Consider the following 278660-nt stretch of genomic DNA (forward strand, 5'->3'; position numbering starts at 1 on the left):
CTGCGGGCCAGGAGTCTGGGAGACCCACAGCCGGGCGGCTCCGCCCCGGGGAGCTGGCTGAAGTCCTCGTGGTGCCACCCGGTGGGCCAGCCCTGAGCCGGCACAGCCAGACCCTGGGGCGGGGGAGGCTGGGGCAGCTTCATTCAGCGTCCCGCTGCCTCGGCTTAGGTGGCAGACGCGGCCGGGGCCCGTGCAGCGGTGGCTCCCGCAGGGTGGTCGGGCCTCACTCCCCGCGGCCCGGGGCTCTGAGGCTGAGGCCCGGGAGGCCGCGCCCCTGCACCTGCTCAGCCAGGGCCCCGGCGTTAGTGGCGCCAAGTGTCACCGAGCAGCGCCCGGCCCACGGCCCAGAGGCCCGCTGAAAGGGGTCAACCCGGGGCAGGGAAGCCGGTGACAGTCTCCGCCGACGCCAGCTGGGGCCCGTGTCCCGGGCTCTGGGCGGCGCTGCCCCCAAGGCCACCGTCTGAACCGGGGCCTTGACCTCCGGCAGCTTCCAGCGCAATGACGACAGAGTCAAGCACCTGGGGAGCAAAGGGATTTTGACGGGGGCGGGGGAGCAAGGGAGAGATCTTCATTTTTTTTAAGATTTTTTTTTTATTAGAGAGAAAGAGGCGCATGGGGAGAGGGTCGGGGAGAGGCGGAAAGACTCAAGCCGAATCCTCAGTAGCTCAGATCTAAACCTAAATTGTAGCTGGCGAATCTGGGAAGGTTCTGGATCATCCTGCTGCAGGTTTCCTGTGCAGGACAGGCCTGGTTACAGGACGCCTGGGCGGGGGCAGCGCCATCAACAGCACAAACAAATGTTTCCTGAATCTGTGGCTTTGCTCGAAGCCCCCAAACCGAGAAAGCATGAATGCTGGGGGGTGCAGCACAGAAGGTTCTAGTTCAAATTGCCTGGAGGCTTTTGTTTAAATAAATATTTTATTAATTTATTCATGAGACACAGAGAGAGAGAGGAAGAGACACAGGCAGAGGGAGAAGCAGGCTCCCTGCAGGGGACCAGATGCAGGACTCGATCCTGGGACCCCGGGGTCACGCCCTGAGTGGAAGGCAGACGCTCCACCACCGAGCCCCCCAGGGGCCCCAACTTTGAAAGCAGACATCCCCAGAGAGACTTCTGTGTTCTAAGTGGCCAAAGCCACGTGCCACTAGCTTCACTGTGGCCTTTGGCTCTTAGCCGGGCGCTGACCCCGTCGTCAGGGGTCTCGCCAAGCAGGGCAGCTGGCCCTTGCAGGGGACAGTAATCCATGATCTGTGTACCTGACATCATCTTCACAGCCCTTTACATGACTGGGCAGACTGACCTGTCCTAAAAAAAACCCTTTTCAGCACAATTTTACTGTAGAAAGGGACTGTGCTGTCCAGCCGCACATCGAATCCATGGGAAGGCCAGTGCCCCTCCAGGCAGTGAGGGCCGCGGCACCGTGGGGGGGGGTCCTGCTGGGGGACACCTGCTACGAAGGGGACATGCGTGTGTTGGGCCTCGCGACGTTGGCACCCAGAAGGCACCTGCCCCGGTGGGGACCAGAGGGGCCCTGCTGGCACGTCAAGGGCAATGGGTTTTCATCCTCTGGGTGGGTCGTGAGCATCCCCTGGGACGCCGAGCACCCCCCCCCACACACACACTCGCGCATACCCACCAGAGCCACTGGAATCCTCCAGAAATCTGCACAACAAACGTCCCCTGGGGGTGGTGGTGACCCACAAAGGGCCTCACATCCCCTTCCACTGTCTTCTAAAGACAACCGGTCCGGGGGCGCCTGGGGGGCTCAGCAGTGGAGCGTCTGCCTTGGGCCTAGGATGTGACCCTGGGTCCCGGGATCGAGTCCCTGCAGGAGCCTGCTTCTCCCTCTGCCTGTGTCTCTGCCTCTCTGTCTCTCAGGAATAAAAAGTCTTTTTTAAAAATCTTTTAAAAATATATATATAAAATGCAGGGCAGCCCTGGTAGCCCAGCAGTTTAGCGCCGCCTGCGGCCTGGAGTGTGATCCTGGAGTCCCAGGATCGAGTTCCACGTCGGGCTCCCAGCATGGAGCCTGCTTCTCCCTCTGCCTGTCTCTGCCTCTCTCTTTCTCTCTCTCTCTGTGTCTGTCATGAAAAAAAACAAAACAAAAACAAAAAATATATATAAAATGCTGATAACGGGTAGCCAGGCTCTGCTTCCGGGCCCCACACCCCCAGTGACGATGAGATCACCCCCCAAAGCCACCCTGGAGCTCTGCGCACTAGTGAAGGGTGATTTTTTATGACCTAACTGCCCCCCGATCTCCACCCTTAGCCCTCGGCCCTAGCACACACCTGGGTCTCGCCCCCTTGTGCGTCACCCACCCTGTGGGAAGGGGCCCCAGCGCCTCCCCGCCAAGCACCCTTGGTCCCCGCAGCCCTTCCCAGCGCCTGCATCGGCGCTCGTGGCGCGTCCCCGTTCCTGGTGCCCTCCCGCCCCCAGGGCCTCCCTCTCTGCCCTCTTTGCCGCCCGCGTGGCTTCCCTCCCCTGGGCACCCAGGCCTCTCCCGCAAAGTCAAGGACCCGCAGGGGGGTGACAGCCGTCTGCAGCCCCGTGGCTCTTGGGTGTGCGGGGTGGCTCCCTGGGGTGTGCAGAGGGCGCCCCGCAGGCAGTGATCGCAGGCCCAGGGCCAGAGGGCCCTGCACGGGGAGGGCTCCGCGCCCAGGACTCCAGGCCAGCGGTGATGCAGCCAGACTCAGCGGCGGTTGCGGGGGTCAGGGTCACGGACGCCCCTGCTTGAGCACCTGTGCTTCCGCCTGCAGAGGGAGTTTCGCGTTTTGCCCCGGAGCCTAGCACTTCATACTCATCCTCAAATGGTCATTCCACCAAGCCCGTTGCCGCCACCTGTCACAGCCTTGGCGACCTCGTCACACCTCCCTAGCTGGGCGTCCTCCCCGGGCTGGAGTCCCTCCAGTCTTTGGGGATGCGGGGCACGGCTGTGCCACCCCAGGCGTACTGGGGGCACTGGGGAGAAGGGCGGCTGGCTCCCCTCAGCCACCAGGCAGCTGCACCCCGGAAAGCGGTGCTGCTGCGGCTCGTACGTGGACCCAGGACTCGGCTGTCACTGGGCGCCTGGTGTTTGGGGGGTGGGGGGGCTGGAGAGGACACGGAAGGAGACTCCGGCTCACTGGAGCTGCCTGCGGTCGGCGGGGGGGGGGGGGGGGGGCGGCTGAAACCAGGAAGGGTGATCAGAACCCCCCGGAGGCACAGTCTGGAGCCACAGAGGGTGGTTGGCAGAGGACTGACACAGTCGTGGGTGCCCTTGAGCCGTCGCTGCAGCCTCGGGTGGAGAGCCCATCTGCGGGATCTGGATGCGAGATGATGAGGGTATGAGCCACGGTGACATTTGTGGGGGGAGGGGGGGACAGGGGTGGCGGATTGGGGGGGTGACAGGCGGGGCCGGAATGAGGGCTCATAGGGGAGTCGGCGGCTCATGCAAAAGTATCAGCACTTCCTGGGTCCCCGACCCGGCCCCCGGGGTGCATCTGCGAGGACCCCGACCCGGCCCCCAGGGTGCGTCTGCGAGGACCCTAACCCGGCCCCCAGGGGTGCATCTGTGAGGACCCCGACCTGGCCCCCCGGGGTGCGTCTGTGAGGTTCCCGGCCAGGCCCCCGGGGTGCGTCTGCGAGGACCCCAACCTGGCCCCAGGAGGCTGCCCTGTGCTGTGGGCAGCCGCCCCGAGTGTGGGTAGGAGGGAAGCCCAGGGCACATAGTTAGCTGGGGGCACTTGGGACGATGCTGGGTTGACAGGTCTGCGTCAGGCCCCTTACGGGTACTGGCAGCAGGGTCGCATCTGCGGCCTGGAGACGAGGACAGGGCCCTGGGGCCACTGCACAGCTGGAGAGCCGGAGGAGCGCCCAGAGGGCCGCTCAGGACAGCAGAGAGGACAGATGGCGGGGGACAGGGCCCTGCACGCCAAGGACACACGAGGGAGAAAATGGGGGTCGGGGTCCTGGAGCCCCGGGGGGGGACAGGGCTTTGCGGAGAGGCCGCCTGTCACCTGCAGCCCCGGGAGGAGTCGGTGAGGACAGAGAATTGGCCCGGCCCGGGTGGGCGATGCTGACGACTCGGTTGGCCCTGGGAGGAGTGTTTCCAGGGACTGGGCATGGGGTGGGGGCACCGGGCGGGGTGGGGGCAGGTGAGCGGCGGCCACGCGTGTAGAGCGTCTGGGCCGCAGACACACGCTGCTGGATCATTCACTGTTGGCCGCCCTGCCCTGCGGCTCCCAGATGTTTCAGAAGGAACCTGGGGCGATCCACTTCAGGAGCAACGGGTAAAGGGCTGATGGACGCTACGGGGGCGGGGGGGGGGGACGGGGGACAGGTGCCGCCGGGAAGCCTGATGGCCCAGGAGTCGTGTGGCCACACGTCCTCCCGGACCATCCTGCGACCCTGAAACCTCGTGGACACGGGAAGGTGGGCGCCGGAGACCCCGCAGGTGCGACTGGATGTGAAGAAAGAGGAAGCGGTCAGCGGTGTAGACAGCTCGGCCACTCCAATGAGCGGCCCGTGTTCTCACCACTCAAGGATTGCCTCGTCCCGTCCGGGGCCATCCGTGGGGGACCCGTCCCGCCCCGACTCAAGCCTGTGCCTGCGGTGCCCCGCTGTGCACCCCCGAGGGGGGGCATGTGACCAGGCACATCTAGAAATAGAAATTCTAGAAATGTGGGACTAAAAACGGCCCAGGGCTGAGCCTGAGACCCAGGCGGCCTGTCAGCGCTGCTGGGAGACGCCGCCGAGGGACACAGGGACGGAGGAGTGTTCCCCCTCCTTTGGAATCATGTGCAGTGAGCACGCGGGTTTGGGAACACCAGTGGCTGCTTTCCCGCCGTGCGGACGCCTCCCGCCTGGGGACGAAATCACACGCAAGGGGAGACAGGGCCCGGTGATGTGGTCTGGGCTCCTGGATCCAGCCACGCCTGAAACTGGAGACACTCTGGAGCTCCCAGGTATGTGAACTTCCTTTTTCCTTTTATTCCTTTTCTTTTTTCTGCCCAAGCATATTAGAGGCCTATTTCTTTCTTGCAGTGGAAGAGGCCCGCGCTGGCCCAAGGCCCTCGGAGCCCTTGCAGAGTTGGGTCGTCCTGAGCCAGGAGAAGGGACGGCTTTCCGATGAGTTAGGGTGTCAGCCGTGGTGGGGCTTGGAGGAGATTCAGGAGAGCATGGGGGGGGTGGCCAGCAGGAGAGGAGGTGATGGGGGACAGACAAGGGAGTCAGGGGGACTGCGACCGGCTGCGGGTGGCCCCACTTGAGCAGGAGCTTCAGGGTACCGACCCAAGGGGCTCCCTGGAAGTGGCCCCGGGCCCCCAGGGGAAGCCGCCCAGGAGCCCTGAGGGGGGCACGGGGCAGAGGCTGTGCCCGGGCAGCAGGCGGGGTGGCCTGGTGATCTGCAGCCTCTCCCACCCGCAGGTCGTGCGTCCTTGTCACTGACCCTGGTTCCTGGGGATCGGGGGCTGTCGGCGGGGAGGCTCCTGCTCCCTGCGGCCTGGGCGGCCTGAGGCCCTTCCTCGGTGAGTGGACACGACCCCCAGGGTAGGGGGGATGGAAGGGCTGCGGGGACCCGGGACGGGCCGCGGGGAGGAGCCCGGGGCCCTGCAGGTCACCCCACAGGCCGCGCACACCGAGGCCCCGGCAGGACCCCAGCCCTTCCTGGCTGCGGGGCCTGCACGGTCCTGGGCGCCCCTTCCCCGCCTCCTCTGGCCCCGGGCCTGCGGGTGTAGACGGCCCAGCACCTGCACCTGAGCTCGGGGCCTGGGGGAACGTCCCGCGCAGGGGAGGGCAGGACGGCGCTGCCGCAAGGACTGCCTCCTGCTCGGCCTCGCCTCCGCCTCCGCACCCGGAGGCACCCAGGCTCCCCCGTGCAGGGGCCCTCCCCCCTCCACCCAGGCCCCCTCCCCGCCCGGCCCTTAGGACTTGCCTGGGCCCCAGAGCCCGCGTGCACCTGTCACCCCCGCGCTGCCCTCCGGGCCCTCACCCCTGCGCCCCCCGCCGGGCAGGTCCCCCAGCCCCGGGCCTGGCAGGCGCCCTCCTCCCCCTTCCCTTCCAGGCGACGCCGCACAGCCGGCCGTGGTCAATATTAAGTCCTGGACGTCTCGCAAGTTCCGCAGCTCCCGCCTCTGGGCTCTGGGTTTGAATCCTGCTCAGCCACGTGCTCCCGGTGGCTCTCGTGGGCAAGCGAGCCTTTGTGCCTCTGTTTCTCCATCTGCAGAGTCAGGGTGACGAGCACGTGGCCCTCCGGTGGTTCTGAGGACGGAGTTGGGGGCTCGTGAAGCATCTGGAGCGGCGCCGGCCCCAAGCAGGCACCGAGTCAGCGGCAGCGGCCTTGATGGCGGTTATTCCGCCGCTGGGACGGCGTTCAAGGCCCCTCCCCGCGCGCCCCCGCGCCTGCCGCTGCGGCGCCCCCGCGTGTCCCCGGGTCACGGCCTGCGGCCCTGCTGCCAGGTGCGCGCGGTGAGTCCCTCCACGCGGGCCCGGCCCCGGGGCTTCTTTCTGCCCCACTTTTTGGGGCCGGAAACTGCGTGGCGGAGCGGGGGCCGAGGCCAGGTGTGGCGGCCCCGTCGTCGGGCTCCACGGCCTCGCGGGCCCCCCGGCATGTGAGGGGCAGCACCGGGGCGCCGCGGCGCGTGTGGGTGCGGGTCGCGCGGGCCGCCCCGGGGACGGGTGCCGAGGCCAGCGTCCTGGGGCAGCCCCGGGGCCGAGCGGGGGTCAGCGCCCCCGGCCTCCGGGGGGCCACGGCGGCCGTCCCCGGGGCTGCTGTCCCCGGGCCGACCCCTAAGGCGCCGCCAGTCGGTTCAGCGCACGTCGGTGGAGGGAGTCAACCCGGGGCCAGTCCGCGGCTTGGTGGCTCCCGCCTTCGGCCGTCCGCGCTAAACCTCAGGGACTGCAGGTCTAAGGCCTTCCCTGAAGGACGAACGCGCCAGCCCGGCCCCGAGCCCCCCCCCCCCCCCCCCCCCAGCGGCCTGCAAGCAGCAGCGCGTCGTGCTGGCAAGTTTCCTGCGGCTTCGTGATTTATTTTGCGGGGTGGGTCGTGGCACAGCCCCTGGGGGGGGTCGGTGACCCCGGCGGAGGGACACGTGCGGCCGCCCCGGGAGGCGGGAAACAGCCGCAGGGCAGGGCCGGGGCTCGCGCGGGGCGGGGCGGGGCGGGGCGGGGCGGGGCGGGGCGGGGCGCCCTTGGAGGCCGGTCGCCGCCCCCGGGGAAGGCTGAAAACCAGGTCCGCGGGGAGGGAGCCCCCATCCCCCCATCCCCCCATCCCCCCATCCCCCCACCCCCGGGAATTCAAAAGGGAAGATGCAAAAAATCCCAATTTCCTCTCATTCGAGTAGACTACAAAGTTTTTCACATTAAAAAAACAAGCTGGAGCGACTTTCCAGTTGCAGGTTCTGTTGGTTCCGGCGGCCTCTCGGGGAGCCCCTGTGAGCTCCGAGCTTTCGGGGCCGGGGATGGGGCGCCCGGAGGCAGGTGCCCGGGGTGGCCCGTCGCCTCTTCTGCCGCCCTCTCGTCCCCGAGCATCACGCCCTCACCCCGACCCCGGGGGTCCCAGGCCGCGGGGGGGGGGGGCACGGAGGACCTCCCGGGGCCCTGGACCCCCCCCGGGCTCCCACCCCGAGGTCGGGGGGCGCAGGAGGAGCGCAGTTGGCGTCAGGCCCCCGTGGGTCTGCATCCCCGGGTCTAGTCCACGCTGCCTGGGGGGTGGAACCGCTCGGAGCCTCAGTTTCCTCGAATGCGAAGTGGGGTGCCCCTGGGGGGCTGGGCGCCCGCGTGTGGGTGCGCAGGGCGGCCACCTGAAGAGGAAGGACACTGAGCACCCAGCGTGCGGCACCTCCTGGGTGAGTCTGTATTGAAACGTGTGTTTTGCAATCGCGTATTAACCGGGATCTTCTCAAATTTCCATTCTCACAACATTTACGGTGAATCTTGTGCAAACGTATTTTGACGGCGGGCGTCTTGCTCCCCCAACCCCCCTCTCGCGTTAATAATTCACAAATTTGTATCACGCAAACCCCCAGCTACCTCGTGGACTGCCTCTTAGGCTTCTAGAGTTTTCTGTTTTGATGGGCACAGAGCTGGAATAAGGGCCTGTCCCCAAAGAACTAGTTGAGGCTGGGGCGGAAACAAGATGTTTTATTCATCAAAAAAAAAAAAAAAAAAGAACTGTGACAAGGCCTTGCTTTCCAGATGGAAACACGTGTCCTACGATGTTGGAAAACAGTGTTAGCAACCAAATGAGTGTCCCACCGCCACTGAGCCTTCTCGTTTTGTTTTTTTTTTTAAATATTTACAGCAATCAAAGCAGCAGAACCTGGAAAGTCCAATTCTGAACCACTCTGGGCTGTCGGAATATCATGAAGACCCGACTCCGGGGGCCGAGGGCCAGAGGTCCTCACCGGGCAGGGGCGCACAGAACACCTGCCGGGCGGGCCGCAGGCAGCTCTCTCCAGGGCCCCGCGTGGAGGGAGCGGCCTCGGGTAAGTGTGAGAAGGCCCGGCTGGGACCCTACCCTTCACGTTACACACCTGCCGTCTGCTCACACCCACCGTGCCCTCCTGCTGTCGGCCCTGCTGCCCCACGCCAGCGTCCCATCGCGCCGGTGGGGAAGGGAGGTTGGTCCCTCTGCCGCCATCGAAGCCGACCGAGTGGCTGCTAATTAGATTAGGCCGCAGAGCGGGCTTTTGGTCACATGAGAATTCTTGCCCACGTTCGATCACCGGCCGCCGTCGGTGTATGGGCTGCGCTCGGGGTCACGGGGGGGGGGGGGGGGGGGCTCCTGGGGGGCTCCTCTGGGGCAGGGGCATGGGGGCAGGGGCAAGGGAGCAGGGGCCAGGGCCAGGGCTAGGAGGCAGGGGCAGGGGCAGGGGGTAGGGCCAGGGCTAGGAGGGAGGGGCAGGGCTAGGAGGCAGGGGGTAGGGCCAGGGCTAGGAGGCAGAGGGCAGGGGGGTAGGGGGGCAGGGCCAGGGCTAGGAGGCAGGGGCAGGGGCAGGGCTAGGAGGCAGGGGGCAGGGGCAGGGGGTAGGGCCAGGGCTAGGAGGCAGGGGGGTAGGGGGGTAGGGGGGCAGGGCCAGGGCTAGGAGGCAGAGGCAGGGGAGCAGGGGCCAGGGCCAGGGCTAGGATGCAGGGGGCAGGGGGGCAGGGCCAGGGCTAGGAGGCAGGGACCAGGGACCAGGGGCAGGGCCAGGGCTAGGAGGCCAGGGGGCAGGGGCAGGGGGCCAGGGGCAGGGGATAAGGCCAGGGCTAGGAGGCAGAGGGCAGGGGGGTAGGGAGGCAGGGGGCAAGGGGGTCCGGGTCCGGGCCAGGGCTAGGAGGCAGGGGGCAGGGGGGCAGGGGGCCGAGGGCAGGGCTAGGGGTCAGGAGGGAAGGGGGCAGGGGCAGAGGGCAGGCAGGGGGCAGGGACCGGGGGCCACCCCGTGGGAGCCCGGGTCGCGCACCCAGGTGGAGTGGCCGGCCAGCCATCCGCACACCGGGCCGGCGGGCTCTGCTGGGAGGCGGCCGCACTGCCGCTGTCGCCCCGGGTCTCCCTGGCCGCGTCCACGCAGCCGCCGGGAGCGCAGGTCAAGGGCTGCTCCTCTTCAGGTCGCGGATCTGCCGCATCAGGTAGTTCTTCTCGTCGCTGAACTGCTCGTCGTCCGTCCTTTCCTTCTGGAAGCTGCTCAGAAACTCAAGGAGTTTGGGCTGATTCTTGAGCAGAATCTCCACGACGGGCTGTGCTTTGTGAGGACTGGCCACGAACACCTGTGGGCCAAGGAACCCGCGTGAGGCAGGGCGCGGGCCGGGGACCTGCTGGGTTCCCTGCCTCCACGGGGAAAAATACACAGGGGTGTAGGGGCCCTATGAGGAGGGAAGGAAGGGCTGTGGAGGCTCAAAGGAGTGAAGGTAACATTAGATTATGTGGAGTTATCATGTGACATGAGCTAGTCCATGGATCAGAGTTTTCTATCTCCTCTTGAGTCAGTTTTGGTCTGTAAATTCCTAGGGATTTGTCCACTTCATTTACATTATCTAATTTGTTAGAGTAGGCTACGATGACTCGTAGTATTCTCTTAATGATTTTTTTAAACATTGCTATAAGGGGATTGAATTGGGAATCAAAAACCTCCCAACAAAGAGAGAAGCCCAGGACCAAATGAGTTCACTGGTAAGTTCTAAAAACTTTTAAAGAAGAATTAATACGGGTCCATTTCAAATTCTTCCCAAAAAAATAAAAGAGAAAGGAACACTTCCTAATTGGCTCTATGAGGCTAGACTTACCCTGATCGCAAGGCTAGACAAACACATTATGAGAAAACTGCAGACCAATATCCTTTATGAGTAAATATGTAAAAATCCTCCAGAAGATATAAGCAACCTGAGCTAGCATCATACCAAAAGGATTACCTGCCATCAACCAGTGGAATTTATTCTAGAAATACAGTGGAAGTTCAACATAATAAAACCGATCGATGTCATATACCACATATACGGGGTTGAACTGTGTCCCTTCAAAATATGAGTAAGTCCTAACCCTCAGTACTTATAAATGTGACCTTATTACAGATACGATCCAATCCAGGTGGGGTCATCCTGGATTAGGGAGGGTCCTAATCCAAGGGTCTGTATCCTTATAAGAAGAAGAAAATTAGGACAAAGAGGCACATGGGGTTAAACAGAGGAAAAGGTCATGTAAAGATGAAGATAGATATTGCAATTATTCATTTATAAGCCAAGGAATGCCAAGGATTACTGGCAATCACCAGAAGCTAGAGGACAAGCATAGAACAGATTATCCCAGAGAACCTCTCCCAAAAGACCCTGCAGCGCTAGGCAACCAATATACCACATTTTTTAAAAAAGATTTATTTATTTATTTATTTATTTATTTATTTATTTATTTATTTATTTATTTATTTATGATAGACACAGAGAGAGAGAGAGAGAGAGAGAGAGACAGGCAGAGGGAGAAGCAGGCTCCATGCAGGGAGCCCGATGCGGGACTCGATCCCGGGACCCCGGAGTCACGCCCTGGGCCAAAGGCAGACGCTAAACCGCTGACCCAGCCAGGGATCCCAATATACCACATTAATAAAATGAGAAGAAGTCACACCATCACTGCAGTTGAAGCAGAAAGTATTTGGCAAGAGAATGAAGTTGGGCCCCTACCTCACACTGAAAACGAAAATTAAATCAAAATCAATGAAAGACCTTGATACAAGAACTCATAAGACTTTTAAGGGAAAATCATGACCTTGGATTGGGCAGCGGTTTCTTAGCTCTGCCACCAAAAGCATGAGAAACAAAAGAGAAAAGGGATAAACTGAACCTCATCAAAATGTACGACTTTTGTGTATCAAAGGATATTATCAAAGAGACTGAAAAGACGACACACAGCACCGGAGAGGATTATTGCAAATCTTATGTATGATCCATGTCTGGTATCCAGAAGACATGAAGACTCTGTGCAATTTGACAACAACAAAAAAACAAGCCTTTTCTAAAAGGGGCAAAGGAATGGAACAGACGTTTCTCCAAAGAAGACACATGAATAGGGCAGCCCTGGTGGCTCAGCGGTTTAGCGCTGCCTTCAACCCAGGGCGTGATCCCGGGGTCCCGGGATCAAGTCCCACGTCGGGCTCCCTGCGTGGAGCCTACTTCTCCCTCTGCCTGTGTCTCTGCCTCTCTCTCTCTCTCATGAGTAAATAAAATCTTTAAAAAATATACACAAATGGCCAATAAGCACATGAACAGACAGATGCTCAACATCATCAGATCACCAGTCATCGGGGAAATGCAAACCCAAACCACAATGGGGTGTCACTTCACACGCACTAGGATGGCTATGATACAACAGATCTGAAAGCAGGCGTAGGTAAGGAAGGGGAGAGGCCGGACGGCGGCGGTGCTGGTGGGCAGGTGTGAGGCGCGGCCTCGGCAGCCAGCAGCTTGGCAGGAAGTACCAGGAGGTCACCAGCCAATGACCACGAGGCCAAAATTCCACTCCTAAGTGCGGATCGAGAGAATTAAAGAAACACCGTTCCCATAACACTCATACGCGAGGGTTCCTAGCAGCACGATTCACAACAGCCCCACGTCCATCAATGGGGAACGTGTGGCACATCCGTACGATGCACACACGGCAGCCACGCAACGGGAAGAGCGATCATCCTACAACACGGACGAACCTCAAAACCACGCTGAGGAGAGAAAGCACTCAGAGGGCCATGCGGAATCATCCTGCTTATAGGAAGCATCTGGAATAGGGAAGCCGTCGAGAGCCGAAGCAGGGGAGGGAGGCCGAGGGCGAGGGGTCCGGGACAATGAGCAGCAACTGCCCGATGGGTCCTTTTGGGGTGTGATGTTCCAGAACTCAGTAGCGCAGTCGGGCAGCACTGGAAATACGGCAAACGCCACCCAACTGTACACGTTCAGATGGTCACAGTGCTGAGGTTACGTGACGACGATCAAGTCGAACTGTCACTCACACATATTGGAGCAAGGACCCTCGACTGGTTCACACCGTATGTAACACCTGTTCGCGGCAGCGTGTCCGAAAATCACACACTGAAGCCACACGTGTGGCTCGCGTGGTTGCCACTTGTTTACAAGGGAGTTGCTGCCAAGTGTTAGCTAGAAATGGTCTGGCATTTTGTGGTTAACTACATAAATAACTCGTAACAGTCTTTCTAAAAAAGAAATTTAAATATTTTGGACAAACTAAGCTTCTCTGTTTCAATCCAAAATAAAGGTGAAATAGGGGCGCCTGGGTGGCTCAGGAGGTGAAGCATCTGCCTTGGGCTCAGGTGGCGGCCCAGGGTCCTGGGATGGGGCCCGCCTCAGTTTGTAAACTGCTTCTTCCTCTCCCCCTGCGGCTCCCCCTGCTTGTGCTCTTGCTCTCTCTGTGTCAGATAAATAAATAACATCTTAAAAAAAATATATATATAAATGTGAAATGTAGAGGAATTTGTAGTCAGGCATCCCTGGATTAACGACACTGAATCCACACACCATACACCTAAAAAATGCCAAATTTGTTTTCAAGTTTTAAAATTTTCCCTATTTTGACTTTTTATGGCTCATGAATGCTGCTGCCTGCATAGGTGGCTGCTGATTAGAGGCAGGTGACACAACCATGCATGGCTCCCCCCGGCAGGGCCGGGACCCTGAAGGCCCCAGTGAGGGCTAGAGGTGAGCCAGTACCATCAGGAATGCAGTTTGTTTTTTAAAAAAAATTTTTAAAGATTTTATTTATTCATTCATGAGACACACAGAGAGAGAGAGAGGCAGAGACATAAGCAGAGGAAGAAGCAGGCTCCTTGCGGGGAGCCCAATGGGAGACTTGATCCCGGGACCCCAGGGTCACGCCCTGAGCTGAAGGCAGGTGCTCAACCGCTGAGCCACCCAGGGATCCCCAGGAACGCAGTTTAAAAAAATATTTATTTACTTGAGAGAGAGAGAGTATGGGGGGGAGCAGAGGGAGGGGAGGGAGAAGCGAGCTCCCCACTGAGCAGGGAGCCCGATGCAGGACTCGATCCCAGGACCCAGGACCATAACCTGAGCCCAAGGCAGATGCTCACCCCACGGAGCCCCCCAGGTGCCCCCAGGGAACCCACTTCTAAATCAGGGTACAGTGAGCCAAATCTTCGGAGTATTATGTGCTGAATAGGGAGTTTCTTGGTTCTCTGTCTGCTGCACCTATTTTCTTCTTAAATGCTACTCTCAGACCATCCCCAAGCAAGTTAAACAAACGGAACTACCTGTGGCTTCTCTTTTTACAGTGCGGTCGGTCTTAACTGGCTGCGTCCCTTAATTTACACATATTTCAGAAATGTGATTTATGGAGTTCTCAAGCCCTCGTTAGAGAAGGGCAAATAGCATGACCACAACTCAAATATTTTTGACTCAGAAAACTAAGCATACTCTGCTGTCCATTTTAGGCCTGAATGCTTTTCATGCAAAGTGTAAAAAAAAAAAAAAAAAGTGTACTTCTTACACACACACATGCGTCCGTTTCATTCAAATTCTATTTCGTCACAAAGGATTTGCACGAGACAAGGCCTGGGAAGGTGAGCTTTCTGCTCTGCCGACCTCGCCATCTGTGAGGTTGCTCTGTGCGTGGACCTGAAACCGCGGCTCCCGTTATAGTCACGCAAGTAACCCCAAGGAGCCTTCCTTCCACTGAAGCGTAAAACGAGGCCGTCTCAGTCTCAAGACTCATCACCTCAAATAAATACAAACCTGAGCAATAAAATGTTTAGAATATTTTGACCCAATTCTTGCTAATATTGATCAGAGACAGTAACCTTTTCTTTCCTGTTTAAGAAAAAAAAACCTCATCCCTGCGTCCGCGGGCTGGCTGAGGACGATGAGCACCCGTGAGCCCTCCACGGGCCGGACAGAGCCCCGCCATATGTGCAGGGAGGAACAAACAAAACAAAACAAAAGAACCCTGGGAAGGAAGTGGGGATAGAGGAGGAGAGCAGCTTGGAAGTTCTGGAAGCTCTAAAAATCTCCAAAATCTCCAGAGATCCTCCTCCTCACTGTCACCACCCTTGTCATCAGTCTGATTATGAAACTGATACATGTGGAAAACTAGGAAAATGGAGAAAAGAAGACACAAAAAAGTAAGAAAAGAATCTCTTAAATAGTTCCTCCACCCAAAGATAACTGATTATTTGGTGTATATCCCCTTTGTATGCATTTTTTTTTCTGTGCATACAGCCGTATGTAAATATAGTCTACACAAAACTGGGCTTGCAATCTGTATGTGGTGGTTTGTAAACTGCTTTTCTGCTTAATGTTTTTTTTTTATTTTTTAAATAGAGAGAGAGACAGAGAGAGGGAGCACAAGCAGGAGGAGGGGCGGAGGGGGAGGGAGAAGCAGGCTCCCTGCTAAGCGGGGAGCCCCGACGTGGGGCTCGATCCCAGGACCCCAGGGGTCATGACCTGGGCCCGAAGGCAGATGCTTAACTGACCGAGCCACCCCAGGCACCCTGTTTAATGTTTTTAATATTTACAGCTTCTTATGTTAAGCAAGCCAACCACCATTTAAAGTATAGTCAGGGCTACAGACAACGGCTTTGGCAATCTGGAATCCAAGTCTTTGGGATCTACAAATTGCACGTAACTGTGCAAATTACGTAGGAAATGACATGTTTATTCCAAAATGACATGGAAAAGCCACTTTTAAAAATTCCTTATCCTAAGAGCATTCACACTTCCTATTATAAATATTACCAGTCTCCACTTTTCTTACATTCTACTGCAACCATGTACTTTAAAGTAGCTGAAAATATTATCAATACTCGGCACCAGGATTATCGAACTGAGTAATACAGTTAGATATTTTTGGGTGATGTTGCTAACGTTGGTCGCAAGTGCCCACTGCAAACCTTTCTATAAACAAACACAGAATTGGTTATTTTATGAATTTTTAAAGAAAGTATTTTAAAAGAGGGGAAGCCTTATTTACAGCCTCTCCCTTTTTCTCCTCTGCTGCTCCATGAAATAAGCAAAACGAGCGCAATGTGTTCCAACGAAGGCAGGATACAGTTAAGCGTTCTGCACTAAGGTAGTCGATGAAACATTAAGTTGGTATAAACACCTTCTGACTGTACTGTTAACATTTTTAGAAGAATTATTAGTATCACATCAGCTTATAGCTGATTCCTGAATTCACCTGGCCCCACTGTTCTCTCCATCAGCAGACGTAGATTTGGTACGTCGAGACCAGAGAGGCTGGCCTGCTAAAAAAACCCGAGTCCCTAAGGAAGTGGGTAATTGATGGTTAGGCTTTCACCAAATTAATCCGTAATTCTGCATTGTTTTCAGTAAGGCCACAAGAAACGGGTATTTCTTGGGTACTTTTTTTTAGGTGAATTGTCAAACCGGCTGTTGTCGGAACAAGTGAGGGTGGAGCTTCTTGGTTTCGTGGAAATGGCAATTGCAGCCAACTGCTAGGATCTGAGTGACGGAGCTGTACACTCAGGAGCATTTTTGTCACCAGGCCATCGCCTGAGTTCCAGCAGTTCTAAGAAGTGGGTCAGAAGGTAGAGACGACCCCTGTCCCCGATACGGTTTCGTGGGAAACGGTATCATGGTCCTTTGCTATAAGGCAGTAACCAGGGAAAGGAAAGGGAGCTCGGCTCAGAGCTGATACCTACGTTCATCTTGGGCCCATCCCTGGGAAAGCAGAGAGGGCCGCAAAGGTTTCCGGAACCGAGCTGGTATCTTAGAACTAGACTTCGACTTAGATTCCACTTTAACGCTTGCATTTTACAAGCGAGGAAACAGATCCAGATGGCGCTGCCCAAAGTCACTGGTGGCAACTAAGCCAGAACCAACACCCGGGTCTCCTGACTTCATCCAGCGCTTTCCCACCACAACCTCCCGCTTGTCCACAGCAGAAAATCACGTGAAATGGTATCTCCTTCAATTCCTTGAACTTACCAGCAAGCTAATGAAAATAATCTGGCAAAGGCATTTTGAGCAGTGTGTTCCACATTTTCTGCACCTCCTAGAAGGTGCTTTGGGGAGGAGCTATTAATACAGAACTGTGAGAAAAAAAAAAAAAAAAAACCTCTAGGACTCAGCTGTTCCTTCTTCTAAATAACAAAATGGTGTATTTGGCAAGTGAACGATTCGGTTCATACTTCAGCGGCAGAAACATAGGGTACAGGGTAGGCCCCGTTCATACACGTACAGTAAACAAGAGGTCAGCTGTGTTTATATGCACCTACTCTGGCCAATGATGGGATGATCCAGATTCCAAGGACGGAAGTAGGTTATTTCTATTTGGCCACCCACTGAATACTTCCATAATACTGCACTTTTGAACAACATTCTGTGAAGCTTGTTCTCGTCTCAGATGATACATTAAGATCCCGTGGGAGCTGAGGACATGGCTCATGCCACCTACGATGTCGGCAGTCAGAGGGGTCTTGGGAGGGTCTATCGTTTGTACTGTGTGGGCATCTTCTAGTGCTACAGCCGTTGATTTGCGCTTCTTGGTATTTGCGTTTAATATTTTTTATTGAATAATTCTAACATGGAGCAGAGTACAGCAGTAACGTATCGGGCTCATGTTCCCACTGTGTGTGCTATCAAAATCTGAAATTTCTGAATTGCCTTCAGATTCTTTGATAAAATACAAATACATATATACAATATATATAATTGGAAGCTGTTGGTCACCTCTTCATGATACCATCCTCCCCCCTACTTGTCCCTGCTGAGGTGACTGCTCTCCTGAATTTGGTATTTGTCACCCCCATACAGGTTTTTAGACTATTAACTGCACCAGTCTGAGTCCATATACAGTGCTGTTGTGCATGTTTTCGACCTTTCAATCAGTAACATCCTTTTAACATTTGTTTATTCCACTCAAGGTCTGGGATTTACCCACACGGATGTGAATATAACTCAATGAATTTTAATCCATTACTTTGTGCTACTGTATGGATACAGCACCATTTATTTTCCCCATCTCCAGTTGATGCCCATTTGTGTGTTTTTCTCATTTTGTACCATTCTAAACAATGTGATAAACATTTTTGTACACGGTTCCTTATGCACATGTGCAAGAATGTGTCTAAAAAACTGCTGAGGGGGTGGGGTGCCTAGGTGGCTCAGTCGGTTAAGTATCCGACTCTCCATCTCCGCTCAGGTCTTAGTCTCAGGGTCGTGAGTTCGAGCCCCGTGTTGGGCTACCCGCTGGGTGTGGAGCCTACTTAAAAAGAGATTGCTAAAAAAATAAATAAATAAAGATTGCTGAAAGATGAGATTTCAGGATTGAAGAATATGCATGCGGTCGGTTCTTTGACTAAATTGCTCTTCAAAGTGGTTGTACAGCTTCTATTGCCCTCCAACCTTACCAATATCTGATTTGTAAGACTTAAGTATTTTACCATTCTGAAGAATGTGAAACGATACTGCATCGATATTTCAATGGCCATTTCCAATGTTACTTAGTAAGATGATCGTCTTCACCTATTTATTGACCAATCGGGTTCTCTCATCTGTAATTCTTCAACTTGCATCCTTTGCCCATTTTTCTATTGAATTCTTTCTCTAAGTGACTTGTCATTGTATGTATCACATTCTATCCTGCCTTTTAACTTTGCTTATTGTCTTTTTGAACAGAAGTTCTAAATTTGGATGTCGTTGGGACGCCTGGGTGGCTCAGCGGTTGAGTGTCTGCCTTCTGCCCAGGCCGTGACCCTGGGGTCCCAGGATTGAGTCCTGCATCGAGCTCCCTGCAGGGAGCCTACTTCTCCCTCTGCCTGTGTCTCTGCCTCTCTCTGTGTGTCTCTCATGCATAAATAAATAAAATCTTAAAAAAATTTTTTTGATGTAGTTAACTAGACACTTCTATTATGTCTTGTGATTCTATTTTTTTTTAAAGATTTTATTTATTTATTCATAGACACAGAGAGAGAAAGAGGCAGAGACACAGGCAGAGGGAGAAGCAGGCTCCATGCAGGGAGGGGAGCCTGATGTGGGACTTGATCCCGGGTCTCCAGGATCACACCCCAGGCTGCAGGCGGCGCCAAACCACTGTGCCACCGGGGCTGCCCTCTTTCTTTTTAAAGGAATTCTGCCTTCCTTAATATCACAAAGACAGCTCTCATTGTCTCTTCTAAAAATTAAAAGATGTCTTCATTTACTATAAATCCATTAGTCTAAATATCTGGTAGAGTGGATTCCCCTACGTTGCTCTTTTTCAAAATTGCCACAGCCATTGTTTTACCACATAAATTTTAGATTCAGCTTGTCAAGTTCCAGAAGTCCTGTTGGGATTTTGAACATAACCTGAACGGAATTTATAAATTAATTTGGTAATTGAATTGCTCTAGTGGCTTTTTGGACAATTTTAAAGACCTGGTGGCTGAAAGATGGACTAAAAAAAAAAAAATTTTTTTTACCCCTCAAAGAAATGATACCTTATAAACTGCCATGTCTCTCCCATTTACAGACTTATAAATTCAATTGGTGAATATACATTATAAAGACCTAAAAAAGCCTGGAGTTCTCCTGACTCTTAATTCTGCTCCAGATATCTATCCTAAGAAAATAATCGTAAACGTGGGGGGCGGGGGGATCCTAGCTGGATATAGAAAATGCTCATTGCAGCATTTCTCCCAGTAGGAAAAAATGGAAATAACCTAAATATAAAAAACAGAGGCATGATTAAGCCAGAGTAAACAAACCCAATGATGGACTATGCCAATAAAACTCGTGGCTCTAAGACTCATAGAGAACAACAATGACTTAGTGTTCACTTCTGGAAAAGCATTAAGTGATAAAATTAGGATATCAATTTTGCATACCATGTGATTACAGCTGCAGGAAAAAACCTTCAAATAATCTGCATAGGAAAATAAGACCTACTAAAATCTTTACAACAGTTTGGTTAGAAACAGGGATTGCAGATGACAGATTTCTCCTGCCAACTAGTTTGCATCTGTTGCGAAATGCATTTAAAAAAATATCTCTAAACAAGTAATGCAAGTGAGTTGTACCCCAGAATTTCTTCAGGGCTTCATTTAAGGCTCAAAGAAACACTTAGGGCCGGGAGCAAAGCGTTCAAATTCCGACACTCGGGATTTGGATTTTGGCTTTGTCAGCTGATTATTTTGGTGACTTTTGGGAAACAGTATCCACCTATTTTCTCAGTGGAAAAAATGAAAACATTTAGAGATAGGGATTAGAAACAAACGGGCATTCATTCTAGAATAACTCTAGAATTTCGTCCAAGTCATGCAAAAAAATGGAAAGACTGCCTATTTCATTCTCTCTCTCGAGTATAAAGGAGGGTGAACAGCAGGGAGAGTTTGCCATTTGAAAGTGAGAAATGCCCGCGTTACTTTTGTCGCACTTTACCTTAAAGACATGGAAGGCTTCAAACTGAATGTTGGGGCTTTTGTCTCGAAGGAGGTTCATCATCAGTTTGAGGTTCTCTGGCTTGCTGATGTACTTTGTCATGATGGCAAAGTTGTGTCGGTCCAGGATCAGTTCACCCAGCAGCTACAAAACAGAAACAAAGACAAAAGCCCACAAAATTAAAGCAATACAATCTGCCTGGGAGTCATCGGATTCAAAATGTATCACACTTCTTCCTGAAGAACAAACTCTTAAGTGTGGTTAGGAATGTTGATATAAAAAAAGAAATTGAGAGTCCCTAAAGTGCATCTTACATTTAGCACAGGCATGAAAGGAGTAGTTGTTATTAAGTTATTTTAAGCTTTTCACACAGTTTGGCTCAAGTCGGTGATTAATACATTTCTGAATCTTTTTTTTTTTTTTAAAGCCAGTCATTGCTGCAGCTTAAAAAAGCTCTCTCTGTAGCTGTCATCTAGAGCCAGCCAGAAGCGAGTTCATTATTTTCACTGCTCACTTTAATCTTGCTTCCCGGTACTGCATTGCCTCTTAGGCCTTATGGTGGAATAAGAATAACGAAACTGACTCTACAGTTACACCTCCTTTCCCTGAATAAATGTACTCTAGTAGCTTCCTGGGAAAGTAGGTCATGCCAAGTGAGTCTTACCTTCCCTCTAACTTTTATTACAAAACCTGCTAGAGAGCTGGTTGGGGGGTGGGAGAAATCATTGGCTGAGTCCATACAAAGTTTAATATACACAGCAAGTTTTTAAGGAAAAGTAAAACAAAACGTTTTTTTGATGACAAATTAATAGCTCCCCGCAAATGCACAATTATTCCATATTATGAACTGAATATGTAACATCCCGTGCCTCTGTAAAACCTACATGTTGAAACCCTAACCCCAAGTGTGATGGTACCAGGAGGTAGGACTTTCGGGAAGTAGGATCGCAGGAAGGGGACAGGTGCTCTTCTCAAACAGACCCCAGAGGCTCTCTCACTGAGGGCACCCTGATCTTGGACTGCCCAGCCTCCAAAACTATGAGAAATGAATATTGCGGAAGCCACCCAGTCTGTGGTATTTTTGTCATAGCAGCCCAGACTGAGACACTTCAAAACAAAACAAAAATATCCCAAGGTGGGCAGCCCGGCTGGCCCAGCGGTTTAGCACCGCCTTCAGCCCAGGGCATGATTCTGGAGTCCTGGGATCGAGCCCCATGTCGGGCTCCCACATGGAGCCTGCTTCTCCCTCTGTCTGTGTCTTTGCCTCTGTGTGTGTGTGTGTGTGTCTCATGAATAAATAAATAAAACCTTAAAAAAAAACCCAAGGAGTGGAATGTCTGGGGGGCTCTGTCGGTTGAGCGTCTGCCTTCAGCTCTGGTCGTGATCCTGGGGTCCCAGGATCGAGTCCCACATCGGGCTCCCTTCCCTGCTCAGCGGGGAGCCTGCTCCTCTCCCTCCCTCTGCCTCTCTCCCTTGCTTGTGCGCACTCCTCTCTCTCAAAATACATAAATAAAATCTTTACAAAAAGAAAATGCCCCAAGTGAGAATAGTTGACCCTCTAGCAGCAACAGTTGACCATTCTCTACCTCGTGAACTATTATTCTCATGTACTGGTAGCAATTCCTAAAACTCCAGCAGCCAGGCAGCTGAAATGTGCCCCCACATAGTTTTATATATGATCTACTTATTTTCGGATTCTCCTATCCACTGGGCTTTTTCTGGATGCTTCGGGATGGTAATCCACCGTACAGGTGGTTACAGAAGTCCTGGGTGGGAGGGGAAGGCGGGAGAAAGCTGTCCATCACAATCCAGTCTAGCAGCAGAACCACCGGGGTGTGTACGCAACGGTGCAGGTGTGTGTGTGTGCCTGTGAGTGTGAGTGTGTGTCTGGCTGCAGTAAACAAACCACCTTGCCTGTGATGTATTGTTTGTCTACTTAACAAAAAAGAACTATGAATCTTCAGTTTACTTTGGTGCATGAAAATAGTGTTTGTTGAACGTACCAAGTGATGACCACTGTTAGACGTTAGCTGGTTGCCTCAATCGTGGGACCGCGGTCCTGGAAACTGTTCGTCTTCATTTTCCTTAATTTCTCTGCAGCACCTAAAAGCTAACTAACATTCTTCTGGAAACTTCCTTGCTCTTGGTTTCAAGACCACTGCATTCTTCTGGTCTCTTAACCTCCTGCACATTGTTCCTTTGCTTCTGTGTTCCTGCTCCCCTTCCTTCTGCTCTAGACATGGAGGAATTTCCCAAGTGCTCTATGTGAATCTCTGCTCTTTCTTCTCCTCCTAGGCTCATCTATGCCCATGGCTTCCACTGGAGCATCTGGGAAGAGGTCTCCCAAACCTACATTTCGAGTCTCAAAGTTTCTTTTTTTTTTTTTTAATTTTTATTTATTTATGATAGTCACAGAGAGAGAGAGAGAGAGAGAGGCAGAGACATAGGCAGAGGGAGAAGCAGGCTCCATGCACCGGGAGCCTGATGTGGGATTCGATCCCGGGTCTCCAGGATCGCGCCCTGGGCCAAAGGCAGGCGCCAAACCGCTGCGCCACCCAGGGATCCCCTCAAAGTTTCTTTTTCCTGAGCTCTATACCAGCGGACCCTTTACCGGTGTCCCTGAAACCAGTTCCTTTTCCTCTTTGTCAATGACACCACCTCAGGAAGAGCTCAAACCCTCCTCGGCTCCTTCCTCCCCTCGCCCCTCGCGTCAAATCCACGTCCAAGGTCTGCCAATTTTCCGTCTGTAAATGTCTCGGACATCCTTCGTTCCACTTTCACTGCCCGTATCCTCTTTCCAACCCTCACCACCTGTCACCCGGCTCCTGTGGCAGCCCACAGCACGGTCCCTTCTTCAGTGTAGACCCAATCGAGTCCATCCTGCACCGTGTGCCAGATGCACCTTCCTGAGCATCAGCCCTATTCGTGTCACTAATTCCACCAAGAGAGTGAAAGAATAAACAAACGGATCCCTGGATGCCTGTGGATTTAGGGGGAAAACAAACTCCTCAGGATGGCGTTCAAAGCCCTCTGTGCTGTGGAGTCGCTTCTGCTTCATTCTGCTTTATCCTCTCGAGCCCCGATGGCTCCTCAATCTCCTGCCTCTGCGGCGTCCCTCTTCTTGCTCCCAATGCCTTCCCCAGCTTTACTTAGAGGTAATTGATAAATAGACATATTTGAAGTGCACATCATCCTGGTTTGAAATATGTTCACATTGTGAAACATTTACCAGCATCAAGCTAATGAAACACTTACCAGCATCAAGCTAATGAACGCACCCGTCGCCTCAGAGCTACCCTTGGGCTTGCTGTGTGCTGAGAATGCTTAGATCTACTCTCAGAAATTTCAAGGCCTTAGCGCAGCACAGTCAACTACAGTCCCCATGCTGTGCATCGGAGCCTCAGCCCTGAGCCTTCTCGTAACTGAAAGTTTGTACCCGGTGACCAACACCTCCCAGCCCCGACCCCAGCGCCTGGGAACCACCACGCCACCTGTTGCTCTGGGCCCTGTTTCTCCCCAGCTGCACTCACTTTGCCCTGCCGTACAGACCCACTTGCCTCTTGAGAACATTAGGTCTGTATGGGCACGTATCCAGCTGTGTTTCTGTTTATACCCTTTATAACTTAACTATGTGATGTGCGTGGGTGCTGTTGGGGAAATAAGGTCCACAAACTGCAGAAAAGAAAGCGAGCAGTTTGATTATTGAATAGATATATCCACAGCACAACATTATACATTTCTGTGGCAAAGACACTAGGAAAGACAGGTAAAATTCCTCCTTGTTTATCCGGCCATGCAGCTACAATCCATTATGTCTGTATCTTCTCAAGATGAAGGGGAACCTGTCCCTTGGAAGCGGACTTGACAGCTGCCTTGCACTATGCACCCTTCACAGCTCACTCTGAACCCACCTGGCCGGAGCTAGCTACTTGCTTTAGCTAATTGCCTTTATTCAGCTGATAAAGAGAATAACAGAACTTTTATCTGACGAGCAAATGGTTACAGCTTGGAGAGCAGCACTGAGGTTAATTTCCCCGATGTTGGGAAGGGAGACATGCTATCTTCCTGTGTTCACGTGCCAGCAGGTGGCTCCCAGACTCTCTAAAAAAAACCCAACCACTTCTGGGTTGTAAAGCTGGCACGATTTATATTTGTACATAAAATATACCCACTGAAGATATACATAGGCATATGCAGCTATGCTTCCTTACAGACACAGATATAGAGCCATCTATAGATTCTATACTGATATAAAGATCTATATAAAATGCACATAAAAATCGAATATAATACATATCACAAAATACAGATACATATACAGAGAGTACACACACATATCAAAAGGTCTCTTCAACAATAAAGACATTTCATTAAAATTTACCCTTAAAGTTTGCACTCACACACACTCAATTTCAAGTGACATAAGTTAAATTCAGATTAAGTCATTTTAATTTTTATTACTTGGGGATGCCTACATGTAAATTTTACCCAATCTATCCTCTGCTAACATAATCCCACTACTTTTCTGAAACAATCAATTGTATTAAATCATCTGGCCAACAACACTGACTCTTTTAGCCAAGAAGTGTTCGTCTATTTTAATTAATACTGACAATGACAAAATGCTGCATTTAACCATGATACAAAGTGCTTAACACGATACTGTAACAGGTAAAATGGAGAGATCTTTGTTTTTGGTTCTCTATGTCAGATTTTATAGGCCTCTGTATTACAGAATAAAGCCAAGCACAGCAAACAGAAATAATGACTTTTTAAAAAAACTTGTGTGTTAATGAAATTGACCAGAGCCAAAAACAACCCCCCGAAAATTCTACCAAGCTTCTTTTGAATTATAATCTTTCTTGCTAGTAATTAAATGGCTCCAAAGAAGATAAGAAATAAATTCCCTAAGCTCTGTCATGTGAGGGGAAGGAATTTCTCTGTTAATTATTTTTTATTGACATCAGGCATCTAAGCACCCCAAGGTAGTTCAGAAAAACTTGGAGCATGATTAACAAAAGACAGCTGGCAGCAAGTACTTTGGAGCCAGAAAGCAGCCTGGCTTTAAGACAGTTAATCACTTACAGGATACTGTCCGTATACTCTTCTAATAATCTTTTAATAATGGTAATAATAATAACAATAATCTAATAAACTCTCTTATTTTCTAAAACAATGAAGCATCTATGTACGAAATATTACAGAATGTGGAGATGTAAACATAGCTGTGCCAAGACAGAACATATTGCTACCACGGACCTAATTCTCAGAAGGAAAAACCAACAGTGCACCAGCAGGGCTCTCCTAAACAACGTTTTTCTGATAAAGACAAGAATACGTGGAATTTAATGAGCTCTCTCCTGGAATACAGTGAGATAAGACCATTTTAGTGATGTCTCCGCCTGTAATCTAGCATTCAAAAAAAAAAAGGGCAAATCTTTCATACTCATTCTAACAGCTTCTGCATCCTGAGATACGCTTTCTCTGTCTTTTACTAGTTCTCTTTTTTTTCTTTTAGTGTCCAACCGGCGCTTGGCTTTACCATCCCGTAAATAAAATATTTGTGAGACACTCCACTATCGAAGATTTTAGGCAAGAGTGGCAGCAAGGTGGTACATCTGGGTTAGGATTAATAAAGAACAGGCAGGAAGCCTTGTGGGAGGGTGGGGCATCTGTGAATACCCAGGAAGCGCCATCAAGCGGAAAAGGAGGAGTTTCAAGGCCACATGCAGACTCAGCTGCTGCTCGCTGTGGCCCGGGGACGAGCGCAGGTGTCCAGCGCAGGTGTCTAGCGCCGAGCCCCGCGGCAGGGGGCTGCACAGTGCAGACGGAGGCGCTGCCGGCAGCAAAGGGGGATCCTTCCCGCTCCCCTTCACTACCCACCAAAATTGTATTAGGGTGGCGATCACACACCCTTTCCACCAACAGGCTTCTGTCTTCAAATGCAAATGCCTCCTGCTAGGGCACAGGACAAGGTGGGGGCTGGTGACACCTTGAGAAGGCAAGGGGGGCAATGGGCACAAGGGCGGGAGGGGACAACAGGGTGGCAGGAAGGAAAAAGCAGGGAGAAGGCCCAAGAGGGAGGTGTTGGGGGGGGGGGGAGCAATGTAAGCTTTGTAACGGCGCTCAATGCCCTAGACACAGTCGATCATGGGAAGATTTCTATCACGAATTCCCGTCACTGCTGGAAAAATGGTCCAAGGATAAATTCCCAACTTAGTGCAATCACCTTAGTTTACACCAATGCTGCTACTTTGGCTCAAGATCTTACAGATTCCCACTAAAAAGAGGAAGGACTTGGAAAATGTATGAGTGATTTGATCAGTCATATGCGGGCCCCTCGGGGCGCCGTCCTCTCAGTTTCTTTGGGATATCGGAGTGGGATGGGATGTGAAGGGCAGGGATGCAGCTCTCACTGACGTCCCCCTCCCGGAGGAGCAGTCCAACCTCCTCTTGACCAAATGGCTGCTTGAGACGGAGGAAGGGGGGAGGGAGGGGAGGGCAGAAAGGAGAGGGTCCCAAGCCGACTCCATGCTGAGCGTGGAGCCTGATGTGGGGCTCGATCTCTCGGATGCTCAACTGACTGTGCCACCCAGCCACCCCCCAGGCCCCCTGAGGCCCCCCCAGGCACCTTTTCTCAAGGAGGGAAGGCAGCCCGCTGACTATGTGGCCCTACCCTGCTGGGCTGCCTGACTCATGGGGGAGGCGGGACCTCCCACGGGCATTTCATAGGTGATATGACCCCCGACAGCAAGTGCCCCTCGGTCACACGCACAACCCCATCACCCCAGTCATCACCTCCTGTCCTCGTGCCCTCCTTAACTGTTCTAAAATCACCGGAAAGTTATATATTTATGTATGTTTATCTATTTTTTCTTAGATATTTTATTTATTTATCTGAGAGACAGAGAGAGAGAGAGAGAGAGAGAGAGAGAGAGAGAGAGAGAGATTGCACAAGCCGGGAAGGAGGGGCAGGGGGAGAGGGAGAGGCAGGCTTCCTGCTGAGCAGGGAGCCCCGTGTGGGGCTCGATCCTGGGGCCCTGGGATCCTGACCCGAGCTGAAGGCAGATGTGTAACCCACGGAGCCACCAGGTGCCCCTGTTTGTCTATTGTCTGTTCTCCCCCAACAGAATGTAGGTCCATAGAGGTGCAACTTCATTTTGTTGTTGGCTGTCGCCGTAATGTTAGCAACAGGAACACATAGATGCTTGCTGACCAGACGGAATGCCCTGTTATTACCCTCCTCGCCGCCCCCACCTCCGAACCTAATCCAACGAAGCTATCAGCAGATAACTGAGAGTTGACTTTATTTTCTTTTCCAGCTGGTGATACCGTCTTTTAACCGCTTTCCAGAGTCTGTTTCACTGTTAATAACTGGCATTTTTAGAAAAGCACAGTTTGGGGGTATGTGATTAAGTACCCAGATTTATTAAAGATTATTCTTTTTAAAGAACGACTATTTTCATAGCTCAGAATCTTGGCTGGAAATACAATTTGAAGGTGTCAATGTTAAACGGTGGAGGCATTAAAAAGGACCTGCAGTAAAACATTACAAGAATGCTCAGAGGATGGAACCCAGAAATGCTATATGGTGCAAAAAAAAAAAGAAAAATCTTTAGAAAAATATATTACAAATAGAGGTAAGTGTGTCTCAGAAGCCCCATCACATAACCGTTTCTTCTCCCTTTCTTTCCAAAACAGGTCACTAAGTCATTTACAGAGAGATGTACAAGAGAAATATAGTCACTAGTTTTCTGTTTCAGATGCACTGAAAGAGAGCCACAGGAGGACTTTGCTGATTCCTCCTTGTAAACAGTAATTCAGATCTTAATTTCAAGCCAAGAGTGATTTCTTTTCATCTCCAGGAAATACATCCTAGGAGACAAGTGTGGTTTTATTTAAATTAATAATTTAAATGTTATTTAAATTAAATTTCTTGATTTTTCTTTCTGAGCTGAGATATACTACATTCTACTTCATCATGTACTTATTATTTATATTGTTACTTCCAAAAAGTATTTGAGGCAGGGCACTTAAACATGGTCTTGCTACAAAGCACACTCATAACATGAGACATACTTTCCAAACTACAACAAAAACAAAAAAGGGCCCTTTAATTCTTCTCTATGTACTTATCCACTAAGAGCCACCACTTACTAACAAGGTACCAACTGATAGAAGCTCATAACTTAAAGAAATCTGATATTACCTTTAAAGATTGTCTCTTAGTCACATAATTCTCAGACAGAAGCAATTTCTCATAGTCTTCAAAAATCTAAGGAAAAGAAAACAAATGTGAGAGTTTAAGACCAGCCGTGGTTTCTCTGCATTAGGTTTGCTTGCTGCCTTGCTTCAAAAGTAACCCCCGAGCCCCAGGCCAGTGCAGCCTGGCGACCGCTTGGCCCCATGCCGACGCCACTGTCCCAAGGCGGCTTTCCCCCACTGCATCATGCTCACCGGAGGGTAGGAAGGCCCAGTGATGCCACAGACGGCCTTCTCCATTTTACTCTCGTCCCTCAAATTAACAATTGAGTAGAAAAATGGAGTAGTTGAGTCCTCTCAATAAATCCTTTTGGAGAGAACGTCTATCAACCCATCTATTAAGTGAGTAGTGAAGTAACACATTTCATGCCATTTTAGAGAAATTTAGATCATGCAGCCTCGCTGGTAGCTATTAGCGCGCGAATGATTTTAGAAAGAGGTCAAGCAGCACAAGGGCTTCGCACGGGACCCCACGAAGAATCACACTGTCGAGATCGCAGTGAGACCCCGAAGAGGAACGGTGGGTGGGGGGGTGACTCTGCTGCACAGTGGCCGTGCTGACCGTAGCTCACTCGCCTCCCCGGAGGCTGGGGGACACTGGTGTTTGGGGCCCCGGTCCCAACGTGGCTGGGAGGACCCCTGCCCGGGCCCTTCAGACAGCCAGGGGCTGGGGAAGCTAAGGATCAACCTCCTGCCCCCCAGGACAAGCTTTGGAGGCCACGGGGGTGGGGGGAGTGGGGGGGGCAAGCCCAGCGGAGAACTGAAGGCAAGAGAGGCCGGGCTGGGGCCTGCGGAGGGTGGCAGTGGTGCTGGTCCTCGAGGGGACTGAGTGCGCGGGCGGGCAAGCGAGAAAGTGCAAAGCGCAGGTGAAAACCAACCACGTAGCTCATTAATTACACCCTTTTATATGAAGGCCTTACTGTTTATTGTCAGGATTCTGTGGACAGGAGATGGATCTAATGTTGCGGTAAGTTTTTTTTTTTTTAATTTTAATTCCAGCATAGTCAACACACAGCCTTATATTAGTTCCGGGTGTACAACATGTGGGGATTCAGCACTTTCCTATAGCGCCCGGGGCTCATCACCCCCAGCGCCCTCCTTAACCCCCTCACCTGTTTCCCCCCTGCCCCCACCCCTCCCCTCTGCGCACCATCAGTGTGTTCTCTACAGTTAAGAGTCCTTCTTGGTTTGTCTCTCCTCTGTCTCTCTGTGTCCTTTTTCCTTTGCTCGTTTGTTTCTTAAATTCCACAGGTGAGCGCAATCACATGTAACCGGAACCCCCACATACGTGTGTAAGGAATGAGCGGGCCCACAGATGCCAGCTTCATTATGTGAGGGTCCTGGATTGGTGTCCCATTTCCCAGGCTACCACTAAAGACACAGGAGCCTCAGAAAGCATGAGATGTCACAGGGAGCAGGAGTCCTCGGCTGCTGTCAGGTCAGCACAGCAGGCCCAGTGCCCGTGAAGTCACCAATTTACACAAGACGTGACCATAGGCACAGAGTCGGGTAAATAAGGGATCGAAGGGAACGAGTTCATGGTCTTCCCAATTGTCGTGCGCTGTTTCCCGAATGCAGGGCATTCTTGCACAACACGTTGACATCACTCACTCTGTAGAAACATGTGGAGCTGACACCACGGGCTTGGTCATAAACTAGCTCAGCTCCCTTATTTTCACTTTTTTTTTTTTTTTAAAGATTTTATTTATTCATGACAGAGAGAGAGAAAGAGAGGCAGAGGGAGAAGCAGGCTCCACGCAGGGAGCCTGACGTGGGACTTGATCCCGGGTCTCCAGGATCACACCCCGGGCTGAAGGTGGCCCTAAACGGCTGGGCCACCGGGGCTGCCCTTATTTTCACTTGTTGTAAATGTACGTCTAATGTGTCTTTAACCCCTCATCCGGCATCAATAGTTTCTGATCAGGTTCCTGACTCTGGGGGAGCTCAGGGCCAGCTGGGCGGGTACAGACACACCATAGTACAATGTGGTAACCCGTGGCAGTGGCGGTGGGGAGGGAGGACCCGAGCGTGTATGCGGCCGGGTGGGACTTGGGAGAGCTGTCTAGACGAGTCCCGTTTCAGCTGACTCTCAAAAGGATGGGCTGGATTCACCACTTGGGAAGGGAGGTGGAAGGCAGAGTATTTTGGCATTTCCACTAGTAAGTATAACTATTACCAAGCAAGTAAGATGACCTCTTTTAGTGAGGGTGGAGTGCTCCTCTAGGGGCACCTATTGCCTCTTAAGGGCAACGTGGATGCTCTTACATTGGGATCAAAGTAAACGGGTGCCGGTCATTGTGGGGAGCTCCCAGATAAAGCAACAGGCACAGATGTGAACAATGAGAACGCCCTGATCTCCTGCCACCTTCCCTTTCCCACAAAGTTTCCTGATGACCTGGCTTCCAGGTAAATGGACAAACTGGGTGCATGGAAAAAGTAAGGCTGGTGTTTGCTGTGCATCATAAACAGGAGCCAGTGTCCACAGATCTAAGAGGGAGAGAGAGGAGAGAAGGGACGACGCCATACAACCTTAAAAAGGACTTCTATACTCACAGTGTCATAGTTTTGTTCTAAGAAGTCTGCGACCAACACTTTATGTCTGGTTAGCAAATCCTAGAAAAAGAACAGTTGAGTGAAACAAAACTATTATAGCTAATAAACTTTATAAGTCTGGCTTTTCCTTCTAAGAATTTCGTAAGTTCCCGAAGAGTGTTTTCCTTATATACACAGCATTATTTCCACTCTTAAAGATGTGGAATGCATGTTTGTTTCTTGTTAAAAACAGTAACGTGCTTTGACTCATATATCATTGTCACATGTATGAAAGGGGATAATTTAACCAGTGAAACAAATGGCACCCAAGAGACAGGATTTACAGCATCTCTCTTCAAGCCATGACTACATGGTGATTGTGACGTTAATAATAAGTATCCAAATAAAGTTTATGATGATCTATTCAAAATGTTGTTAGTAATTATTAAAAAAAAAAAAAGAATTCTGAATGGCTTAAAACTGCATCTCACAGGTTAACCTTGAAAGATTTTCAAGGATCTCAACTTTTAGTTTTTTTTTTTTTTTTCCACTTAACCACCTTTAAAACAGAGGTACCTAGGACGCTGGGAATCACAAAAATGACACTTGACTGTGCCGTCGCAGGACCATCCTGCCCCTGGGGTAATGGACTGCGTGGTGTTGTGCAGTGACTAAGTCATACAATGCACCCTTTCAAAGCTAAAGACAAGTAGACCGATCTTATTACAGGCATAACTCTCAGAAAACGGAACAAAAGAATAAAGGGACGTTTGACTGTCTTCTACTCGCATCTAAGTTATATCCTTAATTCACCTTGGTGTTGAAAGAAAACAAGCCTCACCTAATTAATCCCTTTTATATGCTTAGAGGCCAAATACCCTGTCTGGGTAGCACGTAGGATTTAATTAAAAACATAACAAGAATTTTTAAGTTTTCCAAAGTAAGTTCTTGTACTTTAATACACATTTAATTAAAATTCCCTAAAAACATAGAGAAGATCCACAACATCAACTCACACAGAACGAAAAAGCAGCTGTGGATGGCAAAACTCCCCTATCTCTATTTTAGTGAGATATTTAATGCGTTTTGCACTAAAATTTTCAAGTTCAGGAACAACAAGACTGGCTATTGATATCCTGTCATTACTCATCATCAAATCTTGTTTGACCACCGTGCCTATCAGTGGAAACTGGTACTTTTGTTCTTTTCCCCCCAGTAGAACATTCAGTACTAGATTCTGGAACTAGAATTTTAAAATGGGAAAACCCCTCTAAAGGAACTCATTCCTGGCCTGCCCGAGGTCAAAATTCAAACAAGTTTCTCCATCAGGGGACCTCGGAAAGGAGGTGTGGGCTCCGCGGCATTCCGCGGGGCCTCTCGTTTTCAGACACCCGCTTCCCTATTGTCTTTAGCAGGATCAGTGATTTTTTCTGAGCTGACCCCGGTTAGAAAGGGGTCAGCTAATAAGCCTCCAAGGGCTGCAGCAGCCCCTGGATCGGCGTGTTGCACGGGCTGGCAGGTCTGCGTGTGGGGCCATGCGTGTGCTCCCGGGGCTGCAGGCCTGCACACGCGGCGAGAGCCCAGCAGGAGCGCCGGCCGATGAGCGTTGCCTGGAAGGTTCCATTCCTGTACCTGAGCGTTACTCCAAAGAAAGGGGAATCCGGAGGGAGTCCTCTTTAGTAGCAGCATCTTCAAATTTCAAGGGAAAATACTTGAAATAACTTACACATCCAGGAACAGAAAAATAAAATTTGGTGGGATAGGATCGCTGAAGGACGAGTACATGGCGAGTACAGCCAATAAGCGATTCTCTCTCTCTCTCTTACACATACTTGTGTGTATATATGCACAGCTCTACCCTCAAATTTCTGTACGTCGTAAATGCATGCACAAAACTGGAGGAATTGACCACATACACACGTCCGTGCACATACACACATAACACAAACTGCTGCATCGTTATAGATCATGTAACGGTGGGGGGAAAAATAGCTAAAATCCTACCCAAAAAGGAAAGAGCAGAAAGGTGCAAAGAAAAATAAACTTCAAATTTTAAATAATTTGGGCAGCCCTGGTGGCGCAGCGGTTTGGCGCCGCCTGCAGCCTGGGTTGTGATCCTGGAGACCTGGGATCGAGTCCCACATCGGGCTCCCTGCATGGAGCCTGCTTCTCCCTCTGCCTCTCTCCCTCTGTGTCTATGAATAAATAAATAAAATCTTAAAAAAAAACAAATTTTAAATAATTTAAAAATTATTTAAAACAGTGTGCTCTTCTATCTGCCATTTATGGAGGATTTACTGTGTGTCGGGAGCATGCAGAGTGCTTGACACACGTTACTTCTACTCTTCACAACAACTCCATAAAGCAGGGGTTATTTTCTTCATCTCACAGATGAGGAAAATGAAACTACGAAGTTCACTACTTGCTCAAGGACATCCAGCTAGTCAGGTGGCAGGGGGAGGCAAGTTCAAACCCCTTCGATTCTTGGAAGGAGAGATGAAAGAAATTCTGGTTGTTAGGAATGCTTTTTTGGGGGGGGAAATGACAATTCGTAGACAATGCTGTGGAAAAACTATAAACAATGTTAAAACAGTAATGATTAAACTGGGCAAGAGCCAACAAAAAAGGTACGTCTAAGAGGTTAAAAACAAAAGACAAAAACCAAACTAAAATCAAACTGAAAAACAAGCCTACCAAACAACCAGAAGCCCTCAAAGCCATTTACTTAAAAAGAAACAGTGATCTATGGTCACTGTTCTATTATATTAACCACAGCATTTTGGAAAAATATAGAAATTGGCATTTCTGATATTGTTAGCATACTGGAGAACTTTAAAAAAAAAAAGATTTGTTTATTTGAGAGAGAGAAGGAGGGTAGAGAGAGAATCTTAAGCAGGCTCCGTGCTGAGTGTGGAGCCTGATGCAGGGCTTGATCCCAGGACCCTGAGATCATGACCGGAGCTGAAATCAAGAGTCAGGCACTTAATAGAGCCACTCAGGTGCCCCATCCTGCCTTCTTCTTCTTTTTTTTTTTTTTTTTCTGCCTTCTTCTTTTTGGAGACATTTACAGTTATTTAGATTTTTCAGAGACTTAAGTTTGATGGAACATATGCTGAGCTATCAAGTAAAACACCAATTTATCTTTGATATTCAATATTGTGCAGCAAATTAAATTGGGCTGAACATTCCATTATCAAGCATAAAGTTCTTAAATGTTGAAAAAGCTTTGGGGGAACATCTTGAACAGCACATATTCATTTCTATTTGCTTTTTTGCCTCCGTGAGGGTTTGTTCTTTGTTTATAGTTATTTGTGAAGCTTTGCTTACAGTCTTTTTAAAAAAGGAACCAAGTTTGTTTCCATGACAGCAGAGTCGTCGTGTCTATTAATAGAAAACATCTCCTCAGCTCTTCAGGCACAGACAGCTCGCTAGACAGCACTGGAGTTGTCTTGTGTGTGAAGTCACCCTCTGTCACCGTGTGGCCTCGAGCGGCCCCGGGGGTGCTCGTCTGTGGCGGCTGCACAACCTCTGCTCTGCGGGGTGCGGCTGGGGGGCCTGCGGGGCCTTCCCTGCAGGAGCCCAGCAGGTGCCCCTGGGGGCTGTGCGCCCTCAGCCTGTCCCTCCCTGTCCCCCCCTCCCCTCACCCTCGGCGCTCTGGCTACTTCTCCTCCCAGGCCTTGCCGTCTCCGTGCCCAAGGCACCCCCCTTTGCCGTCTCCCTGGGTGGGCCCTCTCGGGGAGGCCCGGGGCACAGCAGGCCTGGAGACCGGCTCCCCCCCACGCAGCCCCCACACTGGCTCCTCACCTGCCCCAGGCCTGCCCAGGGCTCCTTTCCTCTCCCTCCAGGCACTTCGACCCTGGGCCCCCACCTGCACCTGCCCCCACCCCCCCACCTCCCGTTTGTGCGAACTGATGTGCCCAGGACACTGTGCTCCCCGCCGGGATCTTCTCTCTGACAGGTCTCATCAGTTCAATTGTCCTTATTTAGAGGCATTTCTAGAGAGATGGTGCAAATGTCGAGGCAGGGTGTGTCCCCGGCGGGGCCCTCCCCTCGGCGCCCCCTCCGGCCTCTGCTCCCTGACGCTCTCCCACCCTGGCTGCCACCACGGGTGTGTCTGGATCTTCTCTCAGAGCCAGGGCACCTTCTCAGAGAGGCTGAGGAAACCCCAGTGTACGGACCACATGTGGTTTTCAGTGTAACAAGCGACCACGTTTACCTTTCTTGATCTCTGGAGAGCTGCTAAACAGAACTATTTATCAGCTGGGCCATAGGCAACTTTCAAGTCGTTCACATAAAGTAATAGGATTAAAGTATTTACTAATACTGGTGTATGGACTAATGTCAATATCGCTGAAATACGTCTTTAAGATAATATATGAAAAATAAAAAGTCATACATGGATTACTATTAAGTAACAATGTATATTTATATCCTAAAAAAAGAGTAGAAGTAAATTTGGAATGACATAAATGGAACAAGTACATTGCTGAAATGCTTTTAAAAAAATGAATCTGAATATATACATTTAAATGAATCTTGCCCCTTTTGTAATTGACTTTTTTTTTTTGTCAATGATGCTATTACAGCATCAGCTTAAAATATTTTCAGAATTCCTCTTCTAAAATCATCTTCAGAGCCAATGTGGTATACTCTGAAGGAAGTCAGACTCTGTTTTAGTCATTTTAAAATTTCTTTTTATTATCATTACCATTATTATCACCAAAACCAAAAACAGTTCTAGCTACCACGATCACCCACTTTACCCATTAACCTGAATGTCAGACAGCTTTGTGCTATTTCCAAAACTTTTATGCGCCCTCCAAGGATGACGATTTGCCATTACTGAAAAATGAACATGCCACAGACAATGATACCAGTTTCAAAATATATTAAATAATGGCAGGATAGTAAGAAGAAGTAAATGATTTCCAAAGACAGAAATCTTTAAGGTGACATCATTCACCAGATGTGTAAGTTCTAGTATTTTAGCCTGCAAATTAGCTACATTATTTTCTAATATGCTTTCTGAACATCTTTGTGATGGTCAAACTCAGAAAGCAGACTGGTGGTTGCAGGGCTCGGGGAGGGGGAAATGGAGCAGCGTTGTTGCACCACAGCGAGAAGATAACTTGACCTTAGGAAACTGTGCACTAAAACATGGTAAGATGGCAACTTTATGTTATGTTATTTTATACCAATTAAGAATTTTTTAATATAAAACTAAGATTAAATTTATTTCCCATTTAGTAACAGAGTAGATAGTACGTTTACAAGAATATAGATGGTTATGAAAAAAACCCACAATTTATTTATGAGCAATTTGTTTCAGTGTGTGGGAATTTATGATTGCATTGATAAAGGATGTCCTTCATGTGCAAAGATCGTATCCATCATATGAAGGATCTTCAGCTCCCTTTGATGCCCAGTTCCCTTCCTTGCAGATGACCGCTGTTCCTGCTTCCCTGGTAATCTTCCACAGGTATTCAGCCCAGATGCACTTTAAGTGGCAGCTGATGCCCTTTGTTTTTAACATAAATGAAGGCATGCTTTGCACAGAATACCACATGTGCGCTTCTGTATTGCAATTCATTCTGTAGGAGCCTGTGACAAGTATTTTGAATTGTTTTTTCCACAATGTGATAGACTGGCCTTCTAGAATGCATTACTGATGAGGCTCTTTATGATTGACATCATAAATCTCAGTTGGTTGTGCTCAGGTGTAAGGGATAGCCTTTTCTGCTTTTTAAAATTAAACTGCCTCCTCAGGGGCCAACTGACTTTAACTAGATGCTGAAACTAAATGACTGAACTGATTCAGGAAAAAAAAAATTACCTTAAAAGTAGCAAAGGCATCTGAAGCGATATCGAATGTTGACAACTCCACATACTTAAAGAAGTCTCGGAACTGACTAGAAAACAGGATGATTTTGGCAAGTGGTTCATGTCGAATACATTCTCTCAGCATAATCCCACAACGTAAGGCAATCTGTGGGGCTTCATATCTAAAGCATAATAAACAAGAGACAAACAGAGAACTCTGTTATCCTAACAAAGTAATATTAATGGTATCAAAAGACCCATTTTGATACTCCGGTTAATGGAACCATAGTCGCCATTTGTCACAGTTCATTCAGACACCATTCCTTCAATATCCACTGACTATCTCTGACGTGCCTGGCACTATTCCAGATGCTGAGGACACAACAGTAAGCACAGCAGGTCACTGCCTTCCTAGAGTTCATGTTTTTTAGTAAGAATACTAGTTAGTCTCTGGGAAACGAACTAGGGGTGGTGGAAAGGAAGGAGGGCGGGGGGTGGGGGTGAATGGGTGATGACAGGCACTGAGGGGGGCACTTGATGGGATGAGCACTGTGTGTTATTCTGTATGTTGGCAAATTGAACAGCAATAAAAAATAAATTTATTATTAAAAAAAGAATACTAGTTAGTGGGGGTAAGAGACAGATTACAAACAATGAAAAGAAATTTCATGTTCTGAGAAGTGCTATGAAACAGAAGACATTAAAATACCTATACTACAGAGTGTGACTACTTACCTTACTTTAGTTTAGACTGAGGGGTCAGGGAGAGAGCAAAGCGTTCCAGGCAAAGGGAACTAACCGCAAAGGCTCCGAGGCAAGAACCAGCTTGGTGAGTCAGAGATAAGCAAGGCCAGCATGGCTGGAATGTAGGGCAGGAGTGGTGAGAAGGGTGAAACAAGGCAAGAGTGGAGAAGGGCAGGGGCCACATCACAGAGGGTTCCCGCTCCACAATCTAAGATAAGGAGGGTGGTTTTAAAGTGTGGTAGGAAGCCTCTGGAGAGTTTAAAGCAAGTTTAAAGCATATGGCCTAATGAATGCTTTAAAAAGATTGCTCTAGGGCAGCCTGGGTGGCTCAGTGGTTTAGCGCCGCCTTCGGCCCTGGTTATGATCCTGGAGACCCGGGATCGAGTCCTGCATCGGGCTCCCTGCATGGAGCCTGCTTCTCCCTCTGCCTGTGTCTCTACCTCTCAGTCTGTTTCTCATGAATAAATAAATAAAATCTTTAAAATAAATAAAATTAAAAGATTGCTCTGGGCATCTGTGGAGAATCTATTATAAAACGGGGGAGTGGCAGGAGGAGGAGTGGGTGCCCAGCTAGAGACGATGGTGGCCTGGGCTGAGGTGGCCATAGTACGATAGAGGACCGTGGGCAGATGGTGCACATTGTCTGGAGGCAGAGTCAACAGGCCTTGCTGGAGGAGGGTGGGGAACAAATTTGGAGTGAAGGAAATTGAGGATTCAACGATTCCCCCTATTTTTGGCCTGAATAATTGGGTAGATGGTGGTGCCAATTTTAAAGATGAATGAAGGGCAGCCCAGGTGGCTCAGCGGTTTAGCTCCGCCTTCAGCCCAGGGCCTGATCCTGGAGACCTGGGATTGAGTCCCCCGTTGGGCTCCCTGCATGGAGCTTGCTTCTCCCTCTACCTGTGTCTCTGCCTCTCTCTCTCTCTCTCTCTCTACTTCTCTGTGTCTCTCATGAATAAATAAAATCTCAAATAAAAATAAAAAAAAATAAAATAATAAAATAAAAATAAAGATGAATGAAACTAGTAGAGGAACAGTTCATTGAAGAAATTGAAAGACCATGTTAAGTTTGAGATGCCCCATATCTAAGCAGAGGTGTCTCCCAGGCAATAGAACGTATCTACCTGGAATTCAGGGAGAAGATAGGATAAGGATAGATATTACATGCACTCAGATATATATGATTTGTATGTCATAGATGACCAATACTAAGTAGCTGTGTATTGATGGACTCACTGAAGTCATGAATTACAGCTCAAGGTGAAAACTGCACTAGAAAAACACAATGTCTACTGTAGGAAACAACTCAGGACTGGCACATTAGATCTGTTCCATCCCTGATTTAATGGCAATGCCTCCAGGGTCAAATTCAACCTGAAATAAATGTAGGTTTGAGTTATATTCCAGTGTATGGTAAGGGTGCAAGAAAATCAACAGTACTCAGCTCAAGTAAAACAAACTCAGTATTAAAATGAAACAGTTGAGGGTGCCTGTGTGGCTCAGATGGCTAGGCACCTGCCTTCAGCTTGGATCATGACCCTGGGGCAGTGGGATGGAGTCCCGGATCAGGCTCCCTGCTCAGTAGAGAGCCTGCTTCCCCCTCCTCCTCTGCCGCTCCCTCCCCTGTGATCTCGTGCTCTCTCTCTCTCTCAAATGAATAAAATATTAAAAAAAAAAAGATACAGTTGACCATTGTAGATAAATAGTAGAATAGAACAAAGGAAGAGATAGTTGTAAAAGACTGGGAAGTGTGCATAGGATTAAAAAAATCTCATTTCATCTCAGTTTAAATACAATATTAGTTTTTATGGTTCTCATACAAAGCCTACTGGGGAAAAAATTCAATTATCTCAATTCTTGAAAAAGTACTTTCCTATAATGTTGAGAATAGAAGAAAAATGACATACATAAAGGCCCTACATAATCTTTCAAACTTACCATGAATTTTGCAAGTTAGAAAGAGTCCAGCAAAAAAATACTTTTAAAAGCAAAAAAGGCCACTGAACACATGAGAACTGAAATGAACAGATAAGAAAGAAAACTCGATGGATGAAAATCGAAACAAAACGACTCCTACACAAAGTTTCAAGATATAACTTGCCAAATATGAGTTGGGCAATAAAAAAATCATGCATTATTCTTTATAACATCTACACGAAATTTGATTCAAGAATAGTTTCCCTCCTAAAACTTAGGAAACCCACTACTTTACAAAATCAAATCTATATATACGGTAGGGAAAATGGTAAACGGATATTTGAGAGGATTCATTAAACTAGGGTAGTATTTATCATTTTGTCCTGTTTTATGCTGAATCCTATCTACAAATAGCCTTTGAGTTTTCCCTGAATAATTCAGATTAACATTAGGTGCTAATCTATTCAGATAGACATGATTATTTGCAGAATATTAAGAAAATGTCTATAGTGTTAATAATTTCTCTTACCAGAAGAACTTGAATATCAGTCTGCTGGTACACATGGAAGAGTTACATATGGGAAAATATTAAAATGTGATAAAGAGGGGTATATTTTCTAAACTGTGAAGGAGAAAAACAACGCTGTTCATTGGTAGAGTACGTTAGACAGTATGAAATAAAGAACTTATGATCATTAAAATCCAGACTTAGTGAGTTATTTACAGACTTTTGTAAGTTGCCTCTGAACTCAACTTTTCAGTTTCATTTCTCATCCCATTCCTTACGTCCTTGGGGTCTGTCTGCCATTCTCTCCATCTAGAATGTCCTTCTTTCATTTCTACCTTTAAGATCCTCTCTTATCTTTCAAGGCTTCGTTTAAATGATACCACCTCCTTGAAGTCTTTCCTAATAACCTACCACTCAGATTATTCTCTCTCTCCTTCATATTCTTACAACAGTTTGTCTGTAATTCCAGTTTAGCACTTTTTTTTTCAAACTGCACTGTGTTACATCACCAATGAATTGTTAGACATCTGTCTAGATCACCTCATTTCAAACAACTTCATGTGACAGGTTTTACTTCTTACCTTCTCCTGTCCTCCTCCACTCTCTCTATAGGGTTTCTGGATCTTATTTGTTACTTTTCCCTATCCCTACTTCAATCTCCAAAGAGTGCTTAGCATAATGTTTTGCATGAAGTAGGCATATAATGAAATTAGTGAATTTCTTTCTTCTTCTTCTTTCTTCTTCTTCTTCTTTCTTCTTCTTCTTCTTCTTCTTCTTCTTCTTCTTCTTCTTCTTCTTCTTCTTCTTCTTCTTCTTCTTCTTCTTCTCCTTCTTCTTCTTCTTCTTCTTCTTCTTCTTCTTCTTCTTCTTCTTCTTCTTCTTCTTTTTTGAGAGAGAGAGAGAGAGGGAGAGAGAGAGGTGCCTGAGTAGGTGGGGGAAGAAAAGGCAGAGAAAAAGAGAGAATCTTAAGCAGGCTCCATGCCCAGTGTGGCTCAATTTCACAACCCTGAGATTGTGACCTTAGCAGAAATCGAGAGTCAGATGCTTAACCAACTTGGCACCCCTGAAGTCAATGAATTTCAAATTCCAACTGAAAATCTTAATACTAGAACTTTAATGAAACTCAAACTCTGGCTTACACAGAATGTTGTATGATCTCCAGCCAACATTTTCTCATTTCTTAATTCAATTTCCAAACCGAGACTATCTATAAAAAGTTTATACTCCAAGCTTTTGTGTGTAATTAGTTCACTTTTTCCTTTCATTTCGTAAAGTTTATTGGAAGCATCTGTGATATACTATTTATTCTTGAAAACTAAGGAAATATTTTTTAAAATACTCCTCTGGGTCAGAACACATGTTGCATCCCACTAGTTTGTGCCTAACAGTGGAAATGTCATTCTCTGAGATGACAGCATGTTAGAATTAGGAATACTCTGGGATATGTAAAGAAATTCTTAGTTTTCCTCAGTATCACTTAAGGGATCTGTAATTTATATATATCATTTCGAACTTTCTACTTTCTTGGATATTGGCTTCTGATAGTTTATTGCCTACTATATAAAGATGTGCTCCACAAATTAAGCCTATCTTAAGTTTCAAATCCCAATAACATTAATACCCTTATTCTTGGTTCAGAGTAAATATCATATCTATTCTATTCTAGTCCACTTATGAAAAAGGTTCCCAAGGGCAGGGACCATGATGAATCACTGCGCCTCCACAATGACTAATTTATGTCAGGTTGCTAATAAAGATTAATCCAATAAATGTTGAATGATTATTTGATAGAACTGAATTATATCTTCCTTTTTGATTTGTAGTTTGGATCGTATAGTCTGGCCTCTATGTTAGTATGGAGAAGGCACAACACTATATATGCATGTTTTTCAAATAATCACACTGTATAAGATTCTCTTTCTAATTTAATAAAAGCTCAAATATAAGAGCAATTGTCTCATCTAGCAGTGAGCTACAGTAAACATTACACAAATTATACAATAGTCAGAAGATCTTGTGAAAAAATATCTATAAGGGGGAAAATGACTTTTGTTATTGCTGGAAGCAAACAATGTCAGGCAGTAGTTGGAAAAATTTTGTAAAATGTCATTTTCCTCAATACAGACAAGAGGTTTTGCTTTTAATCTAGATATATTTGCTTACTTTAAAAAAATGAGATAACTGTCCACTAAAAACACTTAGAAGTAGTAACAATTCAATGTCAATGAGAAGCCCTAGCATCCAGATTACAGTCTCTAAGAACTATTTCTCACTAAAAAGAACAAGAGTCCTTGGTAGAAATGGCTGATTCCAAGTCTGTTAGGAAATGTACAAGATGGGCTTGGCATATCTTGCGCCAGAAAGCAAGAAATCTCTCACACACTAATGGGGGCAACTTGAAGGGGCCACAGATAGACACCTGAGAGCACTAGCAAGACAAATGAAACATATGGAAAAAATTAAACCCATAAATTCATAATGATAATAAAAGGATGAGGGAAGAGGGAAGGTGGCAGGGAAGGGGAAGGCAGAGGGAGGGATGGAGGAGGGGGAGAGAGAGAGAGAAGAAACTCACTAGAGGCCAATGGAAGTTCCTGAGGTAACGACTTATTTCTCTCTAAATTGATAGTGTTAGGAAAAGAATTAGGCATTTATTCTATTTATTCTACCTCTATGGTATGAACTGTATTTTAGAGTAGTTAAATTGTGGTAGATGAGGGAACATTATTCTCTATAAAACTACTCTAGTTTATAAATACATGAGAAGTGACAGGATTAGAAAATCATCTTTTTGTAACTGCTAATGAAATGACTGAATCATACAGTGTTTGTCAATGAATGGTAAAACAATTAAGTGTAAGGTTGGTGAGGAACTTTACGTTGGATTAAGCTGTCTCCACCTGCATGCACCCTGCATTACAAAATGCATGTCGCCTGATGAGATGAAATATGAACTACGCAGCATCACCTACAAAATAGGACTGCCAAAATATAAATGGAATCTGAATCTAATAAAGTCTTTAAATATAACCTCCAGGACAGAAATACAGGGGACAGAGGAACAAGTTAAGTGACACCATTAGCAAACAGTATGACAAATCCAGAATGGAGGAAATTCTGTAGCATAATGAACTCAGTTTTTCAAAAAGTCAATGAGATGAAAAGGGGACCGGGTGCTGTTCTCAATGAAAAGAGACTTTAAAAAGACCTATATTACAACCAAATACAGTAAGTGGATCTTGTTAGGATCCTCAACTGAACAAACCAATATGGAAATTTTGGGGAGGGGGCAATCAAGGAAATTTGAGTATGGGTTAAGTGTTAGTTACTATAGAATCAGTGTTACTTTTTAAGCATAATAATTACATTGTGATTTTGTAAAATTTATTTTTTTATTTTTTGAAAAGCTTTAGAAAGTAAATTATTTAGGGTTGACACAATGAGATTACATGAGGTTTGAGATTTGCTTTAAAATACTCCAGCCAAAAAAGAGGGGGGTAGCAGTTGGGGAGATAGAGGAATCAAACACAGTGAAATGCTGATGGTTGTTAAGATTGGGTGATGGATACAGATACAAAGGGTTTCTTTCTACTTTCTATTTTTGTATATGGTTGAAAATTATTATTAAAAATTTTTTAAATAGTATTTGGAGAAATTTATGATTTCAATATTAGACTTCTGGAACATCTTCCATTGGCTATGATTTTTTTATGGGTCACTGAGAGGAGTTTAGGTGACTTCATCCTCAAGTTCTCTCAGTAACTTGGAATGTCACTTGCCTGGTCCAAGAGAAAAGTTCATTTAGAGAAAGTCTTTACTTAAAATCTTTTCATAAAGTTTGGGGTTCCAAATCCTTCATATTTCATTCCCTATATTCAGATAATTATCTTTGATGAGCAAGTATCAATTCCTTCCTGGTTAGAATTAGGTTCAATACAGAATGATACCATCATTTGATAACGGATGTTACCATCATTAAGTAACATCAGTTGGACTTGTAAAGGAACCAATCAAGTTTTGTCCCGAGTTTTTAAGCAATTTTACAAGAGATAATTCAGTAGAAATTGTTAACAAAGGATTTAGCATTTTAAGCTAAACTAAACAATGATGATGGGTAGAGTTGATTCTAACAAAACTGTCCTAAACTGTTTAGGACTTTTTGTCTACCCTGTACTCAGGATCCTCTGTAATTTCCTTTCCCTTCACACCTGAATGGTTCACAAATCTATTAAAGATATAGTAATGGTAAAGAACATGGAATTTAGAGACAGATCTGGATTGAAAACTTGGCTTTGTCATTTATTAGCTGTGTAACCTTAAGCAATAGACTTACTCTGAGTTTCAACAGCCTCATCTGTAAAATAGTAAGAATACCCAGTCTTTGCAATATTATTAAAAGAATTACATGAAATAACATAAGTAAAGATGTTGAATGCAATACTTGGCACAGAGCATGAACTCAACATCTAACAACAGGATGTGAAGGAATGAATTTAAAGTCTGGTTTAAAGAATAAAAGAAGAATCATTATACCAGAGATTAAAGCCCAGAGGTATCATCACCAAATTGTTGATAATGGTTTCTTTGGGAGAGATTATGGTTTGTACTCCCCTTCTATATTAGACATTTCTAAAATATTTGAAGTTTAAAATAATAAATATGTACTACTTTGAGTCAAAAAAATTAAGATATTTTTTAAATATCTGCTTTCTTCATCCCTAATATCACTGCTAACATTTGAATTCTTCCAAGCTGGAACCTCAGCACCTTCACAGTGCAAGCAATTTTCTACACTGCCACCAGAACCCATCGCCTCCAGTCTCTGGGTGGTTCCACTTTACCTACAGAATGACATCCAGACTCCTTGGTGGGGCATAGAGAGCTCTTCACAATATGTTCTCAGCCTTTCCAGTTTTATCCCCCAACCTTCTCTCTCAGTCACACTGGACTCCAGCTACTCCAGAAATCCTGTCATCCTCCAAAACAGTTATGCACTTCGATGCCTCCATGTCTTTGCCCAGGAGGCACTCAATCCTTCTCCTCTTTGTGCCTATTTGGCAATTTTCTACTTTAAAACCTGCTCCTTTTTGGATGTACCATAAAGTAACAATAGTGAGTTGTCTCTTCTCACTGTAGACTGTGACTGCTTGAGGAATGGAGAGCTGGATAGTATTCTGAGAGCACAGATTCTGGAGCCAGACTGCTTGGGTTTATATCATACTAGCTATGTGCCTTTGGATAAGTTAGTTAACCTCTCTGGGCTGCAGTATCCTCATGTATAATATAGGTTATAACAAACTAACAATAACAACAGCAATAATAACTACCTATAGCACTATTATATATATATATGTATATACATAAAGCAAGGCCTAACATTTCATAAATATGATCTAAACTTCTACCATGACTATTGCTATTATTAGTGTTATTATTACTAGTACTGTTATTATTGAAGGCCCTTCATAAATGAACTAAGGAGCAGTTTTAACCTTATAGACTAAACTAGATATTAACTTTCTAGAAGAAATGGTAAGACATTTTATAAAGCTTTTCTAGTGATCAAAAGTGGAGAAGTTATTCTTAAATAATTCCTATTTTTCTATTGTGTGCTATAATTACATGAAAATGGAGTCTTAGAAATCTGTATATTAACAAAGTAGCCAATAATTAAGCAATTAAAAATTATTTTCTCCACCTACTAGAAAAAATGAATGAAAGCTATTTAAGTTTTTCTTCGTAAATACCGAAAAAAATGACATACAATTATCTATTAAGACTTATACATTAAAATAGGATCACTGGTAGATACAGGTGACTAATAAATAGAGAGTTTATATTTCAAATATAATGAATACTTTTACTTAAATCAACTTAATAATTCGTTTATAAACTGAATGACTTGTTGCATCAAATAATTTGTATATGAATTGTAGTCATATGAATTAATCAGAAAACACACCATCAAATGGGACATAAACACATTTTCAAATAAAGTATAATAAAGATTTACCGATTATTCATACTCAGTAAACTTTATATGTAATCCCAATTATTAAAAAGCCAAGGTCCCACAAATTTTAGAGTCACATATAAACATAATCCAACAGTAAAAAGTCATCTAAAAAAAGCCATTTAAAGAGATTCCAATCGGGGTGCCTAGGTGGCTCAATTGATTAAGTGACCGGCCGACTCTTGTTTTCAACTCAAGTCATGATCTCAGGATTGTGAGATCAAGCCTCACACCGGGCTCAACATGGAGTCTGTTTGAGGTTCTCACTCTCTCACTCTTCCTCTCCCTCTGCCCTTCCCCCCACTCATGTGTCTGCTCTCTTTCTGTAAAATAAATTACAAAAATATTCACTTAAAACCTACAGCATCATTTCTTAAACTCCCTTCCCTCCTCCAATTCACTGTGTAGCTGCTTTGGAGCTTCCGCCTGTTAAGCCTCCCAATACTCTCATGAAGTAGGTGGGTCTCCTCCATCTGACTCCTTCCTGCTCATCTCCATGCCTCGTTTGCAAGTGGACATCACGTCTACCTTAGTCTAGTTCCCCTGCCTGGCTTCCTTGCACCAATTTTTTTTATGGTTTGTAACTCCCCTTCTGTAGGAGAAAGGGTGGGAGCCATGGCACACAATTACACATTAATGCATCCCATGCACACCACAGATCAAAAGGCTCACTATAGATCTGTAATATGTTCCAGCAGTTAAATTATTAATAAATAACACTTAGAATTAGCTGCTTATCTTCTGTATTATATACAGAAATGGAAGAGAAGTTGTTTTCTTCAATGTAACATAATTTTTCATCAACTTAATTTTCTAAATAAATATCCAATTATGCTGTTTTTATATCTTTCATAAAGCATATATGATATGTAAATGTATCAAATGTATATACATTTTACCATGCAGAAAAGAAATGAAGTTAATTAAATTAATTTACTTATTGCTATTAATTAATTATTAAGTAAGTAATTCATTTTTAGAGAGAGAGCAAGAGAGAGCCTGAGCAAGAAGGAGGGGCAGAGGGAGAGTGAGAGAGATCATCTCAAGAGGCCCCACTCAGCGCAAAGCCCAATACGGGGTTCAATCTCATGGCCCTGACTTGAGCTGAAATCAAGAGTTAAACATCAAGAGATGTTTAACAGATTGATCCACCCAGGCATCGCGTAGAAGGTATTGCTTTAGATCATCCATACCCCTGCTCTTCTACATCAGTCAACACAATCTCCAGGACAACACATTTCGGCATTCTCAAGGGATCATTTCTTTATAAGCTCACTTTTCAAAACTACTATTAATTTATCTCATTTCCTGAAACACAAATCTGACGCTCTTTCTCTCTCCAAAACTCTTCAGTGGCTTCCCATCCCCTTGAGGATAATGTCTAGTGCTTTAGAGCTTAACATTTTAGAATCTCCAGAAGTGGGTATAAATTGATCACCTTGGCCTTATTCACCAAGGACCAGCTGTGCAAATCATATCCTTGTGGGTCCATTAAGACTTGCAGATCCATGTGAGCTGCAAACGAGCACTTTATAATGTTATTCTGACACTTGTATATGACCTTTATTATATTTGTTTTAAATTGTTTACATGTTTCCATGGGAACTGCAGCTCTTAAGAGGAATACAGATAATAATTTCTTAGATTAGTAGTTCCTGAGTCCCATGTGCTACATGCTGTGCTTCATAAGCATTATCTCATTATCTCACTGATGTAGGTATTACTATTGACTCCATACTGCAATGAGGAAACCAAGACATAAGGAAGTTAGATAACCCACCCACGATCTTATAGTAAGTAATCGGCAGAACCCTGGCTGAAAACACAAATCTTTCTGATGATGCAGAGTCAATGGCATATAATGCAACATTATTTTAGTATGAAGGTAATATTACAAATTTTATTTTTATTTTACAGATAAGAAAACTGAGGTTTGGAAATGTGTAATATCTTGTCTAAGGTCACAGAACCAGGAAGTACAAGAGATGAGAAGAAGGAATAATCAGAGAACAAAAAAGAGTTCTTATAAATTAAAAATAGAGTAGCTGGAAGGAAAATTCAATAGAGTTTATCTCCAATTACATGTAAAATTAACATCTTCCAACACATACAAAGATAAGAAATGGAAAACAGAAGAACTAAGAAATCAATCCTGGAGATTCAACTCTAACAGGAAATCTAGGAAGCAGAAAATGGAAGGGAAGAAAGTTTCAAAGAAAAAACAGGTGACAGAGAATAACAGCAGTGTACCAAAATCCACTGTCCTCTTCTTCCTAGATGCTAGACAACACTTCTCAGATTTCCTAAAGAACTAAGGGGCCAAATGACCAAGTGCTCTCAAATGGAATATGAATGGGAGTAATATGAGCCATTTCCAGGCATGGCTGATAATTTCTCCCGTGTATTTTCGCCTTCCTGTGAGGGGAAATGACAAAGCTGAACAAAATGATCTTAGGAACCATATGCTGAGGAAGGCAGAAGATCCCGCTGACCTAGAACATCTGCTCTGCCCTGTTATATGAGAAATAATCTTATGGGGAAGCCACTCCATTTGCAGGCCTATTTGCTATAAAGTTTTAATGCTTGTTATGAGGTTAGCCTACTCTAATACATATTAGCATATTTCCCTTTCCAGAATTGAAAGACACAACTCTCCAGTAGAAACAATATTTTGTACCAAAATAAAAAAAAAAAGTAATCACAGGAACAAATAATAATTATATAGCCATGATAATTTAAATGTGAGTTTTAATAAAATAAAAAGTTATGATAAAGGACACTGGGAGGAAAAGAGGAAGGAAAATAAAGAAAAAGACTATCTTAGTCTATGAGAAAATCAAAAGATTGTTTTTAAAACTGACAAACTGAAAGATTAGTATTAAGTTCATTCTTTGAAATTTAGAGGTAAATACCAGATGAACAAACAAAAGAGATGAAAGTGGTTGTCTCTGGGCAATGGGACTAAGGAATGGAGAAAGAAGACGCAAAAAGCTGCCGTGGGTTGATATACCTTATTTTTAAACTAGGTGTTATGTATGACCTTATACAGTTAAATACTTTAAAATGTGTGAGAGAGGAAATGGGAACTGAACAGAGATGAGATGGACTAGGTATGGAACAGCATGCTAGGTTTGAGACTGTGGAGTAGAAAGACAGGGCAGGGGAGGAAGAGGGCAGTCTGCTCTCCCCAAGCCTTCCGATATTTAGATCTCCGATCTTCAGGAGTTAGAAAGGCCTCAGAATGCCTAAGAAACATTTGTAAATGAGTATATACACAAAAACAAAAACAAAAAAACCCCAAAGATTCTATTATTTGACTAGATTTTAGTTTTCTGGATCCCCTATATATTAGTCTATCCCCACATGGAAGCATGTCGCCTTGGCAGATGCTAGCCACTGGAAGGTGTGTGTGTGTGTGTGTGTGTGTATGTGTGTGTGTAATGAGGATCAGAGTCAGGGGATTTGGCCTCAGGCAAACAGCAAAAAGGGAACTGAGTAGCTAGGAAAAGGGAAGATTGGGAAGCACGGGTAATAATAGGCAGAGATAGAGATAACAGGAAACTAGAGGACAAAGAAACAGTAAATGGAAGGAATTTTATTTATTTATTTATTTATTTGTTTATTTATTTATTTATTTATTTATTTATAGGAATTCTATTTAGACACGAAGATGCAAAGAAAAGAATTTGCTGTAACCTAAGTAATCACAGAGATGGAGATTTGGAGGGCTGACCTCAAGCACGGCAAACAGTTCACCGTGATTCCAAAAGAGAACCCATCACACCTCAAATGAGGCTAATAACTCTTTTTTTTTTTTTTTTGTAAGTAGGCTCCACACTCAGCATGGAGCCCAACACAAGACTTGAACTCACAACCTTGAGATCAAGACCTGGGCTGAGATCAAGAGTCGTCAGATGCTTATTACCCAACTGAGCCACGCAGGCGACCCAGTGCTGTGTACTTTTAACAACTATTCTATACTCAAGCCTACTTTAAAGGGAACCATGTACCTACCCCTTGAGGAGCATAAACAGGATATGAGGATGAGCACTAATGTACTCCACAGTTGGACTCCGAGTGCCTATCTGTCTTCTCAGGATGTTGTTAAATATCTGGGTCACATCTTTTTTTCCCTGTCAAAGAAATGAACAACCATTAAATTGCGCACTTGAAATAGGTGAATTATATATGTGTAGTATAAGTTATAACTCAAAAGCTGTTTACGCATACACACACGAAAGAAAAATAGCACTGTTCTTTGTAATATCCCAAACCATTAATTTATTCTGGTTGTATATCTTTAGTCAGCTATGCTTTCACACATTCAGAGTCTACGAAACGGATGCAGCTCTGTTCCACAGGATTTGCACTATGGCTAATTTGAACTATTAGAATATTTCTCACAGTAGTAAATGAAATGGCACAGAAGAATATAAAATAGTAGTGAATAGGATACAATTGAATTCCTTAGGCTTTTTTACCTTTTAGCTTTATATAAGAAGAAAATTATGGTTAACATTGTTAAACCTTCTTAAATGAGGAGGGAAATAAAGATATAAAGATTTTAGCAAATGTAGGTTGGAATCAAATTTCTTTCTCTTAGATGTACGTTTTATTAATTTTTTCCCTCCCCTTTATCAATTTTCATTCCAAGTTCGTGCATTAAAAAAAAAGTGAGTGTTTTATTAGGTGGATCTATATGATTTGGGTGATTGTAAGAAATCCTATGTAACCTAGAGGAATAGAAAGGACCACTCAGTCGTAGTAGCCTGATCCAGAGGAACTATAGCCGGTCTTGGATACGACTTTTTAGAGTTCTCATTTACAAGACTTCCACTCTCACACACCCTACAACCTGAGGCTTATCTGCTTCTCCAACTGAAGCTCTGAATTGAACGGGATTTTTGTTTGTTTGTTTCTTAAGACTTTAAGTAATCTCCACACCAGTGTGGGGATTGAACTCATAAACCCAGAGATCAAGAGTTGCATGCTCTTCGGACTGAAGCAGCCAGGCACCTGGAACAGTAGTTTTTCAGATGACCAAAAACAAAACAAAACAAAAAAGGACAAGGATGACATTCCATTCTCAGTTACTATGGCCCTGATTTTGGCCTTCACCTCTCAACTGAACTGTTAAAGAGCATCTTCCAGTTATGTCCTCCACTTCAAAGCAGTCTTCACTCTGCAGAGTGAACCAGCTAGAAATGCAAATTTGATTATGACATTTTCTTCTCCTAAGCTCTTCAATGCCTTCCTTTTGCTTAGGAAAAAATCCAACATCTTTCATGACCTGGTCCTTGCCTCCCTCTCTAGCCACGTCTTGCTTTCCAATTCCTACTTCAAGTTCTATTAATAACTGCTTGCTGTACTATATATACTTGTACACAATCTTTCATTCCTATACCTTTGTCCACATTATTCTGTTTTTCCTGAATGCTTTTCCTTCCTTTCTTTTTCTGGCTAAATCTTAGCCATCCTGTAACTGGGGGTGCAGGGGTGCAAGGGCCCCCCGGCTCCAGGGTTCCCTAACATACTAGGTTCAGCCACTTACTGCTGACAAAATCCAAAGGCAGAGAGTGGTGGTGTAACAAGAAAGGAATTTATTTCGGCAAGGCCAACACCAAGAAGACAGCAGACTAGTGTCTCAAAGACTATCTCCAAAGTGCTGAAAATACTTCTAGGTTTATATAAGGAAAATGTGGGACAAAGTCTGGTGGGTATATGTAAGTAAGCAGTAAAGATCATTGTCTTGGGGTCCATCACGTGGGGTCTTGCTGACGCCAGGGCATACCTTTTTGCTCGAGGGGGCAGTTCTGGTTCCCATCACGGGATGCTTTGCTTGCAGGGGTGTTTGGCCTGAGCTAAGAGATAAACTGGAAAGAACTTAATCAACTCTAAGACACCGACAGGCCAAAATGGAGGTAGCTGACGTCCTCTTTCAATCCTGCAGGTTCAGTTCAGAAGTATTCACCTCTAGGATAACTGCCCCTCTCTCTATGTGACCAAAACTCCTTGCCCCACATAGACCAGTACCCCTGCTTCCCTGTCTACTCATACCTTCATCTCTACCTCGGTCATTGCAGCTAACATTTATTAAAAGTACTCACTCTGTGCCAGGTACTTTACACTAAGAACTTTACATGTATTTTCCAATCCTCATAACAACCTTGTAATGTCCATACTGTAAGTAAGGAAAGTAAGGACAAGCGAGGTGGCCTTATCCAGGTGGGATGTGCAAGAAGCCAGGACTCCATCGAAAACTGATGGAATCCAGAGCCTGAGTTCTTAGCCATCATACTAAACTGATTCCAACACTGAACGGTACACTGAAATGAATGAATTTTGTCTCTAACTCCCTCATCACACTGTTAGCTCCCAAGGAGAAGCCATATTTCAACACCCATAGTAGGGCCCAGATATAGTGGGCATTCAATATTTATTGGACTGATTTATCATGTTAGAGGAGTGGTCATCCCATAAACTCTTTATCACAAACCCGGAACACTGAATCTCATGTATATGTTAATGTGGCGCTTTAAAATTTTTTTGGTTTTTTAAAAAATATATTTTATTTATTTATTTTATTTACATCAGTTGGCCAACATATAGTACACCTTTAGTTTCAGATGTAGAGTTCAGTAATTTATCAGTTGCATCTAACACCCAGTGCTCATCACATCGTGAGTGTGGCACTTTCTTACCATCAAGAGAACAAGGCTCAAAATGAAAAGACACTAACATTATTCAATTAATTACTCAATCTTTTTTTTTTTAAGATTTTGTTTATTCATTCATGAGAGACAGAGACAAAGACAGAGGGAGAAGCAGGCTCCATACATGGAGCCGGATGTGGGACTCCATCCTCGGTCTCCAGGATCACGCCCTGGGCTGAAGGCAGGCGCCAAACCTCTGAGCCACCTGGGCTGCCCTAATTACTCAATCTTAAAGCTACTACTCATAAAAAATATGGACTAAGTACTAAGAACACTAATTAATATGTACAAAAAACATTCTTAAAGGATATCTGCAAGGATGAAATAGTCTTAAAGGATTCACTTTATCAAACATTGGCTTGAAATGGATCACAGACTTAAACATAAAACATAAAACTAAAAAACTTCTAGAAAAAAAATAGAGAAAAGTCCTCAGGATCTAGAGTTGGGCAAATAGTTCTTAAATCTGACATTAAAACACAACCTAGAAAACAGAAACTAATAAATTGGTCTTCAACAAAATTCAGCACTTTTGTTTTAGAAAAGATCTGGTTAATAAGGATGAAAAGGCAAGCTATAGACAGGGAGAAAATACTTCAAACCATATATGTGACAAAAAAACTAGTGTCTAGAATATGTAAAGAAGCTTCCAAACTTAGTAGTAGGAAATAGTAACCAATCAAAAAATGGGCAAAAGACACGAAGAGATATTTCACCAAAGAGGATCTACAGATGGCTAGAAGCACATAAAAGATGTTCAACATAATTAGCCATTTGGGAAATGCAAATTAGATGACCAGGAGATATTAATACACATACTTATCAAAGGGCTAAATAGTGACAACACCAGATGCTGACAAAAATGCAAAGAAACTACTCATGTATATTGTGGGTGGAGATCAAACATATACAGTCAGTCTGGGAAACTATTTAGCAATTTCTTTAAAAACTTAACATGTGGGGCAGCTGGGTGGCTCACTCAATTGAGTGTCTGACTCCTAGTTTTGGCTCAGGTCACGACCTCGGAGGCCTGGGATTAGGCCCTGAGGGGAGTTTTGCTTTGGGGTGAAGCCTGCTGAAGGATTCTCTCCTTCTGCCCCTCCCCTTGCACTCCCTTCCTCTCCCCCTCTGTGAAGTAAATACATAAATCTTTTAAAAAATAAAACAAAAACTTAACATGCAACTACTATACTAGCAAGTTGCACTCCTGTTATTCTTCGCAGAGAAATGAAACTTGGCCATCAATGTTCATAGTGGCTTTATTCGTAAATAACCAAAAGCAGGAAACAACATGGAAATCCTTGCACGGGTAAATGGTTAAACAAACTGCACTATATACACATACCAGGGACTCAGCAATAAAAAGGAATGAACCTTGAAACATGCAACAACTTGGATGAATCTTAAGGAATTATGCTGAATGAAAATGCCAGCAACAAAAGGTTCCACAACCTAATTGTCCATCGACAAATGGACAAGGAAGATGTCGTATATTCCTGCAACAAATATTACACAGCCGTAAAAAGGAGAAGATGTGCCATTTGAGATGTGGATGAACAGAACGAGTATTAGGCTAAGTGAAATAAGTCAGATTGAGAAAGACAAATACACCGCATGATTTTACTCATGTGTGGAATCTAAAAAACAAAACAAAACAAAACAAAAAAACAAAAACAAAAAACCCATAAATGAATAAGCAAATAAAATGCAGAATTTGACCTATAAATACAGAGAACAAACTGACAGTTGCCAGAGGGGAGAAAAGTGTGTGTGTGTGGGGGGGGGATTGGGTAAAATGGGTGAAAGGGACGAGGAGATACAGGCTTCCACTATGGAATAAATTAGTCAAACAGCATAATGAATATCGTCAATGATGTCATAATAGTGATGTATGGGAAACGGACGGTAGCTACACTTGCAGTGAGCATATAATGTACGAACTTACAGAATCACTGCGCTGTACACTTGAAACCAATGCATCCTTGTATGTCAGCTCAAATAAAAAAAATGAAAAGATTACACAGTATATGGTTCCATTTATATTCAGATTACAGAATGGAGAGCTGATTAGTGGTTGCTAGAAGTTGAGGATGGGGTAAGGGAGGTGACTGGCTATAGAAGGGCAAGGGGAGGCATCTTTGTGGTGATGGAAATTTTCTATATCTTGATTTTATCAATACCAATATCCTGGTCATGCCACTGTGCTATGGTTTTGCAAGCTATTGCCGTCAGGGAAACTGGGCAAGTTAACATGAGATCTCTCTGTATTATTTATTGGTTGTCTTGTTGGAGCAAGTTGGAGGAAGAAAGCAGGGCAAGTGCCCACTAGCTCTTCAGGGCCCTTGGGAAAATGATAGCCAGCAAGCAGTTGCATGCGAATTAAAAGCCAGAACCTCAGAGGGCAGCTGTAAAGCACGATCAAACCCCTTCCAGAGACAGACTGGGAGATGGGTGTTTTTGTCACGCTTCCTCTGTGCTAGTCTGGGAGAGGTGGGGATGGTTGCAACAAATGCTCTTACACCCATGAACAACTGCTCCTTTGTTTGCTCTAGTCCCGTGGGGCTCATGAATGCAAGCCCTGTTAGCTTTCATGCATAGGTGATTTAGGGGACCATCCCTCAACTGACAGCCTTAAAAGCTGGGGCACTAGAGGCACAGTCCAAACCCTCTGCTCCTCAAAGAGAAGCTAGGCGTTGGGGTTCCCCCCTCTGACTGTACGGTGCTATGCCAGGGGCTGGGGTTTAAGGCCAGAGTGTGTCTCAGCCTTTCCTCCCCATTTTCATGTGGGTATTTTCTCAATTGCCCGATGAGTAGGAGTAAATCAGCTAATTTCTAGATTTCTCTTAGAGGGAATTCCTGCGTGTGTAACTACATTCTGTTCATCCACAGGAGGAGGGAAATTCAGGAGCCTCCTATGTTACCACCTATGTCCAGAGTCCCAGAATTTTTTTAAATGGTAAAAGTCAGGGATCCCTGGGTGGCGCAGCGGTTTAGCGCCTGCCTTTGGCCCGGGGCGCGATCCTGGAGACCCGGGATCGAATCCCACGTCGGGCTCCCGGTGCATGGAGCCTGCTTCTCCCTCTGCCTATGTCTCTGCCTCTCTCTCTCTCTCTCTCTGTGTGACTATCATAAATAAATAAAAAACAAAAAAACTAAAAAAAAATAAATAAATAAATGGTAAAAGTCAATGTCAGTTCTCATATATTGCTGGTAAGGATATAAAACAATTTAACAATACCTGACCAATGTCCTAGAATCTCAAATTGGGAAATCTAGTCTAAGAAAATAATCCTAAATAACAATCTTAAATACAGAAGAAAAGTTTCAGGTGCAGAGACTTTTTTTTTGAGAGAGAGAACAAATGCCCATGTATGCGTGTGAGGGGTGAGGGTGGGGTAGGATGAGGAGAGGGGCAGAAGGAGGAGGAGAGAGAGAATCCTAAGCAGGTTCCACATCCAGCACGGAACCTGATGTGGGTCTTGATATCACAACCTTGAGATCATGATCTGAGCCAAAATCAAGAGTCAGACTAACTTAGCCAGCAAAGAAATCTTTATCATAGTGGTGATAATAAAGAGTTAAAAATAATATGTCCAGAATTAGGCATGGTTACATAAATTATGGTATATGTAATGGGCAGAAATAAGGACATCAAAATGTTAGTAACGATTACATAGAAGAAAAATCTCTGGCTAGCCTTTGCTTTCAGTTTATTCCATGGAGAGAAACAGAGAAGGCTAGGAATAAGGGAGAAAGAGAGAAAAGAATTAAGAAGAAAGAAAGGAAAGGGAGCCAGGGAAGAAGAAAGAAGAGTTTTAAAAAGGGGGAGACAGATTTAAAAAAAAAAGACACACAGGAAAGCAAATTTTATCTTCCTTTAAGAAAAACACACTATACAAAATCCAAATTTTAACAGAAAATTAGGAGCTGAGTCTTCATTTTAAAAGGATGCTTTAGGATCAGTTGCTCTCATAATTTTGAAATACTGAAAACGTTCATACTGCTTCATACTAGAGGAGTTTCATTTCCCAGATGTTAAATGATATACTTGTATAAGGGGTATAAGCTGTAAATATAAATAAAATTTAAAATGAAAGAAGTCATCTGCTTTGTTCACACTTTTCTAGATTCCACAGTAATCCTGCACAATATCAATCCTCTTTGAAAAGTCATGAGAGCATGTTTTTCATACTTCCCAGTGAAATGCCACAAGGACATTTCCATACGGCATTCCTGTGAGCAGGAGAAACGAAGCTCCACAGAACTCTATCCAACTTTTACACAGAGGAAAACATTCTTCTGGTTCATTAGCAAATAATGTGCAAAGGCAAAGGAAGCCCCCCACGGATAACAAAAACAAGCTCTGATACCAGGAACAGTTTCTCAAATCAAAGGAAAGGATTAGAGAAAACTTAAACAGGTATCAGATGATTAATGATGGTCCTGCCATAATACAGAACCGTCGCAGATGTCCATTCATCATGCTATAACTAACTAGAGTAAAACCTTAGCTATTTCAAAACCAGTCTTCAGCAACCCTCCGACTGCTAGATTTCAGGTTCTGCATTTAGAAGTTGCCAGGAAAAAAAAAAAAAAAAAGAAAAGAAAAGAAATCTTTGATGATATTGAAGCCATATCTAGAAATGACCCAAAATGTCTGAAATTAGCCAGTAATTCTAAGATTATATATAATGTAACTGAACAGATGCCAAACCTGAGGTAGCACTTGCATTAAGCCGACAAACTCGAAAAGGTCAGCCCTGACATGAGATAGTCAATGATTATCTGCAGAATGAATGATACATATGGAGGTATCAACTAGAATTTAAAAAAGAAAGAGAAAAAGAGAGAAGAAAGAAGCAATGAACAGCAGGCACAGCAATTAGAAGTAGCTGCTGATGGGAATCCCTGGGTGGCTCAGCAGTTTGGTGCCTGCCTTCGGCCTGGGGCATGATTCTGGAGACCCGGGATCGAGTCCCATATCAGGTTCCCTGCATGGAGCCTGCTTCTCCCTCTGCCTGTGTCTCTCTCTCTCTCTCTCTCTCTGTCTTTCATGAATGAATAAATAAAATACTAAAAAAAAAGAAGTAGCTGCTGATAAACAGCATCCTTCACGATAATAGAAGTGAGAGAAGGCAAATAAAGGAGTGACAGAGAGCAGCACTGCAAAAGAGAACAGTTACTTTAAAATTGCAGCCTTTGGGCAGCCCGGGTGGCTCAGCGGTTTAGCGCCGCCTTCAGCCCAGGGCCTGATCCTGGAGACCCGGGATTGAGTCCCGCGTCGGGCTCCCTGCATGGAGCCTGCTTCTCCCTCTGCCTGTGTCTCTGCCTCTCTCTCTCTCTCTCTCTCTCTCATGAATAAATAATAAAATCTTTAAAAAATAAATAAATAAAATAAAATAAAATTGCAGCCTTTGACATGTATAAACAATATATAAAGAATTCTCAAAATTCAACCACCAAATAAAAAGAAGCCAAAAGATCTATAAAGACAGTCTATAAAGACAGTTCACGAAAGAAGAGAGATGATGGCAAATAAACACATGAAAAGATGCTCAACATCATCAGTCATTAAGAGAATACACATTAAAATCACGATACAGGGGCAGCCCCGGTGGCTCAGCGGTTTAGCACTGCCTTCAGCCCAGGGTGTGATCCTGGGGACCCAGGATTGAGTCCCACGCCCGGCTCCCTGCATGGAGCCTGCTTCTCCCTCTGCCTGTGTCTCTGCCTCTCTCTGTGTCTCTCATGAATAAATAAATAAAATCTTTAAAAAAATAAATAAAAGGAGAGAATGTTGCTGTTTGCAAATGACACCTTAATTTTTAAAAAATGAAACATAATTGTAGCCATCGAAGTCATGGACCTCTTTCTTCTGCTTTCCGCTCTCTCTTCTGCTCCTGTATGTGTTGGCTTGGGGCACAGCGGCAGGGAGAGCTAAGGCGGGGAAGGCAAATGTTTGTGCTGGAATTTCAGTAGCACAACTAGACAGGCAGAGCCACCTGCTAGGGGTTTGGGGTGGGGAGGTTTCATCGTCTGGATGAGTGCTTTTGCAGGGGACCAAAACTCAAACTAAACCAATTTACAGATACTGGGAACATTCCAGAGAACCCAAGCACAGGCCAGCTCAGAATTAGTTGCTCTCAAATTGTTTTCAGTATAATTATATTTACACGTTACAAGAGTTCCAACACAGAGCTCCTTCCAAAGCCCTGGCCCTCCCTATCTCCCTCCCCACCCCCCATCTTCATTCTTCTGTCTGTCTTTCTTGCAGGCTGGCTTCCTCTATGTTTGTAGTTTCCATGGCAGGAAACCTGACCACTGATGCAGAAATTACATGGAATAGTGTTAGTTCCTAGTTACAGGTAAGGTTCTTTTTTTTTTTTTTAAGATTTTATTTATTTATTCATGAGAGACGGGGGGGGGCGGGGGGCAGAGACACAGGCGGAGGGAGAAGCAGGCCTCATGCAGGGAGCCCGTCTTGGGACTCGATCCAGGGTCTCCAGGATCACGCCCTGGGTTGAAGGCGGTGCTAAACCCCTGAGCCACCCAGGCTGCCCCAGAGGTGAGGTTCTATCCCAGTTTCAGTTCCAGAATCCTGCAGAATACTCTGGCCCTTTGATCAGCTGTCCATTACTAGGCCAATCAGCTGGCCAAGGTGTGGTGCTGCACAAAAATCTTGCTGCCACTGTAACCATGTGAGTGGGGAAGGGGGAACCACTTCTCAGAAAGTAGAGGGGATAAAATATTTTGTACATTCTACATGGCGTGAGGAGTCTTTATCCTTATGGCAGGTTACATTCTTTATTTTTTTTTTTAATTTTTTTTTAATTTTTATTTATTTATGATAGTCACAGAGAGAGAGAGAGAGAGAGAGAGAGAGAGAGAGGCAGAGACACAGGCAGAGGGAGAAGCAGGCTCCATGCACCGGTAGCCCGATGTGGGACTCGATCCTGGGTCTCCAGGATCGCGCCCTGGGCCAAAGGCAGGCGCCAAACCGCTGCGCCACCCAGGGATCCCAGGTTACATTCTTTAAAAAGTATGGTGGGGTCAAACTAAAATGGTCATTGTAAAAAAATAAAAAAAAAAATAAATAAAATAAATAAATAAATAAATAAAATGGTCATAGTCTTCATTTTTATAGAGGGACTACAACCAATTAACACGTTACATTTCTGATTAAGAGCCTGATGCCAAATACCATTTCAATCATCCATAAATTATGTATCTTTATAGGATAAATGTCTCTAAAGTTAATATTCATTAGTTTAAGAGGGTAATGAGTACATAAAATTTCGTTTAATATGATACAGTAGGGGATCCCTGGGTGGCTAAGCAGTTTTGCGCCTGCCTTTGGCCCAGGGCGTGATCCTGGAGTCCCGGGATCAAGTCCCACGTCGGGCTCCCGGTGCATGGAGCCTGCTTCTCCCTCTGCCTGTCTCTCTCTCTCTCTCTGTCTATCATAAATAAAAATAAATTTAAAAAATAATATGATACAGTATTTCCTCATCTGTAATTGTAAATTCTGGGACGCCTGGGTAGCTCAGTGGTTGAGTGCCTTCACCTCGGGACGTGATCCTGGAGACCCAGGATCGAGTCCCACATCAGGCTCCCCGCAGGGAGCCTGCTTCTCCCTCTGCCTGTGTCTCTGCCTCTCTGTCTCTGTGTTTCTCATGAATAAATAAATAAATCTTTAAAATAAAATTCTGTAACTTAATTTGTCTAATGATGGGTACAAAGTATATGAACAACCAAATAAGACTCAAAACCAACTAGAATCAGTGCCCTACACAGTCAGCATTTCAAATTGTGAAATGAGTGGAATACAGTCAGAGCTTATGTCTTATGGCTTTATGATTTTTCATTTTTACAGTAATAAAACCAAAGATGAAGAACCACTTTAAAGAGGGCCAAGGAATTGAAAAGGATTTTTTAAAAGGGACAGAAATTTTCAAAAAATTTAGGGCTATAATATGGGCACATGAGAAACTGATACTGCAGCACTAATTTTGCTGACTTTTTTTTTTTAAGTAGCAAGAAATCATCATTAGGCATTAAATTATCACAGCAGAAAGTTTTTTGCTTCTCTGAACTGCTTTCTAATTCAGCCTGAACAGATGACTTTGCATCCACCCTCGTTTTGCAAAGCACACCTGCCCTTAAAATGAATGCATCAATAAATTTCATCCTTTGATCTCTTATCACATTGTGTTTCAAAACATCAAGAGTCTGAAGCTGTGTCTTGAATAGTGGCCAAACCTCAAAAAACACAGCTCTGAGTTTGATCCTGAGCCCATAAAATCTGAAGACTTGCAATCTCAGCCACAAGTCTTTTTTTTTTTTTTTAACTTCATAATAATATGCAGAAGTGGTTCTTTTTTGTCAGCAATATTAAGGTTTAAAGGATTAGGTTAAAATTTTATGGCTATAAAGGAATGAGATTTTCTCAATTTTAACTCCAAGATCTCCCTCCTAACTAGCCCTTAGTCACATAACAGTAGGATCCTCTAGCACTTTCTGCATCCCGATGGGCCACTTTGCTCTGGGTTCTGAAGGAGAAATGGGTTTGTCGCATAGGTTCCCAAAGCAGTCCCTGCTACCCAATCTAAGCCACTGCCATGGCCACCATCACTGCTGTCCACTCTGGATAAACCCCTGCTCCAAGCTCCTCTCAAGCCTGTTGATGGTCTTGCCTCCCAAAACTAGTTATTTCCTCAACACTGTTTACCCCAAGTCTAGAAAACTGCCCCTTTTCCTTCACGCAACATATACTATTAGTACTTAGTTCTTTTATCAATGGTTTAAGGGTAACAAAGGGTAATTATAGTAGAGTGCAGAAACAATCTCGAATTCTATGAATTGCTATCATTAAAGGCTTATCAGTGGTTTCTCTCTCTCTCTTTTTTTTTAGAGAAGATTTATTTATTCATTTAAGAGAGAGAGGGAGAGCCAGTGTGAGCAGGGGGAAGGGCAGCGGAAGAGGAGGACAAGTAGACTCCCTTCTAGGACCTTGAGATCATGATCTGAGCCGAAATCAAAAGTCGGACGCTCAACCAACTGAGCCAACCAGGTGCCCCCGGTTTTCAGCATTCCTGATCATCTTTCTCCTTAAACCCCATCCTCTATCATGGTTCTGGAGTCTTTCCCTCACCCCAAAACTTTCTCCTACTTCTCTTCTATTTCCTACTCCTACCAATCTTAGTCAAGGAGAGGACATCTCTCAAATTTCTGTTACTTTATTCTGCAAAGGGAATCTAAGCTCTTCTCTTTCATTCTTTTCCTTCCAGACACTGCCTAGAGACCTAACCTACAACTAACAAAAATCCCATCTAGGTGTCCTCTAAACAAAAATCAATTTTTCTCTGTAAGGAATTCTCCATCCTTTTAGGTTATCCAGCAAAAGCTACAGCCCATCCCTAAATAATATTTTCTTTTCTTCCTGTTATAAACACATACCAGAAATTTTACAGTCAAATGACTCTTGTACTTTCCAACAAACCCCCAGGAGAGCCTATTCACTTACAAAATGATTATTATCACTCTTGAACTATCTGTATACAATTTACTAATTCCTCAAGAAAAGTGGCTTACTGCTGTGCTCAGAATACTTTCTTTTGGTCTAATTTCCTTACTTCTGCTTCAATCTCTCATTCTCATTCATTCATTCATTCACTCACTCAACCAACCAATGTACATGGCACTAGATGTGGGAAAGTGGATCCTAGTATTCAAGATAATTTCAATCCAGAGGGGGCTGTAACCAGTTCTACCAAGACACAAGGAGGGCAGAGTTCTGTGTGATTAGGCTGAGTTTTAAAGTTTGGATGAATTTTATCAGGTTGTCATAGCTTCCATGGATATTTTAGGCTTGAGATGGAAAGTTGCTATTAGCAGGCTAACCATTAGGTCCTCCAGTCCACAGAGATACACAGCCCATTTCTACAAGGAGGCTAATAATACTGCCTCGTTTCTGAAAATACTGTATGTAGCCAGGGGAACAGAGTTGTCCTCAATTTTAACTGTTTTTCATTTATTCATTCAACTATGAAGTATTTATAAGTGTCTACTTTTTAGGGGCTTGAGAAGGACAGTTGCATCTAATGAATATCACATTCACTTATAACTATGTTCGAGGCATCATGTTAGATCAAAGAACAAAGTCAAGAATTGTCTGATCAATTATACTTCAATAAGGTCAAAAACAGAAAGAACTGTCTGCTTTTTTATTACCACAATAACAGATCTTCATAATGATAGTTTTGAGTCAACGGTAAAAAATTATATCCAGAATATTATTTTGGAGAGGGACACGTATATAATGCATTTTATATAGAAAATGGAAAGTAATCCACAAAAGTAATTTATTTGACTTTCTACTTTTGAAGAATTAATCTTCAGTTACATAGAAAATGAAAATATTCAGAAAGATAGTTCTTTCCCTGAGGATTCCAGAGAGTAAAAGTTTACTTAATAACATATAAGTCAACTTTTAGGCAATTGAATGCCTTTTTTTATTTAAGATTTATTTATTTATTTATTCATGAGAAACACACAGAGAGAGAAAAGCAGAGACACAGGCAGAGGGAGGAGCAGGCTCCACACAGGGAGCCTGACGTGGGACTCGATCCCGGGTCTCTAGGATCACGCCCTGGGTTGAAGGTGGCGCTAAACCACTGAGCCACCTGGGCTGCCCTGGCAATTGAATGTCTTAATTCAAAAATAACTATTAAAGTAAATTTACTCTCTAAATTTACTTACTTTCAGTATCTGTGTAAAATAAGGGAAACTTGCACAAGTATTTCCTATTGTTCCTCTTTTGTTATCTAAGCCAATGTTAAGTAAAGTTGTAAGGTGCCCAAAGTCTGTCTTGATGTACTCCTACCTCCCTAATTCTTGGGCAGCACTTTGAACCTACACTGTTCTGTGGCTGCTCAAGACTTCCCTAGTTCACTGGGCCTGATGACATCTCATTCCTGACTCATTCTTCAAAACATAACCATCCTTGGTCATATTCCTTCTAGCATCCATCTGCAAATTGGGCTAATCTCATAAACCAACTCAGGCTAATATATTAATTAATGATAATAATAGCTTAATACATTTCTGCTTTAAGGGAAATGTGCAAAACAAGAAGATTTATAGAAATATAAGACTGTAATCCAAGAATAGGGAGTATTTTTCCCATTTATGGTTACTGACCAACCAAATATAAAATTAATGTAATAAACAAACAAACAAAAAACCAAGGGTTATAACAAAAATAAACCAGTTTACATTTTAGTTTGAAAAAAGGAGGAAAATGAGAATATACTACCTGACATTTGTGTACAGCCTGCACAAGTATTTATTGTTCTTACATAGCTATATATATACATATTTTGTATTCAGTTTAATATTTAAAACAGTGCTGTTAGGTTCATGCTTTTCCTATTTTAGAGAGAACAAAAGTTAGTCTCCAAGAGGTTACATTACTATCAAACAGCACAGCAGGGACTCTGAACAATTCTAATGCCAAGTATTTTTCCACTATGCACAAATCTTGCAAGAGTTCATGATATCTCATTTGAAACCAAATAAAAGAAACTTGAAAATACACAGATGAAAGGATAAAACTACACTTCATTCTGCATATGGCCAGTTTAAAAAGTAAGGAGTAAGATGGGGAGGGAGAGTCAGCAAGCCAGGCAAGGGGAAAGAATTGGAAAAGAGATTATTGAGTAGAAATTGTCAAAGATAGAAACAGGTAAGAGAGGGAAAGAAAGAAAAAAACAGGTGTGCCTGAGAGGAAGGATGAGTTGAAGTCTGGACCACCTGGGGTCCTCCGCTCAGTGCTGTGTCCAGCCAACACACCTGGCTACACATCTCCAGAGTGGTCTTGCACTGCATTCCTTGTCCTTGGCTCGAGGCAGCCACAAATCTTCCTCCATTTAAGCTGTCCAAAGAGCTGTGGGCTAGTATTTCAACAGATGCCCCAGATCCCTGACCTTATCTTGGTCTAATCACTGTAATCACCATAATTAGTTTTCCTTTCGCTTTGTTGGTGATGAAACTAAAAGCTGTTTTAGAAATCTGCATTTTCTTGCATCTCTGAGAATCAATGAAAACCCAAGCACTTGGTATGACGGTAGTAACAAAACAACAAACAAATCAAAACCAAGACTTCCATTGCTGAAATGGCCAATGGCCAAACTTCCCTTATGTACATGCTGTTTACTGGAAAACCATTGTTCTCAAATATACCAGATTAATAAAATGCCTACACCTATTCACCACTCACGTTTCTAAGTTTTTGTTTTATTTACTTCACTTATTATTCAGGTAAATCGGGCATAACTGCTTTCAAAATGAGGTAAGTATCCTACATTGCTAGCATTTGACAAACTTCTGAAATCATTGGTATAATATTTGAATTAAATGAACAGGCCTGAGAGATACTGAGTTTGAATCCCAGCTTAGGCTCTGAGTAACTTGACTGCAAATTACTTCATATCTTGGATCTTTAGGTTCTTCATCTATAAAATGAGGCTGATCACATAGGACCAATCACACAGGTGGTTCAAAGAAAGAAACTCAGAGATGAGTGCGTGGAACTGTACGACATGGAGTAAGCACTCAATGTTATCTCTTCTTATTGCCACCAACCTTGCTCCAGAAAACTTAACCTATAAGATTTCTTCTTACTTTATTAAGGAAATTTAAGAATTTTTAGAAAAATACTGGGCCTTTATATAGTATATGAACAGTAATAATAGAAAGTCAAAGTCAACTATTTATGATTATAAGCACTAAGCTTGAACAGAAGTGTCATCCTTTTACAGATGGGTTACCTCGAAGTCTATGAGCTGTAGGTCAGCAATGAGCGTCACCAGCAGCCCACTATTGTAGAGCTCTTGTGCAAGCTGGGCCACAGCTTCTGTGGGGGGCTCCTTGTCATTTGTGCCACATAGAATCTCTTTCATTGCTTGCAGGGATTTCGACACTTCCTCTGAAGCCTGGTGACCAGAAAATAGGCTCACAGTTAAGAGGAATGAAAATTTTCAAGCCACAGACAAACAAACAAACAAACAAAAAAACCCCACCTCATGGATTGCTTTTTTATGAACAAGGAACACTGTACAGTTACAAGCAAACAAAAAAACCTGTTTTGCAGACATTGCTTTTCTTATTTTGGAAAAATGTTGCAAAAATTTATTTATATAAAAAATCTCTAGTCGTTCTATTGGTCAACATAATTGAAACACTCTTTAAAACACACTTAGACATAGTCTAATCTAGTCATTATAAATTTTACTCTTAAAAATCAAAATGAGGGGATCCCTGGATGGCTCAGCGGTTTAGCGCCTGCCTTCTGCCCAGGGCGTGGTCCTGGAGTTCCAGGATTGAGTCTCACGTCAGGCTCCCTGCATGGAGCCTGCTTCTCCCTCTGCCTATGTCTCTGCTTCTCTCTCTCTCTCTCTCTCTGTGTCTCTCATGAATAAATAAAATCTTAAAAAAAATCAAAATGACTGTTTTGAAGACTTATCAGTAGCTACTGTTTATTAAAAGCATTTGTTAAGGTTTTTCAACAAATTCCTATGACTGATTTTTTAACGGACTATGTAATCAAACTGAATTGTCAAACACACAAATTATCAAAACCCACTAAACTTTGTTAATCTACTTGTCTCTCCCACATGATCATTACTTTTTTTTGCTCTCTATGAAACTTAAAAACAACAACAACAAAAAACTTCTTTATATTGTAAAGAGTAATAAGGACATCCACAGAAGTAGAAAGTAGATTAGTGGGTACTAAGGCCTGGGGAGGGGACGATGAGGAATGACTCCTAACGGCTATAGAATTTCTTTTGGGGGTGGTGAAAATATTCTTGGATTAGATACTGGTGATGGTGGTAAAACCTTGTGAGAATACTAAAAATCACTGAATTGTACACTTTAAAGAGGCAAATTCTATGGTATTTACTTACTCAATTTTACTATCTATCAGGTGATCTTATTTACTTACTCAAGATTTATTTACTCAATAAATCTTTTTCAAATTAATACAGGTGAGCAAAAGAGAACAGGCCAAAAGGTTTACAATTTAATCTGCTGAATATTTTTAAAGAAATACAGTTTTATTACTTTCAAGTATAGATCTGTAATCATTATAACTAAATATGGGAATAAAGAGAATAAGACATATTAAATAAAAAGAATTCATAGTAGCATGACACTACTTAAAAAAAAAACAATTTCCAGATACATCTTACGATCTGACTGAAACAATCATTAATTCATTAAGGGTTGCAAATTTCTTTGAGTGTGAGATTTATCCACAGAAGAGTACTTTATTTATTTATTTTTTCACAGAAGAGTACTTTAAATTACATGTGGTTAAGAGTAATTACAAACCAAACATCTGTGTGACCATTACATAGGTAAAGAACAGAATACTTTCAGAAACCCTGAAGTCACCTGAATGCAACCTTTCCAAACTAGAAGTATGTTTATGTTTTTTAGGACAATCGTTTCTTTACTGTGCTTTATAGTTTTCTCAACTGTTTGCATCCTGAAATAATATAGTTCAACTCTGATGGTTTTGAACTTTTTGGAATAGCACCTGTGCCCTTTTATGAGGTGCTTTTTTCACTCAGTATTATAAATGTGAGATCCATCCAGACAGCTGCACCCAGGCAGCAGTGCTTTAATTTTCATTGCTCTCAAGTATTCCACTGATGGCTGGACTACAGTTCATCAGTGCTACCTCTGATGGACGTTCGGGTTGCCTCCATTGAGGGGTTATTATGAACAGCAATCAATGTATGAACACTCTTGTACATGCATCCTGGTACACTAGTGTAAGACTATTTCTAGAGTTAATACCTACGAGGAGAACTGCGGGGTTTTGGCACAGGCACATCTTCATATTTGACAGATGATACTAGCTGGTTTCTAAGGCAGTGACAACAATGTATGCTTTATCCTTCACCATGGATGAAAGTTCTCATTGCTCTCCACCCTCGCCAACACTTAATATCACCAGATAGTCTTCATTTTTGCCAAGACAGCAGGTGTGTAATATGAATGTATGTGGCTTTAATTGGCCTTTTCCTGACTAATGAGAATGAGTATCTTTTTGTTTTTTTTCTGTCTTTTGCCATTTATATTTACTCTTTTATGAAGGTCATATCTTCTTTCTAATTGAGCCAATACAAATATTGTATAATTGTAATTCAATATTATAAGTATGCAAAAATTAAAAATACATTCTACATCTCTTACAAGATGTAGGACAAAAAATATATTTCTGCCTCACTAAAGAATACAAGATCATTTATACACTTGGATGGAAAGATACTAAATAATATTTATTTTATAGATCTCTTGTCTTGCCATAAACTAACCAGTCACTTTAGAGAGAAATTGAGTATGAAGGATCCAACATCCCTTTGAAGGAATAAAATACTAGGAAAAAATTTTACCCATGAGGAAAGCCTGTTTAGTGGGACCTTTAAAAAAATGTTATAATGAGGTTTTACCATCATAGATACTATCAGGTGATCTATAAATAAGAATGTTCTATCCTTCAGGTCAGTATAACATTATGTACCAGTGTAACGCCTTAGATTTTTAAGTTCTGTAGTCTAGAGGGATCCAAGTTTGATCAGAGGCTCAAGATAGTGAGCCAAGAGTTCAAGGCAACAGGCTCAACAACTGAATAAAACCTGAAATCAATTTAAATGTATTTATTGGGACCTCATGTGCACATCACAGACCATATTTGGGATCCTTTAACAAGTTTTTACATGGGTTTTTGGTTTTGGAATATATGCACTTAAATAATAATATTGTCATTTTAGTTCGTACCTTGTCTGTTTTCTTGTCTTGCTTTTCCAAAATGGCCAAGTTGTCTTTCAGAACTTTCACAATTTCTGCTGGATTTTTGGGTGATTTACTAAACAAAGGCATTTTTTTCATCTATAGAAATCTCTTCTTCCAATATAGAATGCTAAAACAAACAAATAAGCAAATAAAAATCATGAATCTAACTTCTTAAAATTTTTCCCGAAGTTTTTATTTAAATTCCAGTTAGTTAACATACAGTGTAATGTTAGTTCCCAGTGTACAATATAGTGACTCAACACTTCCCTATAACACTCGTTGCTCCTCACAAGCACCCTTCTTAATCCCCATCACCTATTTCGCCCATTCTCACATCCACCACCCCTCTGGTACCCATCAGTTTCTTCTCTATAGTTAAGAATTTGTTTCTTTGGGATGCCTGGGTGGCTCAGCGGTTGAGCGGCTGAGCATCTGCATTCGGCTCAGGGTGTGATCCTGGGGTCCTGGGATCGAGTCCCGCATCAGGCTCCCCGCAGGAGCCTGCTTCTCCCTCTGCCTGTGTCTCTGACTTTCTCTGTCTCTCATGAATAAACAATGTCTTAAAAAAAAAAGTATCTGTTCTTTGGCTTGCCTCTCTCCTGCTCTCTTTTTTTCTCCTTTGCTCATTTGTATTGTTTCTTAAATTCCGCATATGAGTGAAATCATACTGTATTTGTATTTGTCTTTGTCAGACTGACTTATTTCACTTAGCATAATACTGTCTGGATCTATCCATATTGCAGAAGGTAAGATCTCATTCTTTATAGCTGAACAATACTCCATTGTGTGTGTGTACACTATATTTATATATATATAATATAATACACTACATATATTTATATATAAAATATATTTATTTATTCATCAATCAATGGACATCACTTAGGCTACTTCCATAATTTGGCTATTGTAGATAATGTTGCTATAAACATCTAGGTGCATGTATCCCTTTGAATTAGTTGTTTTGTATTCTTTGGGTAAATAACCAGTAGTGCAATTGCTGGAGGGTAGTTCTATTTTTTTTTTTAATATTTTTTTTTATTTTTTTTTTTAATCTACGATAGTCATACAGAGAGAAAGAGAGAGAGAGAGAGAGGCAGAGACACAGGCAGAGGGAGAAGCAGGCTCCATGCACCGGGAGCCCAACATGGGATTCGATCCCAGGTCTCCAGGATCGCGCCCTGGGCCAAAGGCAGGCGCCAGACCGCTGCGCCACCCAGGGATCCCGGGTAGTTCTATTTTTACCTTTGTGAGGAACCTCCAATCTGTTTTCCACTGTGACTATACTGGATATATACAGTTTGCAATTAATTCAACTCTTAATGTAATTGAACTGTTAAACCAAAATGTCTTAGGTGTTTTCAATAAGCTTAATTCAGTAATTTGAAACATCAATACTGATCAAACTAAAATGAGTTTCATCAAGTTTCACATCAAATTTAAATATATGTAAAAAAAAACCAAATTTAAATATATGTCAATATTTTAAGATAAAGATTTTAAAACCTTTGCCTACAAGTTTTTACTTGAAGTTTAAAACTTTTTCTATGATGCAAATACAAGGATTAGGGAAAGAATCCCCAACAGGAAAAGAAGTAGAGAATAAGTTGATATTTAAAACTAGATTTTTAAAAATTAACTAATGAGAGTGATGCTGCTGTTGCTGCTGATGACAACAACGACAGTGACAGATAAAATAAAACATGTAAAACAAAATTGGGATTGGGATCCACATACCGTGGTAAGACAATATTTAATGCTACCCATGACAATCACAAAATTGAGATATAAAATTACTTAGAATGTTATTTATTTACTCTTCAAATATTCAGCTGGCCATACTCACTGAAGAAATGAAGATTACCATGGTGGAGGGTTAAGGAGAATGAGGGAAAGGAGTACTAATTCTTTTTTTTTTGAGAACATCTATTTACATAGAACTGAGAAAGCTGAATATAGCTGTCATTGCCCTACTGTAATGTAAGTATTTAGGGAGAAAATTATAATTGAAGCCTCCAGTTAGGAGAGGCATATTCATGTATTTTACAGTTATTGGCAAAAATATTTCAAATATTACAGAAACATGATACAATAAATCAAAGTCTACCATTAACCAACAGCTCAGAGATAACAAATATATCAGTTTGGTATATGTTCCTCCTGAATTTTTTCCTTTTTTTTAAAAAATATTTTATTTATTAATCTAACAGAGAGAGAGAGAGTACAAGCAGGGGGAGCTGCGGAGAGAGAGGGAGAAATAGGCTCCCCGCTGAGCAGGGAGCCCAATGTGGGTCTTGATCTCAAGACCCCGAGATCATGAACTGAGCTGAAGGCAGATGCTTAACTGACTGAGCTTCCCAGGTGCTTTCTGAATTTTTTCATACATGTAAAAATAAATATATTTTAAAACAAAAATAGAAAACAGTATTTTGTAACTTTTCCCCATGTTTTAATATCTTGAATATCATTCTATGAGTATACATTTAGATCTACTACAATAATTTTATATAGTATTTTATTATATAGATACATCATATAATTTTTATTATGTGGCAATTTATTAAATTACTATATAATTTACTAATACCTTATTGATGGACATTTGGGTTAATTTCATTTTTCTTAATATTTTTCTTATTAACAATGATGCAATTAATCAGTGGCATAACCATGGCTATAGTTCTAAATTCCTAATTCCCCTAGATTCCTGTTTCTCAATTCTGGTTCCCTAGAACTTTTCTTTATTAATCAGCCCTACACATAAATAAATGAAATTGGGGGCATATTTAAAAGCATATATACTATGGTAATAGGGTGGGTACCGAAACAATCATTAGGTAGTCGGACAGAGCAAGCCAACTGTTGCTTCCTCCCTGAATGATCTTGCAAACAGGATGTGATCCTCTTAAGGCTCTGTGTTCTCACCTGTAAATGGAGATGATAACATCACAAATGGGTTGTGAGGATTAAAGGTAAGCAGAGCACCTTGCACAGGGCCTTGTATAAGTAAAGTACTCTATACTGTTTAGCTGCTATTATTACAGAAAGTTCTGTGATATAATAAATGGATTATTACACAAAACAGAAAGGCATAGTGAGACATGATATTGTCTTAATTAAGTGTCCTAGACACTTCTGTCTCCTTGAATCACCTACACCTTTTGCCTTTTAAAAAATACATATGTTTATTCTTTGAAGGTTAAATACTTAAAGTTAGAACACTTAGTTGTTGTTTTTTTAAGGCTACATGTTTTGTGTTCTATTTCTTCATGTAGTTCTACTGCACTAAGGAAAAGATAATCGACTGTGATAATTTCAACTAAATGCTCCCTGACATCAAATTAGAGTACTAATAAGAGTATGGCATCATATATATGAGATGACATGATTTTTGTCCATTACCTATTGCTCTCTCAGTTCTCAATGTATTGAGCTAATTCTAATGCTAATTCTGGTAGTACTACAAATGTTTTCAGGACTCCCATGTTAACATGGTATTAGCCACCATTTCTGATTTGCTGTCTCCCAACTTTTTATTTGCCTGTTAACTTGTTCATTTATTCATTCACTTATTCATTGAACAATCTGAGTTAAGTCCTAAGCACGGGCACCATCCTAAATACTTGGGATAGAGCCATGAACAAGAAAAATATAATCCTTGGTTTTTGGAGTTTACTATTTTTTTTTTTTTTGGAGTTTACTATTAAACACAGAAAGTAAAAATTTCAGGAGTAATGGAATTATATAATAGAGGAAAGACACACAGTATAATGCCTTTTCAATATAGTACTCCTTTTTTGAATTTGTTATTTTCACATTTTAAGTGAACTTATTTACTATAATAACTGTAATATAAAATTAGTTTAATAATATTTTAAAATTTCATAGGATCATTATTACTCAATTCTGGGGTCCATGTTACAAGGGAAATCAAGACCTACATCTCAAACTATGCACTTCCAGGCCTCAATCCCCTATAAATTACGGTGAAACTCTTCTAACTGTTCTGTTTTCCTCACACCATAACCAGCCCCACCCCGACCCCCCAGACTGAACACCTTCCTTCATCACCCTCAAACTCAGGGCTGCCCTTCGGCTTCCTACTCCTTCGGCAACCATGCTGGTCACTTGCATGTGCATCCACCCCAATCACATCATTTACTCTACTGGTCATTTAAAAAATGAGCCAACTGGCACTCAGTACTACCTGCTAAAAAAATACAAGGTACTTAAAACCCCTGTCTAGTTCTGAGTTGTTAACTGATCCACTATGATTCAGAAAGTATCACCCTTGTCTGGGGGTCATTTGTTCTATCTATAAAATGAGGAGGTTCTTTTTAAAAAAAATTTAACTGTGAATTCACCTAGTCATATCATTTAACACGTTTTTTTTCCATTTCATTTCTGAAGATACAAAAACAAATTTGCCAAATGCTTTGGGAAAATCCAGATATCTCATATTTATGTTAATAGTAGTTTAGTTATCTCATTTTATTTATTGCATCCCCATGACTTATTTTTTATAACTGGAACTTTGAACTTTTTGACACCCCCCACACACATTTCATCCACCCCCACCCCTACACCTCTGGCAACCACCAATCTGACCTCTGTATCTATGAGGTTTTTTTTTTATTCCACTTATAAGTAAGCTTATACAAATATTTGTCTTTCTCTGACATTTTTTTTAAGATTTTATTTATTTATTCATGAGAGAGAGAGAGAGGCAGAGACACAGGCAGAGGGAGAAGCAGGCTCCATGCAGGGAGCCCGACGCAGGACTGGATCCCTGGATCCTGGAATCTCGCCCTGAGCTGGAGGCAGACGCACAACCCCTGAGCCACCCGGACTACCCTCTCTGACTTATTTCACTGAGCATAATGCCCTCAAGGTCCATCCATATTGACAAATGGCAATATTTCATCCTTTCTTTTATGGGTTAATTGTATTTATGGGTGAATTATACATATACAAGCACATTTTCGTTACCCATTCATCTACTGATTGGCATTTGGGTTGTTTCCATTTCTTGGGAAATAATGCTGCAGTGAACATGCAGGTGCATATATCTTTTCACATCACTATTTTTGTTTTCTTTTGATAAATATCCAGAAGCAGAGCTGCTGGATCACATGATAGTTCTATTTTTAATTCTTTTGAGGAACCTCCATATTGTAAGAGACGGTTCTTAAAGAGAGAGCATCGCCCTTTGAAATTAGCTAAGCTGTATACAGTGAGCTCCAGGTGATTCAGCACTGGTCCATATCCATTTTAAATCTTTAACTCCTACTATTTATCATGGCCAAAGATAAAATGCTTAAGGTAGAGAGAGAAGGAATGGCAGAGTCCTGAAAATGGAGCCTTCTGGGGATAAAAGAGTAGTAGTAATTTTCCCATAAAGTCTACCTCAGAGTTTTTAGAATATACTTTATATTTCAGCAAAGCAGGAATCAGGCACAGGAGAAGATGCCATATAAGTCCAACAGCCTGACACTAGAGGAATGCCTCTTGGGGACTGAAAACCATGTAGGCTGTGCACATCAACATGCCCTCGAGCATAGTGCTGACGGAGGGCCATGCAGCAAACAAATATCCGTGGACTGACACTGGCCCTGTTGTATTTTTCCATTTTCAAGAGTGAGCAAACAGAATAAACAACAAATAATGTAGGCTCTATTTAAAAAAAAAAAAAAAGAGTAGCCCAAGAAAGAAGAGAAATGCCCTGTGGAGTTAGGAAAGGTTGCTTCCAAAATTAATTCTCTGTAGGAGACAGACAAAACTGACTTCCCTCTCCAAAAAAAGGTCTTAAACTAAAAGCTGGCCAGGACCCCTGGGTGGCTCAGTGGTTGAGTGTCTGCCTTTGGCTCAGGCCATGATCCCGGGGTCCTGGGATCGAGTCCCACATCGAGCTCCCTGCATGGAGCCTGCTTCTCCCTCTGCCTGTGTCTTTGCCTCTCTTACTGTGTCTCTCATGAATAAATAAATAAAACCTTTAAAAAATAAAATAAAAGCTGGCCAAGATGAAAGATAAAAAACACATACATATACACACATACACAGGTAACACCCCAAATACAGCACAGTAATCCAAATTTGCATGGAGTAGAAATGACCCCATGGAAAATTGACTGTGAACTGAAAGGTAAAACATGAGTCAGGCTACATTTATTCACTCAATATATTTACTTAGCACCTATGTGTAATATGTATATTACAGAGATATGGAAAACATAAAGGTTATCCTATAAAAACAGGTATTATTATGGGGAGGGGGAGGAAGCCAACAAGAAAAATAAATCTAAAAAATGAAGCAGAAGCAACAACGATGTAACAGCTTAAGCAGAAAAAAGATCTAAACCTAGTCACTTAAAGAACTCTTCCAGTTGAGATTAATAGTAACACCCCAAATTCAATGTCTTGTGGCTTTAAAAGAAACAAATATTATACTCTCAAAGCTCATTCCTATAAAATGACCTTAACAACAACAAAGGATAAAAATCAAGTTGCCTTTGAACTTCCATAAAACTAAATGTCATCAGAACAAAGAGAAAACCTACAGAGTTCTGAAAGGGAAGGTCTATATAGCCTCATAATTAAATCTCTAGCCAACATATTTATGTGTGAACAGATTGTGCATACTTACTAAAAATTTTATAAAAAGATGAGATGGAACCAAGCCCACGAGAGTTCAACAAAATAAATGCTGAAAATCAGAAATAATTCTTGAAAGGAAGCCTTGATATTGTTGGTAGGACATGTGGGAGGTTACGAATCTACAATTATAATTAATTCATAGGGGAATAAAAATAAGAATTCAAGTTAAAAAGGAAACCACCACCCCAAAAATCTCCAAGAAAAGAAGGATGAAAATAATAGCAATAGAAGCAGAAATTAACTGAATCAGAAAAGTAAAAGAAAAAAGAAAAAATCTCTGGTAGCTGTTTGGTCTCTGTTTCTCCTGGTGATAGACCTGTCTGCTCTACTTCCCATCCCACCCTCCCCAAAGGGTGGGAACATGACCCAGGCGTAGTCAGAGTGTTCCTTCCACTGCCCTGGCTAAGGCAGTTGGCTCACAAATGGATTGTGACACCATCAAGCTAATCAAAATGCTTTAGCAGGACTTTTCCCTTGGGTATTTTAATTAAAATACATGGGGCATATAGAAGAAATAGAGAACAATATCACAAGTTCCTATGTAATTGACTACACGGCTCTAAAAACAGAAAAACAACGGAAGTCCTCTCCTTGGTACATCTCCTTGATCCCATCCTCCTCTGGCTCATGCTGATGGGAATATTACTTGGACAGTAATTTAGCAATATGGATCCAGAACCCTTAAATGTTCACAACCTCTGATTTAGTAGTAACTCTGCTTCTGGCAATCTGTCTTAACAAAATTAAACTAAAATAATGGTTATCTTTGTAACATTTTAAAAAACATCTTAATATCTCAGAAATTTAGGTGATTTAGGCGATTCTTACAAAGGGGACTTTATCCTAGTTAGCAGGGTTTTTTTCTTTCTTTCTTAGAGGTATATAGAGTATATGACTTACAGCCAGTGACTTCTTAGGTTTGATGAAATGTGGTCTCTGGCTATGAAAATATTTTGCAAAGAATGTGAAATAAAATGTAAATGTTGTTTGAAAACAGTATCCCCCTTTTATAGATTTAAGAGCAAACAAAACACAAGTCCACAAAATCTATGCAAAGAAAAAATAATTTACAAAAGTTAATGGTGATTGTCTCTGGGTAATTGGCTTACGGATGCTAAATTCTTCTTTTTCTTTCAAATTTTCTGGGATTTTTCCCCTGAACTTCGTTTAATAGGTCATGCAAATTCTTTTATAATGGAAACACCTTCCCATACATGATATTTTAATGACTAAACAACTGTGTTTTAAAGTTCTAACTGTGGAATATCTGATCACCATGTCTTTTCAAAGGATTAGTCAAACAAATATGATTTCTGTTACTTTGGCTATGAAATTTCATAAAGGGTAGAACTTGGCTCAGATTCCGGAGAGAAAGCCAAAAAAAATTATTCAGCTCTGCTCCCAGGGAACTCGGGCCCTGCAGACTTTGTAGTAGATTTGGCAGCATTCCCTTTTCTAATACACAGTAAAATATTTCATATTCCTAACTTATGTGTGAGCGTCATTAAAGATGGCCCAAAGTCAATCACTCGAGTGAGTCATCTGACTATGTTCAGTGACATAAGTGCAGAGGAGTGTTTACGGGGGAAGAGAGATGGGGAAGCTAAGAGAAAAGGTCATTTGGAACACTGAATTCCCTTGTTTTTATTCCTTAAAATATTTAAAGGAAAATAAACATCTATCTGTAAGTGGCTAATGAGTATCTCCAGTCCTTTAAGTTTAACCTCCAATTGTATTGTTCAAAAATAGTTCTAATTTCAAAGGTTTCCCACAAAAGTTTAAGAAACTGAGAAATTTATCTCTGAGGCCAAGAAAAATCTCAAGATTTCCATAGGTAAAACTATAAAAAGTAACCAAACTCCTAACTCACTGTAACAAAGCCAACTCCAAAATGAGCCTTCTTTCCTTTCACATAAGTTTATGCTACAATCAACAATGAGTGAGAGAGGAACATTTCCAAAATTCTTTCTTAGAGCTTGCTAATTTAAACTTTAGACATAAGTACCTTCTCTTAAACTGAAAAAATTAAAATAAGCTTATCACTACATTAAAAAAAAAATCACTGAAGTTCAAGAATCCCCATTCTTTTATCTGCATTCCAAACAGAACTCACAGATAGAAATGATATAATCAAAGTACATGTGTGGCAGGTAACTGGGCTTGTAGGATCCATTTTTTTTAAATTAATGAAATGGAGGTTACAGGAGTGTATACATTTGTCAATATTCATTAAGACTGTTCTCTTTAAATGGGTGCATTTGATTTAAGGTATATTTTAAAACTGAAAAAATATACCTACAGGTTCTATTGTATTTGCTGTATCCAAGTAGTCCCTTCTTCCTCCACTGACAATGTCATAATTTAGAAATGCCTTCACAGAGATAATAAATGACAATGCATATTATTCTAGTAATACATGTTATGACACCAAACCCATTACAGCATATATGTCAAAGTATCATTCAATCAATGTCTTCTGTCCTTTAATGATTCTATTTTTAAATATATAGGCTAAATGTAATTAGAAGGCACCACGATTAAATAGTTCACATGAAAACCTACAGAAATGAGTGAAAATCTGTAGACAATAAAGTATAAATAAGGACTTTCACTGATCATTCTTTTTCTCAGTTCAAAATGACTATTAACGATTTTGTTTTTACAAGTTTTATTAACACAGTTTGAAGATCTTTACTAAAAATGGACAATTTATATAGAAATGGAAAACTCGTGAGAAGTTTTAATGCACCCTCATTTATCTGGAAGCCTTGGTCAGACATCAGACTAAAAACTCTTTAATAAGAAGAGAAACCCATGTCCATTGGGAACCACTTCTGAATTCTAATGTATTGTAACCAGTGAAATAATTTAAAAATAAAATTAGTACATGAAGTTACTAGGAAGACGTACAACTGCTAATTTATTCGTTGTTATAAATAATAACCTACTAGACTACTATTCCAGGAAAAACCACCAGTAACCTCACTCATTAAGTTCACAGTGATTCTGTTGATAGCCCCAGTCATTTGTCAGAGCTAAAATTTTCTTTATCTTTTTTTTTAAGATTTTATTTATTTATTCATGAAAGACATAGAGAGAGAGAGAGAGAGAGGCAGAGACACAGGCAGAGGGAGAAACAGGCCCCATGCAGGGAGTTTGACGTGGGACTCGATCCTGGGACTCCAGGATCATGCCCCAGGCTGAAGGCAGCGCTAAACCGCTGTGCCACCTGGGCTGCCCAAATTTTCTTTATCTACTAACTATTAGTGACTGCCAATGAGTGATAATTCTATATTAGAATATCACAATCTCATTTATAGCAGAGGTCTGAAACTAGTTCAGTGTTCTCAAAAACTAGTACTTGTAATTAAAGCATCAGATCTTATTTAAATTCACAAGTCGGGGATCCCTGGGTGGCGCAGTGGTTTGGCGCCTGCCTTTGGCCCAGGGTGCGATCCTGGAGACCTGGGATCGAATCCCACATCAGGCTCCTGGTGCATGGAGCCTGCTTCTCCCTCTGCCTAGGTCTCTGCCTCTCTCTCTCTCTCTCTGTGACTATCATAAATAAATAAAAAATTAAAAAAAATAAATTCACAAGTGGTTATATTTCACAACAGAATTATCAAGGGAAGCACAAAGTTCACTTTTTCTTTTTTTAGTCTTTCCTGTAAGCACATACACATTATGTATAACAGTCATCAAATTTTGGTTAGATACTGTTAGTTATCAAGACAAGGTTTATAGTTTTGAAGTAGAACAAAGAAAGTATTTCTTGATCAAAAGGAAAAAGGTTTTCTGCCATTAAAAATAATCTAAGTGTACTCTGCATTCATTGTATTGCTTATTTCATTATAATACCTTTATTACATTACCAACTTTTAAATTTTGTACTCGAATACTTTAGAGGAACTTGTAGGACCAGTGCAACTAAACTTAATTTGGATAGACCTACTTTGAGCTTTCTAAATAGGCCTCATTTCTTCATATGGGTCCAAGTATGCTTATGCAAATACATAAAGTTGACACCTTACTTCAGAATGTCCCATGTACGCAAGATACCAAGCTTGTAAACCCTTCCCTCATTACCATCCCTACTTATTCAGGGCTGCCACCAAGTCACACCAAAGTCTTCCCTTTTGCTCTTACTGGTTAGGCCTATTCTGCACTAGTATTGATTTGTGTCTCACAACTCAGTCAATGCTTGTCAGGCCATATCTTTCTCATAATGAAAATCATATGCCCCTAAATCCCTTTCCTTTTTTAGACATCTTAGAAAAATTACTCAGTTTCCATTTTTGTGAACTGAAGAAAAGGTTTAGTCCTCATCTAGTAACTATTTATTAGGTACCTACTTACGTGCCACTGAGCTACACTTCAGAAATGGGTGATAAGCATGAAAGCAATGGCTAGAAATATGCTAATAGCAAGGAAAATAAAAATCACAAATTGTAATATGAGATTAGATCTCATACAAGGTGTGCAATCAACCTTGGGAGCTCTCAAAAGTACCTAGAAATGCTGTTTATAAGCATCCTTCCAGAAACCCATCCATCTCATTAAATTTGCTTTTCTTCAAGCATTGATATCTAGGATAAATAAAAATAATGTCTTATTCAACATAATTGTTTTTTACATTTAGTTTCATTACTAGAATTGATTTTCTACTGTTTTTCAGGATGGAAATAGTTTTTCTATAGTGTGACTAAAATACATTCTTAGGCTATAATAAAAGTCAAATAATCATTTGTTAAATTATTTTCCAGGGAAGATGGGTCTCAAATTCCTAACAACCCACTTATAATAAACTTCTGAAGTCAAAACATTTGCAAACTGGGAATGATTTGTTCTTTATTGTCATATTGACATTCCTATGGGCTTACGAAACGATGAAACCACTAAGATAATACCAACGACTTAACAGTTCAAAATAAAAAATTATTCTGACAATTGTGAAGCTGTGTGCAGATCTTCCATTGTTTAAGAAGGCTGAGGATGGGAATTTCTGTAAAGAAGAAAAGTTGGTTTGTGATAATATCTTTATTTTACTTGCTTTTGACTTTAAGTACTAGATACTGGTCTGGAAAAATCTTCCCAACACCAGCTGAGTTTCTTCTTATACATAGGTGAAGGCAATAAAAAAAAAAAAAAAAAAAAAAAAAAAGCCACAAAGCCAAACCTGTTCTACAGGCTTCTGTACACATAGAGGAAATACAGCCATTTTATATATTATGTCTAGGGTATAAACCCTTTTGATATGCTTACTGGCACTATTCAAGTTTTCATTTCAGCTAAGCTGTTCTGAAACTTAAGGGACGCACTTGAATCATTAATGATGGACATATTTTCTGAGGCTGGCAGAGAGTAAATTAGAAACTTTGCTTAGAATGGTGCATCTGTATGCAATGACTCAGGTTAGCAGCTAACAATATACATTTCCTTCCTCCCACAGAGGAATGATTACGTGTCTTCCACTGATACTTTAAAAAGACATATAAAAAATTAATATACAGTGTCCTGTGTTAAGGTTGTACAAATCAAGTTTCTCTTGGATGTGATACATATTTTACGAGACTATTTTTCTTTTTTCTTCTTTCTGCTGCATTGCTTGTATAGGTATATGCATCTGGCTGTAACAGTTCTTTAGCAGAGTAACAATGTTATATGAGAGCTTGGTATCAGCTTTAAGAACAAAATAACTGGGATGCCTGGGTGGCTCAGTGGTTGAGTGTCTGCCTTCCTCCCGTGGCATGATCCTGGGGTCCTGGGATCGAGTCCCACATCGGGCTCCCTGCATGGAGCCTGCTTCTCCCTCTGCCTGTGTCTCTGCCTCTCTCTCTCTCTGTCTCTCATGAATAAATAAATAATCTTAAAAGAAAGAACAAAATAACTGTTTTAATCCTTAATTTGAAATCCATGTACATTCGTTTTGTATCAAATAGTAAATTTGATATGTAAATGGATCTAATTTTTATATTCATCACAGAACTTTGAAAAAAAATCATGTGTCACTCATCAGGTCTAGCAGAAGCATTCAACATTTAAATCACATGTCCTTTTAGTTAATGGTATCATTAACACTTCCATTCAAATTAGGGTAGAAATGGTGTAATTTATAATAATGGAAAGTGCCAAACATCACAACGATGATTTGAAATATACTGACAATAGAGCAGAAAGAGATAACTTTTGAATTTTCATGCAATGGAAAAGGAAACGGGGAAAGTGGTAATACTGCCACTGTTTTATTTTTAGAGACTCTTTGTAAATAAAAACCCATTTCCAAAATAAGATATTCCATGGACACAGAATAGTTGGTAATGGTTCAAGCGCCTTAGGCAACAGAGAAGTATTGTTTTGTGGTTGTTGTCGTTTTTTTTTTTTTTAAAACCTCTCCTAGTAACAGCAGTTCTTCAAGCACAAAGGAACAAGGTAACAACAGGGTTTAAAACGAATGCAAAAGCAACAAGCTGTAAGACCTCAACTGACACTGAAGTTTACCTTATCAATTCCATTCCTAGGGGCTGGTGGAGATGCCCCAGCTGATACTCACGGAATGTCACAGCAATGTCCAGGCTCGGCTAAGCTGCAAGAGGACACATGGTGAGGTGCTGAAGACAGCTCTTCCCGGGCTCACAGCACTTTGCACGGGGCCGCTTTCTCTTCCATTTAATAGAGGGGGGCTCCTCAGACCAAAAGAGGCACAGGGAGAGGAGTTTCCACAGTCCCGTCTTGACTTTCTCTCTCTCTCTCTGTCTTTGAAGAGTAACAGTCACCACCGGAAAACGTTAGCAGAAAGTGATCACTGGAGCGCTCGCTGCACAGGGCGGCTGTAAATTTCCACTCCCTGTGGCTCTCGGATTCCAGGCCCCGCTCCTCTCTTCATCTGTCACGGGAGGCTCTGTTTCTGGTCTGACCAGCCTGCCTCGGCCTCCCCCTGCTCTTCCTCCCCCCAGCTGTGCGGCACCACAATGTGTGCAAGAATGTGTGTGGAGCAGTTAAGCGCAGGCAAATTTAAAACCTGCTCCCTCCCTACCCCCCCCCCCCAAAGAGGGATAAGCAAAGTATTTTTCTCTAAATCCCATGGTTGCTCATGTGTGGCATTTTGTCCACAGATTAAAATGGCCTGACAATGCTGCTGAAAATCGTAAAGGCAAGTTTCCGACAAAGGTGTGTTGATAGAGATAATAACAGAGTCATTTGCTGATCTGTTAAGTTTTCCAGAGAAGAAGATGCTGAATTCCCAATCCTGATAATAAAAGTGTAGCAAGGAGATACTCAAGTATCATGAATTTAATCTCAGACTTTAAAAAGCAAGGACGATTTTAGAATTAGAGTATTTATCATTTAAGTGTGTAAAAGTTTAACGTATTTTAAAATAGGAAAATGAGCGAAAATATCAGTGACGGAGACAGAACATGAGAGACTCCTAACTCTGGGAAATGAACAAGGGGTGGTGGAAGGGAAGGTGGGTGGGTGGTTGGGGGCGACTGGGTGATGGTCACTGGGGGGGGCACTTGGTGGGATGAGCACTGGGTGTCATGCTATATGTTGGCAAATTGAACTCCAATAAAAAAAAAAAAAACTAAAAATAAAATAAAATAGGGGCATACTTTGAAACCGAGATCCAACATTTGCACTTATAAAAGAGAAAATTACAAAGGACACAGAATAATTTTGACACCAAAAAAATTAAGTAGAACAGCTTATACTATTTATGTGCAAACCAAATATAATTACTTTGTTTAGATGTCCCCCTCCCGGGGATCCCTGGGTGGCTCAGCCATTTGGCGCCTGCCTTTGGCCCAGGGCGCAATCCTGGAGTCCCAGGATTGAGTCCCGTGTGGGACTCCTGGCATGGAGCCTGCTTCTCCCTCTGCCTGTGTCTCTGTCTCTGTCTCTCTCTCTATGTCTATCATGAATAAATAAATAAAATCTTAAAAAAAAAGAAATATGTATCTTTAAATAAATATATGTGTATATTAGGGAATATATATTAAACACATGATATATAATTTAAGAAATAAAGCCAAGCTTTATTTGCTTGTTTTTCTTAAGGGTAATAACCAGCTATTTATAGATTTTTGCCTTGCACTTTATTTAAGCTCATATTCTTAGAGATACTCTAGTTCTGCAGAGAATAAAGATTAAAACATAACAGGTCTACTAACTACTGTCAATTCTCTAATTGAGTGATCTGTCATCAGAAGAAGAGCCCAAGAATTTTGATTGGAAACATATGCCAGGAGCCCCACACGGGACTCAATCCTGGGACTCCAGGATCACACCCTGGGTAAAAGGCAGGCACTCAATCGCTGAGCCACCCAGGGATACCCTTAAGGGATAAATAAATAAATACCCAGGGATATTTCTTAAGGTGGTTCATTTAAAGTGACTTTTATTTATTTTAAACTATTTTATTTATTTTCTGAGATAGAGAGATATCACAAGTGGGGGGAGAGGGGCAAAGGGAATCTCAAGTGGAATCTCAAGCAGACACTGCATCATCACTGGTGACCAGAGTCCAGAGCCTGGAGCTGGATGCAGGGTTAGATCTCTTGACCGAAAATCATGACCTGAGCCTACTAAGCCACTCAGGTGTCCCTACAGTAGACTTTTAAAATTTAAATATATTATAAGGCAATTTGGTTAACACTTAAGAAATAGGCACCAAAGAAGACTAGAAATTAGTCTGCCAATAATTCTTTTAATTTGTAGTTTTGTTAAACTTAAGAGTTTTATTTCCTACTTTAAACAAAATGTTAGGGATGCCTGAGTGGCTCAGCAGTTGAGCATATGCCTGCTCAGGGTATGATCTCGGAGTCCCGGGATCGAGTTCCACATCAGGCTTCCTACATGGAGCCTGTTTCTCTCTCTGCCTATGTCTCTGCCTCTCTCTGTGTGTTTCTCATGAATAAATAAATAAAATCTTTTTAAAAAATGTTAAATGGATATTATCCTAAAATCACCAGGGGATAGTAAGTGCCTTGTATCTTCCTGAGTCCAAGATTATACTCAAAGAGTTCTAGTATACCTAAGAAATTCAGAATTAGTAAGGATAGTGCTTAGAATGACTATGAGGTTAATTATTTAAAAATCACTTTAATATTGGGAGACATTATATCAATCTATGATTCTAAGGCACAAAATAAAAACAAAGTATTCAAAATACACACCAAGACTAATAGGATTGTGAGTTTATATTTGATTCCTACCAAACACCATTTTTTAAAATGCACACAAAGAAATCACAAAAAGTGACCATATATTAATACACACACACACACACACACACACACACACACACACACCAATAAAGGTTTCCAAAGGAGAAATGGTACAAGCTTCATTCTCTGAAAACAAGATGATAAAACTAAAAGTTATTTTAAAAATTTTTAACAGATAAGCAAATAGGCTTTGAACCAACAGTATCAACACTTGAAAATTTAAAAGTACATTCTTCTAAAAATTATTTGAACAGATAAATTAAAAAGTACAACTATAGTGGACTGTAATTCTGTTTCAGGATATGATGAATAGGCACTGAATTTGCTCTTCTGCCTTACATAACTTAAAAACTGGGCAAAATATGTAAGACAATGGTTTTTAGACACTGGACACCAGGCAGCTCAGCCCAGTAATCCCTGAGAGAAGGGAAACAAGGTAATTATTGCCTCAGGCTGCGGAGCAGGAAGGGGAACCCAAATAGAGCGTGGCAGGCTTCCTGAGTTAAAGAGACAAGGGTTGGGAATTCAAGAAGGCCTGTGTGACCACAATTCACAGAGCAGAATACAGAGGAGAGCTTTGCAAAGAGAGTCCCACAGGTCTGCAGAGGCTTCTCTTCAAATCTTCATCTGCAAACTGATTAGCACGTCTGTGAGAAAACTCTCCAAGGACAGGAAAAGAACCAATAGAAAGAATCGGGCTGAAGAATTCACAGTATTCACACAGGGACTAGAAGTAGTTCTTGTTCCCTACAGCTAGAGTGAAGAAATCTCAAAATGTATGGGAAATTGGGTAGGAAACTCTGAAAGACACTGCCTTGGCAGTGGGACTAAATTAGTCCTAGATCAAAACTTGTTCTGGTTCTTCCTTATCGAACTTACAAGCACATCCAGGAAGGATAAAAATTCTTTATAAATAAATTAACTGCATCTTAGAGTAGAATTAAAAATATCTGAAGACATTTTTAGAAATCTAGCACACAGGGGCACCCAGGTGGCCAGTGATTTAGCGTCGCCTGCAGCCCAAGGTATGATCCTGGAGTCCTGGGATTGAGTCCCACATCGGGTTCCCTGGGGAGCCTGCTTCTCTCTCTGCCGTGTGCTCTGCCTCTCTCTCTCTCTCACTCTCTCTCTCTGTCTCTCATGAATAAATAAATAAAATCTTTAAAAAAAAAAAGAAATCTAGCATACAGCATAAAACTCATAATGTCTGGCATCCAGTCAAAAATTACTAGGCATACAAAAAACCAGGAAAATACAATAAGCCTCTAAAATAATAAATAAGATATTTCTATGAGTTAAGGTAATAAAAGAAAATAATAGCAAATTTATTGAAAAGACTTGTTTTCCTTTTTGACTAGCTAGTAAGATAGAGACATCATTTATAAGATGCAAAGATGAAGCTCTCCACCAATGCTTCCTCCAAAAATTTCAGTCTTCACTGATGATCCTTGCCTAAATCAATCATTTCATCAGGGGTAGAAAACTGGTCTTTAAAAATTTTTGATTCTTCTTTCTGCTATCTTGGCTGACTTGTTTTGTAGAGAAGAGCTTCTCTTCCACTATGAATTGAAAAAGAATGATAATGGCTTCCTTTAATTACCAATTTGAGAGTAAAAAGCTGGTAACAGTCACTTCCAATGGTGGCAAATAAAAGATTATTTTTGGTGAGATAAGCCTTTCTCTTCTTTTGAAAATGACGTGAAATGCTGGGTGAAATTATCTGCACTATGATTGACCTTCAAAGCATACGCAGTTGGAGTCACTCAGTTACATTCGTGCATTATATAAAACTATCCTATAAAAAAGTTCAACCTGGTTGTTTAGTATCTACATCTACCCTTTTCCTACATCTACACTTTCAACAATGGCTCTGCCTAACATTGGGCAAGGTTTCCAAATGTGACTAACAGTACACTCACCCTCGCTCTAACTTGTTTACTGCTTCCCGCTCCAATATCTCTATTGATTATATGCTTCTCAATCAAGTTTGAGGCAGCTCCTTATGGTCAACCATCCCTACGGCTCAACTGTAAGTTTAAACCCCCTACTCCAAGACATCTAATAAACAGGGCAAAGTAAAAAGAAATGGACACCAGCAATAAATACTCCTGCATGAAAAAAGGGAAGTAAGGAAACATCAGTCTATAATGTATATGATATTTTGCTGGACAGGAAGAGCAAGCTTCCCTGTCTGGGAAGGGAAATGAGTTCTTTAGTCACCAAATTGGTTGCCCCAGAGTCTAGTCTCTAATCTCTGGGAGAATCTCTCCTATCACCCATCCCCCCCAAATCACACTGAGAAGGTCATTGTGGATGGTTCCTGATTGAGAGCTTTCCTGCTGACACAGTCCACTTGTTTGGGAATCATATTCAGGAGGCTGGGAGTGTCCAGGAGATGGGAAATCACAAGCCCTGATTTCTCAGACTCGAATATCTTTGACAGTACAACTACCTATCTTATATTTTAGGTTCTCTTTGGCTTTAATAATTTTACTTCTTGTTGTCTACTAAGCAAAGTCAGAAATTAGTGAATCTGGACTTGCTGTTGTGATTTTGTCTCTAACAGGCTTCATTGCTTTGTGTATCACTTAAGCCCCCGGGTTAAACTGCTTCTTCCAAACAAATAAGGGTAAATCTGGTCTCTTTCACCGAGGATGCATCTCAATAGGGTCCTTTGTGTTCTGGGGTTGACTGTTATCTTTGCCCAAGGGAGAAGTCAAAGATGCTTGGGTCCTCAGGCTCCTCCTAGGTTCTGATCATATCTTTTCTTTCTAATCCTGTCTCTCTTACCTTCTAATTGTATCTTCTAGGTTCTTTTGTATCTTTCTCACTTTATGCCTCCCTGCTTTTGCTCATACTAATTTAGCTGAGGCCTGTGATCACACTGGAGAGACAAAAAGCAAAGTACAGCAGTATTGAAACTCAATACTCAAAAATTTCATCAGAGCCATTTTTTTCTTTTTTTGAGAAAAGGTAGGAACCTAATAAAAACAGCAGCTTTACGTATGTTAAATGGCTAAAAAGTACATAAATACTACAATAAATATGACACTTTACCTTGAAAAAGACTGGCACTTGCTAATGAAGGTGGGTGTTAGAAGAGTTGTAGCTTGTGAGTTATTGTGAAATAGTGGAAATAGGGCCATCTGATATTAGCTGGAAGGTTCTAACACCAAATGTGTTGAATGTCTCATAACACATGGTACAGTGAGATTGCTAGTAGGTGTTTTAAGTGTGTGCATGTGTACATTTTCTGTATTCCTATGTGGTTTGGTTCAGCAGGGCAATTTCTGCATTCATGTAGTACTTCTCATACATGACAAAAGCAAACAAGAAATGTGCATTATGCCCAATTGTTCCCTACAGATCAGTCATGTTGGAACACACTTGTTTCAAAACAAGTGTTATTACAGAAATGACTATTACTTTTACCATTGTAAGATGTATGTATACGTACATGCATATGCATGTGTTGGAGTATGCTAAAATGTACTGCACACCTATGGTTGCAATTTTGCTAATTTGAGTAACTACTGGTCTTTGGGTTTTTTAGTGGCATTTACTTCTCTCTTATTCTCACTTCTTCACTTCTCATTCATACTTTTGTTTCCGTTTTGCTCTATTTGTAAAGACCACAGTATAAATACCAAGTATCACAACTACATCTGCACACAGCCTAGAAATTACATTTGATTTATTCTTTAATAGCCTTTGGCCTTCATCAGCCAGTTAAGGGACCCCAAAGAAAAGAACCTGTTTAAAGTCTTTAGGGGCTTGTCATGCGACCCATGCCATAGATAACCCTAGCTCTTCCTCTTCATCATTTCCATTTTGAACTTTATTAACATTGTGGCCTTGCAAGTTGCTTAAAGATATTCAAATTGCCTCATACAAGCAGAATATATAGAAGAAGTGCTACAGGAGAAATGCTTTAGAGGTTGCACAGAAATGAAGTGTAGTCGATAGGGTGGAAAACACATTTCCTGTTGTGCACTTGAAACTAACATAACACTATGTCAAACTATATTTCAATGATAAAGATTTTTTTTAAACCACACCTATGTTTCTAATTGTCTGCTAATTGCTAATCCTAGGCCAAATCTGGAAATCTTTGAAAGATCCTGTAATTAACTTCAGTAAGGTAATAGATTATCTGAATTATTCTGGTTTCTCTCTTATACTATGCTGCCCATCTCCTGTTTTGTGTTTGTTTTTTTTAGGAAGGAGGAAGCTGAATAACAAAAATTAGGTGACACCCTTGCTCCTATTGGCTTTATTTCCAAAACACCAGAGTAGTCTCTTAGAGCTGGGAATGTTCGGTTTGTCGGTTTGTCGCACTTTTCCAGCACTACTCTGGCCCCCTGCTGGTATTGAGCTGCAGCGGCAGCTGCAATATTTAGCCCCAGGATTAAGATCTTCCCATGCCAGCATTTGCTTCCCTAATGCTAAAATGGTACAATCCACAGCTGTATCTATTTAGCAGTAAATAAACATATATACACAGCCTATGAAGGCCTTTGTGTGATAAGCTATTTGGAATACTCTTCAGATACTAAGCGGGTGGTTTCAGAAGTCACAGTCTCTTTGGTATTAGGTAGACCTAGATATAAGGAAAACTGGGCGTTAAGGACCATATCTTTAAATTAGAGAGAACAATATACAGTCCCAGGACTGGCTGTGAGGGTCAAGTGAAGTAGTCTGCATGTGTGCCTGGCATTTAGTTAGGTGCTAGACATTTCTCTACTTATCTAATAAAAAACAAACTCTAGAATGTGTGAAAAGTACGTCAGTCCACTTGTAGTTGTCCTGTCACTACTCTGGAATGAGGCAAAACCACTGGAAGACTCACAAGCAGTGTGTAACTGACTCTATTTATTAAACACTTAGTACATACAAAGTGCTATACTAGGTGCTCCAGAGATACACACACCCACATACCAATAAGCCATTAGATATGTGTTCAAGGACTTTTTAATTTGCCTTATACACCAACCAGACTAAAATAATTCTACTAAAAGAATTCTGGATGCAGCATTTTATAAAAGCATAGCTTAGGGATAATAGCCTAGCTTCATCATTTGCTTGCCCTGTGCCCAAGTCAATTAACATCTCTAAGCTTTGTCCTATATATTTAGGTAGGAACACTCCATCTATCTCTCACAGGACTATGGAAATTATATATTACACAGACACATAAATAAATAACTAGACAAATCAGTAAACCAGAAAACTAGTGAAATGGAATGGGTTTAAAAAATAAATATATTCTTTTTTTCTATGGCTTAACCCTCAAATCAAACTAGAAAAACTTCCAGAAGTCACTATCATGAGTTCCACCACCAACAGTACTAAAGGAATAAAGGCAAAAAAATGTCTACCTCATATCAGATTATCCTAACCAAAAGATAGAGTTGAAGTGGTGGCAAGGGAAATGGGACTATTAGCGAACTGACCTCAGTTAAAACTTACAAGCAATCTCAAACTTTCTAGAAGTGTAAATCTGAAATTAATAGTAAATTACCAGGGAGATGGCTCTATAATAATGCTTCATTTCAAATTTGATTGATCCATAACTTTTCTTTCAACAAATCATTTTTGGATAGTTTCTATACAACTCAAAGTAATTTTCATAATGAACTTCAGTTAATACTGTCATTACTTTCAGGGTTGCTTTTAGCTTATATGATGTTTTGGTAAGAGCTGGAGAAAGGGACAGCTGCAATCAAGCAGATGCACAGATTAACCAGCAAATAGAACCTTCATGTAAGGAACAAGTAACTTCATCCTCCAGGCAGATGCAGCCCTGCACCCGTCTGGCACATATTTTGGTATGGGGAGAGGGGAATGTGAGCTGGATTTCAGGCCTCACTCGCATCCTTGGCAGGAGTCTTTGGACAGTACACAAACCATACAATTAAGTGGAATAGCCCTAAATACTTTATAATGGCAAGGCTCTATTACAACTTTCTATCACTTAAAGGTATGGGATTCAGGGGCACGTGGCTGGCTCAGTCGATAGAGCATTGACTCTTGATCTCAGGGTTATGAGTTTGAGCCCCATGCTGGGTATAGAGACTACTTAAAAATAAAAGCTTTAAAAATAATGTACAAGATTCATTCATTCAGCCAGCTGAGGGCAATATGCTCTATGGGGACAGAGGTCAGAATAAGCAATTTATATTCTAATAGGGGATATAAGACAGGTACCAAAAATAACTATAATGTTAGACAAAAAGTTATGAATCACAAAGGAAAAGATTAATGAAATACCCTAAAAATTCAGAAGAATGTTCCATAGAGAAGGTGGCACTAGAAGTCAGTCGTGAATGACGGGTATGGTTTGGTCATGTGGAAATAGAAACGGGATTAGAAGTGCAAGATATAAATACCAAACAATTTAGTTTTCAGACGCAAATGCTACGTGAATAATAGTAATCTCACCCCATTGATTATCCCCTTCTCATCTTACATCTTCCTCGTATCTGTCCCACTCAATCTACTGAGAATTTAAAATTTAAAAAAAGCAAACAAAACCCCCCTTTTTTAGCCCTTAGGTTCTCCTTCCATTCCTTATCAGACACCTGGAAACAGTATTATATGCTTGTGCCTTCAATCCTTAACCTCCTACATTCCTAATTTTGTCCTTGATTGCACTACTAAGACTGCAACCTCTCATTCAGTCTTCAAGGCATGGTAGTTGAGCCATGCTACCTGGATCAGAACCAATATTACCAGTTTCCCAGGGACGACTGCCCTAGAGTCCTCTCCCTGCTTTATGTCTGCAGTACTGCGGTAGGCTATGGTGGTTCCAGCCTGGCTTCAATGGGGTGAGATTTTTGAGCTCACAATGGAAGAAAGGATCAGGAATGAAAGTGAAAAGTTGAATGTCCAAGAAGAATGATACATATTTTTCTAAAATGAGAAGGAAAGATAAAGTTTGAATAAAGAAACTGTCAAAGTAAAGAGGAATGATGTTAGGGAGCACAAATTTGCTTTAATTTTCTCAGGAAAGGACTCAAGGTCATCTTTCGAGAATGAAGGTAGAGTAATAAAATGTGCCTTTGAGCAGAGTAAAAATTGACCTTATCAAAAACCCCACATAATTACAGTAAGAATAAAAGCTAAAGGCTATAATTTATGTATTCCAAATTCTAAGTTTAAGAGTTACAATTCCAGGGCAGCCCTGGTGGCTCAGCGGTTTAACACCGCTTTCAGCCCAGGGCCTGCTCCTGGAGACCTGGGATCGAGTCCCACATGGGGCTCCCTACATGGAGCCTGCTTCTCCTGCCTGGGTCTCTGCCTCTCTCTCTCTGTGTATCTCAAGAATGAATAAATAAATAAAATCTTAAAAAAAAGTTACAATTTCACTTCTTTCAAAAAGATATAACTGCACTAAATCAAATACATGCTATGATTTTCTTCCAACTTCTCAATTTAAGGCATAACAAAGAATGAGATAAGAAAGAATTAATGGAATCTTAAGAGTCAATATATAACTAGCATCATAACCAACAAAAATGGGCTTAGTGCTATCACCACAGTTAGATAGTAATAATTCTCGTATTACTCTGTCCTTTTTTGCTGGATCTGTTTCTCTTTTTTGCTGTATCACAATAGTTGATACTTCTGTGAAAAGTTCTTGCTTGAATAAGTTAAGAACACAATATACCTTCTATTAAAAGAACAACCTTCATCCCTTTGAGAAATAAAGCACATCCTCTATTTATAAGGTATGTCATCTTCCAATTTTCCCATTTTTTTTACAAACTCTCACTTTTTTACAAATTATTGAAATCAACTAACAAAAATGTTCTGTTGGAAAATCGCTTTATATACCTGTTATAAGTCTTTAAAAGTACAATTCATGAGCTAATGCTCTGGAGCCAACAAGAAAAACAAGATCTAAAAAGAACGCCAAAAAGTACAAAGAAAGAAGTAGACTGAGTAGAGGAACAGAAAACCTTGAGTTATAAATTATTCAGTTTAAAATATCAAGGGTAACTAGTCTCTAAGTATCTCTACGTGCTTACGAAGCTTGTTAATGATGGAAAGTACTTTTAGACAAGATATTTAATTTTCAGATTCAAACACAGCCATTTATGGCAAACAAACATATAGCATTTATACTAAAGCATATTCAGGTAATTTATTGAATGGAACAATATCGATGGAATTAGTTCAGTAATTATAGTTGGATTCCATTGCCATTACTCTGAAGACTAATAAAACATGACCTGGAGTAGGATCTATTATGGTCTATTAACAACTAAGAATAAAAAAAAAATCTTTAAGAAATACAAACACAAAATTGCATCTTGTTTCACAAATGTGTGCTTTTCTTGCCTTTTTTTTTCTTTCAAAATTTATCTTTTTGCATTTTGATTTCAAAATAAGTGCTCATTGGGCAGCCCAGGAGGCTCAGGGGTTTAGCACCTGCCTTCGGCCGGGGAGTGATCCCGGGGACCCTGGGATCGAGTCCCACGTCGGGCTCCCAGGATGGAGCCTGCTTCTCCCTCTGCCTGTGTCTCTGCCTCTCTCTCTGTCTCTCTCAAGAATAAATATCTTTTTTAAAAAAGGAATAAATTTAAAAAAGGAAATATACTATTTGAAAAAAAACAAGTGCTCATTGAAGAAAAAAATATTTTTTTATTTTACATGTTTCTCTATTGCTTGAAAATCTCCTGCCTTCCTTGTCTCTAATTCCACTCGCCAAAGTTAACCACTGTTAACAGTTTATTTCTGTTCTTTCACTTTTTCCATATATACACAAACATAATTTGTTTAAATACATACCTGGTTTTAAAAACTAGTTTCATATCACACATTCTGCTTTACAAGTTATTTTTGCTTCTTAGTAGTAGATCCTGTTTTCCTTACATGACAGATTTAGCAGAACTTCATTCTTTTTGAGAAGCTGTGTGGTGTTTCTTAATATTGGTGCACCACAGTTTATTTAACCATTTCTCTATATGTAGACAGGTTGATGCTGCTTCATTTTTTTCCTCTCCTATTTTATACTCTTTTTAAAACTTATTCAGGGATAATGTAAACATAAATTAGGATTAAAAAATCAGGATGGGTGCGGGGGGATCCCTGGGTGGCTTGGTGGTTTGGCGCCTGCCTTTGGCCCAGGGCGTGGTCCTGGAGTCCCGGGATCGAGTCCTGTGTCGGGCTCCCGGCGTGGAGCCTGCTTCTCCCTCTGCCTGTGTCTCTGCCTCTCTCTCTCTCTCTCTGTGTGTGTCTATCATGAATTTAAAAAAAAAAAAATCTTAAAAAAAATCATGATGCTAGTTCTCCTTTGAAGGAAGCTATAAAATGACCATCTAATAATAATGAACTTTTTTTTTCACTTTAAATAAAGATCTTGGCTTTTCATAGCTGGTAAACATACACAAAAAGGTGGTCACCATCTTCGATACAATGTTATTGGTAATTCTGAAGACTTAGACACATAACTGGTTTTCAAACCAACTACATATTTATAGCCTAATTCTCTACTATGCAATTACATTTAACAAGTCTTTTTTTTTTAATTTTTATTTATTTATGATAGTCACACACAGAGAGAGAGGCAGAGACACAGGCAGAGAGAGAAACAGGCTCCAAGCACCGGGAGCCAGACGTGGGATTCGATCCCGGGTCTCCAGGATCGCGCCCTGGGCCATCCCCATTTAACAAGTCTTTATCGATATTTTTACAAGCCTACTGTAGTACCAAGTTCTCCAAAGAATTCAAAAGAAGTCTGTAACAAAATCACTGCCTTTGAGGAGCTTACAACTTTTGGGGAAAAAAAATATAGTTATCTGTATGAAATAATTATACCAAAATATAAAGACTGAAGAAAATGTAAAAGGAAGAGGAAATAATCATGGGACCAAGTATCATAAGGTAAAATATAGATATTACCTAGTGAGAAGAGAAAAGGTAAAGGGTTAATGGAAGAAATGAGAATTTAGATGCACTTTCAAAAAGTACTAGGATTTGGATAGTAAGATAGATAGTGGGGGAGGGAGGGTATTTCCAGCAAGAGGAAATGTTTTAGCAAAAACTTGAAGACAGACAGAAAGAGGGAGGGAGGGAGGGAGGGAGGGAAGGAAGGAAGGAAGGAAGGAAGGAAGGAAGGAAGGAAGGAAGGAAGGAAGGAAGGAATTGGAAAGAGAACTAGGAAAAAGGGAGAAAAAAATCATGGTTAAGAGGAAAACATTGTTCAGGAAATCCCCCCTCCCAAATTTCCACATTTCGGCCTGAAAAGGCTAAAATGAAGTATCTGCCCACCTGACCCCCTCTGCCCCTATGTGCAAAGGAGGCTAGAAAAAATGAGTATCTGGCATTTTCAGCCTCAATCATGGGAAGAAGGCATGAAAGTGGGAGGTTTGGTATGACGTTAACTACAAAAAGTTAAGGAAAAAGCATAGTAAAGATATATAAATTACTGATTACAACTATGCTTTAGAAATACATATTCCTAAATATCAGAAATTAAATGGCTTGCCTCAAAGATGTTTGCACAGTTGTTTTTAAGTTTAAATAAACCCTTGAAAAAAATAAACAAACCTTTGAAATTAATATTCATCATTATCTACACAGCATTTTATAATTTCAAAAAATGTTCATATATATATGTTCTTTACATAAGCTTTGAAAAGAACACGAAGGAAATATTTTAAAACTTTTTTAAAAAAGATTTTATTTATTTACTCATGAGATACACAGAGAGAGGGAGAGAGAGGCAGAGACACAGGCAGAGGGAGAAGCAGGCTCCCTGCAGGGAGCCCGACATGGGACTCGATCCGGGGACCCCGGGGTCACACCCTGGGCTGGAGGCAGGCGCCAAACTGTTGAGCCACCCAGGGATCCCTTGAAGGAAATATTATTATAGTAGCTCTACTTTACAGACAAGAAATATAAAACCAATGTTATGACTACAGCAGATTCAGACCAAAAAAACTGAAACTGAAAGGTTAAAATGTTTGACTTGGGCAGCCAGCTTGTCAGTGGTATACCCAAAGTTCAAATCCCTGTGGCATTTCTACTAATATCAGCTATTTGGCTTTGCACAGCATTATATTTGAAATAACATTTGGTTAATTGTGATTTCAAAATTCCTGCAATTTTGATCTTTTGTACTTAAAAAATCCCATTACTAGAAGAGATTATTTTGTGAAGATATGTGCACTACAAGACATTTTCTGAATAGATGAGTCTATGAATAGCTTTAATTCATTTTTGGTTAACTCCCACAATCAAGAATTATCAAGTATTTTGGCATAAAGATTGCTTTAAAAGTTATTTTTAATAACCATTTCTCTGACAACAAAAAGGAATTCTTTCCCTCCCACAAATCAAAGTTCTTTTTTTAGACTTCTTTTTTCTTTTCTTTTTTTAAGATTTTATTTATTCATGAGAGACAGAGAGAGAGAGAGAGAGAGGCAGAGACCCAGGCAGAGGGAGAAGCAGGCTCCATGCAGGGAGCCCGACGTGGGACTCGATCCTGAAACTCCAGGATCACACCCTGGGCTGAAGGCGGCACCAAACCGCTGAGCCACCCAGGGATCCCCCATATATGCTCAACATTGTTAATTGTGCACTGTTATAAAATGAAATCCTCACAATTCTTCATATTTTGGATATTATTTCTCCTTCCATTTTTTTTCCTTTTTCTGACAAGTACATGGAATTTATTTTGAGATATCACACAACTACCTGAATGGGCTGAATGTTTTTGCTGGGTGACTGGTTGGACTGAATGGTGATATTATCTAACAAGTGCTATTTTTTTTCCATTTTCCATTTATAATAGTTATCATTTAATAATTCTCTTAGTTATACTTGCCTCTTTCGGAAAGTTGCTTGATCTTAGTCTGCGTTGGCTCCACAACCTATTAACTGTCATATTCTCTCACGATCCTCTTCATATACTGCAAATCATTGGGCCTTTCTAGCAACAAATGTTAGCAGAAATCTAGTGATTTGGAATCTTCTGGGTTTTTAGATGGAAAGCTTGTAATTCTTCATAGTTGAGGAATGACTGAAAGGCAATTAGGTTCTGTACTAATGGAGAGGAAAATAACTGAAATGCCAATCATTTTCCTCATTTCTCTGATATACTTTTCTTTCTTCATAGCATCTGGGTCTGTTCTTATGGACACATCTCCACTCTCTTCCTTTTGCCTTTTCCTGTGTGGAGTTAGGAGGAGTATACGGGCATTCCTGTTATCCCCGACCGATGCCGCTATATTTGACTTTGTTGATGCCATATTTGAGTTTCAAAGGTTCCATTCCACACTGAAAGATGGGCAAAGTTTTGGAAAGGACTGTTGCGCCACCAGTGTCTGCTTGAGAGGCGGGAGAGAGAAGTCCTGTGGTCACGTGGCCTGGCCCAGCTCTGGGAGCATGAGGCCCCACATCTATTTTCTCTTATTTCTTACAATTTGTTTTCTTTCTTAGCTGCTTAGTAAATTAGATGCAAATGATATTTCTATAAGATGACAACATCTTTGATTCAATTTAGGGTAAAAGGGAGCCAGGGATATTTCATGGAAAAAATAATCTTTCACAAAATTTTCCTCCTCAAATTACTCTTGTTTCTATTGATAAATACAGGGATAAAACGAATATTTTGAAATGTTCCTTTAACTTTTTGGATATAAGCAGGTAATATTAAATAAGCCATAAATTATTGTCAAATAAAGAGCTAAAAAATAAACCCAAATAACAATACTTTAAACAGTATTTATTGATATTCACATTATGAAATACACATGGTGTCATGAATATAACCAGTTTATACAACCAACAGAAGATTTTGCAAATTCTTTTAAATTGCAAAATACATGCATTATGTTGATATTTGGTTATACTAGCATCAATTCACAGCATCAGGGCAGCCCAGGTGGCTCAGCAGTTTAGCACCACCTTCAGCCCAGGGCGTGACCCCGGAGACCCAGGATCCAGTCCCACGTCGGGCTCCCCGCATGGAACCTGCTTCTCCCTCTGCCTGGGTCTCTGCCTCTCTCTCTGTGTCTCTCATGAATAAATAAATAAAATCTTTTAAAAAAATTCACAGCATCAAGGGTAATGTGTACGATTTAATGTTCAGTTCTTTCTTCTTTCCTCATACTTCTGTCAACCTTCCTCTCCCACTTGCTAAAACACAAAAGGCCTCCATTTATCTGAAGTAGCCAGGGCTACGTGTCCAGGACTGAGGCTGCCTGGGTTTCCCACCATTCTCCAAGTCTTTTTCTTTTTCAAGTCCCTTGAGACACACTTGACAACAAATCCAGTTCTTGAGTACTTAGCCGACATCCCAAAGCAATTACCATTTCCCAAATGTTTTCTATGTCCCAGGTACCATGCTAGGTACTTTCAACTACATTATCAATTCCCCTGAATGCTGAAAGACACCATTCTAGCCAGAGACAGTCCCATTAAAATAAAATCAATCTCCCCATTACTTCTTTCTGTTTCTCATTATGAAGTCTGCATCTTAATGGATGCATACCATTCCACTAAATAAATGTATCACATTTAATAAAGCTACTATTATAGTTTCGATAGTTTCCTTTCTCTCTACCGCAAATAATGCCACACATTATCCTCTAAGTAAATCTTTGTGCTCATTTCTAAAAATTTTCTTAATATAGATTACATGGTAAGTTTGGCCTTAAAGACCACTCGTGTTTATTTTCTTCCTTCCATGTCTTTAATGTGAGACGTTACTGGTTCATATCCCAAACACCATCACCCACTCTGTTCTGGGCATCAGTTCCCAGTTCAGTTTTCAATACTTCTCTTCATCTAACCTGCACTGTCTTGCTGTCACTCCTGTGGTCACAATCCATGGCTTCTTGCCTCAGTTTCTCCTACCCTAAATCTTTTGACAGAAAACCTAGAAAGGCAACATGGTATAATTTAAGATGGGATTAATTACTATTAAATTGGAGAGTCTGGGGGGGTCAGTCAGGTAAGCATCTGCTTTCAGTTCAGGTCATGATCCCTGGGACCTGGGAGTCTGGCTCCCGGCTCTTCAGGGAGTCTGCTTCTCCCCTCTCCCTCTGTCCCTCCTCATACATATGCTTGCTCTATCTGTGTCAAATAAATAAATAAGTAAATCTTTTTTTTTAAATTACTATTAAGTCCAGTATCATGAGAAAGCCGATTTCAAGCTAAGAATGTGATACGTAGCTCTAGTTCTAAATTACTTAGCAGAGGGTAAAAATGGTACGAGAAAAAATTATGAAAAAAAGAGTTATAATTACAACTAAACTCGTAATACTTTCTGATTTTCCATTTCAAAAGCACAATTCAGAAGTCTGCAAAATACTTTTATTGCAAAATAGAGGGATGGTAAGTTATGGCAAAAATAAAGGTCATTTAGGGTCATCATTTAATTCTTTTATTAAATATTTAGTGTTTTCAAAGAGACATGTTTCTCCATTAAAAAGTTCTATTTTTTATTTGAATATCCTAAGCCCCTCTTGGCTACAATTTTAAAAACTTTTTATATCTGACAGAGGTTAAGTCCCAAAAATATAAAGAACCCATTCAACTCAATAGCAAATAAAACCCCCAATCAATCAATTAAAAAATGGACAGGGGTGCCTAGGTGGCTCAGTTGGTTAAGCATCTGTCTCTTGATCTCAGCTCAGGTCTCCATCTTGAGGTCATGAGTTCAAGGCTTGTGTTGGGCTCCATGTTGGGTGTGGAGCCTACTTAGAAAAACAATGGAACAGAGGATCTGAATCGATATTTTTCAAAAGAAGACACACAGTTCTAATAACTGAGATAAAAAGAACTCAAAAACCCTAAAGAAAGGGCAGCCCCGGTGGCCCAGCAGTTTAACGCCGCCTTCAGCCCAGGGTGTCATCCTGGAGACCTGGGATGGAGTCCCACATTGGGCTCCCTGCATGGAGCCTGCTTCTCCCTCTGCCTGTGTCTGCCTCTCTCTCTCTCTCTCTCTCTCTCTCTCTGTCTGTCAAAAATAAATAATAAATCTTAAAAAAAAAAAAAAAAACCCTAAAGAGAGGACTTTCAGCTCTCTAAAAGACTTGTACTTAACCAAATTATGGTAAGTGATCTCATGTGGCTTAATGAGAACTCAAATAAACAGGCTCTTTGATTTAAATACAATTTGCTCAGCAAATTAACAAAATATAGCACCTATCCCAATCAAATTAATGACATTCCTAAATACTAGTGATAGAAAACTAGAACAGGCAAAGTAAAATGTGATCTCATTTTAAAACTGTTGAATATCTGAGAATTAATTTAACTTGGGACTGCAATTAATTCTAAGAAAATTATATACCCCCCCACCCCAGTTCTAAGTTAGTAAGTATTCATTCACTTAATTCTTTTAAGTTGTATTTTTTCCCACTGAAAATTCATTTTTAAAAATTTAGGGAAAATAACACACATAAAATCTCAACCTGTTAACACAAAAGCTATTTTTTTTCAAAAGCTATTTTTATTTCCGAATATTTCCTAATGTTTTGTTTCATATATATACATATGTATACACATACATTTCATATAACTGTAGTAATAGTATAAAATTTTGCCAAAAAACATTTTGCCAATGTTTTGTTAACTATATAAAACATTAACCATATTTCTATATAGACATTTTGGGAAAAGTTATTTTTAATACCACAGTATTAACCTATAATTTATAAATTTTATAATTTAAATTAAATTTTATAATTTACCCACCAATGCTGACATTTAGGCTCTTATGGTTAATCCTGTCAAAAATGTTTCTTGCGATTTTTTCCCCTTTCTTGTTTGTGTTATTTTCTCAGGACAAAGTCTCTCATGTAGTTCTACTCAGTCAAAATATGTAATTTAAGGGCTTTGGTATATATTAGTAATTTCTGAAAGCATTAAGCCAATTAAAAATGCTGCCAATATGAGATTCACACAAACCTCACCATCTCCAACTACCTTTCTGAATCCTTATTTAGAGAGATATACAATGTTCTCTCATACCTTTAATTTGCATTTGTTTGATCACTTGCGAGATTGAATATTTGTGTTTTTAATTTCTTCTTATGAGAACTTTAAGTTCATACTGGTATTTCATTTATTCACCAGGATACTGAGATTTCTGTAATAAAATTTAATAAGGTCTTTAAATTTGTTATAAATATTGATCTTTGTTACTTGGCTCAAATATTTCTCCTAATCTCTTTGTTTCTTTCATTTTGGTTTTACTAACATTCATTTGTACAAAAAATCTTATACAGTTATTAAAATCTATAAATTGCTCTTCAGTTTTATTATTATTTTTAATTCTAAAGCTGAGAAAGCTACTAGTTGCCCACAAAGTTGATAAATATGGTACTGACTGTAATGCTTATTTTCTTTTTAATTGGTCTGGAGTTTATTTTCATCTATGATGTTAATTTTTTTTAAGTAGGAATGCCGCATGGTGCCCAATGCGGGGCTTGAACTCATGACCCTGAGATCAAGACCTGGGCTAAGATCAAGAGTCATATGTTTAATCAACAGAACCACCCAGGCACCCTTAGGATATCAATTTAAATTTAGTTATAGAATTAGTAATTTGTTAATTTTCACCATTCTCACTGGTGTGAGGTGGTATCTCATTGTTGAATTAGTAATTCGTACTAAGCTAGACATGCCCTGTCTCACACTGCTAACTGATGGGAAATAAGATTGGATTTTTTATGGTACACATAGTCAGGGGCAGAAGAGAGTAAGGTAACTCAAATACTGTGGAGATACTGTACATAGTCTGTATACAACAAATTCAACTGTAAAATCTACCCCAGAAAACCAGTAGACATGTATAACGTTACCTAAAAAGACAAAATGGCTTCGAGGCCCACATAACTTGGCTATAGCCCAACTGAAACTGTTAACGTAAATATTTTAAAAGATGAACACATCATTCAGAAGAGACACTGGTTAGCCACTGGGATGTACCGTGAGAGGAAAAGGTTATATTTGGCAAGGCCTATTTGCGTACAGTTGAGGAGAACAGTCTGGTAGCAGGGGGCCGGTGTATTTCTACTATACAAAGGAGGTTAGTGTAGAGATGGCTGCCCAGGGCTATCTTTGCCTGATGCTATGAAATAGCTTAATGCTAATTAATAAATCCTGGGGCGTTTTTTTAGGAAAGATTTTATTTATTCATTCATGAGAGACCCAGAGAGAGGCAGAGACACAGGCAGAGGGAGAAGCAGGCAGGCTCCTCACGGGAGCCCGACGCGGGACTCGATCCCAGGACCCAGGATCACACCCTGAGTCGAAGGCAGGCGCTCCACCACTGAGCCCCCCGGGTGTCCCAATCCTGTTGTTTAATATTTAGAATGTCATATGTGTTCACCCCGTTTTCATAGAGTCCCTTTCTGCAATCCACCACGTTTGATGGACATTCTGCCCCTATACGTTAGTTACATTTTCTACATTTTTAATAAGTAGAATCAAATAACGTGTATTCTTTTGTCTGGCTTCTTTTATGCAGCACGGTTGTTCTGAGATTCATCCATTTTGTTGGAAGTACACGCTGAGTAGTATTCCACTGTATAGATACACCCCAACCTGGTTATTCATCTTACCGCCGATAACCACTGTAGAAGAGGGTACCCTTGAACCATGGGGGGTTTGGGGAGTGCCAGCAACCCATGCAGTCGAAAATCCACGTGTAACTTTTGACTTGCTAAAAACTTAACTACGAATAGCCTATTTTTGACTGGAAGCTTTACTGATAACATAAAGTCGATCAACACATATATATTACATACCGCATTCTTACAATAAAGTGAGCTAGAAAAAGACATTAAGAAAACTGTAAAGTTAGAGAAAACACATTTACAGTATTGTATAAAATCTGTATACTGAGTGAACCTACACACTTTAGACCTATGCTGTTCAGGGGTCAACACACTATCTTTTGTCTCTACATACATACCTACCGATGATATTAGCCACAGTAAGATTAATAAGAATACTAATAAAATAGAATAATTATAACAATATACTGTATTAAAAAGCTACATCAATGTGATGTCTCTCTCACTCTCTTTCTCTCTCAAAATATCTTATTTTCCTTCTTGCAATGATGTGAGATAATGAAATGCCTACATGATCAGATGAAGAGAGGTGAATGATGTAGGTATTGTGACGTAATTACACCACTAATGACCTTCTGAGGATAAATCAGGAGGAGGACCATCTGCTTTTGGACTGTAGCTGACCAGAGGGAACTGAACCCATGGAAGTAGAACCACAGGTAAGAGGGAACTAGAGTAGGGGCACCTGGCAGGCTCAGTCAGCGCAGTGTGCAACTCTTGATCATGCTGTCGTGAGTTTGAGCCCCATGCTGGATGTAGAGATTTACTGAAAATAAAAATCTTAAAAAAGAGAGAGGGGGACTACTACATTATCATTGCTGTTTCCTTTCACCAGTGTTGGCTTAGATTTACTCATGTTTTCTTTACGCTCTATTTCTTCTTTTATTTCATACCTTCCTTTTAGGAGTGTTTTCCTTCTCGGGGTATCCCTTTCAGAACAATATTTTTTAAAGTGTAGGTTGCGACCTACTGGTTTCTCCATGCTTGGCATTCTACAGCTGAACATTAGTAAGATGTAGCTCTCTTTATGTACCCTGACTGCAATTCGCTGGGTTCCTTAAATCTGACAATTGAGTCTTTCATCAATTATGGCAGAATTTTAATGGCAATTATGAATATTGCCTCAATCCTATTCTAAGTTTTATTTTTGGAACTCTTGATTAGACCACCTCACAATCTTTTATTTTCAATAACTTTTTTCTCCATGGATGGTTTTCTATCGTATTCTCTTTTTAACTGTGCCTCATATAGTGGTTTAACACACCATTTAATCTTTAAGTTCTGTTACAATTTTCACAGTATCATGAAAACCCATATCCACCAGATTTTCTTTCCTGCTTTGCCATACTTTCATTTCTGATATTGTAACTGGTTCTTATTTTAACGTTCCTGGTCACTTTTAAGTTCTATTATTCCTTATGTTTTAGAATCCCTCTCGTATTTATTAAATATTAAATATTTATTTTATGTATTGGATATTTCTAATAGCAGAAACCTCTGTAGATCTGTTTTTAGTTGTTTATAATTTCTGCTCTTTGCTCATAACATTTTGATTTTTTCCCCTTGTTATGTTCTGTGATTTTTAAAAAATGATTAGGAGGTTATTTGTTAGAATTTTAACAACGAGGGCAGCCCTGGTGGTCCAGCAGTTTAGCGCTACCTTTGGCCCAGGATGTGATCCTGGAGACCCGGGATCGAGTCCCATGTCGGGCTCCCTGCATGGAGCCTGCTTCTCCCTCTGCCTATGTCTCTGCCTTTCCCTCTCTCTCTCTGTGTTTGTCATGAATGAATAAATAAAATCTTAAAAAAAAAAAAAGAAAAAAAAAGAAAAAGAATTTTAACAACGATACTTTGACAACTGGGTTGGTAACTCCCTCCATGGATGGTTTTTAATGGTTTCTGCCCAGTACTAAAAAGTGTTGGAGACCCTGGTCCATTTTAAATTAAAATTCTCCATTTGTGGGAAACCACGAAAATAGGTACTTAGGGACCAGGAAAATAGTGTAAATTAAGGCCTCAAACCCAAGTGAATGTGAGCTGGTAACCAGGAATTAGTAGAGACTTTATTTTATTTTTGTTAAGTTTACTTATTTATTTTGTTAAGTCTACTTTATTTATTTTATTTAGTAATCGCTATGCCCAACATGGGACTTGAACTCACAACCCCAAGATCAAGAGCTGCATGCTCTTCTGACTGAGCCCACCAGGCACTCCAGTGGAAGAGATTTTAGCTCCACCCAGAGCCATCTGCCTCTCCGAGAGGGTCTCCGGTCTCCGATCAGGCTCTCTACCTTTTGCAAACCCAAGAATTTTGCCAGTCCCGATACCCCTCCCTACCCAAGTTTCTATGCCAACAGAAAGCCGTGCGTACTACCCCCAAAGTACTCCGTGCCTTCAGCACTTGCTTACCCCACAGGATGTACTTGTTCTGTTTCAAGTCCCCAAAAGTCTCCTTTATTTTCTTACAGATTTATCCGTTCATAATAGAATTCTTTTTTTTTTTTAATTTTATTTATTTATGATAGGCACACAGTGAGAGAGAGAGGCAGAGACATAGGCAGAGGGAGAAGCAGGCTTCATGCACCAGGAGCCTGACGTGGGATTCGATCCTGGGTCTCCAGGATCGCGCCCTGGGCCAAAGGCAGGCGCTAAACTGCTGCGCCACCCAGGGATCCCTATAATAGAATTCTTTAAATGCTAAATCTAGTGTTTGAGATATTTGGTGGAGGGAGGGATTCAAGAACTCTTACCTACCATGCTGCCAGAAATGAAAGTCTATTTAATATTTCTGCAATGGCTTTGTGAAATTTTAATCAGGATATTGTATTTATTCCCGGTAAGTTTTATTTTAGTGTGTTACTACTGTAACCTACGAGTCTATCAAGAACATTTATATTCTTCCTTGAGTTGTTTTATTAGCTTACCTTAGAAGTTGTACATCATCTGCAAATTTATTTCAACTTTCTTAGCCTTCACCAAAGTCCCTGATAAACACAGCTTCTGACAAAAAGAAAAGCTTCAAAATTAATTTTTAAAAATTTTATAGCAAATCCAATATATTTTTTTTACTATCAGGTACATAGAATTAAAAATTAAATCTCTATCATAATCATATATAGATAAACCAAATTAAAACAGGAAAATCCCTCTACGCCAGTTACTTCAAGTACCAGAACTTTTAGAGAGTAGTGAACTGAATGAAAATATTCTATCACTGGGAAAACCAGTAGCAGAGTGAAGGGATGGCTTGAGTGAGGGGAGCCCTAGCACCCCCAGAATCTCCATAAGCCCTCAGCTTATTTAAACTAGTATCTTAAAGGCCAATTTTTATAAAAAGGCTATGCAAAGCTTAGAAGAGCTTTTAAGTATCATAAATGGAAGCTTTGAAGGTACTTTTGTTTTTGTTTTTGCTTTTCACAGCATCATGAAAACCCATGCCTACCAGATTTTCTTTCCTGTTTTGCCATACTTTCAGTTTGTATCTTTTATGAATTTCCGTCATCAGTGGCAACTTGGTGAAATTTTTATCTCCAACATCCATATAAGGATATTTGTGTATGTGTGTTTCCATTTCCCCATCAGAAATAAGAGAAAATTTATACTTCTCTCCTTTAGTGCCTTGCTCTTACATGAAGAAAATATAAACCACTGACTTAGGGTCTGTATATTTATGTATTTTCTGAGGAGCAACTACTGGCTTAAATAGAACACTTAACTCTTGATGTTCTTTCTTCTCAATATTGATGTAAATCCTGCAGTAACGTAGTAGAAAAAGGACAGGCTCTGGAATCCCGTAGATCTGGGTTTAAATCTCAACCTCCCACTCAATGACTGTCTAATCTGAAGCAAATTACTTAACCTCTCAAGAATAAAATATCAGAGTCTCAATGGGTACCTGCAAGAGTTAAATGATATTTATATATACAATGCCTGACACAGTGCCATATAACATGCACTGTTATACAGCTGTCCTGTGTATTTTTGTACTTCACTTCGACTTCACTCTGTCAAAGAATTTTCCAAGCTGTATTTTCTTAATTTATAGACTTGATGAACTTCTGTGCTTTTGTTCAACAATTATCAACACTTTGTAACATCTATTTTGCCCAGCTATATACATAAAATACTTTAAATATATTAGTCTAACAACAATAATGCTGAATACACCCTGCTAAGAAAATACAGTCCCAAATCTAGGTTTCAGCGTTACCAGAAATTATTCCTTTTCTTGTATGGTTATGACACCAAAATGCTATATTCACTTATGTAAATTTGTTTCCGTTCCTTTTTAGATTTTTCTTTTTATTCTACTTTTTATTTATTTATTTTTTAAATTTTTATTTATTTATGATAGTCACACACACAGAGAGAGAGAGAGGCAGAGACACAGGCAGAGGGAGAAGCAGGCTCCATGCACCGGGAGCCCGATGTGGGATTCGATCCCGGGTCTCCAGGATCGCGCCCTGGGCCAAAGGCAGGCGCTAAACCGCTGCGCCACCCAGGGTTCCCTTATTCTACTTTTTAAATTTGACTTTTGAATAAGTAAACATACATGATTCAAAGGTCAAAACAATATTAATAAGTTACAGAGAAATCTCTCTTCAACTGTTGGCACCTTTCCCTCCTTCTAACTATAGATTATTCTATGTGTCATTCCATGTTTTTGGTTTTCTCCCACTTCATAATATAGTCTGCAGATCATTCAATGTCGTTGGTACATGCAAACTTTCTACATTTTCTTTCATGATTTCTGGGGAAAAGAGTGACTTGGAAGCGGAATGGAGATTATGTCACTGTTGGATGTACTTCGGTTAACTCGTCCCCTAGGTTGTTGCCAATCGTCTGCTAATACAAGTAATGCTGCTGTGAGTAACTTCATAGAAATGCTAGTTTATCTTTTTATCTCAATATGTCTTTAGAACAGATTCCTAGAAGTTAGGTGCCTAGGTCAAAAAGTAAACACATAACTAACTTGTTGGATACTACCAAATTCTCTCTCAAGCTTTGTGCTTTTGTATCCCTGCCACCAATGCATCAAAGTGCCTGTTTCCCCATAGTCCACAGAGTATATCATGTAATTTTGGATTTTGGCTAGAAAGTTTGAGTGTGGCTATAATTTTTAGTATAGCTTTATTATTTTTTTAAAGATTGTATTTATTTGAAAGAGAGAGCATGAGAGAAAGCGATCACAAGCAGGGGCAAAGGGTAGAGGGAGAAGCAGACTCCCTACTGAGCGGGGAGCCCAACACGAGGATCATGACTTGAAGGGAAGGCAGATGCTTAACTGATTGAGCCACCCAGGTGTCCCTTTAGGATAGCTTTGTGTTTCTCTTTGTGTGACTTAAGTTAAACATATTTTCATACGTCTATCTGCATTTTTTTTTCTGTGAACTCTCATTTCTTTGTCCTATTTTTCTATTGGGTTGCTTTGGTCATTTGGTTTTCTATTGGGTCATTTGCTTTGACTTCTAGGTTATTTTCATTAAGGAGATTAGCTCTTCATGAAAGAAGTTCAAATATTTCTTTCCTCCCTTGTCCTTGGTCTTTTTGCTTTGCTCATGGCACTTCTCATCATGTAAACTTTTTTTTACTATATTGGAATGCGTCATGGTTTCAGTTTTTTTCTGGGATGGAGTCATAGTGCTAAAATCCTTGGCTTACAATTTCTTGGGCTTTAAATATGTTGTTCCACGGCTGCTCTGCTTTGTGTGTTGCTGTTGAGAAATTTGTTCCCAATTGTCTGTCTGCCTACCTGACAACCCAGAGGAATTTCTCATTATCTTGGATGTCTAGTAGTTTTACTAAGATAGGACTTGAACTGGACCATTCTAGATCAATTTTTACAGTACATAATGAGCCTTTTCAAAGTACAGATTTGAGTCTTTTATTTCCAGAATGTTTTCATGGATTACATTTAAATACTAGCTTGGCTATTGTTTTTCTCTTCTCAGGAACTCTAATTTTTACATATCATCTGTGTCATTTGCTTCTTCTCTCTTTTACCTTTTCTTAATTTCCTTTGTTTTGGCTATCTTCAAGTCTTTCCTTGTTATCTCTTACATTCAGTAAATTTATTCTCCCTTAGGTATCTTGGATGTTAGCTTCATTTTCAAAGATGATTTTTCATTTTATTTCCTGAGTTTGGTGAATTTTCTTTTCATACCTTCTTTTTGTTCATTTACTTTGGGTTCTGAATTTGTATTTGAGACCTTATTTCTGCAAATGCTTGTTTAAAGATATTATGCTGTGGTTTTCTTTAGCTCTGTAGTTGAATGTTTTGGGGGAGACTTTTCATGAACTGAACTATTTTGACTCTCATTTTATGTTTTCTACTTATAGTAATTTTATATGGGTGTGGTGTGGCGGTATCTGCTCATTTTGAAGTGTCTTAATTTTCCTAAACCAGATACCAAAAGCATATAGACAGGAATGAGGGATTTTGAAAATTCACTGGATTTCTTAGTTCAACAGAAGTTCAATCAGTTTAATAAGTTACAGTTTTTTTTAAATCAATTACTCCTTTTTTTTTTAAATTTTTAAAATTTACTTATGATAGTCACAGAGAGAGAGAGAGAGAAGCAGAGACATAGGCAGAGGGAGAAGCAGGCTCCATGCACCAGGATTCGATCCCGGGTCTCCAGGATCACGCCCTGGGCCAGAGGCAGGCGCTAAACCGCTGCGCCACCCAGGAATCCCTCAATTATTCCTTTTTGGGTAAGAGTGGTTGATGTACCTTCCATTCTTTCACACCAAGATACCTAATTTCTACTATTTCCTCTTTCTCTTATCACCAAGCCTGCAGGTAAATGGTGTCCCTTCCAAGTCATCCTCTTATCTCAAAAGCAGTACCTTTCTCAGACTGCTCTTTGGTCCCATGCACTTTCAAGTCCCTTCCTTCTATCTAACAGGTCTCAAACTTCTTAGTATTTCCCTTCTTAGGGTGGGGCTTTCACTTTCTGGAATTATTTTATCTGCATTCTCTTCACTCAACGTCCTGCTTCCCACTCTCGTTTTAAGAGTCTCAATCTCACTTGCCACTTTAGCACGGGGTCCAGAGCTCACTCTCCTGCATTTCAGGGTTTACTTCCCTACACACCCATAATTTGAAATTATCTTAGTTAGACAAGGTTGGCAGTAGTTTAATTTGCTTTCTTTACAGATCTATATGGTTTTTAAAAGAACGTATGGTGAGATCTGGATTTAGACAGTTACCATAGTCCTATGAACACCTGAAGTCAGGTTTTTCAGTTATTTTTTAAGAATTATTTTCTAGCTTTACTGCATCTGATCAAAAGTTTGACCTTCATTTTTTGGATCTGAGGTTTTCTTCGTGGTCTAATATAGAACAGATTTTTTACACTGTCCCCTGTGCACTTGAAAAGATGTATTCTCCATTAGTGAACTCAAACTTTGATATAAATCTAGAAAATCTACCTTACAATATACTTAATAGTACTTATGTTGAGAGATGTGTGTTAAAGTTCTCTATTAGCAGGTTTCTATTTTTTGTCACATCCCTTGTAGTTTTTACTTCATGAAAGCTGCTGTTTGACATTTTTTAAAAATCTTGATTGTGAGTGTAGCCCTTAGCTTAAAAATATCCTTTATTTTAGTGCTTCTTGAACTAAATGCTGCCTTGTCTGATACCAAGATAATTCTGTTTTTATTTTTTTATTTTTATTTTTTTTAATTGTTTTTAAAATTTGCATTTATCTGAAATATTTCGATCTTCCCTTAAATTATTCATTAATTCCATTTTTAATAATTTATATAGGTGTACCTTTGTATACAGTAATCTGAAAATCTTTTTCATCAGATTGAGCCCATATATTGACTAATATAGCTGATTATTTTTGGTGTTATTGGTAACTTTTCATGCTTTATACATTTTGTATATTTGTACACGCAAATACATATAGAAAATGTGTGCATATCACTATGTGGTCTGTTTGTTCTTTTTAAAGAACATATTTTAGTATTTAGGAAACTTTTCTATATTTTGTTTTTGGGGTTAACTCTGTAGTATTATCTTTATATAACACTCTTTATTCTCCTCCCTTATTTTAAAGATATTAATTCCCTATTAGTAGTAACAAAATTAGCAATTTCCTCTACTCGTCCTTCTCCTCTACCATCTAGTTTTGATCACAGGTATTATTATTAGTGTTTCATACATCTAAGTATGTATATTTACCTATATGTTTAAACTTCCATCACTCAGCTTCCTGTGCTATCCTTTCTTCATAGCTAATTCCAACAGGGCAAACAATCACCTTATTCTACTTTCTATTTACTCTTCCTTTCTTCCCCCATTTTTTTTTGTGGGTTATATATTTCTACACTGTCAGACTATATAACATTTACATACCATTCTATCACCATTATTCCCATCTTCTAACTGTAGCCCTACGTGAAATATATTCAATGCTTACCACCTGACCTGATGTTGAAGTTTCTCCAATCATTTCTTGGTTGTCTGAAATTTGTTTTCTGGAATATTCTTCAGGAAGGATTCATAGAAACAACCTTCCTTGAGTTGTTTCATGTTTATAAAGGTTTGTTGATGTCCTGACTTCTTGAAAGATAGTTTTGTGAGATACGAAATATTTATTTCCTTGGATATTTATAAAAAATGTTTTGTTTTTATCTGCCATAAAAGGTTGCTGCTAAAAAAAAAAAAGAAAAAAACTAATCCAATTTGATTTTCTTTCCAAGTGGACCCCGTCTTTGTTTCCATGGAAGCAAAAAAAATTTTTTTTACCTTATTTTTAAAATCTAACAATTTCTGTATGAGTACATTTTTGTGTTAACTGTTCTGGGTTGAATTCCCCAGATTCACAGTATGCCTTTCAATATATATAGACTTAAACATTATTTATTGGTTAAGTGCTCTTGAATTCAATTCTAATAGTTCTCTGTTCCATTGCCACAGTTCATATTTTTTATGGTGGTAAAACAAACAACATAAAATTTGCCATTTTAATCATTTTCAAGTATACAACCAAATGGCATAAAGTATATTCAAATGTTACATAATCATCACCACTGTACTTTGGTTTACATTTACTTATATATACATTTTGGTTCTCTGCCTATCTTGTTGCTTTCTCTTCACTCCTTGAAAATGTTTGATTTCCTTTAATTTTCTCCTTTCTATTCACTTACTGCTTTCTGTGATGTATGGTCACTCTTGTTTTCTTTCACTTAATCATCATTTAAAAATATTCTTTCTCCTAATTCTTTCTTGATTTTTTTTAAAAGATTTTATTTATTCACTCACGACACACACACACACACACATAGGCAGAGACAAAGGCAGAGGGAAAGCAGGCTCCATGCAGGGAGCCCGACATGGGACTGGATCCCGGGACCCCAGGATCACGCACCGGGGCCAAAGGCAGGCACTTAACAGCTGAGCCACCCAGAGATCCCCCCAATTCTTTCTTGAGTTGTCAGCTCTCACTTCACATCCCTGTACAGCCTAGTCATCTCATTTCTGAACTCCTTTTATTTCTGATTTGTGTGGTTCTTTCAAAGGTGTCTTTTCCTTATTGTCCCTTGACTTACTTTTAAATATTTAGATTAGCATTTTCATCTGCTTTATGGTCACATTTTTTCTGCTGTGTTTCCATTATGTAATGTAATGTTGCATGGCTCATTTTTATGGTTTTTTTCCTTACAACAACTTAGTATGTAGTTATATCATCGTCCATTTCACCAAGTATTTATGCTCTCCTTGACTAGGAAGAGACTTGTTTTGTTTTACATTGCATGGATGGACTGCAGTTTTAAAAAACTCATCCCCCAATTAAAAGACATCTCGGTTGTTTCCAGTTTTTGGTGATTACAAATACAACTGCTATAAATATCTACAGGGAAGTGATTATAGGTTTCATTTCACTTTTCATGAGAAAAGCATGTAATAGTCCTTGGGAAAATGCAAATTAAAATCACAATGAGATGCCATTACATATCCCATTTAATGGCTAAAACTAAAACAAAAACAACTGGCATAAAAGAGAAGCTAGTGGAGCTCTCTTACCTTGCTAGTAAACTTCAACCTAGGAGTGAGATTGTTAGGTCACATGATAAAGGTTATGTTTAATTTTATAAAAAACCATCAAACTGTCTGCCAAAGGCCTGTGGTATTTGCATTCCCACCAGCAAGACATGAATCCAGTAGCTTTGCATAGCGGCCAGAACTTCATATTTTTTTCCTCCTTTCTTTTTTTTTGGGGGGGGGGGGGCACGGCGCATTCTAAGAGGTTGTGTATGGTGGTATCTCATTTCATTTCAATTACTATTCTATATTTTTCTCGTTTAACACATAATGGTGACCTTTCCCCAGTTTCATTTATAGCTGTATCACTGAACAGCTTTTGAAAATATTCCTTTTAACAGGCTGAAATATAGTCTATTATGATGCATGTGTAATAATTTATAAAATCATTCTTCTACCATTGGTTATTTTTTATTGCCAATTATTCCTAAATATAAAATTACACTGTGATCATAAAGCTTTGACTCCCATCTCCCATTTCAATAGAAGTTTCCTTACAAAGGGTCAAAGAGTATACATAGTTTTGTCTCTTGCTGCATTCTGAGATAAATTGCCTGATTAAATGTTTATTTCTTTAATCACAAGTTAAATACTTTTCACTTAAATCATTGTGCCTGTTCTTTTTGTGATCATGAGATCATGTTCTTTGCTCATTTTCTGTTAGGGTACTGCTGTTCTTACTTGATTTATAAGAGACAAATACGCTCTCCAAAGGTATAGATCTAACTTGAAATATGAAATGTATTTCAAATGAGCAAACATGCATCCAATACCAACTGCATGCAAACTTGTTCAGGACTCAGGAAGGCATCTTGCCTTCCAGGGAATTATTTTGTTTGTCATAGCCTGCGAGAAACAAGGTAACATAAGATATGCTTAAATGAAGAAATCTGAGTATAGGGCAAGAGGAGGTTGTGATTAAGTTAAACTTGTCTATACTTCAAAGAGGAAGTTGAGCTAGGCATCAATTACTTTCAAAGTTAACTGTGGGCAGTGAGAACCACTATAGAGCGAAAAGCATAAAACAAGGTAGTCCCTAGGTCTGCAAGTAATATAGGCCACAAACATAGTATTTGAGGGTCACAAGCTATGCACCTTACTCCTCCCAAATCTAACTGTAGTAACCTAATAGAATCATCAAAAGTTCATGACAACCTCACAGAAATGAAATTGTTAAAGATCTTTTTTGTGATAATACAACTTTTTAAAAATTAAGGTAGAGAATAGAACCCTACTCCTACCACCACTTGCAAGCGCTTCCTACCATGATGTATTTGGGCCTTTAACTTGAGCACGAGGCATAAACACTGGCAGGAGGTGAAGCAGCCAGCTCCGCCGGTAACAGGCGGCTGGTGCTGCGATGGCAGAGAAACACGTTAGGAGCCTGGGGGCTGCTGACAACGTTTTGCAGCAAAACTACCTAATTGGTTCATATTTTTACTTAGGAAGGAGTTTTTAAATTTTATTTGAAAAAATTGGGAAGGGGAAGCCGTGGGGCACCTGGGTGGCACAGTCGGTTATGAGCCAGAGCCCCACATCCGGCTCCAAGCTCCGCACGGAGTCCGCTTGGGATTCTCTTTCCCCCTCTGCCCTTCAGGCTTGTGTGTACCCTCTCTCTCTCTCAAAATAAATAAGTACATTTTTTTAAATTGAGGAGATGGCAATTATTTTTTTAGTTATCACAGTTGCCAAACCTGTATCTTTACCAAAAAGTCAAAGGTGAGAGAAATGGGGGTTTTGTCAACAATACAGTGGCATATAAAACGTCAAGAAAATGAAAAAGAGGGCTTAAGTCAGGCGGTGGCAATGAACACAGAAAAATGAAAAGGAAAGCCGTTTTGGAGGCTGAAGCTACATATTATACAGTTGGGCAAATGGGAGAAGTAAGAGTTTGAAGTTATAAATCTGAGCCACTCAGAAGATACCTATACTGTTAATCAACATAGGAAACGTAAAAGATGGAGAGTTGCATACAAATTGAGTGGATCCAACTGTCCCAAAGACTGTGAGAAACGAGTGTTAAGGGCTTACAAGAGCAGAACTTGACATAAAATTAGGGCTTATTTGCACAAAAGGTATAGTTTAAGTGGCAAGAACAAATGAGATCATTACAAAGGGAGAAGTCATAGTAAAGGGAAAATTAGTTTTTCGATATCTGTCTTTAAAAAAAAAGCTTAATATATAATACCTCAGACATTTTCTCTTTAAGTGAAATAATCTGAATGTCCCACATGTTTATCTCACAAGAATTTTCTGTAGTTAACGGACACTCTCATGACTCAGGCATTCAATCAATTTCATTGATTAACAGAACACCACAAACGGCCAATGGTAATTTTGGTCTTCATAGTTTTAAATCATTTTTTATCTTTAGTCATATTATTTAATTTATCCCTATGATGAACTGTATTTGTTAAAGACTGGAAAAGTGATGGCAAAATGCACTAATTAATGAGGAATACAGAAATATTCCTATTAATTTCAAAATGTTCCCCCAAAGTAACATTTATATGATCAAAATTACTACAAAGCAAAGCAAGGTGAGGAGATATTCCTAGTACTTCAAAAATAATTTTAAAAAAGGGAATGATTATTATACACAAATTTGGTTTTTCAGTTCATGAGGTGGGAAACACCTATCAGCTATTAAACGTGTTTTTTAATTAAAAAATGCTTCATTAAAATCTTCACTAATAAAATCATTTAGAGTCTTAAAATATCAGATAAAGAACTGCAAGTAAGATGAGAGCATTTTTTATTTTTTATGAAGGTAAATAGATTTTAATCGACATTCGGCCACAAAATACCACATTCAATTCAAAGGTGTCATCAAATTTTTTCTAATTTTAAACAGCATACATCAATTGATAAGGGGAAAAAAATCTAAACTTCTGTATTATGAGACTGCAATGAAAAATAATCCTTAACAGACCAATGTTAAATCATTTTTATTTAGTCACTTAACATTGTTCATGCAAAAGTAATATTTAAATATTCTGTAAGGATCTTCAGATTATACATTATGAAATCTAGAGAACAGTATTTTTCAAAGGAAAAAATCTCGGGTTTACCTAGCCTATTATTTAAATATTAGTTATTTAAAATTACAGAAGATATTTATGCAATATAGTAAACTTAAAGTTGCAGTATTTTGACTTTAAGCAGGGTTAAAAAGAAACTAGAAAAGTGATAAATTTTTCTTCAGAAGAGATGCAAGGCATTGACAAGTTTGGTATTCATTTACTGAAACTGTATGCTTTCAAGGAAAATATGGCAAATACAGCATTATTACTTGAGGGTTCACCTTCATTATCTCAGTTTTTCTGTATGATGATTTCATAAAAAGACCTTACCCAAAAAAAGGGGGGGGGGGATTATGAACCTATCTAGAACATTATGTGTATGTAGAAACTGGAAGCAACAAATAAACTTGGTGCAAAGGAAATGAAAGCCTAGGTTTCTAGAAAGCAGGTTTCAAAAAATTCTTTTTATTCAGTTTCGCGAGAAAGAAATGAGAGCCACACCTTCCAATCACTGCGTCATTTTATTTATTCGTTCAACAGTTGCACTTTCAAACATATGCCAAGCATCATTACAGAATGCTACACAAACGTTTTGGCGAACGTCTCCTGAGCTATTATGTGCTTTCTTAACCAAAGATCTCTTCCTTTACGAAGGTCACAGACACCTTCGCCAATCAACTCAACGCTGAGTTATATTGATACTTGAACTCTTGCAACTTAGGCCTTCTAAGGCTCAATGATTCAGAAGGCAAATTTTAAAAAGAAAATTAAATTTGTAATCGTTCGATTCCTGCTGTTTCTCTGACACTCCTGCCACAGAACACATGGTCCTCCGGACCAGGTCGAGCTGTCGGTTAACAACCTGGATAGCTAAAAACTCAACTCGAGGCAAGTATCTTTATCTGTGCTTTCGTCCAATGCGTATCAAAAATCCTAATCACAAAATATCGGCCTTTTATCTGCTGGGTTTTCAGATCCGATACAATCTCCTACCAAATGAAAGAAAGCGTGCCGTCTCCTTCGATATAAAATTAAAAATAAATAAATAAATAAATAATAATTAAAAATAAAATTTAAAAATAAAAAATAAAAAATAAATAAAAAATAAAATAAAAATAAAAAAATTAAATAAGTTAAATAAATAAAATAAAATAAAAATAAATAAAATATAAATTAAAAATTAAAATTAAAAAATAAAATAAAATAAAAAATAAAAAATTAAAATAATAAAATTAAAATAAAATTAAAATCTAAAAATAAAAATAAAAAATAAAATAAAAATTTAAAAATAAAAAATAAAATAAGTAAAATAGTAAACATAGAAAGTATAAAATAAGTAATATAAATATTAAAAATACGAAATAAAAATAAGTAAATAAAAATAAAATAATATAATAAATTAAAAATAAAAATTAAATTAAAATAAAATTAAAAATAAATCTAAAAATAAATTAAAATAAAAATTTTAAAAAATTAAAATAATAAATAAAATAATAGCAATAAAATAAAATTAAAATAATAAAATAATAAAACACAAACCCGAGGAGTAAGAACAGGAGGTAATTCCTTCCTCCCTCCATCCCAGAGAGAGCTCAGGAGAACTTTCCCTTACAAGTGCCTCCCCTGGGCCCTGAGGAAGCCACCGAGCAAGTCGGGACGGACACAGAAACTTCTCCATCTTCAACAGGTCGTCACCAGGGAAACAAACGCTTCTGCCAACGTCCGTCCTCCCTGCACCGTTTCTGCAGACACCACCGCTTGGGAGAACGGGGGCGGGGGGGGGGGGTGGTGAGACCACCGCCGGCACGCGGGCTGCATCCTAACGCACAGGCGCGCTCCCCGCGCAGAGCCAGTCCCCGCGCTCATCAGGTGCTCGGCTGGGTGGGGAGCCAGCCCCGCAGCGGCCTGCCCGTCGCCCACGGCGGCAAACGACGGTCCCGTGCGACCCGAGGCCGCGGCGACGCACCCCCCGCTGCCGCTGCATCGACAGCCGCCACCTTGCTCCCTTCCGCATCCGGCTGTCCACCGGACCGCCTCCCCAGCGGGGCTGCCGCCCGACGTCCCGAGGCCGAGTTCCGGGGCGTCCGTCAGAGCCCCCACTGAGCCCTCACAACCCCGACGAACCGAAACCACCGGGGGTCCTCCTCCCCGCCATCCATCACCCTCTCTAGCCAGGGCCGTCTCAGCCCAAGAAAACCTCCCGCGCCCGGTAAGCAAGAAGGCACCAGGTGCAGGTGTGTGTCCCCGCCCCCGCCCCCCGCAGGACTCCTCCGAGCGGGGAGCCCCCTGAGCAGGGTCCCACCGCCGAGAACCCCGGTCCCGGCCACACACAAGATGGCAGCGCAACACCTACCAGAGGAAACAGCGGCGCCACCACTCCAGCGATGCCGGCCTCTGACGACTGCGAGGGTCCCCATTGGCCCGGCCAGAGAGCGCGAGACTAGGCGAGAGCGCCACCAGCCAATCGGGAGGCGGCGCGCCGATCCGGCGCCGCCGCGCTGCCGGCGCGACGCGCGCGGAGCCTCTGAGGCGTGGACCTGGTGAGGCGTCCAACCAATGGGCTCCCGGCCAAGTAGTGGGATCGGCGGGCGTCCAGCTGTCCCCCGCAGGATTGGCGTTAGGTAGGCCTGGACGGGGGAGCTGGGGCCGGGTCTAGGCAAATGCTGAGGGGCTTCCCGGCCGGGGGGTCGTCTGCGGCCGTGAGGTCCCGTGGCGTGGAGTCGGAGAGGAGCCGACCCGCGGGGGGGGGAACCCAGCCTCGCTGACGGAGCGAGGTAGGCGGGCGGCGTGGGAAGAGCCGTGGTGCGGCCGCCTGACGCTTCCTAGCGCCCTGGGCCGCGCGGACCCCAGCGCTTCACGCCCCCCGCCCTTTCCCTTTGACGCACCTGCAGCCCCAGGTGGCTGTAGGAGGGCCCGCGGGCGTCCCGAGGTCCCAGCCCCGCGTCTCACTTCCGGTCTCGGGGAGGGGGGAGGGAAGGGAGGGGGGCGCGTCCACGTAACGGGAGGGGATGATTTCCTCAGCAGCCGGGAACCCGAGGCTGTCAAGGGAGCTGCGGGAAGGGGACTGCGGCGTAACAATCCCGAAGCACAACTGGGAGGTGTAGCCGCTGACCCGTGTCTCAGGTAAGACTTAACACGAGTCCTAAGTAAAGTAAAAAACGTTTGTCCCGAGGTGGCGGAGCCGGGAGGCGACAGTGAGGGCACCGGACCCCCGTGGACCGCGGCCCGGTCCGGGTGTAGGGGGCTGTGCTCTGAGGTAAGTGCACACCTGCCGGGAGTTCCCTGTGAGGCGGAGAGGGGGTTTTTGAAAAGGTGGAGTTTTTTTTTTTTCTTTTTCTTTCTTTTTTTTTTTTTAATTTTATTATTATTAAAGACGGGGTGTCCCTGAAATCATCCTACCTGGTTCCTTCCTGATTTTTTTTTTTTTTTTTTTTTTGGTCACTGGCACTTAACGGTGTGACACTCTCCCCCCCTCGGAGCTTCCTTCTCAGAAAAACGGGAATGCTAATTTCCTCTCATGATTGCCACACAGATCGGTAAGAACGGGCCGGTTCCGCTTCCGAACCGGCCGGAGCGTGCCCGACACGTGATGGGTACTCCGGAAACGTTCGTTGCTCTCAGCGCGTCGGGCTCCCCGCATGGAGCCTGCTTCTCCCTCTGCCTGTGTCTCTGCCTCTCTCTCTTTCTCTCTCCCTCTCTTTCTGTGTGTGTGTCTCTCAGGAATAAATAAAATCTTAAAAAAAACAAAAACATGAGAAGTAAGTGATGGTCAGTCTCATAAAGAGCCAGTTTTCCAAAAAAAAAAAAAACGAAAGCAACCGTAAATGGAAGCTCCACACACACCAGCTGCTCTTCTCCAAAGTGAAAAAGTGTGGGGGTTTGGAGAGTTGAGGGCGAGGGAGGGTGGGTAGGTTGGTGGGATAGGAACAAATTGAAAAAATGCTGTTTCATTCCAAAATATTAAGCCCGTTGTCTCTGGATGGATGATGAGGCTATGAGAGGTGTAACTTTTCTTCCTTAGGCTTGGCTGTTATTTTGCAGAGTGTCTTCAGTAAACATGGGGGTACCGTTCCCTTACTTGTAAAGTTTCGGAAGATAGGAATAACCCCTGTGAGCGTTTTCTTTAAAAAGTGATTAGTATAGGCTGGCCTGCTGTAGGTGGAAATACGCATTGGTAGAATCTTTCTAGAAAAGCACTTTGGGGGTGTGCTCCACAAGCCTTCAAAATGGTCAATGCTTTTTTTTTTTTTTTTTGAAAATTATACACTTAAGTCTTAAACTAAGTGCACTATTACATTCCCTTTTTACACACTTAGAACCTGCAGATAGGGGATCCCTGGGTGGCTCAGCGGTTTGGCGCCTGCTTTCAGCCCAGGGTGTGACTCTGGGGTCCTAGGATCGAGTCCCGCATGGGGCTCCCTGCATGGAGTCTGCTTCTCCCTCTGCCTGTGTCTCTGCCTCTCTCTGTGTGTCTCTTGTGAATAAATTAAAAAAAAAAAAAAAAAAAGAACCCTGCAGATACCACGCACAATTCAGTCCCTGAGTCCCCCCCCCTTGTTCCCCCCAAACCCACACTAAAGATCTTGCTGCAGAACCTTTAAATCTTTTTTTTTTTTACACTTACATATTCTCAATGGGTTCATATATGCATTTGTAATTTTTAAAAATGGTGACCAGGGGAATCCCTGGGTGGCTCAGCAGTTGAGCGCCTGCCTTTGGCCCAGGACGCGATCCTGGAGTCCCAGGATCGAGTCCCGCATCAGGCTCCCTGCATGGAGCCTGCTTCTCTCTCTCTCTCTCTCTCTCTCTCTCTGTCTCTGTCTCTCATGAATAAATAAATAAATAATCTTAAAAAAAATGGTGACCAGTATCATACTGTATAATTTTCTAATTCTATTTGACAGTGTTTTTGAAGTATATACAAGTTAATTTATAGCTGCATATGTATTTATGGCTCTCTTTTTTTTTTATACCTGCTGGATAGTGTTCCAGTGTATGGCTGAGTTCTGCTAATGTAAAACATTTATTTTTGTCTCTTTTATTGGTTTTATATTAAATTCTTTCTTGTTTGATAGGTACTATATAGTGCATTTTATTTGCGATTCTCTTTTTGATGGACGTTGGTTGTTCCCAGTTTTTCAACTTCTAGACAATGCTGCAGGGAAATCCTGGTATGTATTTTATTGTGCACATGTGCGATTCTCAGAGATAGATACCAGAAAGTGGGATAGGTTGGTTTTAAGTTATGAACGTTATTTTTTTTAATTTATTTATTTACTTGAGAGAGAAATAGCACGAGCAGATGAGGCAGAGGATGAGGGAGAGAGGATCTCAAGCTGACTCCTGAGCACAGAGCCTGACAAGGAGCTTGATCTCACAGCCCCGAGTCTAACTTTTGTTTAAACTTTTTTTTTATACTTTTGCCTTTAATTGGGATTTCTACTACTTGAGCCTCTCTGATATTACCAGTTTTTCAACTTCTAGACCATGCTGCAGGGAAATCCTGGTATGTATTTTATTGTGCACATGTGCAATTCTCAGGGATAGATACCAGAAAGTGGGATAGGTTGGTTTTAAGTTATGAACGTTATTTTTTTTTAATTTATTTATTTACTTGAGAGAGAAATAGCACGAGCAGATGAGGCAGAGGATGAGGGAGAGAGGATCTCAAGCTGACTCCTGAGCACAGAGCCTGACAAGGAGCTTGATCTCACAGCCCCGAGTCTAACTTTTGTTTAGACATTTTTTTTTATACTTTTGCCTTTAATTGGGATTTCTACTACTTGAGCCTCTCTGATATTAAGTCAATAATTTCAATTTGAAATTCATGTGAATTGTTCTGTAAAGTGTTTACAGATGAAGTGTTACAGCTTCACGCCCTGAGCTGAAGGCAGACGTTCAACCACTGAGCCCCCCAGGTGCCCCTCCATTTTCTCTTTTTAATTGAGGTTCGCCACAAGTTTTCTTTGTTCTCGATATTTTAAAAAATATAATACCTTTGCTTTTCAATTTGAAGTTCATGTGAATTATTCTGTAAAGTGTTTCTCTTTGCTTCTTCTATTGGTTTTCATATAAAATTCTATTTTGTTTGATATGAATGTTTCTATTTGCTGGTATGTCTTTTTCACGTACTGTAATTTCAACCTTTTGATGACATTTTGTGTGATTTAAGTGGGTATTTTACATTAAAATGTCATAGCTAGATTTTGCTTGCAATCCAGTTTTTTGAGAGTCCTTTACGAAGTTAGATTAACACATTCACCTTTTTTGTGATTATTAACAGTGTGTCCTTTTGTCCTCTTATTTACTGTGCTTTTCTCTTGTATCTTTTATTTTTCCATTTCTCTCTCTCTTTTTTTTTTTTTTTTTAAGATTTCATTTATTCATGAGAGACACAGAGAGAGAGAGAGGCAGAGACACAGGCAGAGGGAGAAGCAGGCTCCATGCAGGGAGTGCCGATGAAGGACTCAATCTCAGGATTCCAGGATCACGCCCTGAGCTGAAGGCAGACGTTCAACCACTGAGCCCCCCCCAGGCGCCCCTCCATTTCTCTTTTTAATTGAGGTTGGCCCCAAGTTTTCTTTGTTCTCCATATTTTAAAAAATATAATACCTTTGCATTTTCTTTTTTTTTTTTTTTTTTTTAATTTTTATTTATTTATGATAGTCACACACAGAGAGAGAGGCAGAGACATAGGCAGAGGGAGAAGCAGGCTCCATGCAGGGAGCCCGACGTGGGACTCGATCCCGGGTCTCCAGGATCGTGCCCTGGGCCAAAGGCAGGCGCTAAACCGCTGTGCCACCCAGGGATCCCACCTTTGCATTTTCAACGTAGTTCTTAAATTTGTTTTCTTAACAATCTAAATTTAGTGTTGATATCCTCCCTATGAAGAACTTGACCTGCTTCTACTTAACTTATACCAATCTAGCAATAATCCCCTTCCATTTCCCTTGTATAATTTCCCACATTTATTTGTATTATTTTTGTTCATTTGTTATTAAAACCCATTTTTAATCAGTCTTTAGCATTAATGTGTTTTAGTCATTTTCTCATTTTTGCTTCTTATATCTGAGTACTTCTGTGTGTGTTAGTTTTTTTCACAAAGTTTTGGGTACTTTCTTCTTTCAGAGAGTCCCTAAGTGGCTTTTTGAATGTCTCAAAGTCTCTTCCCTTCCACTATTGAAAGATAGCTCGGCTGAAATGGCATTCTGGGGTCAGACTTACTTTTTGCCTTAACTTGCTGCATCTGGTATTTCTGATGAGAAGTCTGATTACTAGTCCGATATGTGTTTCTTTTAGATAATCTAGATTTTCTGGAAGCTTCTAAGACTTCATATTTTTTATATTTTAAAGCTTATACACAATTTGTCTAGTAGCATGTATCTTTATCTTGCTTGGTACTCAGTGACCCTTAATTGGTTTATGTGTTTTACAGTTTTGAGAAATTCTTGGTATTTATTGCCTCTTTTTCATTCTATTCTTATTTCTTTCTTCTGTGTTCTAATGAATTACTCAGCTCAGTCTTCTAGCTTACTGCTGGCTCTTCATCTGAGTTTATGCCATTCATTAATTCAGTCATCTATTGAGTTTATTTAACAACTATTTTTATATCCAAGATGCCTTAATGATTGTTTTTCAAAATCATGTTATTGTATGGATGTTTCCTTCTTTAGCTCTTTGAGGATATTAAATACAATAACATTTGTTTTAAAATTATTTTCAGGATGTTCTGTTCTGTTGACTGTAAGTCCATCCTTTGGTGGGCTTGCTTAAGTCTCTTTCTTTTATGGTGTAGCTTTCCTCAGATATTTAATGACTTTGAGTTGTGTGCTCATCTTCTGTGAGAAAATTTGCTCTTTCTTTTGCTGTGTTCTGATTGTGGTTGGCATTATGTCTTCAGCTTCCCATCTGTGTCCTTTCCCTAGAGAGGTCTCACAGCTTGGTCCATAGAGAGTTCCCTTTTTGTTTTTAACATGACTATATTTTTTAATTAAAAAAAATCTTCTAATGTTTCTGTGGTTTGGTGTGTGATTGGGAGAAGAATTTATCATATGTTGGCTAACATCTTGAGACTGAGAATTCTTGATATTTGTGACGTATAGTTCCACCTCTAAGTGTATATCTTATGGAAATAATCAGACATATGCATAAAATATATTCCAGCATTATTCATTATATTGAAAAAAATAGAGATAATTTAAATGTCCAATATAGAGGTTTATTTACAATACTAATTAATAATTTATGAAAATTTAATTAAGATTCTTTGGTGTACTTTAATACATGGATTGATTATTGAACAAAGTACATTATAACAGCCACTTAAAAGTCATATTATAGAAAAATATTAATGAGGGTGGAAAGTGCAAGATACGTTACCAATAAAAGATTATTAAAAAATTGTGTACACTAAAATCCAAATTTTATTTTAAAGTATATATACTGAGGGCAACCCTGGTAGCTTAGCGGTTTAGCCCCGCTTGCAGCCCGAGGTGTGATCCTGGAGACCCGGGATCGAGTCCCACGTCGTTTTCCCTGCATGGAGCCTGCTTCTCCCTCTGCCTGTGTCTCTGCCTCTCTCTCTCTCTGTGTCTCTATGAATGAATAAATAAAATCTTTTAAAAAAATAAAATAAAAGTATATATACTGAAAGAACTATAATAATTGCTAATATTTATGGAGTCTTTTGTATGTGCCAGCCACTGTTCTAAGTAATTAAATCTTCACAACAACCCTTTGAGGTAGTTAGCGTTACCATCCCCATTGTAAAAGTTGTTGTAAAGTATTTATAAAAAATAAGAAAAGCTTAAAAATATTTATAAAATGGGGATAGTTTATGTGAATTAATATTTTAAATATGGATGATTCTTAATTTCTCTGTAACTTTGTAATTTTGATATTTTACACATTTTTCCATTTAATATGTATTCTTGTTTCTATAACAGTGTATGTTATTTTAAAAGATAAAGCTGTTGTTAAAATAATCTTTTTTTCTTATGTATTTTATTCTTTGCATATACTTACCAATCTTTATTGTTTTCTTTACAGAATGTTTCATGCATCCATGGACCAAAAGATGGAGTTGGTTTTTATTTTTAAAAAGATATTATCAATGATCTGAAGTTGCATGGACTTGGCATCAGATGGGACTAGTGGTCATTTTTTAAAGTTTCTTCAACCACAGTTACTATTTGAAAATTCAAGCGTCCAAGAATATTGGGTTTAGAATTGGCATAATGATGTATTTTCTCTGAGGACTGCAAATTTCATAGAGACCATAGTTGGATGCCAGTTGGATTCCAATTATATTCTTCAATCAAAGTGATTCAGTCCTTTGAAAGTTAATTTTGAAGAGTTTTATGTTTATGGACGACGCCAGAAGATGGGAGAAAAAAATGGTAAGTTTGGAAACCATTGTTAAACATTATATTTTAAAGTGTATAGACTACTTAATGAAGCTGAATTGTGGAACTTCCAAGGTTTTTCGCTGCAAGTGACTGTTAAACATTTGAAGGAATTTAGGACTTATTCTCATGTAGTCAACAATTTTGAGTCTTTATAATTAATTGTATATATAAACCTAAGTTCTTTAATGTACTTTTTTACTTTTTACAAAATACACTTTATTCTTTTAGAAAACCTTTAGATTCACTTTTTAAAGAAAAGTTGACAGTACAGAAAATTCCCCTATCTTCTACATCCAGTTTTACTTATGATTAACATCTTACATTTGGCTGGTACATTTTTTGCAATTCATGAACCATAATATGCATAATTAAAGTGCATAGTTTATTCATATTTTTGTAGTTCGTACCTGATGTCTTTTTCTGTTCCAGGATGTCACATTATATTTATTTGTCATGTCTCCAAAGGGTTCTCTTGGGTATAATAGTTTCTCAGACTTGTGTTTTATTTTGTAGTATTTTGTAGCCAAGTATTTTGTAGGATGCCCCTCTTATTGGAATTATTAATTGATTTTTTTTTCTCATGATTAGAGCAAGGTTATAGGTTTTTGGGAAGAAGAGCATAGAGGTAATCACATCAAAGGTATTTGTTATCAACATAACATTTCTCTCTTGTGGATCAGAGTCAATTGTAGTGTGAAATCTGAATGCATATCTGAGTTTTATTACACTCTTACGTTAAGGTCCATTGGTCCTTCTTGCACATTGAATAGATCTTTTATGATTTTATAATATACATTAGCCACTTGGAAAATAATTGGATCAGTAAATTACGCAGATTTTCCAGATGTTGACACATTTCATCATATAATATTTATTTATTTATTTATTTATTTATTTATTTATTTTTATTTTTTTAAATTTTTATTTATTTATGATAGTCACACACAGAGAGAGAGAGGCAGAGACATAGGCAGAGGGAGAAGCAGGCTCCATGCACCGGGAGCCCGACGTGGGATTCGATCCCGGGTCTCCAGGATCGCGCCCTGGGCCAAAAGCAGGCGCTAAACCGCTGCGCCACCCAGGGTTCCCATCATATAATATTTAAAAGTCACATTTGTTAATATTGCTACCAATATCATCAAAAAGTGATTAATTATAGAGAAGCTATGAGGCTTACTATGGTATATGCAAGGTTTACAAATTTCCAATTTTAGCTTGGTAATGTAAATTTTATCATTAGCAACAAATGCTGTCGATATTGAACTTCAGATGGTAGGTTCACTTGGTGCTTTTCAAAATCTTCCCATCTAGATATCTACCTCAAATAAAGATAAATCCCTAGTATGGAACATTGATTCAAGAAACATGTTAACAACCATTTAAGTGCTTTCACAAATAGTTTTATCTAAAACCAGTGATTTTTATTCATTACCTGTCAGTGAAAAACTTAATGATTTTAAGGATTCTGGAAGGTCCTTCAAAAAATACTTGCCCACTTAGCTGAATGATATCTAAAATTCCACAATTAGAAATTAATTTCTTTCACTGAAGACTGTATTCCCTGTTTAATTGTATATGGTAAATTTTACTTTTACATCTTTAAAATTTGTATTTAGTGTGTACTGTGTGTGTATATATATGTACGTATACATATATACTACATATATATTTACTCTATGTAGTAATTTTATGCTAAAAGCCACATGCTTATCCACACATCCAACTCCATTAAGTAGATGTTATTCCCATTTCATAGATATGGTCCAACAGCTTAACGACTAGCAGTGCTGGGATTCAAACACAAATGCATCTGAACTCCAAAGTCTAGGTTGTTAATCACCACTTCTGTTTTTGTGCTGACTCCTGGTTTTCATTCTTTTTTTTTTTTTTAATATTTTATTTATTTATTCATGAGAATACACAGAGAGGAGAGAGAGAGAGGCAGAGACACAGGCAGAGGGAGAAGCAGGCTCCGTGCAGGGAGCCCGACGCAGGACTTGATCCCGGGTCTCCAGGATCACGCCCTTGGCCGAAGGCGGCGCTAAACCGCTGAGCCACCTGGGCTACCCTCCTGGTTTTCTTTCCACCTGTTTGCTCCTTCTTGGTTTCCATGATTCTCTTTTCTTACATTCATTGCTCGTATATCGGAGACCCTCTTCTCATTGTATACATTCTCCCTAATCACATCTACTCTGTGATTTAAGCAAGCATTTGTGTGCCATTGACTCCAAAATCCATGTAATTGGACCAGATCTTACTCTGGAGCCTGTGTATCCAGTGTACTTAACACTACTTAAATTTCTCACTTGTCCCATCTTTATTCCTTATCTCTATGAGTACCATTACTATGCCCAAGTCAGAAACTTAATAACCTTTCTAAAAAACTAACCACATCAGAAGATGCTTAAACTTTTTGAGTGGATCCCATAGTCTTTCATATAAAAAGAGAGTTGCTCTCTTCTGCTGAGTGAAATAAGTCAATTGGAGAAAGACAAATACATGTTTTCACTCATATGAGGGATATAAGAAATAGTGGAAGGGACGGAAACTGGGGAAAACTTAGAGAGGAAGACAAACCATAAGATACTCCTCTAATTGGAAGACAAAGGGTTGCAGAAGAGGAGGGTATGGCGGTTGGAGTAACTGGGTGATGGGCACCGAGGAGGGCACCTGATGGGATGAGCACTGGGTGTTATACTATATGTTGGCAAATTGAACTTAAGTAAAATACTAAAAATAAATAAAACTTAAAAATGGAGTTGCTTAGCATGGCATGAAAAGCTCTCCATGTCATGGTTCCTCTACTTTTTTTTTTTTTTTTTTTTTTAAAGATTTTATTCATTTATTTATGAAAGACCCAGAGAGAGGCAGAGACACAGGCAGAGGGAGAAGCAGGCTCCATGCAGGGAGCCCAATGTGGGACTCGATCCCCGGACTCCAGGATCACTCCCTGAGCTGAAGGCAGACTCTCAACCGCTGAGCCACCCAGGTGTCCCGGTCCCTCTACTTCTGAAGCATCATTCCTTATCCCTTTTGTCCTCTTATATTGTGCTTATTTCAGACCTTGAAACCTTGTCTGAGATGTGCTATGGGGAGTTTAAAAGTAGGCTTGGTCTCATGTAGGCATCAAGCCAAGGTGTCAACAGGGAACCAACACCCCTTCTGAGGCTGCTGTGGCGGCATCATCCCTAATTAGTGAGAGATCCCTTTTGGGTAAGGTGACTTTGTCAGGGAGACTTAGAACTATACCCAAGCCTTTTATAAAGATTCTCACCTTGCTGCCAAACTTAAGAGGTTCAGGGTTTAATTTTTATTAAGAAAAATGTATGTTTTTGTGAACTTACTAGGCTCTCTGCTTATTAATTGTCCCAGTGGCTACTCAAGTGATCTTTCTGAAGTACAATAGTTGTTATGTCCCTCTTTTGTTTAAAGCTCTATTCATTAGTTTTGAACATCTTATGTATTTTAACACTTTAACATATAAATGAATTTTAACATTTTAGGTATTTTTGTTACTTTTAAACATGGTAGAAATGTGAGATTTGCTTTTTCCAGTTTAATTGTCTTTCTCATATTTGTTTTCAACTTTGAATTATTTCTTCCAGGAAAATTTTTTTAAGTAAGCTCTACCCCCAGCATGCAGGTTGAACTCAAGAGTTGCATGCGCTGCTGACTCAGCCAGCAAGGCACTTATCTTTAGGAATTTTTGATGAAGGTGTTCACTTGCTGAGCATCTGAAATATTGCCTCATCTATATAGCTACCTATAAAAAGTTTAAACATTATTTTGCTTCATATAATTATTTTAAAAATATAAAGATTTTTAAAAACATTGTTGGACATACACAGCAATTGTTGAGATGTTTCTTTTTTTTTTTTTTTCTTTTTTTAAAAGATTTTATTTATTTACTCATGAGAAACACAGAGAGAGGCATCGACACAGGCAAAGGGAGAAGCGGGCTCCCTGCAGGGAGCCCGATGTGGGACTCGATCCCAGGACCTTGGGATCAAGCCCTGAGCTGAAGGCAGATGCTCAGCCACTGAGCCACCCAGGCGTCCCTGTTGAGATGTTTCATTCTATAACTGTCCACTTCCATATTCAGTGGAGATTATATCCCTGAAACTTTTAAAATGCTTATGTGTTTATATATGTCTACCACCACCTTAAAATGAAGCTGTTCCTTTTGTTTTCCAGGGACACCAGAAATAGTATCACTGAAATTTTTAACGTATTTTTGTTGGCAGAAATAAGTGAAATACTTAGGTCATATTCTTTGTTTATAGTTCTTATAAGGAAATAATGATCAAAATTTTTTTCCCTCAAGGTAAATGAAGACCAATTAAATTTTAATATTATTTAGAAACCAAGTGGATTCTATGTAACATGTGCCTTAGGGAAATTATAGTACATTTCTATTGAGCACTCAAGCTATTCACTTATTTTTATTTTAGGTGATGCAAAAACTTTCTGGATGGATCTGGAAGATGATGGAAAAGTGGACTTCATATTTGAACAAGTGCAAAATGTGCTGCAATCACTGAAACAAAAGATCAAAGATGGGTCTGCCACAAATAAAGGTATGGAGTACAAAAAACATTAAATACATTTAATGCTAAATATTAACCAATGGCAATATAGTACAATTCTATGTCCACTATTATTCATTTTAAAAGTCAAAATTTTTTTTTTGTTTTCTAAGAGCCTACCATGCATTCTGTTTCTTTTGTGTTTGTGCTCTGCTTCTGTAAACACTTGATTTTACCATATATTATAGACACTTAGTAAAAATGGGTAAAGATGATTACTTTGAACAACAGCTGCTGTGAATTTATCTCTTTTTCTCTCAGGCTACTTTGCTGTCCATGTTTTCTTTTTCTCTGTAATTCTTTTTGAGGCGGGGTGGGCATTGCAGGAGTAGTATCTGCTCATTATACAACATTTAGTACATTTGGAAAAATATGACAAATTACCCATCACTGCATCACTCAGACACCTAGTGTCTTTTAAAATATGAAAGCACATTTGACTATATTTTGCCTGCTTTAAACAGAATTTGCCTTACTAGTCTTCTGAAAGCAGAACTGCACTCTACATAGACAGCTAGCTCAGTCAGCCAAATTTTTATTTTTCCTGTCTCTTAGTTTTCAACCCTGGTTGGAGAGCCTTAGACTTTTATGTAGAAACCTCCTTCTTTGCCTCAGGATGTAAGATTTTCAAGCAAATTGTCTTTTAGACCATTCTTAATATTTTTTGGATATTCTTATAGACATTAATATTTTGTTTGCTTGTCCAAAAATAGTATTGTTTTTCATTTTGTTTTATTTTATTATTTTTTATTTACTTATTCATTAGAGACACAGAGAAAGAGGCAGAGACACAGCAGAGGGAGATGCAGGCTCCCTGCAGGGAGCCTGAGGTGGGACTCGAACCCAGGACTTTTAATCAATGCCCTGGGCCGAACTCAACCCCTGAGCCACCGGGGCATCCCATTGTTTTTCATTTTAATATTCTTTTTCATTCCTTTCAGGAGTCAGATCTAGTTTTGAATCTAGTTCTACCACTTCCTTGCTGATTTGACCTGGAATATATAATGTTTTGGGGGGTTGTTTTTGTTTTTTTGTTTTGTTTAGAGAGGGAGAGAGGGGGGCAGAGGGAACAGGAGGAAGAGAATTGTAAGCAGGCCTCACACCCAATGCAGAGCCTAACACAGGGCTCGATCTCACAACCCTGAGATGATGACCTGAGCTGAAATCAAGAGTTGGGTGCTTAGCTGGCTTAGCCACCTAGGCACCTTGGTATAAATAGTTTAACCTAAGACTCAGTTTTTGTTTCTAATGCTGGTAATTGTCATAAGAACCTCTTAGAGGAGTTAATGAAGATTAAATAAGATAGTTTGTAAATTGTTTAGCACAGTAGCTGCCACCATGAATGAAAGTGATGCTGCTGCTGATTGTTTTCATACTTTTTTATTTTCCTTAACAGAATATATTCAAGCAATGATTCTAGTGAATGAAGCAACCATAAGTAACAATTCCACATTGATAAAGGGTATGTGCATTTCTAATCCTAACCTTGAGTTTTCTTTTATTTTCTTGACTCGAAGCAGGCTTAATTGACTTAAGTATGTCAGATTACCTAAAGATAAGTTAAAATGAAATGTAAGATCTAGGGCATCCGCGGTGGCCCAGCGGTTTAGTGCCGCTTTTGGCCTAGGGTGTGATCCTGGGGACCGGGATCAGGTCCCACATCCGGCTCGCTGCATGGAGCCTGCTTCTCTCTCTGCCTGTGTCTCTGCCTCTCTGTCTGTCATGAATAAATTGGTAAGATTTAAAAAAAAAAAAAAAAAAGAAATATAAGATCTATATTGGCAAATTATATAAGTCAATTTCCCTATTAAATGAAAAGTCCTACCCATCCAGAGATAGGAAATGCACATTCTTCTGAATGTCCTAGGGAAAGAGTAAGCAAATGTATCTCTTCTTCAGAACATTCTAAGACTGCAAACTATTATAAACCCACTTTGTGAGAAAAACAGTACTAGAAAGGTATATTCCAGCATAGATATAAGTTAGTGTAAGGATTTTTTATTTCTAGATTATTATTAGACCATTAGTCTTGCAAACTGTAAACAAATTCATTTTAGAAGGGATTGATCAAAGATAATATCCCAGAACTGAGAAAAGAAAAATTAAAAAGTTTTTTTTATCAGAATCACTCTCCTATAAATCTTTGTGTCTAATTATCTAAAATCTTAAGAAAGTGCTTTACTGAATTTTAATTAATATTGCTAAATATTGTTAACAAATTAGAGTAATTTTAACTGCATAATTTGTAGCATTAAGGTTTTAAATCTCTGAAAATATAACTAGCATCATCAGTCTATTTTTTAAAAAACTTTATGGTATTCAAAAGTACTCTCTATTTCAGTAGTTAATGTATAGTTTTAGAAGGGTGGATTCTTTAAGAAAACAGCTTTTGTCAGTATCTTTCAGTAGCACTTGGAATCAACATACTCAAGAGATTACACTAGTTTTGCAAGAGGGGCTTTAAAATGTGAGAGGAGGTAAGAGGAAATAAGTGGGTTTTTTTTTTTTTTTCTGAAACAAATTATTTCTTACTATATGAAAGTAAATTGGGTTTTGGTTTAGGGTTTTTTTTGTAATTTCCTATTTTTATATAGTTCATTTGAAATATGAATTTATCAAAATACAAGTATATGTTTGCCAATGTAGAGCAATATTTGTAACTAAGTAACTGGGGAGTTGTATAATTAATATTATTGACAAATACAAGGATTAAGAACTTCCTAGGAATAAAATTTCATGTTAGTATTTATTTTAAAAAGAATAGTGGGGGAAAAAAAAAAGAATAGTGAGACTGAGAGAAACAAAAAGACTTGGTGTCAAAACAAGCTGTCCCAGATAGAACCTGGATTGCCCAAACCAGTAATTACCTTTATTTTCCTTGCTTGTGTATAACTGTAAATATGTGCTGTGTCCCCAAAGGATTGGATACTGTTTTCTTGAGAGGAATTATTATTTCCCCTTTCCTCCTTTATCTAATGATTAATTTTAAAATCATTTTTTTCAGTAAGTCTTATTTCTAATTATGTTTATATACATTTATTCATATTTGTTAGTTTGGTTTTATGTGACTCATACAAAGAAATTAGGAAAAATCAAATTCTTAATTTGTAAAACTTAATTTTTAATCCAGAATTATAGTCCTTATCAACTATCAGATTTTAAAGTTTTCTTTACCTTGATAATTAAAGAGGAATAATTATTTTCCAAGTAGCCAAATAGTGTTCTCTTTTTATAACTTAAGCTATTCTTTTATTTACTTAAACTTTTCAAACACTTTTTTTTTCTGCACTAAAGGACATTTGCAAGTTAATAATCTAAGGCAGGATGAGAATCACTTTTTTTCTTAAAGTCCATTAATGCATAGAAAAGAACACATTTAAAAAATACCTTTAGGGGCACCTGAGTGGCTTAGTCAGTTAAGCATCTGACTTTTGATTTTAGCTCAGGCCATCATCTCAGGTCATGAGGTTGAGCCCCGTGTCAGGCTCTACACAGGGTAAGGAGTCTGCTTAAGGTCCTCTCTTCCTCCCCCTGCCCTCACCCCTCACAAGCATGCTTTCCCTAAAAAACGAGGGTGGGGGAAGACATACGTATATGTGTGTATATATACACATATGTCTTTAAACCATAGAATATTTCATACATCCATTTTTCAAAATAAAAACAGGAAATCTGTAACTTCTCGTTAAATACACAGTTTATTGTAGTCGTGTTAGTAAGACTAGGTGACATGGAAAAAGAAGAGACAAGACATAAAATTAAGCACAGAGAGATAGAATGAGTAATATGAAAAGTCAAATGGAAATATTAAAAGAGGTAACCAGATACCCCACCCTCCAAAAATGAAGGTAGCAGTTGAAAAATGAGAAAAGTAAGAGATACATAAACTTTCCATTTTGTGACCTTTTAGCAAGAGTTATGTTATTTTTTTTAAAATGCAAACAGATAAGGATAGTAAATGATCACCTTAAAGTTGATTAAGGGGATCCCTGGGTGGCTCAGCAGTTTAGCGCCTGCCTTTGGCCCAGGGTGTGATTCTGGAGTCCCGGGATCGAGTCTCACATCAGGCTCCCTGTAGGGAGCCTGCTTCTCTCTCTCATTAATAAATAAATAAAATTTTTTTATAAAACGTTTAAGATAAATAAATAAAGGTTGATTAAAATTCAGATTAAGTTCAGGCCAAACTAGATTTTCTCCGATAGAAGTCTCTCTATCCTAAGTCTTTTACTTTATCCTATCTTATTTTCTTAGTGTTTTTGAAAATATTGACACCTAATTTTTTGGCTTAATTTTAAAGTCTTACTATATTTGTAGATTGAAGGGCTCCAGATACCTCTAATCACTAAAGATATTATTTAGATTTTACAGTAAATGATTTTTAACTTGGTATACTTGTTACTCAAACATTTGTATTTTCTTCACGTAGATCATATATCTGTGACTCAGAATGAACAGGAAAATAAATCAGGTTCATTGCCCTCTACATCATATGAAGACTCCTTTCCAGAAGACTGTACATCTCTGTATGTATACAGGTTACATTTATTTGTTGTTAATACTTTTGCTACTAGGAAGAGATTTACTCTTTTTAATCATTTGATGTAAGAATAGATAGAATATATAAAAATTTTTTTCCCCGTCCAAAGCTTTAAAAGTTGTAGATTTTATGTAGGATAAAGTTTCATACATATGTCATTTAACAAGCTGTTTACTTATTAATATCTCTAGGTAATCAAGTCTTTCAATAAAATTTAGTTTAAGATTTCTTTGTGTAGGGGATCCCTGGGTGGCTCAGTGGTTTGGTGCCTGCCTTGGGCCCAGGGCGCAATCCTGGAGTCTGAGGATCAAGTGCCAATCAGGCTCCCTGCATGGAGCCTGCTTCTCTCTCTGCCTGTGTGTCTGCCTCTCTCTCTCTCTCTCTCTCTCTCTGTGTCTCTCATGAGTAAATAAATAAAATCCTTAAAAAAAAAGTTTTCTTTGTATAGGGGTGCATGAGTGGCTCATTCAATTGAGTATCCAACTCTTCATTTCAACTCAGGTCATGATCTCATGGGTTGTGGAATCAGAATGTTGAGCTCTGCTCTCAGCGAGGAGTCTACTTGCAATTCTCTGTCTTCTTTTCGTCTGCCCCTCCCTCCACTTGCATGTGGGTGTACTCTCTCAAATAAATAAACCTTTGAAAAAAAATTGTATAAATTAGTTAATGTACTGAAATCTATCAAACTGGCAATTTAACTAAAAAATTATTTTTCCTTGATTACTTCTTTATTTTTCATTATTTTTTAAAATTTTATTTTTTAAGTAATCTCTACACCCAATGTGGGGCTTAAACTTACACCCCCTGAGATTAAGAGTCAGATGCTGTACCAACTGAGCCAGCCAGGTACCCCTGGATTATTTCATTTAGAGTATTGGAAAGGTGTAAACAGTATTTCTTTCACTATCAGTTCAGCTTTTCAAATAGTTTAACAGTTCTAAATTAGTACCAGAAAGCTTATGAGAATAGGCTAATTTTTTCTGACCTTTTCTTTCTCCTTTTACCATTTCAGTACCATTTTGTAGATTCCTTAGCATAAAGTAAAATTGTATAAAAGGAAATATGACATTCTGACACATGGTCTTTAATTTTAGTAGGTAATAGCATTACTAAAACTTTCAAGAACTAGTGTAAAGGAAGTTTCTGAAAGTATTTTGAGCTAGGCCAAGGAACAGAATTTCAGAAACAAAAAGTGTCTTTATAGAGGGAGTTCTTATGTCAGTTGCCTTATTTTGTCTTTTCAGCAATATATTGAAAAATTGTCAATGTAGAATTCTATTTGTTGTTTTATGAGAGTTTTAGATAGACCCTATTTTACATATGATATGCATTTGCACATATTAGAGGTGTTATTACAGTTTGAGTCTAAATGATTCATAAAACATAATATTTTCAGAAATCTAGAAATTCTGGTCTTTTGATATATAACAAAATTTCATTACCTTCTAAAAACAAATTTAATCATTTTAAATCACAAAATCACTTTAAATCACAAATATAAGATTCGTTTTCATGTAAATTACCACCAGTCTTCCATCTTCTATTTATTTTACTAAAAATTTTAAGCCTGAATGCAGAAGTGGATTTATTAAGTATCTCTTTTTTTTTTTTCATTTTCCTAGCTTATCAGAATCTTTTTGAATTTTGAATCTCCTTTTATATTTTCTTTCCCTTTTAGTTTTTTTTCTTCCACAATATATTAAATGAGTTTTCTAGTCTTTAATATATTCACTGAAAACGATATCGGATAGGACAGGACCAAAGATAAAACCCTTGCTGGGGATCCCTGGGTGGCGCAGCGGTTTGGCACCTGCCTTTGGCCCAGGGCGCGATCCTGGAGACCCGGGATCGAATCCCACGTCGGGCTCCCGGTGCATGGAGCCTGCTTCTCCCTCTGCCTGTGTCTCTGCCTCTCTCTCTCTCTCTCTGTGTGACTATCATAAATAAATAAAAATTTATTAAAAAAAAAAAAACAAAAAAACCTTGCTGGCTCACTGTCCCTTCATTACTCTTCAGAAAGAATTGTTGGCCTAACTGAATTTACTTATCTCTACGATTATCCCACCTCCATTTCTCTATCTTAACTGACAAGACTATTAGAGGAAATCAAGATTCACTGAAATAGCATTCTATATAATTGCCAGACATTATCAAGCCTCGATTAAAAAGGAAAATCAGGGGCACCTGGGTGGCTCAGCCAGGTGTCTGCCAGGTCATGATCCTGGGGTCCTGTGATCCAGCCTGCATCTCCCTTCTCCTTTGCCTGCCTGCTTGTGTGTGTGCTCTCTGTTTGACAGAAGACAGATGCTTAATCTGCTGAGCCACCCAGGCGCCCCACAATAAAATCTTGAAAAAAAATAAAATTAGTTTAATTTGTACTTTTCTTAATCCATTTTGGCTTTTCAAATTCTACGTACTTAAAAGTCACATGCTTGATTCTCTCTTCTAGAAATTGTTTCGAGATCATTTTTAAGCTAATCATTCTTTGCTGTCTGGAATGTTCCCTTTTTACCTATTTTTAAAAATCAGGGCAGCATTTACTCATTTTTTATTCATATTAAGTTTTTTCAAGACCTTGAGATATAATTTGTTTGGGCCTAGAATTTTAAATATGTTTAAATGAACTGGCGTTGTAGGACTCCTTTTAAATTATCACAGACTTTAGTTTCTTTATTTTTGTCTGGTCTTTGCAAGTTGGGGCAGTACTTACAGATGGAAAAGATGAAGGCACAATTGTTTTTGAGCTCTTCTTTCTGTTATCAGCCTTGTGCTCTTTCCCCTAACAAACTACTTGTTACAAACATAGCTTTAAAGTTTTTGTTGCTGTTTTACTAGCATTTTGGGGAACCTAAGTTCTAAGTAGGCTTGAACCTTTGTGAGACTTTCCTTATACGTTCACATCAAGATTTGTATTGATAATTGGTCTTCTTTTTTTCTTTTGTACATGTTCTTTTAAAAATCTGAGTTGAATTTAAATAAGATTTTAAAAAATAAAAAAAAAATCTGAGCTTCCCAAAGAAACTAGTTTCTCTGTTTTCTCATCTCATTAGGATTATTTGTGATTACATAATCAGAATTTCATTTCCTTAGAACCTGTAACTCTTCTTGTGCTATATTTCCACTTAGAGGTTTTGTCTATGAGATCATACTTAACTTTGAGTTGAACTTTGTGAGGTCTTTTCAAATGTGAAAGGACATTTCTAATTAGCTCAGAGTTTTCTTTCTTTGCCATTAAGAATTTCAAGGCCATGTTTCATCCATGATCAAAATTGTGTTTAAATAATTCCTTTTGTTTTTCCTCTGTAGATCATTAGCTTATTACTTGTTTTGCTTTCAGTAATTAAACCTCTAGCACGCCATTAGTTACATAGGGAGACAGGCAAACTTAATGGGGAATAACTTAAGCCAAGGATTCTCACTCCCAGCTGAATTGCTCAAGGTCATACAGTTTGTCAGTGGCAAAACCAGAGTGAAAATCTTAGGTCTAATAAAAAACTGGCCTTCTATATTTTATTCTACAGTTGAATTGAATTTCTTCTTATAATTGAGCTATGACAGGTAAACGTAAAAACAAAAATTCTGGTGATAATTAAAAGGTATCTATTTTTGTGATGTTAGGAAACCTGGCTTAATTTTTTTTCTTAGGTAGGTACTTTGGTGTGTCAGGAACACAAACCTACTCAAGCCAGTTTAAGTAGTAGAATTTATTAGAGATATGCCAGACATAGAGCTTTGACTAACATGGTAGAAGTAGGCTTGTTCCACTGTGAAAGACAGAGATGTGAATTTAAGTCATTTGGCTTTTCACATGACATGCATACAAACACCCAAAGAGGTTTTTTAACTGGATGCACATGCAGACACACACACCCCTAATCTACACATACACACACATAAATAAAGTGAGCTGTCCAAGAACAGAAAACACAACACAGCATGGTATATAGGGACTAGAATTGAAACTGGGGAGTCAGTACCTGAGGTCAAGGTTGGCATTTTTTAGCTCTGCTTCTCTTCATCTGTTCTCAACTGGTTCTTCTGTTCCCACATAGCTGTCCCAGCTAAGCACTGTATGTATGACCTGCTAGTGCTAGTGTCAGGTCATGGTATATTTTTTTACGTATTGATACAAATTCTTGAGAGAGACGATGAATAGCCCAGTGTGAATACATGACCCAATAGCTTTGAGTACAGTGAAATTAAAAGGGCCACCTTTTAGAAGAGGATGTCCAAAGAAAGGACTGAGCAGAAAACAAATGTATCTTATAGTCTTTAAGATAAATGTAGTTTACATAGGTTTTTTTTTAAAAAATATGCTCCTTCAGTGGCCATCAAGGATAGAATGACTTTTTACCTCAGGCTTGCCAAAAGCCAGGGAGTTTGTTGACAAGTCCCTGGGGCCTTGTAGCTTAAGGTGTCTAATAACAAAACAGTTCTCAATCCACATCCAAACTGAGCATTCCTTATCCAGAACCTAGCAAACAGGCGCAGACAATACCGTACTTACCTATTTATCCTTTGTTTACCTCCAGTGTTTTCCTGTTTGGGGGGAGGGGCCGGGCGGTCTATAACTAGGTTCACAACACTATAGGATTGGGTCTTTTAATTTTTGTTTTTGTTTTTTTCTAGTAATGTATCTTTATATGTATAAGAAAGTTAACCTTTCTCCCCATAAAATGGGATTGAGCTGGTTACTTCTGGAGCTTTGTAGTAAATTGGTTTGCTTTCACTTACTATATGAAATGAGGCACAGATAAGAAAAGAATAATTTCTGAGGTTCTTATCAGTGTTTCATTTTCATGTTTTTCTGCTTCTTGTTTCCTAGCTCTGCTTCAGTATAAATGGTACTTCTCCCTTTGTTAATTGCCTAATAACTCAAGCCTTCTACCTCTTAGTATTTATTAATCACCAGGAGAGAACTTTTAAGCCAGGTTGGCTAATGTTTTTGAAATCTTAAATTCCAAATTATCAGTTTTACTAGCATGTTTACTATTATGAATATTAGTCCTAAGTAGGTCTAATTGTGTATTGTTCCTATAATGACTAACTTGGAACTGTACTTATTGCCACATGAGGAGATTATGTAAAAGTACACTGTAAACTATAAACTACGGTACAAACATTAGTTATTATTTAAGAACTCAGGGTAACCCAGAGACTTTCTCTCTCACATATACCCTGAATTAATCAATTTCATATTCAGAGAAGAACCTTTTGAGTCATCAAGTTAGTATTCCATATCTCCCTTTCCCCAAAGAAGCAAAACAGGAACAAAAGAAGATCATAGTTGAAATAGAGGAAATCAAATAAAAAGATTTGGAGAAAAGGATGCCACAGAAGAGAATCTGAAACATAATTTATTTGGTTAAGGCAAGTTGAAAAGGAAAATGAAATATTTGGTTTACTGGTTATACAACTCTGTAGGCATATAAATAAAGTCACTTGAGAGTGGGTAACCTCTATCCGTTACCCAGTATAGGTTATAACCTGTAAAGAAGAAAGCCATGAGAGGCTAAGAGAATTTATTACAGTGAACACTGAATGAAATAAGAGGAATGAAGGTTCTCAGGTAGACAAATAGAAGTGCTCAGAGTTTGGAGTGTACTATGCTTTGTAAGAAAGAGTGATAGGAAGGAAGGTGGCACTTAATAAGAGAGAAGCAATTCCAGGCACATGCTTTAAAAAACAAGAAAATATTGGATACCAAAATAAATAAATGAATAAAAGCAAAACTAAGGTGTAGACTAGGCTAAAGAAGATACAAGTTAAACAGAGGAGTAAAGCAAAAGGTGTATTATAGAATTTATTTCTTGCTATAGAATATGCCCCCAGCATTATTCAAAAATACTAAAACAGATTGAAATTAGTTGTTTCCTCAAGATTCTTCTGTTCTTTTCCTCCTCGTTGGATTTGCCTTATTCTAGCTATATTCTCATCCGGTATTTTTTTTACTATCTTTTCAAGAAGTTTAAAAGATTAACAACATAAAGGAATACAGCAAAACCCAAGCACAATTTAGAATTAACAGCTATTAACATTTCATTGTATTTGCTTCCAGTTTCCTTAAACAAATAAATAAATGTATAGGTATAGGTATGTATATATGAGGGTGGGGCCTCTTTGAACCTTACCTAACTTCTTGCAGTGACAAGTTTTATTCCCCTTTCTACCTTCCCAGGAGCATCACTATCATCAGTTATTTCTCTAGTTAATTTTTTAATATTTATATAGCCACAAACGATATATAGTACTATTGTAGTTTTAAAATATCATGGAAATACTCATACATGTATCATCTTGATTTTCTCAGCATTGAGAGCTAGTCGTATTGCTGTGTATAGATCTGATTCATTCCTTTTTAACTCTTGTTTTTTCATAATGTGAAATATAAATTTTATTTATTCCTTCAAGGATGGGTAATTCGATTGGTTTCAGATATTTCCTATTTATAAATAGTGTGATCAGTTTTATGCTAGTCTTTCTTTTAAGAAAGTATTCATTATAAAAATCTCTTATTAAGGAGATCAAAGATGTGATCTGGAACGTGTAAGATTATACAGAATGTAAGAGAAAAGGTCAAATGGATGAGAAAACAAAGAGAATGACGAATAATTACTGTCCTAAAAATTTCTGTCCTACTAACAGAAAACCAGTAACTCCAGTTAATGCCATAGAAATGCTTTCAGGATTATCCCTATGTTGCAGTGTTCTTTAGAAAATGTATGCATTTCAAGCCAAAGTGGTAGGATTAGGGTCAATGTGCTGCTGCTCATGGCGAAGAAAATCCCATGTAAACTAGAACTCAGAATTTCTCTGACAACTCTGAAAATAAAAATGCATGCCTTTTCCATTTATAAATTTGGTAATTATAAAAATATGAAATGTAGATATTTTCAGTATACTAAAAGATAGTTAATGTCAATCTACATTACAAAAGCATTGCTTATGGAAAAATCTACCGTATTTTGTTGTGAACTAAAACAGAAACTAGAATAAACAAAAACAACAAAGGAGATAACTTCTGAGTATAAGAAAATATCTAGTCTTAGGACTCCTGGGTGGCTCAGCAGTTGAGCATCTGCCTTTGGCTAAGGGCGTGATCCCGAGTCCCAGGAGTCCCAGGATCGAGTCCCACATCAGGCTCTCTCTGCATGGAGCCTGCTTCTCCTCCCCCTTCCTGGGTCTCTGCCTCTCTCTCCATGTCTCTCATGAATAAATAAATAAAATCTTTAAAAAGAAAGAAAAGAAAATATCAAGTCTTGAGGTAAAAGACTTTACCAAGATAGATACTCATTAAAAAAGAAGTTTTAGTATTTATTAAAATATAAGTATGTTGGAAGTATTGAGACAAAAGCAAAAAAACAAAATAATCAGGTTAGCACCAGACTTAATCCCTGCAGATGCTCAGAAAACATGCCAACCATATGCCTTCTGGAAAATTTTCTCATATATCCTCTTGTTGACCAAAAGATGAATCCGAATGTAGAAATTAGGATTGGGGAGAACATAGTATTTAAGATATGTCAGTGGCATGGAAACTATCTAAATATGAAGTTAACTATAATAAATAGGAGTCCTTAAACTCGGGGCCATGGAGTCCCTTGATGGTATGCAAAATTTTATGTTAATGGTTATTTCTAGGGAGAGAGTTCATAGTTTTCATGAGATTGCAAAAAGGATTCATGGTCCTAAAAGTTTAAATGCCACTATTAGGGATATATGGATCTTACAATTTTAGAATTTTTAATCCAGAGACATATTAAAAGAGTGAGATGACCAAGTGGAATTTATACTAGTCAAGCAAGAATGATTTAGTATTAGAAAATTCATTATTTTACCAAAGTAGAGCATAGGAAGAAAAACTTAACAGGTGCCAAAAGACCTTAAAAATTCAATGCCAACAATTACCAATAGAAGAATTGTCTTTGGGATCCCTGGGTGGCGCAGCGGTTTGGCGCCTGCCTTTGGCCCAGGGCGCGATCCTGGAGACCTGGGATCGAATCCCATGTCGGGCTCCCGGTGCATGGAGCCTGCTTCTCCCTCTGCCTGTGTCTCTGCCTCTCTCTCTCTCTCTCTCTCTCTCTCTGTGACTATCATAAATAAAAATAAAAATTAAAAAAAAAATTGTCTTTAATGTGATAGAGGGAGGATATATTTCTCTAACATCTATATCTTATGTATTTTTTTATATCTTATGTATTGATGAAACTCTAGATGTATTTTCTTTAAGATTAATCAGAAATGCCTGCTATCATAATTATTCAATATTTTCCTAGAAATTCTAGATAGTATAGTTGAATATCAAAGAAAATATGCTTATTGAAATGCACACTGTAAAATTAGTTGTAGATGATCTTATCTACCTAGAAAATGTGTAAATTAAGAGCCATGTGTAAAATTAATAAGTTAAAAAGAGGGTTAAATAATAGTCATATAAAATAAAAATGTGGAAATCTATACCGTTAGAAAATACAGAATAAAGTCCCCATTCACAGTACTAAAAAGTAAATAATCACAAGAAATGTATACATGAAGATAATTAAACTTAAATCTTTTAATAAATGGGTAAATGTACTGTGTTCCTTGATGGGAAAGCTATATATTATAAAAATGTAATTCTTTGCAAATAAATGTGTAGATTTAATTTAATATGAGATCCAGGCACTTGGATTTTTTAAGTTGGCAAATACTATAAATTTAATTTCAAAAGGCAAAGAAAACAGAACATGTTCAAAAGGAAAAATAGTGACAGAGGACTTGCCCTGATAAATCTCAATATATATCATCAACCTGTGGGAAAAAAACCACATTGGTGTTGGTTCATATCAACTGGTAACAGTTGCATCCAGACAGAATAAGGCTAGAAAATAATAGAACATTTTATGTATTTGCAAGAACATGATTAAACTAGCGAGTCAAAAGTTACACAGTAAAAGACTTATTCAGTAATTGACTCTGGAAGAACTGGATATCATTTGGAAAATTTGAGTTTAGATCTTCATGGTACATCTGAATAAATTCCAGATGAAATTGCACTCCCAACTCATGAAACAATTAATTATAAATTTAGAGCCCTAATAAAAATATTAATAAAGATTAGATGTTTTTCCATGACACTATGCATCGTGGCTTTATTCATAGCATTACTTACATTTTATTGTAGATACTTAATTGTCTGTCTAGAACCTAAGCTCCTTGAGATCAAGGAGCTCTCATTGTTTTCATAGCACCTGGTATATAGCAGGCACTCAAGAAATATGAATGAATGAACGAACAAATAGGAAGTTGAACAAAACATATGAACAGATAGGTAACCAAAGGAAAAAAAAGACCAGTAAACATGAAATTATGTTCAAACTCTCTCTTAGAGAAAAACATTAAGGAGATAATAAAGTACTGGTTTTCATTTATCAAACTGGTTAAAAATTTTTTAATTGATAATTATATCAACATTCATATGGTGTAAATTAGTCTAGCCTTTTTGGAAAGCAATTTGGTAGTCCATATTGGTTAATAATGTGTGTACCTCCTAGCATCATGATTATGATCTCTAAAAGTTATTTCTCATTAAGCAGAATGAACCATAGACCTTTAGAGGAATGGCTGATTCTAGATCTGTGACTTCTCAAGACAAAAAGCAAGAAAGCTATCAAAATAGACTGCCAAATGTGTTAAATATAGGAGCAAACTTGAAGAAGTTCCCACTGGCCAAAAATGGCACAATTTGAACATCTAAAGGAATAATCACTGTGATTGATTAAATCACATTAAATATATAAAAATCCATGGGTTCACGATAACATTTTAAGAATCAGTGACTGTGGTAGATGTTGGGATACAACTCACCATTCTGAATTCTAGTAAATAAAGAGAAAGAATCAAGTATTTATCTTCTCTTTCCTATATTAACTGTATTTCAGATAACCCAAGAGTTGATGCGGAAAATTTCTTCTTTATCAAAGAATTCCAGCCAGAAAATGCAGTAGAAATGGTAGAATTGGAAGATTGTTATTTTTACAACTTCCCCCATTCCCAAAGAAACCGTGGCCTTAGGCCAGTGCTGTCAAACTAATGGTGGTTAAGAACAGGTGCTGTGTTTTGTTTTAAATTTCAAATTTATTGAGGAGGAATACACTTATAAAATGCAGTGAGATGTTGCAGCAATATTAAACTGATGTAAAAGTTTATAAACTTCTGCATCTTTATATTTTTGTACTTCTTATGAATTGGTAACAAACCACTGGGGGCTGACAGCCACCACACCTTGAGTAGCACTGGCCTAGACAATGATCATGAATGAATAACAAAACTATTAAGTGAAAGGAAGATATAGAACACCCTTCCCCCTCGCCTAAATTGATTGGTAACAAGTGTCAAAGATTACACCAGACATTAAGTGATGAAAACTGATTTTATTCAGTAACTACTGACAGGAGGAGGAAAAGCTGAGCTCCATTCCAATTTGTGCTGGAGTAACTGATATTTTAAAGGTGAATGAGAGAAAAGAGATAAAGGAAGAGGGGAACCCAAGTGAGAAATTACAGAGTCCATGTGAATGCCTCTGAGACCAGCTGTGGGGGCTAGCCAGAAATTGTCAAAGTTAGAATCTCTCCTCCAACAGAGATGGTAAGACAGAGGCCCTATGTTTCCTGATGATTAACTTTCAAGGGAAGGGCCTTTAGGACCTAGAGAAAGGTGCTCCTGAGGGTTGTAGGAATTAAATACACATCTTTGATGAATGGAGGACAAGATTCACAATTGTAAGCCCTTTTTAGTAAATGCTCTAAGAAAGGAAGGTGAGGGGTTCATCTTTGGGTGTTGGCTAGGGGTAACCTTAAACTTGCTGACTGCCTTGGGCTTTTGCAGGCAGGCACTTTACTGGGGGACTTGGGTCCTCCCAGAGACATGGCCATAGGCTGCTAAAAGCCTTGCCAGAGTTTGGTTTTAGTGCATAGGTTTGGATGGAGTCGTCATGTGCTGAGAGTGCTACAGTCCTTAAAAGTATGTGGGGGTCCAATATAGCAGATTTTTTAATGAAAAAAAAAATACACAAGTATGTGTTAAGTATGCAAGTTTTATTAATAAGATTATTTTGAAGTGTGTATTCTTGTTACCTAGTAATTTGTCTTAAAGGCATGTATCCTAAGGTAATCAGGAATTTGGTCAAGGATTTATGTATGAGGATGTTCATCAAAGCAGTAACCTACTGGAAAATTGGAAACAAATGTTTTCAATGTTAATAGATTTATAAATAAATTATAGTACATCCTTTAATCTATTACATTGTCAGAAATTACAAAGCATCAAGAGCCATTGATGAGGCTCTGCTGCAAAAGCAAGCACTCTCATAAATTGCTGGAATGACTGACCCCCATGGAGAAGAGTTTGGCAGTCTTAACAGAGTTACTGATTCATTTACCTGTGAACTAGGACTCCCACTTCTGGAAACCTATTCCAAAGTGAAACACTAATTGTATGAAATTGTTATGCACAAAGTTACTTGTTACATCATGATTGTGATAGCAAAAGATTGGAAACAGTAGAAGACTAGTAAAATGTGGATTTTTTTTTTTTTTAAGATTTTGTTTATTCATGAGAGAGACACATACACAGAGAGAGAGAGAGAGGCAGAGACACAGAGGGGAAGAAGCAGGCTCCAATGCAGGGAGCCTGACGCGGGACTCAATCCCTGGTCTCCAGGATCATGCCCTGGACTGAAGGTGGCGCTAAACCGCTGAGCCACCTGGGCTGCCCTAAAATGTGGAATTTATGCAGAGGAGTGCTTTATAGCTGGAAAAGGAATGGGGAACCTCATATCTGTGCATTCAGTATAGCATCCACGTACTACATGTGACTATTTATGTTTGAATTATTTGAATTAAAATTAAATTTGAATCGATCAAAATTAAATTTAGTTTAAAATTCAGGGTTTTTTTCAGTGTGGATGGAACTGGAGGGTATTATCCTGAATGAAATAAATCAGTTGGAGAAGGACAAACATCATATGGTTTCACTCATATGTGGGATATAAGAAATAGTGAAAGGGATTATAAGGGAAAGGAGGGGAACTGAGTGGGAAAAATTAGAGAGGGAGACAAATTATGAGAGACTCCTAATTCTAGGAAACAAAAGGAGGCAAAAGGGGAGGTGGGCAGGGGGATGGGGTAACTGAGTGATGGGCACTGAGGAGGGCACTTGATGGGATGAGCACTGGGTGTTCTACTATATGTTTAAAAGTGCTCAATAGCCACATGTGGCCAGTGGAGCTACCAAACTGAGCAGGACAGATATGGACTATTTCTATCAATATAGTGCTGCTTTATATAGTGAGCATAAAAATATCCCCAGAATACCTATATAACTTGCATAAAATAAATAACAGGTACCTAGATAAATAGAAAATATTAGGTAAAACAAAGTCTAGGTACTTTGTGAAAGATTAAAACCCAAGTTCTATCTATACACATGGAATCTTTTCATGGAATTTTTTTTTTTTTTTTTTTTAAGATTTCATTTCCTTATTCATGAGAGACACACAGAGAGAGAGAGAAAGGCAGAGACACAGGCAGGGGGAGAAGCAGGCTCCATGCAGGGAGCCCGACATGGGACTTGATCCCGGGTTTCCAGGATCACACCCTGGGCCGGCAGCGCCAAATCACTGTGCCACTGGGGCTGCCCTTTTTTTTTTTAAGATTTTATTTGTTCATGAGAGACACACACAGAAGCAGAGTTAGTTCATGGTTTTTTTTTTTTTTTTTTTTCCTTAAAATCAGTAACCTCTCCATTTTCTCCTGTCAGCTCATTGTTTTAATATATGTCAATGTGCCACGTGGAATACATATTACAGAAAAAGTCCAGTTAGTATAATTATTGAAGGATTCTTGATGAATTAGTTTTTTTTTTTTTCAGTAGTCTTTCTTGTTTCTTACAAGCAAAAATTTTGAACCAAACATGCCTGAAGAAGTAACATTCCTCAAAGTGCATGCTCTAAATCAACTCTAAAGTTGGTAGGTGCTGTAGCACAGAGTTAAAGGTATAATCACTACTTTCTGGGATATTCTGAAATTAGGTTGTGGTACAATAGGAGGAATACTTGGTCTTTGTCCTGGTCCTTCATTTAGCTTCTAAAACCTGTGGAGTTTCCTGAAGAATGTGTGTCTTCAACCTGCTAATGAAATGACTTGGGTGAAGGACTGCCAGTTAGTTTCAGGGTGGATGCTGGTCACCAAAGATTAAACCTCCATTAGAAGCTTGAAGGGAGGGGAGAAGGGCTGGAAATTGAGATCATCTCCAATGGCAAATGATTTAATCAATCATGTTTACATAGTGAAGTATCCATAAAAACCTCTAAGTGGACAGGGTTCTTTCTGTCCGCTTCCTGGTTGGTGAAGGTTTTGAGGTGCTGGGAGGGTGGCAGGCCAACTCCGTGCCCTTTCGCACTTACCTTGCCCTACGTTTGGCCATCTCTGAGTTGTATCTTTTATTTAAACTGGTAATAGTGATTAAAGTGATAATTAGTAATATTACTGTAGTAGTAATTAAAGTGAGTCTTTCTAGCAAATTCACAAGCCTGAGGAGGGCATGTGGAAACCCCTAGGTTGGTCAGAAGTTTGGGTGGCCTGGAACTTGTGTTTGACACGTGAAGTGGGGACAGTCTTGTGGGATGAGACCTTTTAACTTCTCGTATCTGATGCTAACTCCAGGTAGGTAGTGTCAGAATTGAACTGAATTATTGGGCACCCAGTTGAAGATGTGGAACTAGGAGAAAAACACCATGTTTTTGGTGTCCAGAGGGGAAAAAAATCCTTTAAAGTATGACTTTTATATCGTTATAGAATATAATAAGTAAAATGCTTATTTCAGAGTTTGGCTTATTTTAGTGATGTCTAGAAAGAAATTAATGGGAACTAATTTACACATTAGTGTGCAGTGTTTTTTAAAAATGGGGAATTGTATATGTTGAGATACTAATGAATTCTTAATTTTAAGCAGATCTGCAAAAAATAAGGAAATTCCTCCTTTGGAAAATAAAGTTGCCTACATTAGAGAAAAGAAATCATTTTTTAATCTACCTTACCGAAGTCATGACTGCTCTCGAACTTGTCTGATGAAAACACCACTGACCTTCAAGGGAGAAAACCCTCTGCAGCTACCAATCAAATGCCACTTCCAAAGACGACATGCAAAGACAAACTCTCATTCTTCAGCACTCCATGTGAGTTATAAAACCCCTTGTGGAAGGAGTCTACGAAACGTGGAAGAAGTTTTTCGTTACCTGCTTGAGACAGAGTGCAACTATTTATTTACAGATAATTTTTCTTTCAATACCTATGTTCAGTTGACTCGGAATTACCCAAAACAAGAAGAAATTGTTTCTGATGTGGATATAAGCAATGGAGTGGAATCGGTACCCATTTCTTTCTGTAATGAAATTGACAATAGAAAGCTTCCACATTTTAAGTACAGAAGGACTGTGTGGCCACGTGCATATTATCTAACCAGCTTTTCCAACATGTTTACTGATTCATGTGACTGTTCTGAGGGCTGCATAGACATGTGAGTAGAAAATATGGCATTTAAAAAAATCTTCTGAACAAAAGGGTTCTTGTCAGGAAGTCCTGCTATGTATCAATTTGTCTGTCTAAACTCTGTTCACCAAAAATCAACAGTGGAAAGATATACTCTCTCACTAGCAATAGAAAGGAAAATCTTTCCCAAATATTATAATGATTTGAAAATTATTTCTTCTGAAGATGAGTATTTCCTTTAATCTAGTATCACAATCATAATAGCAACAAGTCCAGCTAGTGTCATGTAACAGTGCCAGACATTGTAACATGTGCTTTATGTACACTTTTTAAATTTAATCCTCACAAAACCCCCCATGAGGTCGGTAATATTACTTCTGTGTTAGAAATGAGGAAGCCAAGAAGCCAATTTTAAGGTCACAGGGCAGACAAATTGAAGAGTCAGGGTTTGAATTCGTGTTCTTTACTATTATGTTATATGTCTTGTTTTACTTTTATAAATTTTCCTTGCTACTTCTTTATAAAATTAAAGGTGCTTATAATTCATATTCTCATAATGTTGACATTCCATTAAAAAAACTTGTTCTAATACATTAAGAATTTAAAAATTTTAAGGATATATAAGATATATATACTTGTAGGTAGGCATATGTAGAGTGGATTTGCATTATATACATTTAATTTAGTGTAGATTTATCTACCTGTACTAGGCAAAGGAAAAAGAAAGAAAGAAAGAATTTAAATAGTTTCACCATCTTCTCCGTTGAAGTATGAGAGGACTTAAATCTACCGTTATGTCAATTTGGCTCAGTTCTTTTAGGCCTGTCATAGAGGAAATCTCTCACAGTGTCAGGTTTTTTCTCTTTAAAAATAAAGGTTTGGATTGTTTTTTTTTTTTTTTTAACATTTTGTCTATATATAATTTACATGTGGCAAAGTCTAGTCTGTCAGTGCTGGAGGAAAAAAATGGACAATGTTTGCTTAATGGTCAATTTATAAGATTTTTTTTTTTTTGAATCTTGACTATAAATGATTTTTTTTTTTTTTTTTTTTTGAGAGGGGGAGAGAGAAAGAATCTCAAGCAGCCTCCGCATCCTGCATGGAACCCAGTGCTGGGCTCAATCTCATGACCCTAAGATCGAAAACTTAGGGTTAGAACCAAAATCAAGAGTCAGATGATTAGCCCACTGGAACACTCAGGCACCCCAACTATATATGATTTTCACTTTAACACTGTAGGCACTAACCTTTATATAATATATACCACCAATATACATATTTTCATCTGTTGGTCAGAAATTATAAGAGAAATCACAAAAGCAGAAGCTGAAACCCACTAGGATCTGGAAATGAATACAGGCATTGTGGCTAGGGATTTTAACTCTTAGAAGAATGAGAATTAAACATGTCCCATGCATAGTAGAGTAGGCACTGAGTTCTCTAGAGAATAGAAACCAGGACTTCTACAGGACTGAGAAGTAGGCTAATTATGTCACACAGCCTGGAATGGGATTAACAACTTGTTTTAGAGCAATGAAACTCATAGTCACAGCCAGAGCAATAAGGAAAAGAGTCGACATAAAGGACCACCCAGGAGTAAACCCCACAGAAAGGTACGATGTCAGTCAAAGCACACAAAAATGTTTAGGAGCCATGAAGACAGCATGAGTCCTAATAAATGGGAGAATTCACACCTGAAGAATCATAGATAAATACAGAATCCGATTAAGAGCCTTTATTTTTTTAAAAGATTGATTGAGGGAATCCCAGGTGGTCTAGTGGTATAGCACCTGCCTTTGGCCCAGGGCATGATCCTGGAGTCAGGGGATCCAGTCCCACATCAGGCTCCCTGAGGGGAATCTGCTTCTCCCTCTGCCTGTGTCTCTGCCTCTCTCTCTCTCTCTGTGTTTCTCATGAATAAATAAAATCTTTAAAAAAAAAATTAAAAAAAAATAAAAGATTGATTGATTGATTGAAGAGAGGAAGAGAGAGCATAGGGGAGGGCCTGGAGGAGCAGGAGAAGGACAAACAGACTCTGAACTGAGTGCGGAGCCTGACGCAAGCTGAATTCAAGAGTCAGACACTCAACTGACCCAGGCACCCGGATGCCCCAAAAAGAGACTTTAAAATGTTTAAAATGTTCAGAGAGATTAAGATATTAGCATCCGTGAAATAAGAAAAGGATATTGGGGGGAGGGGGTGTATATATGGAAAAAAAACATTTGGAAACATGGAAATAAAACCTGTGTGATTGAAATAAAAATTGAATAGATGAACTTAATGGTAGAGTTCATACAGCTGGAAACAGTATTAGTCAATTGCAAGGCAAAATGAAAGAGATCTTCCAGAATGAAAAGAGATAAACACATGGAGAAAATAATTTATAGGTTAAAAACTACAGAAGATAAAATGAGAAACACCAGAATGTATCTGAGGAGAGAAGAGCAATAGTCAAAGAGCTAATAGCTAAAAATTTATAAAGTATCTAAGGTAGAGAATAAATCTCAAACACTATCAGAAAAAAGATTAACAACACAGTTCTCATCAGAAATAAAGAAGACAAAAGAAGCATATTAGCTTAAAATGTCAAAGGAAAATAAATGTAAAACTGGAATTCTATACCAGGCCAGACCAGTCATTTGACAAATTCAAACAATTACATAGCAATTGAGGACATTCATACATACTTTGTAGCAATAGTACTTTTAACTTTATTTATTTATTTAAAGATTATTTATTTATTCCTGAGAGATCCAGGCAGAGAGGAGCAGGCTCCCTGCAGGGAACCCAGGTGTTGCAGGCCTTGATCCCAGGACCCTGGGATCATGACCTGAGCCAAAGGCAGATGCTCAACTACTGAGCCACCCAAGTGCTCTGCTTTTAAGTATATGTAGAGCATGGTTTTCCAAGCTACAGATTTAATGGGATGTAAAATCATTAAAGTGGTTGTAACTAGAATTTTAAAAATAAAGAGTAAAATACCCACGGGGCACCTGGCTGGCTCACTTAGTAGAGCATGTGACTCTTAATCTCAGGGTTAAGTTTGAGCCCCATATTTGGTATAGAAATTACTTAAAATCTTCAGGGGTGGGATCCCTGGGTGGTGCAGCGGTTTAGCGCCTGCCTTAGGCCCAGGGAGCGATCCTGGCAGACCCGGGATCGAATCCCACATCGGGCTCTCGGTGCATGGAGTCTGCTTCTCCCTCTGCCTATGTCTCTCTCTCTCTCTCTGTGACTATCCTAAATAAAAAAAAATAAATAAAAAATTTATAAAATCTTCAGGGGTGCCTGGTTGGCACAGTCAAGTGTCTAATTCTTGGTATCAGCTCAGGTCTTGATCTTGGGGTCATGGATCAAGCCCTGCATTAGGCTCCACGCTCAGCACAGGATCTGCTGGAAATTCTCTCTCCCTCTCTCTCTCCCTCTGCCCCTGTTGCTCATGCACGCACTCGCTCTCAAATTTTAAAAAAATAAAAGCAATAAAATCTTTTTAAAAAATGCCCAAGTATATCATACATGATAAGGGTTTCAGTTTATACATATACATAGAGAAATATGTATGCCTATATAGGGTCATAAAGAAAATGTATTTCTTACTGTGGGTCATAGTCAAAAATATTTGAGACATCCTACTCTAGAGGTGCTAACACATACACATAAGAATAAGCTGTTCACTGCAGTATTGTTTGTAATATTGAAAACTAGAAGCAACGTTTTTTTAAATAATAAATTTATTTTTTATTGGTGTTCAGTTTGCCAACATACAGAATAACACCCAGTGCTCATCCCATCAAGTGCCCCCCTCAGTGCCCGTCACCCATTCACCCTCACCCCCCGCCCTCCTCCCCTTCCACCACCCCTAGTTCGTTTCCCAGAGTTAGGAGTCTTTATGTTCTGTCTCCCTTTCTGATATTTCCTACCCATTTCTTCTCCCTTTCTTTCTATTCCCTTTCACTATTATTTATATTCCCCAAATGAATGAGACCATATAATGTTTGTCGTTCTCCAATTGATTCATTTCACTCAGCTAATACCATCCAGTTCCATCCACGTTGAAGCAAATGGTGGGTATTTTCATTTCTAATGACTGAGTAATATTCCATTGTATACATAAACCACATCTTCTTTATCTATTCATCTTTCGATGGACACCGAAGCTCCTTCCACAGTTTGGCTATTGTGGCCATTGCTGCTAGAAATATCGGGGTGCAGGTGTCCCGGCTTTTCATTGCATCTGTATCTTTGGGGTAAATCCCCAGCAGTGTAATTGCTAGGTCGTAGGGCAGGTCTATTTTTAACTCTCTGAGGAACCTCCACACAGTTTTCCAGAGTGGCTGCACCAGTTCACATTCCCACCGACAGTGTAAGAGGGTTCCCTTTTCTCCGCATCCTCTCCAACATTTTTGGTTTCCTGCCTTGTTAGTTTTCCCCATTCTCACTGGAGTGAGGTGGTATCTCATTGTGGTTTTGATTTGTATTTCCCTGATGGCAAGTGATGCAGAGCATTTTCTCATGTGCATGTTGGCCATGCCTGTGTCTTCCTCTGTGAGATTTCTCTTCATGTCTTTTGCCCATTTCATGATTGGATTGTTTGTTTCTTTGGTGTTGAGTTGAATAAGTTCTTTATAGATCTTGGAAACTAGCCCTTTATCTGATACGTCATTTGCAAATATCTTCTCCCATTCTGTAGGTTGTCTTTTAGTTTTGTTGACTGTATCCTTTGCTGTGCAAAAGCTTCTTATCTTGATGAAGTCCCAATAGTTCATTTTTGCTTTTGTTTCTCTTGCCTTCATGGATGTATCTTGCAAGAAGTTGCTGTGGCCAAGGTCAAAAAGGGTGTTGCCTGTGTTCTCCTCTAGGATTTTGATGGAATCTTGTCTCACATTTAGATCTTTCATCCATTTTGAGTTTATCTTTGTGTCTGGTGAAAGAGAGTGGTCTAGTTTCATTCTTCTGCATGTGGATGTCCAATTTTCCCAGCACCATTTATTGAAGGGACTGTCTTTCTCCAGTGGATAGTCTTTCCTCCTTTATCGAATATTAGCTGACCATAAAGTTGAGGGTCCACTTCTGGATTCTCTATTCTGTTCCATTGATCTGTGTGTCTGTTTTTGTGCCAGTACCACACTGTCTTGATGACCACAGCTTTGTAGTACAACCTGAAATCTGGCATTGTGATGCCCCCAGATACGGTTTTATTTTTTATTTTTTATTTTAAGTAGGCCCCACACCCAACATGGAGCCCACTGTGGGGTCTGAATGCACAGCCCTGAGATCAAGACCTGAGCTGAGATCAAAAGTTGGACACTTAACTGACTGAGGCACCCAGGTGCCCCTTTCATGAGTGTTTTATAGTTTTCAGAGTATAAGTTTTTTTATCTTCTTGGTTAAGTTTATTCCTAGGTATTTTATTCCTTTTGGTGCAATTGTAAATAGGTGGGTTTTTTGTTAATTTCTGTATTACTTTGTTAATGTATAGAAATGCAAGAGATTTTGGGTGGGGTTTTTTTGTTTTGTGTTTTATTATTAAGATTTTTATTTTAATTCCAGTAAATTAAAAGTTTACAGTGTTAGTTTCAGGTATACAGCATAGTGATTCAACAGTTCTACACATTTCTCAGTGCTTATCATGATAAGTGTACTATTAATTCCCATCAGCTGTTTGACCCATTCCCCCCACCCACCTCCCCTGTAGTAACCATCAGTGTGTTCTCTGTAAAGTCTCTTTATTGATTTGTCTCTCTTTTTTTTATTCCTTTGCTCATTTGTTTTGTTTCTTAAATTCCACATGTGACTGAAATCGTATGGTATTTGCTTTTCTTTGACTTATTTCACTTACCATTATATTTCTCTTAACTCCATCCATGTTGTTATAAATGGCAAGATCCCTCCCCCCCCCATGCTCTCTTTCTCCTAAGTAAACAAATCTTTAAAAGAGGGGGGAACACTTGGGTGGGTATAGTTGGTTGAGTGACCCTTGGTTTTGGCTCAGGTTATGATCTCGGGGTTGTGAGATCAAGCCCAGCCTTGGGTTCTGCGCTCAGTGCAGTGTGCACTTAGGAACTCCCTCTCCCTGTCCCTCTGCCCTTCCCATCCCCCACCATGAGTTTTCTCTCTCTCTCTCTCAGATAAATAAATGAATCTTAAAAAAAAAAAAAGGCAAGATTTTATTCTTTCTTATGGCTGAATAATATTCCATTGTATATATATGCCACCTTCTTCTTTATTCATCTATCATTGGACACTTGGATTGCTTCAATAATTTGTGTATTGTATATAATGCTGAAATAAACATAGGGGTGCATATATCCTTTCAAATTGATACTTTTTTTACTATTTTGGTAAATACCCAGCTGGGTAATTACTAAATAGTTCTTTTTTGGGGAGGGGTTAGTTCTATTTTTAACTTTATGAGGAAACTCCATATGGTTTTCCTCACTGACTGCACCAGTTTGCATTCCCACTAACAGTGCAAGGGGGTTCCTTTTTCTCCACATCCTCACTAGTACTTGTTGTTTCTTGTGTCGTTGATTTTAGCCATTCTGACAGGTGTGAGGTGATATCTTATTGTTTTGATTTTGTTTCCCTGCTGATAAATGATGACGAGCATTTTTTCATGTATCTGTCGGCCATCTGTATTTATTTTTTGGAGAAATGTCTGTTCATGTCTTCTGTTTATTACCAATTCAGTTTTGTTACTAGAAATCACCTTATTCAGTTTTTCTACTTTTTCTTGACATATTTTTGGAAGATTATATGTTTCTGTTAATTTATCTATTTCTTCTGCACTAATTTATTGGCATGTAATTTTTCATAGTAATTCTTTCTATTTCTGTGGTGTCAGTGGTTACTTACCCCCTTCATTTCTGATTTTATTTATTTGGATCCTCTCTTGATGAATCTGACTAAAGGTTTACCAATTTTGTTTTTCTTTTCAAAGATCTGGTTCTTGGTTTCGTTGACGTTTTCTATTTTTTTCTTAGTCTCTATTATATTATTTCTGCTTTGATCTTTATTATTTCCTTTCCTCTACTAGTTTTGGGTCTTTTTCTAGTTCCTTTAGGTGTAAGCTTATATTGTTTGAGATTTTTCTTGTTTCTTGAGGTCACAATACATTTACCTCTTAGATCCGCTTTTGCCGCATCCCAAAAATTTTAGACCATCTGGTTTCCTTTGTTTCGAGTTATTTTTTAATTTTCTGTTTGATTTCTTCATTGGCCCATTGGTTGTTTAGTAGCATATTGTTCAGCCTCCACATGTTTATAGCTTTTCCACTTTTTTTCTTGTAATTAATTGATTTCTAATTTCATTCTGTTGTAGTCAGAAAAGATGCTTGATATGATTTCAGTTTTCTTAAATTTATTGAGACTTGTTTATTGGGATATGTGATCCATCCTGTAGAATGTTCCATGTGCATTATTTATTTATTTATTCATTTTTTTTATTTGTTTTTATTCGTGAGAGACAGAGAGAGGCAGATCCATTACATGAAATACTATGTTTCCTTTGCTTTTGATTTTTTTTTGTTTTTTGTTTTTTTTTTTTTTTGCTTTTGATTTTTACTAGTGTTTTAAGAAACATTTGTTTGTTTGTTTATTTATTTATTTAAAGTAGGCTCCATGCTGGAGCCTAATGTGGGGTCTGAACTTATGACTCTGTGATCAAGATCTATTTTAAAGATTTTCTTTTTAATTTATTTACTCGTGAGAGACACACAGAGAGGCAGAAACACAGGCAGAGGGAGAAGCAGGCTCCATGTAGGGAGCCTGATGCGGGACTTGATCCCAGGACTCCAGGATCATGCCCTGGGCCGAAGGCAGGGCACTAAACCGCTGAGCCACCCCGGATCCCCTCCATGTGCGTTTTAAAAGAATGTGTATTCTGTTGTTTCTGGCTAGAATGTTCTCTATATATCTCCATATATCTCAAGTCCATCTGGTCTAATGTGTTGTTCACAGACACTATTTTAGTGATTTTCTGCTGGGTTATCTATCTATCCATTGGTATTAGTAGGATGTTAAAGTCCTCCACTATTATTGTATTACTGTCCGTTTCTCCCCTTATGTCTGTTAAAATTTGCGTTATACATTTAGGTGCTCCAGTGTTGGGTGCCTAGATACTTACAGTGCTATATATCCTATTGTTGGATTGATCCCTTTATCATTATATAGTCTACTTGTCTCAGTACAGTCTTGGTTTTGAAGTCTGTTTTGTCTGATACAAGCATTACTATTGTAGAGGTTTGTTTTTTTACTTCCATTTGCATGGAATATCTTTTTCCATCTCTTCACTTTCAGTCTGTATGTGTCTTTAGGTCTGTGGCAAGTCTCTTGTAGGCAGCATATAGATGGGTCTTGGTTTTTTTGTTTTCTGTTTTTTGTTTTTTTTTAGAGAGGGAAGGGAGGACTGGAGGGAGAAAGAGAATCTTAAGCAGGCTCCAAGCCCAGCACAGAGCCTGACATGGGGCTCAATTTCACAACCCTGAGCCAAAATCAAGAGTTGGATGCTTAACTGACTGAGCCACCCAGGTGCCCCAGTCACTCTGTCTTTTGATTGAAGCATTTAGTCCATTTACATTTAGCATACTTATTAATAGATATGTGCTTCTTGCCATTTTGTTAATTATGTTCTGGATGTTTTTGTAGTTCTTTCCATTCCTTCTCTTGTTCTGTTTCCTTAAGATTGATTACTTTCTTTAGTGTTAGGCTTGGCTTCCCTTTTCTTTATCTTTTGTGTCTGTATTATAGGTTTTTGGTTTGTGGTTACCATGAGGTTTATCAGTTAATCGTCTGCCTTCAGCTCAGGTCACGATCTCAGGGTGCTGGGATTGAGACCTGTCAGTCTCCCTGCTAAGCAGGGAGTTTGTTTCTCCCAGTCATCTCTCCTCCCCACCCCACCCCCACTCCTGTGCTCACATGCTTCTGAACCTGGATGTCTCTTTCCCTCCCTAGGTTAGGAAAGTATTCAGTTATTCTTCAAATAAGTTTTCTGCCCTTTTCTCTTTGTCTTCTACTTCTAGGACCCCTATAATGCAAATGTTTGTTCACTTGATATCGTCCAAGAGATCCCTTAACCTATCCTCTTTTTAAAAAATTCTGTTATCTTCCCTTTATTCAGCTTGGGGGCTTTGTTACACCCTGTCCTCTAGATTGCTAATATGTTTTCATACATCCTCTAATTTGTTGATTCCCTCTAGTGTATTTTTTAAAAACTTTTTTTTTAAGATTTTATTTATTTATTCATGATATACACAGAGAGAGAGAGAGAGAGAGAGAGAGAGAGAGAGAGGCAGAGACACAGACACAGGCAGAGGGAGAAGCAGGCTCCATGCAGGGAGCCTGACGTGGGACTTGATCCCGGATCTCCAGGATCAGGCCCTGGACTGAAGGCGGCACTAAACCGCTGAGCCACCAGGGCTGCCCCCTTTAGTGTATTTTTCATTTCAGTTATATTCTTCAACTCTGATTCTTCTTTATATTTTCTATCTCTTTGTTGAAGTTTTCAGAGTTCCTCCAGTCTTCTCTGCAATCTGGTCAACATCTTCATGATCGTTACTTTGAACTCTCTGTAAAGCATAGTGCTTATCTTCATTTCATTTAGTTTATTTTCTGAGGTTTTTTGTAGTTTTTGTTTGGAGGGTATTCCTGTCTCAATTTATTTGACTTTCTTTGTTTCTATGAATTAGACAGAATGGCTACTTTTTCTAAACTAGAAGGAATGATCTTATGCATAGTTTTGTCTTTGGAAACTGTGTGCCTGGTGACTTGGCTGCCCAGAGCTGTGGCTATTGTGGGCTGGAGGTCCTAGGGGACTCTGTGCTGGGACTGTGTTAGTGGGATGCCTGAAGATGAAATTGGTGTGGGATGGGCAGTCCTAGGGCTCTCAGTGTAGATGGCACATTGGCCAGACAGCTGAAGCTGAAGTGGGCATGGATTGGGGTGTTCCCAAGGCTCTTTATGGAGAGGGCACTCTGGGAGTACAGTTGAAGGTTAAGTGGGTGAGTCCAGGGATCCCCATAGTTCTTTATTCAGGGGGCTCTGGGGACTGGGGCTGAGGTAAGGCATGGGTCAGGAGGTCCTAGGAAGCTGTGTACCAAGGATAGGCTAACATCATCTGGAGCCAGAGTGGTGTGAGCCTGGAGTGTTCCAGGATACTTTGCACCTGTGTCACCTTGACAAGATGACTGGAACTGTAGTGAGTGCTGACCAGAGGTGTGCGGTGTTGGCTGCACTGGGGCCACTTTGATGGGATAGCTAGGGCTGGTGTGTGGGTTAGGGGCCTAGGGTTCACGGCAGCAGTAGGCCCACAAGGCTACCTGGACCCTTTTCCTGGCTGCAGTATCAAAGTAGAGGAGGAATATCAACCATGGTGCTCACCAGCCCCTTTGACTCAGAGTTCTAGCAGCTCCCCTGTCAATTGGCAGGGTTCTAGGGCTAGTTCCTTGCTAGTTCCTTTATATTCTAGTTGTCATTTTAACCCATAGCTTTTTTTTCCTGTGCCCTAGGGCAGACAAAACTGCTCACCAGTCCCTCCCCACTGCAGTTCAAAGCATCAGAGGAGGTGGTGGTTCCCTTTGTTACTGTGTCTCTGTCTCTCTGCTCATTTTTTGTGCAGAAGCTATTCAGTCAGCCCTCAGTTCTTCAGGAAGCATTGTTCTATAAATAGGTAGATATAGTGTGTCCATGGAGGAGGTGAGTTCAGAGTCTTCACACATTGCCATCTTGGATGAGAAAAAATCTATGGTTGCAGGTCTTCTGCTTAGCAATATTATGAAAGATGGCCAGTATCCATCTCCCCAATTTGTTTTCATGTCATTGGAAGGAAAGAGAATTTAAGATGCCTGCAAAACTACCTATGCCCTTTCAAGTGTGACACACATAAATTTATTTATTGTAGTAGAGAGGACCTAGGAGAATTTTCACAAACTAGCTTCTGCTGAATAGGAAATGAAAGGAATTCATTTTAAAAAATTAAAATTCATACATTTAAGTATTTATTTCATGAGCAAATAGAGGTATAGGGCACTTTATAAAAATTTTTGGTAGTTTTTGTCTTGTAAAGAGACCTATGCTGTTAGGGAAGAAGTCCAACTGTCCATGAGCTAAGTGACTCTTAAATACAGTTGCATCCTTTACTATATCATTTACGCTTTTATCAAGGCTCTCTTGAGTTGGTGCTTTTTTATTCTAACTTCTCCATCTATTCCTTTCCCTTTAGAACAAAATGCGCATGTCTTCAATTGACAGCAAGGAATGCCAAGACTTGCCCCTTGTCAAGTAATAAAATAACCACTGGATATAAATATAAAAGACTACAGAGACAAATACCTTCTGGGTAAGATACCTTGAGGATTTGTTACAGGGTATTTGTATTTTTGAAGGTGGGTACTTTGTTGTGGTCTGTAGACTTAATATCTCATTAAATATTAATTTTATATACCAGAAATCTATATTAAGGAATAAAAAACCCCAAACTTATATATTGTTCTTGGAAGTGGAAGTCAGAAAGAAAAAAAATAGAAATGGAAGTCAGAGAGCACACACATAGCATGCAGAGTGTATACTTAAACACCTATCTGCTTTGAGTCTCTTACCCTCTAGAGTTAGACTGTTTGGGGCAGCTGTTTCCCCATTAGGAAATGGAACTAGCAAAGCTCATCTAAGAATTGGGATTTTCCAAACTTTCAAAATTGTTGTTGTTAAAAAAGAAATAGAAACAGAAAAGCTTTCTTCCTAGACATTCCTAGACATCTTTTAAAAGCTAACATTTGCAATGTGCCAGGCATTGCTTTAAGCACCTTATAAATACTGACTCATTTAATCATGAAACCACTCTTTAAGATAGGTACTATCATATATCCCCATTTTAAAAAATGGAAAACTTAAACCCAGAGAGGTTAAATAACTCATCCAGCATCATACAGTTAGTAAATGGCTGGAGCTGTGATGAGAATCCAGGCAGTCTAGCTTTAGGAGCCTTCACACTTAGTCTGCCTCCCATGGTAATTATTAGTGAGGTAGCAGAATAAAATGCTTTTGCTTTTAGCTTAGGCTATCTAATTGATTTTTTTTCTTGCCTATTTTATCAACAGCATTTATGAATGCAGCCTGTTGTGCAAGTGTAATAGACGGATATGTCAAAATCGAGTTGTCCAGCATGGACCTCAAGTGAGGCTACAGGTGTTCAAAACTGAGAAAAAGGGATGGGGAGTACGCTGCCTAGATGACATTGACAGAGGGACATTTGTTTGCATTTATTCAGGTAAAGCAATGGTTAATTATTCAAATTATCGTATAGTAAGGTCTGCATTTCTGAATCTCCATTTTACTAGATCTTATAGCAAGGACAGGAGCAACAATATATAGGAGGAGCATTAGAGTGAGGCAAGTGACTGGGAAATTGAGCGCTGAAATGAGGAAACACCAGATATTTCAGAAAAGAAAGGCTCAGAGATAAAATTATGTGAGGCATATATTTTTTTGTCTCCATGGCTACATACGCTTTAGGGTAAGCTAAGAAGACTTTTTGAATAAGTAAACTAAATGACTGGGATCCCTGGGTGGCGCAGCGGTTTGGCGCCTGCCTTTGGCCCAGGGCGCGATCCTGGAGACTCGGGATCGAGTCCCACGTCGGGCTCCCGGTGCATGGAGCCTGCTTCTCCCTCTGCCTGTGTCTCTGCCTCTCTCTCTCTCTCTCTGTGACTATCATAAATAAATAAAAAATTAAAAAAAAAAAACAAAAAAAAACTAAATGACTGACTTGCTAAGGTAAAGATTATCTATCAAAGACTCTTGTTCAGTGATTTGAACTGTTAGAATTTAACAAGTTAAGGTAATAAATACCTGCATAGGATGATTCAGGCAGTGACTTTAAGCAGCTCACTCCATCTCAGGAACTCCAGAGAGTTGCCCTCACTCTGAGCAAAACTTCCCAACCGGTGTTGTGCATTACTGATTTTTTTTTTTTTTTTGGTCACATCCTCTAGGCCAGACACATCAGTCTCCCACAGTCTCAGCCATTTACCCCAGAGTATCAGACCAAAATCCTTACTTTCTGTGTGTACCATGAAATGAGAAAGGTTGAGGAAGCATGGCTCTGGAGCCAGTCTAAAGGAAATGTGCTGGACCAAGTCTTGGCAGCAATGCAGCAGAGACCAGAGTAACCATCCTCATCGGAAATTCCACAGTCACTTCAGTGAGGGCAAAAATTTTAGTATAATTCATAACAGCCACATTTGATTCCTTGTCACATACTACACAATTTGCCTACACATTCATCTCTCATATTTCTCAAGATCACTGTTTGATAAAAGTCAGCTGCCTTACAAAGTGCCACATGATGTCCAGAACATATCGTTGGCTTTATCTGCATTACTAGAAAATGTATCTAAGGTATCTCTCTGATTCAGCTGCTAATTTTGACTCGGTAACTATAGTTTCGAGTCTCTTAAAAGAAAATGCATGAACTTTAAGATTTCAGTATTACACTAGAACTTAATATGAGAACAGGCACATATTAACTCAGATTTAAATAGATCACTTTTATAAGTTTTAACTGATAAAGCATTTTATCAGTTCACCTAATTTTCTAGAATGCTTTCAGATTTATATTTTTGTTTTTTATTATTGTAGCTAAATCTGTTCTCTTTCATGTTATACCAGAACAGACACATGCTTTTTCATATACTGGAAGATATGAAATCTCTTATTGGTGTTTTGTTTAATGTTTCTTACAAGAGTTTTCTAGGATGAGTTAATGTGTTTATTTTTATTCTAGAAATGTGGCACATTTCAGAGTTCTTTAATAATGGAGCAAAATAGAGGTGTTCTTTTGTTGCTTAGCAATTATATTTTGTCTTACTAAAGTCTTATTTTTTTCTTTTAGGAAGATTATTAAGCAGATCTAATGTGGAGAAACCTGGTGCTGCTACTGATGAAAACGGAAAAGATTATATTATGAAAAATATGTTTTCAAAAAAGAGGAAAATAGAAGTTGCAGATTGTGAGGTTGAAGTTATCCCATTAGACCTGGAAACACATAATAGAAGTGCTGCGACTGAGGAGTGTCCACCTGTATTCAATAATAATATAAAAGAGCCTGTTACGTAAGTAAGATCATAGGAACCCAGTCAAGATGGACCTGTATTATTGATCAAGAATGGTTGGTTCTCTTTGTTTCTGACTTTCCCATCTACTCCTGTGTAACTCCTATGTATCAATTTGCTTCGTGGCTATAAGTTTAACACTGAGAAATCTAGAACGCTTATATTTTAAAATCTAGCCAACATACTTTATTTCCTCAATGTTCCATTTCTGGAGTTTTACCCTTTAAGACATATGACTTTAATCAGAGTTTTATGGATGTCATAAATTTTGCTGTCTTTTTTATTTTTCATCCTTTTTTTGACAATGCTTTTCACAGATTATCTTTTAAACATATTTAGAAAATGATTGACTTTAAAATATATTTCCTTCTTTAGTGGGAGATATAGATGTTGTTAGATTAATTTCTAATGGATACTTTGTAAACACTGATATCTATATTTTAGGGTCCAATAAAGAGGATTTTTAGTGATACATAGAATAATTTTTTTTTCCTTTTCAGAGATATGAAATGTAACAGTATTTCAAGAATTCAATATCATTCAGTCATTAGAAGTCCTAAAGTGAAGACAGTCATTATTCAGCGCAATGGGAAAAGGATGGTAAAAAACGCAAAATGTAGATGGGGCTCTTCTGAGAACATTAGCTGTGATCTCATCTTTCTTTTACTTCTATCTTTTAGTTCCAATTGTTTGTGTAACTTAATGTGTAGGATTTCTTTTATTATTTGGAATTGGTGTACTCTTTAAGTGTCAGGACCATGTTTTATTTACTTAGTGTCCTCTATGGTCATTGGCATATTCCCAGCTTTGATACTAAAGAGAGTGTTGGTCCTGATCTGACAATGTGTTCCACTGAGACTGAGAGCTGTCCAGTTCTGCTAATTTATAGAAAAGCTAAAGTATTCCAGAGTTGATGGTGATACACAATAAGAAAAAAGATGGAGTAATTTAGGTTGAGGAGATAAGGTTGTGAGATGTAAGAAAGAGAAGACATCCCAATGAAAGAATCATTCAGAAAACACCATTTTACATGATAGCTTTTGAAGGTGCATTTTTCAGTCTTTACTAAGAATAACTAGGCAGAGACTAACTTAGAAGAAAAGAAAGATACAGGAAAAAGAACAGAGGAGGACATAAAGGTAGTTCACAGTAGGGCTTGTTGATGAGAAATAAAAACTCTGCCCTAGGTGATGTGCAAATAGTTGCCGTCTGTGTAGTAATGTACGTATAGTAAGTACCTCCTCAGGATCACATAGTGATGAAGAGGTTAGGCCATTAGACCACACAGACCTGGGTTTGACCTTTGGCTCTGCTGCTTAGACCTGGGTGACATCTCCACGTCTGCATTCCTCTATCTGTAAAACGAGGATAATGGTATCTGTCTGAGTTAAGAGGATTAAATGAAATAAGCCTCAGAAACTTTGTGTAGCACAATGCTTTACACTCAAGTGCTCAAAAAATATTGACCATTTAAGTAACCTGTATAATATTAATAATGTCAACACTTATTGAGCAGTTAGTTGAGTGCCAGGTGTGGTGTTAAGCTTATAACCTTTTCAGAAGTTATCATTACCATATAAAGTGATTGCAGTGTCCACAGTTCGTAAAGATAGACAACTCCTTTAACCTCTTTGAAGTAAAAACTAAAGTTGTTTTTTTTTTCGTATTTGCACATATTTTAGTTGAAGCCAAATTTGTAATCTGGTATCAGAATAGAGAGATACAGACAGATGTCTTTGAATTTTATTTTAAATTTTAATGCCTAAAGAATGTCTTGACGGTCTTGATAAATAAAGTCTTTATAGCTGTGGCTTACTAAAGAACCTAGAAGTAGAACACAGCAAAAAGTTCTCCATCACTCCAGAGACTCCTTATGATACCAGCTTTGAGGCTTCCAAAACTAAGCTACAGCCTATGAAGATTGACACTTGACCAAAGACTGCTACATTAAATAACTGCTACATTAAATTTTTTTTCCTGACCTAGAAAGTAAAGACATCTTACCTGTTCTCTTTTAAGGGATTTGCTTCCTCAGAGTCTGTCACCTCAGAAGATAATGATGGATTTAAACCAACTCAAGTACATCTGAACTCCAATACCAAGGAAATGAAAAGTAGGCTTTGTTTCACTCTGTGATAGCCTGCCTCTTCTGCCTTTATGTCTGTCTTGCTCACTACCTATGGCTTATTTTGTCAGATTTAGAACAAACAAGTTGCATTCATTATAAAAGTTACTACGTGTCTAGATTAGACGTTGGCAAACTAGGTTGTGAACCAAATCTGGCCCACCATCTATTTATGTATGGCCCATGAGCTAAGGTAACTTTTACATTTTTAAGTACCTAAAAAAAAGAAGATGAGTAAATTTTGTGACACTTAAAAATTATATAAAATTATATTTTGGTGTCAATAAACAAAGTTTTATTAGAGCATAGCCACAGTTATTAAGTTACATATTCTCTCCGAAGGCTTTCAGACCCTGTCAGGAGAGCTGAATAGTCCCCACAGAGATCAAACAGAAAGCTTAAAATACTTCTTTCTTGGCCCCTTGCAGAAGAAGTTTGCCAACCCTTGATCCATATGCCAGCAGTCACCTGAGGTGTGGCAGGAAGAAGTGGGGTAGACAACTCTGAGTCTGTGAACAGTCCAGTGTTATCTGTGGCTTTGGAAGCATTGTCCAAAGCAGCCATTTTCTCACTCTTTGTTAGGGGCTCTTTTAAAAGTACAGATACATCATTCTGCAGTACTCCAGCCAACAGTGTTTGCAGGGATGCTCAGCATCCTTGTTAATTGCTACAGTAATATATATATGCCAGTTATATATTATTATCCTTTACAAGTAACCCATAATTAAAATGTGAGAACATGTAGGAACAGCAGCCAATAGCAATAATGATTAAATCAAGAACATTAGAGAAATACACCACTCAGCTAGGTGGCACAAGTGACTTTTTAAAAATAAACGATTTTACCTATTCCATTTGACAAGCATTCATACTTTTGGATATTCTAAAAAAAATTATTTCCATTACTGGATAAGAAAAATGATTAAGGCAGTTCATCTTATTCTAAAGTATTACTGTTTGTAAAAGTGTAAATATTGAGTGGTCTTGTAGCAAATCCACCAAACACTAATGTGTGCGAAACCCATACCAGTACAGTTGTTATCTTGTCACTTGTGGTGGGTGATGCCAAACAGGGTCTTCCCAGACCTTTCATTGGTATCCTAAAGGCCTCAAGTACTCCCTAACCACCCACTCTGTTACAGGTATTCAGAATATACTTAAATGCAGATTCCAGGGTTGAAGAGAGGGAAGTCAGCTTATGAAGAGAGATTAAATATAGTCATAACAGGAGGCCACAGAACATTAGTAAAAAGATGGTAGAAAGAAGGCAGCCCTGGAGCCAGACATTTCTCAAACATTTGAGACACTTCTGGGTTTCTTACCCCACTTCTCATTATATTGCAGGTCAGGTGAATCTCTTACCCTCTCAGAGGCTCAAAGTTTTCATTTGTAAAATCGGAGTACTGTCTACCTTCGTACATTGTAAGGATTAGCAATAATTAAAGCAACTAGTATTTAATTAGTATGTTAATCTCAGGACTGTTGATCAGCCAAGTATATTTGCTGACACTTCCTTCCAAAATGTTTATTAGAGGATTCAAGCTCCTACCAAGTTAAAGACTCTGAAGACAATCTGCTGATTGAATCAGATGTGATAGATATAACTAAATGTAGAGAAGAATCTCCATCAGGGGGCAGATGTAACCAAGCAACCACACTGGATAAACAAAATATTATAAAGGAGTTCAAAGCTCAAGTGCAAAAGCCCCAAGAGGAAAGATCTCCAGCGTATCGAAATCATCAGGTCTTTTGTGATAAAGAGTTCCCAAGTGAAGCCAAGAATATTTCACCTAATTCCCTAAAGAAGTTCAGTAAAGGGAATGTGTTTTTATTGGATGCCACAAAAGAAGGGAATGTGGGCCGCTTCCTTAATGTGAGTATATGGGCTGAAATTCACATTTCTAAACAACTATTTTTCTGTGCTGCTTTGAATGGTTTGAAATTTTTGTGCAGTCATGTAATTCACCTACCATCAAAAGAGAAAACGATTCTGAAGTCACAGAGTCTTGTTTTCTTCTTCAAGTTTTTATTTAAATTCCCAGTTAACATACAGTGCAATATTAGTATCAGGTATAGAATTTAGTGTTTCATCACTTATATACAACACCCAATGCCCTCAATATTCATCCACCTCCCTACCTGAAGTCAGAAAAGCTTTAAAAACAAAGAACTTTTTCCTTGCTAGATGATCTATTTGGTTTGTTTCCTTTTCCCCTAGTTAGGTGGATTCGTGGTTAACAAGAAATAGAATCCTTTCCTCTCTTCCTCTGTCCCCCAACTGCTCTTCTTTATTCCACTTTGACTACTTCTATACTAATACCAAACATGTCTGGAGAGTCATTAAAGAAAGATCCGCAGCAAAGAACTGTCATGGCTTTATTTCCCATCAGTTACATTGAAAGTGGGTATATCAGAACAGTATGGTTGGTTTTACTCTCCCAACCAGCACACCACCTGGGCTCCTGTTTTATTTGGAGGAGGAAAAAAACAGAACTGCCCTTCCCTCCCTCCTTCCTTTTTTCTTTCTCCCTTTCTTTCCTTCCTTCCTTCCTTCCTTCCTTCCTTCCTTCCTTCCTTCCTTTCTTTCTTTCTTTCTTTCTTTCTTTTTCTTTCTTTCTCTTCCTTTCTTCCTTTCTTTTCTTTCTCCTTTCCTTCCTTTCTTCTTTAGTTTTTTTTACGTAGAAAATACATTCATGATTCAAAAATGGAAATAAAATTAATAAATGCAATAAAATTGTATAAATAAATAAATAAATAGCCATACAGAATACATACATCAGCCAAACAAAATTGTATTTCAGGGTAGGTCCAAGCCTGCCACATAGGCACCATGAGTAAAGGTTACCAGCCCAATTGAAAAAAAAAGTATAGACAGGGAGTTATCACTGAAATTGAATAGTGGCAAACATGGCTAAGCAGTATTGCAGGGATTTGGTTCCTTTATGAATCTGGCAGTAGATGAATGTGTGGAGATGGGAGCTAGTGGGCAATACAACAGTATTGGAATGGTGGTAATTGGATAAGATCATATCATGTTAGATTTAGAAGCCTTGAACAAGGATCACTAATAGTGTTCAGCAGACATCAATTGCTTACATATGTCCCCTTTCCAGAGGGTCTGTTAGACAATGATGTAAAACCAGTCACATACATTTTTCCTATTAACCTTTTTTCTTCTGTAAAAAAAAAAATCCTAAAAAGTAACTATGCCTTTACTGACCTTATACTTTATTTTCTTTTTTCTTTTTTTTTCTTTTTGACCTTGTTTATATAGTAAAATCATTTTTACTACTTTTTGTTTGTTCTTATATTGTTTCTTTGTGGAAATAAGAAATTATATTGTTTCCCCCTTTTTTTACATAAAAGCATATTATATTCACTGTTCTGTGCCTTGTTTTTTAAATTAACAATATACTCTGGAAATCTTTCCATATCAGTACACAGAGAGAACTCCTCATTTTGTTTTTGTTTATGGCTACATAGAATTCCATTGTATGGATATACCAAAGTTTATTTAACTGGTCTTCTTTAAATATTTGGGTTGTTCTTAAACCATGTTTAGAATAGTAATGTTTTACTATTAAAAACAGTACTTAATAATCATACACATAGATACATACAGATGCATCTGTGGAATACATTCCCAGATATGGGATTGCTGAATCAAAGGATAAATGCACTTATAATAATATAAAATTGACAAATTATCTTCTATAGAAGCTTATACTATTTTGCATTTCTACCAGTAAGATAAGAATGTCAGAACAGGGCTTTTCTGATTGGTTTCCTACTATTAAAATATTACAATCTATGATATTTTACATATAGGTCAGCAAGAAAGGGAAAGAAACGAAAATAAATGAGATTTGTTAGAAACAATAGTATTCTAATGCTTCAAAAACAAGGTATCAAACTCTTTATCTAACCTGTGTTTATTTATGTATTTATTTTAACAGCATAGTTGTTGCCCAAATCTTTTGGTACAGAATGTTTTTGTAGAAACACGTGACAGAAATTTTCCATTGGTGGCGTTCTTCACCAACAGGTTTGAAATTTCTTTTATGTGATTTAATTTTGAAATTGTGCAAAATAACAATATAAAAATACGTGCGATAGCCCCTAATATCTGCTACCCTAGAATATTCATTTATCCCAAACTGTTCCTAGTCAATAAAATTTTAAACAGTTAAATTTTCAATCCTTACTTCCTGTGACAATTAATGCCTGAAGGGCTAAAGATGGTAGTTCTGACCAGTTCAGTTTAGGGAATAAATGATGTATTAATGCTACATCTCCTGTGAGTCAGAATTGCCTCCAGCTATCACACTACAGACCTCATCACGTCACTGGGTTCCACATGTTTGCAAAACACTTCCTTTCTCATGGGTATTGACAAGTTTCTTCTTACTTAGGATTTTGGTAGATTTAAAATAAAACTCAAATGATTATTCTTAATAAAAGCATTCCTAATTAGGTGTTGGAGTGACAGAATAGACCAGATTTTTGAAGATTTTTAATGATGTTAATAAGAAATTGATTATAATTTATGTTTACTTTTTAATTTCTACTTTCTAGGCATGTGAAAGCAAGAACAGAACTAACATGGGATTATGGGTATGAAGCTGGGACTATGCCTGAAAAAGAAATCCTCTGCCAATGTGGGGTTAACAAGTGTAGAAAGAAAATATTATAAATCTGTAGCTAATGCTTATTGATGAGATTAGCTTATCATGTTGCAGTGAGAGGCATGCAAGAGAACCTTCAGTCATCAGTGGAATTAACTTAGGTTATGGTCCATCAAAAGAATGCAGTTTACCCTTGTCAGGGGAATCATTTGTATGACCTAGAAATGCTTGGAACAAAATAAGGACATTTTCATATGCACAGGCTCTCTCTTTATTCTCTGCTGTTCAACTTGACGAGTGGGATGGAAGTGTATATTTTATATGAAATACCATTATACAGTTTGTAACTTATTTGTAAATTATATATTAAGAGAAACAAATGTCAGTAGAATTCAGTTATTTGCTTTTGTGATTATTATCTTTGAGTTCATGCCCTAAAGGGCCAAATTTCACATCTTTACCTACAAAATTTATGTTTATTTCTTGGCAAATAATTTACCAGTATGAGCCATAAGGTGGGCAACACAGCCTGAGGAATATGTAAGAACTTTACACATATTACTTCCAAGTATTTTAAGACTAGTTGGAGAAGCTCTGGCTGCATGTACTTCTGACTCATCAAACCATTTGAATGCTAAGGGGAAAGCTCCTTGGAGCAAACCTGAGATGGAACTTTTTTTTCCATAGATTCTCTTTACTCCTCAGTACAGAGATAAGAAAAGGGAATAAAAACCTGGAGGAATTGGTATATTTTTTGTTCTAGGTAGAGGAAAGCCATAAGAAAAGAAAACTTAGAAACTAGTCAGATTTGGCTTATTTAGGCCAAACGGGATTGTGCTGGGCAAGAATTTCACTTAACAAAGCAAAACAAATCAATTCTACTGAGTTGTAATGTCTGGAACAGCTTCTTGGATTCTCCTGGCTGTGATGTGCAAATTGCTTTTGTAGAGAAAAAGGGGTTATATTCTGCTATTCTTCAGGTTGGTTACCCAGCCCTGATTGCAGAGTGGAAAGGGACTGGGAATCTCCAAGAGTCAAAACTAATTTTATCCATAACAAAGTTGTACATTTGGCTGCCGCGAACTTATCCTTGGAACCAGAATAGGAATAGTAGCTCAAAATGGAGTAATTAAAAGTAGTTTTGGTTTTTGAGAGGTTTTATGTCTTTTTCTTTTTTTCCTGTAGTTGATTCTGGGTTTAGTTTGGTCACTATTCAAATAAAACTCTTAAGTTTGGATTCAATTTAATTGCTTAAAAACATTGAACTAGATGAAAATTTAACTTGAAATGGTTTTTGAGAGTGGAAAACTAGGCAACTAGGAAAAGGAGCAAAGTTACAGTCTAACATCCTGGAGACAGACAAGGAAAGTTAAGTCCATTTATTCACAGTAAAGAGGTAGGAATTTCAGGCAGTACATTGAAAGTGAAGATACTTGAGAAGTATGGGAAATATTTTTGTGCAGAAATCCTGACATCTTGATCTACTTAACAACTGTTGTCTTCCATCCATGTCCTAAAGATGCCCTCTGTCTCTCTTACGTCAGATCTGTTCCCAGTTAAATTCCCATTATTTCCCTTTTCCTTGGTCTATTCCCATACATTGGTGAAAGGACACCTTCCAGTTGTTTTTGGAAAGGAAAATTGAGAGGTGAATATTTTGAGACCTTGCATGTTTGAACGTGTTCTTTTACTCTTACACTTGATTGCTATTTTTTCAGAGTATAGAATTCTTGAGCAACCTCCATTCACAATTTTGAAAGCTGCTGCTTCCTTCCATGGTGACTACTGAAGTCCTATGTCATTCTGTTCCTTATCTTTTATATATATGACCAGTTTTTATCTCTTGAAGCTGACAGAATTATCTTTATCCCAGTATTCAGTTTCTGGTAAGGTCCATTTTCATCCTTCATCCTGGGTGCTTGGTGGGATCTTCCAGTCTGAATTCTTTGTCCTTCAGGGAAATTATCTTGAACCATTTCCTTAATGATTCCTCATCTGTTTATTCTTTCTTTATAGAATTCTTGTTATTCAGATGTTAGACCTCCAGGATTGGCTCTCAAATTTTTTCTCTCTTTTTTTAGAGACTTTTGATTTTTTTTTCAAGTTATGTAAGTAATCTTTATACCCAATGTGGGGCTCAAACTTAAAACCCTGAGATCAAGAGTTTCATGTTCCTCCAGCTGAACCAACCAGGTGCTCCAAATTTTCTTTTCTCTTTATTTTCAGCTATCTTTTTGCTGTACTTTCTGGGAAATTTTCCCAATTTAAATCTTGCAATATGTCCATTGTGCTTTATTTTTCTGGTGTTGTATTTTTAATTTCTAGAGCTCCCTTTTCTTTGGATTTCTTTAAATAGTATCCTATTTTGGCTTCATGGTTGCAGTATCTTATTTCTTTAAAAATACCACGATGTATATTTTATAGATTTATGTGTGTATACACATATGCATTCATATCTGTATTTTTCCTGCATATTTTGTGACTTTGAAGGTTTATTTCTTGTTTTCCCTGTATATTGCCTTTGGTTTTTGTCTTTCCTGTTACAGGCTTTCCTCAGTTTGTGATCCTGGCAGTCTATTCACACTTAAGAGGAGAACACTAAAAGGCTGAGATTGAAAGCTGGAGTGGGGGATGGGTCTCTTCAAGTGCCACATCACGACCTAGCTGGGCTAGATCAGTCTCTAATTGTCTCCTTAATGCTTTGTTTTGGGCTGATTGAAGGGCAGAATCTTGGCTGCCAGAGTCTGCTTTTATTCCCCTTTGAGTCCTATTCTTCTGTAATTTCTGTATTTGTCAAGACTATCCAAGTTATCTTTTTAAATATTTTCTGCTGTCCCCAATTTGCCTCTCTTCTCTTTAAAACCTCAAAAATGCAAAAATATAATAAAACCTCAAAATGCACGACCTCCAGAAGTTTTCCTTTAATTCCTGAGCAAGCCACCATTACAAGCTTTTTTCCGAAACAACTTTTTTAATCTGTAATTTAAGTTTACACATTTGTGTTCTCTACATGTGTATTTGTTACATGCACTGAAAACCTCTTCTTGAATGGTGCTGTGTACCCCATGGGTGCTAAATAAAGACTTGACTTGCAACTGGAATTACAATTGATTAATTGTGCCTACATTTATGACCTATCTATTTAGGCCAAACTTGGTGTTGCATAGTTTCTAGAAGAAATGGATAATCCCTCAGAAGAGCAATCACTTCTCCAGCTGATCCCGGGGGTTTGGGAGGACACCTCTCTTCCCCATCTGAAGAGGAAAACGTCTGGGCAGGGTGGGGAGCACCTCACCTGCAAATTAAAAAGAGATTCGTACTCGGATCTGTAGAAGATGCGAGTTCCCCTTTGAATGAAAACTCCGTCTGGGAAACCCTTTGCGGAAAACCCTTTGTATCTCCCGCCCAGAATTTCCCCCTAGGCAGAGGAAATCAGTCATCGTAGCTTTTGCGAAAACGAAACTCTGGCGCTGCCCGTGAACTTCCGGAAGCGCTGCGTGCAGCGGGCGGGCGGCTGCGGACGGTGCACCATGGACCCGGCGGTGGCCAGGTCACCCCACGGAGCCAGCAGGGCCGAGGCCCGGGACGGCCGCGACCAGCTCCCGCACCCCACCGGTGAGTACCGGGCTGGCGGCGCAGGGAGGGTGCAGGCCCGGCGGCGCAGGGCGGGCCCCAGGGCCTGCTCGGAGCGCTGCGCCCCCGCCCGCGGGGCTCCGAGGCCTGGCCGCCGCCTCTTCGCCTCTTAGGCGGCCCTGGGGGGCAAAGTCCACCGCCTGGAGCTCCACCTGTGGGAGGTGCGTCTTCCTCTTCCCCCTCCCCTTGCTACCGCCCTGCTGCCCTGGGAACAGAGGAGGCTTGGAGGGAGACCAACGGCCACTCTCCGCGGGCAGCCCATCCAGCCCTGAAAGGCTGGTGCCCTAGAAGTAGGCGGGAGGTGGGCCCTTCCTTGAAGAGCAGTGGTCAGCTGGGTCTCCGGGAGCAGTTGGGAAGGTTCTTGCAGAGACTTTGATTCTTTGGAACCAGCCACTCCTTCCCACTTAGTAGTTCAGCTCCTCGGCGGCCCTGTGAGTAAGACAGCTTGTCTTGTGAGTCTGCTCCTTCCCTTCATTCTCAGGTGTAGCGCCCCTCCTGTGTGCAGGGCTGCCGGCTAGATCCTGGGACACAGAGAGGAGTTAAGCAGACCCTGCCGTAGACAGTCACAAAGGCCCAAATGAGGGGTTCCTTACTCAGCCCCGTGTTCAGGGAGAGCTTTATGGAGACCAGGATGCCCATAGTTTTAAAGGGCAAGGATCAACCAGAGGTAGGTTGAAAGGGTGTACCATACAGAGGTGATGACACAACAAAGGACCGGCCCAGAAGGTCATGTGGCAACCACAACTCCAGCCGTTGGATTTATTTATTCAGCTGGTGTTATCTATAGAATGTTCTTGGAGATGAGGTTCCAACCTGACCTTTTCCCTAAACTCCAGATTTGTAGAACCAACTTCATCAGTGCCTAGGATGGTGTCAAACTGAGTATGTCTCAAAGAGAATTCTTGTTTCTCTGCATATACTCACATATTCCAAACCTGTTCAACCACCAGCCTGCCTTCCCCCCCTTCTGGTCCAGACTGCCCTCAGTGACACTCTTTCTTCTTCACTTCCCATCTAATGCATTCATCAGACCAGTCTATTCTGTTTTCAGAATGTATCATGAGCCTGACTGCTTCTCACCTGCGCAACCATCCCAGCCCCAGTGCACCATCATCTCCTGACCTGCCTGGAGTATTGGCCTCACTCCTACTGTAACCTTTCAGAGAAACAAGCTGCACAGCAGCCAAGAGGATCTTTAAAAAACAAAAAGCAGATGTGATTCTCCCCAGGCCTTCAATAGTCTCTCATTGCCTTCAGAATAATCTCTTAGTGTGGCCTACAGTGTACCCCATGTCCTGGTCTGATCCTGTCCCCCGGCCATCTTGATGCCTCTGCCACCCCTCACTGCCCTGTGGGTCCTCCAAGCCGCCAAACCCATCCCTGCTTCAGTGTCTTTCTTTTTGTCTCCCATTTCTCACTTCCCCACCATAATTCAAGTCTCTCTCAAGTGTATCCTCTGCAGCTTTGCATGCCTTTCCTGTTTAAGAGAGCACCCCAGCACCCTCATGACTCTCTACCTCTTTCCCTGCTCTATTTTTTTCATAGCCCTTATTGCTAGCAGGAAAAATACTTAGCTGTCTCTACTACTAGCATATAAGTTCCATGAAAGTTGAAACTCTCATTCTCTGTTTTATTTGTAGTGCCTAAGACAGTGCATAATAGGTTCTTACTAAGACTTTGTTGAAGGCATGAGTGGGCTTGTATGTACCACTAAGAATTAGCTTGGCTTCTCTTCTCTTGGTGATAGAGAATGTCTTTCACGAGAGGGAAACCAGCCCAATCCGAAGTAAAAACTTGTCTGAATTCTGTATATCTGAGAGTTGGGCAGGTAGGTCCTCTGGGACTGTCAACTGTGCCCAGGGAAATCAAGTCACATAGTACAAACCTGTCTGTTGAGGATCATCCCTGTGTGTGACTAAGTTAGATAATTGTAAAGAAGTCCACTGAACGTCCTACTCCTTGGCTGTCCACCACCCCTCTCCTGCAACACACACATCCTTATTCTTGTTTGTACGTTCTAAAGCTGTCCCCAGTAATGCTTTCTGGCTCTCCCAAATACATACTCATCCCAAAGTTATATCTAGTCACATCATCCAGGGGCAATCCAATGAAGCCATTTATTTTCCAAGTTCATTACCAAGCCTCTAGGTAATGTTTACTCTTCTGTTTTGGTCTTTATCTACTTCAGGTGTGCAGTCCCTGGACTCAGTGATTAAAATTGACTTCTCCCACAAAACTGATATCTAATGGAAAGAACTAAAATAGTAAGCTGCAATAAAAATTAAGTTGATCCAAAAGAAGAAAAGAGGAAGAAATGTCCAAGCCAGCACCATAAATTGTTGGCATGTCCAGAACATAAATCATACCCTACCAGAAGGGGGTTGTAAATGGAATTAATAGGATTAGTGACTCTCATTCTATCATCCACTCATGTAATGGTTAAATGTGTTTCTTGGCTATCCTATCTGGCTATCCCAGATTCTGTCCTCTGACTGGATTGCCTTTGTCTGGTGGGCTTTAAGACCATGCCTGGTAAGGGGAACATTTAGAAGATATCCCTGACACTCCTGCAGAGGCTGTGGGCTTAGCAATCCCTTCCCAGGTGAGGTGGACCTGGAGAGACTGAGATTCACTGTGTTGGTTTGAGTTAGTCACAGTTCATGTGTCCCTGGCTTATCATTTCTCTGCAACTTCATTCAGTAGAACTTTTCTTGGCCATCAGTTTCATCTTTTGAGAATTCTTGTTAGATTAGTCTCTGAGTCCTTAGGTCTGCTAGACACAGTAGAAGGACGTTGGGGAGCCCTGCTGTCCATTATTCCTGTGTCAGCTGCTGCTAGAGACCAATAGACTCTTCCCTAAAATGCCCCAGCCCCCATAAGACACCTATCCCTCACTGTCTGAATCTATACAGTTACTGAATTCAGGTGAGATCCAAATGTATTTGGTCCTGGAGTTTCAGATAGCACGTAGCAGTGTTCAGATCAGCGGGGGGATGTCTGTCTATGTAAAAGCCTCTCAGGTGATTGCCCCACCTGCAGACAGTTACATACGTCTGGAATGCTTCCAGTCTGGAAGCATGGACAAGTGAGAGCCAAGGTCTTTTAGGAAACTATGATGAGGAGATGTTTTACCAAGGAAAAGCCATTAGGGGGAGCCTGTGTGTCCCACTTTGGGGTTCTTTCCATGGGGGATGGGGGGGGTACTCTAGGTCAAAAGGCCTTCCCAGGTGCCAAAACCCTAGAAGCCTGTGAATTTAGGAGTGCAACTCAGATGGGCAGAGTCCCCAGAGCAAACAGGGGGGCCATGTTCAGGTATCCATGGCCTGACAGCTCAGCCACATTACATTGGCCCTGTCTGTACATCCTGCTTTTCACAAGAAAAGGGTAACAGTGAAAAAAAAAAATGTCTAGCTCTTACACAACAAGGAGCACTGCATGCCTATCATGTTACATTATTTTTTTTTAAAGATTTTATTTTTTTAATTTTTATTTATTTATAATAGTCACAGAGAGAGAGAGAGAGAGAGAGAGAGAGAGAGGCAGAGACACAGGCAGAGGGAGAAGCAGGCTCCATGCACCGGGAGCCCGACGTGGGATTCGATCCCGGGTCTTCAGGATCACGCCCTGGGCCAAAGGCAGGCGCCAAACCGCTGCGCCACCCAGGGATCCCATGTTACATTATTTTATTAGTGCTTTTTATTCCATCCTCCTAACTGCTTGATGCTTTTTCTTTTTTCTTTTTTTTTTTTTTAAGCCTGTGCTTTACAAAATTTCATGTCCAATTTGTGTCCTTTTTTTAAATAAGAATACAGAATTTAATCAAAATAGATTTTGGGCCTGAGGTGACTAAAATATTGGAATTCTCCCCCCCCCCCCCATTTTCATCTAGGATAGGGTATTATGTTGTTAAATATTAAAATATATTCTAAAGCATTGAAAATTATGAAGTGTCATATTGGAGGAGGAAGTGACAAATCAAAGGAGCAAAATAGAAATACAAGAACAACCCAAACATATGTAATAATTATATGAAAAGGAGATTTAAATCAGAGCTAACCACTATAAAAATAAGTTAGATCTCCATCTCATACTTTATAATAAATTTCACATTAATATGTAATATAAAAATAATTTAACATTTTAGAAGACAGTAGGGGTGTTTTCTAAGTTATGTCTGCACGCAAAAGTAGAAACCATAAAAGATATAATTCCATCAAATAAAACATTCAAACATTCTTTATGTCATAGAACCTTAGAAACAGTTAAAAGACCACATAAATAACAAAGGGTCATACTGAATACATGACAAGCTCCTAAATCAATAAGAATATAGTGAATAACCTAATAGAAAACGGGCTGAGGACATCAGTACCAGAGAAGAAATGCAAATCCCTCCTTATGGTATATTAAAGGCACAAAGATTACGTTCTATTTCTCTCTGCACTTTGTTGTCCTTTCTTTTCATGTAGTCAGATACTCTTCTGTCCTAGTTGTATCTTTATAATATGGTTTTAGGGATCCCTGGGTGGCACAGCTGTTTGGCGCCTGCCTTTGGCCCAGGGCATGATCCTGGAGACCCTGGATCGAATCCCACATCAGGCTCCCAGTGCATGGAGCCTGCTTCTCCCTCTGCCTATGTCTCTGCCTCTCTCTCTCTCTCTCTCTCTCTCTCTCTCTGTGACTATCATATATAAATAAAAATAAATTTTAAAAAATTATAATATGGTTTTAAATTAGGTAGGCAGATACTCTACTCTTGTTTGGGTTTTTTTTTCAAAGTTTTCTCCAAGTCCATGTCTATCCCTGCAAATAATCTTTTCTTTATTTTTCTCAAGTTCTTTAACATTCTTGGGATTTAAATTGAAATGACATCAAACCTAACACTTGTTTGGGGAACAACTGACAGGAGCATAGTATTTCTCTCCATGCATTGTGATGGAGCTTATAACAACTCCCCCCCCCACCCCCATTGTAATTATTTACTCAGACCAAGAAAAGCATTCACATTGATTGTCTCTTTGTTTGGCAACTTTGTAATATCCTTCCCCCCCCACCCCACCCCCGTTGTGTTTTTGTTTCTTTTTTTATTGAAGTTTAGTTGTTTAAAACAATTCTTTCATCATGTTATTTCCCTGTTCAAGCATCCCTCCTGCCAGGCTTTCCCCATCTGTTTCTCAAATTCTTTTCCAGCTTCCTCTGCACAGAGACCTCCTTCAGGCTGGCTGGTTTTTTGCCTCCTTGGTCAAACCTCTCAGCTTTTCCCTACATCGCTACTTCTGTCTCCAGGCCCTCCTGCCTGCCCCCCCCCCCCCCCCCCCCCCAGGTAGTACCAGCTCCAGGCCCATTGTTCTTGACAAAGGAACCACTTTCTCCCCTGGATCCATAGCATGTATTGTTTCTCCACTCAGCAGTATACTACTTTATGGCATTTGTTCTGTTATTTTGTTTTGTTAGCTTCTTGCAGGCAACAATTCTGTCACCTATTTCTTTATATCCTCTGCTGTGCTGTTCCCTACCCATGGCTGTGGAGCAATTAAAATGTGGTTTATTCAGTTAAGACACTATAACTGCAAAATACACTGGGTTTCAAAGACCCAGTACTAAAGAATGGATTTTTTTTTTTAAGATTTTATTTATTCATGAGAGACACAGAAAGAGAGGCAGAGAAACAGGCAGAGGGAGAATCAGGCTCCCTGTGGGGAGCCCAATGCGGGACTCGATCCTGAGACCCCGGGGTCACGCCCTGAGCTGAAGGCAGATGCTCAACGGGGCCGGAGCATCTGCCCAGGCATTCCTGAATAAATTTTTTATATTGATCAAATGTTGAAAGGATAATATTTTGGATATATTTGAATAAAGCATGTTATTAAAATTAATTTCACCTGTTTCTTTTGCTTCTTTTCACAAGGCCCCTAGAAATTTTTCAGCTGTGGCTCCCATTATGCTTCTGTTGGACAGTACTGGTCTGGAGTGCCCAGCAAAATGACTCTTCCTACAAAAGGTGCTCCCAAATTGGTGGTGGTTTGAAATGAATGAGAAGAGGCAGCTGGCCTGTTCCATTCCATTTAAGGATTTTTCTCTTAGTCCTGCCTCCTTTTTCTTGGTAAGGAGTAGCGGTACTATAAATGTGTATCCCTACTAATTAGGACCCAAATCTAGGAAACATAAATTAATTAAAGAAACTCACCTGAGGAGCACCTGGGTGGCCCAGTGGGTTAAGCGTCTGCCTTTGGCTCAGGTCATGATCTCAGGGTCCTGGGATGGAGCCCCGCTTTTGGCTCCTTGCTCAGCAGGGAGTCTGCTTCCCCCTCTCCCTCTGTGTTCCTCAGTGCTCCCTCTCTGTGCTTGTGCTCGTGCTCTCTCTCTCTCAAGTAAATAAAATCTTAAGAAAAAAGAAACCCATCCAAATGTGAGATAAATGCCTCTCCAAAGTGCAATCTTCTGACTTTGTGAAATGTAAGATCTAATTTCAGAGAGACACCAAGAGGTCTTAAGGTCTTACACGTTTGAATAATAAGAATTTTTAGGAACACCTTAACTGGTTAACCTCATCTAAATTTAACATTCTCACCATTAAATGGTAAAATAAATCTTTGTTTCAAAACTAAAACTTGAAGATTAAAAACAAGTATGTCCTGCAGAAAACCAAATCAATAAGAGGATAAGCATTGGAAAGGGCAAAAAAAAAAAAAAAAAAAAAAAATTGTTAAATGGATATTTATGGCCAAAATAATAGCAAACTCATAGGTTAGAGAAAGTTACCCTTCACAGTCCTGCCCATGGGGTTTCGGAAACCAATGGCTTCTTTCTTCCTCTCTGTCTCTTCCCTATTCTTCTTACCTCTCCTCCTCTTAGGTTCCTCTCCTTTCTTCCATCCCTTTCTTTAAAAAAAAAAAAAAAAATCAATTTCCTGCCTTTTTGTATCTTGCTCTCCTAAGTTCTTATAATGCTAGATTAAAGTGCATTTAAATTAAAGCACATTGCTCATTTACTTCTTTAATTCACTCAGAATATATCTTTGAATATAGTTTGACATAGAGATCTAAAATTATTTTTACAGGCAGTTAACCAGAGTGCTATTTATTGAGCACATCATTGTTTTCTTGATTTATATTGGCAATAATAATAATTATTGAGAGCTTAGTATTGCCAAGGCAGTGTTTTGAGAGCTCTATGTTTAAAGTCCAGATTGTCTGTCTTTTTCTTTCAGTAATCTCTGTACCCAACACGGGGTTCAAACTCCCGTTCCCCACATCAAGAGTGACATGCTCTTCTGACTGAGCCCGCCAGGCAGCCCCTCATTGTGCTTCTTGAATAAAGAGGCACATGTTTAGACATTTTAAATGAATTCATTAATTTATGATCCTTCCTTTCATTAAGCCATTTAAGAAATACACAATAAATTGCTTCTCCACTTGGGTACCAATTTTTTTTTCTTTCTCTGAAAGTTGAGAATCTCTCATAAAAACAAGTGCTCTGCCTTCTACTTTGAGACTGGTGGAGGAGTTATGGAGACCAAGAAGTTCCACTTTTCCATTTCTCATCAGGGATGTTACTTATAGGTGTCTTTCAGGTTGCAGAAAAGATGGAAAAAAGGACATGTGCACTCTGCCCCAAAGACATCGAGTATAGTGTCCTATACTTTGCACAATCAGAGAATATAGCTGCTCATGAAAATTGTTTGGTAAGTTACTTGAAAACTCATGAGTCCTTTTAGAGAAGGACATACCCAAATAGATAAAAATTGCTTTGCAGACAATGATGAGTTGGCCATGATTTAGGCTTTTAAGTGGGGATTTGGGGAGCATATTTTTCTAACTTTTTAAACTGTTTCAGATCTTACCATCTTATTCCATTTTAGCTTTATTTATAACTGATCAAACACAATTATGATGAACTGATCAAACACAATTATGATGAAACACAATTATCTTCTTTGAAGATATCTTAATGAGATATTTCAAATATAACCAGTACCTCTAGACATTGCACCCAGATTTGTAAAAGTTTACTGTATTTGCTTTAGCTTGAGTTTTTTTTTAAAGAAATAAAACACAGATAGTTAAGGATTCTCTAATTCTCTCTGTTCCCCTTCCACGATCCCTCTTGAAATATAATTGCCATCACCGATGTGCTGTTTCTTAATATCTTATTATGTTCTTACCATGCATATTTACGTGCGTTATGATACTGTTTTATATGTTCTTGGTCTTTGTATAATTTCAATCAAGTTCTGTGACTGTTGAGATTTATCCATGTGATAAATTTAACTCCTACATCTTTCATTTTAAATGTTACAGAATTCCATTTTGCGACTGTCACTACTAAACTATTGTCATCTGAATGAGCATTTTTAGGTTTCTATACCTTTTTTCATATAACTAACCAGCGGTCATGAACATCTTTGTATAGGTCTCCTGATTCATGGGAGAATTTCTCAGGTATAGGGCACATCGCTAAAACCAGAATTGCTGGACACAGGGAGCGTTTTGCACCTCACTGCATGTGCCAAATTGCTCTCCAAAAAGATCGCAGCAAGTATGACTGATGCACTGTTTCAGAATTTGTTTCTCTCCTTAATGTACATAATACGATGAAATTTTAATTTTTTTCCTCCAATGAATGTATGTGAAATAAAATGGTCTCTTGCTTGCATTTGCAATTCCTTAGATCATTAGGGCGATTGTACCTCATTTGGCTGTGCTTTTGCACAGTTGTTTCTTGCTTCTGTGACTTGTGTTTGTAGACTGCATTTTGTCTTTGAGATCCTGATTTTGCTTACATGTATTTATGTATATAAATCGATTCTAATGCTTTATTACGTATGTTGGCTTTTCATTTATGGTGTTTCCTGTCAGAGACTTATAATGTACTTAAATTTGTCATTATTTTCCTTTATAATTTGTAGGATTTTTTTTCCCCTAAGAAATTCTTTCCTTTACTGAGGTTCTATCTTTTTTCCCAAAAATTTTAAAATTTGGCATTCTCATTTAGTTTATTAATCCAACAGGAATTTATTTAGACTACTCTGTAAAGTAGGGACCTCTTTTTTTTTTTTCTTATGAGTAACCACTTTTCCCAGCATTATTTATAGACTAATCAGTTCTTTTCTCATTGACTTATAGTGATAATAATGGTAACTCCCATTATTATTTAGTGTTTGCCAGGTGTAAGGTACTGTTCTGGGAGCTTAACCTGCATTAAACTGTTAATCCTTACAGCAACCCTAAGAGGTAGGTATCGTTACTATGCCCAAGCTAAAGATGAAACAACTGAGGCACAGAGAAGTTAAATCACTTGCCCATGGTCACACAGCTCTAAGTGATGGAGTCAGGATTCTTACCCAGGCTGTCTGTCTCCTTCTGGAACTCGCTGTTAATCCGGTGTGCTAACAATATAACATTTGTGCACAGATCTGTTTCTGGCTCTATTCTCTTCCATTGATCACTTTGTCTATCCCGGAGCTGGTATAACATTGTCTTAATCACTGTGATTTTATGATAAGCTATAGCTATTTTTTGGTGCTTTGAATTTTAGGATCAGTTCACAAGGTTTCACACAAATTTCTATTGGAATTTTAACTGGAATTCCAGTGAATTTTTAGGTGAAATTGGGGCGGGGGGGGAATGATATGAGTGCTTCTATGCATCAACAGAGTCTGTCTCCAGCAATTCATATCTTTTATGGATTTCAGGAATGTTCAGTAATTTTTTTTCCATAGAGGTCTAGAACTTTGAATTAATAAGCTTTTTCTTGGGTTGTTTTGTTGTTGTTGTTGTTGCTGTTGGTTTATTTGTTTCATCACCTTTTTCTAATATATATATTTTTAACTGAAGTATAAAAACAATTGTAGTTGACACACAATGTTACATGGGTCAGGTATAGACATATCAAGTAATTCTATTACTCTGTAAGTTGTGCTATGCTCACCATCCAGGTCACTGTCTGTCACCATACAGTGCAGTTACAATACCTACAATACCACTGGCTGTATTCCCTACGCTGTGGCTAACTCATCCCATGACTGGAAGCTTATACCGCCCATTCCCCTTCACCCATTTTTTTTTTTTTAAGATTTTATTTATTTATTCATGAGAGACGGTGGGGGGAGGGTGCAGAGACACAGGCAGAGGGAGAAACAGGCTCCATGCAGGGAGCCCAATGTGGGACTCGATCCCTGGTCTCCAGGATCACGCCCTGGGCCGAAGGCAGAGCTTAACCACTGAGCCACCCAGGCTGCCCCCCTTCACCCTTTTTGCCCATACCCTCCCACCCTCCTCTCTGGCAACCACCAGTTTATTGTCTGTTTCTTCCTTTTTTTTTTTTTTTTTTCTCATTTATTTTTAGTTTCCTCATATAAGTGAAACCATATGGTATTTGTCTTCCTCTGTCATTTCACTTAGCATGATTCCCTCCAGGTCCATCCATGTTGTTGCAAATGGCAAGATATCATTTTTTTATGACTGAGTAATATTCCATTTTATATTTTTATAAATATTTTATAATATTATATTATATTTTTAATATATACTATATATATTACACACACACACCACCTTCTTTTTTCTATTCATCTACCAATGGATACTTGGATTGCTTCCATATCTTGGCTCATATAAATAATGCTGCAGTAAACACAGTGAGTGTCACAGGGTAGTGTATCTTTTTGAATCAATGTGGTTTTTTTTTTTTAAGATATTATTTATTTATTCATGAGAGACCCAGAGAGAGGCAGAGACACGGGCAGAGGGAGAAGCAGGCTCCATGCAGGAAGCCCAATGCGGAACTCGATCCCGGGACTCCAGGATCACACCCTGAGCCGAAGGCAGAGCTTAACCACTGAGCCACCCAGGCGTCCCAGAATCAGTGTTTTCATTTTCTTTGGGCAAATACCCAGTGGTGGAATTACTGAATCCTATGGTATTTCTATTTTTAGTTGTTTGAGGAAACTTGATAGTGTTTTCCACAGTAGCTTAGCAATTTACATTCCCCCCAGCAGTGCATGCGAGTTCCTTTTTCTCCACATCCTCACCAACACTTATTTCTCGCCTTTTGGATACCAGCCATGCTCACAGGTGTGAGGTGACATCTCATTGTGGTTTTGATTTACTTTTCTCTGATGTTAAGTGATGCTGAGCATCTTTTCATGTGTCTGTTGGCCATCTGTACATCTTCTTTGGAAAAATATTTTTTCAGGTCTTCTGCCCATTTTTAATCAGATTATTTGGTTTTTTTAGTGTTGAGTCACAGGAGTTCTGTATCTGTTTGGGATATTAATCCCTTATCAGGTATATCATTTGCAGATATCCTCTGCTAGTCAGCAGGTTGCCTTTTCATTTTATTGATGGTTTCCTTTGCTGTGCGAAAGCTTTATTTTGGTGTGGTCCCAATAATGTATTTTTACTTTTGTTTCCCTTGTCTGAGGAGATAGATCTAGAAAAATGTTATGGCTGACGTCTAAGAGGTTACTGCCTATGTTTTCTTCTGGAAGTTTTATGGTTTCAGGTCTCACATTTAGGACTTTAATCCATTTTAAGTTCATTTTTGTGTATGATATAAGAAAGTGGTCCAGTTTCATCCTTTTGCATGTGTGTGTTGTTTTCCAACACCATTTATTTATTTATTTATTTATTTATTTATTTATTTATTTATTTATTTATATTTTTATTCATGATTGACAGAGAAAGGGCGGGGGGGAGGCAGAGGGAGAAGCAGGCCCCATGCAGGGAGCTGGACATGGGACTCGATCCTGGGTCTCCAGGATCACGCCCTGGACTGAAGGCGGCGCTAAACCGCTGAGCCACCTGGGCTGCCCTCCAGCACCATTTATTGAAGAGACTGTCTTTTCCCCCATTGTATATTTTTGTCTCCTTTGTTGAAGATTAGTTGGCCATACAATCATGGGTTTATTTTTGGAGTTTCTGTTCTGTTCCATTGATCTATATGTCTGTTTTTGTGCCAGTACCAGACTGTTTTATTACAGCTTTATAGTGTATCCTTAAATCTGAGGTTGTGATACTTCTAGCTTTGTTCTTCTTTCTCAAGACTACTTTGGCTATTTGGGGTCTTTTGTGGTTCCATACAAATTTTAGTATTATTTGTTCTAGTTCTCTGAAGACTGCTATTGGCATTTTGATAGAGATTGCATTGAATCTGCAGATAGCTTTGTGATTGCATTGTGTAATGTTGACATTCAGTTCAGAGAGAGGCTGGATTCTTTTGGTTTCAGGTAACACATAGAAACTTGAGCCAACGTAAACATAAAAGTGGATTTTTAATCAGACTGCAGGGGCATTTCATGGCTCCTGAAGGCAGGCATGCAGGCAGGTCTAAGAACAGTAGCTAGGAAGCCATCAGGGACCCATCTTGTCCTCCCTGGCCTTCGTTTCCATATTCCTCTCTGTATACTGGCTTGCTCTCTACTTTGTGGCTCAGAGTCTATTCCACTCCCTCAGGAGAGGGAGTCCAGTTGATTCAGCTTTGGGTCAGGGACCCAACCAGGTCCAGTTAACCACTGGGGGTCAGGGTTATGCAGTATAAAATATGTCTGGGAATCGGGGCCACTTCCAAAGAAAAGCAGGGTGGCTTGTGATCTGCTTACATACCCCAGAAGGTGGTCACTGTTATACCCCCAATCCATCTTCCACTCCTGGTAAGTACCTCATGATACCATTTTCTGATTTGTAGCTTTCAGCGGTACTTTGTACATACTCTGAATTTTTTCTTTTCCCAATCCGTAGCTATATTCTTCAGCACTTGTGGAATGTGAGGATCATGATCCACGTAATCAAGATAGAAATTTTGATGTGGAATCAGTAAAAAAAGAAATCCACAGAGGGAGGAAGTTGGTAAGTATAAATGATTTTATTACTCCTACAAGTTGAACAGATCTTGAAGGGGATGTTTCCAAAAGGAGGTCGATTTGATTGGTAAACCAGGGATAGAAACACATCTTGGGGAGCTGAAATACATAGGACCTGTACTGGAAACTTAGATTCAAATGAACATTTACTATTTTAAAATAAACTACAACACGCTTCGCCAGCAAAGTAGATATGAGTTAGAATGCTTTTGGCTGTGAGTAAAAGGAACCCCCAACTCAAACTGGTTTTAATGAAAAGGGTGCTTATTTTCTCACTTAGCCAGGGGGAAAACTGGCTTCAGAGTCAGTTGATTTAGTGACTTAATGGTGTCCCCAGGAGCCCATCATCCTTCCTATCATCCTGTCCACATCAGTTGGTTCTCTTGTGCTCACACGGTGGTCACAGGCAACAACTGCAGTGTCAGTCTTTCTTGTTCCTGTCTGGCAAGAGAAAGAGTCCATTTCCCAGGCATGGAATAAGAGCCTTTCTGAAAACTTTTGCACATAATTAATCAGGATCAGTCACCTTGGACCTGGGTTGGCTCCCCTTGGGAAGACAGAGTATAGAGCAGTTACCCCATTGGTTCTGTTACAGTAGCCTTCCTCTATGAAAAGCCCTTCATTGCGATGCCCAGGTGGCTCAGCGGTTGAGCCTCTGCCTTTGGCCCAGGGCGTGATCCTGGAGTCCCAGGATCGAGTCCCACGTCAGGCTCCCTGCATGGAGCCTGCTTCTCCCTCTGCCTGTGTCTCTGCCTCTCTCTGTGTCTCTGTGTCTTTCATGAATAAATAAATAAAATCTTTTTTTAAAAAAAAAACAAAAACAAAACACCATAGTGCAGGTGGGGCCCAGGAAGCCTTCCTGGTTGGAGAGGAGTGAGGGTAAAGAAGATGGGGAAGGAGGAACTCCAGCAAAAGGGAGTAGGATGTGCAGAAGTTTGGAGGGCAGGAGAGACATGCCGTGTTCCTAAAACTATAGGCATATGACTGTGGCAATCTCCTGACTGCACGGAATTCCACAGGATACCCCAGAATGCATGAAAGCATGCTCTCATTAGATCATGAGTCAACTTTTATTTTTCACTGTAACAACTAAAGCTGCGGACCTCTTGCACACGTCCTGTGTGCTTGTTTGAACACTGCCATAAGCCCATTGCTAGGAGTGCAGCGGCTGAGTCAAAGGCAGTTCCCCTAATAATACTGAAATACGCTAGTAAGCTGTCGCCCAGGAAGGCTGTGCCACTTCATACTTCTGTGGATGAAGGAATGCTTTTCCCAGCCCTTGGCGGAAACGATGTCACAAATCTTGTTACTGTGTGCCTTCTCTCATGGCTCAGGAGGGTGAACATTCTCCTCGGGCACCTGCCTCCCTCCCGGCGCACCCAGCCCCCACGGTTCCTCTGTGCTGCCTTTGCCCGTCAGTGGCCCCACCTCACAGCCACAGCCCAGCACCACCATCGCCGTCCTGCAGACACCCTGGGCTCCCTGTCCCCACCGTCCATGCGCACGTCTCCTTACTCACCTAGTAAACCAATCCCCCCTGCCACCACCCTGCCCCGGGGCAATGCACCTGTCTGTTGTCTGAGTCCTACTGGCACTTTCACAGTCGAACTACTGTACAAAGCCCCACAAATGCGTTGACTGATCTTAGATTCATGGCCACAAACCTCAACAGGAATCTCCACATGTCACCCTCCACCGTCTACATTTACTGTTGCATATCCTCTCATCTCTTTTTTAAAACATCTCCTGACCTCAACTGTCCATCCCCAAGTTGATGACTGTGCCTTATTTTTTTTATAGACTTCTTTTAGAGCAGTTTTAGGTTCACAGAACACTTGAGGGGAAAGTACAAAGATTCCCATGTACTTCCTGCACCCACACGTTCATGGCCACCTTTTTATCAACCTCCCCCACCAGAGTGGTGCCTTGTCACAACTAACGAACCTACATTGGCACGTCGTCAGAACACCCACACTCTGTGGTTTACATCAGGGTTCATCTCAGTGCCTGTCTTTGTGATTTTTACTGAGAAATGGAAGCCATTAGCCAGGAAGTCCTACCATCCAAACCACTGCCCATCCACCTCTGTTCCTAGACTCTGGGGCCTACCTGTTGTCAAAGTCAACCCTCCACTTAGACTTTGGGGGTTTTTTTGTTTTGTTTTTTTATTTATTCATGAAAGACAGAGAGAGAGCGGGGGGGAGGGGGGGAGGCGGGGGGGGGGGTGGGCGGGGGGAGAGAGGTGGGACCTAGAATCCCGTCCCCTATCAGGCTCCCTGCTCAACAGGGAGCCTGCTTCTCCTCCCCCTGCTCATTCTCCTGCTTGTGCTCTCTCCCTGTCAAATAAGTCAAATCTTTTAAAAAAAGAAACCAACTAGATGGCCAGATTTACTTGGCTGGATTTTGTTTTGTTTTGTTTTTAAGATTTTATTTTATTTATTCCTGAGGCAGAGACACAGGCAGAGGGAGAAGCAGACTCCATGCAGGGAGCCCAATGTGGGACTCGATCCCGGGTATCCAGGATCACGCCCTGGACTGAAGGTGGCGCTAAACCACTGAGCCACCGGGGCTGCCCTCCACTGATGACTTTGAAGTCATCACCTGCCCGTCCTTAAGGACTAGCCTCTTACATTTTTCCCTTTACCCCATTCACCTCCCTATGCCGCCCTCTCCCAGGTTAGGTCCTCCAGCATATATCATCTGAAACCCTCCTTCGTACACAGAAAGCCCGTCCATTACAATGTCACTTTTGTCTTTAGCTGACCTTTCATCAGTATTTATCACACAGTTGTCCGTGCCCTGCACTTTTTTAAAAAATTATTTACTTTTAAAGATTTTATCTATCTATCATCTATCTATCTATCTATCTATCTATCTATCTATCTATCTATCTATCTATCTATCTATCACAGAAAGAGAGAGCACAAGTGGCCCGAGAGGCAGGGAGAAGGGAGAAGCAGAGTCCCTGCAGGGTGGGGAGCCTGACATGGGGCTGGATCCTGGGACCCTGGGTTGTGGCCTGAGCCGAAGGCAGGCGCTTAAGCAACTCAGCCCCCAGCACTTTCTTCCTTTGATTCACTGCACACACTGCTGGTGTGTCTTACCTTTCTGGTTGCTTCTTCCCAGGCACCTTGGCTTATTTTTCCTTGTCTGCTGAATCTCCCAAGTGTGCAGTCCCCGGAGTCTCCCAGGCTCCTTCCTCCACCTGAACCTCTTTCCTGTGTGACCTCTTCTAGTTCCCATGGCTTCAATTCCATACTTTTCCTCCCGCTGTGATAACCAACCTGACAGATGTATGTCAATACCTACTAGTGTCTCGTATTAAATTGGCCAAAGAACACAGTTCCAGCCCCTGCACCCACGTACTCCATCCAAACGCTTCCCTCCTCACCTCAGTGAACCGCCTACCGTTCATCCATCGTCATCTTCTCGTCAAGCTCCCAGCCCAGCATCCGCTCAGTGCTCCCCTGCAGGCCCCCAGCTTCCGTCACTAACCCACGGCAGTAAAGGATGGTTGCTCACGTCACCCAGGCGTGTTCTTTCTGCACTCTCTCCGGCTCATCCTCACCATCACCCATTCTCCACACAGCCACAGTAGTGTCTTTAAAATACCCATCTTGGGGCATCTGGGTGGCTCAGCTAGTTGAGCATCTGACTCTTCATTTCATCCCAGGCCGTGTTGTCAGGGTTGTGAGACTGGGCTGCACGCCAGGCTCTGCTCTCCACACTCTGCACTGAGTCTGCTTGGGCTTCTTTCCCTCTCCCTCCATCCTTGCCCCTCCCCCAGCTCATTCTCTCTTTCAGATGAATAAAATCTTTTTTAAAAAATAAAATATCGATCACTTCATGTTCCTGTTGTACCAAGACAAAACCCCCAACTCCTTACCCTGGTTTGTAACCCTTACAGGACCCAGCCCTTACTTACCCCTGGGTTGTAACCTCTGACTCTCCCCTGAAGCACATCTCTTCTCAGGCATCAGCCCACCTTCCCGTCTTCCCAGTCAGCTTGCCAATGAATGGGAAGCTCACTCTTGCCATAGGAACATAGAACCTTCGGCCTAGAATATCCTTCCCCCTGCTTTTTGTTGTTGTTGTTGCCTACTGGGAGCTCTGGTTATTATTCAAATCTAAACTTCTCCATCACCTCCTGAGAGGCTTTTATGGATCCCCAATCTGAAGTTGGGACCCAGTGAGTGTCACCTCACCTTAATTCTTACAAGGCATGTATCATCACTGTCTTTTAAAAAAGGTAATTCATGTATTTTTATTAGCTTGTTCTTTGCACTAAGCATTTGGTAAACGTTGACATCTGTAGGCTTAGTGTTGCTATAATTACTGGAGTTAGGTATTTATTTACTTTGTTGTTGTCGTTAAAATTAAACGTATGTTCATTAAGAGGTATCATTAAAGAAAGAGAAGACACAAACCCCAGGTTGTACAGACATTTACCACACATGTATTATCACTGTGTTCTTGAGTTTGCTTTATGTGATCATGGTCTCTCTCCATTTGAATGTTCACTCCACAAGGGCGAGTGCCTTGTCCCCCCAGGACACTGCCCGCCGCATCATGCTTACTCGGTAGTCTTCAAGTGAATCAAATTTTATTAACCATTTGTATTTCTTCTGTGGTTTGCATCTTCCCATTTTTCTCTGCATTTATCCATCTTAAACCTTTATCAACTACGCAGCAAACATTTTTCTTTTTCTGTTGATGTGGTTGACATACAATATTAATTTCAGGAATCCCAACACAATGACTTGACATTTATGTACATTATGAAATGACTACAATAAGCCTGATTACCATCTGTCACCAAATTCTGGTATTATTGACTATATTCTCTGCATTCTATCCCTGTGCTTTACTTTTTTAAGAACTAAAAGTTTGTACCTCTTAATCCCCTTCACCTACTCCACCTACCACCACTTTATGCTTTGTATTTATGAGTCTGTTTCTGTTTTCAGACATTTTCATTGTTTTTCTGGTAGCTGTCACCATAAAAATGGAAGTTTAAATTTTTTTATGTAGTCAGAGCATCAGTCTTTTTCTCTGTGGCTTCTGAGTTTCCTTCCTTGCTTAGCTTTCCTGACTTTAACTTTATACATTTTTACTAACTTTAAAACTTTTTCTCATAGTTCACATCTTAATCCATGTGAAATTTGAGAATACAGTGTGAGGTAGGGATACAACTAACTTTATTTTTTTTCTACACATAATGCCAGGTGGCCTCCAAATTAAATGATCATTCTTTGTGCTCTGATTTGAAATCCCACTTTTAGCATAATCTAATTTCTTACCCATGTTTGAATTGTCTTTACTTGTATGGTTGCCTGTGCTGACTTTGGGATATTGTTTGAGCTACTTCCTGTTCTGCAAGGTGGTTTCATCGAGCTTCCCCTTCAGTCAGAGCATGATGTAAATCAAATCACTTTGGGCATGGCTTGGACTCCCCTAAACCAGTTAGATTTCTGTGGCCACACACCGTCCTAGCCATCTCCACACCACCTTCATACGTAAAATACCAGATCAATTGGCGAATATATAGAAGCGAGAAAGCAAATAAACTGAACTTAAGGGGCGCCTGGGGGCTCAGCAGTTGAGCATCTGCCTTCATCTGCTCAGGGCATGATCTTGGTGTTCTGGGATCGAGTCCGCATTGGGCTCCCCATAGGGAGCCTGCTTCTCCCTCTGCCTGTGTCTCTGTCTCTCGTGGATAAACAAAATCTTTAAAAAAATAATAATAAATTGAACTTAAAAAAATTTGCTACTCAGGGTTTTGTTTTTTAATCTTAAATTCCTGGCCCTACTACATAGACTCCAGAGAGGTTTCGCTTAATCTCACGCTGCCCTCAGTAGAAACTATAAGACCTGAAAGGCAGGGTTATTTGGGTTATTTGCAGGGAGGGATCTGAGTCTAGGAGAGGGGAGGGCCGGGTGGACCACACAGCTCAGTGGCACCATCAGCAACCACCCTCACCGTGAGCCCCAGTGTCCCTAATAGGACCCCTTGCCTACAGCAGGATAAATCTCTTTTTAGTTATCTCCTGTAAAAAGGTTTGGGGTTTTGTATTTTTTTGAAGCAAGAAGGGTTTTCTGCTTTTAATCAGATCATTACAGGTCAGTGCCAACCTAGCAGTTTACTAAGAGAGGTTTTGCTGAAATTTCAAAATGAGCAGCAGGATGTGGCTGTGCTTAAAAATAACACTTGATGTCTGTATGTTTTAACAAAGATCATGAAAAGCAGGTGTTTACTTTCGTAAAATTCATTCTTCTGTAGACATGTGCTTTCTGTAATCGGAGGGGAGCTACCGTGGGATGTGACGTAAAAGCCTGTAACAGGAGTTACCACTTCTTCTGTGCCAAGAACGACCATGCGGTTCTACAGACTGATGGATTGCGAGGAATATATAAGTATGTATAATGGAACAGTTTTATTTTTTTTTTAAGATTTTATTTATTCCTGAAAGACCCAGAAAGAGGCAGAGACACAGGCAGAGGGAGAAGAAGCAGGCTCCATGCAGGGAGCCCCATGCGGCACTCGATCCCAGGATCCTGGGATCACAATCTGAGCCAAAGGCAGTCGCTCAACTGACTGAGCCATCAGGAATCCCTATACCATACTTTTTATATTTGCTTTGCTCAGAAGCTCGTGGGTTATAAAATTTTCATTTTTTATTTTTTTACCTTCCCAAGGAGCTCATTTTATTAAGACTTCCACGATGACCTCAAACACCCACTCGACACACTATTAGCAGAGCTATGAACAAAAAGGAGTCAAATTTCTGCTACATCTCCAAGTTTGCAAAAATACTGATCTTGTATAATCAGGAGAACCAATTAATAGAGACCCAATGAAACAATCATTTTTGTCATTACCAGGTATCAGGTGAACATCTATGCATTTTTAAATTTACTTAAACATTCATTTGTGAAAAAAACAAACAAATAAAAAAAAACATTCATTTGTGAAGAGTGCCCATGACAGACAAGATACCTTGCTAGGTGCGGTAAGAATATAGAGGAACAGACATGGACTGAATCTCAGGGAACCTGTCACCATGTGGAAGGACCAGAAAGACCGGGACTAATAGAAGCACATGGCATAATGGGAGCAGGAGGGGATTCACACACAACCGGCTTCGTCTTGAGTTGATAACTGTTGAACTGGGTGATGGGTCGGGAGCCTCCACTTTTGCGTCTGAAATGTTCCATAATTTAAAAAAAAAAAAAGTAAGTGCCTGGCAAACAGAAGTGCTCAGATCCTGGAATCCAAAAGATTGAGGAGATTAATTTTGCTCAGGTCAGGGGATGGGTTGCCAGGAAGACTGCACGTGAGAGGTGGAAACGTGTGTGTGTGTGTGTGTGTGTGTGTAAGACAGAAAGCATTCCTGCATTCCCACAGGCAAGAGGGACTGTGCCTCCTGGGGGTCAGCACCGTAAGGAAAGCCAGGGGCACGTAGCTGGGCCTGAGGAGGACAAAAGCTCTGCAGAGTTCACTGTCTCCGGTTCTCCTCCTTGGCCTGCGCTGCGTCCTTCTGTTCCAGGGCACTGATCTATCCTGGATTCACGCGGTTCAGCTCTACAGTCCAGGGAGATGCCTGCTGAGTCAGAAAATGAGCTTCCCCCGAAATCCATGCACGCAGTTGTGTGCCGTTGTTGAAAGTCAGCAGGACTTTGTGCAGCCAGGTGAAAACCCGGCCTAGAGCTGGGTCCTGAGCTCTCCCTACATGACCGCTTGCTCCCTCAGGGCCCACAGGCCTCTGCGGGGGGGCCCCCGGGGCAGCGAGAGGGGCAGGCACTTCGCGGTGTTGACAGCATTTTCCTTGGGCAGATATCTAGGGTGAAGCCATCAGGAGAAACAGGCTAGTTCCTTTTTAAATCATAAGAACATAGGTGTGGTATTTTAAAAGTCTAAGTAAGGGGATCCCTGGGTGGCTTAGCGGTTTAGCACCTGCCTTTTGCCCAGGGCATGATCCTGGAGTCCCGGGATCGAGTCCTGCGTCGGGCTCCCTGCGTGGAGCCTGCTTCTCCCTCTGCCTGTATCTCTGCCTCTCTCTCTGTCTATCATGAATGAATAAATAAATCTTAAAGAAATAAATAAAAGTCTAAGTAAAAGATGTTTAACGGTTCTTTGAAATTGCCTGTTTTCAGAGTGTTCTGCCAACAACATGCTCCAGGGAGCAGTGCTAACGGTAAGTCTCCAAGGTTTAGTCCTGAGGGTCCAGAGCTGGGCACATGCATAGGACTGACACGGGAGAGTCTGACTTACCAGCCTCACTGACCTAAGTACAGAGTTTCAAGTCACATTCTTACATGCTTAGAAAATTGCTGGTTTCTCTATGCCGTGTGACGGACGCATTTTTCTTCCTTGCACACTAGACCTACTCCCAGGAAACTCTCTGTCTGCTGCCTTCCATCCCCAGGACAATCCGAGGACCAAACGAGGACGTGGTAAAAAGCTTTGCCTTGTGACTGCCTCTCTTCTAAAAGAGTATCAGGATTTCCAGTGCACAGAAACTGATAAATTGCTACACGTTCCCTGAATGTTTCCTAAGAACGCATGGCTAGCTCTTAGGTTCTGATTAAGGGAGACTGGGCCCTGCTACCGGGGGTTACGGGATGGACCGTCCCCCACGAGTGGCCTCTGCTTACTGCCTGAACCGCAGTGTCTTACCAGCACTGAATCTGGAAGGCTCACGGGGCCGGGAATCAGGACCTCTCTGGAAAAGGCTTAGCTCCGTATCAGGCCAACTGCAGTCTTAGTGGTAAATAGCACTCTCTAAACGATATTGTTACCCTCATTTTTTTAGTACTCTTTTATCAGGGATGACTGTAAAAACATAGCTTCAATCAGTATTTATTGATAGGGAAAGGTAACAATAATGTAATAGGGATTTTTTTTTAATTAAAAATTTTTTTTTCTTTTTTGGAGCATGCACACAAGCAGGGGTGGGGGTACAAGGGGAGGGAGAGAATCTCGAGCAGGCTCCACACCCAGCAAGGAGCCCTGACATATGGCTGGGTCTCATGACCCTGAGCTCACAACCTGAACTCAAACCAGGAGTTCGACGCTCAACCAACTGAGCCACCAAGGTGCCCCAGCTTTTTAAATTAAAAAAAAAGTTTTTAATGTATTGGTATTAAAAGGCAGATTATGACACTGTTAGGAATCTTCGCCCCAGAAGAAACTATCCGTTTCATTTGAATTCTTCTAAAAATTTCCTGTATATACAAACTGACCTACTACTACATTTTGCTTTCACTCAGAGATCCTTCCGTACGTGTACAAATGGATCTACCTTATTTTTGAAAGGCTGCGTTACATTCCATCTTGTGTGCTGTTCAGTTGCCTGAGTTACAGCTGAACTACTCTCTGCACGATGCACACTTAGGTTATTTCCATTTTTTCCTATCGCACTGAATAGCGGAGTTCACGCTTTTCTCCATTCGTCTGTGGGCCTTTATGTGACTGTACCATTTGGAAAACTATAGATTGCTGGGTCAAGAGTATACACAAGGTGGTTGTGATGACAACCACCGCATCATCTCCCACAGCGGCTGCACCAGCAGCACACCATTACCCCAATCCTTGCAACATTAGACGCTAAACACCATCTTTGCCAGTCTGATAGGTGAAAATTATTGTTTTGCATGTCTTTCCTTAGGAGTAAAATTGAGTGTATTGCCCTATCTTTTAAGCGGTATATTTGTTGTCCTGTGACCCAGCCTGTTTTTCTAATCAACTCGTCCTACAAGGTTCCCTGTTTTCCTAATTTTTCTACTCAACTGTCTTTTTTATATTGACCTAGAAGATTTTTGTATTTTAGAAGCTGGTGCTTTATCATATGTTGCAAACATGTAGTGTAAGTCTGCTGTAAGAGTTTTCTGTTCTATGTAGTCAAAATCGGTCTTTTCCTTTATGGATTCCAGTTTCTACATGACTTCTATTTTCCACTGATTTTTCAGGAGTGAAAAGAAAAAGAGGAAAGAGACCTCTCTCAACAGGCATTCATGCACAGGTAATCTGACTTTATTACAGCTTTCTGGTTATTTACACGGTTTCTTCTTTATTTTAACCATTTAAAGATCATCAGGTGAAATGATAACAGAACCATAATATGATGAATGTAAAAGACAAGCTGGGTGTGTCTTGGGTGTGCTAACACGTAGCCTTCAGGAGGCGACAGTCCCGTGGCCTCTGTAACGGGTGTCCTGGTACCAAGTCAGCGCCGTGTGCTTCTGGCCCTAAGAGGGGCAGAGGGGCAGTAGAGCATCCCGACTCAGCCAAGTGCTTCTCAGCTGCACGGCCCACACCTGACCTGCAGAATGCGTGATTTTCAAAAATTTTGTGCATTCCTATTGTATGTAAAGTATATGAAATGTTTTGGGGATTTGAAACTGTTTTTACACAGCTTATATGAGCTAAATTAATATATGCCAGCAACCTTCTCCGCTTGCTGTCTACACAGGAGAAGCCCATTCCTCTCGGTGTTTTGTTATACAAAAATAATGTGACATTTACATGTAAACTACAAACAAATGCGCAGCATGATATTCACCACAGGCAAATGCAACAAAAGACTGTTTTCGCTTTACCCAATATCAAATGCCAACAAAACCGATGTGATCTTGATTTTTCTCTCCCTCTAGCCACCTAATGCGATGACACTGAATAGACTCCTAAAACACATGAAGGATGAGGATGGCAGACACACAGGTTGGCTATAAATTTTGTATTGAATATGACCTTACGATACTCATAAAAATGATAACCCATTGATTTCAAAGTTGGTTCCCCCTTATCCCTGTAGACTTGTAGTAAGTATAAGAATAAAAACCTTTTATCCTAACTATCCACTCTATCCTAAGCCCAGGAGATCAAGGTACTTTAGGTGGGGACAGTCCCTTATCCTTTGGTACCAGGACAGATACACGTCCTGGCCTGGAAGCCAGGGTTCCCTGAGCCCGGAACACGGCGATGACCCACCCCCAGGAAGCTGAAGCTAGTAACTCCAGCTTTCTGTCAAGGAAATAGTACATTCCATAATGACACACAGTTACTGTGACAGAAAAAAACGATGGGGGCTCCATTTTAAATCTTTTTTTTTTTTTTTTATGATAGTTGCACAGAGAGAGAGAGGCAGAGACACAGGCAGAGGGAGAAGCAGGCTCCATGCACCGGGAGCCTGACGTGGGACTCGATCCCAGGTCTCCAGGACCGCGCCCTGGGCCAAAGGCAGGCGCCAAACCGCTGCGCCACCCAGGGATCCCGGGGGCTCCATTTTAGAGAATCCTCTTGATTCAGATACTTAGTCTAGGCCGAGAAGTTTTTATTTTCACTTTCTGTAACATTGTTTCAGCTGGGAAAACACGAGGTATGATGAAATTACAATGAAAAGATAAAGGTGCAGTGTTTGTTTTCCTACGGATTATGTCCATCCACCCACCGCTAGGCACGGTCTGAAGAAGTGACCATAAAGGGATTTATGATAGCCGCCCTAAGACCATTTCTTTCTAAAATGTTTTTTTTCTAATTCTTAGATGCAACTGTGAAGATTGATTTTCTTAAGAAATGTAAGGAAGCAGGGCTTCTTAATGATTTATTTGAAGAAATATTAGACAAACTTCATTTGATTCAGGAAAGACTCATGGGTGACACTGCTTCTGATTCAGGTACTGAAATAGCAACATTCCTACATGTAGAGACTTCTTGCAAACCTACTTATAAAACAAACCAAAAGTACACGTTCTCTTTCTATACAATTTCTTTCATCTTATTCTTTAATACAGTTCACTGTTCCAGGTCTCTAGTCTCTTACGCATCAACAGGATGTGGGTAATTAAGACTCATTAATTCAGTGAAAAGCACCCGGACACCCTCAAAGTTTTGATGTGCTTTGCAGAAGTGCAGAGCTGAGAGTAAACACCAGGAGGGTTAGCACCCACATGCCTGTCCCCTGGCCGCTAACATCTGAGAATGGCATATTCTGTTACAGTTTTGATTTGATTCAGATGCGGTTCCTTATGTCTTTTTTGATAACGTTAACTCACAGTTTACAGGAGAAAAAAGGTCTGATGTTTCCCTTAGTTAAATGGGGCCTTTCCTAAAGAGCTCTTTGGGAAGCTGAAGTTCCATTTGTGTAGGCAGGTGTGTGGCCACTTAGCCTTTGTAGATCCTACGCGACGAGTTTAAGTACAGTTACATTACAAGGAAAAAAGCCTGACGGTCTATACTGTGGGCAACGAGGTCAAATATATGATCATTTGAAAGGGATGGTTTTCTAGAGGGCAAAACCCAAAAGTGAGAAATTAAGAGCAAACATTTCCAAAAATTCATTCATTATATTCTTATGTTCATTTTTTCTTTACGTTAGACTAAGCACTTCTCAATCTTGAACATGCCCCTCAGAATCCCCAGAGGGCTTGTCAAAGCCTGTGACGGGCCCTGGAGCTTCTGATTGGGTAGAGGTGCCATGCATTTGCATTTCCACCATGGCCCCAGGGACACGGCTGTTCCTGCGGTCTAATGCTGAGGTCGCGCAGTGCCGTGCTGTGACTTTTCCTTATTTGGGGTTTTTCTGTGAGCGGTATCTGCCTGTGTAAATCATTTAAATTAAAACAAAATGTTTTTCTCTCTACAGACTATGAAGAAATCGGGACTTCACTTTTTGACTGTAGGTTGTTTGACGACACATTTGTAAATTTTCAAGCAGGTATGTGAGCAGCATAGTTCACAAGTATTTATACATACTCAAGGGATATAATACTATTCAGGTGATAGAAATCATATTTTAGAAGAATGTTCAGATCCCTCCCTCACACCCGAGGGGACACGGTCATTATCTGGAGGTGGCTGCAAGTGCTGCTTTCGATTTTCCACATGTTCTACATACACATCACACCTTAGTGATCGGAAGAGACTCAATTTTTTGTTTCTACTTTTTTTTAAATGATTGCAAAGTGGGAGGTCGCTGGGCCACACGTTCAGGACTCAGCAGGAGCTTACTGCATGGCTGCTCGCCTTGATTTGATGTGTACAAATTTTAATTCTCCCAATATTCATCTTCAAATCTTACTGGGGGAGGGAGGGCTGGAATTCATGGATTCTAAAGACAATTTTGAAACAGAAGCAAGCCTGGTGGGGCAGAGACTTAAGTGGTTGATATTTTATGGAAAGGTTTTATTGAGTCATCACATTGTTCACCTGAAACCAATATGACACCACCGTATATTAATAATCACCCATTTAGTGAGGAGGTCCTGCCCCCAAGATGCTTTCAGAACGGGCTAAATGTCCACTTAGGGCTGAGACTGATGTGGCTTCTCTATGCAGCTGCCACACAGCTGGACAGGCTGTGCACTGCACAACCACAGTGCTCTACTGTCCATTCAGATTTTGTATTACATTTATTATCAGGAAAAACGGCCTGTCCTTTAACAGTCTCCTGAGTATATCTGCACACTGCTGAGGGGAGCATCCACATATTTTTTCAAAGCTACTTTTATAGTCTTTTTCTAAAAAGGCTTACTTTGCAGGGGACTTTCATCTGTGAAAAGTTGCGTTTTCACTCCGTGCATAGGTTAGCTAGGAAGATACACATCACAGTGGGGCGTCAGGAGGAGACACTGAGACCCCTAGGGGGCATCCCTACTGACACACACGCTTCTAATTTAATGTTGCTCCGTTCCAACGTTCCACAAAGTTAACTACGGGTATTCTAGAGGAACATTTTATGTATGATTTAATATTGTTCAACTTTGAGGTCTTCAAAAAACCACACTGTCACTGAGTGGCACCATTATTATAAAGCCTAAGGATCTTCTTCCTAAGTTTCCACAATAAAGGCTTTCCCGCTACTGAATAAAACCAAAAGCTTTTATGTAACATCAAAAATTGGCTGCATTTTAATGAAAGATTTGCCTTTATCCTTGATATTCTAACCTCGTGCTGCCTCCACTTACCCTCTCTCAACAACTGGGGGGCAGTGTTGCCTGAAGCTTACACAGTCTCTGCTCTGAGTTCTCAGACATGCAGAGGTGCACTGCCCTAGCCAGAAGAGGCGGCAAGGCATACACGTGCTAGGCTCCTGGCCGAAGGGGCTAGGGAGGTACCCTGTTCGTAAAACTGCAGTCGCGTTTCTTCTTACCGCAGCCATACAGAGAAAGATCCATCGCTGTGAAGAAAGGCAGCAGCAACTGAAGGAAGAGCTCGAGGCACTTCAGGACCTGAACCACATCATGTACTTTACTCACAAAGACAGAGATGCGAGGTCAAGTTCTCTCTCGGTGTCTTCTGTGTCGTCCAAGGATTACCCCTTCCAAAACCAGGAATGAGGCTCGCACCCAAGCAGCTGTGCCCTGAAGACCCGACCTGGGCAAGCCACACATCGTTAGGACGAGGCTGCTCCTGTCTCTCTGGTCCTCAAACTTCAATCCTCCTTAACTCTTGCCTGTTCTTGCTGGTCGACATTTCGTGCCCGCCAGGGTGTTTTTTTTTACCACCTCCCTCTTATTATCATCTCACGTCTGCTCTCCAATAAAATGTTAAGTACACTGGCTCTTACCTCCCATCTCTTCTGCCCTCTGCACTGCACTGAAAATCCTCGGGCAGCTTCGTGCTGGTGCACCGCCGCCCACCCTTCCCCCAACTCCAGTGTCTAAGTTGATTCCAGTAACACACAAGGTGCTCCTGGAAGTAAAGGCTCCCCAGGGCCTTTGCACATCTTGCTGTGAAGCCTTAACTGCTCTTCTCCCTTTCTCTGCCTTTCCTGCTGCAGATCTCATTACACCAGTTCCACCCTCATTCTGTCTGAGTACTTCTTTCTCCTGTCACCACTTCCCAATGTAATCCCCTCGATCTTCCATCAGCTCTCTGAGGGCAAAGCTCACTATTCCTATGTTTAGTTCCCAACACGCTCCCAGCACCTAGCATGCTCAGTACATGTTGAATAAATGCATCAATTGTTCTTCTCCTTTGAGACTAGTTCCAGCTCATGATGACAGATCTAATAAATTTGAATATTGAATAAATGATTATTTTTACTTCACTTGTACCAAATTTACCTGCTTTTTAAATTTCTTTTCACCTGCTGTCACTATATGGACATACATCATCTTCAAAATAAACATTTAAATTTATTTTTTATTTTATTTTTTTTAATATTTTTTTAAATTTTTATTTATTTATGATAGTTACAGAGAGAGAGAGAGGCAGAGACACAGGCAGAGGGAGAAGCAGGCTCCATGCACCGGGAGCCTGATGTGGGATTCGATCCCGGGTCTGCGGGATCGCACCCTGGGCCAAAGGCAGGCGCCAAACCGCTGCGCCACCCAGGGATCCCAACATTTAAATTTAAAACCACTCTTTGAATACCAGTGGAAATATGCAAGAATGAAAAAGAATCATTAAGGTTTTTCTCAAGGGGCACCTGGGTGGCTCAGTGGTTAGGCATCTGCCTTTGGACTGGGATCCTGGGATTGAGTCCCGCAGGGAGCCTGCTTCTCTCTCTGCCTGTGTCTCTGCCTCTCTGTGTCTTTCCTGAATCAATAAATAAAATCTTAAAAGATTTTTCTCAACTGGGAGTGCCAGGGTGGCTCAGTTGGTTAAGCAGCCGACTCCTGGTTTCAGGTCATCTCGGGGTGTGAGATCTAGTCCCATGTTGGGCTCTGCTCTGAGCGCAGAGTCCCTTTCCTCACTCGCTCTCCCAAAAATAAAGTCTTTAAAAAAAAAAAGGGATTATTCTCATCCTAACAATATACAATTTGGATTTTTATGCACCACCACCATGTCTGATTCCTGAAAACCTTATATGTTTCATTTCTGATTTTTTAACACAGCACTCTGGCTCACAGTAATGGTACATTTCAAAATGAGACTCACCCAAGCCCCTTGCATGGCATCTGGCACGTAACAATCCTCCAAGAAATCCACTGGAGGAATACGGTACGGCTGAAAAAGAACAGGCCCACTCCCGTTGTGGTGGCAACCGCACCTGGAACCATCACTACCAGAGGGACAAAGTCTAAATCTACTGTTTTTCCAAATTCCTCCGCACATCAGAATCACCTGGGCATTTAAGAAACTCCAGGATGGAGGGCAGGAAGGTAGGGGGCCGAAAACATCCTGAGCTCCCCTCTCCCCTGAGGTGAAGCAACACACAGGCTGCAGCTCACTCTGAACACAACCTGAAGGGGCGCCCGGGGGGCTCGGGTTGAGCAGCTGCCTTGGGCCCAGGGCCTGACCCCGGGGTCCCGGGATCGAGTCCCGCATCCACTCCCCGCAGGGAGCTGCTTCTCCCTCTGCCTGTGTCTCGGCCTCTCTCTGGGTCTCTCCGGAATAAGTAAATAGAACCTTTAAAAACAACAGTGGGGCTCACCTCAGGGGGAGCCAAAGAGCTAAGGAAACGGGGTCCCTGCCCTTCAACAGCCAGCACCCTAAAGAATGGCCCAAGACACCACACAGATGCCAGAGTTTGGGAAGCACTTGGGATACAGGTAAAGCTTTATTGACTAACTTTAGGACGCGGGCCAGAGGGGCAGGAGTCCGCAGAGTTCTTTTGTTCTCTGGGAACAAAAGTATTGGCTGCTGCTATTTTTCTTGCTGCCCCTGACCCCGGCCTCAGGCAGCCAGAGGCTTTAGGAGCCAGCGCTGCCGGTCCACTGCCGTTCCATCTACCTCCCAGCACCATGTGCCCTGTACGCCCAGTGCGGTGTTCACATACCAGACTAGCAAGGAGGCTAAACTGTATATACACACATTCTGGTCAAGGGACACACAAAATTAAAACATGTCCAAGAGGACATACATACAACATGGAGGAGGGAGTAAAAGCTGAACAGTGTATTTGAACTTCACTGACCATCAACTCCATAGAGACAGCTATACACGGGGGATGTTATATATGAACCCCATGGTAACCACAGACCAAAAGCCTATGATAACGTACACAAAAGGTCAAGGGACTGGAATCCAGCATGACAGTAAAGATAGCCATCAAACCACATGGGAAAAGCAAGAGAAGAAGAAAAAAAAAAAACTAGAAAACAATTAACAAAATGGCAATGAACATACCTATCAATAGTTACTTTAGATGTAAATGCACTAACTGCTCCAATCAAAAGACACAGAATAAATGAATGGATTAAAAAAAAAAGCAGGACCCATCTGTATGCTGCCTACAGAAGACTCACTTCAGACCTAAAGTCACATGCAGAAGGTGAAGGGACTGAAAAATATACACGTTGTAAATGAAAGTGAAAAAAAAAATCTAGGGTAGGAATACTCGTATCAGATAAAAGAAACATTAAAACAAAGGCTCTAACAAGAGATAGAAAACAGGTCATGACGTAAGGATGAAGGGATCACGCCAAGGGATGCCTGGGTGGGTCAGTGGGACAAGCGTCTGCCTAAAATCAAAATGGATTCAAGACCTAAATGACACCAGGAAACACAAAACTCCGAGAAGAGGACACAGGCAGTCATCTCTGGGACATCATTTTTCTGGAGGGGTCTCCTTGGGCAAGGGAAACAAAGGCAAAAATAAACTAATGAGACTGTATCAGACTAAGAAGCTTTTGCACTTTGCAAAGGAAACCATCAGCAAAGGGAAAACTACTGAATGAGGAAGATACTTGCAATGCAAATGACATCTCTGATAAGGGGTTAACATCCAAGATCAATGAGGGACCATACAACCCAACACCAGAAAGTCATACTCTGAAGAAAAAAATGGGCTAACGACCTGCACAGACATTTTTCCAAAGATGACAAACAGATGGCCAACAACGCATGAAAACGTACTCGGCATCAGGGAAATGCAAGTCGGAGGTATCACCTGACCAGGAGGCGTCACCTGACACCTGTGACAATGGCGAGTACCGGAGAGACAAGAAACAGCAAATGCTGGCGAGGAGGTGGGGAGAAAAGGACCCCTGTGCTCTGTTGGTGGGGATGCAGACCGGCGCAGCCGCCGCGGAAGGCGGTGTGCGGGCTCCTGCAACAACTACACCGAGAGGTAGCCTGATCCAGTAATTGCAGCGCTGCCACTTAGCCAAGGAAAACTAAGACACTCCTGTGAAGTAACGTATGTACCTCTGCTTACTGCAGCATTCTCCACGACGGCTGAGCCACGGAGGGAACTACGGATCCATGGATGGACGAATGGATAAAGAATCCGTCTCACACACTCACACACACTCATACACTCACACTCACACAGGAATATTACTCAGCCGTAAAAAGAAGGAAATCTAGGGACCCAGAGGGTATTCTGCGAGGTGGCCTGAGCCAGGGACAGATACCATATGGTGCCACGTGTATGTGGATCTAACACATAAAACAAGTGAACAGAAAAGAGAAACGCACAGAGAAGGGAGGGGGACGGGAGAGGCAAACAGGTAGCAGGACTGGGAGTTCCAACGTGTAGGCATAACATCAGTGACGGGGATGGAGGGAAGAGCACAGGGAACACGGGCAACGGCACCGTGAGAACCGGGTGCCTGGAGGCCGGTAACGCCATGTACCCCAGCGGGCGCTTCCTCACGCACAGAATTGTCGAGCCCTGCTGACAACCTGAGACGGGTCAACTGTACTTCGATTTTTACAATATTCTGAACTGTACACCTAAAAAATGGTTAAAATGGTAAATGTATGTTTTACCACAATAAATAAGAATTCAGGAAGTGAAAACGACCCCAAAACGACAGGCGCCCAGAGTCCGTCCCAGACACGCTGAGCCTTCTCTCGAGCCAGCTGTGACTTTACTCCACGTTCCTCCCTGAGGGTACATCCTGGAGCAAAGCTTACCTGCGTGTTAGTGTCATGATCTTTACTCAACACCCCCGTCCCCTCGCTTTACCTTCTGACGTCATCTGTCGTTCCCACCACGGTAGGTCACTTGGCACCGTGGAGCAGCACGGGATTGACGGTCATAAAGGAGGCCAGCAGGAGGCCAACTATTAACACAGACGCAGGCCTGTACTTGTGCGATGTCACTTCCTACTGAAAAACTTCCATCGAATTATCTACTCTACCTAAGCTTCGTTCTGCGTACCTCACAGCACAAAACGTGAGCACTAAAAAAGAAAATACATCAACGTCTGGCACCGTGGGAAATAAACGTCCTCACACACACGCACACACACAGACGCTCGCCTTGCCCACGTTTCCTTCTAATGGGCCCTGGCTTAGGTTCTCCATTCTAACAGACTTGCTTATGGCAGGTTCTGGAAGGCTCATCAGCCCCTACCCCTAAGCCTGGGCTTGTGCCACTTACCTGCTGTTCCGGAATGAGCGAAAAGGATGCTTTAACTTTGCCCTACACTTGTGCTTCTCATATTAACCTATTAAGTTTTCCCTCACTGCTGTGAAAAGCTGTTTATAAATGTATGTTTTTGTGTCAATTCCTAAACCTCTCTCTCGTCTCTGATAACTTCTAGGTTCCTTGAGGACAGGGACTACGTCCTTCCCTTCAATTCTTAAGTACAAGGATCCTCATTTTTCTGCTGCGACAGTTCACCTGTATTATCTTTCAGCAGGAATAAAACCATAGGATTTCTCTGAGGGGAGGGGACACAACTGGGAAACAGGGGACATGTTCACCGTGGCACCCGTTTTAGCCTGATACCTGCTAAGAATCACAGGAACAATTTGTTTTTTTAAATCGTGGCAAAGTACACCTAGCATGGAACTTACCATGCTAACCACGGTCAAGTGCGGGGATTGGGGGGGGGGGGGGGGGGATACGTGCCCACGGCTGTGCTGCACCACGCCATCCACGCCATCTACCTCCAGAGCTCCTGACATCCTGCCAAACTGAAAGGCTGTAGCCATGAAACATGAACTCTTGGAGTCCTCTCTCCTACCTCCAGCCTCGGGCGGGCAGCGTTCTGCTGTCTCCATGACCTTGGCCACCTCAGTCACCTCCCGTACTGGGTCATGTGGTCCTTGGCCCCCAGTGATGGGCGTGAAGTCCTCAGGGTCATCCAGGCCGTGCGAGGGTCAGGACTTCCTTCCTTCCTTCCTGAGGCAGCGCATTACTGATCTTTGAGGGGAAAGAACAACTCTGCACACACGTCTTACTAGATTATTTATTAATATGTCATTCTAAATGTTACATAAATACAGTCTATACACTAGAGTATCAAACATTGTTCCAGTAAAAGTTCAAGAGTACATTTAGGGCTAGCTTAAGAAATATGAATACTTTGGCTTTCTTTATTACATCAGATGAAAAAAAAAATTCAAAGAACAGTTTTCCTTTCCTGCTATGATTAACAATAAAACCAAGTAGAAAAATAAGAGTGTATTTAAAAAAAAAAAAAAGATACTCAAGTACTTTTCAAAGGACTTACTCCCATTTTCTTCACTACGCACATGTTCGTACGAATTACTCAGTAATCTACTATGAAAAGTGGCTCTTCACGTATATGAGGAACCTCAGTAAATATCTGTTGAATGAACAATCTGCGGAAATGGATCTACTGCTTTATTTTGTGCTTCTTTTTTAAGTTTTCTTTTTCAAGTAAGAGTAATAGTAAACATACTGAAGTTCTTGGTTGTCCAGATCATAAGCCTACGGAACAGTGATTGTTACAAACACTACCCATCATAGCTAATAATCAAATTAATGTGCATTTATCAACCTAGTAAGAAAAGTTCTATCATGTTGCAGAAGTAAGTCTAATGTAATAATTGACTGGGCTTCAATCACCTGTGACATGGTCAAGAAAAGGGAACTGGGATCTCTAGATTTATAATCATCTTATCAATGAACTATGTTTGGGGCCCTTACTCCCACTCAACCCCCTAGACACACCTAGAAACACTGCTAAAAATAGCAGCTGCAGCGTATCTTCTTCACCCTCTGGTTAATTTGGCTCCGAAAAGGTACTTAGGCTCCAAGTTCAGAGGAAGGAACTTCCAAGCAGGAAAGAGTTCACAAATGGAAATGAGTCCGTGGGCCAGAGAGCAGAACAAAGCTCTGTTCTTACAGGGGGCTCAACGGACACACGTGATAGAACCCAAAGCTGAACACTCTTCCTCCCAAAGTCACGTTTCATAATCAGACCAAACAAAAACAAAAACAAAAAAACAAAACAAAAAATACAAACCAAACTGAACAGATCCTTTTAAATAGGATCTTTCAGCGAAACCATAATTTTGATCCTTTTTCAAAGTTAAACTGTGTGAAATATTATACGTAACACAATTAAAAGGTGAGGAAATCTAAAATGAAAGCTGTGCGAAATATTATATGTAACACAATTAAAAGGTGAGGAAATCTAAAATGAGGTTACAGATAAGCAAATCTGTGATACTCGGCCTAGATAAAAGGGCTAAAACGCATTCCAAGACCTGCCAGAAAGGTGGTTTTAAGAACCACTTCTCTGAGTGGGATACAATAGATCTGACGATCCAGCAGCCGTAATTTAGGAAGGCAAGGCTATACTGAGCATGTCATTACTTTCCTCCCATGATGAGCATTTCGAGGGGAAACAGGGCGGGGGGGGGGGGGGGGAGCGGTAATTTAAACTTCAGTTCTCAGACTCTGTCCTAATAAAACAAAACACTGTTGGATAGTAGTGGAGATTCTAATTCATAAAATATTGACCTTTGTCCAAAACTCCTTCATTATCAACTTTTCACAGGTAGTCCAGACTCACGAGAGATCTCGGCTGACTGAGAAGTTCATCTCTACACGTTCATCATCTCGACACGCTGGACTCCTGTTACACTATTACTTTGATACAATCATGAAGTCAAAAAAGGTCCCCAGTGGTGCAAACACTGCAAACTACCCTAACTACACCTTCACAAAAGCCCCAAACTCCCTCCACTACACCTTCACAGTATGGCTATTGAACTAGCAACTAACGCAGCATTTCAACATGTCCCAAGGTCAGCATCCCTGGCTCAGGGTGGGGCCTCTGGGACTATCTCACAACCCACAAACGATCCCCCTTCCCGGTGTCAAAGGGCTGTCAGTGTGTGAACCTGGGGAATCGCCTCAGATCCCCCTTCCCAAGTTCAGAGGGTCCTCTCATCAAAAACAACACGCAAAATAACCAGCAGCTAAGCTTTCCCCCCTTTACAATGTTCCAGCCAAATCAAGGTCACATTGGAGATACACGTGTCTGGAAATAAGAGTTGTTCAAAGTGGGTTCGGGAAACGCTGTACATCCTTCATATATTCCTACGCGGAGCGCTGTGTCTCAGATGTGGAATAAAAACCCACCGGATGGGGTTTTACCTGCAAAATTACATCCCCCACACAGCACAAAGCACGCCAGGCGCCCGCGCCCCAGAGCACTCACAGCACCCAGGGCCGTGGGCTTCAGTTCTTAAAGGCTCCACATTTACTGGCTTTAGCAATGAATTCCTTTAGCAGAGGGCCATCCATTTGCCAAAATGCTGCAGTCTGTGTAACTTCTGTCAAATGATTGATGCAAAACTTAAAGCAGAATTCTTCTAAGTCCTGGACACACACAACAAAAATAAAAACAAGAAGAGGCCTTTTTTATTAACTTTGATCGGATTACTTCTATCCCAACCCCTCACCCCAAGTCCTCCGCCCTCCCCTAGGAAAGATGTTTGAGGCCAGAGAGCTCCACCTCAGCAAACAAGTGGCCACAGGTGGTACCAGCCAGGCACGCGCTACTTAGCCAAAGCACAGTGTAGCAATGAGTCCACCACCTCAGGCCCGACGCCCGAGAACACAGAGCCACTCACAGCGCCGGGGGGACAGCCTGAGCACGGCCACGCGGTCACTCACGCGCCGGGACCCCGTCCCGGAGGCCACACAGTAGCGTCCGTCCGTCCGTCCGTCCGTCCGTCCTCAGTACCAATGAAAACCAGAGCTGAGCGCAACTTCAGCCCATCAGGTGTTTCGCCACGGTCAAGAAGTCAGAGAGAAGCATTAACATTTAGCTTCAGGAAGGTTTTAAGAAACAGAAAGTGATGAAGAGACACATCAGACGAGGGAAGAACTTCCGAGGACCTCAAATCCACTTTCGCGCTCTCCCACAGAAAATGTCTTCATCCCCAAAGCCACGAGGGAGAGCAGCCTACAGTTCCCACCACGCTAACTCCTCGGAGAGCCAATCCGGGGAGAAGACTCCGAGACCAGAGTGTTCGTTCGGTCAAGGGTCTCCCACTACCGACGCTCAAAGGAGAGAAACCTGCGCAGGCGGTAAAGCAGGAAGGGGTGGTCACCCAGGGCACCCAGGGCACCCAGACACCCGGTGCCGCCCAGGCGAAGACAGCCGTTCGTCCCCAGCCTAACTCCCAGGCACTGTTCGTCCTTCAGACTGGAACGTGCATCTGCTGAACCCGTTAGTGCCGGAATGTATACAAGGTCTACGTTATGACGGTGACGCGCGCCGAAAGCTCTTATCACAAACACCTGGATTTTTATGACCTTGCCAGCTACGCTGGAGGTCAACACTCAGGCCTCGACCAAACCAGGAGCCCGACACCGCTGAAGCTGCCGTGTGGCTCCACGTGTCCAGCCACCGTGGGACGGGAGCTGCAGGCGGAGACACGTCCCCTCCTACTCTCTCAGCGCGACCCCTGCAAACGGATGCCTCCTTCCTCTAAGGGTCCCTCTGTCCCCAGCTGAAGGATGTCCCCTTCCCATCCTAGCCAGTAGGACATATGTCACGTCTAACATGCGTCAGTCAGTTGCTGCCAGAGTTTTGTTTCCCACATAATTCGCGATGCGTTTAAAATATCAGCACAATCTTCGCATCAACATTTTTTAACAGGAGAGTCCAGGAGGCTGAAATACAGCTGAACGTTCTGTGTATTTTAATAAACTAAAGTGTTAGACTATGTAGAACCTCCTTCTCGTGCTATTACTGAGGAAAACGCCCTCCCCCTGGTACTACGACCCAAAGATCAAGCAACAGCTTTCGGTACTAAATTATATTCCACGGGGAGATAAAAGTCATTTCGATTTTATTCATCAAAAATAGAAAACTAGTTTTTTTACACATAATTTAGGGAGAAATAACCAGTCATTAGCACAGAAAGTTCTTCAAACCATGCCATGTATCAGACAAGGATCTTTAAATATTAACTTTTTATTACGTAATTTCAGATTCAAAGAAGACAGCACTAAATTCTCACACTGCAAAACCTTATCGTGTCCATGTCTAGAAATCTGGAATTCAAGTTTTTTAGAGTACGTGTGGAAAAAACAAGTTTGTCCAGTTTACTAATTACACAGAGGCTGTCTTGAGTATAAACTTTAAGAACTTTTTATGTAGCACAAGTTTACAAAGGGTGCTCTACTGACAAATCACTCCACACATTAATGAAAATAGGCCCATCAAAGTGCCTTCCCTTCCCCTCCAGCTAGTCTGAATTGGTGAGAGATCTCAGGATTCAAAAAATGTTTTGCAGTTTCAAACATTAAAAGTCTAACTAGAGAATCCTGAAAATAATCTAAATCTGGGTTATTTATATAAGTAATTGTTGTTTAATAACTGAATCTTGCTTAAGGCAGATCTACAGAAAAGGAAGCAGTGAACGCACCTGGAGAGAGAGAAACTGGGTTTGCAGGTTCACTTGCGTGAACCGGAGGAGCTCGGCCACGCAGCTGACCCCGGAGCCAGCGCCCTGAGCCAGTTTGCCTTTGATGTGTAAATGAGATAAAGGTTTTTCTGATAACTCTTAAGTATTTGAAGAACCAAACATGATCTGTTCACCTTATTCTGCAAATGGTCATATCTTCACTACCCAGAAAACACAGCGCTTACCAGCTAGTAAATTACCTAGAACAGGATTGCTGGGCTTTATATAAAGTATCTCCAAGAAGAACAAGAAGGATCATCTGACCAGTAGATGAGGCTCATCATAGATTGAAAGCATCTTCTTAAGGCGCATGGAATACAGAAGTCGGGGAGAGTATAAAATCAGGGGCTCTAAAACAGTATTCTTGGTACTTTACTAAAACTGAATTCCTTATTAATGAATAAATGGTGGTGAAATTATTATAAAGTGGTTCCGAGGTAAAACAGATAAAATATCAGCTTTGCTGCAATTAGCAAGGAAACTCAAAATAAATTGCTATTCTGAAATAATTTATAAATTCAATCCAAATTTTCTGTCATTTAAATTATTTCATTAACTTGTATACTCTGAAGATAACTTGTTTTTTCTTTCTATAGATTTTTCTTTAGTAACAAAATAAACCACAAACAACTGATGGCTTTAATACCCACATTTAAAAAAATGCTACTACAGCCTGAATGAACTTAACCAATCCTAAGTCCTCCAAAGCTAAAATAGGTGAATGCTAAGAATTCTATGGAAGGCACGTGGCCAGGGTGACATAGGCGGCCTCTGTGTCACAAGCCCCACTCGAGACGCATTCCAGATGGCAAGAGACTGTGAATTACTCCTACTTATGTCCAAACATGTTAGGATAGTAAAAATGAAACCCCAAAACTTTAAGTTTAGAATTTATTTTATAGTGTGTGTCAGGTGCGAAATATTCTAGATCACAGTGGTCTTTGGTTTTGTTTTTTAGAATACTTAAATGTCTTACTACACAGGACAAAATAAGGTGCTTTGTCTCACTAACCAAAAAAATACAGTCTACTGATCATGGAAAACTTTTAATTTCAAAAAAGAAGGAAAAAAAACCTCACCATCTGGCTTTAGCATAAAACTTTTCAATACCAATATCCCAAACCAATTCTGGAATTAGATTCCTGGCCTTATTATTTATGGCTTCCCACCAATAGCAAAATCTTAGGACATAAGTTGCCCAGCAAGTAGGACTTTCTGGGAAGCTCCCTACTCTGGTTCTCAACTATTTCTCCTAATGTTCAAACATATATAGAAAACAAAAATTTGGGACACCCGTGTGGCCCAGTGGTTGAGCTTCTGCCTTTGGTTTAGGTTGTGATCCGGCGGTCCCGGGATCGAGTCCTCCATCGGGCTCCCTTTAGGGAGCCTGCTTCTCCCTCTGCCTGTGTCTCCACCTCTCTCTCTCTCTCATGAGAAAATAAAATCTTTAAAAAAAAAAAAACAAAAACAAAAAACAAAAACTTCCTGAAACAGTATAAATAGAAACATTTCAAAATTCATGTAATGAGATCTAGAACTCTCTTGGTACAGCGTTTCATTCACATTTTCTCCCTTGATGGCAATGTTCATTTGGGTTTGTACTGGAGGGATAGAGAAGTGCTCCTGTGCGAAGCCCTTCAGTCACAACCTACAGAGAGCCTGACAAAGCACTCACAACTCAAGGGCTCCACGAGCAGCTTACTGTAAAACAATCTTCCTCACTACTGAGTCATTTTTGTTGCTTTTATGTGCATATATTTGCTTTGAAACTATCTTGTCAAAGGGGGTACAGAGGAACTGCAAAAACTTTCAGAAAAGACAAAAAACACGAGGAGCACATAATCTCCATCTTCCTAGTGCTTCAACCCCAGGATGAAGGAAGAGTCATCTGGTCTCCCTAAGCAGAACTTCTGAAAGTCACTCAATTTTTTTGGCAATTAATTTCCAATCTGACTTAAGAGTAGCTTCCTATCAACTAATGGATACGGTAAGTGGGTTTTATTTTTATATCCTAAACACTTTATTATTTACTTACTACATTTTAGAAGAAACTACAATGTGAAAGTACATTAGTCATTTATAGAACTCCTGTAAGAATCTAAAAATAGAGAGAGCCTAGAAAGACAGAGGTGGTTCTTTCTCTTTTTGTCTTCTGTTTTCTAATTTTCCTACACTGAATGTATAGTTTTTGTGGGGTTGGGGGTTTTGGTTTTTGCATTTTTTAAAAAGCACAGCTTTGTGCTGAGGTATTTTGAATACATTTAATCATTCATTTAACTCCACATACACTTTTGAGTGCCGACCAAAGGCCCATACTCTCACAGACTCTAGGGAATCACATGTATTTTCAGTCTCAAGGAAGGGACAGTATTTAATTATTTAATGTGTCTATACTTAATATGAGAAAAATGAAAACAGGTAAATAAAAAAAACAACAAACGATGAACTGGCAGGGGCAGATGTGGCACAACGTTTTTTTCTGTGAACTTTCTGGGGTAGATTTTAGCTTAAAGTGAGAAATTTCCAGCACCTAGTGCGGAGATGTTTTCCTCTGGCCAGATGGTTCTAACTGGTTTTAGTCAGCAATATCCTAATCCCAGGAATGTGGACCTCATTAGCAGGGAAGAGTGGTAGGGAGAGACCCAGAGAAGATGCTGAAGTCAATTAACAAACGGACAGAACAGACATCAGCCAGTTAAAAATTGTATCACTGGGTAGAATGGAACCTAAAGAAAGAGCACTTGTAATAAAGAAGTTCAATGGAGTCACAGAAGAGGCAGAAAATCTATACTTCCATTTCCTATTAGAAATGATCTACTTTGATCATCACTCCATCTGTTGCCAGGCCACAGTGAAAGTCAGCTGTTTGACCTTATCAATTATTTATAATCATAATATAATCTCAAATAAAAATAGGATGCATTGTGAAAAATATAAGACACAATGATCCATTCTTATCCCTAAGTGTGATAAAGATGAAGTCTGTCTTCCCCCACACCGAGGCCACAGTTACAGACCTCTGCAGGTGTTTGGTAAATCCCCAGATGCCAGGCACTGTGCCTGGTCAAATGATGACAAAATCCCTCTAAGAATGGGCTGTGTCATTAAAGGTGTCTGCCTTAGTCAGACCTCTTGAACTCCAAGGCTATTGCTCTCTACCTTTTGTTCTCTATAAATTTTTTTTTTAAGATTTTATTTATTCATTCATGAAAGACAGAGAGAGAGAGAGGCAGAGACACAGACAGAGACACAGGCAGAGGGAGAAGCTGACTCCATGCAGGGAGCCCGACGTGGGACTCGATCCCGGGACTCCAGGATCATATCCTGGGCTGAAGGCGGCGCTAAACCACTGAGCCACCGGGGCTGCCCTGTTCTCTATAAATTTATAAAACCAACCATACCAGCCTTTAGTTCACCAGCTCTCCTTAATACGTCCTCAGGTGGTACCATATTCATTCAGTTCAACAGACATTTATTACCCAGTGCCTACTGTGTGCCAGGCACTACGGGGTTCAGAGATGACTAAGAAACTGTTCCTGCTCTCAAGCGGCTTACAATCTGATGACATTCTAGTCCTTAACTTCAAGAAAATGCACTAAATGCAAAATTTTAGACTCCCCAAAGGCCATTTATTCATGGACTCTCTAGAGATCCATGAATCCTAGATTAAGAATTCGATCCAGGGACGCCTGGGTGGTTCAGTGGTTGAGTGTCTGCCTTCAGCTCAGGCTGTGACCCCTGGGTCCTGGGATCAAGACCTGCATCAGGCTCCCCGCAGGGAGCCTGCTTCTCCCTCTGCCTGTGTCTCTGCCTCTCTCTGTGTCTATTACGAATAAATTAATTTTTTAAAAAAGAATTCAATCTGTACAAAACCAATCATTCACAACCAAACACACAAACAGAAAGGAGTCCAGAGCAAGTTCTTCACACATGAATAATTGAGTTATAATTAGAAAAAGACAAAGAGTTTCAGAGCATACACAGATAGGAATCATACAGCATCCTTGGTTTACAACACGGTAGACTTAGGGAGACGGCAAAGTGAGTCTTGAAAGAAATATGTGTGCTGACCTTGAGAAGCACCTCAAGCTAAAATATGGCAACAGCCTAACTGGGTAGGACACTTTCTATTCCAACCTGCAGGACAGCTGCTTGGACCTCAGTTTCTTTTCTTAGTTAAAAATGAAAGTAGAAAAACAACCATTTTTGAAACTATGAACATAGAATAAACTAAGCAAGGCCAGATTTCATTTTTTTAGGGCTCAGTCAGTTCATGGATTCCCTAAAGAGAAGTGAAATTACTCCAGTTCCTTGTCTCATGCAAGAAGGCGGGAGGGGGGGGCGGGGCAGGGGGGCGGCCATGGGGAGTTTCTGTTTGTTATTTTATGTTACCTCTGCATCGTATCTGACTGCAGCAGAGAACAGTGAAAACGCATTCTCGACAGTAATTCCGCGCTTGATAATGTGCTGACAAAGCTTTCTCAGTCGGTTTTCACAGTAAGACGTGGCCAAGTCCAAAAGACCTAAAAGCAAAAAGTATGGAAGGTTTAATCAAGTTTACGCTAATTTCCCACAATTTATGAACATACATATTTCATTTTGCCAAAAAGTTATGTAGATAAATCAGAAGTTCCTTAGTGAATAATACTCTAAAGTTTATTAAATAAATCCTTTTCATGCCTTACCTCCCCCCCCATCCCAGAACTGACCTCCCCTACACTCACTTCATACAACTTCTTCTACAACACAGAGGGGAATAAACAGGACCTCCCGCCCCGATTTTGTTTCCAAGATGAGATGCTAAACGCATTAAGCAATGTATACTTCAGTATCAACAGATTAACATAGTCCACGATCGTAACTTGTGGCCGCAATTTTTAACCATAATAATTATATAACACTATTTTTAAAGACATTTACTTCAAATACGGTCTGAAAGCCACGTAAAAACCAATAAATGACACACTTTCACACTTCAGCGCTATTAGACCATGAGAGGGATTCTGACCGCGCGGCTCGGCCCGTCCCGGCGGCTGAGGTACCTATAGCATCCTCGGGCGGCAGGTCCACTGCGTCTGTGTAGAGGTACTGGAGAAAGGCACGGTACACTGGGTAAGAAAACTGGTCTATTTCTATCACCTCCTTCATATCCTCGTTCCAGTAAGACTGGAACATGGAGCGAAAGTGCTCACACCTAAACAGAACATGGAAAGTTACCTAGTGCGGTATTACAGGCGTCCCTACCTACTGCTACACTGGGGCCCACACGCTCCAGGATCAGGAACCTTTCGCTAGCACAGGCTTTCGCATTCACTTCTTGCATATATTCACTTGCATTTTTTTGACGAGTATCTCCCATTAAATATTAAGAATTATAAACAGAGCCTAGAAGTACCACGCGGTACACCGAATATAATTTGACAGTCCTCATTCAGATCAACCACTCTGCTCACTTGTTTTTCTTAAAAAGTGTTGTAGGGAAATGCATTTTAACAATGAAATTAAAAGAAATTCAGGAATGAGAGTTCAAACCTTTGACTATATCAACATCATTTGGGGACCCCTGGGTGGCTCAGCGGTTGAGCGTCTGCCTTTGGCTCAGAGCGTGATCCTGGGGTCCCAGGATCGAGTCCCACATCAGGCTCCTGCATGGAGCCTGCTTCTCCCTCTGCCTGTGTCTCTGCCTCTCTCTGTGTGTCTCTCTCATGAATAAATAAAGAGAATCTTTAAAAAAAAATCATTCAAATAACTTATTTGGTTTTTAATTTTCACGTAATCAGCATATTCTTAAAATGGCTTTAAATGTTAACTGGATTACATTTAGGCTGATTATTATCCCATTACCTTACATGCTAATTTTCCTTCTTTTCTGATACATCTTCAAAACAGCCATCAGGCCTATATATTGTTCCTCTGCTTTGACCTGCTCCCTTTCCGATCCTCTCAAGCCTGTTACCAACTTATGTACAAAATATATTCACTAGGAGGGTCACAAATTTCAAAAAAACCTAAGCGGGTCTTTTTATGTAGTATTTGCATGTAAAAAAGCCACCTGCAGGAGAAACTAATTACTAAAGACTGAGATTTCTTAAGTAGGCAATATACTTCAGTTTTAAAAAGCCATCTTTCCAGGTCCTTTTAAAATGAGATGTGGTGTAAATAAACACAGTATTTTCAAAATCCATTCACAACTAAAAGAATGGCCCCAACTCCATAAGATATTGCTTCATCTGAATAGTAAAAAGAAATAGTTGTCTAGGCAAGGAATGAGCAATTGAAGGAAGAGACGGGCTGACCACAGGTTCACAGAAAAAAGGAACATTTCCAGTTCATCTTTTAATACATTGGTTCAGATATTTACTTTCTTAGTAATGACTGACATATAGCAGTAATGACTGATACATGGCTTTTGTGTTCCCTTATATCATGTTATTTTGTAAATAGATTTTTATTTTTTAAAGATTTTATTCATTCATGAGAGACACACAGAGAAAGAGACGCAGGCAGAGAGAGAAGCAGGCTCCATGCAGGGAGCCTGTCCGGGGACTCAATCCTGGATCCCAGGATCACGCCCTGGGCCAAAGGCAGACGCTCAACCACTGAGCCACGCAGGTGCCCCATGTAAATAGGTTTTTAACTAAATCTCAAAAGGGTCTTGTAAATGGGCAGTCCAACTCTCAATGGCCTCACTTCATACGCCTCTTTCTCAGTAACGGAAGCCTCAGGGAGCAAGGGTCCAAACGACTATTAATAAACACAATCCCGTCATCTATCTAAAGAACATTCCTTTAATTAGGAATTAGATGGCCCTCATGGTCAGAGACCCATTCTGGACCATGAGAGTTTTCTGCTTGGGGAAAAATGAATCTTTAAGTGTAAAAGAGGACATACTCTTCATTAACAATGTTTTAGATTTTTTTAAGCGTGTAAATTCATTTGTCAATGGAAATAAATAGTCACAAGATCCTCATTTAAAACACAATATAGGGATCCCTGGGTGGCGCAGCGGTTTAGCGCCTGCCTTTGGCCCAGGGCGTGATCCTGGAGACCCGGGATCGAGTCCCACGTCGGGCTCCTGGTGCATGGAGTCTGCTTCTCCCTCTGCCTAGGTCTCTGCCTCTCTCTCTCTCTCTCTCTCTCTGTGACTATCATAAATTAAAAAAAAAAAAAAAAAAATTTAAAAAAATAAAAATAAAAAAAAAATAAAACACAATATAGACAGGGCTCCTGGGTCGCTCAGTTAAGTGTCAGACTCCTGATTTCAGCTCAGGTCATGATCTCAGGGTGGTGAGATCAAGCCCCCGGCATCGCCCAGCACAGAGACTGGGATTCTCTCTCCCTTTCTCCCACCCTCGGCTCACAGCGCGCACACTCTCTCCCTCTCTCTCTCTCTCTCCCTCTCATTCTCTATCTAAAAAAAAAAAAAAAAAAAAAAGAAGGAAAAAGAAAAAACCCCAACACAATATAGACAAATATTTACACTACCACATGCCTTTTCAAAAAGGCACACGAGTGCACATTTACACACATGGGCAAAACTCTTTGATAACGCACGGATCCTATTCACAAAGATATTAAGTTGTACCATTTCTCTCTACTGCCAAGGCTATTATTCCTTTTCAGTCCCCATTTTGCGGAATAACAAAAAAAAAAAAAAAATGGAGAATGCAAAAAAAGAAAGAGTTATTGATATCTCTAAGCTCATGCAAAAATACCTGATTTTCAAAACAGCTTTATGCACATGGATATATTTCCCATCAATTCGAAACTTCAGATCAGCAGTTTCTGGACTATCAAATTCTTTCTTCAGTGATTCAGCAACTGTTAAAAAGTCTTCATGTTCTGAAGGCAAAAACACATTATTAATACAGAAAGCTCAGGAAACTTTCTAGAGTTATGAAAGATTTCAAAAAGATAACCATCAGCATGACGAATAATTCCATCAGATTTTTTTCAAGAATTCATGTCTTATTTGACAAATCAATTTCACTGTATCAAAATAAGTATCTTGAGTCTACAAACCACCTAAAATAAGTAGTTGGAAAGGCCGATTACCAGTCTTACATACTAAGTTAGACATTTTAAAATGTCTATTTTTTAAAAGTAGAAAAAGTTATAGTAGATTATATAACTACTTACTTAAAACTTCAGTGGTTCTCTTCAAGGACCAAGAATTTATCCATTTTCCTTGACCAAGACACCAAGAATACCTTTACTCTGCTTTGGGGTTGCTTCAAGGGGATGATAAGTTCAACCGAAGGAATGGCAAGAAAATAAATGTACCAGTGAAGTAGCAACGCTACACAGTCCTGTTCTTATACAGAGAAAACCTACATCCTAGGTATGTGGAAGGATACCACCTTAATCCTAAAAATAAAGGCACAAACATTAATGCCTACGTGCTATCTAAAACCAGAGCAAATTTACCCAGTAACAATGTATACACAAAGGGAACAGTTTCACAAAAACATGATCACATAGCCTGATAAGAACCGCTGGTACGACTATACGTAAGTAGTACTGTGTCCTTAGGAAGAAAGGTGAAGGCACTTGTACAAATTACATAACACCTTCCTGCGCCGTATATGCACGAGCAAAGGAAAACAAGTAGAAGGCTAACAGGGAAACAAAAAAGATTACTGAGCTCACTGGCAATGAACACAGGTGCTGTGAATAGAGGCAACAGGTGTGGACCGCCCGCAAGATGAGAATGGGGCTGTGTCTCAGCAGCCTGCTGCTCTTGGAGGAGCGACATCTGCTAAAACGGAGGCTGAAACTTAGCAAATAAGCTTATCTGTGAGCTTTTTTAAAAAAAATATTATATTTATTTGATATAAATATAGAGAGAGTGAAAGACAGAGACAGAGACAGCAAGAGAGAGCATGACTGGAGACGAAAGGGAGAAGCAGGCTCTGCACCAAGCAGAGAGCCCAAGGCAGGGCTCCATCCCTGGACCCCGGGACCATGACCCGACCTGAAGGCAGCCGCTTAATCGGCTGAGCCCCCCAGGCACCCCTCTCCAGGAGCTTTATCATCAGAATCTCGCAAGGAAATGGCATTTGCCCATACCCTCCCCTGAGCTCCCAGAATGAGAGCTCTCCTAACTATGGGGGAAAGTGGACAATCTCTCAAAAATCAGGTTTTCCCTGACCCCGTAACCTGGATCCCTGGCAAATAAAAGAAAGGAAATGACTAAGATGGCAAGGAGCCCAGAGATCTAAATTTCTGCCCCACCCATACACAAAATAGATTCCTATCAGTGCCCCCACTTCTGCATCAGTCCTAAGGGTTGAAATAACCCTTTTCCCCCTTTTGGTTCCGGGAAACAACTACAATAACTCCTTTCAGAGAAGTCTTCTTATGAGGTATTTCCTCACCATCTGACTTTTTTTCTAACACTCAGTTGAGATGGTAAACTGAGAGGAAAAAAACTCTTCTGACTTTTAGTGGGTAGATGGGAAAGAAATCACCTGGGAGATACTAAATGATCTTATCTTTTCCAAACAGTATTTAAAAATGTTACACCTTTTCTTCTGAAAAGGATGTCTTAAAAAAAAAAAAAAAAAGAGGATGTCTTTTCAGGATTAGGATTTTTGAGAGGTAAGTACCTGGAGAAGCCTTTCATAAACAGGTTAAGAAGCACACCGGAATATGAAGATGTACGCAGTGTGTGGCTGGACCTGCCGTACGTGCATGTGATTATGCTCAAATGTCCCATTCTGTTAACTATTTTTTTTTCAAATCACAACATTCACTGCAAAAAAAAGATATTGTAAAAAAATATATATTGTAGGCACAACGGAGGGGCTCAGTTAAGTGTCTGACTTGATTTTGGCTCAGAGCCCCGTGTCGGCTCCATGCTGGGTGGAACCTGCTTGATTCTCTCTCCCTCTGCCCTTCCTCACCCTCCACACACTCTCTTTAAAAAAAAAAAAAAAAGTATATATTGTATTATAGAGAACCTGGAAATGTTCTATTTATTTCACTTTGAATTAAGCAGCAGTTTAACTCTTCGTAAATACAGTTGCCCCCATGACCATAAAGACTGGTCACCTGATGATGACTGCCAGCTGTCTGACACGCCTGAGCATGACATGTATTACAAGGCTGGCCTTCACTATCAATTGCTAAAGCAATCCAAACCCTATTGTTGACAAGAGCTACTCATTTTCAAGCACAGGCCATCATGACCCACTTATTCCCTCTGCATATAAAGAACAACACAGAAGAAAAGCATCAGCAAAAATGGCAGAAATGTACAAGAAATAAAAGAGTTTAAACTCCTCTTGTTGATGGCTACTCAGCTTTATGACACCTCACCATTTTCCATCAATGAACTCTTGAAAAAGACAATATTCAGAAAAGGGACAGATCTATATAACCAAAGATCATCCTAAATTATACTACCCTAATACCTTGGTTTTTATGCCCTTCTGACATAAAAGTACTTGAGATTGGTTTAAAGAAAAGGAGAGAAGAAAGTGGAATTAACGTGCCATCCTAAAAATCACAAGTTTTTCATTTTTTACCGTTCGTTTTTGGTTCATATTGAATTACATAATAAATTTAGTATAACAAGAACACTTAAATACAGGTTATTCAAAAAAAAAAGGCTACTCAAACAAATATTTGGACACAAATACTATAACAGCAGTATTCATAGCAGTCAAAGGTGGAAACCATCCATCAAATGTTATCCATAGTTGCATGGATAAATAAAATGTGGTCTATACATAAAACACACTTTCATTCAGCCATAAAAAATTAAGTACTGATATATACAACACGGATAAGCCTCAAAAACATCAAGTAAAAGAAGCTAGACCCAAAAGGTCACACATTGTATGGTTCCATTTATAGAAAATACCCAGATCACGTAAATCCCTAGAAACTAAAAGCAAATATGTGATGGCCAAGGATGGGGAAAGGGAGAATGAGGAGCAACGGCACAACAGGTACAAGGCGATGAAAATGTTTTAGAACTGGATATAAATGGTGTTTGCACAACACTGTGGACATACTAGATGCCTCTGAATTGTACACTTTCAATGGTTTACTTTATGGATGTAAATCTCACCTCAATTAAAATGAAAGCACTAAAGGGGAGAAAATAAGAAGTCCTATAACATTTTATAACATACGAACACATTTTATTATGCAAATCTAATTTGAGGAAAGGAATTAAAGCTTTTGGAGAATAAAACATTCTAGAACCTGAAGGAGCCCACAACCAGCAAACATAGAAGCACTGGCCAGTCGCTAGTACCGCTCTTTTTCTGAGTGGAAGCAGCCCTGGGCTTTCTTACCTACAGACAGGAGGCGCCACGAGACGGCAGGCGTGGCAAAGCAGGCAAACACGTCGTCGGTGCAGGAGAAGTGGGTGAGGTGAGGCAGGACCACCGACTGGCCCCGGCACTGGCCCCACATGTACACGTGCCCGCCCTGGGTCTTGGCTGCCGACGTGTGCGCCGAGTGGCAAGCCGCGATCTCTACCACCCTGGAAAATTTTAAGAAAAATGTATGTCATTTATTTATCAGAGACGCCTACAGCACACAGCAGAAGATAGAAGATAGAGGTCATGCTTAAAGCACTGCACACAACAGCTCCCGACAGGGACATCAGCTGTCAAATCAGGCATGAGGACAAAACCAGAAGATCACAGCAAGAGTACCGTGGTCTCCCCTGGCTCGCTGCTCCACTCCTCATCCTAACCTCATTCCCAAGGTTACTAACTAACTAACACAAACTGTTGAGGAAAACTTGGAAGAAGGGACTAGAAACCAAAGTAGGTGAGGAAAGTGGACAGAGGCAAAATATCCTGATAGTTCCCAGGGCTTAGCCAGTGGCAAAAAAAAAAAAAAAAAAGTACCTTCTTTAATATGACTTTTTCTCTCACCCCTTAAATAAGCACTGGCCTTGGGGTAATGGACTCTGAACTCCTAATCCAAACGGACACCATGCCAGACACATTTCTCAGTATGCTTCTTAGGCACGGTTCCACAATCAGAAGTCAACCCTCTAAAACTTAGTGGGCAAAAACTCACGATTTGGCTGAACAAAGCATTTATTCCGGCAACACACATTAAATCAAATCAATATTTAAATTGATATTGTCCTTTTAAGAGATTTTATTTATTTAAAAGCTGTTTTAGTTGGCTCAAAGGGAAAGTCTGTACTACAGTCTGAATTTCTACATGGTGATAGACCCTACTTTGCTTCCCTACTAGACGGGTCACAAGAAGTCAGTAAGAATTATACCAGGATGCACTAATGCCCACCAATCACAGACGGTTATTTTTGAAAGCTGCACAAGAATAATACCAAGTTCATGTTCCTTCTGGCTGCGACTCAAACTCTTGTTCAAAATAACAATGTTAATAAAAAGAAGAGTTACAAAAAAAAAAAAAAAAAAAAAGAAGAGTTACAAAGCCAAACTCCATAGCTTCAGCACACACAGTCCCAAGTCCAAAACCACACATATAATCCCGAGACACATTACAGCCCAGTTACCTTTCTTTCTCCACCATGATGTGTGCCGGGCTTAGCAGGTTATTTTTATTGCCAGTTCCCAGCTGCCCATACGTGTTAGCTCCCCAGGCATAGAGCAAGCCCTCATCTGTTAGTGCTAGAGTGTGTGCATAGCCGCAGACAATCTGCAAGTAAATTTAAATGGTCACCGTAAATAGGAAAACAGGAAGGGCGGGGAAAACATCTACCTAAAGGTCACAGCCAGCTTCTGCAGAATGCCAATTCATCATCAGGTATGGACTGACATTCTCTGGAACATTAAAGAAGCATTAGAAAAGCCTAAGACTGAGACCACTAGATTTTTCCAATTGCTTTTTTTTTTAACTTGTCAAGACTGATGTGTCACCCCCGTGGTGTCCTTTCTCATCATGAGAATTTAGGGAAGATAGAATTTTAAATGTGGAAGATGAAAGCACACAGTATTGTCTGAAATAGATTCACTGGAGAGTAAATCTCCAACTTTCTCCAAGTCCGAGCAGAGAGCTAGACAGGGGGAGGCGCGGCGGAGCCCAGCACACGTACCTGGTTCACACACACACTGTGCAAAGCTGCCACTCTCACAGGGGTCAGCTGATTGCCATTGTTTCCCAAGCCTAGCTGACCATTGCCATTGTAACCCCAGCCATAGACCTTAGAAAGAAAGGGAGAGAACAGGCTTTTAAAACTGGTAGTAAAAATAATAATAATAAAACTGGTAGTAAGAGGGACAATATAACATGCAGTCCATCTAGACAAATCAAGTACTTTTCCATTTCCAACACCCAATTCTACTCCATGTGATCCTGGAAGGGATCTCCAAACAGAAGGGAACTGGGGGGCAGGCGGGGGTGGGGAGGCAGATAACAGAATTTGGCATGAGCTCCTACACCCATAACTTACTGTTTGGATAGCCTTGGGGCAAGTCATTTAATCTCATTTTATAAATGAGGAAGCTGATGCTCGTTAACAATTATTAAGCACCTTTTATAGGCCAGAGCAGGATAAAAGGTACTAGGGATACATTTTCGGTTGCAGTTTAACAAGAGAGATGGACACAGGCCAACTCTTTGCAGCCAGGTGGCGAGCGCTAGCCTGGAGATGCCATCAAGGCACTATGAGAGCAGAGAAGGGACAGGAGTTAGCTACAGGAGGCAAGTCGAGGACAGACTTTCAGAAAGCACGTCTGAGCAGGGCTGAAGGATAACTGGAAGTGAAGGTGCCCCAGGGAGAGGACACAGAATGTGCTGGAGGCAGACTCCAAAAACAAGCAGGTGGGGCTGGCAGGACACCTCCAGCAGAGCGGCAGGGCAAAGCACTACGAGGGGAAGGGAAGGCCAAGGGGATCAAGGGCCAAAACACGTAACAGGGCCAGGAGAAGGCATCGAGGGGTCTTCCGCTGAAACATTCCAAAACCAAGATTAATATTGGAACATCTTGGAAAGATCATGCCGGCTGCATATAAGGGTGCCTGGACCACGTGAGGCCAGAGGCAGGACGGCCATTCAGCAGATAAACGTGTCTGTCCTTAGCACACGGATGAGCTCTGCCGAGGCGGTGACAGTGGGACGGGAGAGAACAGACGGGAAAGAAGGTCCAAAGAAGACACAACAGAACGTGGTGACCCCTTAGAAATCTGGCAAAGGGAGGCAACAGCTGGAGGAAGCAGAGCTGGACGGAGGTCAGCCAGCAGCGGCGAGGGTTAGAAGAGCAAGCATGGGACGCAGGACCAAGCACCGACCAGGAACAGAGTAAAGGTCTGGTCAAACGAGAAACCTGAAATGTGGGGCTGCACCTCAGCGATGTGGGCAAACAGATGGGGCTTTTCAGGGCCATGGGACAGAAGGGGAAGGGGGACAGAGGACCTAAGGTACTAGCAAGAGGCGGTTAAAAGCACTTTCCACATCATAAGAGCAACAGGTTTTAAATTTCCGCAGAGAAATCTGGCCACAGCCATCAAAGGTCTTAATGGCATAGCCCCGACCCAGAAATCTCATTCCTGTGAACTTTTTCAATAGAATACTTACATAAGTGTGCAAAGATACACAGGAGCTCAGAAAGTCAGTGCTACAAGCTTGATAACAGCAAAAATTTAGGAACAATTGAGATTTCCATTAGTAGAGCTCTGGGTGGGGGTGATCCACACACAGAAAACTAAGCAGCCATTATAATGGAAAGCAGCTACAAACGGTCTGATAATAGGGGTAATCATCTGTGTTGTCAGCAGAAGCTCACAGCAGAATCGAATCAATCCCAGAGAAAACCAATACCCATGACAATCCCATTTTTTTATACTAAACAACTGTATTCACCCATATAGAACTGCTTATAGAGAAGAGGATATTTATTAAACTATTACTAAAACTGGAGAAAAGGTACTCACTTTTTACTTTCCATGTTTCATTTCCTTTGTGACAATAACCACATAATTATAATTTTGAAATTAAATTCATTTTTAAAAAATAAAGGAATAGTGAAAGAATACTGGGTTGGAGGATGTCCAATGACTATCCCAAGAAATTCTGAAATCATCCAAGATGACATCAAGATTGATTCAAAAAATAAGTTAACACATCTGGTGAACATGGCATGAGAGAGACCTGTCAAATCACTATGTTGTACGCCTGAAACTAATGTAAAAGTGTGCGTCGACTCTACTTCAATAAAAAAAGAAAACAAAAACAAGAGAGAACAGATTGGTGGGGGCTGGGAGGCGGGGCAAAATGGGTGAAGGACGTCAAAAGGTACAAACTTTAGTTATAAAATAAGTCATGGGGCTATAACATACAGCATGATGACTCTAGTTTATAACACTGTATCCAAAAGTTACCGAGAGAATAATCTTAAAAGTTCTCATCACTAGAAAAAAACTGTGTAGGGACAGATATTAACTAGACTTAGGTGGTAATCATCTTCACCTATATGCAAGTATTGAATCATTATGTTGTACACCTGAAACCAATATAATTTATGCCAATTATACCTCGATAAAAATAATTAAAAAAAAAGAAGTTAACATAGGGGAGTATTCAGAAAACTCTCAAGCACGCTAGCACCGCAATGCATAATCCCTACATCTATATCCACAGACCTGTCTTGGTGGGGCGCTGGGCGGCTCAGGCAGTTAAGCGTCTGCCCTCATATCAGGTCATGATCTCGGGGTCCTAGGATCGAGCCCCAGGTCCTGTTGGCTCTCTGTGCAGAGGGAAGTCCACCTCTGCCTCTCCCTCTCCCCCTGGCTAATGCTCTCATGCGTGCGCTTGCTCTCTCGTGTGTTCTCTCTCAAATGAATAAAATCTTTTAAAAAAAAATCACTTCAAAGACATTTATCTTTGTATAATTTTGCTTCACTAAGACATTCACAGATTCACAGGTCCGTGCAAGTAAAAGTTACAGCCAGAATAATTGTATAGAAATAACCATCAGCTCAAAGGGAACCATGGTAAAGAACCACCAAAAGCTGACTTTTTTAAAAGTAACCAACAACAATTAGGACAAAAAAATTCTGCTTTTGCAAGTTGCTTCCTCCTGTGAGCAAACATTCCAGATGCAGGCCCCCTGGAGTCAGTCACTGCTTACAAACATTAGCTAACTTTAAATAACGCACACTTGATTTTTTTCATTGGATGAAAAAGGTAGTATCAAATTCTTCATTACATTAAATCACAAACACCTATGGACATTAGACTATTTGGATCTCACGAAAAAATAAAATTTAGACACATTAGTATCCTTACTTGCAGATAAATCTTGGAATTTAAAAATTCATACGGAGGAGCAAACACCCTCTAGATACTCTTCAATAACTAATCAGCCAACTATCAAGGAAACTATCAAAACAAAGCACTTTCCCTTCCATGATCTCATACATGCTCCTCATGGAGAAAATGATGTTTCACTGAGAGAGGAGGTGAGGGCAGGGGTGGGGGCAGAGCACAGAGACAGCTCACCTCACCATTGTCCAGAACAGCCATGGATGAGGTCTGACCACAAGCAATGCCAACCACCCTCTTAATATGTAAACAGTTTGTGACTTTTCGAGGAGTTGGTTGATTCGTTGTAGATCCTGATCCCACCTGGCCACAGTTGTTATAGCCCCAAGCAAATACCTACGCGAAACAAGGGGGAAAAAAATTACTAGTAACAGGGTGAAAATTCTAGCTCTAACACATATTAATAACCATAAAATAAAAATAAATCCACTTAATGAATATTTACAATGTGCTACACGGCTCTAAATGCTTTCCAGGCATTAACTTCCTTAATTCTCATAGTAATCCTATAAGGTGACCCTGGGTAGGTACTATTTTCACCAGCATTTTATATATGGAAATGGAAACAGAGAGTTTGGGTGACCTTACCTGAGGTTCCACACCAGTAAGTAGTAAATGTGGAATGTGAACCCAAGAAGTCAGCTGTGCTCTTAACCACTATGCTGTCTTGCCTCTGTAATTCTGACAGAGGTGATTTTTCAATCTGGCATCAATAGGAAATAAGGCATACACTACCTAAGTAGCAGTGATATGAAAAATCTGCTTAACTTTTTGGGCACAGATATACTTTTCTTTGCCTTCATGGAAAGCATTCAGAACCCTACAGTGCTCTTCCCTGCCACGCTAACCACCAATACTGAACATTACGTAAGCTTTCCCGGTGACTGCCAGCCATCATGATTGTAATTACCAATCACAGTTACACAGTAAGGCTCACAAGTACCAAAGGGATGTCTGTCCCTACAGAAACGACATCAGGTTGTTAGGTACTGTTTTCTCGGGGTTCTCACCAAGCAGCCCCCCTCCTCAAATGCATCCTGCATACGCTTGGCCTGTGACTTGCCACAATGTGAAAACCAGATTTCTAACAAGACACATGTAGACCTCTAAACTAGTTAAGATCTAGTAAGAAAGATGAGAAACAAAACAAAAAATCACTTCAAGTTAATTACCAACTAAGCCTATCAGACAAGAGTGTGACCAGAAAGAAGAATTAGATGGGGTGGGGGGTGGGGGTGGGGTGACAGCCCGGGAAGGAAGCTCCTCCCAAACTAGGAGAATTTCTAAGGGCCCCGCCCCTCTCCCGTGCCCCAAGAGGTTGTCCTCACATATCCTGAGGTCTGGCTTCCACGATTCTTTCCTCTGTCAGCACTTCCTAGCTAAGCTCACGTGTCTGACACTGCCTGAGACAGTAAAACCTATGGTTCATGCCTTCACAGAACATGCACTATAGGTTCACTTCATGGGTACAAAAGAACCTGCAAAACTTCCTGAAACTGGATTCCCAGGAGTATCTAGGATAATAATGCAAATCTTTAGCACAATTATCCAAAGTAGCATATGCTGGGACGCCTGGGGGGCTCAGCAGTTGAGCGTCTGCCTTCAGCCCAGGACGTGACCCCGGGGTCCTGGGATCGAGTCCCACATCAGGCTCCCTGCATGGAGCCTGCTTCGCCCTCTGCCTGTGTCTCTGCCCCTCTCTCTCTCTGTGTGTTTCTCATGAGCAAATAAATAAAATCTTAAAAAAAAAAAAAGCATGTGCTTACAGTTAAAATAAACCAGGAATCCACGCTGCACAAAGGAGGGAATTCTAACTTTAACAATCATCCTTCAGGCACTTCTCAAGTATCCCAAGCTCCCTTGCAATGTAGCTGCCTTTTATTTAAAAACGGACCGGGTTCCACCAACCAAAGGCAGACTAGCCAACTGTGGATTCAAGGTGTAAGATCTGGGTGCTACGCCTAGTTCCAGCACATCTCACCCATGAAACCTTGCTCTCCCTCAGCTGCTCTGGTTTCCTCACCCATAACCTGCCCTACATAATAAAATCACTGTTAACACCACTGAGGGATTTTAAACAGGAGAACAATACGATCTGTGTTTTAGAAATCACAGGAGTAGGGGAGTGGGGGGGTGGGCTGGGTGGTGTTGGCGGTTGGCGCCCCCGTCTTGGTTTCAGCTTAGGTTGTGATCTCGGGGTCGTGAGATTGACCCCCGCACTGGGCTCCTTGCTCAGCACGGAGTCTGCTTGAGATTCTCTCTCCTGCTCCCTCTGCCCCTCCTGCTCATGCTCTCTCTTTCTAAAATAAATAAATAAATCTTAAAAAAAAAAAAGTCACAGGGGGCAGGGAGGTAAAACTTAACAGGTAGACAAATTAAAAAGCTATAGAATAAAAGAGATCATGGCAATAACCCAGGCAGATAACCCAAGGTCTGACCTAAGGTTACAGAGATGAAGAGAAATAAAATGAGACAAAAGATTAGAAGGTAGAGTCAGAGGAGCAACCTTTAAGATAAGCATGGAACTTGGGGGTGAGTAAGTGGCACAGCACCTACTGCAATGTTGGCAAAGTTATTTTCTATGACATCATTACATTTACCAAAAAGCAAAATAGACTTTAACGGATGGGATAGTTTAAAAGAATTAAAGTACAGAACTTGGTCAACGCATCTGATTTATAGTCTTAGCCATAAGAGCAGGAGACTCAACTCCTTAAGGCTGAAGTCTACTAGCATCAAAAGAGCAGTTGTGATCACATAGGTTATCTTAGAAAAAGAGTGTGTTCCCACGTGATTTTAGTTGTGCGCACAGGGCTACTAAGTTTCCACTATACCAAATATAAATATGGTCATTATTTTATTTTTTAAAAGGCACTTTCACAGTAGTCAAAAGTGCTAACAACCCAAATACCCTTCAACAGATAAATGGATAAATATGGCATATACGCACAATGGAATATTATTCAGCCTTGAAAAGGGGGGAAATTCTGACACCTGCTCCAACGTGGATGAACCCTGACAACATTATGCTCAGTGAAACAAGGCAGTCAGTCCTACAGGATAAGCACTGCACGATTCCACTCATAGGAGGTACCTAGAGTAGTCAAACTCAAGAAGACAGAATGGTGGTCACCAGGGGCTGGGAGGAGGATGGAGAGTTATTGTTTAGTAAATATAGATTCAGCTTTGCAAGATAAGAAGACTTCTGGCAGATGGATGGTGATGATGGCTGGGTAATAATGTAAATATACTTTAACGTCACTCAACTGACATTCAATAAATCACATGGGTATAAAAATATGTAAGTTTATTTTAAACATATAAAATTTGCGATCCTAACCATTTTAAGCGGTTAGAGACCACGGCAATGGTCCAGGCATATGATAAAATGGTTACAGGAAGTGGTTCTCACACATCCTGAGGTCTGGCTTCAACAATTCTTAAAAATGACTAGGATGGCAATTTTGTATTATGTGTATCTTACCACAGTTTGAAAATAAAGAATAAAAGCGGGGCACTTACCTCTCCATCAGCTGCCAGAGCCATTGAATGATGTGAGCCACAAGCTACTTCAACCACTTGCTTGATCAAGAGATTGGTACAGACTTGGATGGGAGCAATGCCTTGGTTGGTGGTCCCATTCCCAAGCTGGCTATATCCATTGTGCCCCCAGGCATAAACGACTCCATCTATATAAGACGGCCACACACAAAGAATCAACTCCAAGAAGGAATGGTAACTCCTATACTTTCTTTCCTGGACTTCGCACATCTTACTCTCCAACCTTATCTTCTAGGTTAATGACAAGTCCTTTCTTGAATGATTTTACATCTGTCTACCTTGTTTTCTCATCTGTACCTCACCTCTTTTCCTTACCCTTCATCAATGGTTACTTTGTAGGGAAGAGGAGGCAACGTAAAAGAAATTAAGATTGGAGAATCTTTTGGTAATCAAAAATTTAAATGTGACAAATAAAACTATACAAGAATTAGAAGGAAAAAAACTAGTGCATGCCTCTGTAACCTGGGAATAGGGAAGACTTTCCTATGACTCAACATCCAGAAGCAATAAAAGGAGTGATAAATCTATTCACATTTTTCTTAAGACTTTACACGGAAAAAAAAAAAAAACCCATGGGCAAAGAAAAAATTAAATATTAGAAAAAATACTAATAATTTCTATTACTAAGAGATAATACCTCTAATGTAAAAAGAGCTTCTACAAATACACAAGACAAAGACCAAGAACCTTTCAGAAATATGAACTGATGGTTCACAGGGAAAGAAATGTAAATGACTCTTAACCATATGAAGAGATGCTCACCCTCTTAAGAAGAAAAATGCAAATTCAGAAGATGGGACTCCTACTCAGCAAGGCTACCACCTAGCCACTACCGGTGCCAGAAGCCCCCCCATGTCAGAAACAAAGACCAGTAAAGAGTCCCTGATACAGCATCACCCTTTTAAAGAGACCAACTAGGTATCTGGTAGTAAGTGGACTCTAACGGACCCTTTCCATCCTGGAAGGAGCTGCCACGCATACTAACAGAAATCAACATATAATCGGGGTACATGTCTCCTGCCCACAAGGACTCAGCACAACTCTATGGGGACTTACAGAGTATTTAATCCACAGAGTATCTGATCCCACAAAACATCTCATCAGACCAAGGCACCCACTTTTAGCAAAAGAGGTACAGTAGTGTTCACATGGCCATGGGGCTCCTGGTCCTACCTCATGTACTGCAGCATGCACAAGATGCCAGCTGGACACAGCGATGACAAGCTGGCTGAAGGCACAGCTGAGGCATCAGCCTGGAGATGAGACCATGTGAAGATGGGATGCTAAGCCCCAAGGTACAGATTCGAAATCAGTGACCACTGTATGGTGCTGTTTCCCTAAGAGGTACAATACATGGGTCCAGGAACCAAACTGAATTATGTGAGTGACCCTACTGAGTAACCATCACCCCCAGGGACCAACTTGGGGAATCTGTGCATCCTGTCCCTGAAATGACAGGTTCTGTAGGTTCAGAAGTCCTGGTTCCCTAAGCAGAAACACTTCCACAAAGGGATACGGAAAGAATTCCACTGAACTTGAAGTGACGGCTGCCACAGGCACTCTGTGTTCCTCTAGGCAAAGGACCAACGGGAAAAAAAAAGAAGTCACCCCCACTCCCGGCAGGGGCAACTGACCCAGTCAGCAGGAAGAGGAAGGACAGCTACTACGTAATGGGAACAAGAGAGGAATGTGCTTGGCAAGGACGTGAAATTTGGTACTTTCGGTGCACACTTGCCCAACACTGGTGGTAAACTGAAACATACAGTAGCCACAGCCAGAGTACAGCATGGTTAGGGGCTCGTATACCTCACGGATGAGCATCTGGGTCACACAGGTCAGCCCCCTGGGCCAGACGCTAGCCAAACGTAAAGGGACTCTAGAAGGAGTGCTAGAGGATGGAGGCAATGAGTATCAGTTGTGGCCATGAGACTGGCTGCAGCAGAGAGGCCATAATTCATCCCACCAACAGTCTTCTTGTTTTTCCTAGGAAAAGAGGCCCTCTAGAATCTGGAGGAGCTATTCCCAAAACTCATCAGAAGACATGGATCTGAGCAGTACATGGGACAGAATGGATGAAAGCTGTGCTGTGTCACTCAGATGCCCCTCAGGATTAAGGACCTCATTCTTGGGCAGCCCGGGTGGCTCAGCGGTTGAGTGTCTGCCTTCAGCTCAGGGCGAGATCCTGGAGTCCCAGGATCAGGTCCCACATCGGGCTCCCTGCATGGAGCCTGCTTCTCCCTCTGCCTATGTCTCTGCCTCTATCTCTCTCTCCATGTCTCTCATGAATAAATAAAATCTTAAAAAAAAAAAAAAAAAAAAAAAAAGGACCCTATTCTCCGGATGCTAGGCTGCTACCAGCTGCCTGTTCTCAGCCATTGGTCCTCTCCAGATTTGCCCTTGGCAATCACCTTCTTGCTTATACATTATTTTACTATTTTAAAATAGTATATATACTTATCTCTTCCCTTTATACGTGATGAAGCATAGGAAAAGTGACCTTCATGAGATGGTCTCCATTCCCCAGAAAGCTTTCAAAGCAGCCCCATCCAACGGGGTACCAGCATCTATTTCCCCAGCCCTGCTCTTGCCACACGGTCTCTGACAGACTAAAGGGCAAGCTTCAGAGTCACGTGAGGGTCTGGCAAAATCACCAAAGGATGGAACAGTGCAACCATACGGGGCTAGAAGGGAATGTGGGGGTGGGAAGGGCACGGGACAGGGAGAGCACAGAGGGGGAAAGAAGCATCCCATGAAGTTCTGACCTTCAAGGACACTTGGCCTTCAGAGACCGGATGCTGAGTCGGAGAAGTGGTCAGAAACAAGTAACTTTATAAGTAACCTAATTTAATGTTGATTCAGAAGACAAAAAAGAATTCTATAAGCCCTAAGTCTACATGGAAAATGATAATACTAAATGAATATTGATCTTCAGAGTAGTCACCAGATGGGACTAATTTTTTTTTTAAAGAAAGGCGAACTGCCACATGTAATGCTTTATTTGGACGTGTCTAAGGTCTTGGAAGCTTGACTACCCTATGTTCTCCTACAAATGGACTTTGAGAGCTTGTCTGGAGGTTCTAGCAGGGGAGCGCACCTACTCGTACACCCCTGACAATTTGGAGAGGGTGGGGAAGGTCATTCTCTCTGAGCACGCAGCATCCGGAGGGATGCACATGGAGCGGTGAGGGAGGAAGGGGACACCCACCACCCAGTCAGAGTAGCTGTATCAACCCTAGCGATCAACAGGGTGACAGATGTGGCAACCAGATCACTCTCACATCCTAGATTCCAATTTAATAATGCAGCACTGATCAAAACATTCCTAAAATGCACACAGGTTAGTAAAGCATGAAGAATTGAACACATTTTTAATCTCTATTCTTTCCCCAAAAACCTACTGAAATACAGTGAAGGGAACAATTTTCTTCAAAAAAGGCACAAACACTCAAGGACAAAAAGGACAATAAAGAAGAAAATAACAATAGCAGGGATGTGAACAAAATTTTGGAAGATGGAAGGCAGACAGATGTGGTAAGTTAACACGGCCAACCAGAGAAGGGACTATCCACGTCTGCAAAAGGAGAAGCCAATTACAACCCTGGAATCTCAGGGAGGCCCAGGGATCGGAGGGCCCGGCCACCACAGGAGATGTAAAGGCTGGTGTATCTAAAAACAGGAGCAGTTAAACCCCAAATCCTCATCCTCTTCCTGTGGGGTCAGGCAACTACCCCTTCCCAATGCTGGAATAAGACAAAAGACCTACAGCATTTAATTGCTGTGAATTTCTTATTGTGAAACAATTTCTCACTTTGTCCAAACTTCCTTCCCTCCCTTCTCCTATATAACACGACAAAGAAAATGAGTTAGGAAAATAATCTAGAGAGGCCCTAAAGGCCTCCATTATCCATGGAATACGACAATATTCTAGAAATGAAGAAATTTCCAGACTGAAGAGTCAACAGAATGATGAATACATAAAAATTATCCATACCAGAGTACATACTCATGATTTTTTCAGAAAATGGGGAACAAAGAAAAGATCCTTAAAGCTTCCAAAGAGGAAAAAAACAGTCATATGCAAAAATAACAGAAATCGCAATGGCATGAGAATCTCAATAGTAACCCTGAAACTTGAGAGGTGCGATGACTTTAAAGTTCTGAGGAAATAGGATTTTCAATCAGGAATTTGATTAAGTCCAGATGAACCACTGAACAACTGTATGTGTAAAATGAAGACATTTTAAGAGAATGTCTCAAAGATTTCTCTCACACTCCTTTCCTTGGGAAGCTACTAGAGAATGTGTTTTCACCTAAATAAGGGTATAATCCAAGGAGGAAGACACAGGGCACAATAGGGGATCCAGGGGCACCAGGGTTAAGCATCTGCCTTCAGCTATGGTCATTATCCCGAGGTCCTGGGATGGAGCCTTGCATCTTCGGGCTCCCTGCTCAGTGGGGAGTCTGTCCCTTTCCTCCTCATGCTCTCTCTCTCAAATAAATCTCTAAAAAAATAAAAAATAAAAATAGAGGATCCAGAAAGAACAAAGGTGAGGGGGTAAATGAAGTTCTGGGCTGAGAGCTGGATGGCGGGCCGACAGTGACCAGTACCAGTTAGAACGTGGGGACAGAGGGCTCCAGAGACAACTAGGTGATCTCAGATGTGCTGAGACACAATATTGCTCTATGGACAAGTGTTGGCATAACGACAGACCTATAGAAAAATAAGTGAATGAACCCCAGGAAAACAAACAGTTGTACAGAAAGGTGATGGCTCAGCTATAAATCACACAGAGTCCTAATGATGTAAATACTAAATATCGATTTAACCAAAAAGGTGATACTGCTATAGTGAAAGGATCGGGGGAGGAAAAGAAGTGGAAAAGAAAGCTAACTTTTTTTTTTTTTTTAATTTTTTTTTTTAATTTATGATAGTCACACACAGAGAGAGAGAGAGAGAGAGGGGCAGAGACATAGGCAGAGGGAGAAGCAGGCTCCATGCACCGGGAGCCCGACATGGGATTTGATCCCGGGTCTCCAGGATCGCGCCCTGGGCCAAAGGCAGGCGCTAAACCACTGCACCACCCAGGGATCCCAGAAAGCTAACTTCTATCTGCCATGATAAAAAGTGGAAAGATAAGATCTAAAATTGAAAATCCAGAAAAAGTAGTGTTAAGCATGTTAATTTAAAAATATGAGATTAAACATGAGAAGAAACATCTGAAGGAGTTAGAAGTGGTTCCCTTCTGAAGGGCAGTTTCTAAGACTGAGGAGGGGTGAGGCAGAGGTTCTTCTGTTTTTTACTAAAAGCCATATACTACTGATGGCTTAGTGTTTTAAATGGTTTCATTTGTTTTAAAACTATTTGTTGGGATGCCTGGGTGGCTCAGGGGTTGAGCGTCTGCCTTCGGCTCAGGGTGTGATCCTGGGATCCAGGATCGAGTCCCACATCGGGCTCCCTGCATGGAGCCTGCTTCTCCTTCTGCCTGTGTCTCTGACTCTCGTTCTCTCTCTGTGTCTCTCATGAATAAATAAATAAAATCTTAAAAAAAAAAAAAAACTATTTGTTATATATATAAAATATGCACAAATACTTGTGCCATGCGTAGATCTCATACATAACATGTTTAAAGTATATTGTATAAAATGTATAATAATCAAAATTGGATTAAAGAAAACTATCCCCACAAGAAAATAAGTTATTATTATTTTTTATTTTATGTTTATTTGTGTTTAGATCTTAATTTTAACACTCAAGATAGTTAAGACTACATGATCTGGACTCTGGAAATAACTCCAAGAGTTATAATTTTCTAAGATCACCACGTTGAAGAAAATCAAGAATTTAAATATGTATGTTTTAGGGGTACCTAAATGGCTCAGTCCATTAAATGTCCGACTACTGATTCCAGCTCAGGTCATGACCTCAGGGTTATGAGATCAAGCCCCACACTGGGCTCTGCATTCAGCAGAGAATCTGCTTGAGATATTCTCTCTCCCTCTCCCTCTGCCCCTCCCTCAACTTGCACATGAGAGTACACATGCATTCTCTCTCTCTCAAATAATCTTTATTTTTAAAATAAATAAATAAATAAATGTATATGTTTTAGTGTGTTTACTCTAAAAAACCACCCCAGTGTTTTATAATCAGAAAGCAATGACCAGTTAAAACTGGTGTTTGTTAGGGAAAAAAATCAAATCATTAGGTCACAAGACATGACAAGCAGAACCAGTCAGCAAAGTAGTAACTGCTTGAAAGAGCCAGTGTGATGCCAGAAAGCATGGTTACACAACATGGAAGTGAGATCATCACCTCATTATGCTCAACACCAGTTATATTCTCACTAGACATTCATGCTCAGATCTGGATCTCACAGCTTGAGAAAGAGGCAGACAGCTTGGAATAGATTCAGATTTGAGTTAAAGGCAATTAAAAAGCTCAATACTAAGACCTCTGGCAATATCCAAGGAAGCTGTGATTACTCAGTCTGGAGGGAGAGAAGCAAACAGAAAGTTTCCCCCAAGAAAATCAGAGGGTCTCTGCTAGAGAGAGCGAGAGTTAACATGCTTAAAATATAAAGGGAAGAATTCAGGTTATTCAGAGTCCTGGTTGCCCACAGTGCAGATAAATTACCAGAGAAGAAAGTTATATTCTCCTTGTTCAGTGATCTTAGGGTGGCAGAGATTAAGAGGAGAAGAATCTATCCCACATTCTTTCCAGATGGCACACACATGAATGCCAGGGACTAAACCAAGATTTCTTAGATTCAAGATTCAGGAACTACACAATGAAAGGAAAACCAGCATTATGTGTGTTTATAAAAATGTGCCAAGTAAAATCTGAAAGTTGCCTTGCTACCAGAAATCTATGGAAAAATTAGGCTGAAGGACTATTTCATTTGCTGTATCTAATCTTTAACAACTTTGCATTAGCATTCTAATGTTTGCTTAATTTGCGAGCAATGTTATGGCTGTTCCAGAATTAGCCTGAAGTGCTTAACTTTTAGTTTGGTATAGTTCCCAGAAATTAAGAAATAAACCATTCAAAATTATTTCATAAGGCCCCACCTCCCCTCAGCTCAGAATTAATGCTCGATTTCCCACAAACTGAAAAGCTGGCTTTGTTCCCTCTTTACCTTCGGTGCTGAGAAGGACATGTGGTCCACTCCCATAACTAAGGCTTTTAATCTTCTTTCCACATAAGGCTTCTAGCTTTTTGGGTACAAGTGTACTCTGATTATCTCCAGTTCCTAGACAGTTACTGTAGTTCAGTCCGAATACAAAGACCTAGAAAACAAATAGTTTTGTCTCAGTCAGCTGGCCTGAAGTTACACCAAGGCCCCTTCTCCACTCTGAAAATAAGACACACTAAGTTCAGTGTGACAGCTCAGTAGGTAGGAAGAAACTGATCTGATTAAGAAAAATTAAGAAAAAAACCTCTGCTGCCATAACTTAAGTTTTAGAATATCTAACCATACTATGATATTCAAAGAGTAGTAGAGGGTTAAGGGGTAGTAAAACTGAAGAAACTGAGAGAGAGATTATATTAGACACAGTCTTCTTGAATTTCAGGTTCTTTTATCCCCAACCTTTTCAAAGGATAAGGAGGTAGGCCTTGTTGGATACACTTGGGATAGTGGTAGGAGAAAAGATTGGAAGGAAAGTAAGGGCCAAGGGGATAAAGTGCCAAAAAACATACAAGGGAAAGTGGAATGAATGTGTCTATGGATCTTCCACTGCAATATTTCAAAACAGAGCTTGATATGAATAAATTTGCATTCTGGGATGATCGGCTGGCCACAATCTTTTCTCAGTCTTCAAACTTCACACTCAAATTCCACTCCGCATTTTGAGAGATTCTTACCTCATCATTGTCAGTAACGTACAAGGCTTCATTGGCTGAGGTGCCAAAGACACATGCTTTCCGAATAGATGCAATTTCTTGAGGTGAGAGCAGAGTGAAGATTGGCCACTTTCCTACATCCACCATGACTCTGGATTCAAGTAATTCTTATAAATAAGCCGACATCTCTGCCATAACAGAAAAGATCCCAAGAAAAAGAATGAAATAACCACTAAACTAAAAAAAAAAAAAAAAAAAAAAAAAAAACGGCACTGTGAATAAAAGGAAACAAAACCTAATTCCAAAAGAAACTACCTACCTTTGGTTAAATGGATCACTCACTTTCCCCAGCAACCTGTCCAATCCTTCCTCCACCATCAAACTTGGGCCTTTCTCTGCAATGAGAGGAACAACTTGCTAGAACCAGCTGTTTGTCTTGCCTACTTGCAAGTCAGTACTTATCTGTTACATCCATACTCATGCAACCAGACAGCAGATGAGGAAAAGGCATGCTAACCGGATGAAACCACGGTCTCTCGTCATTTTTTCCTTAGGTTACTGAGATAAAGTTAAAGGTTACAATACTAGTTTGTCTAAGACACTGAATTCTTGCTTAGGAGAGGGAGGGAGGGAGAAAGGGTGTGTGTGTGTACATGAATGTTATGTTATAAAAATCAGAATCATTACCTCTACCTCCCCGCTGTCCCACTACCACCCTGCAGGATACACCCAAAGATCCCCATCCCTTGTAGAAAACCACTGCCATACCAAGCGGCTGTTTAATGATGGGAATGCGACATCCCTCATGGGAGTCTAGAGTGGCAAGAATATTAAGAAGGACTAGCCTAAGATATACTGAATGAAACCATAAAAGAAAGGATTTATTCTGGTCCTGATTTCTATGACCATATTTTCTACATATATACAGATCAAATTTCATTTCACATTGAAAAAAGTTATCATACAAACAAGGGAAGACAATTCACCCTCATCTCAGTGTTCAAGGTCATAACTATAGCTTCCATGCAAGGGGCAATTAGCTTAAATAGTATCCTATAAAAAGCAGACATAGGTATAAATTTCCATAAAAGTCTAAACTTGACCTGTTTAAGGAATTTTATACAAAGAGCCCTGGTCATGCCTCCAATTCTTCTAGGGTTAAAAAGCATTTCTAGAAATTCCAGGGAGCTACACAGGCACAAAACCCTACCACGCCAAGTGAGTTTCCATTCTGGCTCTTACCTCTGGAAATTGAAATAGAACCAGTTTATAAATACAACCAGGATTTCCTAATGAGGTACAGAACTCCTGAAGTTCCTTCCTACTTCTCTCCTCAGACCTCTAAAAATAGCCAAGAGAGCCAGGCTCAAGACCAAGGCCTTCTGGGGTCCAGGACCTCTGAGAACACCTTGGGGCTTAGGTGTACTTAGCCAAGGCCTCAGTTTTCACCATCCAGGGAGACTTTTCCCATCAGCACTAACTTGGATGACAGGGAGGATGACTGCTATGCCTCAAGAATCACATCACATATTCAATAAGCATTAAACACAATCAGGACGAGCTACTCCCCATCACTCCACAGCAGACTCCTGAAACAACATTTGAATGCTCTGAGAGGTATAGACAGGTGCGTGCTGGTGAGGACACACAAAGGATTTGGGGAAAGGTAAATAATACATTAAACATGTTCGAAGATGTTGTACACGTACAACTAGTACAAAGGGGTAAAGGAAAGTAAGTCTCCCTACCATCCCTCCCCAACCCTCTCCTCAAAGGCAACCACTGTGGACAGTTGTTGCTAATTCCTTCCAGAGGCAGTGTATACTTACAAAAGCACTGGGTATATGTGTGTGTAGAAGCCTTCTTCCCCTTAGTCGACAGCACATCTTGGAAAGCATTATAGATTAGTACATGTAGACGGACTTCATTTCTTTTCACTGGCACTTATTTTTTTTAAAGATTTTATTTATTTATTCATGAGACACAGAGAGAGGAAGAGACACAGGCAGAGGGAGAAGCAGGCTCCATGCAGGGAGCCCGACGTGGGACTTGATCCCGGGTCTCCAGGATCACGCCCTGGGCCGAAGGCAGGTGCTAAACCGCTGAGCCACCCAGGCTGCCCTCACTGGTACTTTTAAATAGCATTCCACCCATCAAGTTAACAACTTATCTGCTTCTACTGAGAGACTGTTTAAGTCACTGCTAGTCTTTTCCTAACACAAACAAGCCTGCAATTATTGTCTACATATATTATTGCATATGCACGTCTTTTCTGATATATACATTTATAAGATAAATTCCTAAAAATGAAGCTGCTGGGTTAAAGTCTAATTGCTATTTTATCTTTTTTTTTAAGATTATTTATTTGAGAGAGCAAGCACACAGGAGGGGAGGGAGTCTTAAGGCACCACCCGGGCACCCCAAATTGCTATTTTACCTTTAACAGTTACCTCAAATTGTTCTCTACCGAAATAGTGCCAGTATATAAAATAACCACCAATGTATGGCAGCACCTGATTAGCCACATCCTTACTACACAGCGTATTATCATCGTATCTTGGTTTTCTTTCAACTTGAATTTCTCTTATGATGAGTGAGGCTGGGCATCATTTAAAAAAATAATCGCAATAATAGCAACAATAATAACTGATAATTCTCGAGCAGTATGTGTGCCAAGTACTGTTCTTGATATTTTATATCTATTAATTCATGTAATCCTCAACTTACAGACAAGGAAATAGGACACAAAGATATTTTAAGAATTTGCTCAAATCATAAAGTGGCTGACTCAGGGCCTGAAGCCGCACAGAACCTGGAATCTGCATATGCACTCCTCACCTCTTGGCCTCATGCGTCATCCTTTTATAAAGTCCCTTTTTTCCTACTGGACTATTGTTCTTTTCTTTGCTCTTGATTTTTGTGTTCTTTATATGGTATGATTGCCTTAAATGCTCTTAGAAATAACAAAAAAGATGCCTCCTACCCTGCACCCAAATGGCCTGCCTTGTGTCTCTTACAAAATAGGGAAGAAGTCACAAGAAAGGAATAGTATAAATGAATACAAGCATAATGAATTCCAAATAAAAAAACAATCCTTTATTTTCCTAGGTTATGAATCACATCAAAGTTAGTCCTCAAAACTTAATATTGTATGTAATATGGAATTTTAAATAAACAGGGAAAAGGGGAGGGATTTAAGTTAGCCAAAGAAAATATGATTCGTCACATTTAAAATTACAACACAAAGGGGGGCGTCTGGGTGGCTCAGTAGGTTAGGCGTCTGCCTTCAGCTCAGATCATGATCTCAGGGTCCTGGAGAGCCCCCCATCGGGCTCCCAGCCCAGCAAGGAGCCTGCTTCCCTCTGCCCCCCACCTCCACCTCCCTGCCCCCACTCTCTATCGTGCTGACCCTCAAATAAATAAATCAAGTATTTTTAAAAAATTACAACACAGAGGGATACTAACATTCAAACGTACACAATTTCCTGACAACAGCACAATTATTCTGAAGTCATGAATCAGTCACACAGGCAACTATGCCCCCAAGGGTTTGGCAAGCTACTGGAAAACCAGACTTCCATAATGATGGCTTATTATGCGAACTGAGTTTACCCATCGCTGAATTACTTGCAGCTTTATTTTACAAGATGTCTGTCCAAAGTCTTGTAAATTAAAAGTCAGCATAAAACCAGGTCATGTATCTTACAGGTCCATACCCCTCATGGGATCAGAAGCATTACCAACAGTCTGCATGGTGGGAAAGAGAGTCCTGAGGCGCAGGCTGGCTTTTAACTAATCAGGGTGACATGCCACCTACCTTTACGAGCCTGGGTTTCTCAAAAATCCGTCCTATAAAACTCTGTAACGTTGTGGTCAAGCTGGGATGAACAAGCCACAGGGGATTTCAGATGGTGTGAGAACGAGGGCAGTACTGCTGCCCAGGCAAGTCATTACCCCAACAATCCCATGAGGTGGGTAAAGACCAGGAAGGAAGACACTGACAGTGATCATGAACTGCTGCGGCCCCACAGGAGGCAGCCTCACACACATTATTTTATCTTCTCCATACTCCTGTGAGGAAGAAGGGCCATAATCCATTCTTCGTAGATGAGGAATGAGGTTCAGAGGTAAAGCGACTTCCCAAGGTCACAGAGCAGTGAAAAGCACAGTCCGAACTCAACCCCAAGCCCTCTGAGTCTTCTTACATCAGAGAACATCAGCCCTGGCCCCTGAGAGGTTAAACTTCTCGAATATTACTTCCTTCTGACTTTATTTTGCCTAATACTGTATACCAGCATCTGTCTTTAAAATGCTTCAAATATAAAAAGTACTTCTCCCTACCCCCCCAAAAAATGTGTTCCCTCATTTGCTTCCATCTAAATTTGGCTGGTTAAACCCTGTGAATGTCACTCATTCCTTCCTCCTTCCAAAAACCACTAAGTAGCAGGCTCCGGAGACCAAATGCACCTTTGTCCTCAGGGACTCCCAAGAGTGTATGAGCACAAGGTGCCTCCTTGGCTGCAGGCTGCTAAAGCACAAAGGATGCCTTGGTTAGACTCGCCCAAGCTGAGCAGCTGAGGACACGAACAGGGTATCCTCAGACCTCGGACAAGGTTCTCCGAGAGGTTCTGTGTAGGTAATTAAAACTCAGGATGTGGGATCCCTGGCTGGCGCAGCAGTTTGGCGCCTGCCTTTGGCCCAGGGCATGATCCTGGAGACCCGGGATCGAGTCCCACGTCGGGCTCCCGGTGCACGGAGCCTGCTTCTCCCTCTGCCTATGTCTCTGCCTCTCTCTCTCTCTCTGTGACTATCATAAATAAATAAAAATTAAAAAAAAAAAAAAAACCTCAGGATGTGCTATGTGCTGTACAGATCAGATCAGTCCTGAACTCCGGCATGTGGCATACCTTGTCCTAAGGCAGCATAATGTAAATGCAAATACCATCAACATTTTCCAATTAACTCAAAATGATCACCATCATCATTACAATTAGATTACTGTGGTGAGATGTTTAATTTCTCCACTTACCTGGGGGCAGCAACACCTTTGCTAATATTTTTTTATTAAAGATTTTATTTATTGATTGATGAGAGAGAGAGAGAATGGGAGGAGAGGAGAACGGGGAGTTACTGTTTAATGGGCACAGAGCGTCAGTTTGGGAAGACTAGAACGTTCTATGGAGACAGGCAGTGGTAACCGCTGCACAATAATATGAATGTTTTTGATGTCAGTAAACTGTATACTTAGAAATGGTTAAAATAATTAATTTTATGTTATGTATATTCTACCGTAATTTTTGAAAATCAAATTATGGGGGCACCTGAGTGGCTCAGTTGGTTAAGGGACCAACTCTTGGTTTTGACTGTGCTCTGTGGGGAGTCCACCTGAGATTCTCTTCCTTTCCCTGTGCTCCTTCCCCACACACGTGCATACATTCTTCTCTTGCTCTCAAATGATCTTTTTAAAAAATTAAAAATAAAATGATGATCCCATGGATTTACATCAACCTGTATTAATAAGTTCAAAGCTATACGTTTTTATTTATTTTTATTTTTTAAAAAGATTTTATTTATTTATTCATGAGAGACACAGAGAGAGAGAGAGAGAGAGGCAGAGACAAAGGCAAAGGGAGAAACAGGCTCCATGCAAGGAGCCCAATGTGGGACTTGATCCTGGGGCTCCAGGATCTTGCCCTGGGCCTAAGGCAGGGGCTAAACCGCTGAGCCACCGAGGGATCCCCAAAGCTATATGTTTTTAAATTAAATATAGAAGTGTTCCAGTCCTAAAAAATATTTTTGAAAAAGTAAAATCAAAATTAATTCTGTCTTGGGAAGGTAAGTTTAGATTAGAGAAATCTTAAATGGAACACTTCTAAAAGACATACAGCCTTCTTAGAACTTTCCAGCATATATAGCAATTCAAACTAAACCAACTACTTGTTATGATGACCAGTCCTCCTAGAGATTATTATAAAAATGAGTTCTAATCAGCATGTCAGTTATATTAAATAATCACCTCTGAGGGCAGCCCGGGTGGCTCAGCGGTTTAGCACAGCCTTCAGCCCAGGGTGTGATCCTGGAGACCCAGGATCGAGTCCCACATCAGGCTCTCCCCATGGAGCCTGCTTCTCCCTCTGCCTGTGTCTCTGCCTCTCTCTCTCTCTCTCTTTCATGAATAAATAAAATCTTAAAAAAAAAATACAGTTAAAAAAATCATCTCTGAAGTACTTCAATAAGATAATCTTTTTTCGGGGATCCCTGGGTGGCTCAGGGGTTTGGCGTCTGCCTTTGGCCCAGGGTGCAATCCTGGAGTCCCGGGATCGAGTCCCACGTTGGGCTCCCGGCATGGGCCTGCTTCTCCCTCCTCCTGTGTCTCTGCCTCTCTCTCTCTCTCTCTCTCTATGTCTATTATAAATAAATAAATCTTTAAAAAAAAAAAGATAATCTTTTTTCTTTTGCAACATTTTTTTTTTTGCTTATTACTTAGGAAGTACTTCCTTATACAAAGCATTAATATGTTCAGCCTCAATTGTGCATTAATAAGTGAATCAATGATTTCTTGCTTTTCTGCCATATGGAAATAAAGCAAGAATAGTGCAGAAATAAGAAAGCAAAGGATGGAAGCATTTTAACACCTCAAAGGATAATAGGTCAACTCATGTGGATCTCCATATTTTCTCTGGCGCTTGAAAATATACCCTATATTCCCAAAGACTTCTTTTGTGTCCATTGGTAACAGATCAAAATCCCATTCCCTAGATGGCTTTTCCCAGTGAACCAGCACTGCCCCTCAGAAAGCTCGTGGCATGGAGAAGAAAAGGTTATTTTATTTTACACTCTAAAAGCAAATTTAGTCAAGAGGACAAACACAGACCTTCCAATTTTAGAAATCTACATTTAGAATGGAAGACTAAAGGAGTAATGTAGCAACCGATCTTTGGATCCCTCTAGGAGCAATTTATTTTCCCTTCCCCAGGGCACCAAGTAACTGTTAAAGGAAGGTTTGCTTTACTGATCTGGCAGAAAATGTATTTGAATACATTTACATGGATTTTAAAAAAACAACAGGAAATGGAGAAACTAGTAAAGGAAAACTTTGTTTTTGATAAAATAATGCTCTCAATATTAAACAACGCTGGAAATTAGAATTGTAACGTACTAGCAAGTGGCTTCCACACGGGTATCACCCTCACTTTAACCTGCATGTATTTGGCACAAAGGAGACGGATGCAACGGACGGGAGAGTCCACATCAGAACGTGTCTCCTGCTGACCTAAAACAGTTTGCTAAGGAAGAGGTCAGAATACCGTGAACAGCCACGCAGGCTGGTTAGCTGGCACCAAGATTCTGACTCTTCTAGTGGCGTCATTCTTGGGGCAGGAGGAAGTGTGTACCCTTCCTTATCTCGGAAGCTGATATTCTCACAGTAAACATAAAGGACTCTGAATGCTCAGTCCCCTTAGAGGTGGCCTGTATGATCTTCAGCACACCAGATATGGCCTGCTACAGACTATTTCAAATAGCTACGTCAAATATGAAAAACGACGTTGTAATTGCAAAAAAACTTTATTTAAATTAAAGCACTTACACGTACACTGAAAATCTCTAATAGAGGTTTTTTCTTCTGTTTTCAGAAACTGGATGGGTAATGATTTATTATCAGCTTAAGTTGCTAAGCTGCCTTACAACAGGAATTTATTTATAGTTAATGAGCTATTGATAAAGTCTAAGATGCCTCACCAAAAAAAGCACTACTGTAGGATATTGTGAACAAAATAATAGCATATATTAATTCTTCCTCTGACAATGACCCCACACACCAAGAATGTTGGGGGAAATCATAAAGAGCAATACGTTCATGGTCTCTGGTTTTTTTTTTTTTTTGTTTTTTTTTTTGGTCTCTGGCTCTGAAGAGATTATGGTCTTCTTAAGATTTTATTTATTTATTCACGAGAGACACAGAAAGGGAGGCAGAGACAAAAGCAGAGGGAGAAGCAGGCTCCATCCAGGGAGCCCGATGCGGGACTCGATCCCAGGATCACGCCCTGAGCCGAAGGCGGCGCTAAACCACTTAGCCACCCGGGGACCTGCGAGATTATGGTCTAAAAGAAAGATCCTAGGAAGTGGAAACCTGGAACACAAATACAAGTAGAATAACCAGACAACAGAATACCACATACAAATATATGGTCTATGTGATACATATGAATGTATAAATGGAAAAAAATTATGTGCACAACAGTTACAACCAAATGAAAATGATATATCCTGGAAAACTGCTACACGAAATTCCAGAAATCAAATTCTTAGTATCCTAGCAGATGATAAAAATGTAAGCATTTCCTCAGTGAAGATCACCCAGTTTCCTGCAGGAATGAGGGTTTTTCATAGCTTTCTTCCTTTTTTCACCAACGGAAGTTCCTGTCTGAGCACAAAAGATGTAAGTGTGTAGCCATCTTTCTCTATTTTTGAGTATTGCATTTTAATTCTAGTAAGACTTTCAAAGAGATGAGTTGTAGGGTTTTAGGCTAACTTCTGGGGTGCAACTCCACAGCTTGTCATGTCACACGTCTACGCCACAGCAAAATAAATTCAGGAAACCTCTCAAGTTACAGAAGAGCCAAATGTTACTCTCATCAATTTCTGCCGTACTCCTTCTAATGGTCTTTTTGAGACTGAACAGATGCTACACCTCTGACTTAGACGCCAAATGTATTTCCAAGGGCCAGACGGGCCTCTAAGACTCAGCCTCAGATTTTTATAAATAAAAATACACTTTAAGACTGCTGCAGCCATACTGTGGTGTGAGTACTGCAAAGAAGCAAAGTTTCAGAGATACTGATGCTTTTACCGCCCCAGCTACTAGAACAGCTGTCATTCACTTCTCTTTTCTGCAAGCTTACCTGACTACAAGAAAGAAAGGGAATGTCCTGAATGCTTGACAAATTCCATAAAGACAAAGGGGCTCTGAGAATGTGGCATTCTCCAAAAGAGTTGATGCCATCCTTCAAAAACACAAAGATGAACAGGTGACAAGATAATCCTCCTACCTTTGTTTAAAAACAGACCGATGTTTTAGAATTTCCTAACATAGTGACTGCCCTCTTTGTCATCAGTTTTGCTCGAATTTGTTACTCACCGGAGAGGACATCTATCACTTCCCAACACAATTAGCAATTATGGTCTCTGGAAGCAATTCTCCATCCCCCCCTCCCCCCCAATCATCTGAAGGGCCACTTTCATTTCATTGCACAGAAGCTTTAGGCAATTCTAGGACAGAGTATCTGACAGCTCATTGTAAGTGAAGAAATAATTCAACTGAAGCCACGTGCTCAGGTTAGAAAAGCAAATAACCCAAGTGGCAATAGTATTAGCAGAACAACAACAACAACGTCTCCAGGGTTGTGAAGCTGACTATAATCTTATAGAAGTACTGTTTTTATGAGATACTTCTATTTTTAAAAGGCAAACAGAATGGAACTTTGATGATTTGAAGTAATTCCTATAGTTTTGTTCTTCATTGCGCCAAACATACAAGGCTTTGTAAAACAGATCACTTCAAAAATAGATGGGTCAAAAGGCTAAAGAAATGGAGAGAATACAGTAATGCTTGATTTTATTTTTCTAATGTGTTCAAGGCTGGAATAGAAGGACCCAAGTTCAAATCCATTTATGGTATCGTGAACCTTTCCTACATGAGCAGCTCTAATGTGATTTCATCTACCAGTGTCTGCTGGCCACATTAAAATATCAACCATACCCTCTGATGGCCCAAAGCCAAATTGAAATTCCAGCAGTGGACGAGCAGAGGCATGCTGTACTCATTCAAAAAATGCTTACCTGATGTCCCCTAGGTAAAAAAGCCCCAAAGCCACCACCACAACCCCCTCCCCTGCCCCAAGCAGAACTTACATGGGGTCAGGGGGGTCTAGGTGCATAAAGAGATGTTCACCAGAGCGAGCGGCCACCGCTCTGCTGGGGAGGCGGGAATGCCATGGAACACCAGAATCTCCCAGTGGCAACTACCTGTGAGAAGACAGGCACCGGGAACGGTGAATGTATATGCCAGGTGGAGGAACTGAAAGAAATGTAGCAGGGCTGTAGCCAGAAAGCTTCGCCTTTATCCTAAGAGCAACATTTAATCACTGAAAGATCTTAAGCAGGGAAGTGGCGTGATCAGATGTACGTCTGTTAAAGATTACTTGGGCTGAATGCAGAGACCAGATGGGGATGAAGAAAAAGAGACCAGATGGGGATGAAGAAAAAGAGCCCAAGGTGGCTGCGGTAAGGCCAGCAAGAAAGCAGCCCATACCAAGGAAATGGAAATGGAGAGGCCTGGACAGGAGACAGGGGACAGGAACCCCAAGAGGGTTCTTTAACTGACAGAATGGGGGAAAGGACCTGAATAAGAGGAAAGGAGAGCTAAGGATCATACCCAGCTGCTCAGCTTAAGTGACAGTGAACCACAGTGCCACTCGTTAGGACAGAGAACACAGCCAATTTCAGGGGGGAGATGAGGAAGTCTAACCTGGACATTTGAAGTTTGGCTGCCAGTGGGATATCAAAGTGGCTATGTCCAAAAGGTCCATTTATAAATCTAAAGATCAAGAAAGAGATCTGGATTGGAGATCTGGAAATTTGGCCTGAGATCACCCAGGGAAAAATGTATGGATTAAGGGGAGAAGGGGATCTTGGAAAGAACTCTAAAAGTCCAACAGCAGAGAGACAAAGGAATACCCCTGCAGAAGAGTCTGTGAAGGAATAGGCACAGTAGAAAGAAAACCAGGAGAACATAGCATCATAGAAGCCTAGGGACAGGGATATTACAAAGGAGGTAGTGCCAAGGCCTAATGCTGCTGAGACCAAACTAGAAGGACTGAGGTATGTCCACTGGATGGAACAAGAATCACTGGTGAGTTTTGGTGAAGTTATTTATAGGTGGACAAGGCCAGATTGCAGCAGGTTGAGGAACATGTGAAAGATGAAGAAAAGGAAACAATGAATATAAACAACCTGTTCACAAAGTTTGCCTGTAAAGGAAAAGTGAAATAGCTAGGCAGTAAATGAAAATGGGCTGGAATTGAAGGTCATATTTAGAGTGATCTGTTTTAAACATGTTAAAGTCTCAAAAAAAATTTTTTTAATGCTTTTGTCTTCAAGTAATCCCTACACCCAACATGGGGCTTGAACTCACATCCCCAAGATCAAGAGTCACATGCTTTACGGACTGAGCCAGCCAGGTGCCCCAAGAGACTGAAAAATGTTTAAATGTTAGTGGGAAGGAGCCAGTAGAGAGAAAGATAAGGACAGGACACAACCACTAAACAGGGTTACTAAGGAAGTAACAAGAAGTGGAATCTGAAGCAGAAGTGCAAGACGAGTTGTAACAAGGAGGCGCGTCTTTGTGAAAACCCAGGAGAATGAAAGGACAGATATGGACGGAAGTGAGTTTCAAGGATGGGGCATCAGAAGTTGGAAACGATTTCTCTTCTCTTTTTCTCCCTTTCCCTCTGCAGCTTTCATTTCTACCAGTAATTTATGAGGATTCCAACCTCCCCATATCCTCACCAACACTAATTAATGTCTTTTTTATTACAGCCATCCTAGTGGCTGTGAAGTATCTCATTGTGGGTTTGATTTGCATTTGACTTGCTTCTGAGGTCACCTATTTCTCCCTGCAAAAATGGAAAGCTTTCTGTTCAGAGGAAGAGGAAAAATAGCAATAGAAAATGGAGGCGGGGGAGAGGAAGGTATGGAAAAGGTCTGAGGTCTAAAAAGCAGCCACCAGAGAGAAAGGGAAAGAGCACTGAGCAGAGGAACCTCTAAAGGTGCTAAGACAGAGTCCAGTAGAAGATGGAAAGCTTCAGTCTGTAAAAGTACCCATCTGAGCTCCTGTGAGTTTTTTTTCACCAGTGAAGTAAAGTAGGTGGTTGGTTTGGTTTTTTTTTTTTTTTTTTTTCTTAAACTGATCTAACCAGACTTGGAATGGGAAGCTGGTCACTTAAACATAAGGAGACAAGTGCTCCTGAACAATACATCATCTCTTTGTTGAAAGTCCTGTATATACACATATGAAATGACAGTCTGCATAAGACCCACTCTCCCTGACCCCTGAGAACAAAGCAGATCTTACACTTGTACTCTAAGTATTTATGACTACGATCATGGTACTAAATTCATCAACTGGCAAACTGCAAGAAAACACCACACATCCATCACCTCGATAATGGGTAATTCCTTTAAAACATGTTAACTTAAGACTGGTAATAACCAATTACACAAAATGATTTTTGACTTAACCAGTTACCTTGCAGAGAACAAGATACAGTCACAGTATTTGGTGAAAACTAATTCAGGAAGTACATCCTTATGCAATGTGAAATAAAGATTTGATAATTTAGAGACTTATCACTAAGGCACACTACTGCATACGCTGCCCTCAATTCTGTGCTCAGGGATCACATCTTGGGACTGACTTATGTGTGAACCAGATTCACACCAAGGGTTTTATGACGCAAGGTGCTATGTTGTTTCAATCATCTTTTGCTGAATAACATACCATCCCAAAACTCCATGGCTTAAGACAAGAGCAATTTGCTATTTCTTTCAATTCTGTGGGGTTTTTTTAAAAAAATTTTATTTCTTTTTTTTTTTTTTAATTTTATTTCTTTATTCATGAGAGACAGACAGAGAGAGAGAGAGAATGAAAGGCAGAGACACAAGCAGAGGGAGAAGCAGGTTGGATGCACAGAGCCTGACGTGGGACTCGATCTGGGGACTCCAGGATCACACCCTGCACCAAAGGCGGCACTAAACCGCTGAGCCACCCAGGCTGCCCTCAATTCTGTTTTGAGTAACTCAGTTGAGGTTACTCATGAGGCCTCACTCACACATCTGGGCCACTGCAGGTGGCCTCTCCTTCTCCTAGATTCCATGGGAGTAGACACAGACCCCATATCTTAATGGGAGGTGCAGCAGTCAAGCATAGGGATGGGAGATACTGCTGGCAGTGATCATGGGTGACACTTTACCACAGCTGTCAACAATATTACTAGATGTTTCCACTCTACTCTTCGAGTTCATGACTGAAGCACTAGAAGGGGGATAGAAAACCTTTTCTTACGCGTTGAAAAGAACATCTCGGCAAACATACTCCTCTTTTGCCCCTGTCGAATGCTAATCTCAAGAAAGCCACAGAATCTTCTTTTCTAGGGTTGTGGGAAGGATAGGCGTCATCTTTCGAGAATAGCCTGAGTATAGTCTTAACCAAGTGAAATTCATGATCTCCTGAAAGGTCACACAATTTATGAGGTGTTCGTATGATCTCATTTGTTAAAATCTAACACTAAGAAAAAAAAAAAAAAAGAGGCATCCCCAGCTATTTCAACTCTTACTATTCAAACTCTTTACCTAAACTCACAATCAAATAGACCTGGCTAAATTAAATTCTTCAATATTCAAACCCTTGCTCTTGCCTGTCCTACACTCCGGTATGAACTAGATTTGGGTATCACAGTATCCCTCATAACCCAGAATCTCACTGTCTGACCACAGCAACCCAGTAAATTTGTATAGTAAAAAGGATGTGTGCCCCCAAAACATTAACTGTTGTTATCTTTAGATACTATAATTACAGGTGATGTACATTCTTCTTTATGCTTCTCTAGTTTCTAAATTTTGTTTCCTTGCAAAATCAAAAAATTAAAAAAAAAAGGAAATCTAGAACGTGGACTTAATGTACTTGGAATTTTAAAGAATTAAGTCCAAATTGTGGGTCAAATACATAACTGATTTAGATAGTCACTTAGCTGATCTCCTCCACGAAGTCTATGCTGGTTGAACTCAAGCAACATTCACCATATTCCTCCTGTGCATCCTTCAACATGTACACAATATGTAACATCTTTAGACTGTTTTTTTTTTTTAAACCACAGAATATCTTTAAAATGTGTCCTAATGCCCTAGTTGGACTCTAGTCTCCTTGAGCACCCAAATCTTGTCTATGATGCATGACGGTTTAATGCAGTACACACAGAAAAAAAAATGAATAATAAGAATGGTCTTTGATCTCCTTTCAGTTTCATCCTGGCCACACTGACTTTTAGATATAGGAGGACGCGGTCTCAGACTCCCTAGTTTGAGCTGCTGATTCTTAAGATAAAGCCAAGCTTTTGCTAAAACGTACAGGCACTCTTTATTTTCAAAAATTCAAAAGAATTCTTTTGAGCTGCAAACTTTGATAGCTTTTTTTATGGCTCTCTGCTTTCTAAAGTTCCCAGGATTTGATCATCTGAGTCGCGGACATAAAAATCAGTGCAGAGCAAATCTCTTCAATGATTAATATCCTTCCTCTTCTTCTAGAGGGAAGAAGAAATAGGACCTGTCTTAGAAGTACTTAATAAATAGACTGGTATTCGCACGATGGATTAAAAGATACCCAACCCACAGATTAACTGCTGTATTAATAGAACGGACATAGTTACCTACTCAACCCTGAAAGCGTTTCAAAGAGGTGAAATGCGGGACGGGAGGCGAGGGACGGGAAGGGGGGACGACGGGACGACCTCAAGGGTTGAGCACCTGCCTCTGACCCAGGGCGTGACATCGGGGTCTCGGGATAGAGTCCCGCATGGGGGAAGGGGGGCTCGAGGGTTGAGCACCCGCCTCTGACCCAGGGCGTGACCTCGGGTCCCCAAATCGAGTCCCGCATGGGGAGGGGCGGGACTCAAGGGTTGAGCACCTGCCTCTGACCCAGGGCGTGACCTCGGGGACTCAGGATAGAGTCCCGCATGGTGGGGGCTCGAGGGTTGAGCACCTGCCTCCGACCCAGGGCTTGACCTCGGGTCCCCAAATCGAGTCCTGCATGAGGAGGGGCGGGACTCAAGGGTTGAGCACCTGCCTCTGACCCAGGGCGTGACCTCGAGGTCCCGGGATCGAGTCCAGCATCGGGCTCCCTGCGTGGAGCCTGCTTCTCCCTCTGCCTGTGTCTCATGAATCAATAAACCAATCTTAAAAAAAGAAAACCACACACACACACACAAAACAAAGGTGAAACGCACCCAGTGCTCACTCCAAATGGACACTTTCTTAAGTCCCGGGCACACTGTAAAGTGCCCTGGGGTCGGCTCCCCCTGCGTTCCCTCCAGCACGCTGTGCCCTGGGGGCCTGATGTCACCGCCCCACGAAGCACGGCAGCCTCGGAAAACTCCGTTTTTGCCTCCAAGAGCTAGAATCCCGCCCCCTTCCCGCCTCCGCGCGCCAAATAATAATAATAATAATAATAATAATAATAATAATAATAATAATAATAATAATAAAATACAAAATAAAAGACGGGCCAACGTCCAATAAGCCAGAACCTGCTTCTAGGCACCAGTGTGCTGCCGCTCGGGCGCTCGGCAGTGCCCAGCTTCTGCAGAGACGACCCCGGGGCGGGTCAGAGGCCGCCGCGTCCCGGGGGCCGTCGAGGGCACCCGGAGGGGAGCCGGGGGCGGGGCGCCGGCCGCAGGCCCAGGGCTCCTCGGTGCGCCCCCCGGGCGCCGCACTGCCGGGGGGGGGGGGTCTCCTCGGGGCCCGCAGCGCCCGCAGCCGCGTCCAGACGGAGCCGGGGAAACTTTGCCCGCGCTGCCCCCGCCCTCGTCCCCGGCTCCCGCGGCTCCCGCGGCGGCGCAGACTCCTCCCGCCGGGCCGCGGAGGGAGCCGGGGGCCGAGCCCGCAGCCCCACGGAGCGGGGGAGGACGCGCACGAGGAAGGGCGGCCCCCGCGAGCTCGCCCCCCACCCCCGACTACCTGGACGCCAGCCGCCGCGTCGCGCCGTCCGCACTGGCCCGGCCCCGGGAGTCGCCCGCCTGCAGCCGCCCGGCGCTCGGGAGGCGCGGAGGGGGCGGGGCCGCGGTCACGTGGCCGGGCCGCCTCACGTGACGCCGACGCCGCGCGGGGGGCGGGGCTCGCTGGGGCCGCGGGGGGGGCGGGCGCACGAGGCGGGGGCGGGGCCCCGCGGGGGAGAGTGGCGGTGAGCTCGGTGGCGGTCGGCGCGCTCCCGCGCGGGCTTGGCGCTCGGCGGCCCGGGGCGCCCTCGGGGCACTCACTGCGCACGCGCTGCCCCCGGAGGCGCCCTGGCGGGGGGTGGGGGCCTCACCGCGACGGACCCTCCCCTTCTTCCTGCAGGTGAGTGACCTGAGGCCGCAGGAGCTCTGGAGACCGCGACCGTCTCTACAAAGGATCGCAGGGCGCCCTGGGAACCCCGGTCGCTCCGTGGGACGGAGGCTAAAGTCCTAACTCCTCGGCGGAACTTTTTTTTTTTCTTTTTAAAGCTTTTATTTTTCATTCATGTTAGAGAGAGACAGAGGCGCAGAAGCAGGCTCCCTGCGGGGAGCCCGACGCGGGACCCCCGGGGTCACGCCCTGGGCCCCAGGCAGGTGCTCAACCGCTGAGCCCCCACCCCGGGGATCCCCTCGGCAGAATTTTCTTTTTTTTTTTTCCTTTTTTTTTTTTTTTTTTTACCGTATCATTATTTTTAATGTCCAACGTTTATAATATGAGGGGCAGGGCTTTCTCCTCAACTCAAGTTTATAAATTTTCAATTGGCTTGTGAGGCCCATAGGGATACTTCTTCTTGTCTAATTTGGTTTCTGGGAAGACTTCATTCAGGTCCTCAATGGTCATGTGATCATCAGATCAAATGGATTTATGTTCTTCGTCTTCTCCAGCTCTTTTTCATATTCTTCAATCCTGGCCTTTGAGAGGGACAAAAACTCAGCACAGCTTTTCACATCTTCTTTTTTTTTTAATTTTTTTTTTAATTTATTTATGATAGTCACAGAGAGAGAGAGGCAGAGACACAGGCAGAGGGAGAAGCAGGCTCCATGCACCGGGAGCCTGACGTGGGATTCGATCCCGGGTCTCCAGGATCACGCCCTGGGCCAAAGGCAGGTGCCAAACCGCTGCGCCACCCAGGGATCCCTCACATCTTCTTTTTCCCCAGCATCCACCTGGACAGTGTATTTATCCTCTGGCACAGGAAACTTCAGGGCATTAAACTTCTCAAAGTCATCTACCAAGCCGGCCTTTGCCACATTGGCCTTGTAGTAAGCCCAGTCCATAGCAAGTGGTTTCTCAGGAAGAGTAGCCAACCTGGAGGTTAGCGTCTCATTCCAGGATTTCAGGGAGTTGGCAATGGCCTTCTGGTTTCAGGGTATGATCTCCCCAAAAGCTACCCAGTCAGTGGTTTTTAGAGCAAGTTTTCGCCCCGCCATCTTGAGATCCTTCACCAACCCCAGCAGCCCACTTGGCAGAATTTTCTAAGCAGTATTGTTCCAACGGGCCGTTCCCACGTGAGCTCCCACAAATAAACAGAAAAACAAAACCAAAAAAGATCAGTATCCCCAAAACTCAGATGGTCTCCTGGAGGAAGGCCGCTCCTCCACACCTCCTGGCACTGCAGCTGTACCCGAGGCTCTGGCTCCAGAGAATTCCGATTTTCCTGGACTGCTCCACTTTCTTTGGATTACTTTTTCCCTACTTGCTTTAGTGTCTTTTGCCTTCGTGCATTCTTCGGCGTTTGCCGGAAATGCCCTGAATCCCCACCCTCTCCCCACTTAAAGGAAACCGGAGTCAGAAGTACTTAGGGCATCAAAACAGATTTTATCCAGAAATCTTACTGCACTAGTGCAAGGGAGCCCAGTCCCATAGGGAGGTCTCTTTTTTTTTTTTTTCAAGATTTTATTTATTTATTCATGAGAGACACAGAGAGAGACAGAAGCAGAGGGAGAGGCAGGCTCCATGCAGGGAGCCCCATGTGGGACTCGATCCTGGCAGGATCAGGCCTTGGGCTGAAGGCAGCACTAAAACCGCTGAGCACCCTGGAGCTGCCCATAGGGAGGTCTTTTTTCTCCTACTGCCAACAGTTCTCTTTCGCTGCTCTCACTGCTGCAGGATTCAGCAACACCCCAAGGTACACATCACTCTCCTACTTCCTTCTTTCAAAATCCAGATCAAATCTCACCTACTCTTGTTTTCTCTCTCTGCATCCTCCCCCTCCCTGATTCAACAGCTTCAACAACTGAAATTCATTCAGACAGCGTCTGCTGTAACTTCTTCCCAATTTCCTGGCAACTGCATATTCTGGTACATAAATCTCACACCCCCTAGACACATTCGGTGCATTTTCTGTGAGAGGTAAACTGCCTGTCGCTATCTTGGTCCCTAGGTTAAGAAATCTTTGAAACAGGGGATCCCCAAGTGGTTCAGCAGTTTGGCACCTGCCTTTGGCTCAGGGTGTGACCCCAGGGTCCCAGAATTGAGTTCCGAGTGGGGCTCCCTGCAGGGAGTCTGCTTCTCCCTCTGCCTGTGTCTCTGCCTCTCTTTCTCTGTGTGTCTCTCATGAATAAATAAATAAAATCCTTTAAAAAATAAAGAAAAAAGAAATATTTGAAACAGGACCTCGGGATCCCTGGGTGGCGCAGCGGTTTGGCGCCTGCCTTTGGCCCAGGGCACGATCCTGGAGACCCGGGATCGAATCCCACGTCGGGCTCCCGGTGCATGGAGCCTGCTTCTCCCTCTGCCTGTGTCTCTGCCTCTCTCTCTCTCTGTGTGTGACTATCATAAATAAAAATTAAAAAAAAAAAAAAGAAACAGGACCTCTGGGCTTAATACAATGTCCACTGAATGAAGGTCCAAGTGGTAGACCCTCAATATCCACTGAATGAAGTGGCTTGACCAAGGTTGTAGCAGTTCGGTGAATTTACTAAAAATTCTTTGAGCCTACTTTGTCCCAAAAACAAACCAACCCTGAAATCTGTTTCTTTAGGCTACAATGTAATCAAAAGAGCTTCTGTAAAACATATTTGTTTGAAAAAGAAATTGAGGTTTAGGGTTTGACTCCTCAAATATTGCCTGAGCACTCATTGTATCATGTGCCAGATGCCATATTTGGAACATCTTTGAGGATAAAACGTTGGATGAGACCTGGTTGCTGATCTCCAGGAATACGTAGTTTGTTTCATTATTCTAGTACACGGTGAAAAACGTATGATATGGGATGCCAGGTGAACACAAAGGAAGGACCACTATTAGAAGGTCAGGGGGAAAAAAAACTTTCTGGGAAAATGAATTTGGAGGACAATTAGTAGTTAGATGGAAGGGAGAGAAAGACCTTCCAGAAAAAAAAGAGCCGTAATGTTCAAAAGTAGGAAGGCATGAAACAGTATAATTTATTTAGGAAAAGTGAGTAACCCTATGTAGCTGGTCTTGGTGACCTCATTTACCTCTGGGACAAAGGAAACCTAATTAGGTTAACATTGATGTGCTTGGAAGACGAACATATTCATTAGTATTAGTGTAATGTATTGGATTAACTCTCCATCAAACAAATCATAGGCTCTTCACCTATGATTGCCTTGTGGACTAGTACTAGGTGATTTTTTTAAACTTTTTTTATCCCAGCCTCAGAAGCTCTCTATAATTGTTATCTAAAAACAGCAAAATTACTTGTTCCAAACAGGATTATGTCAGAGCACTCTAGATTTTTCTACTGGGCAAAATAAATTTACAAGTAGTACTTTAAGAAAGAAACTGGGTTTTACCTCCAGCGAGTAGGGAGGACCCCTCTTAATGTTCATGGTAATACATGAGTAAGCGGCAAAAAGTATCTGTCAAGAACCTAACGAGAGGCACCTGGGGGGCTCAGTCGGTTAAGCGTCTGCCTTCAGCTCAGGTCATGATCCAGGGTCCTGGGATCCAGCCCGTTGTCATCATCATCAGGCTCCCTCTGCCCCTGCTCATGCTCTCTCTTGAATAAATAAATAAAATCTTTAAAAAAGAAAAAAAAAAGAACCCAATGAAATACAGTTAATGTAAGCTTTAAGGTTGAGTGGGACATTGGAGAACATTTTTTTTTTTAAGATTTTATTTATTTATTCACGAGAGACACAGAGGCAGAGACATGGGCAGAGGGGGAAGCAGGCTCCCTGTGGGAAGCCTGATGTGGGACTCAATCCCAGGACCCCGGGGTCACAGCCTGAGCCAGAGGCAGATGCTCAACCACTGGGCCATCAGGGTGCCCCATAGGAGAACAATTCTAATCATTCTCAGGGGCTTCAGAATTTCATTTTGAAGTAATCTCTCAGTAAATGGAAAATCAGGTTATCATCTTTTGTTTGCTCCCTTTTCCTCTACTGCGCTCTCTGTGAGTTTCAATTTGGCCCAGTGTGCGTCAGCCAATTCCGTGTGCTTCCTTCAGCTGGACCAACTAACACTTAATGGAGCACGCCTCTTACACAGTGTCTTTGCCAAGAATATCTTCTGAATCTCCCTTAGGCAGACACTTGTTCTTCATGGGCCACTGGAAGGTTCTTGATACTGCGTAAGCAAAATTAAAAGAGATTTCAGTTACCTCTTCAAAGACTTGAACATTAGTTCTTCTGAGAGAAGAAAAACAGCAAGGAGCACCCAGATTGTCTCCACCTTTTCTTGTGGTTGGTCAAGACTGAAAGAAATAAGCCAGAGCATGGAGCACCTAGGTGGCTTAGTCGGTTCAATGTCCCACCTCTTGGTTCAGCTCATGATCTCAGGATTAGGGAATCAAGCGCCACATCAGGAAATATTCTCAATCAGGACTCTGCTTGCGATTCTCTGTTTCCCTGTCCCACCTGCTCATGTGCTCCTTCTCACTCTCTCAATAAATTAAAAAAAAAAAAAAAAGGCCAGAGGCCACCAACTCTTGTAACAGCTAAATAGGGAACACTTAGGTCACTATATAAGATTGCTTACCTGTTTTTGTAATACAGTTGTAATACGCAGACATCTATCTGACAGCTGCAAAAACAACTTAATTATTTTTGAGAATTGAAGATGGCGTGTCTTAGGATTTTATAAATGTAATAAAATATAGAATCGACCTAGAAAGAAATTCTTTTTTTTTAAGATTTATTTATTTATTTGAGAAAGAGAGAGGGAGAGTGCAGCAGGGAGGAGCAGAGGGAAGGGGAGAGAGAGAATCCCAAGCAGACCCCCTGCTGAGTTGGGAGCCTGACATGGGGCTCGATCTCATGACCCTCGAGACCATGACCTGAGCCAAAATCCAGAGTTGGACACTTAACCAGGCACTTCTTGATTTTCAATTAGCTTAACTGAATAGGTAAACATGATCAGTCACAATAAGTTTTACAACCTCAATTAGTATCCATCCAACTACTTTGGGGACCATTTCTGCTCTTATATTTGGGATAAATAAACAGCATAAATACAGGGAGGGGCAAGATTGAGAGAAGTGGTAATGGAGAATTGGAAAATAATTTTTTTAATTTATTTTTAAAATTTATTTATGGAATGCCCGGATGGCTCAGCAGTTGAGCGTCTGCCTTCAGCTCAGGGCATGATCCTGGGGTCCTGGGATCGAGTCCCACATCGAGCTCCCTGCATGGAGCCTGCTTCTCCCTCTGCCTGTGTCTCTGCTTCTCTCTGTGTGTGTCTCATGAATAAATAAATAAATCTTTAAAAAATAAAAACAAAAATTTATAAAAATATTTTGTGGAGAATCAGAAATTTAATATGGGCTGATTAGATATGAGGTGATTTTTTTAAATGTTTCTGTTATTTTTTCAGTATGATCACAGTAATATTGGGAATGTCGTTATTGTTAGGAGATGCCTACCTGAGTATTTAAGGACAGAGTGTCACAAGGTCTGCAAATGGCTCAGCAAACAAACAGAAAATGAAACTAATACAGTATATATACTTATCCATGAAAAGAGAGAACAAATATGACAAAATGTAAAATTTGGGAAGTGGTTTTTGTACCCTCCTTTAAATTTTTAAATTCTCGTAGTAAAATGCAGGAAGGTAGGGTGAGATGTGACCTTCATACTCCAAACTGAAGAAAGCAGGACATTTCAGTAGTTTATTTATTCAAGAAGATCTTTTGAGTGCCTACTGTGTGCTAAATACTATATTAAGCTTGAGTATATACCGGTGGAAAAAATAGTAATGGGGCCTCTTTTGTGGAGGTTCTGCTCTACCAGCCTATCTCTCCTTTAAGACTGAAGACTCCTATCGGCTGTGCACTGACAGACCTTCTCAGTCATTTCTCCACTAAAAAAGGCTGCCTCACTCAAGGTCATGCCCCTTCTAGGAGCAGCTTGCAAGAAATGATTGGTCAATGTAGGATTATTAAGACCAGACTCTTTGACCTCAATACAGGACAACTCTAAAGAATCATCTCAGCTTCAGAACTTCCCACAGGGTTGGATGGGCCCGGCTTGCTACCGTACTGAAGCCCATTTTCCCTTTCTGCCCAATCCTTCCCATCCCTTTCCTCCACAGATTCTAAGAGCATCTATCATTAAAGAGGCATTAAACACCCAAGTAGAATGACCCGGCCAGTTGGCACCTGCCAGCTTTTCCATCAGCCACCCCAGTACTGGCACAATGGAGTCATGAACAGAGAAGGCATGGTAACGGAGGAAAGCTATATGTGGGCCCAGCAGCATGATCTCCTACTCACCAAGGTCAGTCTAACTACTCCCATGGCCAAATGATCAACCTGCCAGGAACAGGAACCATCGCCGAGACTGCACTATCCCTTGAAGATACCAAACAGCCTGTTGGCAAAAAGGAGACCATACTGGACTCCTTCCACCCTGGATGAGTCAGTCATTTGTTTCAACATAAACATTCTCATATTTTGTGGGTTGGCATTTCCTGCCTGCTGAGCCTCAGCCAACATGACTGTCCAAGGGCTCATATTGTATTTGATCCACCATTATGGAATCCCACATATTGCATCCGACCAAGGAACCCATCACAAAGCAGGGGAGATGTGGCAGTGGGAATATGACCATGGAATCGCTTTGAACCCATCACACAGCATACCACCCAGAAATCTTGGCTGATGTACCAGCTTGGAGATGATACCCCATGAGGATAAAGTGCTACCCTCCAGGATGCAGGCATGCTCTGAATCAATCACCATTGTATGATGCTGCATCCCCCACAGGAGAATACCTGGGAGTGGGATCGAAGGTGTGGAACCGGGAGTGTCCCTATGTGCAATCAATCCAAGTGACCCACTTGGGGAGTTTGTTCTTTTCATCCTTACAAATGTAACCACAGGTTTAAAGGTCTTAGTTCCCAGGATGCCTGGGTGGCTCAGTGGTTGAGCATCTACCTTTGGCTCAGGGCATGATCCCGGAGTCCTGGGATCCAGTCCCACATCAGGCTCCCCGTTGGGACCCTGCTTCTCCCTCTGCCTATGTCTCTCTCTCTCTCTCTGTGTCTCGAATGAATGAATGAACAAATGAGATCTTTAAAAAATAAAATAAAGGTCTTAGTTCCCAAAAGGGAAACATTTCTATGAGGGAACACAGCAAGTCTTCAATGAACTTCAAGCTATACCACCACCCCCAGCATGTGGGGCCCTTCATGCCAAGGAACAGCAGGCAAGAAAAAAGATCCTCATGGGGGTAACTGACTCTTCCTATCAAGAGGCAGTAGAGCTACTATTGCATAGTGGAGACTGGGAGGCATATGCTTAGCCTCTGGGTAATCAACTAGGATATCTTTTAGTACTTGTGCAATTTTGATGGCAAATGGACAAGGGCAACAGGCACAGTCTGAGAAGGACCTGGTAAACAGGAAAAGGAACTCATCAGTTTTAAGACTCCATCACTCCACTAGGTAAGTCACCTAAACCTTCAGAGGTGCTAATCACCAGTGAAGAGAAGCAAGAACGGGCCGCAGAAGAGAGAGGATGAGTATTGGTTGCAGCCTAATGCCAGCTACAACAGCAGGAGCTCACCTTACTAACTTTCCTTTTATAGGTTTCGCCCAGGGAACGGGCCCGCCAGAGTTCTCCAAGAAGGTGCTTCCAGAACTCACATGAGGAAAGCACATCCACACAAGGCACGGGCTGGTTGGGTGCCCTACTGCCCTGTCCAGACCAGAGCGGTCAGCCCTCTTAGGAAGTGCTAAAGAGAATTGCTTCACCCAAAGCCAGGCCCCTTTCAGGGCACCCAGCGTCCACACCCTGATTTATGCCCCATCCTGCTTTCTTTTGTTCAACAGGGGTTGATTAGAGCATCCCCCGATAGCTTTCCTATGTGCTAATCTCCATCCCAGAATCAACAGGCTCATCTTGAGTAGATGACAGTGTGGAGGAGAAGACAAATAGGGGAATGAATACATTTGTTATTTGTACTCTGAAGGAAACAAACATGATGCAATGAGAGCAAATAACAGGGAAGTTGTGCTTGGAGAACAGGTGGCCTTGAAGCCAGGAACTACACAAGGGACTGCAGTCAGCCATGCGAGGAGCAAGTAGGAGAGTATGTTTCAAAAAGAAAGGTTCTTGGAAGGAAGCTCTTCCCAACAGGCTTGGCATGTCAAAATATTACTTAGAGCATTGTAGCCTTTAAAGGGTTTTATTTCGAATGCAATAGGAGGCCCTTAACAGACTTTTTAGGGGCACCAGGGTGGCTCAGTCAGCTAAGCGCCTGCTGTTGGCTCAGGTCATGATCTCAGGGTCTTGAGATCGAGTCCCACGTCAGGCTTTCTGCTCAGTGAGGAGTCTGAATCGACGTCTCCCTCTGTGTTCTCTCTCTCTCTCTCTCAAATTAAATAAATAAAATCTTTTTTGAAAAATAAAGGATTTTTTAGGAGAGGGTAAAAGGCTGTGATTTACATTTTTAAAAAAATTCTCTGATACAGTGTAGAGAACAGGTTTAGGAGAAAACCATTAAGAAGGTTATTATAAGAAACATGACCCAAAGTTTGCCCTTTCCATCAAATCATGCTCCAGGTGCCCAAGACCCTAGAATCCCCTGCCCAGACAGCTCCAACCCACTTTCAGGACCTTTGTAGGCCTCTTGCCAATGTCCAACCCAAGAACAAACTGCACACCCTTAGGGCCGTGGGGTGTCCGGGGAGAGGCTGTTTGGAGGGCTTGGAAGTGGAGTGTCCACAAGCCTGTGTGTGAAGTCCCTTGCAGTGTGGGATGGAGCCAGGATTGGGAAACAAGGAGGATGAGCTGCGAGGCATGGGCCAGGGTGGTGATCTCTCTCTGCCACCCCCTAAGGATTCCAGGAGGCCTAAATTCAAGGCTTGATCATCCAAGCCCTTAAAAGGCTGTATTTCTCAAGGTAGGAGGATAGAACATATTTTACTTAACAAGTTGTTAGCTTGTTTTGAAAGTTAAAATTTTTTTAGATGTATTGTATGTGGGCCTCCATTTGTAATTTTGCCCTGGGTTCTTTGAATGTTTAGGATGAGCCTGAAAGGGATCCCTGGGTGGCGCAGCGATTTGGCGCCTGCCTTTGGCCCAGGGCTCAATCCTGGAGACCCGGGATCGAATCCCACGTCGGGCTCCCGGTGCATGGAGCCTGCTTCTCCCTCTGCCTGTGTCTCTGCCTCTCTCTCTCTGTGTGTGTGACTATCATAAATAAATAAAAATTTAAAAAAAAAAAGGATGAGCCTGAAAGTCACACTACCTATAAAGAGTGATACATAGACAAAGCTGGCTTCTTGTCACAAGCAGTAGATGCAGGAAGATAATATTTTCAAAAAGGTAGGGGAAAATATCTGTTAATCTAGAATTCTCTATCCAGTGAAACTAGCATTCAAAGGCGAGGACAAAGACATTTTCAAACCAAGACTAATAGAATTTCCCACTCACAGACCCAGAAGTTAGAAAAATAAACTTGGAAGAACAGATCAGAAGGCAAGAATCAACGATGAGCAAAGAAATTAATAGAACATCAACAAAACTAAGTAAACTCTGATTATAGAAAATTACCAATTTTTAAAGGATAAACACAGGATGAAATTAGCATCAAATTGAAGATGAAAGGCAAGATTCAGAGATCAAACATTCTACAGTGCTTGTGATGTTGAATATACAACACGAAACATTTTCAGCTATAACTTTTAATATTTTTAAGGTAAACATCTTAAGCAAATATGCAAAACAGAAATTTAAAAAGTAAATAGGGGGTCACCTGGGTGGCTCAGTTGGATAAACATCTGGCTCTCGATCTCAGCTTAGGTCTTGATCTCAGGGTCATCAGTTCAAGTTCCATGTTGGGCTCCATGCTGGGCATGGAGCCTACTTTAAAAAAAAAAAAAAAAAAAAAAAAACAGGATGAAGAACAATAAAAAAAAGTTTAACTGGTAACACATATAAAATTGCCCTTATTTCAATATGGAAAACAAGGCACTCACTTATTCTTTTGTAAATTTCCTCTAACCCAAACCACTGACCATAAAATACTACCTCTCCCACTCTTGTCCCCCAATTATAAATTATTTTTTATCTGTGAAGAAAACTTTATGGGAGCCATTGTTCTTTATTTTTATAAATCTCTATGAAAGATATTAAAATGTTGTGGGAAATCTCATAAACTTGGGGCTTTCAGACCAATGAGTCGATCATCAATAACAGTACAGGCTCTATTTTCTGTGGGCAACATAAAATCAAAAATGCACAGTCCGACCCATCAAATAGCTTGCAATCTGATGAGTGGGAAGCGAGTTATATAAACCCACCCGAAAACAAACTCTAGCCCAAAAGAAAGCAAATGGCAAGAGCCTTGGATTGTGTAAATGTTACAGTTCAGGGGTGCCCGGGTGGCTCAGTTGGTTAAACAGTGGACTCTTGATTTTGGCTCAAATCATGATCTCAGGGTCGTGAGATTGACCCCAGCGTTGGGCTCCTAGCTCAGCAGGGAATCTGCTTGAGATTCTCTCTCTCTCCCTCTGCTCCTCCCCCACCCCGTGCCTGCACTCATTCTCTCTCTCTCAAATAAATAAATACATCTTTTTAAAAAAATCTGACAGTTCAGTACAGGTGGGATCCCTTCCAACCAGGACGTCCTAGAAGGCTTTGACTGAATGCATGAACTTTGATCTGGGCTTTAAATGAGGTAGAATTTGATTAGAGAAACCTGAGAAGAGGTATTAATAAAACAACAGGGCACCTGATGGGCTCAGCTGGTGGAGCCTGAGACTCTTGATCTGTGGTTGTGAGTTCAAGCCCATGTTGGGTATAGAGATGACTTAAAAATAAAATCTAAAAAATAAAAAAATAGGGGTCCCTGGGTGGCTCAGCGGCTTAGCACCTGCCTTCAGCCCAGGGCATGATCCTGGGGTCCCAGGATCGAGTCCCACATCAGGCTCCCTGCATGGAGCCTGCTTCTCCCTCTGCCTGTGTCTCTGCCTCTCTCTGTGTCTCTCATGAATAAATAAATAAAATATTTTAAAAATAAATTAAAAGTAAAAACACTAAACATCCAAAAGTGTCAGAGCCAAGAAAGACAATGTTTTTATGAAAAAAGGGTAGGCATTGTGTGAAACAGAGAGAAATCACTGAATCTCAGTGATGACACTAATGTCATCACAAGGAAGAAAAATTTTAAATATGATTTTAAAGATGGGTACCAACTTGATTTTCTTTCTTTCATATTCTGTTCATTTTTTCAAAAAAGTAGTAAAGATAAATACAAAAATATTGATCATGACTTCCTGCAAATTGCATACACGAAGAGCGCAGATTTTTACCACTTCCACCCACAACTTATTTCCTAGACTTTCTCTGGCTTAAAAACAAACAAACAAAAAAAGCCAGATCTCATAGACTGCAGAAGGAATCTTCCTACTATTACAGTGTTTGAAGTTCAGAGTTTTTTTTTTTTAATTTTTATTTATTTATGATAGTCACACAGAGAGAGAGAGAGGCAGAGACATAGGCAGAGGGAGAAGCAGGCTCCATGCACCGGGAGCCCGACGTGGGACTCGATCCCGGGTCCTCAGGATCACACCCTGGGCCAAAGGCAGGCGCTAAACCGCTGCGCCACCCAGGGATCCCCTGAAGTTCAGAGTTTTAAGCTGATTTATACTTATTTATTTCTAGAAAGATTTCATTTAATTATTTAAGAGAAAGAGAGGAGCAGGGGGAGAGGGACAAGCAGACTCTGCGGGGCTCCTCACGACCCGAGCCAAGGCCAAGAGTCAGACGCTCAACCCTGCAAACCAGCCACACGCCACAGCCACACGTTTATGTCGAGAGTCGTGACATTAATGTCATCTAACGTTTAGGAGGTGGCCGGTGGCCTAGGTGCTCCACATGCATCTCAGTGAACCCTAAGCTGACCTAATAGACGAGCCCCGGGATCCCAGTGTCTTCACTAAACAGAAGTTTCTCTCCTGCTCACGGATCTTCCAGGAGGAAGGCCCCCATGAGGCCGGCGTGTCCCTGAGGAGCACTGTGGGGGCGGCGGCCCCTACCACCTGTGGTTCCAGCATCTTAACCAAGTGGCCTCCCCGAGAACCCAGGCGGCGGCAAGGACGGGGGGGCCGCGCTGGGGGGTCCCGTGAACCCAGCCTCCCCCGGGCCTTGCACCCTCTTCTCCCGGGCCGGGCATCGCCCCAGTTCAGCTGGGGCCACCGCCAAGTGCCCGGGAAGAGGGGACACGGGGCTTGGCTGCTGCCTGGGAGGAGGACAGGAGGGGCAGTGAACAGAGGGCCGGGCCCTGCCCCACTGTGCCCTTCCATCCCCACGTCCCCCTGAGGGAGGCACTGTGACACTGCAACACTGTGACGTGTGACACGCTGCAGACGAAAAAGCTGAAACTGCTGTCGGCCGAGTAGCTGATCTAATGTCCCGCGGGCAGCAAGTGGCAGAAATCACACTCAAAACCGGATTCCTTAGCAAGTGAACGGCCATGTCATTGAAATTCTTGCTCCTAAAGAAAATATCCTGGCTTCCTTTTAGTTATAAGGGGTGTGTGTGTGTGTGTGTGTGTGTGTGACAATTTTAGAACCCCAAGTCCTCCAAAGCCATTAATGTAGCAAAGAGACCGAGATGGAGACTGAGACTGAGGGGGAGAGTGTCCTACTGCACCTAAGTCCCATCATTGCTGCCCGGGCACATCCAATGCAAACACTTTTATATAAACATATAATCTTGACAAACGTCATCCTTTCTAATTTTTTTTTAAAGATTTTATTTATTTATTCCTGAGAGACACACAGAGGCAGAGACACAGGCAGAGGGAGAAGCAGGCTCCATGCGGGAGCCCGACGTGGGGCTCTATCCTGGGTCTCTAGGATCACGCCCTGGGCAGAAGGCAGGTGCTAAACTGCTGAGCCACCCGGGCTGCCCCAAACGTCATCCTTTCTAAGTTAACTCCTAAATATGTGGCTTAAGGTAGTTCAATCCAAGTGCTAAGATTTGTTGCTTGGTAAGTCGGTGCCTCCACCCCACGCCCCTTTCTATTTTTGGTTCTTTAGGGCCCGAGGCCGGAGCTCAGCAGAGTAAGCCCGCCACCGTGTGGTGTGGGGCCCCACCTAGAGTCCGGCAGCTGTCCCTGACTCCCTTCACTTGGCTTCTAGTTTAGTTACTAGCCAACTAGATTTGATGTTCTCTAGTAAGAAATTCACACCAAATTCAATTACAAAGGTTGTTTTTTGTTTCTATATGTCAAGATACATTCCTTCATCCAATTCTAAGATTCTTGCACTATTTCCAAAGCTGTTACGGAGGGAGCAAGGGGGACCCACTTCTAAAATGTGGCCCAGGCACATTCACAAGAGGATTACTTCAGGGCTTTCACAAGTCAGAAACACACTCCCATTTAGTAGGATTTCTCTCAGTCCGCTCGGATGTGAATCAGTGAGCCAGATGGGAGGGCAGATTTCCCAATTGTGCAATAGGTGCCGAAGGGCTGTTCCAATAGGAACAAAACAGGCATATGAAGAAGGGGACTGAGAATCTATACAGGGTTCAACGTTTCCTAGAGTTTTAACAGCACATAAGCTTAACATCACTTGCCAGGCAGGTATTTCCCGGCCCTTCCCTGTATTTAGCAAAACAGGAATAACAGCTGATGTCGTTTAAAAAGCAATAGATACAGCAGGCAGCTAGACGGAAATCTGGTATTTCTGCTTCTTCCACCCATTGTGACTAATGACTGGGACTAGGTCGTCTCCTGATGCGGTTTCTAAATGTCTCTCCTTCTCTTTGGTCCTTATAATTTCTTTGTTTTCCTTCCACTGCAAACTCTGAAATACCAATTTCATATATAACTGGGAAAAGCAATGAAAAGGAAGAAGGTCTTATTTTTTTTGGGGGGGGGGAGTTCTTTTTTTTTAATGTTTGAGAGTAGATTAAAAATCCCTCAGCATCCTTTTTCTTTTCCCCTTTTTTGGATGGAAGTTTCATGAGGATAAGCTCCCACGTTGGTGTGTACATGTATCATTCCCATCTAATAAGCTAGTGGAGGTGGAAACACTAATTTACTCCTGTGACTGTGTCAGTATCTCTCTAGGGAAAAAAGGGGGTGCCGATGGAAATCCGAGTTCCTTTACACTGCAGATTTCTCCCCACCTCTTTACCTCCCCCAGCCTCCACATCTTTCCCAAGCGTTGGTAGTACCAAGACCAAGAACACCACTTGGGCCCTATCTTATAGAGGCCAAAGGTATACACATAATCCTATATTGTGTAAATATCTATTCTTGAGGGGAGTTCTCTGCCTTCCGTCTAGAGCAGCCACTGATCTTTTTTTTTTTTTTTTTTTTTTTAAGGATTTTATTTGACAGAGAGAGAGAGCGTGCACAAGTAGGGGGAGCTGCAGGCAGAGGAGAGGAGAAGCAGACTCCCCACAGAGCAGGGAGCCTCAGGCAGGTCTCGATTCCAGGACCCTGGGATCATGACTTGAACTGAAGGTCGCCACTTAACTGACCGAGCCACCCAGGCACCCCTACTGATCTCCTTCTTATCACTACCTGTATAGCCAAGTAAAACTGGTGCAGGGAAGGCCGTACCACTCCCCCTTCTAAGAAGTTCTCCTACGGATGGCCCAAATCAGCTTTGAGATTGGGGCGTATATTCTGGTTTTGTCCATTTTTCTCTTTGGCCTAAATGCTCCAGATCATCCCTTCCTTATCAATGAAGTGATAGATGTGGGTTTAGGAAACAAGACCACTAGGGCAGCCGGGTGGCTCAGCGGTTTGGCACCTGCCTTCAGCCCAGGGCCCATCCTGGAGACCCGGGATCGAGTCCCACATCGGGCTCCCTGCATGGAGCCTGCTTCTCCCTCTGCCTGTGTCTCTGCGTCTCTCATAAATAAATAAATAAAATCTTAAAAAAAAAAAAAAAGGGGGGATCCCTGGGTGGCGCAGCGGTTTGGCGCCTGCCTTTGGCCCAGGGCGCGATCCTGGAGACCCGGGATCGAGTCCCACGTCGGGCTCCCGGTGCATGGAGCCTGCTTCTCCCTCTGCCTGTGTCTCTGCCTCTCTCTCTATCTGTGTGTGACTATCATAAATAAATAAAAATTAAAAAAAAAATTTAAAAAAAAAAAAAAAAAAAAAGGAAACAAGACCGCTTACTTTGCTTAAGCAGGTCACCATGTGGTGTGATTTAATCCAGCTCAGCAGGATTCTATAGTGGGACTTGAAGCATTAGTGAAATTAAATGTGTTGTTTAGCTCACCACTGTCTACCTTCCCTAGTCATGCTCTTGGTGTGAAAAATAAATGTACAGTTTCTATAAGAAAATGTTGAGGGGATCCCTGGGTGGCGCAGCGGTTTGGCGCCTGCCTTTGGCCCAGGGCATGATCCTGGAGATCTGGGATCGAATCCCACGTCGGGCTCCCGGTGCATGGAGCCTGCTTCTCCCTCTGCCTGTGTCTCTGCCTCTCTCTCTCTCTGTGACTATCATAAATAAATAAAAATTAAAAAAAAAAAAAAGAAAATGTTGACGTTGTGAAAAACAAACCACTCTTTTCTCTGTGAATCTGTTTGTGGTTTGTGCTGGGCGTTACCAAATACTATCAGTCAAATTACAGTTCATCAAGAGTACTGCCCCCTCTTATGTTGTAAAATTGTCCAAAGATTTAACATCTAAGGTTTAGAATCTAAATAGTACGGGGATCCCTGGGTGGCTCAGCGGTTTAGCGCCTGCCTTTGGCCCAGGGCGCGATCCTGGGGTCCCAGGATCCAGTCCCGCATCGGGCTCCCCGCATGAGGCCTGTTTCTCCCTCCGCCTGTGTCTCTGCCTCTCTGTGTGTGCGTCTCATGAATGGATAAATAAAATTAAAAAAAAAAATTAGAAGCATTACCACTAAAGATGGTGTGGATTTTTTTTTTAATGGCCACAAATTCTTTGGTACCCCTCCCATTGAGGGACAGAAGCTACGTATCCTCCCCTGGAATCTATGTGGGCTTAAAATTTGTGGTAACCAAGAAAATGCAGCAGAGGTGGGTGGCCCTTTGAGACCGGGTCGGAGAAGTTGATGCAAGGTCCCACTGCTTTACCACAATACTTGCTCTTGGAGCAAAGAGAGCGATGGAAGGTGGTACAGCAGGTAAAAGCATCCCGACCCACCCATACGGGTCAGTATGTGAATTTGTGTACAATAAAGCTGATCTTTCTTTTTCTTTTCTTTTCTCTTTCTTCCTTTCTTTCTTGCTTTCTTTTTAGAGTGAGGGAAGGGAGGCGGAGAGGCAGAGAGAGAGCGAAGGAGAGAATCCCAAGCAGTTTTCACACTCAGCGTGGAGCCTGACATGGGGCTCCGTCTCCCAACCCCAAGACATGAACCCGGCCGGAAATCAAGAGTCTGATGCTTACCTGCCTGAGCCACCCAGGTGCCCCCCAAAAGGTGCTATTGCAAGTTAGCCAAGAAAAAAGGACAGCTTTTTCAATAAATAGTATTCATTCAGTTCATCTAAGCTAATGGTCTTCTTGGCGTACGACTGCCCATAATATCTTCCCTGACAGTTTTTTTTTGGTCTATAATTGATAATAATGTCCCTTTTTTATTCTTTATGGTTTTCTTTCTTTGCTTCTTAATCAGCCTTATCAGTAGTTTGTTGATTTTATTAATATTTTCAAAGAATCAACTTTTGACTGTGCCCATTTTTTTTTACTTTTTCTGCTTAATTGATTTTCATTCTAATTTTGATTATTTTATTTATTTTGTATTTAATTTGCTTTTCTTTTTTCCTCTCATTTAGATAATTGATCTTTCTTTCTTTTTTTTAAAATATTTTACTTATTTGAGAGGAGAGAGTGAGCCAGAGAGAGATCATTGGGTGGGGGGCAGAGGCAGAGGGAGGAACAGATTCCCCACCAAGTAGGGAGCCCAACAATGACAACAGTACAACTACAAATGCAGGGCTTCCTCCTGGGACTCCAGATTCATTACCTGAGCCAAAGGCAGATGCTTAACCAACTGAGCCACCCAGGTGCCCCTTTCTTCTTTTACAATATGTTCATTGAAGTATATATATTTACCAGTGGCTTTCCTGTAACTCATGAGTTTTGAATATTGTATTTTCATTTTTATTGGGCTCAAAATATTTTCTAATTTCCATTGCAATGTCTTCTTTGACTTTTGGGCTATTTAGAAATAGGTTATTTAATTTCCAAAAATTTGGAGGTTTTCCAGATATCTTTCCAGGGTTTATCACTACCTTAATTTCACGTTGGTCACCCAGAGGCATTGGGTGCCTCAGTGTGACTTCAACTTTTTTATAGTTAAAAGAATCCATCAAAATTCAGCCACCAAATAATAGGAATCCCAAAAAGAAGGAATATAAAAAATGGAGGGGAAAATTCAAGGTGTCCTAACATTGAAAGTAACTTACTTCTAGCAGTAAGAGGCAAAGGGAAGGGCCCACTGAGTGTCCAGCAAAATGGATGAAAATAGAGTCATAGCAAGTATTTTGATGTACAAACCTTTTTAACATCTCTCACATACAACCCCCCTCCCAAAATTAAAAATCATAACAAAATAAAAAGGAGAGGGGGAAAAAAGTAAGAAAAAGGGAAAAAAATTAAAAACAAACAAACTTTCCCAACATGACAATTTAGTGGAAATTTCCAAAATCTTGGAACAAAGTGAAAACGTTAAACTTCCAGAGAGGAAAAAAAAAAATCACAAACGATGACTCAAGAGTCAGTCTGGTTTTAGATGCTCAAGAGCAGCAGTGGAAGCCACAACGCAATGAAGGAATGCCTTCTGCGTCCCAAAAGAAAATGATTTCCATCCTAGAATCTCATATCCAGACAAACCATTAGAGTTAAAGAAACAAACAAAAAAAGGCATTTTCAAGGTCTAAACCTTACTTCCTACGCATCTGAGAGGCTACTAAAGGTGTGTTCCACCAAAACACCCAAAAGAACCAAGAAAGGGGGGAATCTGGGCCATAACAACAGAGGATCCAACATGCGACACATGCGACACAGGTGGAGGGACCCTCCAGGTCGGTGCGCACGCGGTCAGAGAACCACTAGCCAGTGGACGTATTGTGGCCTGGCAGGCAGACACGATGCAGTCTGTTACCACCAAACTACCTGCAGTCATTATTTTCTCTTTGTCGGGCTCAAATTTTGCCTGTATGTGGCAGGCCTTGATCGTGTGGGAATGAGGTCCCAGGGAAGCCGAATCCGGACTGTGACCCAGACACCCGGATCAGTTTACGTTCATCTCATAATGCCAGGGTTCCTGCTCGGAAAGGTCTGTGCTTGCTTCTCCGTGTTTGTATTGATCACTTTTTACAAATATCGATACACAGATAGTTGACAACATGATATAAAATTGAGGATAAAAAAGGAAAAAAAAACTAGGCTGGGACAAGTTACTCAATCTTTTTTTTTTTTTTTTAGCTTCAGGTCCGTATTTATAAAAGCAGACAAAAAAAAAAAAAAAAAAAAAACAACCTCTCAAAGCTGTTGAGAGGAGTAACTACACAATTGTAGACCTTGTGTAGGGGACAGATAGGGGCCCTGTGGATGACAGCTATGTCTCTAAACTCAACCTAATGAGATAATCCCTTTCGTGTGTATGTGTGTGAGTGTGATTGAGTGATGTCCATTTATACACATAGCAAGTGTGGGAAGGGCAAAGCGGGAACACCCTACACTGGCTAGGGTCAGGGCAGAGTCCGGAGAGGGCACCTTTTGACTTCTCATGGAAAAAATGTGGAGCGTGACAGGTCCTAGGTGGCCCTGACCTGTGGTGGAACCAGACGTTAGGTAAACCAGAATAGTTTATGCCTCTTACATATGCTTTCCATATTTTATTACAGAAAATTTCAAAGGTATGCAAAATGGAGAGACTGATATAACACACACTCCCTACCCGGCTTCAACAACTATCAACTCACAGTCAATCTTCTTATACTATATCCAAGTGGCTACTTCTCCATCGCTAGATTATTTATAAGCAGATCTCAGAATCGTATGATTTCGTCTACGAATATTTTAGCATTAGACTTCTTGTATTTCCTTGTGGCCTTCTCATTATTTAATACAATCCTTGTAAAAATAGTAACAAAATGATAAGCACAGCTAAGATTATTTAATACATGGAAAGATCTCATAGATGTTTCATGTAATAAGTAAGCTACGGACACCACAATTACATTTAAAAGACCCGAACAAAAAATAAACAGTAAAATACGTGTGTGTGCTCCTAAATGTACAGAAAGATCACTACAGAGATGTGCATCAAACTACTAATCTTGATTACCTCAGAGGAGGGGAGTAGTGATCGAAAGGGTGAACTCGGGGCACTTGGGTGGCCCAGTCCATTAAATGTCTTGAGCTGGGAATCCCTGGGTGGCTCAGTGGTTTAGCACCTGCCTTTGGCCCAGGGTGTGATCCTGGAGTCCCGGGATTGAGTCCCACATCAGGCTCCCTGCATGGAGCCTGCATCTCCCTCTGCCTGTGTCTCTGCCTCTCTCTCTCTCTCTATCATGAATAAATAAATAAAATCCTTTAAAAAATAAAAATAAATAAATGTCTTGAGCTCCCGTGGTGACCTCAGGGTTGTGGGATGCAGCCCTGTCTTGGACTCTGTGCTCAGCGCAGAGTCTGCTTGGGATCCTCTCTCTCCCTCTCCCTCTGCCCTTCCCCCTGCTTGCTCCCACTCTCTCTGTCTAAAATCAATAAATGAAAGCTTTAAAAAAAGTGTCTGGGTGGCTCAGTTGGTTAAGCATCAGACTCTTGATTCCAGCTCAGGTCATGATCTCAGGGTTGTGACATGAAGCCCCACGTTGGGCTCCACGCTGGGTGTGGAGCCTGCTTGGGATTCTCTCTCTGCCTCTCTTGTCTCTCTCTCTCTCTCTTTCAATCTCCTTCTCAAAAAAAAGGAAAAAAATAAAAAGAGTGAACTCAAGAATTTCATCCTGTAGGCATTTGCATCTTTTGCCACTCAATGAAAACCAATATATTCATCATTACGTATGTAATTTTGTTTATAAAAAGAAGAGAATCAAAGCACTTTGCTGGTTGCTGTCCAGAGTGACAGCAGCTCAGCTGGGAAACATAAAAAAGCCTCAAGAGCCGATTTGAGTTTCTAGCTAAGTGACCTTCCAACCTCCTTCCTAATCAAGTTCTTTTTTTTTTTTTTCCCCTGCCAACTAAAAATACGCTTTCCAGCTCAGGAACCGCGGCTGCTGCCGGGGACCCACTTTGCACATGGAAACAACCTTGGAGGGGAGCTAGCAGAAGCTCGGCCGCTTCCAGACGCTGGCAGCCCGGCACACACACAATTTTGGGAGACCCCGCTGCCGCTGTTGCTGTTCCCCTTGGGGTCAGAAAACATCCTGCAAATACCGTCAGAGCACTGCTCGGAGCCGCCCGGTGCAGGGCCAAGGTCCTTCAGATCCGAAAGCAGCTCGCCCACTGCCAGCTCCGTTTCCGTGTTGTGTTGTTTGGTTTTGCTTTTGAGACAGAAAGAAAAAGATACGATTTCTGTTTGGGGGGAGACGAGGAAAGAGAAGCGGGCAAGGAAATTCCCCTCCCCGGTTCCTCATTCGGCTGTATTAGGAGGTGGAGATTAAAAAAAAAAAAAAAGCCAAACCAAACCAAACCAAGAGTTCCAATGAAATGGAAACTAGAAATAGAAGAAAAGTTCTGGGGGATCCCTGGGTGGCGCAGCGGTTTGGCGCCTGCCTTTGGCCCAGGGCGCGATCCTGGAGACCCGGGATCGAATCCCACGTCGGGCTCCCGGTGCATGGAGCCTGCTTCTCCCTCTGCCTGTGTCTCTGCCTCTCTCTCTCTCTCTCTGTGACTATCATGAATAAATAAATAAAATATAAAAAAAAAAAAAAAAAAAAAAGAGAAGAAAAGTTCTGGAGGATGAGCTGTGCTGTGAATGTAAAACACTCACAAGCCACTAAAAGTGATAATAATTCTAAATGCCATCTATAATGCAAAATACAGACAGTTTGCACGCAAGCCTGCGATACCCCATCTAATGCTGACAGACGCCGTCCAGGTCCTCACACTCAAGGATGATGTGCACTCTCTCATCCATATGGAACACAGATGCATTTTGAAAAGGTTTTTAAAAAATCATATGATGGGGCGTCTGGCCGGCTCGGTCTGTTAAGCGACTGCCTTCAGCTCGGGTCATGACCCTGGGGTCCTGGGATCGAGCCCCCGCCTCGCCTCGGCTGGGCTCCCAGGGCTGGGAGGAGTCTGCTGCTCCCTCTCCCCCAGCCCCTCCCTCGGCTCCCCCCCTTTCTCTCTCTCTCTCTCTCAAGGAAATGAATAAAATCTTTTAAAACAAATAAATAAATAATTTAAAAATCATGTGATAGCCTGTCCAGAGCTTTGCTCCAGAAGCTGCTCAATATAAACCCCGCTGTGCTTGTAAGATGCTCGTGGTGCTGAACCTCAGGGCACCTTGACTGCCTCCCTTCTCCTCCTTCAGCGTTGTTCTCTGTCCTCCCCCCACAGGGGAACATCTGTCCTTCCTCCTCACACCGGAGCTGGATCAGAGTGAAGGCAGCCCTGCTCCCTGGCTCGCAGGCCCCAGACACCCCTTATCCTGGGCCGCTGTGTCCTCATCCCCTGCCCCTCATCCCAGTCCCCTTGGGGGGATCCCCATGGGCTCATCGGCTGCACAGGGCTGAGTCTGGGCTTGATCTGATCGCCCAGCACCACGTCGCAGACAGGCCTCCTCCAGGCGGCTCCTTAAGGCTTAACTGCAGTCAGGCTCCCGATCCTTCTAGGCTCATGTGCACAAAATCTCCCTTTGGCAAGGATCCTGCTGCTTGTTAACCGGAATCCCCTACCCTTAGTATCTAATCACAGTGTCTGATTGGGTTCCTTGACACCCCCACCTCCGCCAGGTGGGTCTGGCCATCTGGCCTGCCTTCAGCAAGAATCCTGTTAGGTGAGTCGATCCAGAACCCGCCCTCCCCCAACCCCTGACATTCCCTCTTAGCCATTTTCCGTCCTGCTGTTGGAAATCCACCCCATCCTGGCCGGAGTTGCCACTCGCCCGGGCTCCAGAGCCACTACAGCCACCAGCACAGGTACACACGAAGAACTAAGCAACCGCACTGTCAGCACCACCAGCACACAGCGGTGTACAGGACACACTCTGGCCTTCCCTCACTGCTTCCTCCTGTTAGGACACCCTGGCCTGACAAAAGCAACTGAAGGTTACAACAGGATGTTTGCTCTTCACAAAGCACTTTCCCCGTGAGGAGCAGACCCGGTAAAAGAGGACGGGATGACTAACTCCCAGCAAGATCCTGAGCAAATTATTTACTCTGAGCCTGCTTCTCTATTTGCAAAATAGGAGAGCCCTAAGGCACCCCTGGGTCCCTGGCGTGTTCATGAAACACCGCCTGGGAAAGCAGAAGGCACCTCCCGAGACGTGACCTGGTTTTACAAGAGCCAAATTGCCCCAAGTGCGGGCGCCAGTTAGAAAGCTACAGACTTGGGGGCTTCTGATTGACCCTCGTCATTTTTTAAAAATCATGTTTTCTGGGGAATCCCCGGGTGGCTCAGAGCTTTAGCGCCTGCCTTAGCCCCAGAGCGCGATCCTGGAGACCTGGGACCAAGTCCCGCATGGGGCTCCCTGCGTGGAGCCTGCCTCTCCCTCTGCCGGTGTCTCTGCCTCTCTCTGTCTCTCTCTTTCATGAATCACTGGGTGTTATTCTGTATGTTAGTAAATTGAACACCAATAAAAAAATAAATTAAAAAATAAATAAATAAATAAATAAAATCTTTAAAAAAAAATTGTGTTTTCCGGACATGTCCTGGTTTGCTGGGAAAAACGTGATGACACTGCTGAAAAAATTAAGCAGAGTCCAAATGCCCAGAGTTCCGCCGCATTGACACAACTATGTAATTTTAATTTGTATTAATTTCTTAAAGATTTTACTTCTTTATCCATGAGAGACACAGAGAAAGAGAGAGATGCAGAGACACAGGCAGAGGGAGAAGCAGGCTCCCTGCAGGGAGCCCGGGGTCACACCCTGGGCCCAAGGCAGGTGTTCCACCGCTGAGCCCCCCAGGTGCCCCTACAACTATGGAATATTTACCGTTTACCTTCAACATAGTTACTTTTTTTTTTAAAGGATGTTTTAATCATACTTGGGCCGTTTCTGAAATCACGTAGGCTCCAAGCGAACCAGGGGCTCTCGGTGCGTCCTGAGCTGCTGGGGGGGGCGGGGAGGCTCGGCGGGGCAGGAGCCCAGGCGCTGGGGTCCCCCGGCGGCTGCGGGGAGCACTGCCCGGGGAGTCCACCCCTCACCCCCACCCCCCACCCTCCACCCGCACTCCCGGGCAGGGAAGCGGAAGCCGCGCAGCCGCAGGCCTCCCTCCCGCCGTCGCTCCCGGGCTCGCTCGGCCTCGGCCTCGGCCTCCGCGGGCTGCAGCACCTGCGCCCCGACCCGCAGGAGGAGCCCCGCCTCGGAGGTAGCGGCCCGCAGGGGGCGCGGCGCGGGGCTGGGGCTCCCCCTGGAGGACCCAGACTTTTGCAGGAGGCAAAGCTTTTGCAGTCCGGGCGGGATCAGAGGGCGGCTTCTGGCCCTTTCCACGGCCCCGGGCTCCATCTGACCATCCCACCGGAGCCGCCTTCTGCCTCTTGGCTTTAACTACCCAAGGACGGGGCGCGGGGGCTCCGCGGTGGAGCGCCCAGGGCGTGACCACCGGGTCCCGGGTTCGAGTTCCGCGTCGGGCTCCCTGCACGGCGCCTGCTCCTCCCTCGGCCTAGGTCTCATGAATAAATACATAAAATCTTAACAACAACAACAACAACAACAAAAAACCTCCCCAAGGAAGGTGACCCCGTTGGGCGTCCTCCAGGGGGCCCCACGGCCTCTGTGCCCCCTCCCGAGCTAGGTCAGCTCGCGGTCAGGCCTTGCCCTTTCAGGCCCTCCCTGCGCGCGCAGCCGAGGCCCCCCTTCTCTGAGTCCCCCCGCACCCCGTGCCCCAGGCTGACCCGCACACCTGCCTCCCCCCAGGCTCGGCGGCCGTCATGGGCCGGTGGCGTCCCGGGGCCCCAGGGCGGAGGCGCACGTGGTGATGATGGGCCTCGACCCGGCGGGCAAGACCACGCTCCTGTGCAAGCTGAAGGGCTACGGGCAGGTGGAGACGCTGCCCACCGTGGGCTTCAACGTGGAGCCGCTCGCCGCCCCGGGGCACGCGGGCCTGACGGTGTGGGACGTGGGAGGGCAGCGCCCACTGCGCGCCGCCTGGAGGGACCCCCTGGAGGGACCACCTGGAGGGACCCCCTGGAAGGACCACCTGAAGGGACCACCTGGAGGGACCCCCTGGAAGGACCACCTGGAGGGACCCCCTGGAAGGACCACCTGGAGGGACCCCCTGGAGGGACCACCTGGATGGCACCACGGTGCTCCTGTTCGTGCTGGCCGCGGCGGACGAGCCGTGTCTGCCCTGCCCGAGGCCCTGGCCGAGCTGTGGGCCTGCAGCGGCTCACCCGGGCCGGGCTGCCCGAGGCCCTGCACCGCCTGAGGAGGCTCCTGGGTGCCCGCAGCCCCGCCTGCACCTGAGGGCGCCCCCCGGCCCTGCCCCCTGACGGCAGCACCCGACCTGAGCCTCCTCCAACACCCAGGCCTGCTGGGCCTGGCCGCGCTGCGGGTCCTCTCCTTGCAGCTCACTGTCCCCTTGATGTTGAAAGTCAGCTATTCCATCAATAATAATAGTCTGGGGAAGAAAACACAAATGCCTCCCGACACGCTCACTGCATTGAACAGCTCCTTACCGGGGTGAACCAACTGGAACAATAGAACAATGAATGGTTGGTTGCATTGCAATTGAGACCTAAATTCACAAGGGGGAAGGGGTTTCAGAATCAGGTAAAGAGTACCACCTGGTCAGGGTCGTCATCTTTTTTTTTTTTTTTAAGGTTTTATTTATTTATTCATGAGGCAGAGAGAGAGAGGCAGACACAGGCAGAGGGAG

At 41.6% G+C, this 278660-nt stretch overlaps 3 protein-coding genes across 30 annotated transcripts; 1 reads left to right on the forward strand and 2 right to left on the reverse strand.

The window, feature by feature from the left end:
• Positions 1 to 8102: 8102 nt before the first annotated feature.
• Positions 8103 to 117283, reverse strand: CAB39L (calcium binding protein 39 like). 8 transcript variants are annotated; one of them, XM_072783194.1, is made up of 11 exons: positions 117131 to 117249; positions 104619 to 104694; positions 71042 to 71144; positions 68205 to 68346; positions 65183 to 65347; positions 49657 to 49775; positions 36474 to 36642; positions 30662 to 30721; positions 28056 to 28121; positions 19847 to 19990; positions 8103 to 9727 (listed from the first exon to the last, which is right to left on the reverse strand). In XM_072783194.1, the coding sequence occupies exons 4-11, from the start codon at positions 68313 to 68315 to the stop codon at positions 9548 to 9550; spliced, it is 1014 nt and encodes a 337-aa protein (XP_072639295.1). In that variant the 5' UTR covers positions 68316 to 68346; positions 71042 to 71144; positions 104619 to 104694; positions 117131 to 117249; the 3' UTR covers positions 8103 to 9547. The 8 variants fall into 8 exon arrangements, with proteins under 8 accessions (XP_072639295.1, XP_072639289.1, XP_072639291.1 ...); XM_072783188.1 differs by lacking the exon at positions 71042 to 71144 and having other exon boundaries at positions 117131 to 117248; XM_072783190.1 differs by lacking the exon at positions 71042 to 71144 and having other exon boundaries at positions 104619 to 104691; positions 117131 to 117210.
• On the forward strand, positions 117240 to 200234 carry SETDB2 (SET domain bifurcated histone lysine methyltransferase 2). 20 transcript variants are annotated; one of them, XM_072783185.1, is made up of 22 exons: positions 117241 to 117398; positions 117802 to 117900; positions 123826 to 124175; positions 128636 to 128761; positions 130167 to 130232; positions 133197 to 133293; positions 147300 to 147863; positions 159053 to 159169; positions 159927 to 160096; positions 161720 to 161939; positions 162440 to 162539; positions 163959 to 164052; positions 179885 to 180006; positions 185063 to 185170; positions 191465 to 191598; positions 193339 to 193379; positions 193567 to 193638; positions 195154 to 195206; positions 195838 to 195904; positions 196729 to 196860; positions 197829 to 197900; positions 199340 to 200234. In XM_072783185.1, the coding sequence occupies exons 3-22, from the start codon at positions 124160 to 124162 to the stop codon at positions 199519 to 199521; spliced, it is 2553 nt and encodes an 850-aa protein (XP_072639286.1). In that variant the 5' UTR covers positions 117241 to 117398; positions 117802 to 117900; positions 123826 to 124159; the 3' UTR covers positions 199522 to 200234. The 20 variants fall into 20 exon arrangements, 19 of the variants coding, with proteins under 19 accessions (XP_072639276.1, XP_072639275.1, XP_072639268.1 ...); XR_012010234.1 differs by lacking the exons at positions 191465 to 191598; positions 193339 to 193379; positions 193567 to 193638; ... (3 more) ...; positions 197829 to 197900; positions 199340 to 200234 and adding exons at positions 165597 to 165937; positions 168021 to 168109; positions 168640 to 168678 and having other exon boundaries at positions 117240 to 117398; XM_072783175.1 differs by lacking the exons at positions 179885 to 180006; positions 185063 to 185170; positions 191465 to 191598; ... (5 more) ...; positions 197829 to 197900; positions 199340 to 200234 and adding exons at positions 165597 to 165937; positions 168021 to 168109; positions 168640 to 168678; positions 172099 to 172253 and having other exon boundaries at positions 117240 to 117398.
• Positions 200235 to 205261: 5027 nt separating this feature from the next.
• On the reverse strand, positions 205262 to 253346 carry RCBTB1 (RCC1 and BTB domain containing protein 1). 2 transcript variants are annotated; one of them, XM_072783187.1, is made up of 14 exons: positions 253230 to 253290; positions 247353 to 247466; positions 237760 to 237835; positions 237462 to 237628; positions 236734 to 236884; positions 229562 to 229728; positions 226217 to 226375; positions 222813 to 222920; positions 222273 to 222415; positions 221068 to 221258; positions 217477 to 217603; positions 214804 to 214955; positions 214154 to 214284; positions 205262 to 207662 (listed from the first exon to the last, which is right to left on the reverse strand). In XM_072783187.1, the coding sequence occupies exons 4-14, from the start codon at positions 237585 to 237587 to the stop codon at positions 207522 to 207524; spliced, it is 1596 nt and encodes a 531-aa protein (XP_072639288.1). In that variant the 5' UTR covers positions 237588 to 237628; positions 237760 to 237835; positions 247353 to 247466; positions 253230 to 253290; the 3' UTR covers positions 205262 to 207521. The 2 variants fall into 2 exon arrangements, with proteins under 2 accessions (XP_072639288.1, XP_072639287.1); XM_072783186.1 differs by lacking the exon at positions 247353 to 247466 and having other exon boundaries at positions 253230 to 253346.
• Between the last annotated feature and the right edge of the window lie 25314 nt (positions 253347 to 278660).

This window comes from Canis lupus, chromosome 17, assembly GCF_048164855.1.
Source record: "Canis lupus baileyi chromosome 17, mCanLup2.hap1, whole genome shotgun sequence".
Taxonomy (NCBI): Eukaryota; Metazoa; Chordata; class Mammalia; order Carnivora; family Canidae; genus Canis; species Canis lupus.

Coding starts and splice junctions, on each gene's coding strand:
- CAB39L (XM_072783195.1), bottom strand. CDS start 68,315: ATGAAAAAAATGCCTTTGTTTAGTAAATCACCCAAAAATCCAGCAGAA. Junction 65,348..68,204: donor AAGACAAGAAAACAGACAAG/GTACGAACTAAA, acceptor TCTGGTCACCAG/GCTTCAGAGGAAGTGTCGAA. Junction 19,991..28,055: donor CTAAGAGACAATCTTTAAAG/GTAATATCAGAT, acceptor TCTGTTTTGTAG/CTGCTGGGTGAACTGATCCT.
- SETDB2 (XM_072783185.1), top strand. Junction 180,007..185,062: donor CTGCTCATGAAAATTGTTTG/GTAAGTTACTTG, acceptor CCCAATCCGTAG/CTATATTCTTCAGCACTTGT. Junction 185,171..191,464: donor TCCACAGAGGGAGGAAGTTG/GTAAGTATAAAT, acceptor ATTCTTCTGTAG/ACATGTGCTTTCTGTAATCG.
- RCBTB1 (XM_072783186.1), bottom strand. CDS start 237,587: ATGGTGGATGTAGGAAAGTGGCCAATCTTCACTCTGCTCTCACCTCAA. Junction 226,376..229,561: donor CTCTGGCAGCTGATGGAGAG/GTAAGTGCCCCG, acceptor TGTTTCGCGTAG/GTATTTGCTTGGGGCTATAA. Junction 214,956..217,476: donor AAAGCTGTTTTGAAAATCAG/GTATTTTTGCAT, acceptor TGTTCTGTTTAG/GTGTGAGCACTTTCGCTCCA.